A 288,358-nucleotide genomic window follows, 5' to 3' on the forward strand; every position below is an offset into this window, starting at 1 on the left:
CCCTTGGGCGTGAGACACTTTCTCCAGCTTCTGGGCTTTTGCTTAGGTGACACTGCCCCTGTGGGAGCCTGTTAGGAGTACCAAAGTTGGCAGAATAGGCTGGGGTCTCTGTGCAGAAGAGAGCGGCAGCGGGCTCTGTTTCAGTTTAATTTGTTAATGAAACAAGACGGAGCACATTTCCCCCTCCCGCACACCTCTCTGGCTGCTCGAGATGAGGCACAATTAATTTATTTGTGCTGTCTGTGGAGGCGTATGCCAGCTAATGCAGTGCGAGGGCTTTTATCTTTACGTTTGTAATGAAGAGGGGCAGGCTGCTGGCAAATCGACAGGGATCGCTGATGACTCATTCCGACTGCAAATGCTTTCTTCCGAAATAATAAAATGTGCACACACACGCGAAAGAGAGCCTAGTTCCTGTTCGAAATGGACAGAACCGGTTTGGGAAAGTATCGCGCCTCTCCAACCAGCCAGAGGAAGAAAGGAAGAAAAGGCGCGAAGCTTCTACCGGCTTGCTGGCCGGGCTCCTGCTGAACGGGGCCTGCCCTGCAGGACAGGAACGCCCACCTTGCCCAACCTCTTGCTCTGCGCTCCTCTCTCTTCCGAAGGCCGAAGGTTTCTTTGTGCTCCTCCTTTGTGCTCTGCAGGCGGCCTTCCCTCACAGCTGCCTCCTGGTGGGGTCTGGCGCCAAGCCGCCTTCACCTGGCCTGCAGCCTTCCCTGGCTTCCCTCACCGGTGGAGGCCCTGTCTCCCCAGTCTGTTTGGTTTTAGTGCACAGGGAAACCCGGGGCCTTTGAGCTCTCCCAGCCTCTCCTGGGCGCTGACTGTGTTGGTTGTCAGTTGCTCTCCCTCACCCCACTTTAACATTGTCTCACAAATAGTTAAAATAATGCTGTGATTCAAATATATCATTTCCCCCTTATTGGGGATAAGGGATATAGTGGTTAATTGAAAAGTCCATGGAAATGTGGGAAGGGATTGGCGATAAAACCCTGTGTGTGGAAGTCCCAAACCTGACTATTGGATGCTTCATGACATTCATTCATTCATTAAGGGCAACATTTTCCACATGAGAGATAAATAAGTGGCTGGTTAGATCAGCTCTTCTAGAATTAGATGGGAGGATATACATTTCTGTACTTCAATAGAACAACAGGGAATTTTTCTGGAGATTTAAAAGCAAAAAGTCTGCACTGGCCCAAAGAAATGAACTCTAAAGTGAGGTCCAAGTCAGGTTTTTTTTCATGGGTCAGATTCTTGACAGAGCTGGTTGTGCAAAAGGGTAAGTGTAACTGTCTTGTCATCTCGTGTAAGCAGCATAAGTCACAGTGTGTGGCCTTACTGATTCAGGGCCAGAAGGAGCCATGGAGATTTTACAGATGAGGAAGCCATGGCTTAGTGAGACAGATACTGTGTTCAGAGAAATTTCATTCATTTATCCAGCCATCTACCTGTGCATCGACAAGTGATTACTGAAACAGTGCTGGGCTGTGAGTGAAACACACACGACCTGTCTTCAAGGAGCATACAGTAGCCATTAGCCTGGCAGAGCAGGCAGGAAGGCGACATGTGAAGAGTGGAGATGAGTGAAGTCAGGGTAACTTGGGGGCTGAGACAGAAGGAGCACAGGTTTGAGGATAGCCTCAGCAACCTAGAGAGACCGTTTCAAAAACAAAAAAAATAAGCCAGGCATGGTGGTGCACGCGTGTAATCCCAGCATTGGGAGGCTGAGACAGGAGGATCGCAGTATGAGGAAAACCTCGGCTACTTGGTGAGGCCTTGAAATTCAGTGAGACCCTGTTTCAAAATAAAGAAACATAGGGCTGGGGGTGTTGTTTGGAGGTAGAATGCCCTTGGGTTCCATTCTCAGTACTACAATAAATAAATAAATAAATAAATAAATAAATAAATAAATATCATAATATCAGGTTTGGAGTGTACTTCGGAGGTAGAATGCCCCTGGATTCAATCCCCTGTACAACACCCCCCAATCTCACAAAAACATGAAAAAAACAGAGTACCTTGGGTCACATAACTGTAGGGGGGATATACTCAGGGAGGGCTTCCTTGAAGAAGCAGAACCTACCCTGAGGTTTGAAGGATGCTGCTGCAAGTCATTTAAAATGGAGAACCTGTGTCCACTGAAAACTGGGACCCCACTCTTCTCAAGTCCAGCTGAAGTTGATGCCACTTAAATAGACTTTGCGTGCTTGGAAAGAGCTGGCAAGCATCTCTGTGACACAAGTGCGTGAGAAGTGCTCATGGTCCCACTGTGGTGTGAGAGCCTCCAGCCTGCGCTGCTCAGCACCGGGAAGGTGGCTCGCCCCAGGTGAGATGCACTGGAAGGGTGCAGTGACCTGGCTATTGGAGACTTAGTATAGGGAAAAAAGAATTCCTCATCAACAATTTTGTTTACATTGACTAAAGGCTGAAATAATTTTTGGACATGTTACAGTTATCACCTGTTTCTTGGGTACCTTTTTTCTTTAATACAATTCTTAGTACCTTTCAAAGCAAGGCTACTAGGAAATGAAATGTGACTCGTGTTTTTGCGGATGGTGAAGCTGGGTGGGGACAGTGTAGGAGAGGAGGGGGGTCATTTTTAGGGTAAAGAGGCGTGATCTGTCCTGGGGCCCAGTTGGTGGAAGCATGTCACATCTGGAGCCTCACTAAACCTACCTTGCTGCCAGCCTGGGAATATAGTTAGAATGCCTATAAGAAGCATTTAAAACCCTGTCAAGTATAAAGCACATCCCATTGAGAGCTGTTTGGTAATCAAACAGGATTAGCACAGTATACATCATACTGTGTGCTGCTATTTCCAAAGTCAGGCAAGAAAGTTGGTCAGTTGCAGAGCATGTTTGGTGTGTGGGAAATGCTTTCAGTGTACAGTGAATTACAGGGTAGATCTGTGTAGATGCTGTGGATAAGAAAATTCCTTTTCTGTTGCACTTGGCTCTTTCTGCTTCAGGGATTCCGTCATTTTTTATGTTGAAGTTTGAGTCTAGGCTTTCATAGTTCTTGTTCCTTGTTTTTAGTTTCCAAAGACTAACAAGAATATCCTTTTTTTTTTTTTCATCTTCAAGCATTTTATATTCCTGAAACTCACCCAGTCCTTGATGAATGAATGGTGTTTTGTGGAAACCTGTGTGGGTCAGGAGTGTGCTGGCTGCAGGGATTCTCTAATGAGCAGATCACAGCCCCTGCCTCAGTGCTCTCTGTTGAGCAGGCCAGGGTGGAGCTGAGCAAGAGACTGGGAGAGTGTCCCTAATTGTTGAATCCTTTGACACAAAGGATGATCTGATCAAGGATAGCAAAGGAGGGAGGGAGCTAAGGAACAGTTGTAGCTGCCTAGATTACACTTTCTTGGACGGTCAGCCTGAGGACCTGTGTTTACCTAGTATCCTGCCAGCCCCAGGGAGTTTCCAGCACTGTGGCAATGTTCAATATTAATCTTGCACCTATATATTAATTACACTTTTCATTCTGTTTACCTACTTCAGAAGTGGAACAAATAGTCCTTCATGATAGGGAATTACACAGTGTAGCTGGAAGGCTCTCACAGGACCAGGGACAGAAACAGTGTGGCAGGGCCGAGCAGGGGGTATTTGAGGGGCACGAGGTAGCTGTGACCTGGTGCGGAGTTGGCAGGCAGGCAGGCAGCCATTTCAGAGGGAGATAGCATCTGATACACATCCCTTCGGGCTAGTCTTGTAATAGTGGCAGATAAATAAGCTGCTTCCAGTGTGTTCCCAGAATATCTCTGTCTGCAAAATGTCTTGGAGGAGATGTTTGACTTGCAAGCCTGTGGTTGATAAAATAAATACATTTTAAAAATGTAAACGTCTCTGTGAGAGGTTTCAGTCTTCTCTCCCCAGGGAAAACTAAAGCCCTTCCTTAACCTCTTTGCTTCTCTAAGTGTAGAATTCTTGCCATGCTTTGTAAAAAGAAGCATTTTTGGAATGTAGCACCTGCAGAAGCAGAAGGGGCTCTGCCTGCACTGTTGGGTCTGGCTATTGTATAGGTGGTGTTGGACCCTTTGTGAGGAGGTGTCAGCCCTGACACCCGGAGAACATTTGCGGAGAACATTTGCGGGGCTGGAATTCAGAGGCAGCTATATTGTTTTGACTGAATCCTGAAGGCAGGTAGCCGAAATGAATGATTCTTTCTGATATTGAAGGAGTCTTACCATTCAGTGACACCTGGCTGGAGCAGGACTCAGACGCCTACAAAAGTACCTGGCATGATGTAGGAACTTCATATATTGTTATAGAATGGGCAGATACCTGAATAGGTGACAGAGTGAATGAGACCCTCTGTTGGGCTCTCAGATTGTGATGGGGAGAGTTCCCCAGGCTTTCCCCCTTGCTTCTTGGGGGTAATCTATAGACCAGCAACATCAATATTACCTTGTTAGTATATATGTATCACTTGGGCATTGGTTAAAGTGGTGATTTAGTGGGTCTGGGACAAGGTCTGAGAAGCTGCAATTCTAAGAACTCCCAGGTCTTGTGAATAGTGCTGGTTCTAGGCTGCGCTTGGAAGTTCAGCTCTCTATTAGGGTCCAGTCAAATCATGATTGAGTAAGTGCCACCCAGCACAAGGTAGGCATTGTGGAGAAAGGTGGAAATCATAGTCCTCATCTCAAGAAATTTATAGTCATGGTCAAGAATGAAGACCCAGCTACGTAAACTGGAGAAAAGCCACTTGTCAGTCTGTGGTGTGGTAAGGAGTCAGGGGGAAGCTGGAGAAGCAAGGATCCTTTTCATGGAGGTGGTACTGGAGCCGTAGTGCAGAGTTGTGGGACCTTGGGACTAGTCATGTATATCTCCACCCCAATGGGATCTCTCAGCCTCATTGGTACTTGGCCATCAAACTTCTTTTAAATTTTATTTATTTATTTATTTATTTATTTATTTATTTATTTATTTATTGTGGGTCTGGGGATGGAGCCCAGGGGCATTGAACCTCCGAGTTATATACCCCCTGCCCTATTTTTTATTCTTTATTTTGAAACAGGGTCTCACTAAGTTGCAGAGGACTTCACTAAGTAGCTGAGGCTGTCTGTGAACCGCTAGGATGACAAGTGTGCGCCACCACGCTAGGCTCCTCGAACTCCTGCTTAGAGAATGCACTAGTTGCATTTCTCAATGCATGTTGCCAACTCTTGTTGTCTTAGGAGATGCCCTGAGAAGGAGGTTTGCCCGGATGAATACAGCTGGGATGTGCAGCATGTCAAAGAGGCTCTGCAAGACCTTGCACCACGGCAAGCAGTTTAGCTTTGTGTTACTCAAGGCAACGGGGTCCAGCATATCTGACCACAGCTTCCCTCTTATTTTATTAATAATGTGTTGGCAAACCTATAGTTGGTACTTTATCATACTGAGTCAAAATAAGACTCATTTATCACTGATAAAACATTAATTAAGTAGCCACTGTGTACCAGTCACTACACTAGGCTACACATAGGAGTAAATCATCTCCTGCTTGTGTAGCACTTTATTGTTGACAGAGTACTCCCATAGGCTTTATCTTGAGGTATCAGCAGAACTTTGTGGATTTGCCTCAGTCTCAGTGCCATTTACAGTTGAGGAAGTGGAGGTTCCTAGAGATTAAGTAACTTGTCAAAGGCTATTATCTGGCTGGGAGTACCACTAGGGTTTGAACTGGAGTTTGAATCCCAGCTGAGATTTTTTTTTTTTTAACTCTGCTCCATTTGACCCTGACTTGGTGAGAGAGTGGAGAGGTAGCTTGATTGAGGATTTGAACTTGAGAGAGGTGTGGTTGGTTCTGGAGCAGGAATGGCCAGAGAAGGTATTGGGGGGTATAGATTAGCAGGAACTTTAAAGGTCAGTTAGGACTACCCCTGTAGGGCATGACGCCACTAGAGACCTCTGCTACAGTAGTATTTTAATTTAGCCCAGAGACACAGCTCTTTTGATGGAGAGCTCCCTACAACAAAGGGCTGTTTCTTTCCTTTATATACATTTCTCTTATGTGGAGATTAGATGGGCCTCCTAGATTCTACCGGCCAATCCTCATTCTCTTCTCTCCCCCACTACCGGAGCTATACAGCATAAGCTAATTTCTCATACAGTACTTAGGTTCCTTTCCTCCCTCCCTCCCTCGTACTAGGGATTGAAACCAGGAGTGTTCTACCTCTGAGCTATATTCAGCTATATTCCAGCCCTATTTGATTTTTTATTTTGAAATATGACCTCACTAGGTTGCTGAGGCTAGCCTCAAACCTGCAATCTCTTGTTTCAGCCACCCAAGTACTAGGATTCTGACAGGCATGTGTTACCATGCTGGCTAGGCATTTTCTTCTGAAAAATCTAAATGATTTTTCTTACCAGTATGTCCATTATGAAACACTGAAAAATATAGAAAAGCAAAATACAGAGACACAAAAATGAAAGTTTAAAACTATAACTTAACCACTCACAGATAATTAGTGTTGGTTAGCTCTGTATCACATTAGCCCTCTAGACCTTTTTGTTTGTTTGTTATTGGTGATTGAACCCAGGGGCCTTCTATCTCTAAGTTATACCTCTAGCCTCTTTTATTTTTGTGTTTTGAAACACGGGCCTCTCTCCCTAAGTTGCTGAAGCTGGCCTTGAGCCTGTTCTCCTGTCTCAGCCTCCCAAGTACTGGGATTTTAGGCATGTATCACCATGCCTGGCCCACCAGACCATTTTTAATGCAGCTTTTGATGTGTGTATATATGTTGCTACTTTGTGCTATTTTTTTGGGGGGGGGGCTACTGGGGATCAAATCCAGAGGATTCTGCTTCCAAGCTGCATCCCCATCCCGATTTTATTTATTTGGAAATGGTCTCACTAGGTTGATGAGAGCCTCATAAAATTGGTGAGGCTGGCTTTGGACCTGAGATTCTTCTGGCTCAACTTCCCTAGTACTGGGATTATAAATGTGAACCCCCACACCTAGCTTATATTTTGTGCTTTTTAAAACAAAATGAATCATTATTTGCATAATGCCTGGTAATTTTTTTCAAGTAAGTAGAACTTTACTGATAGAATTTTGTTAATTTCTTTCATATCAAATATTTATAATATTGCTAGTAAATGATTTCATAACAATACATAATTGAATATTTAATTTATTCCCTTTTGTTAGATATTTTGTTTATTTCCCCACCCCATTTCTGGTAGTTATAAACCATGTAGTAATAAATATCCAGGCAGGTTAATCTCTACCTAGTTCAGGAAAATTGTATTTCTGCTGTCTTGTCCTGGAAAGGGATAGCAAAGTTCAGGACTCTAGCTGGAAGCTCTCAAGAGGTCTCTGAGTTACTCATTTTCTACCCTCATCATCCCTGTTCCTTTTCCCATGTGGCTTCCTATGGGTTCTCATATATTTTCCTAAATAATGCCCACTTATGACCATTCTTCCAACTCTTTGGTCTCTGGAACCAAGCTTTGAGTTCTTTTCTTTATTCTGAAAGACACATTTCTAATTGGGACAGCCTGCTACTGCATTAAGGTTCATGGCAGCCTTATCAAACTAAGTCATTGACTGTCCCTTTAGATGTTCTCATATCATCATCTCTATCTATGCTTGTGAGTTGATTTTTTGGGGGGGTTTAAGTGCATGACTAGACATTTATCCTTATTACATTTCTACCTTGTTAAAGTCAGCTGGTCTTTATATCTTTTGAGATAGTATCAGGAACAGGCTCTATCATCCTTCATAGTCATGATCCCTTCAACTCTCAGTTGCTGGCAAATTCCAGTGTCGGATGATTCAGCAAATCCTAGCAAGAGTTTAACTCTCTTTCTTCCTTACTAGATTGTAAATTATTTGAAGATTGGAACCACATCCTATTTTTTTTTTTAAAGCCCTGTTCCCACTTCATTTTGTCACACATAAACTGCTAGGTACCCAGGTACTATTGCCATGTGAATATTCATTTTGGTTTAACTTTAAGGATGCAGGTTTGATAGTGGTAGGTATCAGTTACAGTGATGATGAATGTAGAAAAGTCTAGGCTTGGGTGTCTGGGTGAGGAGCCTTTAATAAGAATGAAGAGACAAAATGCTGGCTAGTCCCTGGTAATGGGTATAGTACTTCATAGCGATTAATTTAAACAGTGCTCTGATGGTGCAAAGGGTTGATTAGACTTGAGCTAGTTCTCAAGGTGGGTCTTAATGTCTTCCAGAAGGGCAGCCCACAGAGTGATTCCTCAGGGAACATGGGTGAATGCCCAGAGCAGGGAAAAATTGAGTTGGAACAAAGGGAATTGTTGGGAAGATGATGTTTGCTGGGAGAATTGGTGACCAGAAACCAGCCACCCAGCCTTTGGGAGTTATGTTAATAGCAGTCACAAAGAAGGGCCTTATCTGATTCTGTTCTCTGAGAACAAATGTTACCTTCTCCTTTTCTTTTTACATTAATTGAGTTTAAGACTAACAAAGACATACTCACACTTGATTACTTTAGATGAGAGGTTGAATTGAAACTGAGCCAAGAGCACAGATTCTTCTCACCCTGGGGACCCCTTAGCCAGAGTCCCAGTGGGAAGGCAGCACCAGGGCTCCATCATGCACCACTTCTGGGCCTGCCTTGGGCCCTATCGGCATCTCTGAGTCTTTTTCGTTCCTCACTTGTGAAGGTGGAGTATACCACCCAGCTTCCCTTCTGGGATTGTTGATTAAGATTACAATGCTGTTAAGAGAAAGAAGTCAGAAATGGCTTTGACTTCGTAGCCCCAGAAGTTAAGGGATTGAAGCTTGCCTGGTATGGTGGTAGTCTTCCTGAAGGAATGTGTTTTTGAGGCAGAGGGGCTGCTTTTTCATTGGCCCAGGTCTGTTCACAAGGAGTTGAGAGTACTAGGAACTTTGCCCAGTCCCTTTCTTCACTGAATGAGACCTTGGTGTGGGTGCAAGGTGAGCTTGTAGGTATCTAAGGTAGACATATGATTTGCTTCTCCTGTCTCCCCTCCTTGTGAGTGGGGTGTCTGTCTCACTTCCCCTTAAAGCTGAAAAGGAGAGTCTGTGTTTAGATACAGATGTGTACCTAATGTTCACTTACTTTAAGTATCAGATGTATGTGTGTGAATGCACATAAACCTGTGCATTCACAGATGCATACAAACCACATAAATGGTTTTTCAAAAACTTCAAGACCCCAGATTACAATAATACTATTTTTTTTTTTTTTTTTTTTGGTACTGGGGATGAAACCCTTCTACCTCCGGGCTACACTCCCAGACCTATTTTATATATATATGTTTATTTATTTGGAAACAGGGTCTCTTAAGCCAGCAAGGCTGGCTTCGAACCTACGTGATCCTCCTGTCTCTGCCTCCCAAGCACGGGGATTACAAGTGTGTGCCACCATGCCTGGCTTAATACTAGTTTTAATGTAATGAAAGCTTTCAGTACTTCTTTTGTGTTAATCAAGTGTTAATGTTCTGAAAGTATTTTAATAAAGTGTAGAGATGGAGGAAAAATAACGGGAGGTGAATTTTTCAGGGGTCTGAGGCAGTCCAGTAAAGCTGCAGACCATGCAGAAGTCAAAACCTTTTAAGTGTCTGGCTTGGGACTTTTTTTCCCCCTCCAGTTTTGAAATACATAGGGCTTCCTTTCCACAAGATGACCATGATCTTTTACATTTCCAGTAGTTGGCCAGGGGATTGCTTTTTCTCTTTCTCTCCCTTCTGGTTCCTTTTGGTGGTTCTACTCTTGAGTCTTTTCTAAGTTAGCACTGGGGAAGGGATTATTGCAGGAAGGATTAGAAAAGGAAGAGAAAAAAACAGAACAGGAAAAAAATAATCTTACTGTTTCTGTGGTTTCCAGTCATTCTCTCTGTCTGGACAAGTTGCAGAATCTTCCCAAGAGCAGGTAACACCATTGTCACAGTTAGTATTCGCTCTCAGTTACCTCATCGCTCTGAGGGGTAGAACCTGAGGACACGAAGGATTGCAGAGGATCTGGGTTCCGGACAGCCTCAAGCTACTTAGCGAGGCCTCTGCAACTCAGTGAAACCCTGGTTCAAAAAAAAGAATGAAGCCGGGCGTGGTGGCGCACATTTGTGATCCCAGCATTGGGGAGGCTGAGACCGGAGGATCGCGGTTCGCGGACAGCCTCAGCTACTTAGTGAGGCCCTCTGCAACTAAGTGAGACCCGGTTTCAAAATAAAGAATAAAAAATAGGGTAGGGGGTGTAGCTTGGAGGTCGAATGCTCCTGTGTTTCACCCCCAAACCCACCAAAAAAAAAAAGAAAAGAAAAAAAGAAAAAAATAGGGTAGGGGGTATAGCTGGGAGATGAAATGCCCCTGGGTTCCATCTCCACACTCACAAAGAAAAGAAAAAAAAAGTTAAATAGATCACTCTAGCACTCCTATAAAGTGGTGGAGTGTGCCTTCAGACTCAGATTTCTTCATCTGTGTGTGAAATGTGAAAAATTTAAATATTAATATGATTGCGAGACTCATTTACTTTTGCAAATAGTTTGCCTCTCAAATTCCTCTGTATGAATCGGCTCATATGTTCTGAAATTCCAAATGCACCCTCTTTTCTTCCTATTCTTTTCTTCAACATTGGTTTGTGTGACCATGTATAGCCTTTTAGGATGACCAGAGGACAGCCAGGCAGTTGACTGGTTGGTTGGATTTCTTTCCTGTGATTGCTGCACCTGAAATAGACTCTTCAGGCAGTTAGGTTTTCTTGGTAGCAGTGTCTTAAAAAAAAAAAAAAAAGAAAGAAAAGAAAAAAAGAAAGCTGGCCATGGTGGCACACACTTGTAATTCTACTTGGGAGGCTAAGCCTAGACGATCCCAAGTTTGAGGCCAGCCTGAAAAACCTAGTGATATTCTGTCTTAAAATAAGAAGGGCTGGGGGTTGTAGCTCAGTGGTTGAAATGGTTAAAAATATACCATTTGCCCTGGGTTCAATCCCAAATACTCCCAGACAACAGCTATAAAAACAAAAACAAAACAAAATGAGAATGTGAATTATTATTTACATTAGGATTTTCGATATTTTGTTGAACTTAGAAAGTTATTGTAAAATGGCACAGAAGTACTTACCTTCTCTTCCCATGAAATGCATTTATTAATGATTATTCTTAAGCAACAACAACAGTGTTTCTGTGAGTATTCATTGTATTTTGTGTCAGGTGCAGGTAGGATTCTCAAGGCTTGCTTAATAGTGCTTGAACATACCAATTACATTTAGAATCTGTATCACACTTGACAGTCATGTGGAGTGTGATGGACTCCAGCTGAAACCTTGGTTTATGATTCTTGCTTCTGCACAAAGAAATGTCAAAGGGAAAGCAGAAATTTCAAAAGCAGGGACTGTATCTCTGAAAATAGCCAAATGGATCTTGCATTTCTTTTAATTGAGTCATGAAATATGAAAATACATTTTTTAACTTTAAAAAATTTACCATTTATAATGTTCTAGTTTTGAAAACTGCCTTTAAAAGCTGTTGAACAGCCGGGCATGATGGCATAAAATGGGTTCCACCCCCAGTACCGCACACACACACACACACACAAATTAAAACCATTGGACAGTATGCAGTTACAAAGGTAAAGTGTCTTTATTTTGTCAAATAGTTTACTTCTGTGTATTTTGTTTTAGTGGATTTATTTTTGGTATAGATATTGAACCCAGGGGAGTTCTACCTCTAAGCTACATCCCTATCCCCTTTTGATTTTGAAACAAGGTGCTAAGGGTCTTGCCAAATTGCTGAGGCTGGCCTTAAACCTGTAGTCCTCCTCTCTCAGCCTCCCAAGTACTGGAATTACAGGCATGCCTCAGTACACCATCTGCGTCTTAACAGCCAAAACTGATGTTAGAACACGCATACAGTATAATGCCCATAATATTTTATGACAAAAAATTAACCTTTGGGCAGTCCATCCTTGAGTGGGGTAGAGGTTTGCTTTCTCTGGTAGAGTTGAAGAGAGTAGAAATGGATTGAGAGCTGGATTGAAGCCTGGGCTGAGGGAAAAGGAATTACCCAGAGCTACATTACTTTTGCATCTTACCATATTCACTAAAGTTAAACTCCTCTGAGCCGGGCGCGGGGGCGCGCGCTTGTGATCCCAGCGTTCGGGAGGCTAAGACCGGAGGATCGCGGTTCGCGGACAGCCTCAGCTACGTAGTGAGGCCCTCTGCAACTCAGTGAGACTTTTAACTCCTATCCCCACAATCCACAGACAGACCTTCCTAAATAAGGATGATTAAACTAAATAAGTGAAAAACAAGCAGAAGAAAGAGTAATCATTATGTATTTATTTTTTTACTTTTTGTTATTGGTACATTGTAGTCATACATCTTAAGGGGATAAAAAATAGTGGAGACATGCATGCATACATCACCCAATTAGCCCTTACCCAGCCTCCAGAGTAATTGTTATTTAAATTAAAGATGTATTCTGAGCTGGACATGATAGTACACACCTATAATTTCACTATTTGGGAGGCTGAGTCAGGAGGATCACAAGTTTGGGGTCAGATAAGCAACTTAGACCCTGTTTCCACAGGGAAGGGGGGCGAGAAAAAGCACTGGCGGTATAGCTCAGAGATTGAACCCTGGGTTCAATCCCCAGCACCACCACCAAAACAAAACAGGCCCTCCGAGGCTCAGTTCCTCTCTCTCAGATCTTCAGATAGCCTGTACTTGTTCGATGAGCAAGACTCAAAACATAAAGGTTGTGCAGGGACTTAGCTTAATAACAGAGGGTGCTCACATGGTGCACAAGCAGGTGTGTGTCCTGCATTCATTGCTATCTTCTCTCATCCAGGCGGTGCCCAGTTGGAGCTCTTGTGTGTTATGTTTGTTCTCAGTCATGCTAACACTCACTTGTGGTTTTCAGTTGTGGCTGCCCACCCTGGCAGCTTGCTGCATTGTGGGGTTAAGTGTGGATGGGCCTAGCTCTGCATGCCTTTGAGCACCATTCTTACTTATTTATTTATTTATTTATTTATTTATTTATTTATTTATGGTGGTACTGGGGTTCCTGGATTCTACCTCCAGGCTATACTCCCAAGACCTATTTTTATACTTCTTTATTTGGAAACGGGGTCTCTTAAGGCAGTGCGGCTGGCTTCAAACCTGCACAAACCTCCTGTCTCCACCTTCCAAGCTCGCGGATTGCAAGCGTGCACCACCACGCCCAGCTGAGCATCATTCTTAACTGTTTGTTTAATAACCGAGGGGGGGGCATTTTTGCTTAGTAGCAAATCTAAAAATTTGTTTTTCTTAGGTGAAACAAGAGTAAACTTAGAGGAATGTCTAATGCAAGAGTTTTAGGGGTGGTTAAGTAATTTATATGGCAGAAACATGTAGAAGAAGAAATATAGGGATCCCAGCTGCCTCAAAGAATGGAAAATGGAATCGTTGAAGAAAAGCAGTTACCTTTGATACTGACATCTAAGTATTGATAAAGATTTAGCAGCTATAAAGAATGTTTTCTAATTTTAGCCCAAAGAATAGATGCTTGACAATGGATCAAGCTGCAATTTAAACTTCTGTTCCTGCAAAGAGGAAAATACTCCCTTGACCTTAAGAGAATTTGAAGAGGTGCGGTGTCTAAGCCTCTACATGGTGCCTGGCACCTGAGTCTCGGCCCTGGGGCTTTCAGAAGATGGCCCAGAGCTTTAAACTCCTTGGGCTTGTAAAATTTGGAAATTACCTTACTCATGTATAAATCCCCCTACTTTTCTGGGACTCTACTGCAGAAAAGTGCACACTTTTCCTTTCAGTTTCAGGCTAGAAAACTTTTTTGTATTCTGCTGATCTTTACTGGTCTTGCTAACTGCTCCTAAAGACAGCCCTGCTACTGAACTCTGAAAACTAGGGCAGTCCTCATCCCCTTCTTTCAGCAGTTAGTGGGTGGATTGTGGGTTTATTAAAGGTGATAGGTGTGGGGGCAGGTCATGAGGACACACCCCAAGGAGCTGAGGGTACTGCCCTTCTGGAGCAGTGCTACCTGGGAAGATTGAGTTGTTGATAGGCAGTGCTAACCAGGAAGGTGCGCTGTGATGTTAGGCTGTGAAGGATGGGAGCGGGTGGCCCAGAGAAACCTGGGTCTCCAGGAAGGCTCTGTGGAGGAGGGAGTGTCTCTGTTGGGATGGGAAGATCTTGGGAAGGTGCCTGCATGACTCTGTGTGTGTGTGTGTGTGTGTGTGTGTGTGAGAGAGAGAGAGAGAGAGAGAGAGAGAGAGAGAGAGAGAGAGAGAGAGGAGGGAGATCTATGAGATCTATGAGATGTTGAGTTTTCCAGCTGATAGTTATGTTTGGGTTCCACTGAGATGTAATTTGATTTGATCTAATTCATTGGCTTTGAGATCCCATTTTATCTATCAGTCTTCATTAACTATCCTTTTAATCATGGCATAGCATAGCACACACAACAAAACTTACCATCTTTTTTTTTGTGTGTGTGTGGTACTGGGGTGGAACCCAGAGGCTTTCTACCTCTGGGCTATACTCCTAGACCTATTTTTATATTTTATTTGAAAACAGGGTCTCAACAAGTTGCTGAGAGCCTCATTAAGTAGCTTAGGTTAGCTTCGAACCTGTGCGATCCTCCTGTCTCAGCCTCCCAAATGCGGGGATTACAAGCGTGCACCACCACGCCTGGCTAAAATTTACCATCTTAACTATTTCCTTTCTTCCTTCTTGTCATCTCTCTCCTTTACCCTTCCCCCTTCTCCTCTTTTTCCATTTCAGGGGTGGAAGCTGCACCACTAGCCCTGTTCTGTTTTTTATTATTTATTTATTTTTGGTAGTGGGAATGGAACCCAGGGGCTTTTCCTTCCAGGGTACACTCCCATACCTATTTTCTATTATATATGGAAACAGGGTCTCACTAACTAGCTGTGAGGCTGGCTTTGAACTTGCATGATCCTCCTGTCTCAGCCTCCCAAGTACTGGGATTACAAGTGTGCACCACCATGCCTGGCTTATGTTTTGTTTGCTTGTTTTGAAAAAAGGCTTTCGGTAGGTTTTTGAGAGTCTTTGTACTTGCTGATGCTGTTGAACTCATGATCCTCCTGTCTCAGCCTCCCGAGTATTGGGATTACAGGCGTGCACCACTATACCTGGTTTGTAAAATGTAAGAAGCTTTTCTTCATGTTTTAGCTTGTTCTTTTAAATTGCTTTTTGTAAACAAATACTCAGCCCCACCCCTCATTATGGGGGGTTGAACTCAGGGGTGTTCGACCTGTAAAGTTACACTGCAGCCCTATTTTATTTTTTATTTTGAAAGAGGCTCTTGCTAAGTTGTTGAGGCTGGTCATGAACTGCAGTCCTTCTGTCTTAACCTCCCAATTACTGGGATTACAGGTGTGCACCACCATGCCTAGCTCTAGTTTTCTTTTACATTGATGTACGGTGACTTTCTTAGCCATTTTTCTATTCATAGATGAATTTTTCTCTTCATAGATGATGCTATAATGCACAATTTTGTGTCCATAATTTTTTTCCACCATGGAATGTTCTGTTCGGTGAAATTTCAGGGTTAGGATTAGTAGGTCAATGGGTTTAAGCCTTGACAGCTCTCGGGCAGTGGAACTTATAGGCTCTGCACATCTACAATACCAGCAGCACTTCCCTGGTCCTGTTCCCCACTACAGGTGTGAATACTGCCTTTAATGTTTTGCTGGGTAGGAAGTATAAAGTACCACCTTTACTTTGCTTGAATTCGCCATTTTCCTCCCTCCTAGTGAGGATGCATGTTCAACCATAGGCTTATTCTCCCAGGTGAGTAGTACACCCATCTCCTCTTCTGGTTGCACTCTTGATAGTTTCCTGTAGAGATCTGAATCATTTAATGACCACCAACAGCAGATTTTCTGGAGAGCAGTCAAGGTGCAGAGAATTGAAAAGGGCAGGACCTTCCTGCCCTGTAGTTGTAGCCTCCAGTTCTGGCCACAGTGGCTCTGGAAGCAGCAAGTACTTGAGCAGCGGCGCCTGCCCAGCAGCCGCGGCCTGGGCCTTTCAGCTGCCTTGTTTTTTGTTAACAAAAAAACAGCATGTCTGTCCGTGATCTCAGCTGGGTATGCTTACTTTATTCCCAGGAACTTACCTACTCTGCACTGCAGCAGTGCAGAGCCAGCCCACAGCCAGGCAGTTTGATTTACCCATCAGGGACTTTCCTTGACATCCTTCTTCCCCTTATTTGGACCTCTCTACAGCAATCCTGTTAAGGTCTTGTTGATGTTCCTTGATTGCTTTCAGTGATGGGAGGCTTACTACATAAAAAAAGAAATGCAGTTAGATCTTGGCCTCAATGTGAAATGGATTTGTTTTTGAATCTCACTTTGACTACCAACTAGTGATATGATTTTAGAAAAATTACTTAATGATTTTAAACTTCATTTCACTTTTCTGAATACTGGAAGCAGTAATATTTCATCTTTATCCCATGTAGTTTTGGTGAGGATTCAATAAAAATAATAAAAGTAAAGTATTAGAATTTAAAGAAGTCAAACTCACAGAAGTAAAGAATGAAATGATGGTTACCAGAGGCCGGGGTAGGGGAGGTACATGGGGAAAGGGCACACATTGGTCAAAGTTAGTGGGAGGAATAAGTTCTGATGTACTGTGCAAACTTGGTGGCCATGGTTAATAATAAAATGTAGATTTCAACAAACTAAAAGGACTTTAAATATTCTCGCACAAAGAAATGATCAACATTCAAGGTGATGTCCATGTTAATCATTCTACAGTATATATATATATATATATATATATATATGTATTGAAATATCACATTGTGCCCCAGGTGTATGGTGGCGCATGCTTGTAATCCCAGTACTTAGGAGGCTGAGACAGGAGGATCACAGGTTTGCGGCCAGCCTCAGCTACTTAGTGAGGCCCTCTGCAACTTAGTGAGACCCTATTTCAAAATAAAGAATAAAAAAATAGGGCTGGGCTTTTAGCTCAGAGGTAGAATTGCCCCCGCGTTCAATCCTCAATACTGTGAAAAAATAAAAATAGAACAAAACTTAAAGGAAAGCAAAGCCATAGGCCGGGTGCCTCATATCCAGTGTCGAATGAAGGTTAGCTGTGATTATTAATTTCATTTATAGCTAAAAGATATTTTCTTACTTTTGCCATCATGTTTGATTTTGTGAACCCAACCCATCTTTCTTTCGCTTAAAACCTTGCTGATTGGGCACAGAAGCTGTATTCAGCCCCTATCCCCCAAAGTGGCTTGGAATTTGGAGTATATTCTTCCTCAGCGGACGTGTGGGTGGGTATTGTCTTTGAGTGTATTTCAGCGTGGGCCATGACCCAGCTGCTGGTCTGGGCAGGGTTGTAATGCGTCCAGGCCAGCACCTTCTCGATTTTCAGCCTGATTGTACAGGCCTTTTTGTTTGTCTCTCATCCCTTTCTTGGCTGGTTTTTCTGCCTTGGCATCCCCAATACAGGATGGACAAAAACATTTAGAGGAAATGAAACTGTGTTGCACTTACTAGTTATCTGTTCCCTTCCACAAAATAATTCCCTTCCAGAAAATAATGTAGTTCAGCAAAGAGCTTGTGGTAGAGAGAGTGCTTCTGGGTGCATAGCAGAATTTCCAGCCCATGGACAACACTCAGTCTATGTTGATACCAGTGGTAGGGCAGCCAAGACAAAAGAGTGTCGAGGCATAAGGTTAGGCCAGACCAGACTCTTCTATTCATCTCCAGATTTATTAGCTTTCATTATTTCTGCTTTAGTTTGCTGAGAGTATAGTTGATCTGAGAATGCTGTGAAGTCTCCTGGGATTTAAGCAGATTGATCTTTGGGGTGCCAGTTGTCAACAGTATTAGTCTTGTGTTCAAAGTTCTTTTTTTTTTTTTTTATAAAAAGTTCATATTTTTGTCTTACCCATCTCACTGTGCTTTGTAGAGAATAACTTAGCTGAAACAGCCTCCTCTAGGCATATTTGTAACTGCTTCCTACTTACTGTCAGTTTTGTCTTTAAAAACAAAATAAACTATTATGGAATTTAGTGAATTGAAGAAACAGTGTCGAAGGGATGGCAACTAAAATTGTAAACTGTGGTTTCTGAGGGATGAGTTGGTTTTGAGGTTAACCCAATTTATTATTATTATTTTTTTTTATATTGGTGGTGGGTCCCAGGGGCATTCTACCTCTGAGCCACACCCTCAGCCCTATTTGATTCTTTTTTATTTTGAAGAGTCTCACTATGTTGTTGAAGCTGTACTCTTCCTGTCTCCGCCTCCTAAGTACTGGGATTACAAGTGTGTGCCACAACACTTGGTTAGAGGTCAACATAATTTTTAGAGCATGAGTTAAAAATTGCCTGTGAACAGAGGTGATATTTACAAGACTTAGTAACCTACCCAGATGGCATTGATGAAGCCAAACTCTCTGGCAGTTCCAGGCACACTAGGCATTTACCCACCACATAGTTAGGGGCACCTTGAAGCACTGGGAGAGAAATGGGGCTTTCAGGATGCTTGGGACACTGATGTTTTCCCAATCAATCCTTATGGAATTATTTCAAGATTTTAAACAAGCAGTATTGCAGCACCAGTGGGGTCCTTTGGGGGTGGGAGGGGAGAGGCCTGAATTGCTCTGGCAGGTGGTCAGAGGTGTTGATAGATTCCGTGCTTGTCTTTCCTTTTAACTCACTGCTGAGGGTACTTTTGTTGTTCTGGGCCTGATTATCTTCTGACAGGTGCTTGGAAAATGCCACACTATAATTTAGGGTTGTCTGGAAAGCACTGAGACATGCGTGCTTATTCAGAAGGCACTTAGTGTGACTTCTGTGAGAGGCACAGTCCCTGACTTCTTAGAGTCCCCAGTCTACACCAGTAGTCTTTAACTTATTTCTGTCCTTTGCTTGGATACTGATAATTAGAACCTGTCTTTAGGAAATGATTTCAAGGATTTTTGCCACAGTAGGGAAAGGTTGGGCAAAATCTGTATGTCCAGTCTTTGAGAAGTAAATAATAGTACATCTCTGACCAGGAATATTATACACCTCTTAAAATCATGGACTTAAATAATTTTTCAGGACTGAGGAAAATGCTGAATGTGCAGTGCTGAATGGCAGTAAAACCTCAACTACTGGGGAGAAATAGCAGTGGGTGATCAGTGCAAGAAACACATGAGAACGTGGGTAGCACTGATTATTACTTGTTGATGGAATATGAGTAAAGTTTATTTCTCCTTTGTGTGTTTCTCTGTGTTCGACCTGTTTTTGTTATCTGTGAGTATTAACTTCATAATGAGAAGTGTCCCAGAAATACCATGTTTTAAAAATGCAATTAGAAGTTCAAAAAAAATCATTGTACAGCTTGTGAACAGAATATGTGGAATTTAAACTCAAAGGAGCACATTTGTAGGTTGTGTTTATCGCCTGTAAAGGAAGCTGCTGACTTTGTGGGATAAAAATACAAGCCTAGGTCAGCCTCCTCGTGCTGCTGTCTGGCTCTACCAGGCTCCCCGCCGGCTGGGCTTCCGAGAGGCCCCGATGGGCTTGTTGAAAGGCTCTACTTGGCTTCTTATTAATGTCCCTCTCTGAGCACTGCTCTGCTCCGCTGGCTAACCTTGTCAGAAGGTTACTCGTGGCTCTCCAGGGCTCAGCTAATTTTAAACCTGGTTGGCCAGTGTGGTGGGTGGCATCGTGCTGCAGACAGGAGCAGCTCCCTGGGAGACACGGCCAGGGGAAGATGCGTTGAGTCCACGATTTTTCCTCATCCTCCTGTAAGTGACCAGGCACATGGAACAAGCAGAGAGAGAGAGCGAGAGAGAGAGAGAGAGAGAGAGAGAGAGAGCGAGCGAGAGCGAGAGCTGGGATAATAATGAGGGCTTTTATGGTAAAATCCAGGATTATTAAAGATCTTTTAGCAATGTCAGTGCCGGTTGATAATTACTTGGTGTGATGTGCCCCACATGAAGTGTGTTAATACTCCAAGAGTGGAGTAGCAAGGTATTGAGATTCTGTCTTCTGGGAGCTAGACGTTGGCAGTTTTTAAAGACAGGATGAAACCAGTGAATTTTACTATTGATACTGTATTCTTCTCAGTTTATCAGACTCAAACTCTGCCAGTGATAGGAGCCTCTGTGAAGCTTTCAGTTGATTGATTGGGAAAAGGTTCTTTCTTAAAAGTTAAAAAAAAAAAATGCCCACTCTGTCTCTTCCCATCTGCGTGTATCTGCTGCTGGTCTCGCTGCCACTAAAATTGTGATTGAAAAGCCTTTTTTGAGCATTTGTAATAGGTAGATTCTTGTTCAGAATACTGCTGTGCCTTAGAATGCTCGCTGCCCTGATATTTTAAAAAGAAACATAAATCAATAAGCACAGAATAGAGTGACGTTGGGGAACCTTTCCCCCATCCAGATTAACTCGGGGGAAAAAAAACAACTCAGAGAATACTTTTTTTTTCTGTTTAAATTTTCTTTTCTTTTCTTTTTCTTTTTTTTTTTTTTTTTGGCCTGCCTGCCTTTCAACACCTTCAGGTTGGGAATCTAATGTGTCTGTGCGAGTTGGCTTGGTCTCCTCCTGCCCAGGCATTCACAGCTTCTTTTGCATCTAGGGAATTACAGTGGGAAACTTCATCTATCCGGTGGATGGCCTGCTCTCGGGGTTTACCTGCCTGGCCTGAAGAAGGGCATCTTTTTTGTAGCTCAGTCTATACCCACCCACTTATAAAACAGTTGCTAGAAACAAATTAAAGAGGTCTTGTGTATGGAGTAAACCAAGATGAAAGAACAATGGATGTAGAATCAATAACCTGCTAGCCCCCACAGTGATTGAAGTTAACTTTATTTGAAATAGCCAGGCTGTTCCAGACCACATCAAGCCAGCCGTGTTCTTGCACGAGGGTAGCACGGGAGTGAACTTTGATTCCATTTTAGGGGGGAAAAAAGGAACACCGAATAAATGTTTATTAGCCTTTTCTTTCTTGAAGGTCTGCTTCTCCTACAGTATACCTAATTAATGCTGTCATGTTTGGCTTTAGTTTTGAGAAAATTAAAGGTGAGTAATATCAGGAATTTGTTGAGTGGGGTTACTAGTTAAAGCCTTCTTTGACCCAAATCAGACTTTGATAGGTAGGATTAAATACACTGGGAAAACAAACAAACAAACAAACAAATAAAGAACAACAAAACAATCCATCTCCAGCTTGCCCCCAAAAGACGGTTTTAAAAGCACATTCAAAGTGGTTAGGTAGAATATAAATACAAGTTACTCTGAGTGGATACGTAGTGAATAACTTATTGCATTGGCTAGCATGGTGATGTTGAGAACATACTTATAAGTTTAAAGTACATTTTTGAAATCCAGGTCTTGCTGGGCATGGTGGCACATGCCTACAACCCCAGCTACTTGGGAGGTGAAGGCAGGAGAATCGAAGGCTCAAGACTAGTTGAAACAAACTCAGATTCTGTCCAAAAAAAAAAAAAAAAATCCTGGAGATGTAGTTCAGTAATAGAGCGTTACCTGGGTTTTTGGGGAGGGGAACAAGGACTACTTTTTACTACCTGCCTTTTTTCTTCTGGTGTCCCCCCCCCCCCCACTTCCTGGACACCATCCTCCTACTGACTCTGTGTGGGCAGGCTTGCTGTTATTTTTGTGGTAACCTGATACTTCAGCCTGGTGCAGCCCCCAGTGCCCTGGGGGATGGACTGGCACAGAGATGGAAAGGCAGCTGTAGCTGCAGATTCATGAGCAGTTGTTGAGACAGGACTAGGGTCCAGGGCAGGCTGCAGTGAGGTCTGGGCTGGGGCTGCGGGAAGGGGGTGGCCCGAGATATAGCAAGGGCAGAGTTGGTTATAGAGGCTAGAGGCCAACTAGTTAGGGTTTTTGGAAACAGGATGATTATTTTGAAGCCAGTGAATTTTTTTTTTTTTTAATTTCTTCCTCTTGGTCTAGTTTGAATATGCCTGAGGCGGCCCTTTGTAATTACTTAGACAAGGCTGATTTTCTTAAGAGCCATCAAAATCATATTAATTTTTATGTTCAAATAAATTGAATGGCTAGTTATTTAGCTGCATTAGGGGTCAGGGTGGGGTGCAAAAATGTATGCCTTCTGAAAATTGGCGGTATAGCAGGGAAGAAGACATGCTTAGGCAGTAATGATTAATTACAGTTATACATGTTTGCTCAATAATAATTTGTGAGGCTGCAGTATGTTAGGAACAGATTTAAGGCATATGAGTGTACACACACTAAACTATTAACATTCATCTAAAATAGTGTTTAGAGTGACTGTAAAAGGGATAAACTCTGTTAATACTTTGCTTGGATCATCTCATTTAATCTTTTTTTTTTCTCGCAGTACTGGGGATGGAACCAAGGGGCATTGTACCTCCAAGCTAAACCCCAAACCCATTTTTTAGTCTTTTGTTTTTGAAACAGGGTCCCACTGAGTTGTGAAGGGCCTCACTAAGTAGTGGAGGCGGTCCGCAGTTCGGAGGCTGTCCGCGAATTGCGATCCTCCAATCTCTGCCTCCTTAATGCTGGGATTACAAGCATGTGCCACCATTCCTGGCTATTTCATTTAATTTTTACAATAGACAGTGTTACTTATTCCAATTTTGGGTAATTAAAAACATTTTTTTTTTTTTTTTTTGGCGGTACTGGGGATGGAAGCCCAGGGGCATTCTACCTCCAAGCTATACCTCCAGTCCTATTTTTTATTCTTTTATTTTGAAACAGGGTCTCACTGAGGTTGGCTTTGAACCTGCATGACCTTCCTGTCTCAGCTTCCCAAATGATGGGATTACAAGTGTGTGCTACCACGCCTGGCTTTTATTCTTTATTTTGAAACAGGGTCTCACTGAGTTGCAAAGAGTCTGAGGCTGTCTGCAAACTGCGATTCTCCTGTCTCAGCCTCTCAAGTGCTGGGATTACAAGTATGTGCCACTACGCCTGGTTTAAAATTTAAATTCTTTGGGATTTTAAAATCCAAATACACACACACACACACACACACACACACACACACACACGTGTGGGCACAATTGAATCCATTGATATTCTACTCTGCCCTTTTTATTTTGAAAAAGGGTCTCACTAACTTGTCAGGGTCTCGCTGAGTTTCTAAGGCTGGCCTGGAAACTGCAATCCTCCTGTCTCAGCCTCCCAAGTACTGGGATTATAGTCATGTACCACCACACCCTACTCCAACACTTTTGCTATATTACTCTGCCATATGGATCTCCAGGTGCACAGTGTGACCCTGCAGCGACTCTAGGAGTGCTGAACAAGGACAACGTTTAGCAAATATGTTGAGAGTTCCCACAACCTGTCAAGTATTTGGAGATGTTATATAAAGAATACTGTGGAGTTTATAGGTGAGCAGGGATACATTATCTTAAAAACGAGAACGAAATAAGCCAAGTATGGTGTTTGGAAGTCTGCTCAAGGTGCTTTGGGAACATAGAAATGTTCTCTTGGGGAGATGTCTTCTAAGGCTTCCCAGATAATGAGTTGGCAGCTTTGGTCTTGAAGGATCAACAGGTTTTTACTATACAGATAGATTGTTAGTGAGAGGAGGTGTATCTTCACAGTGGGCTCCAGGTACTCTTAAGTCCTGTGTGTGGCTGGAGTGTAGGGTTCTTGGACAAGTGTCTGGAGAAGCAAGCTGAGAACAGGTGTTAAGGGTGATGGGGGCCATGTGCAGCTGAGTAGCAAAGGTGTGGGGATGCACTGAAAGATTTTCAGTGAGCATATGATGAAAGTCCTGTTTGCATTTTAGGAAAACCTCTCTGGCTACAGGATAGGATAGGAGAAGAGGCTTGCTAAAAATACATCTCCGGGGATTCTAATTCAGCACTAAGGGCATCAGAGCTGGGAGTCCATTTGGGACAAGTTGCCTGTATGACCCTCATATGCTACTAGCCAGGGAGCCGGGCAGAACCAGGTTGTTGGCAGTGGTGATGGTGAGAGGAGACAGGGCACAGCCCAGTCCAAAGAGGGAAGGTAAGGTCTGTCCCTTGAGACAGGAGCAAAGTTAGTGGGCCTAGAGAGAGACAGAGAGGCACAGGTAGGAGACAGAGGATGGGAGTTGAGACTACAGGTAAAGTCAGAGAGGAGGCAGAAGCCTGGGCTCCTGGCCTCCCCTCGGGAACCTCTTTAGCCAGGTTCTCTGAGAAGTAGAATTTCTTGACTAGGGCTGCAGGATTGGGTTTTCTCCCCAGTTCACAGGAACTCTGTTTTGGATTGTCATGGACACTTTTGTAAGATAGATCCTTAAATAGAGAAGTGACTGGAAATACCAGTGTCCAGGATGCCAAGTTTGTGTAGATATCTCAAGTCACATCCTATATGTAGACACTGTTAGGCAGTTGAACCCAGAAGAAGCCGTCATCTCTGGCAAATTTCCTTGAGATGGAGGGTGTCAATGACCTTTTGAAGGTATAATCAGAAATGGATTACATTTTAATTCAATGCAAGGCTTTGGGGGCTTATCTTCCTTGCTCCTTTACCAGGGCCAGTAAAATCTGTAGAAGAAGTGGTCCTGGAAGAAAATATATACCCACTTATTTTTGCCCTAAAGAAACCGGGGAGCCGCAGAGTTGTGGATTGAATTAAGATGTGGCTTTGCCTTTTTTTTTTTTTTTTTTTTTTAAACTTGGTGTACCTGTCTCATTTGTAGGGGTCAGGTGGGGAGATAGGAGTCTGACAAATGGAAACTGGTCTCCTTGAGGGTACTGGGAGCCACAAGGAGTGTAGGCAGAAGCTGGCCTGGCATCTGGAAAGGGTGCTTCACCTTTCTGCCCACTCCTCTGTGGCTGGTGATCTCGCCCCACCTCTTACCCTGGCCGTCAGTGTGTATAGACCACTCAGAGCTGGGCTGTATACACACTCTGTGTTCATAGAGTGTTTTTTCACTTAAATGAGTGACTGAACAGGAATAGCAGTAGTTACTCATGTAACCTGCCTCAGCCAACCAGAGAGCCAAGGTTCTTCCTCTTGATGCATTTGAACTTGGTGTAAACCAGGGGCCAGGTTTACCTTTGGAGAATAGGGACTAGCTTAAGGGTGAGGCTTTAATTGACCCCCAAATGTGCATCGCTGTTAATGTGAGACATGTTTTATTGCTGCTCCATCGCCATGTCATCAGTAAGTGGCAGATTGTGATTCTTGTTTGAAGGGTGGGGACTTAGTTTGTTGTCAGTGGCATTGGGAACTGATGGACATTTGCAAACGAGCGATGCTGTTTTGGTGAGTTTTTGCTTTGGTGTGTGTTGGGGTTAACTGGCTTGTGCCTGTTGGCTGTGTGTGGAACTGTGTGTCATTGTAGGCATAGCAGCCCTGGCCCCACACTAGGCTTGCTTATGACCATGCCATCAGCTCACAGTCTTTCTTTGGAGACTAAAGAAATGTGTCCCCATGTGCTTGAAGACAAAGCCTGATGAACATCCATCAGAAGAGCAGAGTGACTGGGTACTGAGCAGAGTTAATTCTGTGACTCTGAGCTGTTTAAACAGGCACACCTGTATAAGCTGTTGCAGTCTTTATGAATTGTCATGTCATCCATTTATAAATTTGGGATGCGCCACATTGTAATACTTGAATTTGTCTAGAGAACTCTTCTGGCTTCTGACCACATTTTTCTGACCACATTTCTGAAAACATTTTAATTTAAAAGTTCTGATTTCAGTTTTATAAAATTACCTGCTATTATCCCTCCCTCTCCAGAGGCCCATATCCCACACACGGGCATGTGCACATGTGCCTCTGGGAGTTGCCCACATGATCCTGATGGTCCTGGTGTTTGTGTGTGTGCGCCCCCCCCCCCCCCACTGTGTATTCTGTGGAGCAGTCCACCTGCTGGTGGCCTATGAGACCCCTTGTGATCCTGCTTAGCTCCCTCTTTCAATCTCTGCTCCAGCTTTCTCTAGCCTGGCCCTTTCAAGCTTTCATTTTGGGCCCTTTCCTCACCTCATTTGTTCTGCTAGGGTTCTTTTCTGAATAGATTTGTGTTCTTCTTGTCAGCAGTCTATAAGTCCTGCTCAGCCTTCCAGATCCCTCGCAAGTTGACCAAGGGACAGGATAAACTCCTGTTTCTGTGCTCCTCTCTTGCAGCATGTGACTTCTTAGAGTCGTTTGTTCATGTATGTACTCACCTAGCGGCTCATTAAATACCCATGCAGTCATCATCTTTCTTGGGGGAGCAGTTAGCATGTGCTCAGCATTCTGTTAAATGTCAAGGATAGAAAAATCACTCAAGGCATGAACTTGATCCTTTTGGATCTCAGACTGCTAAGAGTAACACATAAGATCGTTTCTGTTTGGTGAGTTCTGTTAATGGGCACCAGCCATTAACCTGCTGCCTGTGAGAATACAGAAGACAGGAGAGGCCAGGCCAGGCTTCCCAGCCGGAGTGGAGAGTGGCTTGAAGTCTTGAGGATAATTAATATACTTATTGTCTGCGAGATAGGGTGCTTGATGAGGGCAGGAACATAGTATATTTATTTATCTCTAAGGCCTGACACATTGGCGGGGAGACACAGCAGGTAGAGTGATGTTTGGTAAATGATTTGTAGTAAATCGAGACAGATAACTAGAAAATTGAAATACTTCCCCTTTTATGTTTATACCCCATCTTATTTCAGAATAAATTTAAGGCAGCTTGCAAGACTATGAGATAGCATAAATTAAAAGTGAATAAGCTCAGCATGTTGGCGCATGCCTGTAATCCCAGAACTTGGGAGACTGAGACAGAAGGATCCATTATTCAAGACCAGCCTGGATCTTAGTAAGGTCCTTCAGCAACTTATGAGACCCTATTTATTTATTTTTTTTTTTTGGTGGTACTGGGGTTCCTGGAAACCCTTCTACCTCCGGGCTACGCTCCCAGACCTATTTTATATTTTTTATTTGGAAACAGGGTCTCTTAAGCCAGCGAGGCTGGCTTCGAACCTGCCTGATCCTCCTGTCTCCGCCTCCCAAGCACAGGGATTACAAGTGTGCGCCACCACGCCTGGCTGGAGACCCTGTTTTAAAATAAAAGTGTAAAGGGCTGGGGCTGCAGATCAGAGGTAGAATGCCTTGGCTTCAATCCATAGCACCAAACAAACAGAACTGAAGAAAAGAAAGAAGGAAATGAGGAATATATATATATATAAAATGGACTTAAAGGGACCCAAGAAGAAAAGAATCAAATTTTCAGGTCCTGATGACCTAGGAGCCTTCTCCAAGGGGCTTTCTCGCATGGCTCAATGTTCTTCAGTGATCTTTTGACTGTAAGGTAAAGAGAAACACATTGTGTGTTACAGAATTTTTCTTGGGGATCTTGGTAAAGAGCGATCTGCGCGATGTGATGAATGACATGCTCAGCATCCCTGGAGTAAATCCAGTGACTAATCTCAGGATGTTTCTTCTCCTAACCTGCAGTATGCTGATTGTAGCACATAAGCATACAATTCAGTAAATGCATATTCATTCACAGCTCCTAGAATAAATGTTCCTTAAGGTAACTGTGGAATCATAAAGGTACTGAAACAAACAGGTTAGCTTTTTTGTTCGGTTTTTCCAATTTTTATGTTAGTTAACATACAAAAAAAGTACCTTTATTGTCAGTACTGAGCCCCTGTGTTTTTCCATTGTAAACATGTTCATGTGGAAAGCTGTTGATCTGTGTTCTTGTGACTAAAACCTCAGAAGTCTTCCCATGTTGGCTTTCCAGGCAACACGCTCACCCTCAACGGGGGAGGGGCACCATCCTGAGTGAGTATTTAAACTTGGTACAAATGGCTACAGAACACACTTGACTTTGCTTTTTTTTTTTTATTTTTATTTTTTTTTTTTATTTTTTATTGGTGCACTGTATTCATACATCATAGTGGGATACAAACTTTTGTAGACATACATGCACACATCGCCCAGTCAGCCCCCACCCGATCCCCACCCCATTCTCTCCCCATCCCTCCCTCCCATGCTTGGCTTAGTGGTTGACATCTAGTATTATAGCAATTTATCCAAAATTAAAAATGATAATCTCACATAACAGTTTCATTTGTCTGATACCAAGCTTTTGATGACTTAAAGATAACATTTCAATATTTCTTTTTGCTTTCTTTCTTACCAGAGAATATTTTTTTCTTTTTTTTTTTAGGTGAAACTATCATATATTTATTTTTCAGAAAAAAAATCTATCCTGATATGGAATATGGACTCTAGATACCCAAAACAATCTCGAAGCAAAAACAAAGCTAGAAGATGTATATTTTCTGATTTCAAACCATATAAAGCTACAATAATTGAAACAGTGTAGTACTGTTCTAAAGGCAGATATATAGACCATTGGAGTTAAATACAAGCCTAGAGCTAACTTCTTCCCTATATTGTCAAGTTATTTTTGACAAGGTTTCCACGAACAATTGGTGGTGGAAATAATAATCTTTTAACTAAATATTGTTGAAAAATAATAATTACATGGAAAAGAATAAAATTGGACCCTTACCTAATCCCACATACAAGTATTAACTCAAAATAGATAAAAGACCTAAATATAAATCTTAAGACTATAAACTTTTAGGAGAAAATCTGGGTCATAAAACCTCACACCATTGAAATTGGCAGTGATTTCTTGGATATGATTTCAATGGCACAGGCAACAGAAGAATATACAAACTCCCTAAAAAATAAAAGAAAATATTGTATATCCAAAGACAATGTAAACAGAGTTAAAAGTTACTAATAGAATTGGATAAAATATTTCCAAATGCTATATCTGAAGGTATATTAATATTCCAACTAGAAATCCTAAAAATTAACAACAATAAAGGCAAACAATACAATTTAGAGATAGGTAAAAGACTAACATAAATAATGAATCTCCACAGATAACCAATCTTAGTTGTCTGTTGGATGGAAACTCTTGTTTCTCTGGTTCTGGTGAGTGTTACCTATTTCTTCTTTGTAGTTAATCTCTTTGAGTATTTTCTCTAGCGCTGGTTTTGAAGACATAAATTCCTTCAGTTTCTGTTTGTCATGGAAGCTTCTTATTTCTCCATCTAATTTGATACAAAGTTTTGCTGGATAGGAAATTTTTGGCTGGAAGTTGTTTTCTTTCAGAGTTTGGAATATGTTACTCCAAGCCCTTCTGGCTCTCATGACTTGGTTTGGGAAGTCTGGAGTGATTCTAATTGGTTTGCCTCTGAATGTCACTTGGCCCTTTGTTTTTGTTGCCTTTAAGATTCTCTGCTTGGCTTCCACATTGGTCATTTTGACAATTATATGGCGTGGGGATCCTCTTCTCGGATCCTGTCTAAAGGGAGTTCTATAAGTTTCCTGGATCTGTGTATCAACCTCTTGCTCTATATTTGGAAAATTTTCTGCTATTACTTCCTTGAAGAGATTGTTGATCCCTTTGGTATCACTTTCTTTTCCCTCCTCTATTCCAATTATTCTTAGGTTAGCTCTCTTAAGATGGACCCATATTTCTTCAATGTCAGATTCCTGCTGTTGGATATCTTTTTCTAGATTAGAAACTATGCATTCATTTTTGGATTGCTCATCTTCTAAGAGCGAGATTCTGTTCTCCATGTGGTCTAATCGGTTGTTTGTGCTTTGAATTGAGGCCTTTACTTCATTAATTGCATCCTTTATCTCTTTTTGGCTCTCTCTGAGTTCTTTTCGAAGCACCTCTATTATTTCTACAGTTATTTTCCTGATTTGATCTTCTAGAAATCTCTGATTTTCTGTTTTATCAGGTTCTGATGTTGTGGGGTTGTGCACATTCATTACTTCAGTGTTATTCCTCTTTCCCATGATTTCGGAGGTTTGTGCCTTCTCTGGGTTCTTCCCTTGGGTCACTATGGCTTCACTTAAGGTGCTCTGGATCTCGAGTCTGTATTATCTCAGACCCTACTACTCCTTTACTGGGTTGTATCACAGAGTCTCCGACCCAGGGAGTCGATAGAGGCTGCTTTAAACTATGGGGGGTGCCAGGTTGCACGCTCTCCTATGGTGTGATATCTCTGCCACCACCACTCCCTCACTGGGTCAAGTCCCAGGAGGCACAATACTGGGATTTCTCCTCTGTGGCCCGCAATTTGACTCACTGTTCTTGAGTACGTAGATATAGCTGTACTGGACTCGGTGAATTCACTGCTGCTGCCGCCGCCGGTGGCAATATGGCGCCTCTGCCACGCCCTCGGCCATGAGGCTGGCGTATTTTTTCTTCTCTGGTTTTGATTTCTACTCTGAATCCCTGCAGCGTGTGCTGAGCTCAGCCACTGGGAGCTTTAAATGCTGTCTATGCCGAAAGATCCCGCCTGGCTGTTCCGCATCGGCTCACCTCGGCTTGCTGTAGCTGTCCGTTGAGTTCGCCGCTGCCGCCGGCAGTATGGCGCTGCTGCCGCGTCCTCGGGCGCGTGTGTCTCCTCTGTGGCCCTGAGCTCTGTTCTCAGTCCGCTTTCTCTCTGGAGCCTGGTGGTTTTTTTGTTTTTCTGGTGATGGTGTTTTCTGGCTATGAAAGGCGCTCTTTTTGTGGTAATGGAGATTGGTTGTTAGCGGGACTCTTAAGCCCCGCTTTTCTCGGTCGCCATCTTCCCGGAAGACATCTTGACTTTGCTTTTGTTTTTTTTTTTTTTTCATTCACTGTTACCTTTGTAGCACTCACCCCTGCTGTTAATTGCAGATGTGTTTATTTATTTTCATTGCTGTGCAATAGTATTTGTCCCAGAGAACTTTGTATGAGGGGTGAAAATGTTCTCTGTCCTGCTATACACAGTACCAGAGCCACTAGCCACATGTGGCTCTTGAGCTGATGTGACTTAGAGATTGAATTTTTACCTTCCCTCCCTCCCTCCCTCCCTCCCTCCCTCCCTCCCTCCCTCCCTCCCTCCCCTCCCCTCCCCTCCCCTCCCCTCCCCTCCTTCCTTCTTTCTTTTTTTCCTTTCTTTCTTGTACTAGGGCTTGAACTCAAGGATATTCTACCTCTGACCTATAACCCTATTTCTTTTTTTTTTAAATTTTGAAACAGGGTCTTGCTAAGTTATGGCCAGCTGGTTTTAAACCTCTAGTCCTTTGTCTCATCCTCCCAAGTCCTGGGATTACTGTCACCACACCTGGCCCTTTCTTTAATCTTAGAAATTTACATTTAAATTTGTGTATGACTAATATCCATTGCATTGAATAGTGAAATTATTATAACATTCTATTTTGTGAATATGCCTCAGTTTGTATAGCCTATTGTTAATTAAAATTTGGCCATTTCTGGCTATTACAAGTAATACAGATATAAATATCCTCCTATCTGTCTTTTGTTGAACATAAACCTCTTTTTTGGTTCTATATGGTATTTGGATTGCTGGGTTAAAGTATGCTTATAGTCAGTTTTAGTATAGAGCTATTTATCAAAGAGTTTTCCAGAATATTTGTACCAGTTTGCATTCTCATAGTGTCTATGAGAATTTTATATGTTCTACATATAAAAAATCTTTGACAACACTTGGTATTATTAGTCTTTAATTTTAGCTATTATATGTGGCTGGGCAGTGGTATTATTATTATTTTTTGGTACTGGGGATTGAACTCAGGCATTGTACCTCTGAGTCACAGCCCAAGCCATTTTTTAAATTTTTTTGGAAACAGGGTTTTGCTGGATTGCTGAGAGTCTTGCTAAGATGCTGAGGCTGATTTTGAACCTGTGATCCTCTCTCAGCCACCCAAGTAATTGGGATTATAGGCATGTGCAACCATGCTAGGTGCTATTATATTATTTAATTAGAATTTTATTTTATTGGTACTGGGAATTGAACCTAGGGTACTCTACCACTGCGGTATACCCCCAAGCCCTTTTTTATTATTTTATTTTGAAACAGGGTCTCTTTTATGAAGTTGCTGAGGCTAGCCTCAAACCACTGATCCTCCTGGCTCAGCCTTTCAAGTACTGGGATTATAGGAGTATGCCACTGTGGTTGGCTATTTTGCATCTTTTTGTTAACTGGATATATTGAACACCTTTTCATTGGCCGTTAGGTTATCTTTTATAAAATATGCTAGCTTTTTACCTTTATTTTCTGATGTGTTGTATGATTTCTTATTGTTTTGTAACAATGCTTTATGTATTAAGGTCATGAGTCTCGAGTAAATGCTTTGCATAGATCTTCATGTTGTGGCTTGCCTTTTATCTTCTTAATGGATCTTTCAGTAAAAGGAAGTTAATTTTCTGTATTCCAGCTATTTGGGAGGTTGAGACAGGAGGATGGCAAGTTTAAGACCAGCCCATCTCAACCCTCCCCCATGATATTTGTAGTATACCTTTGTGATACAGCACCCCAATTCAGTCCCCACAAAAAGGCAGTTAAGTGTAATGTCAGTTCTGTCTCTTGCTAACTTGCCCAGGATGACCTTGAACTGGGCTCCAGTGATCCTGCTTCCTCAGCCTATCAAGTAGCTGGGATCACAGGCACATGCCACCATGTCCAGTTACGTTTTGTCATTTTAAAGTAACATCTGCCTTCTTTAAGGTCATATAGGTAAATCTGGTAGTTTTCTTCTATATTGTTTTGCTTATTTTACATTTTGATCTAAAATCCATTTCAGATTGGTTGTAGAGTATGGTATGAGGTTGGGGTCGTTTTTTTTTTAAATCTGGATGTCAGTTAATGGACTCTTCAACATCCTTTACTGAGAGCAAGGCAATGTTAACTTTGTTTCAAATCACATGAATGTGTTGTATGAATTTGTTTTTGGACTCTCCATTTTGATCCACGGGTCTATTTGTGTGTCTTTGTGCCACCAGCATACTATTGATGAGTAAGCTTTGCAGTGAGATTTTTTTTTTTTTTTTGGTGGGTTTGGGGATGGAACCCAGGGGCATTTGACCTCCAAGTTACACCCCCTGCCCTATTTTTTATTCTTTTTTGAAACAGGGTCTCACTAAGTTGCAGAGGGCCTCGCTAAGTAGCTGAGGCTGTCCCTGAACTACGATCCTCCAGGTCTCCCGAATGCTGGGATTACAAGTGTGTGCCACCACACCTGGTGATCCATTGGGTCTTTAGAGAACATTTTAATGCTAGTGTTCTTGGAAGAAGAACCAGACAGAGTAGGCCTTGGTCTTCACAATTTAGCACTTTAAAGTACTTTGTTGATTCAAGTTTTCCTTGTTGACCAGCTCAAAAAATTATGAGAAGTGAACTGTGGATTTACCTTTTGACTCTTCTTTCTTTCCAGCATCCCTGTCTAAACACATCAGGTAGATGGAGGCATGGCCAGCTAGAGAGAAGCATCCTAAGTCATAGAAGTTGGAGAAGGCGACCTGAGACCATTTCATACATAGAGTAGAAGGGCCATTTCTGATGCAACATAATTAGAATTCTGCATCAGCCAAGGGGGCCGCATCTGGCCAGGTCATCTGCTGGGTCCTGGAGTGAGTCCAGAGCTAACATATCATTAAGTTATGGCTGGCAACAAACTGTAACATTGGGTGAGTCTCCACTGGCCTTTTGTAAGTAGGAGTGACTCCCCAGTCATTTACCCATAGACTTGCCACCCAGGGAGTGGACCCTTTTAAAATGGTTGTTATAGGGTTTGCCCAAACACAGTGCGTATATTTATATAGCGTGTTGATGTCTTTTAAAAATATATACTATCTTCTTTTGATTTTTAATTCATAGTCACTGTCATTTAAAATGCTGATACATGAATAATCTGATGGTGTACCTTACTGAGAAAGTGACATTACATTTAGATTAGTAGCCAAGGAGTGCTATTTTCCTGGTGTTTGTTTTCATTTTTCGTAAGCTTTGTGGTTGTCTACCTGAATAAGTGCATGTTCACTCTGTAGACCTGTTGGAATGGGGAGCTAGTCTCGGGTTTTCTTCTACTCTTACTCATCGGAAAGGAATTCTAAGTTTGTCTTTTGAAATACAGCTGCTTACTGCCAACTCTCGTGTTTTTCTTTTGAAGCAAAGAGGAAGCTTCTTTTCTGGGTGTGGAATGTGTTTCCCAAGGTTAATTGATTAATTGCTCACCTTCTGGGTATCTGTGACTTTGACTGGGTTATGCCATCCAGCTAAGGGTCCCCTTGCGAGTGCCTGTCTTGACACCAAGTCTTTACATCAGAATGGTCAGATTGCCTGGCCCGAGTCTCTTGCTTTGTCTTCTGAAGGAGGTCACTGATGAAGCAGAGTAGTGACTAGCTTGACTAGTGGTGATGGGAAGAAAGAAAAGGGCAGGATTTCTCTTCTCAGTGACTAACATATTCATTACAGGGATGGGGAAGGTAGTTCCCCTAAAGGCTGGTAACACAGAGTGGCCCCATTAGAGCTGCATAGCGTGAAATCAATCAGAGCCGTTCTTGAGCTGTCACCTGGGCAAGTACTTAGGGCTGATGGAGCAGAGAATTAATCAGGGAATCTCAGGATGGTAATGTTAAGTCCTCTAATGGGGTGCTCAGGATCGGAGCCTTGGTGAAGAGGTATTGGCTTGCTGATGGGATTCTGTTGATACGGAAGTGATTTTTGAAAACGAGAAGGAGTAATTATCCACTCCTCCCTGCTGAAAGTAGAGGGAACCTGTTGACAGTTGGAGTATATGACGCCATGGCACGCTGGCTGTTCCTGGCTGCATGGCAGATGTTGCTTCAGTTCCCGATGTCTGCATTCCCTGAGAGCTTGCCTTCTCCAACAGTGACATATGCTCTGCAGTTCCATCTCTGGTGCTTGCCGGTGTAACCCAGGCTGCTGATCCTCAACCTCTGTCACTCGGGCCACTTGTTAACAAGGCTGGCTAGTGTTTGAAATGGAAGGAAAATAATTACATGACCCACTTTACATATGCAAAAGCAATTAACCACCACAAGTGCCTGACATTCCTCCCAACTGCCCAGGGAGGTGAGTCAGTATCATCACTATTCATTAGCAATTAATTAGACTGTGCTTGATGATGTCCTTCCTGGTTGGAGCTGAAAAGCCAGCACTGCTACCGCCCACTGTCTAGTGAGGGTGTCGCCTCTATGTGATATTCCTGTGGAATATGCATTCCACCTGGAGAAAAGACTCTTAGATTTAGATTCTGTGAAGTATGTGACTTTGGGCAGCTTATTTAGGTCTCTGGACTTACTAAGGAGGGGATAATACCCCAGGGGGCAGAGTGGTGATTAAGACCCCGTAGGCAGAAGCTTTTGTCATTGTGCTTAGGACCTAGCTCACTGGGATGAGGTGGAATTTGGATTTGGAATGCCAGCTTACATTGGAAGTAAAGCATCTTTCTCCCTAGTCCTCTTGTTAAAAGGCAGCTTTTCTCTTATGAGAAAATTTGGTCTTTCATTGAGATCACATTGACCCTCAAGCCATCAATGCTCACTTAAGTTGTATAATATAAATATCACTCCAATGCATAACTCTTTTTTAAACCCTGCAATGGCTTCTGCCAGGCCTTTTCTGCCACCTCCTGAGATAGCAGAGATCTTTGTGATGGACTTTTCTCCAATTTTTATCCCTGTATGTTGTTCCTGTCACTCACTCATTCAGGTTTGCTTTATCATTTCATCTCTTCAGATTTCCTCCTTGGCCACATCTTTGGCTTCTGGTCTTTATGCCCTCACCCTTTGTTTTTCTTGTAGTTGTCACCTTCCGACTCTTATATTCTCCTGGTGGTCAAAATAAAAGGGAAGTAGAAAAAGTGAAATATTCTCATTAAAAGAAGCTCACAATAGCAGAAGCTTAACCTCTTAGAGGACCCAAACCTTATTTTTCCCTCTAGCACAAAATTACTGCTAGTTGTCAGTAATCATGATTGATATATAACAAATTGAACTGATAATCACCTCTTCATTATGTATACAATACTGGCTTAAGGCTGTCCTCTTGATTTCTTTTAGGGCTCTTATTATTCATTTGGAACTTTGGTCAGAGTCTGTATGATAGATGGGAAAGAAGCCAAAACTCTTCCCTTTCTCATGAAAAGTTTGGGTGATAAGCACAATCATGCTGTGAAAGACTGTCCATGCCATTTGGCTGTTGGTTCATTCTTCTATTGTATATTATGTGCTTGTAGTGGCACTGGGGGGTACAGTGGTGAGTCTACTAGTCTCAGCCCTCAAGGACAGTGGAATGTGGCGATGGGAGCAACAACACACCAACTTACGAAGTTCTGTTTCAGGTAGAGTCCATGGAGACCCAAGACAGTGAATGACTTGAATTGGCCTCTTCAGGAAAAACTAGGTCCTAGCCCAAAGTCTTATCCCCCCCCCACCCCCCTCAATATTTAGATACTGTCTAAAACAAGGGCATGGCTTTTTTGGTGATTCTCATGTTTAGTGGTATTTCATTTATCAAAAAGTTATCACTAACCTTTTTACTCAAGAGCTTTTAAATCTGGAAGTGGGCGAGATGCTTGTATTGTGAAAGACTCATGGGAATTAAGATGAAGGGAGCAGTAGATCCTTTTGTCCCATCTTATCTCTTGCATGTGCTCAGTGGGTAGATTTGGTGCCAGAAGCACCTGTATCTCATGGTCTCTCCCCTTCACCCTAGGTGCTCAGAATAGAATGTGTGGGTTGAGTGCACATGATGTCATTCTTAACTCTTCCTCAAATGTCCCTGGGAACTGAAAAGATTATCCATTTAGAGAATGTGACTTTTGGAGCAGTTAGAAGGATATATGAATCATTGGTAACGGCTGTTTTGGGAATTTATTATAGTGTGGCCATGGAGAGTTTCAGGAACAAGGAGCTTTCAGAAAAATATTTGTAATGGAAGCTGAGGCACACAATATTCTTTTTACTTTTGACAAGCAAGACTTCCCATGGGCTTGCTTGCTTTCTTTGGAGGTATTCTGTGGAAATGGTTCACACATTCTGAACCACCTTGCTTATCAGAATGTGTGAACTAATGAACTTGTAAAAAAGTTTGGGAAGTGGGTATTAGAAATAAAGGCATTTATCACCAAATTAAATAGGTCATCTGAATATCTTAAAGAAGATCCTTTGCAAATTGATTTCACAAAGTGAACCATTAGGGAAGCTCCTTCATTTCTTCACCCCATTTTTAGTAGGTACTTTTAGCACCTTAGTTCACAGCATCTCTTGAGAGTGTGGACTTGAAAATAAGTGAATGAATGCACATGGTCTTACAGAGGATAGAGTACCTCCACTCATCTTATTACATCTTTATGATTTCACTGGTTTTTCTGTTTTAGGATTGAGTTTAACTTTTTATCTGTTCCATTTTAAGGGATAACTTGAGCTTCAGAGAGATTCACTAATTTAGTGTGGGTTGCATGGCTCATGGGTGCACTATGGTTTGGAACCCAGATCAGTTTGTATCTTAATTTCTTCTCCCCATAATATGTTCTTCATTGACTGAATTAAGGGAAAGTGGATTTCCTCATTCAGTGGATGTATGGGGCAGGTGAAGATATCAGTTCTGTAGATGTATGTATTCTGTGCATAATCCACTTTATTAGATCTTAATAAGAAGCAGGTGCTTAGTGCTATACATTCAAAATCAAGGTAAGTTAAGTGGTAGTTAACCATTTCCATGGATAGTTTTTAGGATATTCCTAAAATGTGGCTGATATTATGAAAGCCAGTAGATACAAGGACAGTTTCCAGGATGAAGTGGATTTTTAGCTGAGGGGTGAAATGAATACCAGAATGGTTATTTTGTTATCCAGTATGGGGAGTTTTCCTTAGCCAGCTTCAGTCTTAGGATTGGAAACTCTCTGTCCATACAGGGCCTCATCTTACCGTTGGGTTGTAAAACCAAGGGCCTTAGAAACTTTGAATTATGTATCTGGTGGTTTCTGGGGCTCTGTGCTGGCCCATGTCCAGGGTAGGTAATATCATTATGCTGAGATCCAGTTGACCAAATTTCATGAGCCTAGACACAGAGTTCTTCCCTTTACAGTAAATGCATGAAAACACTGGAGCACTTACGACAGGGGCTATACTTCCTGAGAGGATGGAACAATTAATGCTTGCTGCTTTCACATTCCTCAAACAGCCAAGAACTTGAGACTCTTACGTAGCCTTGGAAGTAACTCACAGGGATGTTCTGCAATACTGTGTGCTGTCTTCGGAGACAGCCTGCTCTTACTCAACAGTTCAGCTAGCTGAAGGGCTTTCCTCATGATGAGTTGGAATTTCCTTGGGAGCACAGAATGGGTCTGTGCTCTCTCCTGGTACAGACAACTCTTCAGAGGTTATTCAGTGTCTAGGCTTGGCAGTTAGAGTTCAGAAGGATCCTATAAACACTTTGGGCCACAGACTGAGGGGAAAATGAAATAGAGACAGGTTTTTTTTTTTTTGGTGGTACTGAGGTTCCTGGAAACCCTTCTTCCTCCCGGCTACACTCCCAGAGCTATTTTTATATTTTTATTTGGAAACAGGGTCTCTTAAGCCAGTGAAGCTGGCTTTGAACCTGCATGATCCTCCTGTCTCCACCTCCCAAGTGCGGGGATTACAAGCGTGTACCACCACGCCCAGCAAAATACAGATATGTAATAGAAATAAATGTAAACTGCATTTAGATTTGAAACCAATTGCATAGGTGACAGGATTCAGGAGGTTTGGGGGATCATAAGTCCACCTCCAGGTGCCATTTATTGGGCATGCTGGAATTCACTGGTGAGGGTTGGGCAGAGGGATAATGGTGTCTAGTTAGAAAGACAGTCAGGAGCTTGCAGGTTGTTCCTGTCATACCTAAGTGAGTATTTTGGGTGAAAAATTTGCTTCCCTGAAGGATGGATTAACATTCAAAGGGTGGATAGGTAAAAAGGTTAGTTAGGAAATGAGGTTTTTTTGGTGGTACTGGGAATTAAACCCACAGGCATTCTACCTCTGAGCTATATCTCAGACTGATTTTGTTTTTATTTGGAAACATGGTCTCACTAGGTTCCCGAGAGCCTAACTAAATTGTTGAGGCTGTTCTTGAATCCACGATCCTCCAGTCTCAGCCTCCCAAGTACTAGGATTATAAGTGTGTGCCACCACGCCTGGCTCTGATGGGAGAATTTTAACATGCCAGTACAAGGGCTGGCAGTTCCAAGGAAGTAGTGAGTTCTCTGTCATTGGTTATCTTCAAGCATAGACTGTGACCAGCTGCTGAGAAATTTTAGAGGTTTCCTCAGGCATTCAGTGGGGGTGGTTGTTACGTTTTGCTCTAGATCCTGCAGCCTGCAGGCCTTCAGTTCTATGATAATGTTCTTTCTAGATAAACAAAGGTCCTGGCCCCTCCTGGCAGCCTTTATTGTCCCGGATTTCACCCTACTACTAGACTTGGTGTGCACAGGGCACATCTATTATCTTAAAATGTAACTCCTTGGTATGAATTTGCTGTGTGAGCTGGCCAGAGCTCAAGGCCTGGCCTGTGGTTCTTACATGTGTGTTTTGTCTTAGGGGAGGTGGAAGGGAGAAGGTAGGCTAGCCACAGTCAAAGAGTTCCTTTCTTATTCTTGTAATTTCTTTAAAAGGCTGTGGTGGTGATAGGACATACTCTAGGGTAGTGTTGTTCAGCTTGTGTTTTCTAAGACTCCTAGATTCTGTCAAAAAATTGAGTGGTTTGAGAATTTAAAAGGCCCACACTGTAGGCATCATAGAGTTCACCTAGAAGTCAATCAAAAACCCCTTTTCGTGTGGTGTAACTTAATCCTTAACATTTGCCCATTTTTTTTTTAAGGTACTGTAAATGAATATGTGTTGGTAAGGGGTAAATATTTTGCTGATGGGCTTTTTGAATGATGGCTCAGTGGCAACATATAAAGGCAAACCAACTAAATATTTTTTCCCCCGTTTTAATCTAGATACCACCAGCTCTAAAGCCTATCAGGATAAGAAATCAAAAGCATCTGTTAGCTGGGCATGGTGGTACATACCTGTAATCCCAATACTTGGGAGGCTAAGAGAGGTGGATCACAGGTTTGAGGACAGCCTCAACAACTTGGCGAGACCTTGTTTCAAAATAGAAAACTAAAATGAGGCTTGGGGTGTAGCTTGGAAATAGAATACTCCTCAGTTCAATCCCTAGCACCAAGAAAAAAAAAATCCATTAGCTTCACCATTAGTTGTATTACATTCATGTGCCTCAGAGTTTCTGCACCTGGGGTCTGTTGAGATCCACAGGTAGGGGAGAACAGAAGAATGGCAGTCAGTTGGGAGAGAGAAGGAAAGAAGACAGGCTGCTGGCTCCCAAGTGACCAGAATAAGGACAAGTCCGCCAGCACTTGCTTTTTCTCCTGGGTGCCTCTGTTCAAATACTGCAGAAACTTGAGGGGTAGCAGGGGAGGCACAGGGTCACATGAAACACTCTATGCAAGCCCTGTGCCTCTCCTTTTCCAGCAATCTCCAGGAGCAGTTCTTTCCCCTTTTAGGAGGACTTTGAATTAATGATCTGATGTCTGTTCAACAAAGGAATATTGATATGTTAGTGTGCAAGACAGCAGGGAATACTGGATTAGATCCTTTTCACATTGGTGTTAAGCCAGTGTGACATTTGTTTAGAAAGCTTATCCCTTCATGACCATGGGTTACATGCATAATTTAAGGGAAATATAGTTTTGAGAAAGATTTCTTTTGGTTTTGCAATCTTCAGTGCTACAGAAAAACAAATGAGAGACTCTCCCATACTTTTAATGTGATAGGGAATTAAGAGCAGGCTCTGACTACAAGACATAGTATCTCATGGAGATGTGGAATGCTTGCACCTGTGTGGAAGGTACTTGTGATGGTGTTGCAGGAAAGTCAGGAATGGGGAAGACTTAGTTCTTGCTTTAGGGATACAGTTTGGGAGATGAGAGCAGCAAAAGGACCTGACTATAGAGGGGAAAGAGCACCCAAGATCAGTGCCATAGCTCCAGGTCACCTGGCATTGCTGATGCAGCAGGGCGAGTAATTTTAATAACACAGAATCGTCTTCCTCTTTCCCATCTTGTTCCTACTGCCTGCCATCTTGCATATTGGTGATCTCACTGAGATGGTTTGACATTTCAGTTATCATGCCAGTTGCTACAGCAAGACTGACATCTTTTATTTTACTTTATTTTCTTATAAACAGTTTGTTCTGCTATGAAGATTTGACTATCATTGAGCAAAGTCCCCTTGGTAGATAGTAGTCACTTAGCAAATAGTTTCTGTATGAATCCTTACAACTTGCAACTCCAAATGAGTGCTGTTCTAGGGTAAACATTTCCTCCTCTCTATTTCTAAATGAACATTTAACATGCTGCATAGAGAGCAGAAGCCCTTTGGATCTCAAAGTCTTGTATTCTCTTCTAGGGGTTATTTTCTAAGCAGAGATGGTGCCTGAAAAACTTGCAGTAGAATCAGTAAGGACAATATGCTTGTGGTACATGTCCTTATGCCATTTTCTGTGTTTTTTTTTTTTTTTTTCTCTCCCCCTTCCCTTTTAGATTTATCTTCTTGAAAAGGCTCCAGGCTTCGGCTTGGAAAATCCAACCGCCAAAATTGAGCCCAGCAGCTGGAGCGGCAGCGAGAGCCCTGCCGAAAACATGGAGAGGATGAGTGACTCTGCAGATAAGCCGATTGACAACGATGCGGAAGGGGTCTGGAGCCCCGACATTGAGCAGAGCTTTCAGGAGGCCCTGGCTATCTACCCACCATGCGGGAGGAGGAAAATCATCTTATCAGATGAAGGCAAGATGTATGGTAAGTGGCTTGGAATGCTCCCCCAAAGTGCCACAACCAGCTGTTGTGGTCGGAGATAAATTGAGCTGCTGGCCTTTTAGTGGGACCCATCTATTATATCAGGTTGAGTGATCTTTGTGGGATTATAGTTGGTTATCCAGGTAACCAAGTCGGAACTGAGGAGGAATGTCAGTGAAGGACCACTGGGAGATTGTTCACTGTGCTTTTCTTCTACATGCTCAGTGATGTTATATTAGAAGCACTTGAGGTCCAGGTGGGTATGAAGGTAGTTGTGTATGTAGGTAGTTGCAGTGGTGTATGTAGATACCATGTGGTGAAGACAAGCCCTTCAGTATGTAGAACACAGGTCCTTCAGTATGTATCTTCAGTGTAAAAGGAGTGGTGCCGTTTGGCTCCTGATAACTAGGGCCACAGGGGAACATGATGGAGCCGGCTGCCACCAAATCTTTTGAACCTTTTTCTCCCAAAGAGCCAATAATCTAGATGTGTATATGAAATCTCAATTTACAAAGGCCCCCCCCCCCTTTTTTTCCCAACAACCCTGTACAGGCCAAATACAAACACATGGCCCTGATCAGACCCCTGAACCACCACCCACTCTCATCTTTGCTGCCAGTTTGCAGTTGAATTGCTGGATGAGGCACTGACCTCAGCTACTCTTGCCAGTCTAATCTTCTCCAGGGGACACCTTGCACTTATTCTAAAGGAAATTCCAAGACTGTGAGGAGGGCGAGACCCAGTTAACCAGATGGCTTAGGATACCAAAGGCAGCAGCAAGTACCCATCCATTAGTCTGAGGCTCACTTGCCAAGCTTGGGTATTCCCCCCCTCCCCCTCCTGCACATTCTTCCAGCTGTGGACCTGCACTTGCTGGCTACTTACCTTTGGGGAAGCAAATGGCAGGTGGTTGCTTGGACATTGTGCTTGTCTAATTGGGCAAGTTGAGTGGAAAGAGTTTGCACTGTAGCTGAGTCTAAAGAGTTGGAAACAAATCACCTAAACTCAGACAGAGAAAACCAGATCAGCAACCTACCTGAGGTTGTTAACTTATTGTGGGAGTGATTTATTTCTACATAATTTGAACTCCTTTTGGTAACAGGGTGTTGTACCTTTAATCCCGTGCTTCCTCTGTCAGGAGCTGTAGGAGGCTGTGCAGCTCAAGCTCCTGCACACTGCCAAGGAGAAAGCAGATGGTGGTGCAGCTGCCACCAGCTGTGCCCCTCCCCTCCCCCTCCCCCTGAAGCTTGGATGATGTAATGGAAACAAGGGCAATTTTGCTTTCTACAGCATTGGAGTTGCTCTGCCTGCCATGCAGAGACCTTCGACATTTGTTTTTCAGGCTCTCATAAAGTCTTTTGTAGCCAAAGTAGCTTCATATTTAGTGAAACGGACCAGTATGAATCCTTCAGCCACTGTAGGTAGAAGGTGTCAGAACCATGGATGTTCTAAGGCTCTGCTTCCTCAGCCTGGCTATTTGTTCTCAGAGGCTTGTTTGTCTTCATACCTGAAGACCCCCCCCCCCAAACAAGGCAGAGAAAAGCACTTTAATCTTTGAGTCTTCTTTGAAGATGGCTTTATTATGTGTTGTCAAAGATAGCTTCAGGATACTACTTCATGCATCTCCCACTTATTTACCTAGAAATTGTTTTAATTTGCAATAATGGCACAGGATGGGAAATCCTGGTTGAAAATGACTAGTGTACTTTAGGTCTTCCCAGGAATATTAAGAAGAGGCACTGCCTTTTCCAGAATGAGGTTTCAGGGCTGAGAACATAATTCAGAACAAAAGTTAATATTTGTCAACTCCAGTTTTGTTTTGTTCTCCATTGCAGTTTACTTTTTAGTTAGCAGTCTTGGTAGATTCAGTTACTTTGCCTATAACTCAGTCATAAAAATTGAAATATTTTTATGTGAAAATAACTGTAAGAACTCTTGTTGGTTAAGATATCAGGCTAGGAGGTGAACAGTGAAAAGCTTTGGATTTGAATTCTTCTGCCACCAATGAATTTGAACAGTTTTACTCTGGTTTTTGGTTTCAAAGTTTTCTTCCATTAAAAAAAAGATGGTAAAGCTGGGCATGGTGATCTATGCCCATGATTCTGGTACTTAAGAAGCTGAGACAGGAGAATTGTAGGTTTGAAGGTAGCCTCAGCAGTTCAGTGAGGCTTACATCAACTTAGCAAGACCCTTTTTCCTTTAAAAAAAAGTAGGGCTGGGGGTGTATGTTAGAGATAGAATGTCCCTGGGTTCAGTCTACAGCACCACAAACACACAAAATAAATTAAAAAAAAATAAAAAATGGAGAGATGGTAAAATAGATGATATCTTTTGGTCCTTTGGACACCACTCCCCCTCTGCCCAGTACTGGGGATTGAGCCCAGGGGCATTCTACCTCTGAACTACACCCCAGCCTTATTTTATGTTTAGTTTGAAACAGGGTCTCACTAATTTGCTGAGAGCCTTGCTAAGTTGTTGAGGTTGACCTTGAATCTGCAATCATCCTGTCTCGGCCTCCCAAGTGCTATGATTTCATATGTGTACCACCATACCAGGCTAAGGGCTTTTCCATTTTATGATGATGTGATTTCAGTACTTACATCTCAACAAAAGAACCAGTTACTGAAAACATGGTGCTCAGTTTTTGCAAATGTGGTGCTGGCTATGGGAACATGTCTTTAGCAGTGGGATAACTTGGATTTTGAGGGCTTCCTGAGTACACATGGTCTTGACATATGGATTCTTTTTCTGTAAGTCACCAATACATTTATTGGATGTGTTGGTGGCCAACCTTATTTAAAATGAGGCAGTCCTTTTGAATGAGCAACATTAGAAATTATAACTTGTTTGGGAAGAACAGTCTTATTGGTTGTGGGTTTTTTGGCAGGCAGAGTACACAGCTTGTAGAGTTTCTTAATGGGGTGCAAGACATGGATTTGCTGCCCTGACCTTGTAGCCATTCCCACCTCCCAGGGGAGAAAACATCCCCATTCAAGTCTTTGATCTGCTTGGTAGAGCTTCTACTACTCCCTTGGAAGGGAATCATGGTGGTTAGCTGGGCCATAGGTAGTAGAGACTGGATCCCTTCAAAGGAATTACCTGAGACCTGCCTCTCTGGGACTGAAAGGAGATTGGTTCAAGATCCTAGCCACTTGGGGGTGGAGTCATGTGAGCAGTGTGGGGCCAGAGCTACTGTTCCTTGGCTTCTGGCCTGTTCCCCATTGTATGCACATGAATCAGGACATAAACCAGACCAGGAAGGAGGAATTCCTAAGGTCCTAAGAGTGTACTTTTTCTGTGATGGTTTTAAAAATAAAAATATTAAAAGTATTTGGAATTCTATGTAGTAAAATCAGAATAATTTAATGTCTTTTAGTGGTGAACTACCCAGTGTTTCTTTCCTTGAGGAGGTTATTCCAGTATTTCTGCGCATTTGTAGACTGCTTTGTAATGCCACTAATTCTGAGCCATTGGAGAAGCAAGGTCAAGTGATTTATTTTGGTAATGAAATTTCCTTCATGGTTGGCACTAGAGCAAATGCAATCTCAAAGGGAAAGAAAGGAAGGCTTTCTTTTTTATGAAGTTTCATCCATTGGAGGAGATGGCTTAATTTTTTTCTGTTACCTTGGTTTTCAGGAGAGCTGGGACTTTATGTAGTTGGTCTCTGTACAGATAGATAGCTTCTGCCTTGGGCTCCCAAATGTGTAGACACTAGTCCTTGTAGATTATTTGAAGAGGGATAAGGCCTCTTTTGACTTTATTCCTAAGGGCACAAATGTTTATTTCTGTGGGCTTTCTCTCTTTTTCTGTGTCTGTTTTCCTCTTGTAGTTCTTATTTTTACATAGCTGTGTATTTATTTTTCTGGTAGATAATAAGGGAGGCGATAACAGGAGGACAAGAAAAGAGGAGAGTTCTTAGTCAACAGACTTCTCTAAAATTGGATTTCATGGGAGTAGACCATAGTTGAAAGCAAGAATACCTGGATCAGTTTATTTTGTAATTAAAAATACCAGTCTTGCAGTGTGGTCAGATATTCCCCATAAACAAACTATGGTTTGGGCAGAAACCAACTTTGACTGATTGTATGCTATAGAGGCAAAAGAATGTAGCACTTAACAGTTTGGGCTTTGTAATGAATATAACTCCTGGCCCTGTACTTCTAGATAACAGGTTTAGGGCAAATTGCCTTACTTCTCTCTCGGGGTTTTGATTTCTCCAGCTGCAAAGGAGGGTTAAATAGATCCCACTTTATAGGATTTTTGCAAAAATTAAAAGAACTAATTGTGATCTTAAAAACTCCACTTCCCCTTACAGTGTTTGAATAGTACCTGGCATTCGAAAGACCTAAATTAATGTTTAAGAACTGAAAGAAATGCTTCTGTCTTATAAAATGCTAAATTTATACATGTAATTCCTGGCTGCTGCTTCTAACGAATGAGCTGGGTTTGGAATTATGGTGTCCACCTACAGATGAAGAGGCTGAGGTGGGTAGAGTGGCTTGTGCTGGGCCAATATGAATGGTATAAACCAGGAGGTTTTAATTCCAGGTCTCTCTGGCTCCAAAGCCTGGACTCTTTCCACTATGCTTTTGTCTAGCCTTCATAGAGGTCCTTGCACATTAACTCAGCAAGTTAGTATTGAGCACCAGCTGTATTCCGGGTCTGGGTTGTCATGGTGATGGCAGGGACAGACAGAGTCCCTGCCCTCATGGAGTGGCCACAAGTTTATTTGCAGGAAACTGACCCGAGGTCAGGGCCATGCGCCAAAGATTTCTGAGCAGTCTGAGGGCTCTTTGAAGATGGTCACCTTCCACTTAGCCTTTTGAAGTCTGTTCTTGGCTATCAAAGTCCAGGACACCTAGTTTAATGCTGGCAGAAAGAAAGCATCTCATATAACACAGCAGGGAGGGTCACAGATCACAAGGCTGGCCCTGACAGTGGCCAGAAAGATGTCTGGAAGGTTCTAGTGCCCTAGGATCCTACAAGCTGTCTGGACAGAGTAAGTGCTTGTCAGTGGCAGATGTCTTTAGTGTCCTTGCGCAGGACTGGTCCAGAAAGGAACCCTTTATTCTTGGGATGTCAGGCCTCCTGATCAGTCTTAGAGAGCTGGATTGTGAGGAGGAAAGGGTCTGTGGGCCAGCTTTCCCCAGTTGCTGACCTGTGTCCTGCTAGCCAGGGGACCCTGGGCCTTGCAATTGTCCCTTCACAGGAGCACAAGACACACAAAGGAAGGGGGCTTTTTAGTGAACTGCGGTAGAACTGACCAGGACCACAAAAGGATAGTGCACACCAGTGAACACAAGTATATGCTAGTCAATCTGTGCAGCCAAAGCAGCTGAGACTAGTAGGCCCCAGGCTCCTCCTGGTCCTGGGAACTGACTAAGGTCATAAAGAACTCTGCTGTCCTACAAGTGCACTCTCTCAGCCTGCTTCTAAGGATTAGGACTTGGCTGTCTGTGGTGCCCCAGAGGCCCTAGTGGGAAAGTGGCTAGAGAACCCAAGCCCTGCAGGGTTTCCAGCCCTCAGGAAAATGATCCAGGGGGCCTGAGCTGAACAAGTTCTTCCTAGTTCTCTGTCTGAGAATGATTGTGTGGCATCTTTAGTTTCCCCTTTCTTTCTGACTTGTTTTTGAGCAAGTCAGAAAGACTTGCTCCTTGAATGGGCTGGAAGCTATCTGAAGCAAAGCGGGTGTCTATCTCCTGCTGGGCCTGGGATACAGAAGATGTCAGTAATGTTTGCTGAACATAAACACTCCTGAAATGAATTATTGGCAAAAATGGAGAAAGACTGGTGATGAAACCTTTGAGCCCTGAGGGTCTCCACTGTTAGAGGTCTTGGCCAGAAAGGGGGAGAGCAAAAGAGAAGTGTTTATTTTGTTGTTTTTTTAGATTAAAAAGGAAGAGCCCTGTCTTTTGCAATATGTGTTGGCAAATGTTAGTTCAAGGGGCAGAAAGGATTTCTCCTTCACACAGGGACAATAGGAGAACAAGGGTTAGTTCTGGAATCCTCAGAACAGATGAGTAATGGGGGATTTTGAAATAATTTGGTTCCTGCAAAAATAGCAAAGGCAGCATCATTGGCATTTTGATTAGGAAGCTTAATGTGTGGGGGGCATGCAAAGGTTTATATACAAGGTGTTGGTTCTTGTGCAATCTGAGTAAAAAAATAGCCAATTAAAGATGGTACAGGAATTGGTCAGAAGGGATGAAACAGAACAAGAATGCAAAGTTATTAGCAAAGGTATACTTTGTTTATTTTCTAGTACTGGGGATTGAGCCCAGAGTATTCTACCTCAAACTCACACCCCCAGCCTTATTTATTTATTTATTTATTTGTCATACTGGGTATGGAACCCTGGGGCATTTTAACACTGAGCTACAATCTTCTTCCCCTAGCCTAATTTTTATTTTTGTTTTGAAATAGGGTTTACTAGGTTGCTGAGAGTTTCACTACTTGCTGAAGCTGTTCTTGAATCTTCGATCCTCCTGGTTCAGCTTCCTAAATACTGGCATTATAGGCATGCACCCCCACGCCCAGCTACATGGTATACTTTTTAATGGTTTTGCTGTGGCAGTGGATGAGCCTTGGCATTCAGGAAGATAGGCTTTTATAAATCATTTATTGAGGGCCCACACTGTGCTTTGGCTGTGAGTGGGAACAACAGATAGAAAATAATCAAAATGGATAATCTGCTGCGTGTGGTGTCGCATACCTATAACCCCAGTCCTTGGGAGACAGAGACAGAAGGACGGCAGGTTCAATACCAGCCTCAGTAATTTAGCAAGGGTCTCAGAAACATAGTGAGTCCCTATTTCAAAATAAAAAGTGAAAAGGTTGGAGGCTCAAAGGTAGAATAGCCCTGGGTTCAACCCCTTCAGCAAAAAAAAAAAAAAAAAAAAAGAATCTATTTGATTGCTTTAGACTATTTTATCTTGTTTCTTCCTCATAACCTAGTGATAAAGGTGCTGTGCTTATCCCCATCCTACAGCTGAGGAAGCTGAGGCTTAGCAAGATCAAGTTCCTAGTTCTGACACAACAGAAAAATTGTGGAGCTGACATGTGCAACCAAGCCAGTCAACAAAGCTAACTAGAATATCTATATGGAAGGAACTGTATTTTGTACTATAGATATGTAGAGTTTAGTGGTAGAGCAGCAATAACTGATGATTTATGCTTGGGGAATTCATGTGTGTCTCTTTGAGAATGGGTTCATATCAGATTCAGGGACAGACACTTACCTGGTCTAACTTTGAACTTTGGGAAAGTGGTTTTTAAACTTCTTTGGAAAGCCAGGTGTGGTGGTGCATGCTTGTAATCCCAGTACTTGGGAGGCTGAAACAGTAGGATTGCAGGTTTGTGGCTAGCAAAGTGAGGCAGGCCATCTTCAACGTAGTGAAATCTTGTTTCAAAATAAAAGAATAAGCCGGGCATGGTGGCGCACACTTGTAATCCCCGTGCTTGGGTGGCAGAGACAGGAGGATCGCGCAGGTTCGAAGCCAGCCGCACTGGCTTAAGAGACCCTGTTTCCAAATAAAAATATAAAAAATAGGTCTGGGAGTATAGCTCGGAGGTAGAAGGGCTTCCAGGAACCCCAGTACCACCACCCCAAAAAAAAAAAAAAAAAAGAATAAGGCTGGAGATGTAGCTTGAAGGTAGAATGCTCACTGGGTTTCATTCCCAGAACCCCCAAACGAAACAAAAAACCAACTTCCTTTGGAGTATAGAGCCCTTTGAGAATCACTAGAAGGTTGAGAATTCTCTTCCCAGAAAAGTGCATATTTGTATGCAGTTATAGGATTATTGCATGGAGAGTCTAGATAATTCCTGAAGCCCAGATTCAAACTCTTTCTGGTAGGGAGAAAGAGAAGGGAAAGGCATTATGGTGAAGGCACAAAGCCTGAAAAGGCATTGTTCTGTTGTGTATAGAAATGAGGCATGTCCCAGAGGGAGCAGTATGGGCCTGGCACTGCGTCATGATGGGTCTCTGAGCCATGCCAAGGTGTCTGGTGCTGATTCTGAGGGCAGAAGGAAGCCATTGCATTGTTGTGGGAGAGACAATGTGATTCAGCCTGTTTTTACAAAGCCAGCTCTGCAGGCTTGAAAACAGCTAGGTGGCTATCGCAATAGTCCAGTAGGCGATCATGAGCCTACCCTGGGGTGCTGGCAGGACCAGTGGGAGGAAGAAGTTTCATAGATGGAACCTGTAGAACTACCCAACCAGATGCGATTTGTGAAAGAGAAGGAGGAATTCTGATTTCAGGGTTCCACTCCTGGGTGATGGAGGTTGGTGGATTATTAAATGAAATGGGGAGTAGAGACAGGAGAAGCAGGTTTGAGAGAGGAGAAGAATGAGGAGCTGAGTTTTGTCATGTGCATGAGGTACTGGGCACCCATCCACATGGGCCTGTCCTACAGGGAGTTAGAAATTCATGGCTGGAGCTGAGCCAGGTTGGAGACACAGGGGCTTTTGGGCATTCACTATGGAAGAATTGATCTTTAAAGCTGTGAGCATGGGTGATAATGACCTGTGTTACCCAGGCTCACAATTTATCACGGGCAAAATTATCATGGATTTTAAGATAAATGTCTATTATGGTGGGAAGAGTAAAGAGTTCGCCTTCTTCAGAAACTAAGGAGATGGGTCAGTGCTTCTCTGTGCCTGACCTCATCAACCTAAGCACTTGAGGGGCTTTAGAAAGAAGACAAGTCATAGCTGGGCATGGTGCATGCCTATAATCCCATTACTTGGGAGGCTGAGACAAGAGAATTGAGGCCAACTTCAGCAACTTAGCAAGACCTTGTTTCAAAGTAAAAAGTAAAATAGAGCTGTGGACTAACTCTGGGATAGATAGCTCCTGGGCTCAAAATCCAGGATCACGAAAAGAGAAAGAAAAAAGACAAGACACATGGTAACTCATAATTTCTGGGAGTCTGTCCTGGGAAACTGTATTTGCAAATGCTCCCTGAGTAATTTGGGTAATTGGCCAAGTTTGAGAATAACAGTGCAGGGCAGCAGTCTGGGGCCAAGCAGATAGGACCAGATTTTTAAGAGTTGGTAAAAACCAAACCAAATGAGCAGAGAATGAGACTAAACTTTAGAAATAGTCTTTATAAGATTTGGGTGCAGGAATTTTACTATATTTGCTTCGTCTCATTTGTCTTTCTTCTCTGTTGAGAAGGAATATTACAATGGCCTGGTTTTTGGAGGGTCTTGGCCATGCCCTGGAAGGAGATATCTTAAAAGGCATAACAAGAAAAGATTTACTTTCAGACATGGGTGAGACATAGCCATTTGGTCAGCTGGGGAGAGGGACTTGTGAATTGTGGATATATTTGATGGAGCAAAATCCAGAAATGACTTTACGGGGAGGTAGGTTTCTTTTGCCCTAAAACATAATGGAAGAAGATGGGGGGAAGGCTGAGGGAGGGACTAATGGTTACTTTCTTCAGATGAAGATTAAGGCCACATGGGCTGAGGTGGACTTACAGGCTTTTGAAACTAGAGTGGGCTTATTACAGACATTATGGAGAATGGGATCTAGATGGATGGGGTGAGCAAAAGAATTGCTGAGCAATAAAAGGCCCATGGGAAATTGAAGACCATTATTTTCTCATTTTTTATTGAAAATTTTATTGAGATAATTGTAGTTTCACATGCAATTGTAAAAAAATAATGCACAAAGAAATTTATATTGGTTTCCCCCAGTGGTTAACTTTTTTTTTTTTTTTTTTTTTTGCGGGTTTGGGGATGGAACCCAGGGGCATTCGACCTCCAAGCTACACCCCCTGCCCTGTTTTTTATTCTTTGTTTTGAAACCAGGTCTCACTGAGTTGCAGAGGATCTCACTAAGTATCTGAGGCTGTCCGCGAACCTCGATCCTCTGGTCTCAGCCTCCCGAATGCTGGGATTACAAGCATGCGCCACCACGCCTGGCAGTGGTTAACATTTTGCAGAACTATTGTGCAATACCACATCCAGGACACTGACATCAATACAACTTACTGAACTTAAACAGCTTTTCCCAGTTTTACTTGTACTCATTTATATATGTGTATCAAATTGTATACAGTGTCATCCCTTTGTGGGTTCATATGTCTGCCAACACACAGCACAGAACAGTTCCAGCATCACAAGGATCCCTGCAGTTGCTTGTTCAGAACTCTACCGAAGCCTGTCCTGACTCTCCTACCTTTTCCCTAACTCCTTGGAAACCTAACGTGTCTTCCATTTCTAAAAGTTTGTCATTTTAAACATGTTCTGTAGATGGAATCATAGGTAACCTTTTGGGATTGGCTGCCTTCCATTCAGCACGACTCCCTGGAGATTCATCTAAGTTGCTGCATCTAAGTTGCTGTAGCAGTCCAGGATGTTTATACCACAGGTTGTTTAACCACTCACCTGTTTCAAGGCATCTGGGCGGATTCCAGTTTTGGTCGTTTCATAAGTGGTCTTTTGTATGAACCTGTTTTCATTTCCATTGGATAAGTTTCCAAGATTGTATATTGTATATTATAAGTCATGCAGTATTTGTATACTTAGTTGTTGTTGTTAACCTTTCCAGCTATTTTCCAGGCTGGCTGTACCATTTTACATTCTCAGCTACACTCAGGTTTCGCTGTATCCTCACTATTTTGCTGTATTGTCACTGTTGTTTATTTTAGCCATTGTGATAGGTGTGTATCTATCTCATGTGGCTTTAATTTGCATTTCTCTGGTGACTAATGATGTTGAACATCTTTTTATGTGCTTATTTGCCATCTGTACATCCTCTTCAGTGAAATGCCTGTTCATTGCTTTTGTCAGTACAGTATTTATGCATTTGCGATTGAGATTTGGCAATTCTTTATTCTAAATACCAGTGCTTTGTGGAATGTGTTTGCAAATATTTTTCTTACCTGCAGTTTATCTTTTTATCCTTTTCTCATGGGTTAAAGCAAAAGACCTTTAGTGAAGCAGATTTTTTTTTTTCAGGGGCATTCTACCTCCAAGCTATACCCCGGGTCCTGTGTTTTTAGTCTTTATATAATTTGGAAATAGGGTCTCACTGAGTTGCAAAGGGCCTCTCTAAGTAGCTTAGGTTGGCTGTCCATGAACCAAGATCCTCCAGTCTCCCCCTCCTGAATGCTGGGATTACAAGCGTGCATCACCATTGCCTGGCAGAGCAGAACTTTTAACAGGATAAAAGTTCTATTTTTTATGAAATTTTATCAGCTTTACTTTTTGTGGATTGTGCTTTTGGTGTCCAGTCTAAAAACTTACCTCCTAGCCCTAGGTTCCAAAGATTTTCTCCTGTGTTCTATTCTAGAAGTTATATAGCATTACGTTATACTTTGAAATCTATGATCCATTTTGAATTTTTTGGATAAGGTGGAGAGTGTTACTTTTGAGGGAGCCCATTGCTATGAATAAATGATTTCTTAATTTCACTGGCACTACCATTTTTATTCATAGTTTGACAGTGTCAGAGCTAGGGAGCTAGAGTATGGTTGCATGAGTTTCTGTGTGTGGAAGGACAACGTGAGGTGGGGGGCTAGTGACGGGTGTGCTGTGTGTAGGAGAGGTGGCAGGGCCAGAAGCTGTGGTCATGCAGAGGGAGGCAGCCTCTGAGATTGGAGATGGAGAGATTTCAAGTGATGAGTTTCGAGGTGTGGCCATGAATGTGGTCAAGCAATGTGAATGTGGGCGATGGCCATTCGAGATGAGGAAATAAAGCAACATGAGGCTCATCAGCATCGGGTTGGTTAATCGTTTTGATGTTGGTGTTTATAGTAGTGAATTGAATTTGTAAATAAGCAACCCAGATATTGAAGGACTTTAAGAAGGATATGGTCTGTGGCTCTAAATGGAAAAAAAGGAGTAGTAGTGATAGAACTGTATGAATCTAGTAAAAAGCAGGTGGTAGAACAGTGGGATAGAAGGAATTTAGGGGTCAAAAGTAAATGCTACCATTTTTTGTCCTCATCTCAAACTCTTTACTGGTCCCACACTATACTTGTGACATGTCCTTGGGCCAGTTGTAGATGCTATTTTGTGTCTTGTTGCTGTCATTGGTAGAACAGTGCAAGATCAATGTATTTTTCTACCTCTAGTAATGTTGAGAGAAAATGCCATGATGTATGCAAAACATGTTTTGGACTAAATTTTGAAAATGGTAACAGGCCAGCTCAAGGCCTGTTGGAAAGGTAGGAAGTAAAATGTTGGCGCCATCAGATAGGATTAAGCTTTCTGATTTAGAGGGGTGCTAAGGGAGGAATTGAACTGTACCCTTCTTTCTTAGTGTTTTTGTCAAAAGGTGGGAGCAGCTGGGAGATCCAGGGCAGACTTACGGATCAGTGTCACAGATGATGGAAGGGACCAGTTGGGGCCTGTTGCAGGGCAGAGGAATGGCAAGCCCCTTAGCAGCCGCTCTCTGAAGTATACAAGAGGCAGACAGAGGGATGGGACTTTTGTGTTGTCAGCAGCACAGCCCTGAATTCTCATAGCATTTCTCTGTTCTTCCTCCACTGATCCCCATTTCTAGAGCCTCATGTCCTCTCTCCTCTGTAGCTTTGGCCTTCAATTTCACATGAGTGTGGCTCTAATTTGTTATTGCTTGTTATTATTTATTTGTATCCTATTCTATTGATAGGAAAGGTTTTAAAGTGTGTGGATTTTTGTTGTTATTATTGTTTGTGTGTAAGTGTGAGTATGTGTGTGTGTGTGTTGCTGGAGATGGATCCCAGGGCCTTGGGCATGCTAGGTAAGCTTAAGTAGAACAGCTATCTTAGAGAACATTCAGCTTGGTAAATTTAAATCTACAAATGCATGGTGTGAGTAGGGATATAGGAACAATTTTGAAGGCATTTATTACATATTAAATGTGGTTGCCACAGGGAGATAAGGTCATAGAAGACTTCTTTTCTGTTATAGGTCTCTGTATTAATAGAATTTTTTTTTTTTTGTAGCTAACATAATGTTACTTTTGGAACCAGGAAAAAAATATTTTTGTCAAGTTGGTTTTTTTTCCCTCCGAGTAAGAACTACTCATTAAAGAAAAACATGGAAAATAGCAAGAATGACAGAGCCAGCCATATTGCTTGGGTCTGCTACAGTGTGGGGTCACTGGGGGCAGAGCGGGGGAGCCACAGGGTCACCGGCAAGAGGCTGGGCTTTACAGAGCAGCTCTCCCTTCCACGTGGGGGTGGCTCGGGTCCCAAGCATGGGGGACAGGTGGTCACAGTGGCCGTGCTTGGGCAGAGAAGCAAAACAGGGTTCTTATTATAGGTTTCAGTACATTGGTCTGGGAGTTCAACAGGTGCCCTGGCCACTTGAGTCTGTCAGTCAGTGGTCCACACTAACAGTCACAGTATTCTTCTTTTATTTTTTGGTGGTACTGGGGATTGAACATAGAGGTGTTCTACCTCAAAGCTACACCCCCTGCCCTTTTTTTTATTTTGAAATGGTTGTGCTAAGTTACTGAATGTTGGTCTTAAACCTGTGATCCTCTTTTCTCACCCTCCCGAGTACTAGGATTACAGGTGTGTGTCACTGTGCCCGGCTACCGTCACATTACTCTAAAATCATGCTTCGGGTAAAATAGTAACAGGAGAGAGAAGGGGAAATGTTCACATCCATTCTCAAATGTCTAGGGATATACAGCACAAAAAAGCAAGCAGGAGCCACATCTCTGCCTAGCCATACCCTTCATCTTGTACTTGAGAGTGGTCATGGCTTATTCCTAGAGGTTGGGGGACTCTCTTCTAAAAATGCTGGCAGCTTTTCTGTTCACCATGATATTCTTTGTAGCAGATCCTTGGCAAGTGATCTCTTACTTGTACCTCCTTTGGGGAGATGTAGGTGGTTTAGAGTATGAAAACACTCTGGAGGACTGCATAGTGTGCCACAAATTCTCATTTGATCATAATCATTAATTATATTTCATCACAGATGTGTTACATTTACTTGACATTTCTGTTATTCAAACCTGCAGATTATTCCCTCTGCCCGCCTTCCCTTTCTTCAAATGCTTCAATTCTAGGTAAATAAGAAAGTCAAATTTGTTCTTTAAAAAAGTCCAGATGGGCATTATTCTTTTGAAAGCTTCTTCCTATAGCATGTATTATTTTCTCTCTTGGACTTTCAGAACACAGTTTGAGCGGTGTGACAGTAAAACCTGCTGCCTAGGACATTCATCTATTTAAAAATTTCTTTATAGCTTTGCAGCCCTTTTCACAGGTTGTGAAATTGGTCATTAGCTGAAAATTTTCTGTAAAACACCATTCTTTTTCTTTTTGCAAAAGCCAGAGGAACTTATAGACTACTGAAACAGAGACTGCTCTAAAGGAAATATAATTGATCACCCCAAAGCTTTGCAGCTTCTAGGGTAATATTTAACATATGCTAATAAGCTGAGTTTTTAGCCATTCACAAAAGACCGGTTAGTCATTCTTGCATGACCTCTTCCCTAGGCCTGCCTCTGTGCTGTGACTTGTTGGCTATTGTGTTGAGATGAGCTTTGGCAACTGTCTCCTGGATGAATGGTTCTATTACAAGCACAGTAGCTTCCGTGACAGCTTAGAAGAGATTTATGATTGCTTTTATTGAGAGAGGTTTGGTGCAAGCTTATGTCCTGATAAAGACATTTGTACCTATAAAGTAGTTCCAGCCTTAAATATATTTGATTGTGACAAAGGTGTTAGGCAGGGTGACATGCCAGATGTGAGGTATCGGATTGCATGTTTATTCAACTGTTATTGCAGTCTTTATACTGAGATGTGTCCTTGTGTGTTCTGTTTCACAGCAACACACAAAATGCATTAGTGATACCATCCTGATTATGAAAGATGCTGTTTAGGTTTCTTGGATTGTAAACCATGTGTATTAGGAAGCATTCTGTCAGTCCCCATATGTCCTTAGATAGCAACCATGGACATTGGTTATGGGAAGGAAGTTGTCAAATGGGCTGAACAGATGCATGTCATTGGGGCCTTTTGAAATGTATGATCTTACAAGGGCCTGTTCTTACATGGACAGAGTAATGACTATTGATCCAGTAATTGCAATGTCCTAGCTACTGTTCTAAACACTTAATATTAACTCATTTATATTATTTTTTTCATATGAAGAAATTATGGGTCGGGTATGGTGGCACATGCTTGTAATCTTAGTACTTGGGAAGCCGAGACAGGAGGATCACAGATTCACAGCTAGCCTCAGTTACTTAGCGAGGCCCTCCCCTCTGCAACTTAGTGAGATCTTGTTTCAAATTAAAGAATAAAAAAATAGGGCTGGGGGTGTAGCTCAGAGGTAGAGTACCCCTGGGTTCAATCCCCAGTACCACAGGGAAGGGGGAAAAAAAAATCATGGGCCAGAGAAAATTGAGTGAGTCTCCCAAGGGCCACACAACTAGAGCTTGCTCCAGCCAGGCTCTGAGGCACAGTCAGTTTGAATCCAAGTCTGAGCTCTAGCCTATAATCTCTGCTGCTTCAGAACTCTGTGGCAGAAACAGACTATGAGGTGCTCAAGACTTGGTGTCTCCACATGATGCCTGGCAAGTATGGAAGAGTATTTTGGTTCCAAGTAAATGGCGGAAAAAGGAAAATGGGCCTTCCTTCTGTCTGGGACACTCTTCGTCCTGCATTCTGCCTGCTAAACTCAGGCTGTAACTTAAAGACCCTGCAATAAAAGGTGCTTCATCCTCTAGGGAACTTTCCTTGGTTTCCATAGGCAGAGGTACTTGTTCCCTCTCTTGTGTTTCTAGAACATATTATTTAACCGTCTGTCAAAGCACTTGTTGGGTTAAACTTTTTCAAATCATAGTAAGAACTGTCAGACTTAGTTTTAATGTGTTTGTGCTTCTCGGAGAACTTTCCAAGGGTAAATGCTGTGAATTGGACATCTCTGTACCTCCAGCCTGTAGCAGGGTACCTGGCACATGTCAGACCCTTAACAATGCTTGAATTGGTAGAAGTTGTTGTTGGTAGTAGGTGCATCTTTTGTCTCCAGAGGGTTTTTGTTTTCACATTCTTACTATTTTTTTAATCACGTGTGCAACATTCTAATGAAGTAATAGGGCAACTATTTTAATTTCATTGTTAGAAACAGAGAACCCATGTCATTTCCCTCAGATTATCTTAACTTGAAGAATCTATTGGTGAAGCAAAACGTAGGTTTCTGTTACAACATAAACTGTGTTGATCCTATCCCTGAGGTATAATGAGTAAGACTAAGTTATTAGCAGTAGTAAAACATATCCCTGGAAATCTAGTCTTAGATGATTTTTTTTTCTTAGTGTATACCTGACATAATATGTTTTTACGCTTATTTGAAATGTTTTTAAATGGTGTGTGTGACAGTGAATGTATATGTGTTGACTCTGGGTTTAGTTTTAGATGTTGGAAATCAGTCCCACCATTGATTCTTCTAAGATAACAGACATTGTTGGTCCTGAATGATTAACTAAAGTGGAACGTTGAACTAAGTAAACTACGGTGATGGAGTTCAGTTGGATGAGTTACCAGGCTCATCTAGCCTGTTAACCACAGGCTGATTTTTAGATGGGCTGGTTATTTGGCCTGTAGGAAGAAGTTAATTATGATGGTACAGGTCGGGAATGGGGCTATCTTGGTTTAAATTTTCCTCTGCCCTTTCACTGGTTGTTTAACCATGGATGGATAATATTCTGGAGCCTTCATTTGTCACCTGATAATAGGATAAATATTAGTGCCTCAACATTTGGTGTGAAAATTCATTAGAATAATATATTAAAATAGTGAGCATAACTAAGTTTTTCTTTGAGAGTAGTATTACCCTGATAGCAAAACCAGATAAGTAACAAGGAAATAAACTGTATAGAATAATAGTATATATTTAAAGTTCTCAATACAATGCTGACAAGCCAAATTTAGCCACATGTAAAGAGGATTACATATCATGACCAAGTGGGATTTATGCCAGGAATGCAAGGTTGGTTTAACATCTGAAAATTGATGAAAGTAATATACTGTATTTACTGAATAAATAATAGAAATCACATTAACATTTCAGTAGATGCTGATACACTTGACAAATCTAGCAACCCTCCATTATACAAACACACAGAAAACTAGGAATAGGAGGGTATATCTCACCTGATAAAGAGCATCTGTGAAAAACTCATAGTGAACATCATACTTACTGATAAAAGACTGGATATTTTCCTCTTTAGACCAGGAAAAAGACAAAGATTTCTTCTTTCTCTTTCTATTCAACATTATCTGAAGGTTCTAGCTGGAGCAGTTGATCAAGAAAATGAAATGAAGCTGAGCGTGTTGATGCACGCTTGTAATCCCAGTATTCGGGAGGCTGAGACCCGAGGATCGAGGTTTGAGGACAGCCTCAGCTATTTAGTAAGCCCCTCTGCAACTTAGTGAGACCTTGTTTCAAAATAAAGAATAAAAAATAGGCCAGGGGTTGTAGCTCAGAGGGCGAATGCCCCTGGGTTCCATCCTCATACCCCAAAAAAGAAAAAAAGAAATGCACTCTGGTTGGAAAGGAAGAAGTAAAACTATATAGCTAAAATATAAAACAAACACAAAGAGCTACTAGAAGTCATAGACAATTTTAGCAAGATTCAAGATATAAGATCAATGAATAATGTTTTTATGCTTAAAAATAATCTGAAAATGAAATTAAGAAAGCAGTTCCATTTATAGTAGCATGAAAAAAAGTAGGAATAAATGTAACAAAAAGGCAAAACTTTTAAACTACAACTATAAATGTTGTTGAAAGAAATTTATAAATACATAGATAAATTGAAAGACATTTTATGTTCATGGATTGGAAGACTTAATGTTGTTAAGATTTCTGTGAGCTCAAGCTCAATTGACTTATAGATCTAATACAATTTTTATCAAAACTCCAGGTGATTAATTTGACAAACTAATCCTAAACTACATACGGATATTCAGGAAACTCAGAAGAGCCAAAACAATATTAAAGAAGAACAAAGCTGGAAGACTCCCACCTTTTGATTTCAAAACTTACTATGAAGTTATAGTCTGAATGAAAACAATGTGGTATTGGGATGAATTAGAAATATACATCATTTGAATAGAGTCAAGAATCCAGAAATAAAGCCTCACATTATGGTCAATTACATTTCAACAAATAAACCCAAAAAGTTTAATGGGGGAACAATATCTTTTGTGTGTGTGTGGGGGGTACTGAGAACCCAGGGGCTTTTCTACCTCAGAGCTATACTCCCAGACCTATTTTATATTTTATTTGGAAACAGGGTCTCACTAAGTTGCTGAGAGCCTCAATAAGTAGCTGAGGCTGGCTTCGAACCTGTGCGATCCTCCTGTCTCAGCCTCCCAAGCACTGGGATTACAAGTGTGCGCCACCATGCCCGGTTGGGAACAATTAATCTTTTTAAGAAATGGTGCTGAGACTACTGGATAGCTAATGCAAACAATGAATTAGATTCTTTCCTGACATCATATTTGCATAATTAAGTAAAAAGTGGATCATAGAAATAAATCTAAGAGTACCATAAGCCTCTAAATGAAAATATAGAAATAAGTCTTTCTGAACTTGAATCAGGCCATATTCCCTGTAGAGAACAAACTGCCCCCTGGGAAGGGGAACTCTGGAATGATTCAGGAGGGTGGTGGTAGCCTTGGGTGCAATTGGGAAAATGTTGAATAAAAATAAGGGAGCGATAGAAGTTCTGGGAGGGGGGCGAGTAATTTTTCTCTGAAAAGGGGGTGTGTTACGCAATAAATTTGGGGGTCAATAGCCAAAGGCTTCTTAGATAAGACATTAAAAGTGTAAGTGATAAAAGTAAAAATAGGTAAGTTGGTATTTCATTAACATTTAAAGATTTTATGATACAAATGATCTCATCAAGAAAATGAAAGGGCAACTTGTAGAATAGGAGAAAAAATTTTGAATCATAAATCTGATAAGCAGTGTTAGCTTTTCGTCATTGTAACAACATACCCGAAAGAATCAACTTTTAAAAGGAGAAATATTTATTTTGGCTCATGATTTCAAAGGTTTCAGTCCATGGTCACTTGACCCTATTGCTTTGGGCCTGTGGCAGTATACTACATCATGGTGGGAGCAGAGGAGGCCTGTTCACCTCACAGTGCCTGGGAAGTAAAGAGAGAGACAGGGAGCAGTGGCTGGGGTCCTGACAGCCTTTTCAAGGGAAGGCCACTAATGAGCTAACTTCCTCCATCTAGGCTCTGCTTCTTAAAGGCCTACCTCCTCGCATTAGCACATGAGAGGGACCAAACCTTCAATACATGGGCCTTTAGAGGACATTTCATATCCAAAATGGAGCAAGCAATTTGCATTCATTCATTCATTCATTCATTCATTTATTCATTTATTGTGGTAATGAGGATGGAACCTAGGGGGCATTCTACCTCTGAGCTACACCCCTAGTCCTATATTTTATTCTTTTATTTTGAAACAGGGTCTCACTGAGTTGCAAAGGGCCTCATTAAGTAGCTGAGGCTGTCTGTGAACTGCAGTTCTCCTCTCTCAGCCTCCCGAATGCTGGCATTACAACCGTGCACCACCACACCTGGCAGCAATTTGAGTTTAGAATATGTAAGAAGCTTTTACCACTCTAGCAAAGAGTTAAGTAATCCAATTATAAGGTAGGCAAAAGATAGGATTAAACATTTCTTCAAAGAAGATAAATGGATAGTCACAAGCATATGAAAAGATGCTCAACATTATTAACTCAGGGATATATAAAGTAAAACCACAATTAGATGCTGCTTCATATTTGCTAGGTTGGCTATAATCAGAAAGGTAGACAATGGTAAGTGTTGGGAGGATGTAGAGAAATTGGATCGTCATAATTTGCTGGTGGAAAGATAGATTGGGATGACCACTCTGGAAAGTCATCTCATAATTCTTCAGACAGTTCAACATAGTTATTGTAATACTCATAAGCTATACTCATACGAATGTCACAAGAGAAGTGTAAACAGAGTTTTCTATAGAAACCTGCACATGTATATTCACAGCAGCATTATTCTGAATGTTCCCAAAGTGGAAACAACCCAAGTGCCCAACAGCTGATGAATGGGTAAGTAAATGTGGTCTATCCATACAATGAAATATTATTTGCCAATAAAAAGGAATGATATAGTAACATGTCACAGTATAAATGTCTTGAAAATATGCTATGTGAAAGAAGACAGTCATAAAAGATCATATCTTATATATGGGAAATGTCCAGAACAGGCTGACTGTGGTGACAGGGAGTATATTAGTAGTTAGCTAAGACTGGAGGATTTGAGAGAAAATAGTGACTTACTGCTAATGGGTACAGTTTTCTTCTAGGGTGATTAATTAATTAATTAATTAATTTATTTATTTATATTACTGGAGATGGAACCCCCAGGGGCATTCTACCTTCGAACTATACCCCCAGCCATGTTTTTTATTTTTTATTTTGAAACAGGGTTTCACTGAATTTCAAAAGGCCTCACTATGTAGCTAAGGCTGTTCTCGAACCTAGATCCTCCTGTCTCAGCCTCCCAAATGCTGGGATTACAAGCGTGTGCCACCACGCCCAGCTTAATTAATATATTTTAAAACTGTTAGGTGCTTGCACAATCCTGTGAATATTAAAAAAAAAAACATTCAATTGTATACTTTAAGTGAACAAGGGTTTTTATTTTGGTCGTGCTAGGGATTGTACCTAGGGCTTCATGCACACCAGGTGGATGCCCTACCACTGAGCCCATTCCTAGCCCTTAAATGATGAGTCATACATTAATTACATCTTGGCAAAGCCAGTATGTTTGCGTATGCGCCCATGTGTGCCTGTGTTTGTATGTTTTGTACTCTGCCTGTCTCATTGCAAATGGTCAATATATGTTAGCTATTGTTGTAAAAATAATCTCCTCCTTTACATGTAGGTCATTTTAATAGGGTAAAGACAGTATGGCAGGGGAATGCCACTTGAGTATTAATTCAGATACCAGGTGAGAGAGAGGCTGACTCTGTGTGTGGCAGTAACAGGTGCAGAGCCTGATGGGAGGTTAGTGGAGCTATACGATGCAAGTGTCCAGCACATAGTCGGCACCTCAAAGCTGCTCAGTACATCTGAACCTGCTTACCTTTAGAATGTGCTTGAACTTGGGCCTCAGGATCCAGATGTCACTAAACCACATGTTCTTCACAAAAGAATTATCATCAAAAGTGTGATCAAGGCCAGGGCTTTTGTGTCCAGGTGGCACTAAGCCAGAAGTTGCATGTGTTTGTGTGGCAAAGGCCAGGGTTTTGTTCTGGTGCTGTGCATTTTTTCTAGGCAGGGCCTTGGAAACTGAGTTTCCCTGCATCCATTTGAAGGCTGCACAGTTTTGCTCTTTGTGAGTCCCTTCAGAAGAGCCACTGGGGCTCAAATCTGGAAGTTGAGGTATGTAGAAGCTTGGTGTCAGCACTGTAGATGTCTTATTCTGGTTACCATTGTTTCCTCCATTAGAACTTGGAAAACATGTGACGACTAGGAAGGAGGGTTCTCTACTAAGATGGGTGTCTGTGAACATGTTCTGAGGTTATTCCTCTGAAGGGAATTTCCCATGTCAGTTTTGGGGAAAACCAGGCAAGCTTTTCTCAGGTGTTTAGACCACACACTGACACCAAGGTCACCTGCTACTTAGTGTTGCAGCCAAGATGCATAACCCTTCAGTGTCAGGTACTGTGAAGACAGCTCTGACTAGTTGGCTGAATTCCTGAGGAGGGACAGAGTAAGAAGGAAGATGGTCAAGGTAGAAGGGTGTGAAAACACATATCTGTGGGGGAGCATTCTTGCAGAACTAGAGGGTGGGCTCTCTGGAGGGACTGATGCAACTGAATGGCTTATGAGCTGGGGTTATATAGAGAGTGTGTGTACAAACACCAAAAGCTGAGGTTTTCAACTTCTATGTGTAGCGCGTGCGCGTGCGCGCGCGCGCACACACACACACACACACACATACACACACGAAAGGAGGAGAGCTTTTAGGATATTCGACTCCTCTTTGAGAGAATCATTCTGTAGGCTTCTGTCCCATTAAGACGGTTGCCATTGCAATACTCCTGGTAGGAGATGAAGATATCTTGAGTCAGCATGGGGGCTGTGGGAGTAACAGAGCAGATAGGATGGGGAAGGGCATTTGGGATCAGCACATCAGAGACCAAAGGGCAAGGGAAAGATGAAAGTTCATCCGTTTAAGAGAGATTGTGTACAGCATGGAAGATCAGGCTTGGAGGTAAGTTGGATAGATGGAGTTTGAAGTGCTTGGGGCTTTGCACAGGGCACGAATCACAGGCACATGGCAGGTCTGCATTCTGAACTTGAGAACAGTTGGGACAATATCATCTCACTGGGTTTGGAGCTGAGACTTTGGAAGTGAGTGAGACTGTCTAGGAGTTAGTGCAGAGAGGAAGGAAGGATGAGGGGAGAACCATTGGAGGCCATAAGATCCAAAGCCTGGTGCTCCTGAGCAACCCAGGTGAGCATCTTAGTAAGTACCTTGTTTGCTTCATTGAAGCTTACCAGTGTGGGAGGAGGAGAGCTGACGTCTATATGTCTCCTGTGCTAAGTATGCTGAAGTGTTGACTCTACATTTCAGTAGGGTCCTGACAAGAACAGACGGCTTCTTGTAGGTTTCAGGAGGTGCTGAGTGCTTTGCTGTCTCCCCCCCCCCCCCCTCTGTATCTCCCTAGTGTGTTCATGGGTCACACCCCTGCATCCTACCTTGGTTTTCTTTTCTTTCTTTCTTTCTTTCTTTTTTTCCCCCTTAAGCCAAAGCTGGTCTGGGTCCTATGTATGACTCCCTTCTCCCAAGCTGCCCTGGGAGATCTCCTGGGTAGCTCCCATTGTGCAGCTTCTGCCACCTACTGCTGCAGCCCCTGCATCCAGGCCACCTGCAGCCCCTGCCTGCCAGCCAGATCAGGGCAAGGGGAGCTGGAGGATCAGCCCCCTTTTAAAGTCAGCTTCACCTCACTCTCTGGGGGGGGGGGCAGCCCGAGGGCTGAGAAGACATGGAGAAAACCAGAGATGGTAGGTGTAACCTGTCAGAGGAGCAGGGCCTGCCCTCTCTCTGTGTCAGATCAAAGACTGACTTCTCAGTCATTTGACACCCTAATGTGAGGATGTGTCTGAGCCAGGGCTGGGGCTTCTGGCAGCCTGTGCCTGGGAGCTCTGGGGACGTGTAAGCCTGCATGTGCTCTGTGACAAGCACCGTCACAGCTGCTGATAGAATTCAGAGCTGGAGTTCTGGAGAGAGCAGTGAGGCCTCCTCAGCTTTCAGATTGGAAGCTACTGCCCAGAGATGCCCTTTTCCTGCTTCCAGTTCAGGGGGCGAGCTGGCCCGGCCTGGTCACAGCTGCTCCTACATGGCTGGTTCCTTGTGTTGCACAGATCCTGGGCTGCAGGGCACAGAGGTCATTCTCAGTGGCTAGCCATATCACATAATGTCCAAACTAGGACACTTTGGTGAATAAATGGGGCAGGGTTAGTAATAACACAAGTGGAACAGGAATAAACTGAGGTTTTCCTAGGCATGTGACCTTTTGACTTGTCCCTCTCCTTTCAGCTCAATTCTTATCTCCTAAGTCCCTTGACTACATGGCTTTAGGTGCCAGAAGCTTAAAGATCTTGGTCCTTTAAGATTTGATCTGTAGAGCATAAACCTCAGGGCTCTTCAACATTGGAGGGCCATGAAGTGGGGAACCTGGGAAAAGCCCATGACTGCAGAACTTAGCAAAGCTAGGAACTTGGCAATAATATTATAATATTATCATATTATCATAATAACGTTATACATATTATTATATGTGCAAAGCTAGGAACTTTGCTGTACTATAATATTATCATAATTAGCTAATTATTTTCATTCTAAGCATATGTTCAGTCTTGTGTGTAGCATAAGGCAGCCTGCTGGTAACACGAGAAACATCCTACTCTGAGAGCCTGAGGCCCCAGATAGAGCCCGGACCCTCCGCCATGCACAGGGAGAAGGGAACACTGAGGCTGCCATCTTAAGGGAGTCAGGGAGTGATTGCTTCTTTCTTCTGTCTATGGTTTGACTTCTCCAAAGTTTATTTTTTTCCCTGTAAAATGGGAATAATATTTAGAAGCTAAAAAAATAAACTAGTGAGATAGCTCACATTTATTCCTTAGTGCCTGACACGCAGTAAGTTCTTAATATGAGGTGGCCGATATAATTTTTTTTTCTTTTTCTGGTACTGGGGATGGAACCTAGGGGCACTCTGCCTCTGATCTATACTCCCAACCCTATTTTCAGTCTTTTTTTTTTTTTTTTTTTTTGGTGGTACTGGGGTTCCTGGAAACCCTTCTACCTCCAGTCTACACTCCCAGACCCATTTTTAAATATTTTTATTTGGAAACAGGGTGACTTAGGCCAGCAAGGCTGGCTTCGAACCTGCGCAATCCGTCTCTGCCTCCCAAGTGCAGGGATTATAAGCGTGAGCCACCATGCCAGGTCTATTTTTAATCTTTTTTATTTTTATTTTTGAAACAAGGTCTCACTAAGTTGCCAAGGACCTCACTAAGTAGCTGGGGCTGTCCATGAACCACGATCCTCTGATCTTCGCCTCCCCAATGCTGGGATTACAAGTGCGCCACTACGCCCGGTTCCAGTATAATTGTTATTGGCATTGTTTTTATTTTCTGACCAACATTGTACCATTTATGTTAACTAGTGCTTTCTAAAGGCACCCAAATTCAAGTTTTGAGTGTGCAGCCAGCATCTTTTGAGTCCTGAGAAGGGAGAGAGAGAGGGAAAGAGAGAGAGAGAGGAAAAAAAAAAAAAAAAGAAGTTTGGCTTAGAATAGGTGGGAATCCAGAGTCCTGGTGAATGTGTCTTTCCACTTGACATCTTCCTCCAGATGGCTGTTCAGCCAGGTTGATAATTAGCATCAACAGATGCAAGCCGAGAGTCTCCTGGGCTGCTCTTCACTGGCACGGATATGGATCAAGAGGAGCACGTGGCATGTGGAGGCCCGAACCTGGTTGGGTTTTGCATCCACACTCAGCTGGGTTGGTGGAGGCATTGCCCTGAGTTGGACTTGCCCAGGTCTCAGCTGGTATACAGATACTGACCACCCTGCAGCCTGGGCCCTGCCTAGGGCTGAGGAGTTGAGGAACAGATGCACCACAGCGGGGAGCTGTGATCTCCAGCTGATTTGTAGTTTCTGTTAGGCCAGGGCTGCTTGAGCCCCTGCTCAGCTATTTAAATCTGTCATTTGCTGGTGAAAGCTTCTTGCCTAAGCAGAGACTGTATGTGCTACAGGTTTCAGCTCTGCATGTGTGCTACAGGTTTACCTCTACAGAGCTGGGCTGCTGGGTAGAAAAAGGCTGGCAGTGCAGGGTAAGGCGCCAGCCCCTGACTTTCATAGGCACTTGCTGAGCTGGACCCAGTGTGGGCCCTGTTGCTTCTACAGTGCCTGCTCTCTGCCCTTCAGGGCACCTTTCTTCCCAGTGAGGCTAGGCCCTGGGGTTTTGTTTTCTTCTATTCTGAGGGACCTGTGATACTTGGGCTTAAACATCAAGATGTGAGTTCTGCCACCCAGCTTAAATGACTTTGGCCAAGGCAGTTTACCTCTTAGGGTTTGTCTCCTCTCTTAATAGAGTGGACTTTTTGAGGGCTGTTAACATGTTTTCTTGATTTCCATTTCCCTTGGACAGAAAAGATGCTCAGCAAACAATAGCTTAACATTTCTGAAGTGAGGATGATGGTACACCCATCCCTATGTTGTGATCAGGAAAGATGATTTCTGTAACTTCATTCAATTGTGGCCAAGGGGAATTAGGGAAAGAAATCCTTTATTTCCTTCCACATTCTCAGTATGAAAGAAACTTGGACAAGTTAAGAATTGAGAAAAGAGTCTCCTCTATATCCTCACTTACAGATTTAAACTTTCACTGACTCTGGCAGTGGACCTAAATAGGCATCTCTCCAATGAAGGTATAAAAATAGCCAGAAAGCACACACACACACAAAAGATGTGTAAAGATTCAACATCATTAGCTGTTAAGGACATGCACATTAAAACCACAGGGAGATATTGCTTCACATCTATTAGGCTGACTGTAGTCAACAAGACAAGATGGTGACAAGTGTTAGTGATGGTGGGGAATACTGGAGCTCACACACACTGCTAGTGGGAATATAGAGTCATGTAACTCTTTGGACAGTCTGGCAGCTCTTCAAAATGTTATACTGAGCAATTCCACTTCTAGGTATCTGCCCCACAGAAATATCCAGGTGGTTCTTACGGGCGGGGAGTGAGGACTTCTGTAAAGGATATTTTTCATGTAGGGGGGATTTTCCAGGCATAGCAATTCTCTTATTTATCTTATGATAGGGGGTTCATCCCTAGGAAATGCTAAACTTCTGTCCTTCTTCATTTATAACTTTCAGACAACAACCTAGAGGCTACAGATACATAAGTCTCTAGTTATGGCACATGCCTGTAATCCCAGCTACTTGGGAGGCGGAGGCGGGAGGATCTCAAGTTTGAGGCTAGGAAACTAGTGATCCTGTCTGGGTCTAATGATAGAGCTTTGTGCTTGCTTAGAGTACCCCGTCCCCAACACACATCTGTAATCACAGTTACTCAGGAAGCTAAGACAGCATTATAAATTCAAGGCCAACCTGGGCGATTTAGTGAGACTCTTTCTCAAAATACAGTGAAAAGGGCTAGGGTTGTAGCTCAGTGGTAGAGCACTTGCTTATTGTATGTGAGTTCCCGAGTTCAATCCCTAGTACCACGAGGAGAAAAATCAGAATTGTAGAAACCTTTATCATCTGAAAGTATCTGGTGTCTCCCAGAATTTGGTCTCTAAAATTTCTCATCATCATCATGGTTGGACTTCTTTGTATAACATGAGTTCTCTCAATACAATAGGGTTTTGAAGATGAATTCCTGGTCAGAGTTGACAGGAGTGGGATATCTTTGGAAGTCTCTGGTAAGGGCCTTGGCAGTTTCAGAGTTGGGCAGGTCCTCCTTGGGAAAGTTTCTTATGACTAACACTCCTGATCAACAGGCTTTTCCTGGCTCCAGCCAGTGATAGGTTGCAGGTGGGGGGCAGAACATCTCAGATGTGTCTACAAAGCCCAGGAGTCAGAATGTATCAGCCTTGAGGACCGGGTCTCTTGATTGAGGTTTGGGGCCAGTTTAAGCCAAATCTTTAATCGAATATATCTTGTATTTGAGATGTAAGTTTATAAGAAAACTGTGAGGAAGTGAGGGGAGTGCTTCCTTAATAGGTGGAATGATGCTGGATGGGAGGCAGTGAGTGAAAAACACTGTGAAGCAGAGCTGTTCATTTGTGGCACATAGACAAAAGGTTTATTATCCACAGAATAAGTTAATCCACACCTGTAAATGAACCATTGCATGATTATAATGAATTAGACATGCATTCCAGTCTTCCCTGAAACTAAAGATAGGTGGCACTTAGAAGTGCCTTCTGGACAGGAGGTCAGCATATGCTTGGGGGCACGCCTTCAGGTGCCGGGGACATTTTGAGATCATCTCTTAGATTAGAAAGTTGTTTGATGAGTGCAGAAAGGGAATGAAAGTGTTTTTAAGAGAGATTTTCATCAAACTCTGTTTGTAGATAAATAGTGCTGCTTTGCTCTGGGGCATTCATTGTACTCTCTTGGCAACTGCCAGTGGCCCTTAAATGTTAGGTGGGGAGAGTGGTTCCAAAGATCCCACAAGAGTAATAAGAAAAGGTAAGAAAGGGGAAAGAAGTAAAAACATGTCCTATATAGCACTATGAGGAAAGTTTTGAGTTAGATGTAAAAGGACAGGCAAGAGGAATACTTGCTGCTTGTCTCTTCAGTTTACCTTCCTTCACATCAGCGTGCCCCTGTGAGGGCCCCAGACACTTAGATGTAGAATTGCTCTTGGGACATTCATGCTAGAAGTCCTGGCTTAAAATTCAGACCTGGCTATGCACAGCTTTGCTTTTGGCTGAGCAGCTCTGTACAAGTTCCTCAGCCTCTCTTCAACTTTAAAATAAGGGCAGTAATACAAAAAACCTGTCCTGTGTGCTGGCTGAGAGGATTAAATGTGTCGTGATAGAGAGCCCAGTGTGATGTCAGGATATGGAAAAATGCTCCATAAATGTTAGTTCTTTTATTTTCCATAGAGATCATTCTCCTAGTGAAAACTGTAGTTGGCAATATCTAGGTTTAAAGTACACATTCATTGATTATTTTTCTCTTAGGTGTAGCATTAGAAAAAACTGAGACACATTAAAAATAAAATTTTGCCACCTGGAAATTAATATTTTGTTACATATTTAGTCATTCTCCTTCTCCCTCCATACCTATATACCTTTTTTTTTTTTTTTTTTTTTTTTTTTTGCAGAACTGAAGATGAAATCCAGCCGCATTCTACTTCTGAGCTATACCCCCAGCCCTATTTTTTATTCTTTATTTTGAAACAGGGTCTCACTAAGTTGCAGAGGGTTTCACTAAGTAGCTGAGACTGGCCTGGAACCTCTGATCCTCCTATCTCAGCCTCCCAAGTACGGGGATTACAAATCTGTGCCACCATGTCCGGCTCCTATATACCTTTTAAAAATATCGAATATTAGCTGGGCATGGTGGCACATGCTTGCAATCCCAGCATTTGGGAGGCTGAGACAGGAAGATCACGGTTCACAGATAGCTTCAGATACTACTTAGTGAGACTCTTGCAACTCGGTGAAACCCTGTTTCAAAATAAAGACTAAAAAAAAGGGCTGGGGGTATTGCGTGGAGGTAGAATGCCCCTGGGCTCCATCCCCAGTACCACAAAAAAGAAAAAAAAAAAAAAAAAGAATATTAGGATCATAGCTTAGATTTTGCCTATTATTATCCTTAAAGTTATTTTAAAAATCTGACTAGAAATACACACACACACTGAATTAAAAATGCTTTTTAAGCCAGCCCCCCCCTCCATGTGTGTGTGTGTGTGTGTGTGTGTGTTACTGGGGATGAAACCAGGGGCATTCTATCTTCAAGTTATACCCCCAGTCCTGTTCTTTAGTCTTTAGTTTGAAACAGGGTCTTACTAAGTTGCAGAGGGCCTCACTAAGTAGCTGAGACTGGCTGGGAACCTTCGATCCTTCCTGTCTCAGACTCCCAAGTACTGGGATTACAAGTGTGAGCCACCATGCCCAGCTCAGCTTCCTATTTTTTGAACAATTAAAATGGGTTTTTCCTTCTACAAGTAACAAAAGTGAATGCTCTTGAGTAATGTATGATTTTTTTCTTTAGAACTAACCCCAAAGGATGTAATGGCATAAAGGACAAGTTATTTTCTTCAACAGATTTGTTAATATTGCTAAGTTACCAATGTCCACCCCACTAAGAAAGTAATGAGAACGTTCATTTTTCCAGTCCATATCAGTGCTGGGCATTTAATTTTTTAAAAAAATCTTTATTTTGGCCGGGCGTGGTGGCGCACGCTTGTAATCCCCGCGCTTGGGAGGCAGAGACAGAAGGATCGCGCAGGTTCGAAGCCAGCCGTGCGCGCTGGCTTAGGAGACCCTGTTTCCAAATAAAAATGTTAAAATAGGTCTGGGAGTGTAGCCCGGAGGTAGAAGGGCTTCCAGGAACCCCAGTACCACCAAAAAAAAAAAAACAAAAACAAAAAATCTTTATTTTGATAGTTTCTAATTATAGGTAAGCTTAATGAATTGCATGTATTTGTTAGGCATTTGTATTGCTTTCATGCATGTCATTCATGTTTAGTATTTTGCTCAAGTTTTCCTCTAGAGCACTGTCTGTCCTATTAGTTTGTATAATATTGACTGCTTTCATGTATGTTACCAATAGATGGAGTTTGAAATTTTACTTTTTATTTTTTCCCCAGAACTGAGGGTTGAACCCAGGGGCATTCTACCTTTGAGCTCCATCCCCAGCCCTAAATTTTTTTTTTTTTTTATTTTGAAACAGTGCCTCAGCTACTCAGTGAGGCCCTCCACAACTTAGTGAGACCCTGCTCAGATCAGACCATTTGGCAAGTCCTAAGTACCCAGTAAATGTGTGGTAGTGCACACTTGTAATCCCAGCATTTGGGAGGCAAAGACCTGAGGATTTCCTTTGCCTCAGCTACTTAGCAAGGCCCTTTGCAATCCTATTTCAAAAATAAAAGGACTAAAAAATTGGGCTGGAAGTGTATCTTGGAGGTAGAATGCCCCTGGGTTCCACCCATGGTACCTTAAAAAAAAAAAACCAAAAAACGTTAACTATGTTTTTTTCTTTTTCTACCAGACTATGAACCTTTTCAGGTTTGGTCTATGCCACCATCTGATAACCGAGTAAAGGAGCTAAGTGTAGCACCTGAAGGGCAAATGCATTATAAAGAATGAAAATCGACTTGGCAGAATTCTCTGTATAACACACACATGCACACATGCACCCATACATGCACACACACAGTTAAAATTAAATAAAAAACAACCAACAAAACCTTATGGTATTGATATGGCTTTTAAGTGATCAAGGTGGACTGAATTTGGTGTGTCCTGCATATTTTGGGTTTGGAATCCTTCCTTTGGGCTTGTGACAGGCTGCCTGGGGCGAGAGCCAGGGCTCAAACAGTGGTGCTGATTATGCCTCTCCAGGAGGGCCCCTGAGTCTTGATGGCTGCTCCTCCAGCCCTGGCAGCCCATCACCTGCCTGTCAGAATCTCTCAGGCCAGAATGGGCCTAGGAGCCCAGCCGGGTCTGTAATTGTGCCCACTCATGAGGGAGCAGAACTGCTCCTGTGACCCAGTGGGAGCACTGAAGCAGGTGTGCGTGCACATAATGGGCCAGCTGCTATGCTGCAGCCCGCGGATGCCCTCCAAGAGGCCAGGTGCCTGCACATGACTCTGAGCACTTATTTTTCCTTTGGGGGGATGCTCATTGCTCTAGGTGCTCTAGACCTTCTGATGAAGAGATCTGTCCTGTAGAGGTGGGCACCTTCACATATAGTGCAGTGCAGTCTCACAGCACTGACAAAGGAGGTGGCAGTGCCTCATTGTACTAGCTTTCCGGGGCTGCCATGCACAGACTGGGTGGCTTGAGACAACACATTTATTTTCTCACAGTTATGGAGGCAAGAAAGCCAGGATCAAGGTTTCAGCAAGGCTAGATTCTCTGGAGGCATGAGAGGAGGATTCGCTTCAGGCTCTGTCCTCAAGCCTTGGCTTTCCTTGTCTTTGCAGCGCTGCAGTGCCAGTCTATGCCTCTGTTGTCAGATACTGTTCTGAGTGTGTCTTTGCATTTTCTTAGAAGTATTTCAGTATGACCTTGACTAATTATATCTATAGTGACACTATTTTCGAATAAGGTCAGATTAGCCCAGTGTAATTACAAACAAGTTAAAATTCTGAGGCACAGAAGCTTATGACTTGAAGCTATCTTTTTGGGAAAGACAATTCAACTCATAACTCTTATGTTGTATATAAGCATGCAAGTGTAAAAAGTGGCTGCTGATGTAACTCACTGGTAGAGCTCATAACACACATGAGGCCCTGGGTTCAATTCCAAGTCAACCCCCCCCCCCCCAATAAAAGAGAGTCAAATTTGGACAAAGTTACAATTAGGAAGTTTTAGGGTCAGGTCAGTCTGACACTAATACCAGTCTTTTTCTGTAAACATGTCAGAAGCACCCGGAAGACTATGGAGACACTATAAGGCCCAGATACTACACTCAGTCCACTGCCACCTGTGGTCCATGGAGGAAGCATCAGCACCACCCTGGAACTTCTTGGAAATATAGCTTCTCAATCCTCATTGATATTGGCCTATTTGAACTTGCTTTAAACAAGATCCCAGATGACTGGGACCCACAAGATTGATGAAGCACTTGCCTGGGGTTGAGTACTGCCTTTCCACCCTGACTGCATATAAGATTTGCTTGAGAATTTTAAAAACAATGACAAATGACTATGACAATAGCTTAATCCCAAGCAAGTTAAATCCAAGCTCTGGTGAGGCAGTGAGCATTTGTACTTCTAAAAAGCTGTCCAAGCCGGGGGTGGTGATGCACTCTTGTAATCCCAGTTCTTTGTAGGCTGAGACAGGAGGATCACAGGTTTGGAGCCAGCCTTGACAACTTAGTGAGTCCCTCCACAACCTTGTGAGACCCTGTTTCCAAATAAGAAATAAAATTGGGCTTGGGGTTTAGCTCAGAGGTAGGCTGCCTCTGGATTCAATCCCCAGTGCCACACACACACACACACACACACACACACACACACACACACACACCTGGCCAGGCTGGCATGGTGGCACATGCTTGTAATTTCAGTACTTGGAAGGCTGAGACAGAAGGATCACAGGTTTGTGGCTAGCTTCAGCCACTCAGTGAGGCCCTGTTTCAAAAATAAAGAATAAAAAAATAGGGGTAGGGGTGTAGCTCAGAGGTAGAATGCCCCTGGGTTCATTCCCCAGTTCCAGAAAATAAATAAATAAATAAATAGTGGCCCAAGCTGTTCTGATTCATAGTGTAAGTTGAAATCTGGGGAGGGAGGTGCTCATTTCAGGAGTTGTACCACTAATTCAATTTTATTTTGTATTTTGAAACAGGGTCTCACTAAGTTTTTGAGGCTGGTTTTGAATCTCTGATTCTCCTGTAACAGCCTCCCCAAGTACTGGGATTACAAATATGTGCCACTACACCTGCCTTGCTCTATGATTTTTAACTGTCCTTTCTTTCTCCTGATCCCACTAACAGTGGTCATTTGTTTGTTCATTTTGGTACTTAGAATTAGATCCAGGAGCATTCTGCGTCTGTGTTATACCTGCAGCCTCTTTAAAATTTTTTATATTTATTTATTTATTTATTTATTTATCTATTTATTTATTTTTGTGGTACTGGGATGGAACCCAAGGGCTTTCTACCCCCAGGCTACACTCCCAGACCTATTTTATATTTTATTTGGAAACAGGGTCTCACTAAGTTGTTGAGAGCCTCACTAAGTAGCTGAGGCTTTCTTCAAATCTCACGAACCTCCTGTCTCAGCCTCCCAAGTACTGGGATTACAAGCATGCACCACCACACCCGGCTTTTATTAGGATTATAGGTATGTGTTACCATCCCCTGCAGCAGTGGTTGGTTATTTATTTGTTTTTTTGTTTGTTTGTTTATTGCTGGGACTTGAACTCAAAGGCATTCTACCTCTAAGCTACACCCCCAACTCTTTTTATTTTTTATTTTAAAACAGGTTCTTGCTAAGTTATTGAGGTTTTAGCTAAATTGCTGAGGCTGGCCTTGAACATGCAATTATCCTATTTCAGCCTCCAAAGTACTGGGATTACAGACACACACCACTGTGCCTGGTTAATTTTTAGTATATTTTCCTCCAGTTCTTAGAGGTGTCCTCCACTCTGCTAAGTTTCCTATCGTTTCCATGTAAAGGGGCATCCTTTCCCTTTCAGTTGGATATCTTTTCACTAGCAAAGCACTCTGCATTCAAAATGGAATCCGCCAGCTTCCCTGATTTGTTTTCTGGTTTCCTTTTTCGTGTCAGTGTATCACATCTACTACTTTTCACAGTCTCTTATCTTTCAAACCTTCTAGTTAGCACTACTCAGTTTACCCATGGTATGTGAAGTCAATCACTGATTCTCTCATTCATCTTTGAGACATCTTTCATGTTTATTTTTTTTCTTAACAGTTTCCACCACCCATTATCACAATTGCCCAGTAACGGATAATCTTCTAGCCATGCTTACTCTTGCAATAGAAATTAAAATTACTCTCTTCATTAGGTTGATCCATAGATAAATAGTTCTTTGTATAAAATGTAAATTGTACCTGTATCACCACTCTTACCTTCCAGTACTGCCCTGATGGGCTCAGCTATAGCCACAGTATTCTTTCTGCTTTTCCCGCTTTGGCTCTCATTCTCACGCTCTGTAATTGGCATATAAGGACTCCCAACCCCCCTTCCCCGGTGAGAGCTTGCTGACTGATGATTGGAGGTGATGCATGTCTGTTTTCTAAAGATCCTTTCTCTTTCTGCCTTACTGTACTTGAAGACTCCCAGTTCCACCTCACACCACCACCCCAGGTCTTTCCTGACCACTTTGTCCTGTCTTAATTTCTCTCTCTTTCTGATTTGAAGAACTTATCCGGTACTTTTTACTTAACTCTATTGTGATTTCATTTAAATTGATTTTTACATGTAATATAAGAGGGTTCTGCTTCCCTGTCTCCCTGAAGTCAGGCCTCAACTGGGATTGACCTATTGTCTTCAAATTTGATTTCTGTTTTTATTTTTTCCCCTCCATTGCAAGGCACTGGTTTGCATATAGTAAGAACTTAGTGCTTCTGGTCAAATAAGTACCTGAAGGGAATTGAGACCTGTGATGTGTATATTTATTTAAATGTATAAACCAAAAATGCTTTATGGTGTGGGTGCCTGAAGTAAGGCTGGCGCCTGTGAGCACCAAGGGGAAAAACACCCTGTATTCACAGTTGAGTTGGGCACAGAAGCCGCACTGATCTCTCCTTCTTTGGAGCAAATATTATAAAACCTTGAATGCTCTGTCTCCATAAAAGGAACATGAATTTCTGTGGCATTGGAGATTAATGTCTGTCCCACTTATGTGGGAAGCAATGCCGACCAAGGCTCAGTTAATCAGTTGTTTTGCCTTTCTTCTCCCTCTCCCTTGACTTTTCCACCTGAAAAAAACCACACAACAACAAAACTAGCACTTTGATTGCTGGCACCGTGTATTTAGAATAGAACAATTTGAACACTTGGTGTCTGTCCACTCACCCAGATACTACCCAGGATATCTTACTAGGCTTCGCTCATTTGTGAGCCTCTGATGAATGCTTAACATCTGATCAGATAGATGTGAAAAAGTGAGAAATGCTTGTTTCTTTTCTGTTTGCATGTTTATTTACTTGCTTACCTATCTGGTCAACTACCTATCAAATTACAAATATGCCAGGCATTGATCATGGTGCTTTACAGCATATTACTCACGTAAACTTCACAACAGCCCTCAATATTCCTTTCTTCTCCACCCCACCCCCTTTTGCAGTACTGGGAATTGAACCCAGGGGCATTCTACTTCTGAGCTACACCCCTATCCATATTTTATTCTTTATTTTAAAGCAGGGTCTCACTAAGTTGCGGAGGACCATACTAAGTAGCTGAGGCTGGCTGTGAACCTGTGATCCTCCTGTCTTAGCCTCCCAAGTACTGGGATTACAAGCATGTGCCACCATGCCCAGCTTTCATTATCCTACTTCACAGATAAGGAATCTGGGCAGAAAGTGGTTAAAAGGATTTTCACCAATTACGTTTTTTTTTAATGGGAAAATTTAAAAAAATAATCTTAACAATTACTATTTTTAAAATTTTGATTTTTTTTTTTTTTTTTGGTTGGAACCCAGGGGCTTTTTACCTCTGGGCTCTCCTCCCAGACCTATTTTATATTTTATCTAGAAACAGGGTCTCATTAAGCTGCCAAGAGCCTAAGTAGCTGAGGCTGCCTTTGAACCTGTGCGATCCTCCTGTCTCAGCCTCCCATGGGCAGGGATTACAAGCGTGCGCCACCACGCCCGGCTATTCTGATTCCTTTTAATAGCTGTGGCAGTATTCTTATTTTCCTCTAGGACTATCAACAGATGGGGGTGTATGTGTGTGTGTGTGTGTGTGTGTGTGTGTGTGTGTGTGCATTTTAACATCTACTTAGGGGTAAAAAAAATACTTCTACAGTGCTTTATAGTTTACAGTTGCTTTTTCAGATATTATCTCTCTCAGTCCAACAACTCTGGTAAGGAGAGTTGTTATTTATTTCCGTTAAACAAAGTAAATGGCTTAGAGAGATTAAGATGGAATTGTATCCTTAACTTGACTAACACTTGGAATTTGAACCCACAGCATCCTCAACATTTGCTCTTCCACACCACTATAACTTGGGAGGGCCTTTATTTTGTTTTTCTTGAAGTTCTTTTCTAACTTGATCTTAAAATAGTGGTTATGCCTCCCTCTCCCATATATATTCCATCCATATATGGTAGAAGGTAGATATAGGGGTATTTGAGAATGCAGTCTTCTTGAAAGATTAGCAGATACCACAAGGAATTTTGTTCCATTTTCATTTGATAACAAGAGAGTAAAGTGTGTGTGTGTGTGTGTGTGTGTGTGTGTGTGTGTGTTTCTTTTCTTTTGGTAGGGCTTTTCATAGGATGCTTGGCCTTAGAAGCCCCAGGAGGATACCCGCATAATTGTAATAATTATATACAATTTTCAGTTAAAGCCTGTTCTTGGTTTACCTGCACAGGCTCACAGAGTTGCGTGAAGGAAGGGTAAATGAGGAGAGATTTGCAGCTGGAGAGCCATCTGTCAGGCAAACACCTCTCTTGGTAATCTCTTCTAAGAAATCCTCTGCCCAACCAAGAGAGAGTGTGCCACGGCCCTGGGATCCAGCCTTGTTTTGCCTCTGACTTTGTGATCTTGCATAAACCTCCCAAAGGTTTCAATCTCAGTTTATTTCATGTAGTGAGCTAATAGAGAGTAGCTTTGGTATTATGGCAGGTGCTCCAGTGAGAAATGCAGACAGCGGTCTTCGGCTCTTGGATAGTTCCCATGCCAATGGGGGAGACTGGCAGGAAGCATTGTGATAATTCCAGTTGTGCTGCAGGTAGGCCCAGGGAGCTGACCAGGGGACAGAGTCCAGGGGGCTAGGCTGCAGAGTTGGGTGTCAGGTAGGGGTACTCCCTAATGTACTGGTCAGTGGTCAACTTCTCTGCTCCCTCGACCCTTTGCTGGAGTCGTTCCCACCCCTGTACCTAGTGTATACATAGGGACAATAGGGAATGCAATAAGCAAGGCAATACCAAAAGGAGAAAGGGCTCAAGAGTCACACTTTTCTCCTCTGTGTGGGAGTTAATCTCACTCTTGGGAGTATCATGGTAGAGCATCTCATTTCCCCTCTTCTGATCTCTGACCTTGAGTGCCATGTACGTCTTCTTGTACAAGGCTAATCAGAAATCTTTCTTTTACTTTTTTTTTGGGGGGGGGGTGTGGGTAGGTACTGAGGATTGAACCCAGAGGGATTCTACCTCTGAGCTATACCTGTGATCCTTTTTATTTTTTGTTTTCTTTGAAATAGGGTCTTTCTAGGTTGCTAAGAGTCTCACTGAGTTGCTGAGGCTGGCCTTGAACCTGTGATTCTCCTGTCTCAGCCTTCCAAATACTGAGATTACAAGTATGTGGTACCACACCTGGCATAATCATAAATTTTTTTTGGGGGGGGTCAGGAGGCTTGACAATGGAACCCAGTGGCATTCTACCTTGAGGCTATAGCCCCAGTCCTCTTTATTTTTTATGTTGAAACAGTCTTGTTAAGTTGCTGAGACTGGTTTCAAACCTGTAATCCTCCTGTCTTAGCCACCCAGGGACTGGGATTACAAGTTTGCCTCAAATAAAATATCTTTATTGCATTCTAGCCTACCCTTGTAAATGGGTTGATCGCATCTTTGTGTTCTCAACACTAGCATAGTGTGTAGCACAAACCTGGTGGCTAGTAAATCCTGTTAAATGTGTGGATGAATGCATGGATGGGGATTGTTAGAAGCCTGTACACAACAGAAGAAAAAGAGATTGAAATGAGAAGAGGCGAGATTCCCCCTGGGCAATGGCTGATGAAATTTAACCCAGGCCGGGAGGGACTGGGGCTGAAAGCCTTGTTAAAAAGCAGCCATCAGAAAAGCAAGATTTTTAATTCCTTGGTTTCACCAGAAAGGACTGAGTTTATCCCAGCAACTGGCCCTGGACCTGACATTTAAGCCCGGTTTCTTCAATCTGCACTGTATGGAAAGCCCATCAAATTCTTGATGGTGATTGGTATTGTTAGGTTATTGTGAAAGAGAGGAGGATGCTTTGTGAAGTGAAGAGGATCATGGCTCGTACTGGGAATCCCTGCTCCTCTCCTGGAGAGATTTACTGCAGAGATAGAAACTAGAACCTCCAGTGGTTATACCCCATTTTAAAGAAAAGTAGTCAATAAATGGAGGCTTTAATTAATAGCTATGATCTCTCAAGTACTATTATAGGCTAAGGGCTGTAGTAAACACTCTAATTCACTGAATTACCGCAGTAACTCTTTATAATAGGTATTAGTATACTTATTTTGCAGATGTGAAAACCAGTGCCCATCGGTGCCAGCACAGCTCAGCTTGTCTCATTTTGAGTTGGAGCCTGAATTTGACCCTAGGCATGTCTCCTGCTTGATGCTCGAGATCTTTGGGCGTTCCCTAAGACAGTTATGTGCCTTGTTGCCACAGTGTCAAGATGCAAATTACTGTTGTATTCTTCTAGTGTCATAACTTTTTGTGTGTGCATATGTGCATGCTACTGGGGAATTGAACCCAGAAGCATAATACTTCCAGGCTGTGCCCCGAGTCCTATTTTATTTTTATTTTGAAAGAGGATCTCACTGAGTTGCTGAGAGTCTTGCTAAGTTGCTGAGGGAGGTTTTGAACCTGCAGTCCTCCTGTCTCAAGCTTCCCAAATACTGAGATTACAGATTCTGCTTCCGATAATAAAGGTGGTTGTGCACTCATAGGTTGAATTGATCTGTGATTCTTATGAGGTTTGTTTGTTTGGTTTTGGCCTTTGATTTGTTCTGTAGAGGCAGAACTTATACAATAGCTTGGTGAAGCTTGACATTTACTTAATGTTGCTACATTAGGTATAACCTGAAATTAGGCCAAGGGGTGCAGTGGGTCTGTGGAGTAGACAGACCTCCCAAGACCTGTTGGTCACCCAAGATGATGGCGCCGAGCCTGTTCACATGTGGAGCTTTGGTTTATATATTTGTAAGGGAATGTAGGTCTTTGGTGTTAACTGGATGTAGCTCAGAGGTCAGCCTTTCGGGTCAAAGCATTTCAGTCTCAGGGCCCCAGTGTAACCTCCAAAGATGAGACCACATTTGAACCAACACAAGTCAGCATGAAATGGTGATGGAGTAGAAAACCCACCAGTGAGGAGTCACATTGCAATGGAAGTTTGGGTTGTTATTTATTGAGCATTGATAATGTGTAAAGCCTAGAGATATGACATGCTTATACGGTTTGTTGTTTGTTTTTGAGAAACATCCAGTCACTTATATGAGAAAGATGCATTCCAAACAATTGGAGAATTATCTATTACTTTGAATATATATTTTTATTTTGTTTTCTTTAAGCATGTAAAGTAAAATACATCACTTAAAAATTATGTCTTATTCAGGCATGGTGGTGTGTGTTTATGATGTATTATCAGTATTTGAGAGGCTGAAGTTGCAGGTTCAAGGCCAGCTATAGCAACTCAGCAAGGCTCTCAACAACTTAGTAAGATCCTGTTTTAAAATTTAGACCCTCTTGCCGGGCGTGGTGGCGCATGCTTGTAATCCCCACGCTTGGGAGGCAGAGACAGGAGGATCGTGCAGGTTCGAAGCCAGCTGCGCGCGCTGGCTTATGAGACCCTGTTTCCAAATAAAAAAGTATAAAAAATAGGTCTGGGAGTGTAGCCCGGAGGTAGAAGGGCTTCCAGGAACCCCAGTACCACACACACACACACAAAAAATTAGACCCTCTTTCAAAATAAAGAATAAAAAATAGGCTGGGAGTATCGCTTGGAGGTAGAATGCCCTTGGGTTCCATCTCCAGTACCTGGGTGGGGGAGGGGGATAAAAAAGGGCTGGGGCATAGCTTGGAGAGAGAATGTCCTTGGATTCAATTCCCAGTTTCCCAGTACCGTGTGTGTGTGTGTGTGTGTGTGTGTGTGTGTGTGTGTGTGTGTGTGTGTGTGTGTGTCTGTGTCTCTTTTAGTTAGTCTTTTTAGCAGAGTATATGCTTAGCTTGTATAGTGCCCCGGGCTTGATCCCCAGTACCCCCCAAAGTGTTCCCATGACCATTCAGATAGTTCAATTTTGTCTCCAGACAGGGATGAAGATTCTATTTAGGAAAGTGCTTGGCTCCTGATTGGGGGGGGGGTGAGTTGTGCCCGTGAATCTACATTTCTCCTGTGCCACTCGCTTTCCTGAGAAGCGCTGGTGGCCAGGTGCTGTTAATCCAGGTCATGATGAAGAAAAATGCACTTTTGTCATTTCTCCAGGCATGTAGCAGACCCAGCCACATCTCAGGTATTCCAGATATGAGCGACGTGCCGATTGCGCAAGCTTGAAGCATTGCTCACGCGGAGATACAGAGGCCTGCCTGCCCTGAGCCCTTTGTTCTCCTGGTTGAAAGCAGTTAATTAGCAACTGTCTCCATAGCAACTACCTTATAGTCCAAAAACATTGTCTAGTTTTTCAGTTTAGCTTATCACACTGTTTACCTGAAGGGCTTTTCACTGCTCTGAGTCTCATTTGAGTTGGCTGCGTGCCTGTTGGGGAAGTGAATTGTCAAGATAGAAAAACACCATGGTAGCAAGAAGCTGAGGAGCCTTCTCCTTACCAGACCCGTCCTGGGCTCTGGATTCTGTGAACACAAAAGTTGCACAAGCCTAACGGACCAGATACAAACATATGTATATGTATATTTAAATTTTTTGCTTGCCAGTCCGTCTCTCCTGAATTATGAGAATGTTCCCTCCTTTTCCTGAGAGGCTTTCTAAGCTCTTTAATATTCCCTGTTTATAGTACATTTCCTTTATTAGTTATCTTGAAATCCTGGCTGTTCTTAGCCACTGTACATTCGAGGAAATTTCACTTCCCCGAGGGTCTTGGCATTTCTGCAGGCCCTTGGCTGATGGATTGTGAATCTGTGTGCATTAGTCAGAGTGGCTTTGTTTTTCAGTCCTAATGAGGGAGGGTTTCTCTTCCCTACCTGTGGCTCAGATGGTTTAAGTTACTCATTGTGAGAACAAGGTGACTTCAGGTAGCTTGTTGGTAAAATAGGAGGGGGAACTCTGGCTCTTCTATAAGGCATGGCACAAAGCTAATAATAATTTTCAAGGCTAGCATTGATTGAGTGCTGAGTCTGTGGCCCAGCATGGTGGGACTTTGAGGAGCTTTATTTCACATCTGCAAAGAAGGGATGTGGGAAGGAGAGATGAGAAAACATTTGCATTTCCTGAGTGCCAGCCATGACTCAGACACTGAACCTGTCTTTTATGGAATGGGGTCTTTTAGAGCAACTGTTCACACTAGCTAGGCTCTAGACTCATTGGTAAACCAAGGTTCTTAGGAGGTATCGCTTGCCCCTGGTTACGGAATTCCAATCTCAGTCTGTGTTTACAGGGTACCTTGTCCCAAAGTCTTGCAGCATCATGGGTTTGGTGGTGGCACTGAGGAAATGTGTATAGCAGATTGCATTGTGCTGGAGGCTCTCTCCAAGGAGGCTGGTGAGAATTCAGTGTAGCACAGGCATAATGGGTTTGCTTCAGTGTTATGTCTAGGATAGTCCCGAAGCCCAGCTACTTTGCCAGCTTTTCTTGGGTGCAGCGATAGCAGTAGAATTGACTTTCCCAGGCATGTATGCCAGAGCTTACTTGCTTAAATAAATGCTGCTTTCTCCAAAATGTTAACTTGGAAAGATTATGTACCTATGATGTTTCTATTCTTCAAAACTTTTTAAGGAACCTCTGTGAGGAAAGGTGCTTTCTGAGATTGTGGTATACAAGTTAAAATTAAATTCAACAGGCTCTTCTTGGGCATTTAATTCTGGTGAGTGGGAATGGAAGAATCTAAGTGTTTTCCTGGTAGAGATCTTTTGGACCTAGCATGGGTCCACTAAGCACAGATCATTCCAGGCTAGCTCTTTTCCTTCTTTGAAGAACTTATTAAGCAGAAAACTGTAGATGATGGGTAGAAAAGCAAGGAATTTGATGAGATTTAATTATATCTCCTTTGTCAAAAATGGAGACAGTCTATGGGCTGAAGGCAATGACTGTGACTTGTGCTGCAGCTTGTTTAAGACCTAAGGGCAAGCAGGTGATTAAAGGGGAACCTGTCTTCTTCCCTGGCTAACATCTGCATGGTGCCCCAGTTGAGAAAATGTGAATCCTGGAGTGAGTGTGATTCAGAGTTCCATAACTCTGCCCATGATGGAATAGTGGGTTCATCTTAAAAAAAAAAAAAAAAAAAAGGTAGTTTAGTGAGATAAAGGTACCCAGCAGTCCCAGTGTAGACAGCAAGCCCTCGGCTCAGCAGTTCCGTGTGATTTTTGACTGTGAGAGCACAGTGAATTAATCTGTCTGGCTTCTGCAGGAGGTAACATCATTTCCAGTTGTGTAGATAAAAGGAAGATGCCTTCCATAGTAGAACACCTAGAGTTGGCTGATTTCTCTTTAATTTCCTCTCTTTAATTTCTAGTGTACCATATGAAATTTTTCTATGCACTGGGGATGGAAGGGTGGACAAAAGAGAGAGTGCAGAAATTATGGAGCTTCATCAGTAGAAAACAATCTAGGTAGGCCGGGTGTGGTGGCACACGCTTGTAATCCCCGTGCTTGGGAGGCTGAGACAGGAGGATCACACGGGTTCGAAGCCAGCCTCAGCTACTTAGTGAGGCTTTCAGCAACTTAGCAAGACCCTGTTTCCAAATAAAATATATATTTAACAAAAAAGAATAAATAGGGCAGGGGTTGTAGCTCGGAGGTCAAATGCCCCTGGGTTCATCCCCATACCTGCAAAAAAAAAGAAAAAAAATAAAAAAGAAAAAGAAAACAATCTAGGTTAATAAGAAACCACTTGTCAAACAGAATCATAGAAGGGAATGGGGACATCTGGTCCAGCTTCTAAGAGACTGCAAAGACACGAGAGCTATTTTTAAATATCTTTAAAGTGCTCATGGGTCAAGAAGAAACTAATTTTCCTTGTTGGCCATTGATGTAATAGAAGCACCTTAAAAGGAAATTAAATTTTGGCTCAATAATAAAAGATTTTATTCTAATGGTCCTATGAAGGCATACTAAGCTTCTGCTTTAGGATATAGTGAGAAGTTTATAGGCCGGGGTCAAATGACTTGGTGGTTTGCCAAGAAGCTCCAATGATAACAGTGTATCTCCTATAAAATTTGTAATTATAAGCCATTCACAGTGGTGCATACCTGTAGTCCCAGTACTGGGAGGCTGATACTGGAGGATAGCAGGTTTGCAGCCAGCCTCAGCAAGTCAGTGAGGCCCTCAGCAACTGTGAGACCCTATTTCAAAATAAAAAATAAAATAGGGCTGGGGTTGTAGCTCAGACATAGCCCCTGGATTCAATCTTCAGTACCACAAAAGAAAATCTGTAGTTATAAAAATTTTGTTATAGAGTAGGCATGCCATCTACATGAAAGACAAATGCTAGTAATTAAAAAAAAAAAACTAACATAGTTAGCATAGCTACTTTATATTATTTATCTCTTTTCTGGGACAGCTGAATACATTTTTCTTTATAGAATCACAGCCCAGGTCCAATTCATTGTAGTTGCTGTGTCATGATTATTATTATTTTGGGTGTTAAATTCCTTTCTAAACATAGACATAAAAATTATGTAACACATATCCTAGCCATTAAGAAAGCATTATGGTTATTGTGAAAACTGTCTTTGATGTAGGCTCGCTAAAGTTGAAGTCTTAGGTCTAGACCCATATTTGAGTACTTTTTGTTTACAAAATGCTTGAACCTCAAAGTGGTGCAAATTGGCATGAAAAATAGACATAATAGTGATCTTTTTGCTTTTGATAGTTATGCATTATAGTTTTAAGACAACCCATGGAGTTTTAGAAATTGAGACTATCTACAGAATCATGTGCTGTGTAATTAGGTAAAGATTAGTAGGCATAGAAACTTGTTGAAGCATTGATCGATACATCTTGTACCTTCCAAAGGATTGATCTATTTAAATCAAGTTAGTTTTACAGCTCCATTTGTTGCTTCTCTAGGTTGATTAAGGTGGTTTTAAAGTTTTTTTTTTTTAACTAAGGATTTTCTTCTGAGTGTTTTTTAAATACCTGATTTGACAGACTAATTGATAAGTTTTTAGGGTCTGTGTGAGTTTCTCATTAGTCTGTTTAAAATGGTAGCACTCTTATGTTTGAATGTGACCATAACCTGGCCCCAGTATATATGGAGCCTGAGGCATTAGGATAAGAGGAAGCTCATATATAATATATTGAAATATTTAAAAATTGCAATTCAAGTCAGTAGGCTGTTACATAAAATGATATGGAACCCAGAAGTATTCTACCTCAGAGCTACACCCCTATTTTGTTCTTTATTTGGAATCAGGGTCTCACTAAGTTGTGAGGAGCCTCACTAAGTTTCTGAGGCTCTCACTAAGTTGCTGGGAGTAGCCACAAACCTATGACCCTCCTATTTCAACCTCCCAAGGACTGGGATTACAAATGTGTGCCACCATGCCCAACTCAAATATCTTTGTATGTGCGTGTATGTGCGTGTCTTTATGTGTTACTGGGGTTGGAACCCAGAGAACTTCTGCCTCTATGCTATATCCCCAGACGTGTTTTATTTATTTATTTATTTTGGAAACAAGGTTTTACTAAATTGCTGAGGCTGGATTTGAATCTACAATCCTCCTGACTCGGCCTCTCAAGTACTGCAGTTATAGCGTGTGCCACCAGACCTGACTTCAAGTATCTTTTTATAATAAATTTGAACTCAGGTCCGTTCCCTTCTTTTCCCACCCCCTGGCTACCTCTCATAACATATGTTTGGATACTGCAAATTGTACAAGCAAACCCTTCCCTACTCTTTGTCCCCCTAAACTATTGTCCCCTAGCCACTTCTTGTACCAAAGGACAGACCTACCAGTGACATGAACTGTCCTCCAGAGAACATGGTCCCTGGAAGTGGAATTGTATTTTGGGGTTGGGAATTCTGGAGTCGCAGGTTCTTGGTTTGTGGTCCAAAGGTGAAGCGAGGTGGGTAGAGGGTTGGATGGGATTTTCCCTTGACTCTCAAAGACTCTTCACCCTCGGAAGAGGAGTATGGCTAGATGTCGTCCAGATCAGGGCCTACTGGCTGAGGTCTAGGACTACGCTGAATATTGGTAAAAACATGACCACAGTTGGATTTCCAAGATCTCAGCTTAAAACTGTAGTTTCAGCTGAGTAGTTGGATTTATTGGAGAAACATTTGCCATTTATTTGTAAGTAATCTAAATATCATAGTCTGAGGGTTAAATAAAAAATAGTCAATCATCATTAGTTTGGGTTTGAATTCTCTCATAGTTTTTACTTGTAGACATGTAAAATCCCTGCAACTGTGAGATTGCCTGTAAGAACTGCAGATTGTGCTGAACAATCAAAGGGAATTGGTAGGTTGATCTCATAGGCAAAATCCTGAGGCTGTTAAGGGGGGAAAATTACAAAATATAACTAGTAATATATGGGTTGCAATAAGAATAAAATCCAATACAATTTTCTGGGGAAACAAATTGCATTGCAGGTGGTGTTTTTTTTTTTTTAATCTGAAACTACTGATCATAATAGCACACACAGAAATATTATGCTAAATTTTACAATAAAATTCCCTGATGTCAAAGCCTTCACTTTTTGTAGAGACTTTGGGAAATATGTTAGTGCGCATAGCTGAACTAACTAGTGTAAGATGGTGTTTGTTCTAGGGGCCTTTAAAAAAAAAAAAGAACCACTGGTCAACCTAAAGCCTTATCTCTGCCACTGGGCCTGGTTTTGTTTCTCTGAGGTCTAATTACAGTCATTGGAAAATATATTCTCCAAACGTCTTTATGTGTAACACACAATTGGAAGTAGCATAGTGTAATGGTTTAATGTGGGAAGGCAGGTGGGTTCTGAAATCACAGACCTGGGTTTTGCTTCTGGCTTTGCCACTTCCTGACTGTTTCTGTGACCTTGAGCAAGATACTTAACCAATCTCAGTTTCAGTTTTCTCCTCTATAAAATGGGTTGAATAATAATGCCTATGTTATGATGTAGGAATAAGATTAAGAAATACAGCCAAGGGCTTAGCGCATAGTCAACATCCAAGAAAATGGAAACTGTTAATCATCATGAGCTCACTTGTGTAAGGAAGGCCTGAGGGTTGGAGGTATCACTTTATGTTAAAAAGAACCTCTCCATGAGGAGCTGTGTAAACTGCTAAGAGCCTCAAGGAAAATTCCACCATGGATGAATGCCTTCCTCTGAGTTTACCTGTTAGGGTGAAGTAGCAGTGCTCTGAAGTGTTTGGCAGCCCATCCGTCCTGGAGGCGGGTGGTGTCCCTGCTCCTGTGACAGGCAGTAGATTCTAGTCCTCACTCAGCTGCAGAGTCACAGTGGTCACAGTCCTATCCATGTTTCATTGCTATCCACAAAGTGGTTGTGAAGGATATGTGTTTCCTCTTTAAATATAGACTGTAAGAAGAGGATGAAGGAAAAACTGTAGGTTTCTTATTTTCTAAATGAATACAGTGTGCAGCCTTAAAAATATGGGGAAAGGATGAAAAGAAAATTACCTTTGTTTCTAAGTATGCTATCCATCCTACTTCCCAAGTAACTTGTGGTTATCAGGTTATCATTACTTTTAGTAGTTTAGCCTTATATAGTCTCTTTTGGGAATAATCAACCACTGGCCTCAGACATAGATAGGGAGACTACAGGTTATAGCAGGCTCATAAGACAGGGCCTGGAGTGAACTTGGGATTGGTGATTTGCGGCAGATAACCTTTTGTGGCTTCTGGAAAAAATGACGCTTGCCTTTGCTGAGGCTTGGGAAGATAATCTGACATCCTTTGATGGCGTGATGTGAGGATGAGAGGTTTGTAACTGCAGCAGGCCTTTCTTTCATAAGGAGCCTAAACACACAGACTGGCCCCTACACAGGAACAGTGACAAGCCTAGAGGGAGGGAGCTTTCTGATGATGCTTCCTGAGCTGCCTGAGCATACTTCTTAGTTACACAAGCCATTGAGCCCCCCATTCCCTTTTCTCACCTTCTCTTACAAGCCAGGTTTAGTTTTGTTTCTTGGGACATAGAAACCTGACAGGAAGACTATTATTACTGCTGTGAAATTGTTGAGGACTTTTGACAAGGTTCTCTTTAATAAAATCCTGTGTCTCAGGTGGCATCACCATTTAGGGGCCATGGATTCTAATGTTAAGGGGGCATGCCACAGAAGATTGGGATCAGAGAGGGGCACCTTTTGGAATCCAGAGAACTGGATTATATAGTCTTTTTTTTTTTGAATAATCAACTGCAGGTTGGAATAGATGAGTATGTGTGTGAGAGAGAGGGGAAATGTTATGGAAGTGGCCTTTTCCACAGTAGCATGCCCCAAATCTACTAAAGATCCCGAGGGGCGGGTGGATGTAGGACTTCATTTATCCTAGACTTTGTGTGTAGATCTGTGTATATGTTGGGAAGTATCCAGATTCCATCATGAGATTCTGATGTAGAACTGTAAATGGAATTTTTTCCAAAACTGGGTCAGAAGCCAGCAAGAAGTGGCCCTTGCATGTCTTGCTTTACGATACGCGTGCCTTTTTACTGTCAGTAGTGACACATGCCTTTGATTGGCTAGATTGTCCTGCACAGCTGTATAGTAGTCAGTGCTAATCTTGGTTGGGGCCATGCTCAGACATTCTATGTATGATGCATATGGGCTTTTGGGCTTGAGGTTGTGGTTAGAGAAAATTGCTTCCTGGGTTTACAAGGACAGTAAGGGAAATGGCCCTCTTGCTACCACTTCTTTAGTGATGGTTTTGTGATGTGGGTGCTTGCAGAAGGATGTACAGGGCAGGATTTCAGCAGTTAATTGCAAGAACACATCATAGTGTGCATGGCTAGTCTTTCTTTCCTTGGTATTGTCCAAAAAGTCACAGTTAAAAGAGCACTTCACTATCTGCTGGTCCCTGGGAGATGGGAATGATGAAAATGTTTGTCCTTATTTTGCAGAAGCTCTCAGCCTTATATGGACAATAGATCTGTAACACATCTGATAAGGGACAGTAGAGGGACAGAGTCATATTGGCACAAGGTTTTGAAAAACAAAAATCTTGAAACAAAATGCTGAATTATTACTGGTATTCCAACGTCTTCCAAATATAGGATCTAGTATGAAATCTGAGAAGGCTTAATCTAGGACATGCTAAAGACCCACAGTTTTTCTCAAGACCCTCATCTAGGTGTGAGTCCACCGAATTCAGGCCCTGAGGTGTATTTTGCTGAATTGCTCCCTCTGGGAAAGCAGTGGGCTAAGTGCTTTTCTGGGTTCAGGAACGCTGAGCTGGAGAAGGACTCCCAAGGGGCCTTGGTGAAGGCCAGTGAGATTGCAATGCAGTAAAAATTCAGTAGAACAATTCCTTTTGGAAAGCATTCGGCCAGACTGGGAAGAAAGGACTCAGGGTGCTTGGTGTAAAGGAAAGGGTCTGTGGTTAGTTGGTGATGCTTTTAGTGAGGGTCAGGGCACCTGGTCTGTTAGAGCAAGGTAAACGTTTATGGGCACAATAGCTGGTGTCCAGGTGGTCTAGGTGAACCTTGACTGGTGGGCCCTAATGGGCAGACATGCCTGGGAGGGCTGGGACGCCAGACGGGGATTGGGGTGGGAGGAAGGAGTCCCCTTCTGATGATGATGCTTGCTGCTCTGGCTGCTTGCTGCTCTAGCTGGTGGGCTGCAGCAGCAGGTGGGGCAAGGTAGGTGCCCCCAGGATCCCTAAAAGCCCTTCTCCCAGTCTGGCTGTTTTCATGTTAGAGTTTGAGGATGCCAGTGCTGGTGCGATTCACTTCCCTGTGCCATTAGGGAAGTGTCTTTCAGTCAACCACTGAGAGACCTGCCTTTTTAAAGGTGCTTCAGGTGAGTCACATTACAGGATTGGAGGGCGGGAAGCTGCTGAGGTGAAGGAAGCACCGTGGGTCACATTCTGCTCCTGCAGTCAGTCCATACTCGTTGTATATTCCAAGTTTGAGTCTAAAAGAACATTTCCCATTTTCCATGCTGTGTGTATGTGTGTGTGCATGGGTGTGCATGCATGTGTTTCAGCAGTGTTTTTGATAAGTAATGTACGATGAAAGCCAAGACAGTGCATTTTATTTCTGGAATTGAGAAGTCTCTCTATGAGATAGGAGCCATGTAATTTTGTGAATTACTCAACTTCTCTGAGCCTCAGTGCCTCCTCTTCCTTGCAAGGTGGTGGGAGGATTCAGTGAGCTGATGTCTATGATACACGTGGGTCCGAGGGGTGCTTGGTGTGCCTGCTCCTTCCAATTGCCAGGGGTAGTGGTGCTGTAGGGAGCGTGATGAGCTCCGTGTTCCTGTGGGAGCTCTAGGTTCTGTTTGGACTTGGCTAGGGGTGCACATCCCCTCTGTTTTTTATGCTACCTAGGATGGAATCCAGGGGCATTGTACCTCCACCAGCTCTATTTTCTGGTCTTTTTATTTTTGAAGCAGGGTCTCACTGAGTTGTGAAGGACCTCACTAAGTAGCTGAGGCTGTCCAAACCCAGATCCTCCGGTCTCCGCCTCCCGAATGCTGGGATTACAAGCATGCTCCATGTCCAGCCCACATCCCTTCTTCCTGCAGGCCACAGCTTGAGTCACCTCCCAAGATGGAGGAGGGAGGGCAGAGTCTGGCCCAGGTCTGGGTTGGTACAGCCTGAACAAGTACAGCAGGTGGGTGTTTTCTTTCCACTTCATCCAGGTTCTTGAGAGTCAGGCAAACAAGCTGCTTTGGGAGCTGCTTCTCATTCTGTCATTGGTCATCACTCCTTGCTGCTGCCCCTCTTGCTGGTCCCCGGAGCTGAGGTGTGGGAGGAGTGGAAGGTGGCCTCGATGATATTGTAGGCCATTTGCTGCCCATGGAAGGAGGATGTCTGGTAAGGCCTGAGACCACACACTGGCTGTCAAGGCTGGAATGGAGGCCTCTAGGGGCCTGGTCACCTGGGAAGTGCACATGAGCCTGTCTTCAGTGGTGACCTGCACCTCTGGGCTCTGAGGGCTGGTTCCACTCTGGCCCTTAAAGACAGTTTGTTCCTTTTAAGGTGTATAGATAGATAGTGGAAGACTTAGAAGGTTATAAAAGCCAGTATAGAAGTGTGGGAGAGCCTTTGTCCTGCACTGAGTGGTGCAGTTAGTCTTTGATCCCCTCAAGTCCCTGCTGGCCTGGCCAAATAACGCGGCATGGAAGGGACCTCTGGCTGGACCAGGAGGTTACCTGTGTCTTCTGGGAGGTTATCATGGGTGCCTGGGCTGTGCATCATGGAGGAGAGGACCAGATCAGCAGTGATTCAGGAAACAAATCAATGAAGAACACAATAGCACTGACAAATCTTTGCACAGGTCGTCTCAATGAATGACCCCCGCCCCCAACAACAGGAAGGGTGGAGAGGAAAGTTGTCACACAGTGACAATCCTGACCTCAAGTCCAGCCACACTCCACTGTGTATGTGTCTGTCTATGTCCGTCTAGCTGCCCGTCAGGGAATGCTGTCCCCATTACCTCCATGAGGGTAAGACTGTGCTTTTTCCCTTCATTTGTATCTGGAGAGGCACCTGGAGCTGGACTGGGCCCCCTAATGGTTGCTGTCTAAGTGCTTAATGGAGATGCTGCTGTTGATAAACCACAGTTGAAAAGGGAGAGAAATAGGCTAGCTGCCTGACATCAAAAGCCTGTTTTTGTTTATAGATAAGGGTAGGTTTCATTCTGTGGCTACAGAGACCCTCTTTTCCCAAACCTCAGAGAGGATATGTTTAAAATGGAAGATGTGTTTCTCTCTCCCAGGGCTGCTGAGGCTGGAGAATCTTCTTCCTTCTTCTTCCCCTCCTGCATAGTGGAGATAGAGACCACTGTCCTTGTTTGCAGGGCCCATGGGAAACAGGGAAGGACTCCCAGCTGTCATGCCCCAGTGGTCTCCGTTTGGTTTTTGTTCTTCAAAATTTTTCATTCACACTTGATTATATGATATTTTAAAACATGGAAACTAAGAAAACATGGATATTAAGTAGAGGAATCTGGAGAGGAAAAAAGGTTCTAGAAATATGGAAGATGCCGGCTGCAACAAGGTAAAATGTACTTATGTAGCTACATGTGCATGGATCATCTTCCTTAATACTGGGCACAGACTTGATGTCATGTCCCTGTAACTAGTGTTCCAAGTGAAAAATTGAGCTAAAGCATCCAAGTAATAAGTAGTTTCAACAATTGACTGATGTTTGGACTAAATGGAAATCTAGACAGAATCTTAGGGTTGGGACAGTTTTAGAGAGTGCTTGTGTTTATATGTATGTGTGTCTTGCTTATGTGTTCGTCAGAACTAAGATGTGGACAGAGGGGAAATTTCCTGTGTTTTTAGCTTTGAGATGCATAAGAAAGCAGGTGTTGGTCATGCCAACAAATAGAAATTGTGTGCCTTAATTAAAGATGGATGAATTCTTTCTCATATCTCACTGGCCCAGGAAAAGAAGGCAGCAAGTTAAAATTGTAAGTGCGATCCTTTTAAATTACTTATAGCACTTCAGTTTTTTATTTGTCCTCAACTAAAGTCTTTTCAATTTTTCAGAAGGTGGAGGCTTCTTATGAACCCAGGCCTGGCCCCTGTTGGGCAGCCATGGGGATGTTGATGCTAAAGCACCTCATGAGCCACCTGCCTACCTCTCTCTCTCTTTTTTTTTTTTAACCATAATTGTACCTGAGTGGTGTGTGCGTGCGTGCGTGCGCGTGTGTGTGTGTGTGTGTGTTTGTGTGTGGTACTGGGTATAGAACCCAGGGGCTTTCTACCTCTGGGCTACATTCCCGGACCTATTTTATATTTTATTTGGAAACAGGGTCTCACTAAGTTGTTGAGAGCCTCACTAAGTAGCTGAGGCTGGCTTTGAACCTGCGCGATCCTCCTGTCGCAGACTCCCAAGTGTTGGGATTACAAGCATGCTCCACCATGCCTGGCTACCTGAGTGGTTTTTAATTGACACAATACCATTGTATTTGTGTCTCATTTGGGCTACCTTGCCCCCACCTCTTTCATCCCAGTGCCTGTGTGACCACATTCGCCCTAGGTCCTCTGGAAATTCCTGTAGGTTTTGGAAAAACATTCTAAGAATTGTTATCTTATCCGTGGTTCATTTTTATTTTAATATGAAAGCTTATTTAAGTCAAGTAAATATAGAAGACGAAAGCAGATACTGCTACACACACACACACACACACACACACGGGGGGGGCATCCCCCCAAAAGAGTAACCCCCCATGGTCCAGTTTTGAGGACACCTGAGTCAAGATGTTAATCATTTGCCGAGGATCTCCTTTTCTTGACATTTGTTTTCTAGAGGATTTCAGTCCAATAGTTTAACTCTATTTGCCATTCCCTTTTTGTTTTTCCTAGTGATTTGCAATTGGTTATTAGGGGCATTTCCATGTTAGGTCCCTGATATTTGAAATCAGAAAAACATCCTTTTAGATGACTCTTCTTACTGCTGGTGATGCTTTGGACTAATCCAGAAACAGGAGGAGTTTAGTTTTTACACATAAGCCAGGTGCAATACTTAGAGTGTTCAACCATGTCAGTTCACTTACCACATCCGTGCAAAACTCCAGTGCCAGGAAAAGGGATCTCACACTGAATAAGACCTAGTCCTTGCTGTGTGCCCTCAGTTTAGTGGAAGTGGACATAGGTCATTCTGGCATTATAAGAAGAAATTGGAGAGCCTAGAGCTGCTGGCCCCTTCCTTATTTTCATGTCTTCTTGGGATGCTCCATCAGGGCCAGAGGACTGCTAGCTTGGGACGTCTAATGAAGAGTTCTCCCAAACCTTTGTGAGGTTTATATACACCACAAGATTAAAGAAAATGTCTTAGTTCACTAGCTGCCAAATCAGCAGACCCTAGGCTGGGCACTTCTCAAGCCTATTGTAGCCAGAGACTTGTTCTTTTAGCCCTTGTACTGAACTATATTCTTTACCACACTGATATTATCTCTCATCATTGAAACCAGAACTGATTAAAGCTATTCATGTTTTGGAATCCAAGAACTTTATTCAGAGCAAGGATAGCTTGAACTAATAATTCTATCATCTAGAAATTAGTGAATTTTACTTTTAAGGGAGATGTGGCTAAACATACAGTGCTTATCCAGAAGTAGAATAAGTTGTTGGCTTTTGGAATTTTCCTAATCCTGTTTATGGAAACTGACATGGACTTAATTCCCAACTTGTTGATCTGTTGTACCCAGTTTTAATCACTTTTCCAGACAAATATTTTCCCACTTTGGTGAATGGCATATTTATGCCATCTCTCCCATCTAATGTATTCTGTGGCTGTGCGCGCCGACTCTTCCAACTTCTTCAAAACTGTCAACTTCATCATCCATGGACTGTCCAGAATGCAATCTCGATGCCCCCCAAATGAATTATGAAAAGCTTTTTATAGTAATATAATTGATCCACTGTTGGCCACACTTATAAAAAAAATCAATGTATCATGTTAATATTTCATGAGTGCCCACGTTGCCAAGCTTCTTGCAATGGGACTAAACTATAAAGAATGAGAATTGTTTCCCAATAGCCTAGCACATGGACAGAGTGCCAGGAAAGAGAGTTTTTGGTTGACTTCAAAGTTGGAAGTGCAACAGGGCCATTGAGAAACAATCCTGTGACTCATGTCAGATTGTTATAATTATTTAATGCCCACAATGCAGCCTTGTCCCCACGGATTTATACTGGAGAGGTTTCTTACCCACACATTGTGGTTATTAGCTGCAAAGAAAGCGGCGTTTGTTTATAATGACATGGGGTATATCTGTATGGCAAAGAAAACACTGCAGATTCTGTCTTCTTATGAAGGAGGCAGGAATTTGGCAGGCAACCTATAGGAAATTAGGAGACATGCTCTCATTACTTTTCATATATGTGGGTGGCTGCCTCCAATAACCATTAAACACCTTTTATTTTTAACCTTTGTCCCAAGCTCTTGTTAGAATGAAATTATACACTTACTTTTCACCCATATATTAAAACAGCTGGTGTATTCAGAGTGTATCTAGATTTAAGACTTTCTAACATGTACCTTTGAATTCCTCTTTCTGGGCTCTGAATCTTGTCTCCAACATTGCTACTGCAAATGCCCTTCATAATTATTTATTTATATATTTATTTAATTTGGTGCTGGGGATTGGACTCAGGAGCATTTGACCTTTGAGCTACATTCCAAGTCTTTTTTTTATTTTTTATTTTGCTGGTTATCACTAAATTGCTGAGGCTGTCCTTGAACTTGCATCCTCCTGTCTTAGGCTCCCAGGTATTGAGATTACAGGTATGCAGCACTATGTTAGGTGTATATATATATATATATATATATATATATATATATATATATATTTAAAATAAATAGCAGATGTGCTTTAAACAGTTTCACATGGCCACATCTCATTAAGCTCTTTCAAGGGATGCTGGAATCTTTTGAGACACAAAATGAAGTTGAGGAAGTAAGGCTTTGGGGGCCTGTCTATCTGGCGACATATCTGGTTTGGAGATTAATGGTGGCAGAGTGGTACCAGTCAGGGTATCTGGTTTCTTGGGAGGTGCAAGCCCTTTGAATTGGAGAGGGCCTGTTCAGTACAGCTATGCAAAGCTGTCTTATGTGTGTCTGCCTTGGGCACCCTCCCCTCTCCCCTCATGGAACTCTCATAATTGCCTTTGCTCTCAAAGGAGATTCAATATCAATGGGGTTCTCAAGCTTAGAGGACAACAGGGAGACATTGAACCAGAGTAGTGTGAAATTGTCCGGAGGCGCTCACAAGCTGGGGGTGTGCAGATGCAATTTATAATTGCACCGGAAATACTTTTAAACCTTTATCATGCTTAGAGGTGGAAATGAGAAAACCTCTGTGAGTCAGCCTGGGACCCACCTGGGACTGGTATGAAGAGACTGAATCCTCTTAGGTTTTGCACAAGAACTACAAATAGGAAGCAGACACACAATGTAGGCTAGAGTGACAGTGAATATATTTTAAACCCTAAATTAAGGGGGGCACCTTTGATGGTTTTTGGAGAACAAAGAACCTAAACTTTAAAATTGAGGTTTTTCTGGACAATCTGGAATGGATGGGTGTTGAGGGCAGTGCAGGTGGTGAGTCAGGTAGGAGAAAGGATTGCGGTTAGGCATCTTCCTTCTCTACTAGTGATTGATAGCTTCATGGTGACATCGATAACACTGGTGCTTATATAGAGGTGATTGAATTTCTTTTAAATTAGTTATGCAATTATGTATATATGTATGTTATTTATTTATGTATTTACTTATTGGCAGTACTGGGGATTGAACCCAGGCTCATTCTTCCTCTGAACTATACCCTCAGCTTTATTATACTTTTTATTTTGAAGTAGGGTCTTCCTAAGTTGCTGAGGGCCTCACTGAGTTGCAGAGGCTGGCCTTGAACCTGCAATCCTCCTGCCTGGCCCTGTGTGTATTTATATATAATCCTTCACTTAATCCTCACATTTATATTGTAAATGTTTTTTGTTTATTTATTGCATTTCAGCATTAAAAATTTAAAAGCAGTTGTCTTTTTTAATATGCTGGTCCAGTTTTAAACCATTTGAAATGATGAGTTAAGGATATGTTGTTTTCCACAGAAAACAAAATGGCTTGCTGATTTTCCGGTGATAAAGTATATAAAGTTTTTTTCTTACTCTCATAATGAGCTCCTTGAGGGCAGGGCCAATTTCTTATGCTTCCTGGGACCAGAGGTAGAGGAACTGTGTGAGCAGGTGGATGTCTGGGCAGCAGGAACTTGGTGCTGGTGGTTGAGGCTCAGGGCCTGTGCAGCTGAGGGGTGGACAATAAAGGCTAAGGGGTGGAGTGGCAGGTCACAAAGGGCCTTGCATGCCCTTTGGCATATAAACTCCTCCATCATGCAGGGCCACATAGCAAAGGTCTTAAATGGGAAAGTGATATATGGAGGATGCAGCATGATCCAGTTTAAATGAAATGTGCTAAGGGCTCTTTCTTGCCCTGTAGTAATTTCCTTTGGTCCACAGGATGCTGGTGTTCTGGGGGAGGGAGAGGGGAGAATGCTTAGTCTTCAGGGCAGCATCATGGCTGTGTGTCTCCCCCGCTCCACTCACCCACAGGGCCATCCACAGCTTTAGTCTTTAATAGCACTTTGTCTCCTAAGAAGAAAGGCATGGTTGTTTTTCCTTTTTTCTTATTTTTCCACCCCCAAAGCGATCTACTTCTCACCCAAACCATGATCTCAGAGAGTAACAAATCAAACATGTCACGAAGCCTGCTTGAGATCAGTTGTCTACATTAGTGATGAAATCAAAACACCCTAAAAGAAGGCTTTGGATTAGGAACTTGCCAGGGTTATTAGACATGCTTGGGCTGAGAGAGGAAATGCAATTATATGGGAAAAAAATAGAATACAAAGTGGTGCCTATTCTGTGATTGTGGCTACTGTTTAACTGGCCAGGGACTAGAATGGAACCCAAATGAAGACTCTTGGTTTTGGGGGGGGGGTCTATAGGATTGTGAGTGCCGTTTTCTTTAATTAAATTTTATTTATTATTACCATGATTTGTTGTGCCATCAATGCACAGAAACTTTAAAAAATCAGTCACACGCAGTTTCAGGATGACAAGTCTGAAGATCACACCAGGGACTCCATTAGAAATCACTTTCTCAATGCCGCCGGGCGTGGTGGCGCATGCTTGTAATCCCCGCGCTTGGGAGGCAGATAGGAGGATCACGCAGGTTCGAAGCCAGCCGCACTGGCTTAAGAGACCCTGTTTCCAAATAAAAATATAAAATAGGCCTGAGAGTGTAGCCCAGAGGTAGAAGGGCTTCCAGGAACCCCAGTACCACCAAATAAATAAGTAAATAAAAAATTTTAAAAATCACTTTCTCAAAAGCTTTTTTATCTGTAGAATGGGAAAACAGCTGAGACCATCCTTGAGAATCCCCTCAGCATACAAATTGCAAATTAGAAGCTTATCTGCATGGCTTTGGGGGTGATTAGAATAATGGATGGTACTGGTTAATTCCTGTCTTTGGAGGAATCTGGATGGTACTGAGACATGTGGGCAGGTATGGGTTTACTGTTCACCTGCCTTCTGCAATGGGCAGCCTCTGGATCAACTCTCAGGCTACATCTCTCCAAATACGGCTTGTCTCTTTGCATTCCATTTGTCCAGGTGGTTTGGGTTTGTAGTTACAAGGAAGCAATCACTTGATGCTCTTGTTACTTTTCTGTGGCATGTCAGAGTTGTGTCGTGGAAGAGCTTGGTAAACAGTGTGGGAATCCTAGCTGACAGGCTGACAGCCCTGATACATGAATCTCTACCCAGGATGATGGAGGCTCTGAGAGCAGGAAAACTCTGTTCCATGGAGAAGCAGAGGTATACTATCTCAGCTTCTTAAATACTGGGATTACAAGTGTGTGCCACCACACCCGGCTACCTATTTTATTTTTTATCTGGAGACAGGGTCTTGCTAAGCTTCACTGAGTTACTGAGGCTGGTTTCAAACCTGCGATACTCTTGTCTCAGCCTTCCAAGTACTGGGATTACAGGTGTGTACAACCAAGTCCAGTCATGTAGGGATGATTTAAACTATTAGTGTGGGGGAGAATGACAAAGGTTATATGTAAATACTTTTGTATCATTTTATGACTTGAGCCTCTATGGATTTTGGTATCTGAGGGGGCTCCTAGAACCAATCCTCTATGGAAATCAAGGAACGAATATATATAAATTCCACCATCATAACTGTAGTATTTTTATACCTCCACTTTATTTTATTTATTTATTTATTTATTTTGCGGGTCTGGGAATGGAACACAGGGGCATTTGACCTCTGAGCTACACCCCCTGCCCTATTTTTTATTATTTATTTTGAAACCGGGTCTCACTGAGTTGCAGAGGGCCTCACTAAGTAGCTGAGGCTGTCCGCGAACCGCGATCCTCCAGGTCTCAGCCTCCCAAATGCTGGGATTACAAGCGTGCACCACCACGCCCGGCTTTATACCTCCACTTTATATAGATGAACTTATTTTATTTGGTACTGGGTATTGAACCCAGGGGCATTCTGTACTCTAAGCTATACTCCCAGCCCTTTTTAAAAAATATTTTTGAGTCAGGTGTGGTGGTACATGCTTTTAATCCCAGCATTTGGGAGGCTGAGATCTGAGAATCATGGTTTGTGGACAGCCTCAGCTACTTAGGCCCTCTGCAATTTAGCAAGACCTTATGTCAAAATAAAAAATAGGGCAGGGGGTGTAGTTTGGAAGTCAAAAATCCCTGGGTTCCATGCCCAGACCCACAAAAAACAAACAAACAAACAAACAAACAAACAGGATTTTACTAGGTTGACAAGAGTGCCACTACTTGCTGAGGCTGTCCTTGAACCTGCAATCATCCTCTCTCAGCCTCCCAAGTACTGGGATTACAAGTGTGGGCCACCACGCCCAGCATGAACTCATTTTTAATTCTCTCAGTTACCCTAGGAGAAAACAGGTACTATTATATTCTCAAGTAATAGTTTGGGGAGATTGAGGGGCACAGATGTTAAGTCCTAGAGCTAGTAAAGCTGGGATTTGAATCCTGCAATCTGACTTTAGAGTCCTTCCTCTTAATAAGTTTCACATGTGCTGAGTGTGATATTCTGCTTTTGATGGGTTCTCAGTCATTCAGCAACATGCAAGTTTTATATGCCACAAGAGCAAACTCAATCTGAGGAAACTGAGCTTAGAGTTTGGCATGAAAATTCAGAGTTCTATGTTCAGAAGAATCTCGATGCCCTGGGTTTTCCAGTGATCACTCTCCTCCAGAGCAAGGCTCAAGTTAACACGTGGAGTCTAGCTATTCTGTACATTCTTAGGGAGTACATTCATTCTGGGGTTTGAGAAACTGTGCCTTTCTCTACTGGGGACATTATAGACCACAGGTCACACTGCTCTGACCTGCTGTAGAGGCAGATAGCCCCTCCCCCCTTTTTTGGGGGGGTAACATATAGCCTCTGTCTCTTTATTTACATCCCTTGATGTTTGTGTTACACACACCTTTCCTGCTGATTGTAGCACAATTTTGAAAACCTTAATTATCTATTTTGGAAGACCACTGATTTTAAATTTTGATTCCATGGTGCCAGATACATCATAGATGTTCAGAGACTATAGAAAAAAATGAAGATGGCGCTATAGAAAATGCTCAGATCACTTTTCATCTATTTTTAAACTATGAGTGAACCCTATTATTTGACTGACCGAGCTTTGATATGGTGTTTCATGAGCACATGTGTATGTGTCTGCCAACCACTCCCTCTGTCCATGCCTCTGTCCCTTCCACTGGGAATTGAACTCAGGGGTTTTTGCATGCTTGACAGATACTCTACCACTGAGCTACTTCCCCAGCCCTTTCTACTTTGAGATAGTGTTTCACCAAGTACCCCCCCGCTGGCCTTTAAACTTGCTGTCTTCCTCAGTAACTGGGATTAAAGGTGTGTGCTATTCTGCCTGGTCCTACCTTCCTTCTTTCTTTTTCTTTTCTTTTTTTTGGGGGGGGGGTACTGGGGATGGAACCCAGGAGCTTTTTAACTCTGAGGTACATTCCCCTATCTCTTTTATTTTGAAATATGGTGTTTCTCGGTAAGTTGTTGAGGGTCTCATTAAATGGGTGAGGCTAGCTTCAAACCTGTGATCCTCTTGTCTCAGCCTCCCAATACTGAGATTACTGGTGTGTGCCACTACACCCATCTCCTCCTCTCTTTCTTTATACTTCTTTCCTATTTTCCCTTTAGCTGCCCTGTCTCGCGTATAGAAAATTGAGATGTCTATAATTTTTCACATCTGGGTTCTTTGTCAGTTGAAATGTAGATCATCTCTTCCACAAGTGCAGGTATATAGTTATTGTTGAGATAACTATTTTGAAGGAACATCATGTATACGGCACATGTACATCACCAGACAATGGCTTTGGGGGAGATGGGATGTGTTGGGTCCACTCTGTCATTACTGCCAGGGTGCAGGCTCAGACCATCCAAACTAAGCTTCCCGTCCAGGAGTCCAGCAGAAGGTGATGGGATGAAGGTCTGCCTACACAGTCTTAACTTGTTGAAGGGCAAAGAGAGAGCATAGGTAGTTATGGGAGATGCTTTTTCCAGTGACTGGGCTGAACCTTGTACTTGGGCAGACTTACCAGGCTCCCAGGAGCTAGGTTCCCTCCTCACCTTGCTCCTTGCAGGTGTGTGGTAGACCTCTGCAAAAGAAACTTCACTTTCAGGAGCGCTCTCATTCTGTTCTCAGTGTGGTTGCACAGACAAAATTAGCATCCATATTAGTGACTCCCAACCCCGAGAACCATACAATTATCTCATGATTTTATCTAATGACTGTGCTCTTTTCAGAGCTTATTGGGGGTAATCTTTAGAGCATGTCCTGATTACATGTTGTACAGACAAGTGAACTGAAAAAGCAATTCAGAACCTAGCTTCAGTTTAATTTGTAGTTTTTACATTTCAAGACAACATTCTTAGTGGATAATTGTCCAGCTTTTTTTTTTTTTTTTAACACACACCAGATTTCTTCTTGTTTTGCACTTTCCATTGTCCCAGCACATCTCATCTTTGATGGTAATGTTGAAAAGAAGGCAACTGTCTTGGTTCTCCCTTACTCTGCTGATCAGCCTATGTCTATGTACCTTTAGGAAATGTTTAATGTTGAAAAAGACCTTGTAGAAGTTGTGTGTGGAACTGCAGGTTCTTTTCTAAATAGTAAGGTAAAGTAGTGAGCATGTGCTAGTATATAGTTTTGGGCAAGTTACTGGATTTCTTGAGTTCTGCTTTCTTTGCCTATAAGCGCCCCCCCCCCCCTTTGTGGTACTGGGGATGGAACCCAGGGACATTCTATCTCCTAGCTACACCCCCAGTCCTATTTTTTAATTTATTATTTTGAAACAGGGTTGTACTGAGTTGCAAAGGGCCTCACTAAGTAGCTGAGGCTGGCTGAACCCTGATCCTCCTATCTCAGCCTCCCAAATGCTGGGATTACAAGTGTGTGCCACCACGCCCAGCTAGCCGCTCCCATTTTATAGTAGTAGGCCTTTGTGTTTTGCAAGATTGTCCTAAGACCTGAGAACACTTATAGGAGAAGTCCCTTGTCCTTGCAGAAGCCTATTGGAAGCCATTCTCCAGGGCACATCAGAGACTGAGGCTGAAACAAACACTTATTCTGGTCTTGGGAGACTGATTGGGGCTACTCAATATCCTGAGACACTGGGAAATGTGAACTTTGTAAAATTAGGGGTGTGAGCTCTAGTTCTGCCCACATTTCAAATTTCCTCGGTTCTTATTTCTTTCTGGATTCTCCAATTTTTCTCTTAAGTCCCTTGAGAGAATTCTTTATATTTATTTTCTATGCCGTCCTCACTTATAATGTCTAGTTTGTTTATCCATTCATCGTTCTGTATCAGATTTATTGAACCATATAGTAGAATATATGAATTAAAAATAGCTAAATATACATCATGGGCACTGGGTTCTGCATAGAGTAGGTACTGGTCCATTGTCTGCAGCCTTGTCTAACCATGTAAACAGTGCTGTGGTCTGGAAGTTTGTACAGGATGGAGTGAGAGGGTATGTTCAAGCTGACGCTTTCATCCAACACACAGATTCTGAACATCCAGCTGTGCCTCTTGCTGGGGCATCTGAACTTTGACCTTTGCGAGAAAATGAGGTCTTTGGAACCAGCGTGTTCTTTCAAACAGCACTGGATGTTGCCTGATTGTTTCCATCCTGGAACCAAGTTTTTAAAAAGAAGTCCGGCTGCTTTGTTAAGATAAGGGACTGTTGTGTGAAAATTGCTGAGCCAGGGCTCCCAGTGGAGGCTCCTTGTCTTCCAGACCCCTGCCAGTTCACTCCCAGCTGGCTCAGGGGGTGATGGGAAAAGGCTTGGGGCCTGATAGCTAGACCTGCCTTCCTACCAGTCCCTCCCACACTGGGGTGAGGGGAAGGTAGAGGCTGTTGGTAAGGCCCAGCCCCTGGGAGGGTGGCTCAGTATATGAGGCAGTGCTGTTTTTTCACGTATTTAGTTATTTGCAACTTTATATTTTTAACCTATTAGATGACATGTTTTGGTTAATTTAAAACACACATTGATTTTTTTCTTAAGTATGTTTTTCATTTGTGTGTGTTCTTGGGTCATTAGTTTAAGAAAACATCCAGCTCTGTTTTGTAAAGTTTTCAGGAAAGATAATTGCTTGGGTAGACTACTAATCCATGTAAATTATGAATATGGTCTTCTGAGATCCAGGAGGGCGGACTGGAATGTCCACTCTTGTTGCTTCTACTCAAAATGATACATCAGGCTTGGAAATTAAAGGCACCCAGTTTGTTAAGGAAGAAGTTAAACTGCTGTTCTGTACAGATTGGGCCAGTGTTAGAAAATCTTGAAAACACACACACACGCGCACGCGTGCGCACACATGCATGCACACACACACGCACATACACCCCCTAATAATTTTACTACAGCAAGCATACAAGATACAAGATCAATATACAAAAATCATTGTACTTTTACATACTAGAGCCAACAATGTGAGGATAAGATTAAAAAAACATTCCATTTATAATTCCATCAAAGAATACAATACTTAGGAATACATTTAACACATTAAGTACAAGACTTGTACACTGAAAACTATAAAGCATTGCTGAGAAAAATTAAAAGTCTAGCCAGGCATGGTGGCGCACGCTTGTAATCTCCCCGTGCTTGGGAGGCAGAGACAAGAGGATTGCACAGGTTCGAAGCCAGCCACACTGGCTTAAGAGACCCTGTTTCCAAAAATAAAATAGGTCTGGGAGTGTAGCCCAGAGGTAGAAGGGCTTCCAGGAACCCCAGTACCCCCCCCCAAAAAAAAAGTCTAAATAAATGTAGAGATATTCCATCTTTATGGATTGCAAGACTCAATATTGTTAATTTTCCCCAAATTGATTTATAAATTCAGTGTGATCCTTATAAATATTCTAGCATTTTTAAAATTTTGTTTGAGAGTTAACAGTTGTTTCCTTGCATTTATATAGCAATGCAGAGGACCCAGGATATGTAAAAGAAGAAAAAGGTTAGAGGAGCAAGTAATATTTTATGGCCTCAAAACTTATTATACAACTACAATAATCAAGACTATGTTACTAGCATAAAAAAAAGTCTAGAAATAAACTATTACATTATTCATTGATTTTTCTACAGAGGTGCCAAAACAATTTTGTTTAATTCTGTTGTCTTTAATTAATAATGCTAGGGCAACGGAATATCCACATGCAAAAAAAAAAAAAAAAAAAAAAGATTATTTTAAACCCTTACCTCACACCATATACCACATATAATTCAAAATGATTATATACCGGAATGAAAAAGCTAAAACTAAATCTTTTAGAAGACATAGCAAAAAAAAAAAAAAAAAAAAAAAAAATCATACAATTGAGTTAGGGAAAGAGTTCTTAGATATGGCCAGAAACATAGTATGCCAGATTAGTTTCTGGAAAATTTGATGGCATTGAAGATTATCTTTTTAAAATTTTTTGCTTATTCATTGGGTGAAAAGGGGAATATGTTATTTAACTATATTTTCTTGTTCCTAGTAAGGTTAAATATATTTTTATTAAGTACTCAAAATTATTAAAACTTTCTTTGACTATTCTGTATCTCTGTCACATCATCTCCTAACTCGCCAAGCCTTCCTGGAGAAAGTATTTCCTTGGAGAAGACCATGAAATTGTGGCGTTTGTACCTTGGAATATACTTTTCCCTGCCAGCTGTGTGTTTAAGCATCCCTCCGGGATCCATAATGTTTTCACTTCTTCTGCAAAGAAAATTTTGCGAGCAAATAGTTTTCAAGAAATGAACAGCAGAGTGGGAAATGGACATAAACCAGACAAATATAATAATCAGGGTGTGATAAGAATTAGCATGGGATTTGAAATCAACCTGCTTAGATTCAAATCATGGTTCACTTCTTACCAGCTGTGCAAACCTTGGGCCAGTAACTTAATGTCACCAAGTCCTTCATTTCATCTGCAAAAGAGAGATAAGGAAATCACTTTTCCCTTAGGGTTGCTTTAAGCATCACATGAAAAAAGAAAAATGTGTTCAAAGGTTTAGCACTGTACACAGTGTATAGAAAATGTCCTTAACTATTGTTACAGTTTGGTCTGTAGGCCTGGGGGCTTAGGCTCAAACTCTGGAGGTTCCTAACCTAGGCTCTTCTAGTTTTATTGCCTGCTGTCTTCTTTTAAAAATACAGTTCAATTGAAAGGTTAGAAGTGAGTTCTTTTTGTCAGTGATTTCCTTTGGGACTGCTGTACTCCCCATGGTTTGAATTCATAGAATCACTAAAGGGCAGGAGGGAATTCCTCTCAGCTCTCTGGCTCCAAGAATACCTCTGGGTGATGGTGAGATGCCACTCATCAATTCGATTACTATTGTTTTTAGGGCTGTAAGCCTGGATAGAGACCAGTAGATTTTCTTGAGTGCAGAAGAATTGAGGTGAGGGAAAAGCATTTAGACTTATCTCCAGTAAGCCAAGCCTTATCTTGCTTTAGTCCTGAACTTATATACTTGTGTGTGTTTACATGCACATGAGTATATGGTACTGGAGATTGAATCCAGGGACATTCTACCTCTGAGCTAGACTTCTAGCCCTATTTTATTTTTATTTTGAAACAGGGACTCACTAAGTTGTGGAGGGTCTAAGTTGCTGAGGCTTGTCTTGAACCTAGGATGCGCCTGTCTCAGCCTCCCAAGTACTGAGATTACAGGTGTGCGCCAAGTTGCCTACCCTGAGCTTATATTCAGACGCTAAATAGCCTATTGGTTATTTACTGCAGGACTTTGCCTTTCAGTTCCCTGCATCTCCCAGACCCTTTTTCTTGATGAGCATTTTGGAGATGTTGTGACTGTCATTTTCAGAATTTCCTAATAGATGGGGTTATAGAATCACATTTATGTCTAAGGAGGTTCATAGGCATAATCTCATTTTTTTCCTCTCCACAAGTCTAAGAAAGGGTGGGCCTGTGGGTGTGAGTGAGAACACATATCTGTGTTTCAAACAAAAAAAGTAAAGCCCAGGGACATTAATGACTTGCTAAAAATGATAAGGAAGAGTAGAGCGTTGATCTCAGATCTGCTGATCCAGGTCTAGTGGGCTTTCTATTGCTTATGTCGCAGTCTCTCAGTGTACCAGAGACCTTCAGTTCAGTGGATTTTCTCCTAGTGATAGTCTATGCATCTTGCCCTTATTTTCCAATTTGTAGAACAAAGAAAAGTGTGTGTGTGTGTGTGTGTGTGTGTGTGTGTGTGTGTGTGTGTAGGGGGGTGCTGGGGATTGAACCTGGGGATATTCTAACTCTCAGCTACACCCCCAGCCCAATTTTTTGTTCTTAATTTGAAACAGTCTCACTAAGTTGCAGATGGGCTCAGTAAGTAGCCCCCCAAATATTGGGATTACAAGCATGTGTCACCATGCCCAGCTAAGAAAAATGTCTCCTCCTCCCCTCTCCTCATGCTGAATAAGTCTGACAGTGGTAAGAGTCTTAGAACCAAATGTTTATACCTTACTCTCCTCCTCGCTCTCTTCTGATAGAACACTATCTCTGGGCCACATTCCCAGCCCTATTTTATTTTGAAACAGGGTCTCACTAAATTGCCGAGGCTGGCTTTGAATCTGCATTACTGGGTTACAGGTGTGTGCTGGCTACCGCCTCCAACTCTCCACTCTTGACACGTTTTGTGGGCTCAATGTGGTGTCCTGGCCTTTTTGTGTCAGGGCAGCTCAGATGGACATTTTTGTCACTTCCCTTCCCCCTTGGCGAGAGTATTGATACTCATGTAGTCTTTGGTTGGCTAGGAATAAGAGAAAGTGGCATTTCCTGGTAATGGACAATAGCAGTTGGTTCGGCTTGAAGTGTGTGTTTCAGCAGAGGAGAGGGGCCACACTGGAGCTGAAGAATGCTCACTTGCATTGTGATCATCAATAAAGGTCTTTAAACCCCTGCTTGGCTCTCCAGGGCCCAGGGTGCCATGCTGCTGCTTCAGGAAGGAGACCCCTTCCTGGAGGACACTTGATTCACAAGGACGCTAATTATTCATTCTTCTTCCCAGCAGCCCGCTGAAACAATCGCCCTGCTTGTTTGGTGCTCAGTGTGGCGTCGGACAGTCAGGCCTTTTATGTAACTGATGGCCCTGTATGTTCATATTGTTCTTTATGTTCTTATTTTATAGCTTATGCAGCAGACATTTGAGTCAATTAGCTTCTTGTCCAGCAAACTGGGCACTGCTGGTCTCCTTTCTTTTTATGCTGTGTGGGTTGGTTTCAAGTTACAGCATTTTTATTGGCTCCTCTTTGCTGAACCTTAGTTTCAAAAGCTGGTGTTTGTGAGCTGAATTTCTTAAAGGTATAGCTTTTCTTTTTTAACAGAATTGCTGTAAACATTTCCCATAGCAGTATAGTTTTTAAAAACTGAGTGAGGTGCATATGTGTAATTTTTTAAAAATAGTGCATACTAACTAGAAATCCAAGTGAATGGGTTTTCAACTCTGTTCTTTTTCTGCTGTCAGCCTGGGCTTTTCTATTTTAGTATTTGCTTCTTGATTTTGCATTTATTTTTTTCCCTGTATAACCATATTCCTGTCTCTTTATTTTTTGGTCCAGATTTTTCTCTTCATCTTAGACCTTTTGGAACCTGCCTCAGAGCCTTTTGGGAACAAATTGTAGTAGAAATAAATTATCTTTTATGTATTTATAAACTGTTTTTCTGCACATGATAATGTTCATGGAGCATATACAGATTCACTGTTTTATGCTTGGGTTTTTAAATGTCAGGAGGAGTCTTCCTCTTTCCATCTTTTTTTCTGTGATGCAGGATCTCTTCCACCTCCGCCTTCTTTCTCACAATTAGCTTTTTACCGTTTGTGAACATCCTGGCAGTGCAAGTAGACGTGTCCATGTCAGAGGAGATCCCTCAAGATTGGAGTGCAGCAAGCAGGATTTTTACCTGGTATATTTTGACCCAGTAGACTCTTAAGATTCTGCATGGCAGAGTCTTAAGCTTACCAGTGACTTCTCAGAGCCTCCCAGGGTACCCAGTCTAGGCAGTTGTTCCAAAACCATAGGGGAAAGTGATAGACTAGCCTGTCCACCTAGTCTCCCCCTTTGTGTGAGCAACCCTTAAGCCTTTCCCTACCAGTGACTCTTCACCTGGCACATTTGGCCCTGCCTTGTCCTTTGGTCATCCAGGGACCATGCATGTGCCTTGGGGAAACAGCTAGACTCTTGCGAATAGTTCTGTCAACTCTGATGGAAGTACAAGACTTGGCTTACCTGAATGTGCATCTTTAGAAGGAAAATTTAAACCTGAGTATAGGATCTTGAATGTGCTCTCGCTGACTCTGAACAGTGATAGACCCTGCTCATACTGATCCTCTGCCTGGGACGGTTGTCTTCCTTTCTCCATGTTCCCATGTATTTGTTCAGCTCCACTGTTACAGGTGCAGGAAGAAGAGCGATCCTTGACTTGCTTCTGCCATTTTCCGACTCTTTTCAGGAGTGTGTGGTAGCACACACATAATCTCAGTGACTCAGGAAACTGAGGTAGATGGCATGCTCAAGATCAAGGCCAGCCTGGACAACTGACTGAGACCCTGTATAAACTTTTGTTTGTTTGCAGTACTGGGCATTGAACCCAAGAGCATTCTACCTCTGAGTTTCACCCCCAACCCTATTTTTTATTTATTTTGAAACAGGGTCTCAATGAGTTGTGGCAAGCCTCACTAAGTAGCTGAGGCTGGCTGCGAACCTGTGATCCTCCTTTTTAAGCCTCCCAAGTACTGGGATTACAAGCATGTGCCAGCATGTCTGGCTAAACATTGTTTTTTAAAAGGCTTGCTGCCAGGCGTGATGGCGCATGCTTTTGTCATCCCAGCATGCGGGAGACTGAGACCAGAGGATTGCGGTTCATGGACATCAAGGCTCTTTCCAACTCAATGAGATCCTGTTTCAAAAATTTAAAAAGACTAAAAAATAGGGCTGGGGAAGGAGCTTGGAGGTAGAATGCCCCTGGGTTCCATCTCCAGCACAGCAAAATAAACAAACAAACAAACAAACAAACAAATAATAAGTAATAAATAAAATGAAAATAAAGACTTAAAAATGGGTCTGAGGGTGTAGCTTGGAAGTACAATGCCCCTGGGTTCCATCCTTAGTACCATTTTTAAAAAAAAAGGCTTGAAGATGTAGCTTATTGGTTGAGTGGTGTGTTTAGTCTCCAATACAGCACAGGGTGAGGGTGCATTCCGAGCACTTACTCTGTCCTGAACACAATGCTTGGTGCTTTACTTGTCCACAGTTCTTAAGACAGGAACACAGGTGTGTTGGCATCATGTGACTGGAGGCCATGGCACTTTCTGAAGGACAGGCCAGGCAGGGTGAAGGTTTGTACTGACCATAGAGGAGGGCATATCTAACTGAGAAGGCCAGAGGTTTCATAAATGAATTCTTGAGTAGGGTGGAGAGACTTTAGAGGACAGATACATTGACATAAGAGACCTAGGGACATCAGAGAAAGGACCTGAGGATGTAGGAAAGTCTCCAGTGCCAGAGGGTCACAGAAGAAGAGGCCTTGTCTAAATTGAAGGAGGAATGAGATAGCAGTGAGGCAGTTGAGGGAACAAAGACCAAGTAAAGGAAGGATGAGAGCTTCATGGGACTGAACACCACTTTCCTGCCCAGAATCTGCCCTGCAGAGTTCCTGATGCTTATGTGGGTAATGTGGGGATAAACCGGGAGCCCAGAGGGGAAGACCCTGATGTGTTAGAGGGGCTTAACTCATTCTTGCATCTCTGCAAATTCCAAGGTGCTAGGTTCTTGTAGTGAATTGCTGAGCATTTTTTTTTTTTTTTAGTATCTCTGTTTTCTATTATTACTAATTTGTGACCACCTTGGTGAAGTCTGTACAGCTTACCTTATTTCTCTCCCTCTCCCTCTCCCTCTCCCTCTCCCTCTCCCTCTCCCTCTCCCTCTCCCGGTACTGAGAGTGGAACCCAGGGGCTTTCTACCTCTGGGCTACACTCCCAGACCTATTGTGTACTTTATTTGGAAACAGGCTCTCACTAAGTTAATGAGAGCCTCACTAAGTAGCTGAGGCTGGCTTCAAACCTGTGTGATCCTCCTGTCTCAGCCTCCCAAGCACTGGGATTACAAGTATGTGCCACCACGCCTGGCTCTTGTTTCTTTTTTATATTGTGTTTGTGTTGGCAACATATGGTACAGTTGCTTTGATTGGCTTACCCTGTTCCTTGGGTTCCTGAGCAATTTGCTGCTGCCCTCCAGGGCTGAGTTAATGGACCCTAAGCAGACTCAAGCCAAAGCTGACCTCCCTGTTAGGTAGCCTGGAACTTGGCATGAGCAGGGAGTGTAGCCCCAGCTCCCAGAGTGTCCTCTTTGGCAAGAGGACACTCTCTCTGCCTGAACCTTCCCCCCTTCCTTCTTTTGTGCCCAGCCAGCTGCTCCATGATTCCTCCTCCAGGAAGCTTGCCTGCTGTGTCTCTTCCTCCTATCCCTCCCCAGTGCTGTCTCAGTCTTACCTTTATTGGTACACATCTCAGGTCTCCCATCTCCCATGAATTCTTCATTGCAGAGCTCACCCTTCCCCGCCTCTTCTGCCAGCAAAGGGCTTTCTCTTTCCTCTGCGTTCCCCCAGTGCCCTCAGCTGATAGAGCATTTGCTTTGCTTACCATTAATTGGGTACATGTTTCCTCTCAAGCCCCTTCAGGGTGGATGCTCTGCCTCATTATTCTTTGTGTCTCAGAAATCTTGTTCTTTTAGAGTCAAGATTTTAAATTAATTTTTTTGGTAGGTCCTGGAGAGTTGTTCTCTTTTATAAATACAGAGCAGAGCCAGGCGTGGTGGCGCACGCTTGTAATCCCAGCATTTGGGAGGCTGAGCCCGGAGGATCACGGTTCAGAGACAGCCTTAGCTACTTAGTGAGGCCCTTTGCAGCTCAGTGAGATCCAGTTTCAAAATACAGAATAAAAAATAGGGCTGGGGGTGTAGTTCGGAGGTAGAATGCCTCTTGTTTCCATCCCCAGTACCGCATATATATTATAGTTTCAGTTTTGCCTGTAAATACTTAATATTGGCCTGAAGTTTTATATTGCACACTTATGCATTTGCCTATTAAAATGTGCTACTTTGCTTTAAATAGGATATAAAATGGGACCCTTTGCACTTCTCATAATATGCCAGCCAGGAGATTTACTGCTTTCAACAGGTGTGAGAAGTAGGATCCCAGGCTCATGCTGCAGCCCTCTGACTCCTTCCAGTGAATCACTGCCTCCCCTCCCCAGGGAGTGATTCAGCTAATTACAGTGTACACACAAAACGTATTTGGTTGCAAGTTTAATTGTTTATGATTACAAGCTCTCCCATGTGTTGGATCTTCACAGTTTTTGGTCCTATGGAGGATTGTCTATCCCAAATTCAGAGCAAGCAACTAGCCAAATTTTAAAAAAAGAAATGAAATGTTGTTAGAGATAGTTTAGTTTATCCAGATGTTCAACAAGGTTTTTATAAATACAGCCTGGAAATCTGAGGAAAAATAAAAGGTTTTTGTAAATCATCCTCAAAGCCAGACTGTTTCTTAGTAAAACAGAAAAAGTGATAATGTTCCCAAAGCTGTGCTTGATCTGTACATTCTTGGTGAGACTTCTTTTCCCCTCTTCCATTGAGTTTAACATTTCCTTCTGCTTCTTGCACTAATCATTAATAACTGTACTGTTGTCACAGCTCAAAACTTTCCTATTGACACTTCAATCATTTTTTAAAGATCTTGAATGTTCAACCTTTATAAAGCTAACCTTTTGCACTCTATTAAAATTTAAGAACCGCTTGATTTTCAGTGAATGCCCCAGCTACTGGATCATGAAAGCATTACCTTGTGCCAAGGGCATGATGCAGTACACGCATTCCTTTTTAACAAATAATAAGAAGTTTGACTTTTCATTTACACATCCTGCCAATTGCTAACAAGTTTCCATCTCGTTCAAACACCAGATTGATCCTAAGAAATTGAAAATATTGATTTAACCCTCTGTCTGATTTGTACTGCAGGCACCTGCTAGCGCAGTCTTAGCACATTACAATTGCTTGGCTGTAATTCCTCAGGGGACCACTAATAACTACCACATCTGTCTTTTCATCTTCCGAAATTATGCTAGCAGTTGTCCAAGTCAATTGTGATTCATTTGATACTGCTCTCCTTCAAGACATATTGCAACCAAATAGACTTGCTCACCAGTAATATATCTGATGACATAGTTAGTTCTCGTTAATTGACAGAATGATTCAGGCTTTTATGGATGGCATTAATTGGTCCCTTGTGTCCATGCAATAATTGACCAGACAGAGGAGGCAGCATTAGCTTTCGCCCAGTGAGAAGAGTTTGGAGATGAGATAAATGTAGTAAGGATGACAAAATGTCTGTATTTTTAATCAAGACTTTATCAATGAATTGGGGGGAAAAAGGAGATTTAGGGGCTGGATTCATATCATCTTAATTATGAACATTGTGTTCTCTCCTGTGGCGACATGCTGAGAGGCAGGTCTACCTTCTTTCTGGACTTCCTGTGCTGAAATGTTTGAAACAGTGTACAACTTGGATCTGATATATGCAGAGCAGGACCATGTTATACTTAAACTAAGATAAGGAAAAAGAAGAGTTGTGGATAGCCATAGTAACCTAATAAACTGGTCATGTAAAATCTGCACATAGAGAATTTGTCTTCCCTTTTCCTTGGATAAAGAGACAATGGTTTGGGCATATTGTTTCATCTTCCTGAAACTTAAATTTACCCATCACCATGCTACTGGGAATAACAACAATAAAACTTTGGCTTTCCTTTTTCCTATAGGATGTAGTTGTTCATATGTGACATTTTTATTACCTGCCTCTGCCTCTTAATACCCTCCCCACCTAGTCACACAGGCTAGGTATTTCTAAGTAATTATGCTAATTTGTCTTGTTTTCATAGTTGGTATGCTCTTTCTCCCATTAGCCATTGTAGAGGTTCCCACCCACTCTTCTAGAATTCCTTAGGTTGCCGCCTCTGGCTTTTGCAACCCACTTTAGCTGCCTGTCCTTGTGTTCACACATTTGGTTGCTTGTTTCCCCAAATAGACCTTGAGCTCGCTCTGGGCAAGGGCTGTGTCTGATTGCTTGGCACATGTAATTATGTAAGAACTTAATAAATGGTTATTGAATTGAGTTGTAGTAGTTACATTTTGAAGAATGAAAATTTAAGGTTTGAATCTAAGAAAAATGACTTGAATCAAATTAGAAGTCATGCAATACGTGTCATAGCTAAATGTGAATAAGAGGCTAGCCACCAGCCCTGGGGGATAATTACAGTTTGGTGTAAAACAAACCATTTTGGGTGTAAAAGATAAATTACTTAGTTCACATTCCGAGAGGGTAGAGTGAAGCATGAGTTAGGCAGAAAAAATTTCCTGGCATTTGATTTACTTAGACCATGCATCCTGTTTTAGTCATATATCACATGACTAGAACTGATATTCATGGGTGCTTTGGACTTCTGAAGATCTGACACAACCTCTCTTTAAGGGCAGTGCTATCTAGCGGACCTGGCTGAACTTTCAGCTCTACTGTTGATCAGATGTGTGCTTTGAGTGAGCTCTTCCACTGGTGTTAGGCCCAGTTTCCTCATCTGTAAAGTGGGAATTAAAATACTGACTTAGATTTTGTAGAAGTGTGTTGCACAGTGTCTGCTGGTATACAGTAGGCACTTACTAAATGATAAGCACTACTGATTAAAGATAAAATTTGGCTCTTCCTACTAAAGGTTTGCTAAAAGGAGAAAAGCCTCATCCTCAATATAACGTACCACAGTGAAATACCTACTTGCCGCCAATGCCAGTCATCACTCCCTGTTTTTGGGTCGCATTGTGCTTTTTTGGACAAGAGTTTGATATGATTTAAAAATACCATCTGAAGTCTGGGAGAAAAGTTGCTAAGAGATGTTTGACACAATTATCTTAATGGAAAGAGAGGAGAAAAAGGAGAGAGAAAGAGAAAGGAGAAACGTGTCAGGAATGGTGGCATATGCTTGTAATCCCAACTGCTCAGAAAGCTGAAGCAGAACGATCACAAGTTCTAGATGAGACTGGGCAACTTACTGAGACACTATCTCAAACTGAAATATAAAAAGGGATAGGTGTCAAATAATGTTATGTTCATATATGAAGGTATCACTATCAATCTCACTGACGGAGAAGGAAGAGGAAGAAGCTGGGTGGAACTTGGAGAGAAACATACCAAGTGATGTGTTAAAACATAAATGTGATTATAAATGTATATATATATATAAGCCGGGCGTGGTGCCACATACTTGTAATACCAGCATTTGGGAGGCTGAGACAGGTGGCTTGTGGTTTGCGCACAGCCTTGGCTACTTAGTGAGGCCCTCCGCAACTTAGTGAGACCGTGTTTCAAAACAAAGAATAAAAAATAGGGCAGGGGGTGTAGCTCAGAGGTCAAATGCCCATGGGTTCCATCCCCAGACCCGCAAAAAAAAAAAAAAAAAAAAAAAAAAAAGGAAAAACACATCAAAACTAACTGGTTGTCTCTAGATGGGAGGTAGATGGGTAGATTTTCCCCCTTCTTCCTCCTTCTTTTCATTTGAGCAAATGCCCCTCACCTCTAAGCTCACCTGCTGAAGCTTTGCCTGCAGAGGTAAGCAACCTTACATGGAGATCCAAAGGGAGACAAGAAACCTCAGCACAGCAGCATGGGCGAGGGGAGGGGGACACAGGGCCTCCCATCAGAGGGCAGCCAATCCCACTCTGTGGACTCTCCACAGGTAAAAGGTGCATTCCACAAACTGTCACATCCAACATCTCTCACAAAGGGTACCACTGAATTCTACAGAGTTGGCAGTTGAAGGCTACAGTTCATTTGTACATACATTCAAGACCTAAAAAAAGTTAATTCTAAATCAAGTCACAGTAAACTATCTGTCACATTCTTAGGTCCTCCCTCCTCCCTGGCCACTTCCTACTGCTGTGTCAACTGCCACCTGAGAAAGCCCTTGTCTCCAAAATATCTGTTCTGATGGGATGTGACAGAAATGGGGGTGGGGGTGAGATGCACAGGGGACCAACCTCAACCATGCCAGTGACTACTAATAACATGTGTTACGGTCTGAATTCACAGGTTTTTGTCCTAATCCCCAGGATGACTGTATCTTGGAGGTGGAAACTGGGGTCAAATGAGACTGCCAAGGGAGGGCTCTGATGTGATAGGAAAGAGGAGGAGAAGGAAGGAAGGAAGGAAGGAAGGAAGGAAGGAAGGAAGGAAGGAAGGAAGGAGAGACATCAGGGATGCATGCCCACAGAAGGAAAGACCTGTGAGGATACAGTGAAAAGGTGGCTGGCTACAAGCCAAGTGGGAGAGGTCTCAAGGCAAAATCAGACCTGCTGGCGCCTTGATATTGGACCTCCAGCCACCGGAACTGGGAGAAAATGAATGTCTGGTTTCAGCCACCCAATCTCTGGTCTTCAGTTTTTGTGGCTCTACCTAATATGATGAGACTCTTGCTTCCAAAAAGACCCTAACTTCACTGAAGGCAGCAGCCCTGACTGCCCTACCTACAGTTGAGGGCCCAGCATCTGCACAGCAGAGGGGCTCACTGAAAAAGCAGTATTCGTAGAAATTTAGGATTTTACGCACACAGCCTGGGAGTATGATGGGAGTGGCCTTTATCAGATTAACAGCTAATTAGGAAGAGACTGAAATGAAGCAGGAAGCAACCATGTTGGTTCCTTCTACTCTGAACAGACTTTAACATATGCATGTAGAGTAAACTCCTAGATGTTAAAAATGGTTAATTTCAATATAATTACAGATGGAGAGTAAGTTAATTAAGTTATTCGCCTTTAGGCACTAGGGTATATGTGACTGCGCGCTGAGACACTATGGGATGTACAATGTTAATTAACCTGTGCTTAACGGCTAAACATAAAAAGTATACACCGAGGCTGAGTTACTGGTATTAAAGAGAAATGTATTTCAAAATATGAGGGGGGCCTCACTGGGGATTGCTCTACCCCTGAGCTACACCCCCAGCCCTTTTTCCTTTTTATTTTGAGATGGAGGCTTGTAAAGGTGCCCAGCTGGACTCAAACTTGTAATCCTCCTGCCTCATCCTCCTAAGTAGCTAGGATTACAGGCATGTGCCACTGTGTCTGGCCAAAGGCCTTTCAAAGGTAATCGTTGCCAAAGATAAATAGATCCACTTTTTCTTCTTGTAACAAATATAACATTGGGCTTCATCTTCTACCTGATCATGTCCACAATAGGTCAAGGTTCATCAATAGTGTGTGCGTGCGTGTGTGTGTGTGTGTGCGTGTTTACTGAGATGGAACTGGGGGGAATTCTACTTCTTAGCTACATCCCCAGCCCTAATTTTTTTTTTTTTTAAATTTCAAAACAGGGTCTTACTAAATTGCAGATGGCTTCACTAAGTTGCTGGGGTTGGCCATGAACCCAAGAACCTCCTGTTTCAGCCTCCCAAGCACGGGAGTTACAAGTGTGTGCCACCATGCCCGGCTTCAAAGTAACTTTTAAGACGGGGAAGTTAGTTGGGGGAAGACCAGAATAAACATGAGTTATTTTCCATGGCTTGAAGTCAGAAACTGAAAGGTAGCATTGAGATGGGTAAATTCTGGAGTGCTAACGTACGGCACCGTGATCGCTGTTAGCAATATCATACTGTATATTTGAAATCTGCTAAGAGGGCAGGTCTAGGGGGTGGGGAGGGGGTGAGGGGTAACTGTGAGCTGCTGGGTCCTCCTCAGCGTGACTGCTGAGGAGGCAGGCAGGGAGGGAAGGAAGGTGACATACAGAGACTTTCCCTGAAGAGTATGGAGAGTTTGATTTCCATCTAGTCCACAAAATCTTGATGAGCTCCTAGTGGCAAACTAAACATGTAAACATATTAGGCTCCTTCTTTGTGGAAGAAGATAGGGGAAGGGAGCTTTGATGGAAGTCTAAAACCACAAAGGGTAAATTGAGATTTATCCAGTATTTTCCTAAAGAACTCAATGTGAATGCTCATAGAAGTATTTTTAGGACACCCAAAGGGTTACAGAGTACATTTCGATTTTGTTCTGTAATCTCTCTTTCTCTGGTACTGGAGGTTGAACCCAGAGGCATTCTTCTTGAACTACATCCACAGCCCTATTTTACATTTTATTTTGAAACAGTCTCGCTAAGTTGCTGAGGCTGACCTCAAACCAACCATCCTCTCTCAGTCTTTAAACTACTGGGATTGCAGGTATGTGCCTCCGCAGCCAGCTTCTTCTCAGTAATCTCTTAACAGCTAAAATATTAGCAGTTAGGCATGCTTAAGATAATGATCTGTAGGGAGTTCAGAGAAGCAGTGAGGTTGAAGAGAGGATGCCACAATGGTAATGTTGAAATTGTGTACAGAAGACCAGCATACCATCCCAGGAGGCCATTGTCAGTACCACCTGTGTACGGCTAGACCTCAGGGTGCGCAGCAAGTATGTGCTGTCCCCTCCTGGGTAGATGATCCTTCACGGGCAAATCAGGGACTCAAAATGACAGTGCCTGTGACCTTCTGTGTTTGAGGGTGCATTGGGAATTTGCTCAAAATCAGTCTCACCTTGTTTTGCCTCTGTTATATCATCGAGCTGATTAAGTGAAAGGATACTTCATTATCTCTCTTCAGAAGAATTTTTGAATCCAAGAGATTTTTAAAATATTGTCACTTCATGATATGCAGAATATTTCTTTGACACCCAGAGACAAAAGTTCTGGGTCCATGTTCATATAATGCTTCCTTTTGTGAGACACTCAGGGGGAATGAGTGGCAAGCATGATGCCATTGCTTGGAGGCATTCGGAATGTGGTCTGTCCTTGGGTGATACTATATATGGATGGTGCTACACTGCCTCCAGTAATGTCTCTGGCCTCTGATGCTTACAGGGGAAAATGAAGCCTTAACTTTATGATTATGAAATTGTGATCAGAGTAGGTTCTGGAACATAATTCCAGATGTATCTGGATTAGTTTTCTCCGTCTCATTAAAAATAATTTTGGATTTGAAGCTTGTTGAAAGCAAAGTTAACATATCTTATCCATTTACTAAATGTTAAGGATGAAATGCACTTTAAAGATAAATGTTAACATTTAAGTAAAAAATCCTTACAAGACAGAGGTTTCTTATAGATGGGATCTAAGGTGAGTAGGGTTGCGGAGCCATATCTCAGCTCTTCCCAGCTGTCCACTTCCCTGTGTTATGACCTTGGGCATGTCTTTTGAGTTCCCTTGGCTTCCATTTTCTTGTCTGCAAAATTGAAAATTTTATTTCAAAGTATCTTTTGCAGCCAAACATTCCCAACTCTTCAGAGAGTTCTTCTCACTCCAGGCAGTACAGTTGCAGATATTTTCATTGTTTTGCTTGTTGATTTAAGAGTGATAATATTCTGTAATTAGGAGGCTTGGATAGATGAGAAACCACACACATGGAATTACAGGCTTTCTCAACAGAAAATCTGTGTGACTCAAACTGGGGAAATGAGTTTATAAATTTCATTTGACAGAAAACATGTCACCACGCAAGCAACTCATGAAAGAACTTTGGGCATTGTTTTTCATAGACTTGGGAAAATTCTCAAAATATTTTAAAAAATTTTAAAGAAATATTTCCACGTTAGTTAAATTTTTTTTAAAAAAGCTCTTTTTTTTCCTTTTCTTTTTTCTGTACTGGGGATGGAACCCAGAGGCATTCTGTCTCTGAGCTACACCCCCCAGTCCTATTTTTTATTCTTTATTTTGAAACCAGGTCTCACTGTGTTGCAAAGGGCCTCACTAAGTAGCTGAGGCTGGCCGTGAACTGCAATCCTCCGGTCTCAGCCTCCCAAATACTGGGATTACAGGTGTGTGCCACCACGCCTGGCAAAAATTTAAAAGATCTTAAACATCAGAAAGAAGCATTATATACACTCTGTGTGTATGTCTGGTCCATTCAGTCAGTCAGCAATTATTGATTATGTCCTACAAGCTAGGCAGTATCCTGGGGGCTGGTTACTTAGAAATTAGAAGAAAACACCCTTGTCATGTATCATGATTATGGCCGCAATGACAGTAGGACATGGTGAGGGTATGATAGCAGGAGAGTACAAAGCATCTTAAAGAATAACCATGTGAGCCCGGCGTGGTGGCACACGCTTGGAACCCCAGCATTTGGGAGGCTGAGACAGGAGGATGGCTGTTCAAGGGCAGCCTCAGCTACTTAGTGAGGCCCTTTGCAAAAATAAAAAGACTAAACCAGACGTGGTGGCACATGCTTGTAACCCCAGCATTTGGGAGGCTGAGACAGGAGGATCGGGGTTCGAAGGCGGCCTCAGATACTATTTAGTGAGGCCCTTTGCAACTCAGTGAGACTCTGTTTCAAAATAAAGAATAAATAATAAAAAAAAATAGAGCTGGGGGTGTATCTCAGAGGTAGAATGCCCCTGGGTTCCATCCCCAGTACTGGGGTGGGGGGCACCTATGTGAGATAGGAGGCTTTATTTCATCTGGGTATTAATGCATAAAGTTTGCAGGCGTTGGTAAGAGTTGGCACTTTAGGTTTAGGGTACAACATGATAAGAAGGAGGCATTAAATGCAATGTGATAAGACTTTAAAAATATTACTTTGTAGCCTTAGGAAGGATGAGAGTGGGAGGAGATGAAAGATAAATAAGGAGAGCAGTTAGGAGGTTGCTTAGAGGATTAGATGTGGTCAGGGCCAACAAGAAGCCTTGCTTGGTGGTGAGGCATCCAAGATGGGGAGCTGGTGGCTCTTCCTTGAGGACTCACTGGCCAGGGATGGTCTTTGGATATTCGATGTGACTTCATTTGCTGACTTAGGAACTGTTCCCCTTTGGCAAAACTTTTAGATGATATGAGTAGAATTAAGAGGCACTAGCCAGTGATGTGCTGAACTCTATTTTATGACCGTGTGTGTGTGCGCATGTGATTGACATTTTACTAACAGGAAGCATTTGTAGTACAGAATTTACAAATGATTTATGCAGTGATTTTTATTTTAAATTCTATATGCAGGCTCGGCTATTGATTCTATGTGTGTGTTTGTTTTGGGGGAGTACTAGGGATTGAACCCAGAGGCACTCTACCTCCAAGCCATACCCCCTTTTATACCCCCATTTGTGTTTTGTTTTTTAAAAAGTCTCCGTAGGCTGGGTGTGGTAGAGCATGCTTGTAATCCCCACGCTTGGGAGGCGGAGACAGGAGGATCTCGCAGGTTTGAAGCCGCTGTGCTGGCTTAAGAGAGCCTGTTTCCAAATAAAAATATAAAAAAATATGTCTGGGAGTGTAGCCCAAAGGTAGACGGGCTTCCAGGAACCCCAGTACCACAATAAATAAATAAATAAATAAATAAATAAATAAATAAATAAATAAATAAAACGTCTCCCTAGATTGCTGGGGGCTGGCCTCAAATCTGTGATCTTCCTTCTCAGCCTCCCATGTATTGGTATTACAGGCATGCAGCACCACCCCTGGCAGGCTGTTGACTCTCAGAATACTATGTTGATCTTTCCTCCCCAGTTCTTAAGTGCATAGCCTGACAGTGATGACACTTGGCAGTGACTGTGGCTTTGTGTAGATCTGGGCATGTGGGCCCAATGGCTTTCTCTACAGAAAGGCCCTGTCCTGCCAACGCTCTCCCTGACCACACAGCACGCACTGTTCCCTGAGTTTGTCTTCATTCGTTCTTCCACTGCCTCACTCGTGACCCACATATATGATGGGAGACCATTCGAGTCATATAAATCCCAAAGGTGCTCTAGATTCTGGAACCCACCTGAGAACCCTCGTCTCAGAACAAGACTCACTGTGGGTGAAACTGAGTGGGTGGCATGTGCCACTCCTTTTGCACATGAGGGTGTTTATTAGGGCACTTAGGAGATGTAATTTAATGCCTCCCCTAACGCCTCACAGCTCTTATCCTCCTTGACCTTTCTCCAGCATCGGGAAGCTGTGGACTTTTTGAGTGCTCTCTTTTAAGCTCTCACTGCCTTGCCTTCCATGGTATCACTTGATCAAGTACATTTCCCTTTTCTGTCTCTCAGCCTCCATTGCTGAGGCCTCCTCATCCTCTTTCAGGCCCCTCTCCTCCTTGCCTCTCTTTCCTTTCTAGCTCTTTGCTTGGTGTGATTTCTTGCTCTCAAGGGCTCAGCATATGCTCTTGACAGTTGCCCCTCTTCCGTGGTCTCCACCTCTGCATTTGAGCCCTTTGCTGGAGTTGCTCCAACAGAGCAACTCCATGCCCAAAGTGAAACCTGCTGCCTCCCCTGCTTTGTCTCTTGCTTTTCCTATACTGTTCTCTGATCCCCAAATATAGTTGCTATCTTGGAGCTAAAAATATCAGCTGGCATTAAAATTCTTTCTTTCGATCCATACCAGATATTATCAAGCCGACCTACAAGCTCTAGACCTTGATTCAGTCCCCTCTTTCTCTAAGATTATTTCCCAGATTCAGGCTTTCTTCAGCTGAACTGTTGCTCTGTCCCTGCTGCAAGTGAGCCTAGCTCCAATCCAAAGCTAGATTATTTCTCCTCCTCCTCCTCCTCCTCCTCCTCCTCCTCCTCCTCCTCCTCCTCCTCCTCCTCTTCTTCTTCTTCTTCTTCTTTTTGGTGGTACTGGGGTTCCTGGAAGCCCTTCTACCTCCGGGATACACTCCCACGGGCTACACTCCCAGACCTATTTTTTAACTTTTTTATGTGGAAACAAGGTCTCTTAAGCCAGTGAGGCTGGCTCTGAACAGGCGCGAGATCCCCCTCTGTCTCCGCCTCCCAAGCGCAGGGATTACAAGCTTGCGCCACCACGCCCGGCTAGATTTATTCTTCTAATGTCCGGATACAATGTTGAAGCATTCCTGTTGTTGATTTTGTCAGTCTCTGGCACTTTCTGTTGTCTGCAGGATGCAACCTTAAGTCGTGGCTTGGCTGCCCACTGAGCAGACTTTCCTTAGCTCCGCTTCTGTTCCTCTAACACATGCATTTTGCATAGGAACTCCCATGAGTGGTGTGGACACTGAAATCATCCAACTTGCTTCATAAACTGAGCTAAGTAAATACTCCCAACTGCTTACACTTAGAACTCTATAATTAAATTGTAGAGAAAGGTCAGTCAGCATTCATATACTTGGATGAATGTTTCTGCAGAATAGTCCTTCTTGCTTAGCTTTTACATATTTTTGTTTTCATGGAATAAATGACTGTTGCCCCTTCTGATGCCTTGTTCTAGGGTTCAGCTGTGTATGCTTCATGAATTTGGACACGCTATGTTAATAGGTATACTATACCACGCTCTCTGTAGGTCTTCTCTCAAATGTAGAGGAACCCCATTCATACCACATACTTCTCATTTTTCCTTGAGGTAGAAAAATGAGACATAGACTTTATATTAAGGAAATTGATGTGTGAATAGTGGCTCTCTGCATGTGACCTCGTGAGTGGAATAGAGTTGGATATTCAGTGGCTTTCAGAGGTCTGACAGGTATTTGAGTGCTCCACCTTGGTAGTAACGTTAGGGCTTTTACAGGCAAGTTCACTAGAAATTTACCCTCCCTGTCCTTATCTGGTTTGTCTCTTACCCAGAACTCTAAAAATTGAAATGGAATACTTTTTCTCTCTAGCTGTCAGGAATTTGTTACTGTCTGCTAAAACCCTTTAGCATGAAAACATGTTGAAGGCACTGCATGTGCGACAGTGTTATATGGAATGTTATATTATTATGTAGATGTAGAGGAGGACTTAAAGCTAGATTATTCAAAGGTGAAATAAAAAACCCCTCACAAAGACAGGAATTAAAGAGAATCTTGAAGAGTACATAGCCACCATGGTTCTGCCTCACTTTCCATGTGTGTGTCCCACATGTGTCATGGCTGGATTGGGGCTCAGAAGGTACAGAAGTACTGCCCCTCCATCCTCCAGTACTTTGAGCTGTCTCCCGAGTCACGTCCGTAGCTGGCGCTAGCCGACCCTGGTCTCAGAGTGCCTTCGGAGGGGTGAGGATGGCTGCTGGGTAAGAAGTGCGCTGCTACCCTAGCACACAGACTTGCTTACTCTCCTTGATCACTTGTGAAGCCACAAGGCGGATGTTCGTTTTCATGTTGTTCTCAGAGGGGTTATTTTAGAATTATGGTTTTCCAAAACTCTGTCTACATGCCTTTGTTGGGATGCCCTCAAGATAACTACCCTTCTTTCAGCTCTTGGCATTTATTAGGAAATAGGTGATAGCCTATTGGTTTGTACCCTTGGAATTCAGCTTCATTGTTCAGAGGGAAATGGGAGGTGGAGAATTGAAGGACGCCAGTGCTTTCTGGTGTTACCTGCCTGTGTTTTGGAAGGAATATGAAAGTAGCTAAAGCTCATTGCAGAGTGTTAGGCTTTGGGGTCAACTGAGGGACTAAGTTAATAACTTTCCCTAAAGTCAGTGACCGTTAATAGCAGAGTTCTCAGCTGTACCTTCCTATATTTCCCTGTTTATATGGAGGAATCTGCAAAAGTCTATTTCAGAATGTATCATGACCTCATGAAGTATGATTGTCAAAGTAACCTGTGTTAAATAAATGTCGTCAGATTTCTTCTGGTGTGAATCCTGGTGATCAAACGGATCCTAACTCTCAAATCACTCCTACAGAGCACAGCAGAAAAACACACTAATGTTAATCGTGGGAGCCTATTATAGTGATGCATAGCCTGTCAAAACACATTATAAAATTACAGCAAATATATTTAACTCACTGAACATTCTCGGGAGACTCTTAACTCCCTTTAAAATTGTTCTCCAAGCCTCTGCAGCAAGGTTGAGCTGCAGAGTTTTGTGATACTGCCAGGTCACTTTTGACCAAGCCAAGGTTACCCAAATCCCTTTTGAAAATCCCTGCACTGTTTCCCTGGGCTTCAAAGTATGTTTGGTTTTGTCAGCACCTGCAAACAGGAAGTTAAGATTTGAGGAGAAACCTGTGCCAATTCCTCACTAACCTCGCTGGAGAATGAGTCTCTGTTGCCACGGAAACCACACTGCTGCCTGTTGTATTAATGGCGGCTTCTGAACTTCCTGAGCTACTCTTACCCAGGCCTGTAAATCATTCCAGAGAAATGCAGGTTGACTTTAAAGATATTTCTCTGTCTTTTCTCCAGCATTTCCTCTGGGGTCTTTGTGAGCTCAAGAAATTGCTTGTATGCAGTTTTAGACCCACCGATTTTTATCTGGCAAGCGTGTCTGAAGGATGGCTTCTTCCTTTCATGCTTAAATCACGTTCATGCCTGCCTGCCTTGTTCCATAAGTGAAATTTTTATTATGCCTTCTTTTAGAGATACAAGGGTTGAAAATGAAGGAAGAAGGGATGGAAAAACAAACCAGTCAAATACACGGAAAACTTTCAGTTACTAGCTTTAAGTGAGTTATAAGTTCTGAAAGCTTTTCCTAACTTTTAAAATCCTAAATAAAGTTTTTAAAAATATCTAAAGTGCTTTGTTTCTCTTCATCCCAGTGAGACACTTTAATGTAACTTCTAAGACAAATGTTCTTAAAGTAAGTATAATTTCACTAAACACACCATCCCCCCTGCCAGGCAGATCAACAGCACTGAAAGTTGTTTCTAGAAAAATAAAAATAAAAAAATTTCCCAGCTAATTGTTTATCTGGGAGGATGCAAATGGTGGTTTTAAGTCCTTTAAGTCATCCATCATGCCTGGCAGCCTCTATTGTCTCATTTTTGGGTTTGAGCCAAGCCAGACTCTTTCTATTGGTCTTGGGAGGGAGATACGTACATAGATCTGACGCTGCTGAATGGGGGAGCCTGAACCCAGCTTTCAGCAAAAGAAATGTAGAAAAATTCACGAATCCCCTCAGATTGGGAAAGATCTGGGGTACTCATTATCTCAGGTCACATTCAAGTAAGAAATAGTCCTTTATTCACAGCAGAAGTGAAGGGACTTGTTCTCAGTTCTTCTAGTGTCTTGGAATTACTGTTAGCATTTAAATGCATTTTTGTGGATGTAATAAAATACCATTTATAGTCAGCTACAAAGTAAGTAATCACAATGCAGCAAATGAAATTCAATATGGCTTTGTCATGGTTTCTTGAATTTTAATTAAACTAGTCTTAGAGTAAATTATAAATGCTGCTGCTTTTGTTGTGACAAGTGACATTAACAAAATATTAATCTAATGGGTTGTTATTCACAGAAGCCTAAATGTCTTCTCTAGTTTGCAGGCTCTGGATGTTTGTTTTGTTTTGTTTTAGTTTTCAGTTTATGCTTTAAATATCCACAGAAAGAATAAAGTTTTAAAAACACATGAAATAAGTATTCCATGTATGGAATATTCCATTGTTGATATCTGGCCAGCCACAATTGCGTGCATCTCATTTATGGCACTGAAAACTTTTTTTTTTTTTTTCTTAAACCAGATGTCTCTGTGGTCACTTTTTTTCATACCATTAAAACTGTAGCTGGGATAAATAACCAACTATTGACTACAAAGCCTACTATTAAAGGAATAATCAGACTATGTTCCTATTAGATCATTTCCTTTTTATTTCACTTTATAAATTACCTTGTGGCTTAAAAATGACATTTTGTTGGTTGTAAATTCTTTTCATGGCTAAATTATCCAAGTTGTTTTCTTTTGGAGGTTCTTTTAACTTGAATTTATATAATCTGTGAAGAATAATCTATTAAACATGTCGATTTCTTGTTTTTCCTCATTATGACTTAAATTTTTTTCCATTGCTTTAACATTTTGATGTTTAAAAAGAATGCAGATAATTCAATGACAGGGTCTTTACATGATTTCTGTAACAATTTTTAATAAAGCAAACTTTATGTAAGGGTAAAATATTCACATTTGCTTATCTTCTTTTATTCTTCAGAGTGGACCTAAAAAGTTCACAGGTTAAGAATAAAATCAGTTTTACCTTTTAGCTTTTTTCCTTCAATGTGTTAGAAATTTCTATTGGATACATGGAGACAATTTCTCCCCCTTTGTGTGTTTGTGGGTGATGGTAAAATCACATTATTCAGTTTCCATGTACAATTATTGTCTGTGTTTTTAATCCAGAGATTAAATTGTTGCCTCCTCCTCCACCACCACCATCACCATCAGATTGTGGGGGGTCAAGGGTGGGAAAGTATGGGACAGTTGGTTATAGACATCCTACCATGACAGCACAGAAATCTCTGAAACAATATGGCAGTGGAGCATTTGCTGACTCCGGTGTGCCAGATCAACCCCAATATTTTTTCAGGGATGCTAAACCTCTTGTAACTGCTAAATTGGATTTGTCATTGAATGAAGTATCAGCTGCTGTTGGACAGGGTCATAAAAGCCGGCCGGCTGGCCCTTTGTAGGCAGGACTTACCCAACGATTGATATGTTTTAGCACTTTTGGGATTATTGTGATTAAGAGGAAACCATTCTGAATGAGAGAAAAGGGGGTAAGGACACACAGCCCACAGCTGGTGAGCAGCATGTGTTTGCTGGAGGAAGTCACCATTATGGCTCTCTCTGATTGACGGGTGTGAAATCTTTCTGGGAGGAAGCCCTGCCCTTAACTTCCTCTACTTGCATTCTCCCTGCTGCAGGGCAAGAGGCATTTGGAATGTCATAGACTTGAGAGTTTTGAATGCTTTTAAAAAGCACTCTTGTGCGCGTGCGTGCGCACATACACCCACAGTGGCTAAAAGCGGTAGCCTGCACAAGCCAGTTAATTGAGTTAACATGTAGGGATTTCAGTAGTAGCAACAGAGTGTCCTCTTTCATTTCCCAGACCTGAAGCTCTGTGACATGGATTAAAAATACACCTCCTCGTAGTAGTTTGTGTCTCAGTCGGCTTGTGCCAGCTAAATAGAAAGTGAAAACCAATGGGTTTGTAAACTCAGCCACCTGGTCTAGGGAGGGGTTAGTAAGTACAGGAACCATCTAGTCTTTTTTGGAACAGGTTTGTTTTTAAGAACCACCTGGCCCTGGGGGTGATGGGCTCTTACATAGATCTTGCACCAGCCAAGAGGAGGCTTATTGAGAAAATTGGAGTTTGAAGCTTTCCCAGTACTTGCAAATGCACGTGGAATTGGTCGCCTCTCTGGCTGTCCCCAGGGGCACCCTGTTCATGTTCAGAGTTTGCTCAGCATACCGCACAGGAAAGAGGCCGGCTTGCCAGGTCCCGCGGAGCGTCTTTCCAAGCCTGTGAAAAGCACGAATCATCCGGCAGCCGAGCGTGCTTACAGCTGGCCCTGTGCTCGCTTTGATCTGCGAATCAGGCCGCACCATGAATGCCCTTATTGTCATGTTATGTGTACACAGTGTGTGAATTATTGAAAATAGGGAGGCCTGAGCCTCATCTGGTAGAGATTACAGTGCAGGCATGCTGGGCGAAGGTCTGTAATTGAAAATCCCCAGATGCTGTTTATTTGGCCTTTATCACATGACCTGCTGCAGGAAGATTGTCTGAACAAAATGTTGCCTGCATGGAGAGTAGAGCCCGCCCTCCCTACCCCCCAGAGCCTCCACAGGCGCAGTCTGTACACAGCTTAAACACCTGCCCAGAGGATTTTTAAAGGCTTAAAATAGATTCGCTCATAGCATTTAAATAGAGGGCATCTTGCTTGTTGGTTTAAACTGCTTAAGCGGTTGTTGACTTGTGGAACCTTCTACCCACATGAGGGTGTGCTGGATAATTTTACTCTGAGATGTCTTTACAAAGCAACATCAGGAATAGAGCTGGATATAGATAAGTAGTTTGGGGTCTGCCTTTTAAAAAATTTAAACTTTTATGTAGTGAAAGAGCTTGTAGGAGTCACAAAGACTGTATATATTTCGTCTGTCTTTAGAAAATATTGAGCTACTAGAAATATGGCCCCAAGTTAGCTTGTTTGTCTGCCATTTGCTTGGCTTATTCGCACTATTCTACCTATTAAAAAATATTTTTTTCCCTTGGAAAATGTGATTTTCTGAGTTAAATGAATTCCCTCCTTAATGGTGGCAGATTGAGGCAGCGTGGAATTGATGAAGCCAGATGTGGTGGTACCCACCTGTAGTCCCAGCTACTCAGGAGGCTGAAGCTAAAGGATCACTTGAGCGTCACAGGTTCCAGACCAGTCTGGGCATCATAGTGAGATCGGCTCTCATAACCAGTTATCGAACAAACAAGCAAACACAAAACCAGAGAATACAGGGCAAAATTTGAAGGAAAAGCTCTAAGTTTTTAAGGTTCATTCCACTGGACAATAAATCAGCCACTGCTATGCATGGTTGTCCATCTGAGCTATGACTGTGAGCACTCCATTCAGGGGCAGGAGCCCTGGGTGGGGAGGGGCTTCCACTCGCATGCACCCAGACCTGACTTCCCTGTTCTACACCTTTTTGTATCCAGTGCCTGACAGCACAGAGCTCATTCCCTTCTGCCTCCTTCATCTTCCTCCCTCCCTTCCTGCCTTTCAAGAATGAATTCATTCACCACTTCCTATGTGCCATGACGTCAGAGTTTGCTCTCCAGATTGAATCCAGAGGTATTCTACCTCCAACATACATTCCTCCTATTTTTAGTTTTTCTTCTTCTTTTTTTTTTTGGTGGTACTGGGGTTCCTGGAAACCCTTCCCTTCTACCTTCGGGCTACACTCCCAGACCTATTTTTATACTTTTTAAATTTAGAAACAGGGTCTCTTAGGCCAGCGCGGCTGGCTTCGAACCTGTGCAATCCTCCTGTCTCCGCCTCCCAAGCATAGGGATTACAAACGTGCGCCACCATGCCCGGCTAGTTTTTCTTTTTTTCTTATTTGGTTATTTGTTTATTTTTTGTTTATTTAGGTGGTACTGGGGATGGAACCCAGGGGCCTTCTACCTCTGGGCTACACTCCCAGACCTATATATTTGGAAATAAAATATAAAATATTTTATTTATATTTTATTAAGATAAAATATAAAATATTATATCTTAAGCCAGTGCGGCCGGCTTTGAACCTGCGCGATCCTCCTGTCTCAGCCTCCCAAGTGCGGGATTACAAGTGTGCGCCACCATGCCCAGCTGTTTTTCTTTTTAAACAGAGCCTCACTAACTTGCTGAGGCTGGTCTTGAACCTGTGATTCTCCTGTCTCAGCCTCCCAAGTACTGGAATTACAGGGTGTGCCACAAAGAATTACCAATTTCCTAGACATTTTTCCATAACATATTCATATATATTCTCATATTCATTCTCCCTCCCTCACTCCCTTCTTCCCACCAGGGGCATTCTACCTTTGAGCTATACCCCCAGCCCTATTTTTATTTTGAAGCAGGGATCAGGAGATGAGAGTCTCCCTAGTTGCTGAAACTGTTCTGGAACACGTGATCCTCTTGTCTCAGCCTCCCAAGTACTGGGATTATAAGTGTGCCACCATGCACTGCTCCTTAGCCTGTTTTCTAAGCAGTAGGCAATCCTAGGTGAGTGTTATTTAAGTCTTGCATGACTCACCTTTGCATAGCTATCACTTAATAGTTGCAGGAGTCAACTGCTAACTCTTCTGGTAAGAGTTTTGTTTCTATACTAAGATCTAAATTCTGGAAATCCAATGAGGGACATGCTGCTAAATGCAGTGCCTCTAGCCTATCTGTAGATATGAATTTACAAATTTTACAGTTTGTCATAAATTGTGAGAAATTTGGTCACACTAAGCTGGGCATGGCAGCAGGTTTGTAGTTCCAGTACTTGGGAGGCTGAGACTGAAGGACCACAGGTTCACAGCCAGCCTCATCTACTCTGATTCAAAATAAAAGAATAAAATAGGGCTGTGGGTTTAACTCAGAGGTAGAATGCCTGTGGGTTCCATTCCCAGTACCACATTTAAAACAAAACAAAACACTGAATTCCTACTATTTTATTCATGAAAAAATCTATTTAAAATTAAAAGAGTTGGGCATGTGTGGTGGTGCCTGCTTGTAATCCCAGTACTTGGGAAGCTGAGACAGGAGGATCACAGGTTCTCGGACAGCCTCAGCTACTTAGTGAGGCCTTCTGCAACTTAGTGAGACCCTGTTACAAAATAAAGAATAAAAAAAATAGGGCTAGGGGGTGGTGTAGCTTAGAAGTAGAATGCCCCTGGGCTCGATCCCCAGTACTGCAAAAAAAAAAAAATTAAATTAAAAGATTATTGTTCTAAGCAAGTAGCTTTCGGAGTGACTTCTTAATGTTAAGATATCCTAACAAAGTGCTTTTTTTTTTTTTTTTTTTTTTTTTTACTTGAAACCAATTTTTATGGCCAAACCATTTTGAAAATCGAGGGTGATACAAAAATGTTGAGACCAGCATCTGAAGATATCACAATTGAATATCTTTCATATGAAAGATATTCAATTTCAACATCAGTGAAAGTAGGAACATTGCAGGTTTATACTAGAGCCCAGGTGGCATAGTGTCCTTGGCACCTCATATATCAGTTCAAGCAAGGAAAAGGATATAAACCTGGTGCAGTGACATTGCATAACTGTTACAGGACCACTCTAAAGCACTTCAAGGTGCCAGAACCTCCATGTCTGTTACTGTTACGATATACAGTGACCCTCATTTCACAGAAAGGAAGTGGCGATCCAGAGAAGTTCATCTGCCTCAATTCACTCATCTAAGAAGTTCACTTTACCTGGAAAAAGACCCAGGTTGGCATACATCTAAGTCAAAAACAAAACAAAACAAAATAAAACCCAGAAGTCTTATTCTGTGGACTAAACCCTGGGTTCCATCCCTAGCACTCTGAAAACAAAACAAAACCCATAAAAATTTAGGAAGTATGCAGCATTGTCACCATTAAAGATTCTCCAATAAAGACCAGTTTTTAGCACTTCCAAAGTGTGCGTTTCACACTTCTGTAAAGCCAGATAATTAATAAACAAACAGAGTGTTCTTAGCAAAGTTTTTCATTAACAAGGCTTTCCTGGGTTAATGTTGAGATTAGCTATTTTTTGGACTAGGTCCCTATTATTTTGGCATGTGGGGCTGGTAGGGGGTAGAGCACAGAGAAGGTGAGAGCATGCACGGGTCACACTTGTGCCAAGCTAAGAGACCAGAATGGAGGTCTAGAAAGCTGTGCCCCCTCTCACTGAAAGACGTAAAACAAAAAGGGCTTTCAGATTTCAGGTGATATTGACAGCGCTGGTCATTTCCCATAATCCCCTTATTTTAAATTATTTCTTTTGATTTTATTTATAAAAGTGAGCTCATTTATCATTTGTTTATTAAAAGTTTTTATTAACCGGGTGTGATGGTGCATGCCTATTATCCCAGTACTTAGGAGGTTGAGATAGGAGGATTGCAGGTTTGAGGACATCTGTAGCAAGTAGTGAGATTCTCATCAACCTAGCAAGACCCTGTTTTAAAATTAAAAAAAAAAAAAAGTAGGGCTGTGGTGTAGCCAAGAGAGGTAGAACACCCCTGGGTTCAATCTCCAGTATCAAAAGAAAAGAAAAAAAAAAGAAAGAAAAAAAGAAAAAGAAAAGCTTTTTATTGAGGTTTGGGGATGTAGCTCAGACACATTTTGAGTGGGGTTTGTGGAGGTGCCCTCTGAACAGGACCTGGGAGGAATTTGATTGATAGTCTTCAGGGGCATGGCACCTGTTACGGAAAACCTTAGAATAGCAGGATGGGTTCAGGGAAACTAGAAGCTGGGCGTACATTTTGATGGTATTAAAATGGAGCACATGGCAGTAATAGTGGTGATAGTTGTCATGAAAAATAGGTAAGAGCCAGATGGTGAGGCAGCATGGGACAGCACACTAAAGCAGTTTATTTTTTTAGATTGTAGACATAGAGAGCCATTGAAGGTCTTGGAGCAGTAGAGTGGCTAGCCCAGAGCTGTGGTGTTTTTTTGTTTGTTTGTTTTGTTTTTTGTTTTTTGGTTTTTTTTTGGTGGTACTGGGGTTCCTGGAAACCCTTCTACCTCCGGGCTACACTCTCAGACCTATTTTTATACTTTTTTATTTGGAAATAGGGTCTCTTAAGCCATCAAGGCTAGCGACAATCCCGCGCGATCCTCCTGTCTCCACTCTTAAGTGCAGGGATTACAAGCGTGCGCCACCACGCCCGGCTCAGAGCTGTGTTTTAGGTGACTATACTAGGTACAAAAGAAGAATGACAAAGACATAAAATATTAGGACTAGTCAAATTAGTCAGTAGAGGATTAAAAAGGTATGACATATCTTTATTGCTTCATAGAGAATGAGCAACTAGAAAAATTTGTATTTATTTTTATTCTAGAAATGATAAGTAACAACCCAAAGAACTTCTGCCTGGCCTTAGAGGTGGTGTATTCAGTACACAGCCTTAGATATTTTGACTTGTCTCTCTTCAACCCTTGTCCCATGCAAATGTGTAGTTCTTAATCCGTCCAGCTAAGGTAAAGGAGAGCACTGTGTTATGGGCAGTCACTTGATAAGACTTTCAGCTACAGCCGACTGATAGACCCAAGAAGGAGGAGCTTGAGTTATGTCCAGGCATTTTGCAGGGACTCCAGTAGAAATTCTGACTAACGGGTTACTACCCTCCTGTGTGTGTTCTTCCTTCCGTAGCTGTTCCTGTGTGCCTGGTGGATGCAGAGGCAGGCTTCTCTAGGCTGATGCTGTTCCCTTCTTCAACGCCATCAGTCCTTGCTGTAAACCTTTAGTTCTGGAACATGCAGTACTAGCCCTGTACAACCCAGAACGGGCTGCCTGGTGATTTTCCACACCAGCACTGAGTTTTTGGTCAATGATTTATATTGGGGATTAACTGAGACACCAGCCTCACGACTTCTTCATTGGCAGTGCCCAGGCACCAAGGCAGTCCTTTTTCATGAACCTTCCTAACCCGCCAGCCCTGTGGTCCTGCTGTGGTTCTTCTCCCTCCTTTAAAGCCGTTCACTCCATCAGCATGCACTTACTGAGGGCCCCCTGTGTTCTCGGCACCCTTGGTGCAGCGATGAGCAGCCCCAGGCTGTGCCCCTCACCCCTGTACTCATGGCTGGTGGCAGAGGGGGGCGGGCATGCAGCCTGTATCCCCTTGGTGGCTGCTGTGTGCACTGACTGAGAGGTGGGTCCTGCAAGGGCACTGAGTATTGCCATCCAACCCTGTTTTCTTCAGTGAGTTCTCCAAGCAGCGTAAGCTGCCGGAGGTGGCATCTTTGTGCCCCCACTGTGCTAGCGTGTGGCTTATGCTCCGTCCAGGCACCGTTGGTGCCCAACTTGCTCTGGAGGCCTTCCCCCCCAATCTTGCCAGAGCAAGAAATGGCCAATTATTAACTCCTCACACATTAGTGAATAAAGACCATTTACTGCCTGCTCTGGCCAAGTCCACAGGGTCCCCCATCTTCAGGGGTATGGATGGTATCATTAAATAAGCCTCAGAAAAATGGTGAAACTTGTGTCAAAGCAAAAATTTTAAATTGCCAGGAACATAGCTCAGTGGTAGCATTTCCCTGGGTTCAATTCCCAGTACTGTCCCCACCGCCACCTGCCTCCCTCTCTCTCTCTCTCTCTCTCTCTCTCTCTCTCTCTCTCTCTCTCTCTCTCTCTCTCTCTCCCCCCTTCTGTGGACCTTTCCCTAGCGGGTGACACTTGGTTCTCATAAGGCTTTCCACATGGTGTGCATGCACGCATGTGTGTGTGTTGGGGATTGAACCCAGGGGCATTCTACCTTAGAGCTACATCGCAGCCCCCCCCCTTTTAAAAAAATATGTTTATTTACTTATTTATTTTGTGGGTCTAGGGATAGAACCAGGGGCATTCAACCTCCGAGCTACATCCTCTACCATATATATATATATATATATATATATATATATATATATATATATATATATATATATATATTATTGTTTATTCAGAAACAGGGTCTCACCAAGTTGCAGAGGGCCTCACTAAATAGCTGAGGCTGTCCGTGAGCCGCGACCCTCCAGTCTCAGCCTCCCAAATGCTAGGATTACAAGTGTGTGCCACCACGCCCAGCTCCAGCCCTTTTTATTTTGAAATACAGTTTTTGCTAAATTGCAGAGAGCCTAAGATGCTGAGTCTGGCTTCTAACTTGCGATCCTCCTGTCTCAGTCTCCCAAGTCCTGGGACTACAGGCATGCGCCACCATGCCCGGCTATACCTGTGCATTTTAATTATTGCCTTTCATACCAAAGATTTTTTTCCCCTTTAGATGAACTGTAGTCGATGAAAATAGGCCCTGTGGCCGGCCAGCTTGTAACACCACCTTGCCTGAATAAGTCCCCTATAAACTGTGCTCTGGGTGCTGCTGCTGGTTGGGGATGCAGAGCTGGGAGGTCTTTGCCATGCACTGTGGAGCGGTCACTTTGTGGAAGGCTTCTTCCACTGGGTCATCTTTCTTCTTTTACTTAATAATGCCAAACAGTAGAGATGTAGGAGCCTCTTTTGTCCCCATCGAGGATGTGTGGGCAGTGAGGGCAGTAGAGAGACAGATGCCTGTTGTTGGTGTCAGGAGCCTTGGTATAGAGGGAAAAAGGAGGCCTGAGGCTTTTTCTAGCTCACAGGCTCAAGAGAGGACAAGGCGTTCAAACAGGGACATTACATGCCATACAAGCAATTGTTCAGGTACAGGTACAGAGCTCAGAAATCTCAAGGTGTGAAAAGGAACATTCTAGCAATCTAATGGTCTCTATGACTGTGTTGGGATCTCTGGGGCTGCGGAGGAGCCTGCAGCAATGTGGCCTGTTGGCACTGTTCTGATCCAGCAGTCAGAAGCTGGCGTTACCTGATTCTGAATCTTTAATGGAGAAAGGAGGATGGGGAGCGCTCTCACACATATTCCTCCTTGGGAGGTTTCGTTATGGAACTGGAGCCCCTCCTCCAGTGCAGGGGCAGCCCAGCCATGCCAGGGTGCGCATTTGCTTCAGGCTGGCTGCAGCCAGGGAAAAGGAACATTCCATTTGTTGCTTCTTTCTTTGTGGCTCCCTGACTCCATTAAATTACAAAGTAGCTCTTACACTGTTAAAGCTGAGTGTCTGTCTCTGGGCTACAATTTCTAGCCACAGACCTTGCATTTGCTGTGCCTCAAACATGACCTTGAGGCTACATCCCATTTCACACACAACCCACAACAACTTAACCAGTCTTCTGTCTGGGCAAAGCCAGCCCAGTGTGAACCCCAGGCCTCTCTGCTGCGGGCTCTCTCTGAATTGCCCCTTTAGCAACAAATTTCCATCAATCCAGGATGCAGGGAAAGCCAGTGATGGCTTCACTTTCAACTATATCTTGCTATTTAGGAGAAAGGAAATATCAAATCAAATTGAGATCACAGTGCCTGATGCATACCTCAGAATCCAAATGGCAGGACTGGCCCTGTGGGCCTCTGCTGCTGCCTGTGGGAGGAGCAAGGGCAGGCACAGGATCCCAGATTGGAGAGGGTTGTGCTATGCCTTTTCACACAAGTTTTATGCCCCAGAGAGCTGTGGTATGGTGACACAGTGTGAAGTGTGACATGGCTACTCACCTCTATAAGCTATTATTTCTGTCTGCAGAGAATATGCAGGAGTAAGCCAGGGATGCTGAGGGTGCCCTGAGTGTTACCTGGAGATTCCTGGTCCAGAAGGAAAACCTGTGCAGGGGGCTGGAGTTTGATAATATCGAGTCCTCGTTTCCTGCTCATCTATTTAAAGGAATGCTTTCTCTCTTTCTCTCTGTTTTTCCGCTCGCCCTATTCTGTTCTGCCTGTCTGATCAGTCTCAGCAGTCTTGTTAATGGTACAGGAATCTTTTAGAGAAGTATTACCTTACCTGCAGCCAGTTTTGAAATGCAGCTAACAAGTGAGAAGGCCTGGTTACTTGGCTAGAGGAACAGAGCGGTAAAAGGAAAGGCAATAGAAAAAGTGAGTACCAATTGATCGTTCTTAATCCAGAAATATGAATTGCTCCAAAATACAAATTAATTTTGAGTGCCTGCACACCACAAATAGTAAATTCCATACCTGATCTTAAGTGATGGGTTGTAGTTAAAACATAGATGTGCTAAAAATATTGTCTAAAATTACCTTCAGGCTGTGTGGATAAGGTGTATGTGAAACCTATATGAAGACAGTGTTTAGATTTAGATCCTGTTCCCAAAATACCCGTAATGTGTATGTACATTTTCCAAGATTTGAATAAAATCCCAGACACTTTTAGTTCCAAGCATTTCAGACAAGGGACACTCAACCTGTAGTAGAATCTTGGGGGGAGATATACTGTTAACTATAAAATTCTTTTTGTAAGAAGCTTTTGTATGTGTCTCAAATGTTTTGTAATAAAATATTGGAGGAAATACAACCTATCGTTAAGGGCCTGGCTTCTGTTTCAGGACCTTAGGGAAGGCTTTCTAGATTTCCTGAGTTGTTTGTGGCCTGTTTCTCATGCATGCTACTGGAATTCTTTCCTGGCAGTCATTGCCGTTGGTTGTGCAGAGCTCATTGCTGCTGTCTTAGCCCCTGTGTGGGACAGTGAGCTCCTGTCGGGCAGGTGTGCTGTCTTTGCTGATGTGGTATCCCTCCCTGATGGAGTAGACAGGCATGATGGAAAGCATGGAGATGACCACCAAGTGACTGGAAGACTGGTTTAGGAAAGGTAGCAGATACCTTTAAAGTTAGCCTTGTTGAAAGTCATTCTGTAATGTAAGGTAAGTGATTGAGCACCTGTGTGTGAGAGAGCGAGCAGAGTGTACACGAAAGATTTTGAGAAACAAGGGCTAACATTTCTGTTACCAATACTGGGAGTTTGGTTGCAAAACAGTACTGTGCTGTGTAGACTGGAGACCCCACTCCCAATTACACAGTTGATGTTAATGAGCTCCTTCCTGCTTTGCTGGGGAATCCTGCACTTCAGTAATACTGTTCAAGGCCAGGGCTCTGGACTATATGGACCTGCTGCTTTTAGAGTACAGGGCTTTCGATACATAAATAAGGCTCTGGGTATCTGTTAGGATTGCTGGTAAGACTCCAAGCAGAACCCAGTTGATACCCCCCCCCCCCAAAATTTATATATATATATATATATATATATATATGACCTAAGCAGCCAAAAAGATATTCCAAAATTATTTGGAATGACATGGTTGGTTCCCTAATGAGTGAACATATTTTAGTTCTGAGAAGATTTAGAATTATATGTAGCTTTTTTTTTTTTTTTTTTTGGTATGAGGAATTGAACCTGGGCATACTACCTCTGAACTATACCCCCCAGCCCTTTTTATTTTGAAACAGAGTATTGCTAAGGGTCTCATTGAGTTGCTGAGGCTGGCCTCGAATCTACCATTCTCCTGTCTCAGCCTCTCAAGTACTGAGATAATAGGTGTGGGCAGATGTAGCAAATTTTAATAGACTCAAAGCCATATCATTAATATTTCTGATTTAAAAGATTTCTGTGTGCTTGATATTTTAAGTAATTATTTGAAGTAATTTGATCTAGGTAACTAAACAGGTTAGCTTGTACTTACAAAGTAAAATGTACAGTGGAGTAATGGTTTTAGATTGGGCAGGTTGAAATCTCATCAGTTTTTAAAGCACTATTACGGTTTTTTTTTTGTTGTTGTTTGTTTTTGTTTTTGGTACTGGGGGTGGAACCCAGGGGCATTCTACCTCTGAGCTACACCTCCAGCCCTATTTTTTTTATCCAGGATCTCATTGAGTTGCAAAGGGCCTCACTAAGTAGCTGAGGCTTTCCATAAACCATGACCCTCCAGTCTCAGCCTCCCGAATGCTGGGATTATAATCACGTGCCACCACACCTGGCTCTATTATGTATTTTTAAAAGTTTATTTGGTTTCTGTGAGTTGTTTGGGAACATTGTTAGTTAAAACGGACAATTCTAATTTTGTTATTTTGAAGCAGGCTCTCACTAAATTTCTAAGCGCCTTGCTAAGCTGCCAGGGCTAGCCTTGAACCTAGGATCCTCCTATCTTAACCTCCCAAGTATTGGGATTATAGGTGTGTGCCACCATGCCTGGTTGGCATTTCTAATATGTAAAAGAATTAAATAATTATTTTCTTGGCTTGAAATGTGGTATGAAAGAGAACAATGGTTTTGGAAAAGTAGTCTTTTTATTAAAAGGACAGGAATACAGAGTAAAGGTAAGCATCTAGTGAAATGATAGCTAGTGCTATGCTTGCTTTGCAAATGGTACCTAGAAGGACCTGTTGTAGCCATAGTGATTTTTAGAAGTACTTTAAAGTATAATTAAAAGTATGACATTTTGCCAAGCATGGTGGCGCATGCTTGTAATCCCAGCATTTGGGAGGCTGAGATAGGAGGATCATGGTTCATGGACAGCCTCAGCTACTTAGTGAGGCTCCTTGCAACTCAGCGAGACCCTGTTTCAAAATAAAGAACAAAAATAGTGCTGGGGGTGTAGCTTGCAGGTAGAATGCCCCTGGGTTCCATCCGCAGTACAGCAAAACAAACAAACAAACAAACAAAACCCGAAAGTATGACATTGTTTTACTCCAAGAGGTTCTATTTGCATAGACTCCAGGGAATGGCTGTAGTAATTCAACCAAATGCCATAAGAAATTGAAAATAGTTTTTCAGGTTATATGTCACACCTATTAAGTTATTTTGTCTTTACTCACAGAAAATAAGCAGATTTGGGGCAAGAGACTTCTTTTTTATTTTCCATCTGGACAAGACTCAGATGAAACTGCATGTCAGACAGAGCCCTGGCTTTGTTTCGTCTTGGCCACTCAGACAGCCCTGAACAGGGTGCACAGTGAAGCCCTAAGCTGGAGGATGCTTGGCTGGTCTGCAGACGTTGTCTTTTAGGTCTGGATTCTGGTAATTAGGCACTCCTTGCTGGGCTCGGCTGTCAGTGAGCCTTTGAGACAAATTGCAAAATCTGTACAGCCATCTGAGAGATGGACAAGTAGACCCGATGGCACTACAGGGGATATTGGTAGTTCTTAAAAGTTGGAAAGAGAATGCTTAGAGAAGCATTCTCAAAACTGAATTTAGAGTTCCTTTTCCTGTATCCTTTAAACGATACATTCAGCTACAGAATCAGGAGCTGAGAAGATTTCGACAGGCTGGAATAAAAGGCTGAACTTAATAGAATGAAATGGACTAAAAATGAATATAAGAGTTTGTATTTGGGTCCAGAAATTCCAGCTTTCATGAAAAGACTTGGGAACAAGGGCAGGAATGTATCTGAGGAGTAGAGTAGCCCATTTTAGCACGATATAGGAGTTCAAGTTTATTGCAGTACTGAAAATATCGAATGCAGAGTTAGGCTGCATTTATATCAGTAGAACATTTAAGATGAGGAGGTAATAAACATTTTCTGCTGTCAAAGCAGAATTATTGCTGCAGTTCTGGATTCCAAGTCTCTGAGAGGAAAAGACAAATGATGTTCACAAGATGGTGTCTGGGGATGTTCCCAACCCTGTCACAGATATTAGAGGAAGAGAACAAGTTTAGTTTTGTATCACTCTAGGAGGGCTTAAAAGCAGTTAATATTTGAAAGACTACAAGCAGTCATGTGCATAGGGACTAGCCTTGTTCTAGTAAAGAGGAACAGGAAGGACCTGAGGAAGAAGTTATAGGAAGCTCATATAATTAGGATTTTATTCTTAAATATGTTTCTAGATATAGATATATGCATCCTCAATGCTTGAAGTACTGGCTTAGGCTTATGAGGATTTGGATGTTCACGGTTGCAAGTGGGTGACTCAGAGGTAGTTTCCTGCCCCATGAGCCCATGATTTCTTTGTTTTCCTGTGGTAAGCATGTCATACACAGCCCTAACACAGGCACATGGTAGATAGTAAGTGCTAGGATTACAGGAACCTTCCTGGCAGTGATGAGAGAGACTTTATACTTGTTCTTGACCAAATCGAGTTCTCATTAGGATGGAGCTGATGAACCCATTAATTTCCTAGATGTTTGTTCTGTGAATATTTCCACAAAATTGACACATGCATCAAACAGGTTGGTTGCATCAAAACATGCATCAAAACATGAATACTCCAGAGCTTACATGTTTTCTATTATTAAATTACCATATTATAATATATGTTATTTTTATTATATACTTTTTTTTTTTTTTTTTTTTTTGGTGGTGCTGGGGCTCCTGGGAACCCGTCTCCAGGCTACACTCACAGACCTATCGTATATATTTTATTTGGAAACAGGGTCTCTTAATTCAGCAAGGCTGGCTTCGAACCTGTGCAATCCTCATGTCCCGCCTCCCAAGCGCAGGGATTACAAGCGTGCACCACCATGCCCGGCTGTTATATACTATTTTTAAGCTTTGTAGTTGTCCTGCATTTGGGATGATGAGACAGAATGGGTTAAAGGAAGCCACAAGTAGTATTAACTATAAGTTTTCCATGTACTATTAAGAGTATGTAAGAATGTTTTCAGTTCTTGGTTTTTAGATCAAATTGAAGTCATCTGACCATCTCAGAAGGCCCCACATCTTAGAGAGTGGGTTTATATTTCAGACAGTATCTTAGTAGTACCTTTCCCTGCTTAGCTTCTAGGGGTCTACTTCTCTGTTATAGTTCTTCAAAGGCAAGTGATCTGTTTGAGGCTTCTCAGTCTCCTGGTGGGAGTTGGATTTGTAGAGTTTTCTTTACTTTTAGGCATTTTCATGGTTTTCTGCTGGCATAGGACTGTGTACTTATACACTCATACCCCCGGTGCAAAGACCACCTCTCCGGAGCCTCTGCTTTCATGCCGTTCAGCTTTTATCACTGCAGGATCCTGTGGCCACAGTGGTAGTCATATTTTTATTGGGACTTTAATGATTCTCACTGGAGGCATCTATAGGTATAAGTGCAGATGAGGAGGAAAAGAAATATGGAAAATAAAAGGCTACAGTAGAATGGACTTTATTTCTTCCCACACTAGTCCTCCTTTGCATCAGTTGCTTTTGCCAGTGACTCTTTGTTCAAGTGCAAGCACACAAGGGAAAACTCAGAGGCTTTATTTATTTATTTATTTATTTATTTATTTTTGTGGTGCTGGGGATGGAACCCAGGGTCATTCTACCTCCGAGCTATACCCCCAGTCCTATTTTTTATTTTATATTTTGAAACAGGGTCTCACTGAGTTGCAAAGGGCCTCACTAAGTAGCTGAGGCTGTCCGCGAACCTGGATCCTCCTGTGTCCCAGCCTCCCAAATGCTGGGATTACACACATGCGCCACCACACCCGGCCAGAGGCACCTTTTATTTTACTGTGTGTGTGTGTGTGTGTGTGTGTGTGTGTGTGTGTGTGGCACTGGGGTGGAACCCATGGGCTTTCTAATCTCTGGGCTATACTCCCAGACCTGTTTTATACTTTATTTGGAAACAGGGTCTCACTAAGTTGTTGAGAGCCTCACTAAGCTGAGGCTGGCTTCGAACCTGTGCGATCCTCCTGTCTCAGCCTCCCATGCGTGGGGGATTACAAGTGTGCGCCACCACGCCCAGCTCAGAGGCACCTTTTAAAAAGATACTTTGCTAGAAAAAACATTGAAGTGTCCTTCTTCAGTTTCTAGTAAATATTTTCTAAACATTTGTACTTTGTTTTTATACTAGAAATAAACTCATAGCTACAACTTAAACATTTTTGACTGGACTTTTTTTTGGTAACCCACCTTATTGTAAATTCTTCTTTCTTTCAGGTAGGAATGAATTGATAGCCAGATACATCAAACTCAGGACAGGGAAGACGAGGACCAGGAAGCAGGTACAGTAGCCCCCCCTGGGAATTGTGCATGTCAGCGAATGGCCCCAGGAGGCATTTTGGCTGCAGTGGCTGCTGTGCTTTGGCTCCTTGGAGCCCCAGTCCCAGTTCCCCTTGAAGATGTCAGCATTGTAGGTGTTTCACATCAGCTCAGTTTTCACTGTTCATCATTTCAGTGACCCTGGAGTATGTGGTCTCCTGAGTTCTCTTCATTGGACATGGGAAAGTTTCTCTGCTAAGGACAGAGCCGATAGAGTCCTGTTCTGTATTTCAAAGCTGATGTTTCTTTCCCAAAACGTGCATCTGCCAACAATGCAGGAGCCGCAGGTGTAACTCTCATCTGCAAGCTGTGAGATTTTGTGCACTGTAACATCCTGGAACGATGACATATTAGTCATCCTTTCAACGAAAAAGCAATGCTCGCAGCCCAAACTATTGGTCTGAATGTGCTACCGACTCATGTGTGTCTTGGGCACACTACTTCTGCTTAAGCAGTGGCTTCTTATCCTTAGCTGTGACTGAAATGAAATGAGAGCTGAAATACCTCTTTGCAGGCCAGGGGCAGGAACTCTCCCAGCCCCCTCCAGGGCTCTGCTGTTCCGGGCCTTGTGAAAGCAGCCCAGATCTCTAACATGACCCAGTTCAGAACTGGAATGGATGAGAAATTAGTTAGTATTTAACTGCAGAAGCAAGAGAGAGAAAGGGAAGGGAAAACAGAAAAACACCTCATGGGTGAGTTATTAACAGAAAAAAAATATTATTGTTTAATGTTGACAAATGGTGAATGATACAGCATGGACCTTAGAAACTATAATCTGCTAGACATGCTGGCCCATGCTTATAATCCCAACTACTTGGGAGGCTGAGGCAGAAGGATTATAAATTCCAGGCTGGTCATGACAATTTAGTGGCCTTGTCGCCAGAAGAAAAAAATATATATACTCAAACCAAAAATATGAGCTATCCTGTGGTCTCCTGAAGACCAGGCCGCAGTCAGTTTCCTCCTCTCTGGGAGTGTTTTTCAGTGTTGTTAAGGGGCTGGGGCTTTTCCCAGGAATGCTGCCTGTGCCCAGGGCCTGTGCTGACTCAGCACAAGGGTGGCCTTCTGCCAGCACAGAGACAGGGCATTGTCTGCTTGGGGGGTGTCCCCTGACAGTGGCCCTCATCAAGCCAGCGAATCACAGAGGAACAAAATTCGGGTGAAAATAAGCAACAGCAGGAGCCAGATGGAGGGGTGAAGTGGATGGGGGAAGTCCGTGTTTTTCTGTATTTAAAAGAAAAAACTAAAAAAGCAAATTGGAAAAAAAAAAATGGAATAATTGAAACTCAGGGGCAAATTTAAAGATGAGAGAATTTTTTACTGTCAATAAATCCTGAGTTTTTTTGGTTTATTATCATATATCTTGTTTTCAGGCTTATCATAAATCCTATTTATAGAATCACTAGAGAGCTTGAAGTGAGGTAATCTGCCCTGAAGTTCCAGTCACTGAACTTGTAAATGGAACGCAGAGCTAAACCCTTACCTGCTGCAAGTGCTGGACCTGGGCAGGCTGCTGACCTATGAGCTCTGGTCATTTGCCCGGTGACCCCCCCCTCCATTGAGAGACTCTTCTAAATTTTACCAAGTCCCACTGAGAAAGATGCAAATTTGTTTACCCAGTGGAATCATTGTGTTTTAGAAGAGGGACTTGGCTGCATTTCCACACCCTGGCATCCTGGGGATGTTTTTAGGCAGCAGTTGGTGATACCTCTCCAATGTGAATTTGCTGTTCAGCAAATCCTTGTGGTTTTCAACCCAGATTTTTAACAGGATGGCTGGCTGGCTGGCTGTATTCACACATTTCGCTTTGTAATAATATGCAAATCCACTTGGCACCCGGTCAACACCCAAAAGAGTGGAAGGATTAAAGATATTTATAAGGGCAAAGGGAAAAAAAAAGCTCTGCTAACTGGGTCTTTCCATTTCTCTTTGAAATCTAATTTACATGTCAGTATTATTTTACCATTTGCTACAGAATCCAGAGCTCTTAATGAGATCAGAGTACAACCAACCAACAGCTACAGCTTTTGATTCTGCCCTATGTGCTAATTTATGGATTGTCTGCTCTAAATTGAGAAAAAGGGAATTTCCCTCCTGACACTGAGAAGCTATAAATATTTGCATTTACCTCTACCCCCACATTTTTAATTTTATAAAGAAAGCAACCCAGCTCACCCCCTTTCATCCCTCCCCAGATTAGTCTTTCCCAGTGGTTTCTCCAGTCTCGGGAAACTTGAGAGGAGCCTGAACTTTCCTCCTGATTCAAGTCACTGCAGTGATGACCCAGTCTGAAAAGCTTAGAGCAGAGCTGGGGGCTTGGTGTCTGGCTGGGACTGTGTATTCCTAACTGCAGAGCTTTGTTGAGATGCAAATAACCTCCCCTCCCCCAACCCTCCCAAGGAGTAGAGATTTTATATTTGATTTCCTTTTTTTGTTTTGTTTTGTTTTTTTTTTTTGTTTTTTTTTGTTTTGTTTCCCCTCATAAACCCGAACAATGTAGGTGTCTAGTCATATACAGGTCTTAGCAAGAAAGAAAGTTCGAGAAATTCAAGCCGCCATTAAGGTACGTCTGGCTTGCCCAGTTGTAGGGGGCTTTTCATCTCCATGGTTACAGGCTTTTCCTTTGTTTTCCTCCCTTCCCCTACCCTGCAGGTGTCTAGTCACATTCAGGTTCTTGCCAGAAGGAAATCTCGTGATTTTCATTCCAAGCTAAAGGTATGCGCTTTTCTGCTTTTTGGCTTGTGGTTGCTATGCATCTCACTTCCTGTTTTCCATGGTGACTGGTGAATGCCTGGTGCTGGGATTCTTGTAACCTAGTTTCCTTGCATGTGAGAGCTGTTTACATTTCTTTGTGTCTAATCTCTCTGTTTCTCTACTAGCCTCACATTAAACTCCATGTGCGGGCGTGTGTGTGTGTGTGTGTGTGTGTGTGTGTGTGTGTGTGTGTTCCTAATAACAATGCAAATGCAGCAGAGAGCTGGCCTTGATAACTTTTAACACAGAAACACATTAAAAAAAAAAATCATTGAATGTCCACCAAGTAACCCTGGGCTAGGAGAACTTTAAAATAAAATGTCCATAGAAGCAAAGTTGATGGAGATATAATGAAAAAAATATTACTCTCATGAAATTATATTTTTAAAAATAAAAATTTTAAATTTATACTTTTCATGTATTTTCAAGAATATTTACAAAAATACATGTTTCTCATGTATGTTTCTCAGACAGTATTTCGGCCATATTTCTTCCACATTTCTTAATTTTTTAATGTAAATGACTTTCTTATTAAAAGAGAAATTTGAAATGTGGCCTTAAAAAAGGTAGATCCTGAAGATGGGTAAGCTCTTGACAAACACATGTTTGCAGTTCCAGTTAAGGTTTTTTTTTTTTAATATGTGACTCATTTTCTAGTCTCTTTAAATACATTTTATAGCAAAAATGAAGGCACTGATATTATTATTAGTAGTAGTAGTAGTATTAGTAGTAGCAGCAATAGTAGTAGTAGTTTTTAGTAGCACCAGGAATTGAACCCAGGGGCTTTATACCTCTGAACTATAACTCCAGCCCTGCTTTATTATCTACTTTGAAACAGGGTCTTCCCTGAGTTAGTATATGCTGGCCTCAAAACTATCATACTCCTCTCTCAAACTCCGAAGTACTGGGGCTACAGGGGTGTAGCACCACACCCTGCTAATAATTTAAAAATATAAGTTCATAATTTTTTTCTGTCTAAAATTTGCGGTAAAATCTACATGGCCTTTATTTTTCTGTGAGGCCCTATTTTAGAAATGCAAAGGGATTATAATGCATTTGGAGGAGCTTTGCTTTATAGTGAAAATTTATTTTTAGACCATATTGTTTCATTCCCTGTGTGCCTTTTTTTGCCTCCATACATTAATTAAATTTGCAGGTTTGTTCCACAGTAAAAAAAAAAAAAAAAAAAAAAAAAAAAAAAAACAGTGACATTTCACAGCACTGAGTGATTAATACTGAGGCCCTCCCCAAGTCCTCCAACTTTTTTCATGCCAACAAGGCTAGCTGTGGAACAGACCCAGTGCTAGGGAGGAGCATTTGGTGCGCCCTCTGCGGTGGGCAGCATGCTGGCGCGCGCTCGCTTGCTCACTGGCTCGCACGTGTGGCTGATGGTGGCTGGCTTTGAGCTGCACTGGCTGAGCAGTTGGAAGACTAAGATAACCCCATAGATTCTGCTTTTTTAACCAAAGGTGCGGTACTCTCTATGTGAATGTAACTACCCCAGTGTTTGCTCAAGTTCTGACTCTGTTTCTAGTCTCTCTGAGCTAATGAATCGATGATGTACCAAGAAGTTTACAGATGCCAGTTTTGTGTTTCCATCTGCAATGTTGTGAATTGCTCTGTTTTTGTACTGTCTCTGTATTTCCTGTCAATTCACTGGGCACAGAGCCTTATACTGAAAGCCCTGTAAGCGATGAGTGCGCTGTCCTGTTCAGGAGGGATCCCCGTGAGATACGGGACCATTGCTTGATGATTTTAAGAATCTTATTACACAGGAACAATTGTGCCATTGCGCGCGCTGTCTGTCTCTCTCTCTCTCGTTCTTGCTCTCTCTCGTTCTCTCTCTCGTTCTCTCTCGTTCTCTCTCTTGTTCTCTCTCGCTCTCTCTGTCTCGCTCTCTCACTCTCTCCCTATCTGTCTATAAAACGTGTACATGCATCTGTGTACGCATGTACATACGCAGACCCACAAACATGGCTGTAATTTTTCTTAATTTTTTAAAAATGACTTTCTCTCCACTTTCAGTCCTGAGTCACTCTTTGGGGCAGGTGTAAACAGGAGGTGCAAAGAGCCTGGTGGATAGTAACTGGCTCAGCATTTAAATTCCAAGATCCACCTCCATCTTCTTGTACTTCCTTTCCTTCTTCCCTACCACAACTGTGTTAGAAACAGATTTTAGGGGCATATTAAGTAAATACACATGAACTCAGAAATAACTCACCAAGGTAATTTTACTTCTGTGCAGAAGGGTGCACACATACCATAAATCTGGGCAAGTACACCGAGTGGGCAGTCCAGGCTCCTTTTATCTTCCTAACTCAAAGCCTACCGTGTCATCCCCCATTGGCTGGGGTGAGACCTCACAATCTAATCTGATTCCCACTGAGCAAGTTTTCTTCCTTAGAATAAAGGAAAAATAGGAAACCTATACTTCTAATAGCAGAGCATACAGACAGATATGTGTACCAAAAAGTTACAAAATGGATTCTTAAGCTACTGTTACAAAATGGATACTGGTCAGTTTTTATATGACTTGGTAATAGAAAAGGTTATTTTTTTTCTTTTTTCCAACTTTTCTTGGAAAAACGGAGTCCTTTGTTTTCCCAGCACTTAATACCAGTTGATTGTTCTAGGCTTGGCACTGATCTTGGTGGGCTATTAGCAGCCAACCCTCTATCATGAAGTGGGCCATGTTAACAGAAATGTGTAATACAGGACACTGTTGGGCAACTGTTAGCACAGTGAAATGTAAAGGGAAATCCAAGGACAAGCTCGCTAAGAGTGTACTTCTGAGTTTGGGAATTGAAAAACAGGAGTTTTATTTTCATGTAAAGCCTCTTAGGTGTTTTCTCTCATGCAAGCTCACTACAAAGTAGGGTATGTTGTTTTGATTTTCAGGAACAATATTGAGGAAACTTACAGAGTGTAATTGATGTAATCCCAGTACTTGGTAGGCTGAACTGGGAGGATAACAGGTTCAAGGACAGTCTCAGCAAACTCATGAGATATTGTTTCAAAACAAAAAAGGAGGGGGGCTAGGTGTATAGCTTATAGGTAGAATGTCCCTGGGTTCAATCCCCATTAACCCTCACCCACTCACCCAACCTCCCTCACATACCAAATTAAAAAAGGAGTGTAGTTGATTTTACAAAAATAAGTCACCAAGCCTGGTAAAGAGCAGACGCAGATTTGAACTCAGAGCTTTCTGAATCCTAAACCACCGCTCTTTCAAAGAGTTTCATCTAGCAGAGCCGGGAGAATGTTTTCAAGCAGAAAGCTTCATGCCGGCGTGCTGCACAGAGCCTGCTGTCCCATGTTCCTTGCTACCAGCCTTTTGCTAAGCAGCTGTGTTTCCATTTTAGCCTGTACTCGAAATGTGGGCTTAAATTGGGATCAACACTTCACTGGTCATCAATAACCGAGGAGCTGCAGGGCCTGCTGCAGAGTCACTGTGTCGCCCCTGTGTCAAGAGAGCCACAGAGAATAAGGCTGGCTGTTATCTGTGTGCTGGTGGTGTCAGTACTTTCATTCCTCCTGTGGATGGTTTATCCTTTACCTTCCTGACCAACCAGAGCCAGGATATGGCTCAGGGCTGTTAGTTGAAGGCAGTACTCTCTGCCTTCCTGTCCTCTCTGGTTGTTCAGCAGCACAATTATGAGGAGATAGGGGTGAGCATCTTCTCCCACTGTGTCTTGGGGTCAGGCAGAGAGCCAGTCTTCTTGGTCTCTCACACTAACCTATGAGATAAACTCACTAGAGGAAGATGAGGTCATCCCAGAGGGCAATGGAGGTCAGCTTCTGGGGCAGGGGGAGGTGGGCATGGCAGGAAGTACCCACGGTAACATGTGAGGTAGTGCTTTGTCTGAGAAGACGTAGGAAGCTTCCTGGAGAAGGTAACTGACGACTGGTCCTCCAAGCTCTGTCCTTGCTGGCACTGGCTCCCTGGTCCTTTCATCACCGCCCCACACGCTCAGAAGCTCAGAAGCGGAGGGTAGACAAGGGTCCATGGTCCTCCAATGAGGATTGAAGTCACACTTCCATTTTCCTGGACTCCCACAGAGGTGGAAAAGATGCTGCACCCACACCTGGGGCCACTGCCCATTGTGGCTTCCTTGTGCACTTTCTTGCTTGAAAATCTCTCCTTCCTAGCAAGAGTGTGGCAGAATTATTTAGGCTACTTGTTTTTCATCTTGTTTTTTTTAATCAACAAAACTTATATTTCAAATTGAAATCTTATTGAAGCTGTCAATATATTAAAAAGCATTTCTAATTGGAGCTCAATCCCTTGTATCTGTAGTCACAGCCTTTTTGCTGTTAAACTGAATACGGTTTGAGAGACCACCCCCTTTATTAATTAATTTGTTTATTTATATCGAAGTAGAGTCTTGCTAAGTTGCTGAGGCTGGTCTCGAACCTGAAATTCCCTTTTCTCTGCTTCCAAAGTACTGGGATTACAGGCATGTGCCACAGCGCCTAGTGGATAGTGGTCATTCTTATGTCCCAGCCACAGACAAGTCATCCTAACTGCAGAGCCACTCTGTTGAAAATCTGTTAGCACAAGTTCCAAAGGACAGCTGTGTGCTTCTGCTAACCCCAGTGGTCTCAAAGTGCTGGCTTGCAGGCCAGAGCCCCCCCCAAAGTATGCAGAATTTCATTTTAACTTTAGCAGAAGGAAAATTATTTTAGTAAATGTGTAAGATTTCTACACAAAGGTTGAACTTCAAAAGCAAAGAAATGATGGCTTCATTCAGCCCACAGACATTTCATTGAGAGCCCAGTATATTCTAGGCCCTCAATAAATATTAGTCATGTAGAGATGAGTGTGCAGAGTCTGTGTTCTTGGGGTAGCACCTACTCTTTTCTAGTAGGCTGTCTGTAGCTAGGGATTCTGAAGTAGAAATTGAACAGGTTGGTGAAAGGCTTCCCAGAGGAAATAATGAATACTGAGAGAAGGAGACTTGAAGAAAGCTTCACAGGGGAGGTGTCATTACAGCCAAACAGCACTCCCATAGAAATAGGTGTTTGGGGCACCCCAGAGAGCACCGTGGAGGCAGGGTTAGGGGGAAGAGCCTAATAGGATGGCCCTGCATCCTCCCACTGAGAAGGGAGGATCCAGCTGTGGGTTTTGGGGAGCACACCCCTGTACTTTGGAAAGATCTCTCCAGCTATTGGGGAAGGTGAAGCCTGAGGCAGGGAGACTAAATCCCAGGCTGCTATAAATCTGGTTACGAGAAGTGGGGGTCTGGACCGGAGTTCTACTCCACAACCCTAGGGCCCAATGCTGTGGCCCACACCGGTCCTTGTGATCATCTTTGGCTGTTTCCTTGCTCCAGTCCACTGGGACTGTTCTGTGTTCTCTTTTTCTTCATTGTTTTTAAAGATGGATGATGTTTATGAGTTGTATCCTTATTAAGTCAACAAAATGTACATCAAAACTTTTCGGAATGATTTTCAATAGCACATTTAAAACTTGGCTTATTAAAGGTTGAGTTTTTAACCACTAACCCAACTCCCATTAACTGGGATAATTAACTGGGAGTATGCATTAGAATTAACCAGGAAGCTTTTGTTGTTGCTGAATTTTAAATACATGAAAGTTAGTACAGAGAGGAACATATTAAATACTTGTGTTTGTATGATCCTAGAAATGACATAATTCCTTTTTTTTTTTTAAAGTGAAGTAAATCAGCTGGGCATGGTGGTGTATGCTTGTAATCCCAGTATTTGACAGGCTGAGACGAGAGGATCTCAGATTCAAAATCAGCCTCAGTGACTCAGCAAGACCCTGTCACAAAATAATTATTTTGAATAATTAATTAATTAATTGAGGCTGGGGGTATAGCTCAGAGGTAGAGTGCTCCTGGGTCCCATCCTCAGCACCCACCCCCCAAAAAAGTGAAAAAATAAAATGGTAAAAAATTATCTTTTCTAACTTCGTCTACCAACCTTCCTGCCCAATCAAAACAATTTTCCACTCTCTTCCCCTCCCACAGGTTTTCTTGGCCCTTGGTTTCCCTGAGAATATCACATCCAATGAAAATGCTATTCTTCTTTTGATCCTATCTTAACAATTAATCTAGATATTTACCCATTCATTGTCAGCCAGAAGAGCCAGAAGTTTGTGCTATAGCCATTGACACCAACTTGAGACTTTTTTCTCTGCAATTTGTATTGGCGTAAGCCACGATAGACTTGAACAGCAGTTTGGGATGAACTTGGATACAGGCTATGACCACAGGGAGCAACCAAAGAGGCCAAAATAAAGGGGGGGAAGGTTGAAATAATGAGAGAGTGACTTGAGAAGATGATGCACAGGAGCAGAGAAACTGGGGCAGCATCTGCAGGTTACAGTTGGGGCGATGGAGAAAGGAAGAAAAGGCACTGGTTTTGGAAACTAAACACATACATTCAGCATTACTTTTGTTCTGTGTTCTGGGCTAACATGCCTAAAAAAGAAGCAAGAGTGTTACCTGCCAGCACCGAAGGCAGCTTAGTTTTGGGAGAGTTGTTTCTTAGTGATGGGAGTGCTGTGCATGTGGCCTTACTCAGGCAAAGTCCTTGTAACCCACTGATCCTCGGGTGGCAGGTGTGTCTTAGATGAGGCACAGCTTCCTGGCCAGGCCTGATGTCACTAATAAAGTGGAAGGTGAATCCGTGCGATTACAGCCGGCAGATAGCATATAGGTCTATGGAACATGCATTTAGGAACTCCAAAGATGCAGGGTTAGGGTTCTGCTCCAGATTTTGAGCTAATACCTGTATCTATGGCTATGTCACCCACGCTAGTCTCAATTATTGTTATCCCTATTCCTTAGTTTAGCTTCATATTGGCATCTCCAGTTGAGTTGTGAGGCACAGCAGCATGTTCTGAGGACTAGCTCAAATTGTGGGAAGCATTTCTCCACCTGGAATTTTTTCACTCACCTTTAAGTCATCAAGAAGTCACTCAGACTCTAAGATGTATTATCCCAGCATGTATAGAAAGAGCACAGAAGTGTTCTCTATGAATTCAGCAGTCTCTTTTTCTACTAAGAGTTTCTGTGTAGTCTCCTGCTCTTGAGTCTTTCTCCATAGATTCCATTGTCCTGAGAGGTTGTCCAGACCCTGCCTAGAGGTCTTCTTCCCCATCAGCAGCAGAAAGGCAATTTGCTGGTATTAGAGGCTTGTGGGGGCCCCAGCCCAGCTCTGCAGACACACAGCCATGCCATGGGCCATCTTCACCTTTGTGAAAGTTGAAGCAGGCCCCTTCGAGTTCTCATTTTAAGTGTGTTTGGGTGAGTGCATTGTGTGGGCCATACTAGGAAACCTTGGCAGGACAACCTCTTAGGCAGAAGCCATATTCATATCTGGTGTTGAACATGCATTGAGGAAACGCCCATACCTACTGACATTGCATCAACTCAGCAGAGCAGTAAGAGACCTAAGCCTCTCTGATTGTGCCCTTCATCGGTGACTCATTTATGAGCTCCCTGCACACCCCTTGTGGCCATTTTTATCCCTGTCCTTTTGGCTTTGGTGATGTGATTGCTCATCAGGCCCTTCCTTACAATTTGCTGTTTCTTTCAATAAGATAAGGCTTTAAAGTTCAAATCATAGATTTAATTCTGTTGAGTTCAAGAACTTCATTGGGGCCTTGTTAATGTCCACTCTATGTGTCCTGTTTGTTTGACCTTGAGTCCATCCAGGAGCAGGCTCACCATGGAGAAGATAGATGTGCTTCTCATGAGCATGTTCTAAGCTGAACATGAGGTCTATAGATCTATTCCTAAGTAGAGAAATCCCATTGTTAATCAACTTCCAATGTGGACAGGCAACTTTGAATGTAGAGAATACTCTAGAATAACATGCATCCTCAAGGTTCTGGAGTGAGGGCCTGAGCTGCTGGGCATTTCAGGTCCCAAATTGGATGAGCCCTGGTGGCAGGTCCATTGGTCATATTGGCCCCACAGGCTGCAGAGTACATCAGATGGCAAGGCTAACCTGGGTCTGGTAGTGCACACCTGTAATCCAAAAACTTGGGAAGCTGAGACAGGAGGATCACAGGTTCAAGGTCAACTTAGCAAAATCTTCAGCAACTTAGTGAGACCTTGTTTCAAAATAAAAAAGTAAAAGGGGATAAAGTTGTAGCTGAGTGGTAGAATGCCCCTGAGTTCAGTCCCCAGTATCAAAGGAGAAAGGGAGAGAAAAGGCTAAGAACATTATACTGAGTTCCTAAAACAGCCCCAAACATGGGCATGCTTATCCCTGCTCTGAAAAAGCAAAGGCTCAGCATGGCCATGTGACCTGCCCAGGCTCTTTGCATGGTATCATGCTGCCTCTCCAGAGTGCTGGTCAAGGCCGAGGTTCTTGCCTGGCTTGAGATGTAGTGCCTCGCGGCACCCTTTTTGTGTCTCTGTGTTTGAAGGAACAGAGGAGTTGGGTCGTGGGAGCCAGTGGAGCTCAGCTTGAGCCAGCTGCCACCTGGGACTCCCCTAGCCTTTCAGAGTAGAGCCACCTCCTGCTCCATGCCGTCACCTCCCATAGAAGAGGTGACTAAGGTCAGAGGGCGCCTTCGCCCAAAGCAAAGCTGTCCTAAATGCTGGGAAGTCATAAGTAAGACACAACCACCAGTCTCCTTATCCTTTATGATGCTAAGCCCCACATCAGAACTAAAGGAAATGCTGTTGACAGTTATAAAATACTAAGTATAGCTCAGTACATTTAAAAATGAACAATGGTAAAGCCTTGAAAATTTTTTCTTTGATGTGAACGGAGTCTTTGGCATTTGGAAATACAATAAGATGAATTAATTGCTACTCATTAGGCAGCAAGTCAGGGGAGGTATGAATGTGCCTTCTCTCCTCCACATTAGCTGTCGCCTGACCAGAATAGCCCCCTTTTGTATTTACTCCTGCCTTTTCTAATAATAAGCAAATTAGAGATCATAGCTAGAAAAAAATTCAAGTGCCCTTCATCCTTTCTCCAGAGCCATTAAATAGTTTTGTGATGTTTATCTGCTCAAGGGCTATGGCTAATAATTGCAGAGGTCGTGTCAATCCACATAGTGCAAGATTAGAAAAAACATCTGCAAAATTACTTCTGAGGGAAATATTTTGTGTGTCTTTTTTTCTGAAAAAGTGATTTTCAACAAATTGCTGTCTCTCCTCCCTCCCTTGCTCTATATTTTTATATAACTGTGGAAAGTATATTTGGAAGAAGATTTTTTATTTCTTGTGGTACTGGGGATTGAACTGCAGCCCTTGCACATGCCAGGCAAGCGCCTACCACTGAGCCAAATTCCCAGCCCTGGTGGAAAACATTTAATAGCTATCAAGAGTTTTTAAAGCCATGGTCTTTAATTTTATATGTTTTTCCTCAAGTATTGGTAGACTTCCATATGAATAGACTAGAGTCTTTACATTCTGAAATGATATGAATGAGATGAAATGACATGAATGAAAACTGGTTGGAATATGTTGATTTAGCGTGTTATTTATTAAAATTCCATGTATGGCAGCTATAATAATGTGAGCATGTCACTTTTTTACATTACCTTTAAAATTTGTCTATAGTTAATGCCTGAAGAGTATGAGATGGCTGACTTTGTAGAATAAGCAAAAGCTAGGGACCCAGTGGGGATAAAGGAGGGTAAGACTCTTGTAATACCAGCCTGATTCATAAGGTGCCCTTAGGTTGTATGAGCATCCCACTCCTGCAAGCACTTTTGTGACCGTGCTGCCAGGAACAGCACATACAGAAATTTTCCATACCTTGGAAACCATAGTGAGATTCATTTGTGTCTTCGTGTGTCCATTTCAGCCATGAAGAGGAGGCAGTCAGCAGAACAGAGTTGAGCAGCAGCCTTGCTCTGCTTCATGAAATATGAAAGCCTGTTTACTTAGTAACAATAACAATTTGAAAGGCCTTGGGCTGAGAAGTGTATGCCTGACCACAGCCTGCTGGTCTGTGAGGCTGGGGCAGTGAGGCCATTGATAATGCCAGAAATTGGATTGTGAAGAAAGTAGGGTGGGAGCCAGACGTGCCCCTCCAGTCAGAGTGTCTGTCTACCCTCGTTCTCAGCACCCACTCCTCCTCCCTCTTAGCAGTCTAAGGAGCCGCCATTCCTGTCCCCAGGTGTTTTCTGTACTGCAGGTCACACTGTTGTGTTAAGAGTTCAGTTGGAAAAGAGAGACTTAGGAGTCCCCATACTCTCAGCTTTGGGGGGCTTTTTTTTCATAATTTTTATATACTTTTCTTGGTGCAGTATAATTATACATCAGAGTGAGTTTCAAAGTAATGCAGACATACATGCATACAGCACTTGTTATATTTCCGTCTGTGATCTTGCTCCCTCTTTTTCCTTCCCATACATGTTAGTGAGGTCAGTAATGAAAGCTTGTATGGACATAATCTGTTTGAACTGTTTTCTTCCTCAATCCATTCTTTGTAATCTTAAGGATAGAGGAACTTAATATCAGTAAAAGAGAAGCAGTGTAAACTTCCTCGAGCTTTTTTCTAGGACACATTTTTGTGTGTATGTGTGTGTTAATAGGATTAAACCCAGGGGCATTCTACCTCTGAGCTACACACTCAGCCCAATTTTATTTATTATTTTGATACAGGTCTCACTAGGTTGATGAGAGTCTCACTGCTTGCTGAGGCTGGTCTCAAACCTGTGATTCTCCTGTCTCTGTCTCCCAAGTACCCGGTGGGGACACATTTTTCTTGTGTTCATGTGCCATATGTACACACACTCAGACTCATCATTTCTCATACCCTAAGACATTATGGAGTATAACTCAATATTGACTTTATAGCAGTTTTTTAAGATGAAACAGTGTGCTCACCTTTTGTAATTCTCATGTACATCTCAGAAATGCTGGTGCAGTTGCAGCTTAGAATAGAACTAACTTGGTGTGTGAGTGCAGCACATGTTTGCTGGTGTCTGTACGCCTCCCTGATTGGATAGATGAACCTGGTTAGTGTGGGGGTGAGAGGAGAAGGTAGAGGGGTGTGTGTAAAAGGCTGGTGTATGAGACCAGAGTGACACCAGCAAGCAATTTACTCAGGTCTGACACTTACAGGCATGTATCTCTGGGCTGAAAATTACAATTGAGAGACCTAACCATTGAAATCTCTTAGCTCGGCATCCTTCCCGATTCCCATTTCAGGATAAGTGCATCTGCGGCCAGCCTCTCCGTTCTGATTTCCAGATAGCCTCACTGTGCTTATTATCTATCTCCAGGGTTACTTTAGATTTTAAACACATATTAATCCTTTTAATTTTCACATGTATACCACAGATAAAGGGGTGATGCTATAAAATTAAACAAATAGAGTAGGTTCCCTACAAAGGGTAGAAAATCACTGGTATAGACATTTTAGTCCATTTGCAGAAAATTGCCTATTCTCAAATAGGTAGGTCAAGTGCAGAAAGAACCACTACTTGAGATAAAATTTCTGTTCCGCACTTGACTTTCTATCAGGACAGGCAGCCAGGAGCTGCCCAAATTTTAACATCTGTGGTCTTCTCACTAATAAATTTTTTGGCTAAATTTATTAAGATGTTATTTGTTTTATAAAGGAACTCACTCTCATTGCTACAAATAATTTTAGAACCAGAGGGACATTAGTGAATAAAGCACAGTACTTTATTTGTAGGTGAAAGAGATGAGGGTGTGAAGTGGCTTGTCCTAGGTGGTACAGCCCGTTCACACTGGACCGAGGCCATTTGGAACCAGCTCTACCAACTTCCCAGTATGTGTGCACCTTTCTTTCGCCATCTCTCAGAGAGCACGTTGGCGCCTCAAAGCCATCGCTTTGCCCTCCTGCTCTGAACTGCTGTTTCCATAGGCACTTGGTGAAAGCTAGTAATAGGAGAGTCAAACTAGAAGAAAAAGATTTTCTGAGGCCATGTGGCATAAGCAGCTAAGATGGTTACTTTTCTCCTTTCCTACAATGAGCAAAGCCCTGTTCCTAAAATGAAAGACTTTGACACTTTTGTGAACATTTTGAAGAACTTTTTCAGTAAGCCCAGCAAAGGGGAACATTTCAAGCAATTCCTCCTAGAAAACGAGTTATGGAGATCCTGGGGACGCATTTCCACTTGTACCTGGCCTTTTGATTCAAGATTTGCCCCACCCACGTGTGCCAAACAGATTCAGTACTTGGGCAAGCCGCATCGCCCCTGTCATCAGCATTTCATAGACACAGAACACACAGCTCCGAGAGGCCTCGTGACAGTCTTTTGGAGTAGAGCCAAGCCCACAAGCTCTTTTGTAGTTCGTCTTCAGCGTTCACATCAGCCAGGCGGGAAAGAAGCCTGGGCTGCTGTTTCCCAAGCTCCCCCGGCTCAGGCCTCAGAGAAGTCTGAGGCATGCTCTGTGCTAAGGAAGGCGCCTGTGGTCGTGCCTACGCCATTACCTCGGTTTCAGAGATCACTTTGAGAGCATTTATAACCTCTTGTAAGGGGTTAAATGGCTTGGGGGCTGGAGTCCAAAGTGACTGGTCCAAAGAGAAACTAACAAGTTTGCATTGATGTCAGGTATCTTTGACTGCATGAAATGGGTGTGACTGGAGCCGTGTTTTCTGTCCATGGATTACCTCTGAGGGGGTGGGCAGGGCAGGGGACAGGTAAAGCCACAGAACCATCTAATTGTGGATGGACAGTCACTGACACTTGTGTGTGTCCACCCAGCTTCATCTTTAGCACGTGTACACACTCCTACTCATAAAATCCTATCAACTTCAAGATTTGCCTTTTTTTTTTTTTCCTTCCTGGCATATTCAGAAATCTGAAATGTTACAGACTTCTCTTTCAAAAAGTTACTAAGGAATCTAGCTTCAGGCTAGAGCTTTGGACAGGCTGGCAAATGCAGCCTCACCTGCAAGAATGCTATCTGAGGAGGAGGTGACAGGCAGCAGTTTCCATCACCCAGGGCCGTCCCTAGGGGACCAGTAAGCCTCACCGTGCCATCTCAGGTGCTCATGATGACTGTGTGCACCCTGAAAGGCTGTATTTGTATGCCAGAAAAATGTATAAAATGTAAATATTTAGGCAAGTGTTAGATTTCCCTCCCCTCCTCCCCCTTCTGCTTTCCTCCTTCTCCTCCTCCTCTTTATTCTCTCTCTCTCTCTCTCTCTCTCTCTCTCTCTCTCTCTCTCTCTCTCTCTCTCTCTCTCTCTCTCTCTCTCTCTCATCTCTCAATCTCTGGCTGTTTTTCAAGGGTTAATATAAGCCTTTTCAAAACTCACACGGTGTTTTTTGGCAATTATGGAGCAAAGTGGTGCCCACACTTTAGTAGCACTTAATTTTTGCCAGTGCTGGGGATTAAACACAGGGCCTCAAGCACACCAGCAGGCTAGGCAAGTGCTCCACCATGGAGCTGCTCCCAGCCCTCCTGGAGGTGCTCACTGAGAGCCTTTGGAGTATTTGAGCCCTTCAGTGTGTTTCTTCCCTACCTCTGGTTTCTTCTTCATCTTCTTCTTCTTTTTTTTTTTTTGGTGGCACTGGGGGTGGAACCCAGAGGCTTTCTACCTCTGGGCTATACTCCCAGACCTATTTTATATTTTATTAGAAACAGGGTCTCACTAAGTTGCTGAGAGCCTCACTAAGTAGCTGAGGCTGGCTTCGAACCTGTGCGATCCTCCTGTCTCAGCCTCCCAAGCGCGGGGATTGATTACAAGCGTGTACCACCACGCCCGGCCTCTGGTTACTTCTGTAAACATGGAAGCTGCCACCTCTCAGCTGCCACTCAGCAAGCTCCAAATGTCAGATGTGGAGGGACTGTTTATTTTATTTATTTTTAATTTTTATTTATTTTTAAAATTTTTATTGGTGTATTATTCATACATCATATTGGGGTAAAAAACTTGTGTGTACATACATGGGGACTGTTTATTATAGTGTGGCCATTTTGTCCCTACCTTGATGGCATCTTAGCCTGGAGTACAGGCCCTCTAACCTGTGGCCAGGAACCTTTATGTGCTGACCAAGCACACAGCCCTGCCTGCAGCTGCATGGCCTGCCCTCTGCTGGGGTCTCGCGGTGGCCCTTGTATCCTGGGGAGGTCAGAGAACCTATGCAAAAGAGTAGGGGTCGTTTTTTTTTTATTATGGTTGTTGCTGGGCACCCTTGTTGCTAATGGGGTTTCTAGATAGCCACGTAAATCATACGGTCCTTTTAAAATGTGGCGGGGGAAAACCAAACATGCTTCTATACATTTTACTGTACTCAAGTATTAATGTTTATAACTATATATATATATCTATATGTAGATATATACACATATATATTTTAACTGAAGAAGAAAAGTAATCCTGCCTTTTTACACAACCTTTTTAACAAATTGTTTATCGTTGTATCCAGGTAACAAGCATGGTAAGTATTTTCACCAAACTGGGTATTCTGTATTTTAGCTGTGCTTGGCAGACTTTTTTTTGGCTAGCTTTGTGTTATCAGTCTTGGCTTTTCTAGAAAAGAATCATTTGGGGAAAGGAGAAACCATTTACCTGCAGTATCCCTGACCTCCTCAGCTTTAATAAGAAGCCATGTAGCCTGAGATCCATGGTGGGGAACTCAAAGCATGCGCCCCACCAGCATGCTGCTTGGCCCGACCCCCTTGCCCACCCTGCTGCTTCTGAGCTGCCCCCACCAGGCGTCTGCCAGGGTGTCTGGGCCTTGCTTGACCCCAGCAGCTCCTGGGACAGTGGTGCCCTGATAGCCCCAGACAGAGAGAGGCGCCCATACTCTGTGAGTGGCCCAGTCCCCAGTCCACAGCCACACCTCTCCCCTTTCCTCTCGCCTGTATACTTGAAAGCAGGGCCTCCCCTACTCCACTCCCCTGGTGTCAAGTAATTGGAGAGATCTCCTCCTGGAAGCAGAAAAAATAAATACATTGTCTACTCTTCTCAGAGGCTTCCTATTTTGTTGGAAAATGGATTAAGATTTAAAAAAAGAACAACAACAAAAACCTTGCCACTGGGTATTCCTAGCAAGTGTTCGGTTATGGTAGGTGGAGTGTTTTAGCCTCCGGCCGTGTTTATTTATCGTGCATGTTTGCTTCCTCGGCCTCTCGTGGCTCTGTACTGTAGTCCTTGTGCTCGTGGCTGTGGCTGTCTAACCTGCCTGTAGTCATCTGTGCATTCTGTATTAAGTCAGTGTGTCACTGTCACCTTCAAGGATCAGACTGCAAAGGACAAGGCCCTGCAGCACATGGCAGCCATGTCATCAGCCCAAATTGTCTCTGCCACCGCCATCCACAACAAGCTGGGGCTGCCTGGGATTCCACGCCCCACCTTCCCGGGGGCTCCGGGGGTAAGTCAAGAGCAGCGGGCAGGAGTAATGGCCGCCAGCACCCAGCCTTCCACCTACCCCTTGTCAGCTGGGTCGGGTGTTCAGAAGAGCCAAGACCTCCTTGTAGTGATTGATTGATGCTGGGTATAAAGCAGTGAAAGAAGGAAGGGAGGCAGAAACTGGAGAGAGGGGTGGGATGAAAAGGAAGGGAGGAGAAAAAGATGAACCAGAGGGAGAAGGAAGGAAGAGGAAGAGACGGAATCCTTGGTCCCTGAAGACCTAGAACTAAGTATTGCTTCTCTGGTGCCTTTGGGTCATGACCTCCCTCCTCTGCTCTCTTTCTTTTTCCTGGTCCATGATCTGTGTCCATGTGTCCTCAGGGTCACTTTGTGGCAACTAGCCCCTTAAGGGACTAAGTACTGTTGGTACATTCATTTTTACATCTACCAAGGGCTGAGAAGCATTGCTTTATCTCAGGTAACCTCACAGTCATCTTAAATGCCATATGCTGGCATTACCATCTTAAAGATGAGGAAGCTGAGGTTACTCAGTAGTAAAACAAGACTGTAGGACACTTGGTCATCAGCACACAGATGGTGATGTCAGGATTCAGGACTGAGCGACTCTGAAGGTTCCTTTTCCTCTTGTCTCTCTGGCTGGGGAATAGCAGGCGCTGAAGGCCTCAGGGACACTCATAGCTCGCCAGAGACCCCCTTTTCCCCCCAGGCTCCTGGCCTCTTGTTCCAAGCTTCATTTTGTTGCTCCACTGGCCTTGGCTGCTCCAAACCATGGAGGCTAAATGTTACCCAGGAGGTGCTTCAGCGAAATGCAGGGAGGGAGAGGACGATGGGCGTGTGCATGGGCAGAATGGCCCAGCAAGGCATCTGTGACCCCTGCGGCCCACCCAGGGCTCTCTTAGGTGGCATGAGCGCTTGGAATAGCTGCCACCTGTTCTCCTGCCCTCGGGAGGATTTTCAGGACTGAGGGCTCAGGGCAGCCCTGGGCTGCTAGGCTGGGGTGGGTGTGGTTGTGTGCACAGCAGTGGCTACATCTGCACTTGGAGAAAGTGAGGCCACGTTGGTGGGTGATTGGCACCTGCTGCCCTTCAGCAGGGCTTGCTGTGCATACTCATCATGAACTCTGCTTTCACATGAATTGTAATCCTGAAGCCTTTGCCTTTTCCCTTCCAGTTCTGGCCTGGAATGATACAAACAGGGCAACCAGGATCCTCACAAGAGTAAGTCCGAAAAGGGAATGGACCACACGGGGCTGGTCACAGTCCTTGCTCAGGGGCCAGGTCTCCTGCTTCAGACTGTCTCCAGGCTTAGAGGAGAAAGGACTAATTGAGACCCATTGTCATCTCCCTTATTGTCTGCTGAGGCCAGTAGCAGGAAAGAGACTAATGTCTTATCCACAAGAGCAAAACACCTCATTCAGTCCTGAAGGATTAGTGGTCATCTGGTTAGAACAGGAAGTGGGTCCCTGTTCCTTTGTGGCTTTCAGGGCAGAACCTGGGGTCTTCTTTGCCTGAGAAGGGCCTGCAGAATTAACCCATAGCCCTTTCCATTTTGGCTTTCCTTCTGTTGGGGTAGCTAATAAACAATTAAAAAAAAAAAAATCCTGCAGAGGCCTCAGGCGGAGATGGGGCAACGGAAGCAAGCCCAGTCAGCCAGGAGAAGATAAGAGAATCTGCTAAAAGCAGAAAGGAAATCCTCTCTCTGGATACTTAACTGAACTCAAACCGCTTGGCCTAGAGAACCTTTCGGGGATAGAGTGACCTCCGAGTGCAGTCCCTGTGGGGACATAAAGAGAGATTCAGAGGCAGGTGCCACAGGACATGAGCCTCAGGCTGACCTTTGTCCAGCTTGCCCCATTGAACTGGCACAGGGCTCAGTGGTTTCATCCCCAGCAGCCTGCTAGCCTGTCTCAATTGGAGATAGCAAAGCCTCTGTCAGCATGGCCTGGTAGTGCAGGGTCCCCATGGAGAGGGTAAGGCCAGACATGGGTAGGAGCTGCCACTGCACCCAAGATCTCTGATTCTTGTCACCTCTTTGTCTCCAGCGTCAAGCCTTTTGTGCAGCAGGCCTACCCCATCCAGCCAGCGGTCACGGCCCCCATTCCAGGTGAGTCCCCCTCATTCTTCCTCCTGGGAGAGTGAGCGCCCCATAGCTCATAGCCAGCTGGGGTGGCATTTTTCTTTGCCATAGCTGTATGTGTCCTTTCACTTGTAGAAACCTGGCTGCCCTTCCCACCACGAACTTCATGAAGATTAGGGCCGGCCTGGAGCTCAAGAGGGCCTTAGGGGGTCCCTGACCAGATCCTGAGTCACTCTAGTTTTTTCAGTCATCTCTCACCAGCTTTCTAGATGGCTTCATAAAGGAACAGGAAGCCCGGTCACTTTCACGTACAATCGCACTCAGAAGGGGAAGTTGTTGTGGTTTCCTTCTCAGCATAAACAGGCTGAATTGGGCAATCTGAGACCAGAGTGTGCACGTGGCTTTACTCACCCTTAGACAGCTGTAGATTTTACATGCTGGTACCCTTCCTATAAAGGAGAGTTTACGTGGAATCCCAAAGTCGCAAACACATATCTGGCCAACAAGCCTGCCTCCCTCCTCACTGGGCACACCACCAACCTCCACGTTCACATGTGTTCCTCAGATAAACTGCTCACCGTGTCGTATGAAAGCCCCTGCTCTCCACTGTAGATGCCCAGACTGAATGCGCATTCACACATTGCCCGCGGCTCCAGTGCCACGGAACATCCTGAGGGATGCTAGTGAAGTTCTGTAGTGCTGGTGGGCATAGCTTAAGGAAGAAGATGGACAAACACAAGAAGTGCCCAGCACATCCCTGTCACACAGGAAGTCTGTGGACCCATTATTCCCTTGCCTCTTCAGCCATTATTGTTAGGAATTAGATGTCCTCTTGCCACTGTCCTCAGCCTTAGCTGCAGTTGGCTTCACAGGGAGCTCCTGTGTTGTGCTCGTCCAGCTGGTCTTCCCTGGCAGTGGAATGCCACCACTGCCCAGCCGAGTTCCACCCTGGGCGCTAGTGGAGAGGGCACTCTTTACTTTTCTTCTAGGTCATTGTTTTGTGGAGCCTGCCCCAGGCTGGGGGAGGCAAGTGACCCTGTGTAAAGGTGACCGTTGGTTTTTCAGGGTTCGAGCCTGCATCAGCCCCCGCTCCCTCAGTCCCTGCCTGGCAAGGGCGTTCCATCGGCACAACCAAGCTTCGCCTGGTGGAATTCTCAGCTTTTCTTGAACAGCAGCGAGACCCGGACTCGGTGAGTGTGCCCAAAGAAGCGTGTCTTGACCCTGGATCAGCTTCCTTTCTGCTCACTCCTTCACTCCCTTGGCTTTTGTCCTTTTCCCTTGTGCTGGACCTGACAGATATTCCGTGTGAAAATAGACCTGGAGCAGCCAAGGAGCCTTTCTCTCAAGGAGCAGGGCATTCCTACAGCCAATATGAGAGAACTCCAGAGCTTGATGTTTATTACTGCTTGCACCACAAGCCCCAGGGAATACTTAAGCTGGACAGAGAGGCCTTTATAGGCTCTTATGTCTAATAAAATTTAACAACAGGTAACATTTATTGAGCCTGGCCATGTGGCTGGTACTGTGCAAAGGTATTTAGATACTTAATCACATTTTATCTACACAAGAACATTAGGAGGTTATTACTGTCTGGTAGATGAGGAAACAGAGAGGTTAAGAAACTTCTCCAAAGTTATACAGTTAAAATGGATTAAAGATTCACACTCAGGTCTTTAAAATTCTCAAGCCTAAACAGGCAGCCATTATTCCATCATGTTTTTCCATGTCTGTGTTTTCTCAAAATAGCAAGTTGTTATCTTCTTGAGAAGAAATAACAAAGTGGTACTTTAACAGCTTAACAGAGGAGGCAATGCATTATAATATTGTAAATAGCAGTAACGTTGGCATCTGGACTCTATTTGTCATTTTCTTCTTTTTCTTCTCCCCTCCCCCACCCCATCTTGTACTCACTGTCCCGTCATTTCCCATACATATGCGATCTTCCCTTCTTTCCCACCCCACGAGCCCGTACCCTTTCTTCACACCCACTCCTTGGCTGTGAGTGTGAGCATTGCATCTGTGTGTGGGTGAGTCCGAGGCAAAAACTGAAGGAATCATGAGTTTGGCTTTGGGATGCTCACCAGCTCCTTTTGCATTCTCCGCCTCCCCACCCAGCTCAGAGCCACGGAGTACCTGTGGGTTCCAGACTTGGGGTGTGCAGCTAGCCTGCCACCTTCCTGTCATCAGGAAGAGGTGTCAGGAACCATTCATAGTCTTGGTAAATAAGAGATATGGAGCAGGAAAAGGTGACCTCTCAGGAGAGCCTGTGGCTGGTTCCATGGGGAGGGGATGCCCTGGACAGAGGGATGTGGCCAGCCATCACCTTCATGGAGGTGCTCTCATGCAGCCCACTGATGCCCCCACTCATGAACCACGGACTCTCAGAGCTGGTGCAAAAGGAATTGTTTCAAAGTTAGGGAGAAACCAGGAGAAACATGTAAAGCAGGTAGGTCATCGGCTCATGGGGGAGGTACAGGAAAGGGAAGCTTGAGACAGGAAGAGAAGGTAGCCACCTGGATCCCACTTCTCCCATAGCCAGTGCTTTTACAGGATGAGTGACCCTGGCAGCTTACAATCTATGTACGTAGGGGAATGACAATAAAAACCAAAAGATTCTCTTCACTGCTGTGTGCCTCCTGTTTCTTCTAGGAAGTGCACATGATTCTTTGGTTGGAGGCTGGGCTTCAGCCTTGTCCTTCCTGTAAGCCATGTTTGTATGATACCCCATTGTTTAGAGAGTACTTTGTTTTTGTTTTTGTTTTTTTGCGGGTCTGGGGATGGAACCCAGGGGCATTTGATCTCAGAGCCACATACCCTGCCGTATTTTTATTCTTTATTTTGAAACAGGGTCTCACTTAGTAGCTGAGGCTGTCTGTGAACCGCGATCCTCTGGTCTCAGCCTCCCGAATTCTGGGCTTACAAGCGTGTGCCGCCACATCTGGCGAGAGTACTTTGTTCTTTAACTGCTCTGTTCTGCCCACCTAGTGCCTCATAAGATGGGTTCTGTTTCCCTCATTTTACAAATGAAGAAACTGAGGTCCAGCCATATGCAGTGGCGTAATGTATTTAGCTGGTAAACAGAGGAATGAAGAATTCAAATCTTCTGTTTTCTTTTTCTCTTTTTGTGCTGCTGGGGATATAACCCAGGGTCATGCAGGTGCTAGGCCAGCACTTTATGACTGAGCTTCATTATATGCTTTACATTATTATTAAATGCTTCCTCTCCATTTTGAAAGTCTCTTGAGTTGCCTGTTAGGTTCATGTGTCTCCTGCATGAAAAAATTTCTGTCCCTTTGCATTTGATCATTATTTTAGGGACAGAGCTCCAAAACACTGGGAAGCAAAGTTCTAGGATGCTTTTTGTGTCCTTGGTTAAAGGACTGTGGAATAGTTTATCACAGTGAAAAGATTTTATCTTTTTAATAAAAGAGACTATGTTAGCCCCCCCTTTTGTCAGGTTGTTTAGGTATGGGCTGTTAGGATTCCAGAATGCCCCATTTCACTGACAGATCCATTCTGTATACATTTCCATGCATCTCATGTGCAAGGGGCTGTGGAGAAGAGGGGCTACTTCTGCTCCACCAGCCTCAGCCCACACCCTTGTGGAGTAGAGCCTCTGGTGAGAGAGATCCTCTTCATGTATGGGGAGGCAAGGAAGGAAGGGGCCAGGGCAGGAGTGTTGGAGGAAGTAACAAACAGAGAGGTGGAGGGTGGAACAAGAAAAGAATAAGGCAGAAGACCATTCCAGAGGTGATAAACCTGAAGTATATAAAGCAGTCAATTAAATCGGTGACTATTTTAGTAAAGCTCAAGATTACCAATTGCAAAAGAGTGTTTCATGTACGTGTAGGTTCAACTGGATTTGATTTTTTTTTCTGTTCAATAAAAAAGCTTGGCTATATAGATTGGTCCCCAACATGTGACTTCAAAGGTACTTAGAGAAGTGGAAAGGCTGGTGTGAGTCAACACCCTTGGGGCCCTTAAGGAAATAATTATTCTATTTTAGGGGCTAGGAGTTGGGAACTGGGAGAAATTGGAGCCTTTTAAATACCTGGTTTATGCCAACCAGTGTTTCAGGTGTTAGGGATTCAGCAGCAAAGATTCTTGTTCTCACAGAGCCCACACTGTTACAGAAGAAAGATAACAAACACAAAAAATACACACTTAGTCATTCCTCTCTGTCCATGAGTCCTGCAGAGTCCACCAGTGTTCAAGTCCCTTATTAAAGTGGTAGAGTAGTATTTTCATATAATCTATGTACATCGTCTATACTTTAAATCTTAGATTACTTAAAATATTTGTTATATGCAAATGTTATGTAAATAATTGTTGAGCTCTATTGTTTAGGGAATAATGACAAGAAGTCTGCACATGCTCAGTACGATGCAGTTTTCATGGGGGAATATTTTCAGTACATGATGACATAGGGCCAGCTGTGTACAGTATTTTGTGGGATTAAAAGTGCCAATATAGATAAGTCTTTCCTCACAGTTGAAACTTACTGCTCTTTAGATTAAAAATGTATAATTTTTAGATAATTTGTAGATGAATTTTTAGATAAATTTTAGATCATTTTAGATTTAAAATGTATAATGTATAATAATGCCCTCTAATATATATGTTGGGACTCTTAATACTTAATGATATATATCAAACACTGGCAATTGAAGCTGTTTCACTATTGTGAAATTATTTTTTATAATCTCAGTCTCAGTTGTTAACACTTCTCATATTCATTCATTCAGTCATTCACTTTTGTCATGCTGAGAATGGAACCCAGGGGCATTCTACCTCCAAGCTACACCCCCAGCCCTAGTTTTTATTCTTTTTTTTTAAACAGGGTCTCACTAAGTTGCGAAGGGCCTCACTAAGTAGCTGAGGCTGGCTTTGAACCCAGATTCTCCTGTCTCAGCCTCCCAAGTACTGAGATTATAAGTGTGTGCCACCATGCCTGGCACTTATTTTATGAGCTCTCTTTTTGCAGTTAAACACAAGTGAATTAAATGTATACAGATGAACATGTACATACACACACACACACACACACACACACACACACATATCACATCAGAAATAAGGTATTTCTTTGATTTTAGTGGTAATGTGAAGGATTGGTGTTAGAGGAAAACCATGGTGATTGACTAATAGAAATGAGGAAGAATTATCAAAACTATTTAAAATGAACACCCAGTACTGTCACTGTAACTGTTAGTACTTCAGGAGTAAGGTTGTGCTGAAATATTTGTAGTATGTGGATGCCTTCTTTGGCTCTGAGACTTTTTGTGACTTCCTAACATTGATTTTACTATATTTTTATTCTAATGATAGAAAAATTAAAACCATCTAAAACATTCAGCTGGTAAACAACAAATTTAAATGTACTATAATTAAAATTTAACATCAAATATTAAGCACACTTGATTGGTAAAGAAGCCAACAGGTAACTAATAATTAAAAATCCCTGAACAGATTAAACTTTGCATGTGGATTCTCTAAGTCTCGCTGCATATAGATATGTACATGCATCTCCCCTGTTTCTTAGCAGTGGCTTAGGTTCATAGGAATCATTGGGTTATAAGATTTGTTTAGTAGAAGAGAACATGTAAATAGTGCAGCAGTAAGGAAAAAAGTTCAGCAGCCGGATGCAGTGCTAACTATTTTTCCTCAGTGAATTCTTTAATTCTATCACAGCTCGATGGGCTAGGTCATTCTGTTCCCTTGTGCAAAGGAGGCTTGGAAAAATTGCTGTCGTACAACTGGTGGCTGTAGCCAGCTTTGAACCCAGTCTTTCTGTACTATCTCCCAAGAGGAGAGGAGACATGATTGAATATGTAGGGAGTGACCAAGGTAAGAGCCAAGAACCTAGTTTGCCCCTGCTGTGGTCTAGGGCTTCCTCCTTAAATCCAATACCTCTTGAAACTCACTGACTTACCACATGTATCACTGCTGGCATCACTAAAGACTTGACCATTCTGCCACTTGCAGCAGTGGTAGTAGTACTCATATGTTACCAGTAGTAGTGATGACCAACATTTTTAAAACATTTTGTATGCACCAACATTAGGCATTATTTAATACTTGAGACATAGTTTGTCCATGTCCAGCATTAGAAAGCCATCTGACGCTGGAAATGAGATTCAGGTCTAGGCTAACTGACTCTACAGCCTGAGATTGTCACCCAAAGGCTGTATGGTCCATTTTTATCTGAGGCACAGCCTTTTTTTGTAGACCAGGGTCCTGAGATCTAATGGAATACTAATCAGGATGCACGCCCCCTGCTGGCTCTGTGTCAGGTGTGCACCAGACGGCACAGCCTCCCAAGTTGGTGGTTGTTTATATTGGTTGAGAACCAGCAAGTCAGTCCCTCTGTTACCTTTGGCTCTAGGAGAAGATGGGAGAAAAACAGCAGAGGGAGAAGAAAGGAAGGAAGAGTCTAAAAAACAAAGACTGTTTTAGAAATGGTTAGTAATGCTTGAAAATATATTCTCTACATGATTTCAGTGTTGCATATCAAAGCACCTCAAGTGCTAAGTACAGGATCCTCTACTCTGGGATGGGCAATAAAAGGACCTGGACTGAAACCAGGGTCCAGTTTCCAGAGGCTGAGTTGGGAAGTTGCTTTATACTCATGAACATTCAACTTGACGAGCCATATGCTGCTTCCTGCATATACCTAGAAAGGGGTTTTACTGATAAAGCTTGGACAATCCCTCGCTCCCTGTCCTTACCCATCCCTGGGAAAGGCAGGTTCTTTCAGCCCCCAGTGTAGCCACGACTTACTCCATAGGTAGTGGCCCCTGTTTGTTCACACTTCCCAGGCACCAGGCTGTATGTATGTATAATGCTTTCTGTGGTCTGGATGCCAGAATGAACAGGAGTGGGGAGCAGGCAAAGGGTGTGTTTAGGTAGGAGTTTCACAGTCAGAGATGGTGTTCACAGTCTGGAAGTGAGAAAGAAAAGACAGGAGAGGAGATTATGCTCTTTAGATTGTGAAAAAGCACCCTCTTGCAAAGAAGAAGAGCTCTGTGATATGGTCCAGGAACAAAGCTGATCAGGGAAGGCCCTCCTCAGCTCAGCATGGAAACGCCTTTGTGTATCCCAGCAGTACTGGGCTGCATGGAAGCACTCCACAGAGCCCTCTGACGTGGGTTGTGACTGAAAGGTACGGAACTGTGGCTCAACAATGTTAAGCAACTTTGTCAAGAACAACCACCAGGAGGTTCTTGACAAAATTTGGCTCCACAGTGTCTTCTTAGCCACTTCACTGGACTTTTTTTGGGGTTTGTTTTATTTTGTTTGCAGTACTGGAATGGAACCCAGGTGCATTCTACCTCCGAGCTACACCCCCCAGCCCTAGTTTATATCATTCATTCATTGGTGGTACTGGGAATGAAACCCTTCTACCTCCGGGCTACACTCCCAGACCTATTTTATTTGGAAATAGGATCTCTTAAGCCAGCAAGACTGGCTTCAAACCCGTGTGGTCCTCCTGTCTCCGCCTCCCAAGCGCGCAGATTACAAGCTTGCGCCACCACGCCTGGCCTTTTATCCTTTACATTGAAACCGAGTCTCACTGAGTTGCAAAGGGCCTCACTAAGTAGCTGAGACTGTCCATGAACTGTGATCCTCTGGTCTCAGCCTCCTGAATGCTAGAATTACAAGTCTGCGTCACCACACCTGGCTCCACTGGACTTTTGAAGAAATAAAGACATTATTTGTAAGTAAAACGGAGTTGAGTTAGCTTTCTCTGAGTTCCTTGCAAAAGATGTTCCCACCTGTGTTGTAGAGCAGACCTTCCTGTGTACACTCACGGTATCCTCCTTTTGTGGAAAGAGGGCTGCTGGTATTTGATATCTTAGCAGCTGTGTAGAACTTAGAGCAAGTGACTTTGCAGCTCAGCTCTAGTTTCCAGTCTGTGAAGTGGACATAATGAGCTCATTCTCATAAGTACAGTTGGAAACATCCCTGGATGTTTATAATCTTGCCCTATAGTAGTATAGGGGAAATTGGGCCAGAGCACTAGATAGAGCCAGGCTTGGGAAATGTGCTACCCAGCTAGTGTGGACTCTTTAGAAATTAAGGTAGGCTAAGTACATTTTTACATATAGTAAATTTCTTACTTATAAGTAAACTTTCTTTGGATAGGTTAATTCACATGGTCAAAAACATTCAAGCATAAAAAAATGAAAGGGAAACTTCTAATTTCTGCCCCACTCCTAAGAAGGCAACCACTGCTACTTGTTCTTAACAAATCTTGCCTTAGATTTCTATAAATTGAATGTATATTTTCCATCCCACCTCCTTGTTTACAAGATTCTGCAAGGCAAGGGTGGCTGTGGCAGGCGAGAGGTTGAGCTGGAGGGAGGGGAGCGGTATTACTTTTGCTGTTCCAGAAGGTTGGTGAAGAGAAAAAACGAGGCCTCGGGGATTAATTAGCTGTGAGAAGTGAAGGATGAATGGAAGGACTGAGTCTTTGAGGCTGAGTGTCAGTACAAGCTGAAGAGTCATGGGACAGTAGAGGAAGCGGGATCCTTAAGAATTACTTCACGATGTATGCAGTTTCTTCTTATCTTCAAAGCAAACAGTGTGTTGAAATTAGTATTGGAAATAGAGAGGCTCAGAGAGTTAAAGTAACTTAGCTCAGGACCCAGTTAATAGGCAGCGGGGTTGGCTATTTGAACACTGTCTGCATCAAAAGCCAATGGTTTGGGGAATTTTGGAGAAAGTGCCAGCCATAGGCACCATACGGGAAGGAGGGCTTCATTTACAAGTATCTCCCCATGCGTTGCCTCACAGTGTGAGAGAATGTGACGCGCTGGCATCACTCATTACCTGGGGAGTGGTGAGGGTGGGGATGTATGTCACACAAATGAACATTTGGAGAAAGAAGAAAGTTTGGGTGCTTGATCAAATTCCTGGCAGGACCCTGGGCTTGGGTGACAGAAGGCAAGGAATTCCTTATTCTGCAGCATCTGGCCCCTTATTTTTCATTTCTAAGTGGCTGGAATAGTCCAGAAGCCTGAGGTCTACAGGACGTATGGGTAGGAGAGTAGGCAGTCCTCACAGCCAAGCTTTCCACGCCAGGGCCCAGCAGCCTCTGGTCGAGATTGCACTGAAGCCCTGCAAATGCATCCTGCAGAAAACCTTACTCTTTTCCATAAAGCAGTTGTTCAAACATGGGCCGAGAGATAATTTAATTTTCATAGGCCTCAACTCCCCGATCCACTGAAATTCTTTTGTCAGGCCACAGATCTTTGGTTTGCCCAATGTGACCAGAGCTGCCGGAAGGAAATGCAACCTTGATGAGTCCTGTGACCAGGGTGGATGGTGTGTGGGGGTTAGGTTGAAGATGATGTATTGGAAGCAAGATTTCAATTCCAGATTCCCAGAAGGACCCTGGCCTGGCCGAGCAGGCTGGAGAAAGGCCCAGTGTCACTGGGAAGCCTTCAGTAGTTGCTCCATATTGAGTGGGGTCTGACATTATGGACAAAGCTGGTTTCTGGTCCTTTGAAAAACAGCCTCTTTCTGTCCCCCAGTCTAGGACTAACATATGGATCCCATAATAGTGAACAGCACCCCGGCTGCACCTGTGTGGCTCTCCAGGGGCTGCACAGAACTTTCACATTTGTTTCATCTGACCTCCACATTGACCCCTGGAGATGAACAGACCTCTTGCCAAGGCCCAGAAAGGTTAAGCAACTTGCCTCAGTCCTCACAGCTCAGAAATAGCAGAGCCTGGATTCTGACCTTTGTGTTAGTAATGTGTCCATCACATGCCTCGAATAAATGGTCAGAATGTGCATTAAGCCTTCCATGTCCCTGGAGGAAGGCTCCACTTGGTTTGAGGGTTAGCTTGCCCAGTCTTTGGGCCTCTCCCAGGTTTCTCTTCATATGTCTCCCAAGCATGGTCTGCCAGGAGGACATAGGCAATGGGGTGACAGGGATTTGTGGCAGGGGTCCCCTTCTCTGCAGTCCTGCATGGTGCTGAATTGTCCTGTGAGCTCATCTGCACCCTGTACACACCCTCGCTGGCAATAGCCTGTCTGCTGGGTGGTTTATACTCAGTGTCTCTGAGCTGGTCTGAGAACTCACCCTCTTTCTTCATTAGCCTTTGGGGATGAGGCAATTGAAAGCATCTGGAAATCTGGGTTTTATAGACATTTCACAGAGGGCCCAGCCAGGCTCCATCTGCTTTACTTGGCAGGTCAGCTCCCCACCCGCCTGCCTTCCCAGTGGCCGTCCCACACTCAGCTGGTGGGCCTTTTCAGCTGTGCTTCTCCTTCCTAAGAAAACAGCAGCCCCTCTACGGAGATGATGGAAATGGGAGGCCAGGAGGGTGCATCCCACTGTGAGGTCCTGGAAGGGCTTCCAGTGAGGTTTCTTTCTGGGAAGAGCACAAGACAAGGGACTCAGCAGCATGCAGGACCAGGTGGCCAGAACAGGGCTGGTGTCTTGAGTGGTTAGCCTAGGAGACAGCTCACTTCTGATTCACTTCCTCCCTGGTAGGGGCATGGAGTGCACGTCCCCTGTTATCCCCACCCTAAACTGCATGTACAAGTCACTTTCTTGGTTTGGATCCACAGCCATGCCCTGTCCCTGCAGGGCTTGGGGGCTATCAGAGGCTGCCTAGGCTGCCCTGGGGTGGCTGGACACAGTCCGGCAGTAATGTGGCAAAAAGCAAATGTAGGTGATTTGTCCTTGTTCTTTTCCAACTTGTACATTAGCATCCCTTGACATGAGTTATTTATCTTGGTTTCTTTAAATGCTTAAGTGGATTATGATTTTTTTCTGTTGGTATTATTTGACAGCAGTCATTTTTCAAGGTTTTACTACGTTCTTCAAATTCTTGGAATTTTGGGGAAAAGTTAGGAGAAGGCTGCCATCTTCAGGCTAGGTGGTATAGTGCAGCACTATGGCATATCCTAGGGCACAGATTTTGAGAGCTTCTCTTTTCTTTCTACAAAAAAAAAAAAACTGCCTCATCAGAGGTTTCTAGAATAAATTAACAATCCTGAAAGAAAGAAAGAAAGAAAGAAAGAAAGATCCCCTGTAACTTTTGATTTGTTTCATATATGCTGATGATTAACCTCTGAGGTTATCCCATCTTGCTTTCCAGGATAAATCTTAACGTGAGGCGGGGGGGGGGGGGGGAGAGCGCGCACGCCCATATAGAAAGATCTGGAGAGGGAAATGCGGGAACTAGGTCACAAGCCTCCCTAAATCAGCTACACTGTGTTCCAATATTGATGGTAGTATTAGAATAGTAGGAATCTCCTTGATGTGTCTCCCTCTCTTATTTCACTTGAAATTTTAGGATTTCCTTTTATAGCTGTAAAATCATTGATTTTACATTATCTTGTCCTAAGTAAGTAATCATCACAATTACTTGGGCAAATGCTAATAATAATAATGACAAGTTTTGTGCTAGGTACAATGTTAGACATTTTCGTGTGCATCATCTCATTTAACCCTCAGAACACTCCTACAGATGGGGCAGTATTGCAGTCCCAGCATTATATCTGTGGGAAATACTACAGAGAGGACTGAAGTCGTCATCCCAGATGACTGAGCTAGGAAGTGGCACCAGCACCCACATCCAGACCCTCCTCACTCCTGTCCACAGCTTTCCTTACTGGCAAAGAGCAAAGGAGAGCCAGAGACCACAGAGGAAGGGACTTGAAGAGTAGCTTTGGGGAAGTAGGAACATACTTTGTTCAATCCCCAGGAAATAAATTCTAAACAAATGTGTTGAGTTTTTAGGATTATGGTCACCTTTACCACTCCTCACAACTGCTATAGAGAGTTAACTTGAGGGGTTATAGCAGTAGAAAGAGAAAATGGGCACTTCGTGCAGTCACAGTAGAAATCTGAGTTCTATGACTATGTCAGGTGCTGCTGAGCAGTGGGTGGTCTTGCTCCCTGTGGAATTTTGCTGGTGCAGTATCAGTTTTTTTCAGAGGGCCCTACCTGCACACAGGTACCCCAGCTCCTGTTCAGCTGTCTTGAATCCTTGACCTATAGGGAAGCTTTGCAATCTGACCCAAGTTCCTTTTCAGTCAAGGGAAATTGTGGCATTGTAGGATAAATATTCTGGAGTCATATTTTCATTTCCTTCTATACTTTTCTCTTTCTCAAAAACTTCGTAGTGTACTCAGATGGCTTTTGACTGTTTAAGTTAATAATGTAGCACATGTGCATTCTGTATAAGCCAGATTGAACCATGTGGCTCATAAAAAAAAGTCTGTGTTGCCGGGCGTGGTGGCGCATGCTTGTAATCCCCGCACTTGGGGAGGCAGAAACAGGAGGATCGCGCTGGTTCAGAGCCAGCCTCGCTGGCTTAAGAGACCCTGTTTCCACATAAAAAAAAAAAAAAAAGTTAAAAAATAGTTCTGGGAGTATAGCCCGTGGGAGTATATCTCAGAGGTAGAAGGGCTTCCAGGAACCCCAGTACCACACAAAAAAAAAAAAGTCTGTGTCTCTTACCTCCCAGTCCTTAGGGATAGTTAAATTGGCCCTTTATGATATTTCTGTGTGTATACATCTCGCTATGTGTAAGTTACATCCTTATACTGTTTACGATCTTGTTTCATTAGTTTGAAACATCATCTATTGACTTCTGACTATGGAAGACTAGAATTTATCTGTAGATTTAGCGTGCACCACCTACTTCTTCACTCTTCCTTCCCAATCCCCGATGTAGTTAGACCAAAATATTTTATTTAATTAACATCTAGTATTGATAATACAAACTTGTGTACATCTTCTAAATTATAAAATGTGTGTGTGTGTGTGTGTGTGTGTGTGTGTGTGTTACTAGGGATAAAAGCCAAGGGGCATTCTACCTCTGAGCTCCGCCCCCATCCATATTTTATTTTTTTATTTTGAAACAAGGTCTCACTAGGTTGCTGAGAGTCTCACAAATTTCCTGAGGCTGGTCTTGAACCTGTTATTCTCCTGTCTCAACCTCCCAAGTAGTGAAATTACAGGCATGCACCACCATGCTGGCATTCTTGTTTAATGTTTTTATGTTTTCAATTTTCATATACCTATATGAATTCATCCTCAAAATTTTTAGCAGAACTCTAAATTTTATTTCCAGATGATCAGGTAAGTCAGGAGGTCTCTTAGGTCTGTTCTCTGTGGCAACATCCCTCCAGGAACCCTGATTCCTGACTGCCATGGACTGGTTGCTGGCTAGGCCTTGGCCAGCTCAGTTTTTAGGCCCATATCCTTCAGTAGCTTCCTGAGAAAAGTTTCAGGAAAGATTGGTTTTCTGCAGCCTTAATTTGAGAATGGATTCTACCCTCATTTTTATAAGTTTTGTCTTGTGGTTTTTTGCCTTAGACTTGTGAAACTTTATTCTAATATTCTAGGTAGATTCTGCATATGTTCTCCTTATTAGAATAATGCTGGAGAATAATTTACTTACTCTTTCACAATTCTCATTTCAGTTATATAAGGTATGGAAGAGATGGGGTTGAATGTCTTTAAGGTGCTCATCTTCTCTGTAGGAATTTATGTGAACATTCATTTATACGGGTCATGTGATTATTTTTCAGAAGCAGTAAGCTAGTTACATGCAGTCACTTTGTGGAATCTGTGAAAACAGACTTCTTGCAGTGTTAGCTCTTGGATTTTCTGTGTGTAGCACGGTGTCTGGCTTGTAATAAATGATAGGTGTGCTGGTTGTTCCACAAAGCCATCAAAGAAATATTCAGAGCGATTTTAATTTCTCTTCTTGCCCTTCATATCTTGATAGTCAATTGTGCCTTCATATGGGTACCCAGGTGACATTTTAAAATTCAGTCATGGTTAACCCCTATTTTGGGTATTGAAGGAATCTGGTCTTGGGCTTTGGCATATATTTCTGCACATGTATTACCCCAAGTAATTTTCTTTAAAATATTTGTTTTCTGCCCTATAGAATCCCCCAACCCTCGCCTTGTTTTGTGTGCTGCCTGTAGTTTTGGGGGATAGATTCATTGCTGGAGAAAAAGAGAATCTCCTTGGGAAGGAAGGAGGCAAGTAAAAATTTTAGCCTAGCCTTCTTCCCTTATAAGGAGAACTGGCAAAATGGGAAGTGGTTACAGCTTCACGACATTGTTTTTAAGAGGCTTGGTTCCATCAAAACTTGAACTCCAAACAGATCAGGTATACTACTTCTTTCCAGCCTTCTAGATTTGGGGCAAAGGGATTCCTGACCTACCCAGGTTGAATTAAGGGGAGAGTGAGGTCTGTTTGTTTCAGTGCTGTAGTCTCCAGGACACTTTTAGTCCTTTGTATTCTTAGAAACAAAGTCACCTCTTGGCAGGAGCAGAGCCATTCAGGTGCCAGTGGTCAGGGTTTGGTTTCAAGTCACACACAGCCTTGGAGAGGCAGTGCCTAATCTCCTTTGGCAAAAAGAGCCTGCCCTGTCTCTGTTCCTTTCAGCCACTTGGGCACAGAGGTAATGTCCCCAAAATAGAAACCTTGGAGGACTCAGATGCATTTGTGAATCATTATGTTTGTTCTGAATCCTAATTTAATTTCATAGAATTTTGGAAAAACTATTTAGCTCCTCCTCTCCTTTCTCCTCCATTCCACTCCCCTCTCCTCTCCTCTTTTCTTCTCTCTTCCCAAATCAACTTTTAGATAAAGTAGATTGGCCATAGTTAGAATGGCTCACATTTTCAAACATTTTCTTCTGGGAGATGGTGTGGTTGGTGTTTGCAGCAAGCATGAGGGCTGTGGTATTGACAGGGCCATTTCTGTCTGTGTGACTTCAGGCGGCTTAGTTCATCTCTAAGCTCCTATTTCCTCATCTGTAAAATGATTTTAATAAAATACATCATGAGGCCAGGATTACCTGAGATCTCACACACACAGAAGCACAGTGCTCACCCAGCAGGCACAGGTGCTGCTCTTTCTTGCAGCACAGGGGAGAGGCCCTTGCTCCAGACAGCTAGCTATGAGGGGACCAGAATGGAGGATTTTTTTTTTTTTAATGGTACTGGGGGTGGAACCCAGGGGTTTTTCTACCTCTGGGCTATACTCCCAGACCTATTTTATACTTTATTTGGAAACAGGGTCTCACTAAGTTGCTGAGAGCCTCACTAAGTAGCTGAGCCTGGCTTTGAACCTGTGCGATCCTCCTGTCTCAGCCTCCCAAACGCTGGGATTACAAGCATGAGCTACCACACCTGGCTAGAATAGAGGATTTGAACAGTCACCTGCCTCTACAACTTACTCCCAGCTCTCTGCTTATTTGTGTTTATTTTTTGTTCAATAGGCAGAAGGGATAGCTAAAGCAGGAAAGTTCTTTTGCTTCTATGCCAGAATCTAGTTAATCTCACATGATAATAACTGTAATAATAGTAATATAGCAGCTACAGTTTATTAACACTCTATGGCTGCCAGGCCCTCTGCCAGTCACATTCTGCATGTTAATTCTTTTAACCTTCATAAGGTTCTTTTTCATAGGCATTGTGTCCCCTTTGTACCTATGAGACGGCTGAGGTTTCAGGTTTGGGTCTGGCTGCATAGATTCTGGTCTGGGTTCTCAGTACCTGCTCTTCAATGACACCATCATAGCCTTTGCTGAAGTATGGTAAAATTTACCCTCATTCACCCTCCTGACCTCTTGACAAAGAGAGGCCTGAACCATGGTCCCCAGATTCCACAGTCAGTGCCAGGAGCCAGAAGACTTCAAGTTTTGAGGCTTCTAAACTTTACCCTCCCCTGGCTTAGCCCACAGATAACTGTGAGGCAGACGGGCCAAGAGCATGGCACTCAAGTGGGGACTCAGATTCAAGTCACAGCATCCCTGAGGCCCTCCTGCTCCTTATTCTTTCCCATGACCTCTGCCTACAAGTGGCAAACACTCTGGCCAAAGGGTACCTTGCAGATGGGTAGGGCCGGGAGCTGGCTGCAAGCAGAGGTTGCTAGTAAAGGTTGAACAATGGACAGTCGCTGGATAAGGAAAGGACAACGCCTTCCACCTTCAGCTCTCAAGGCACACAGTGCACGTGCGTCTTTTCCTCTCTGATCACCTCTACACCAGTGTCTGTTCCCCAGCTTTGCCTGTTTGGTTTGTTTGTTTGTTTGTTGCTCCTTTTTTCCACTAATGAGACTAGAAGCTCCTTAGTAGCTGTGCTTGTGCCTCAGACCTTTCTGGGAGCATTTGTTTGCTTATAATTGAAAAGATGGTGCAGCAGCATTCGAGAAAATTTGTAGAAGACCGAGGATGCACCCCATAGCCTCACCTCCCTCACATCATGGCTTTGACTTTCCACTTTGTCAACTTCTCCAGGGCAGGCATGCACTCTTCTGCATGGTAGACGATAGCTCCTCAGTCTTCCCTGCAAGCCACCAGGCATCTAGTCCCTTTAGCTAGGTCCCTGTGAGAGCTACATGATTCTCATTTCACCTGGAACTATTCAGGGGCTAGAAGCCTTGGTGTAGATACCACACCAGAGTTGATTAGGAGAGGGCTTGGCCCTTCCCCAAAAGATACCGACCCATCCACACTACACTACCCATAGGTGGGATCCTGATATCACATGAGATGTCTGCCCTCCTGCCTTTCAACGTCCTGGCCAAAGATTCAGTGCAGGTTGTAGATTTAAACCAGCACTTCCTTGGGATGCACTTCTAGGTTTTGTGTGGGAGTTTAAAAAATGATTCTTAGCTGGGCGTGGTGGCGCACACTTGTAATCCCAGCATTTGGGAGGCTGAGACCAGAGGATCGTGGTTTGCAGACAGCCTCAGCTACTTAGTGAGGCCCTCCGTAATTTAGTGAGACCCTGTTTCAAAATAAAAGAATAAAAAATAGGGGCAGGGGGTATAGCTGGGAGGTAGAATACCCCTGGGTTCTATCCCCAGACCCCTCCCCCTACACAAAAAGATTCTTTATGGTGGTGGTATCTTTATTCACTGTGAATCTCAAAGAGGTGAAATTTTAGTAAAAATGTAACAACATCCAGGTGTGGTGGCACAAGCCAGTAATCCCAGTACTTGGGAGGCTGAGACAGGAGGATTGTGGGTTTACAGCCAGCCCCAGCAATTTAGGGAGGCTCTAATAGAGCAACTTAGTGAAACTCTGTTTCAAAAATAGGGCAGGTTGTGTAGCTCAGAGGTAGAATATGCCCCTGGGTTCCTCTTAGTACCACCAAAAACAAAGGAGAGAGAATTTGTGTGTCTGCAGTTATAAAACAGCAGCTAGCATTTATCAAGTGCCTGTTCTTTCTTGGCTCTAGGATCACTGGTAAGCTTCTTATGCAGCATCTCATTAAAACTCTCAACCAACTCAGTGAGATAATTTATACAAGAGGGACTTGCCCATTGTCATAGCTAATTTCAGTGGACACAAAGTGTTGTGCTGGAGCTAAGTCAGAGTTTGAGTTTTTGATATGTGTGTTCATGAAAGAGTGACCTGTGGTCTTTCTCACTGGTCATCTGTGACCTTTTAGATTTCTGTACCTGTGACCCCAGCTTTGCACTGACAAACATGTCAGTAGCTGCAGGAACTGGGGACAGGGAGGCTCAGTGCTCTTACTTCTTGCTGGAGGAAGTAGTGGGTGCCCAGGCTCAGACACTGTGTGCACACTGCTGCTTGGGAGCTAGGGCAAGATGTACACCCTGGCGAGGACAGTAGCTAAGGACATTCACCTTTCCCATTGGGCTTTTATTGAGTAAGGGGTTCCAAAAAGTATCACCGTCATTTCCAGCTGAGTCAAATGAAACCGGGTAATAGAATCATTTCTTGGTTTGATAGTTTGGCACTTAAATGCTATTGTTTAGACAGGCGTGGTGGCGCACACTTGTAATCCCAGCATTTGGGAGGCTGAGACTGGAGGATCACAGTTTGTGGACCTCTGCAACTTAGTGAGACCCTGTTTAAAAATAAAGAATGCCGGGCGTGGTGGCGCACGCTTGTAATCCCCGCGCTTGGGAGGCAGAGACAGGAGGATCGCGCAGGTTCGAAGCTAGCCGTGCGCGCTGGCTTAGGAGACCCTGTTTCCAAATAAAAAATGTAAAAATAGGTCTGGGAGTGTAGCCCGGAGATAGAAGGGCTTCCAGGAACCCCAGTACCACCAAAAAAATAATAAAAATAAATGAAAATAAAAATAAAGAATAAAAAGTAGGGCAAGGGGTATAGCTCAGAGGTCGAATGCCCCTGGGTTCCATCCCCAGACCGGCAAAAAAAAAAAAAAAAAAAAAAAAAAAAAAAAATCCATTGTTTCTTACTATGTTTATATAAAACATTTTTAGGCATTTCAGAAAGTATGTGACCCTGTCAGTGAAAGATAATGATTGTTTTAACCCTTTGATGGCTTTTCTTACCATATTTATCTTTGTAAAGGCACAGATCCTAGGCTGTTCAAGACCTAAACCTAGAATTTCAAGACATGGCAGGTGAGCCACTGCTTGATCACAGAGTTTGTAATGGGAATATCTCTGTTGTTTTCTTACAGTACAACAAACACCTCTTCGTGCACATTGGGCATGCCAATCATTCTTACAGTGACCCATTGCTCGAATCAGTGGATATTCGTCAGATTTATGATAAATTTCCTGAAAAGAAAGGTGGCTTAAAGGAACTATTTGGAAAGGGCCCTCAGAATGCCTTCTTCCTCGTAAAATTCTGGGTGAGTAATGGCATTGCTGTGATTTTTGTGGTTTGTGCCTACAAATGGTTGCATCTCTGTGCGTGCCCAGTGCAGCCCAGCCGGCCAGGTTCACACTTGTCCCCTCAGATCTGCCCAGGGTCGCCGGCTCATACCTGTGGGGCTGTCCTCACGTGGCCCTGTGCATCCTCTTGGTTTACCTGGCAACATGCCTAGTCTCTGCTGAGGGGTGAGGGAGATGGGCAGCCTCTGCGCTTACTCATGCAGTGACTCACAGATGGCTGGAGAACTTGGGGCCCTGTTGCTTGTTTCTTCTCACTCCATTAAGCAAAAGTGACTTATAAATTTCATTGGACCAGGAGTTGGGATGAAGATAAAGTATGTGTCTGAAGACTTTTTAAGTCTCAGGGTATGAAATGGCTTTGTGGTAAATAACTTCATACATGCTTTAAAAGGACATGGACAGCCAGGCGTTGTGGCACACACTTGTAATTTCCGCGCTTGGGAGGCGGAGACAGGAGGATCGTTCAGGTTCGAAGCCAGCCGCGCTGGCTTAAGAGACCCTGTTTCCAAATAAAAAGTATAAAATAGGTCTTGGAGGCCGGGCGTTGTGGCGCACGCTTGTAATCCCTGCACTTAGGAGGCTGAGACAGGAAGATCGTGCAGGTTCAAAGCCAGCCTCAGCTACTTAGTGAGGCTCTCAGCTATTTAGTGAGACCCTGTTTTAAAATAAAATATAAAATGGGTCTGGGAGTATAGCCCGGAGGTAGAGCCTCTGGGTTCCACCCCCAGTACAACCAAAAAATAAAATAAAATAAAATAAAATAAAATAAAATAAAATAAAATAAATTAGGTCTGGGAGTGTAGCCCGGAGGTAGAAGGGCTTCCAGGAACCCCAGTACCACCAAAAAAAAAGGACATGGACAAATTCTGCTTGCTGAGGACTTTGCTGGTGTTCCACATCCTCCCTGGGAAGCTTTGCTATTCTTCTCTGCTAGTCATGCTTGGGCCAGGGAGCTATTGCTGGGTCAGAGCAGGCATCAGTATACTGGGTGTGTACTGGGGGATGGGGTTATCAGGAGACCAGCTACCCTGCCAGCACGAGAGTTTCTGATTCCTCAGTCTTTATAAGAATAAAAAGAAAATAGATCCAAATGTTTGTGTCTCAGCATGTCACTGAAGGCCCTCGGTGACTTGGTTGTAGGTAGCTGTTGTCACAGTTATGCCTAGACTCCTTGCCTGCCTGTCTTCCCTGTGCCGCACCTTGTGTCTGCACTTTTCCTTTTTCTCCTCAGCCTGCAAGCCAGCTCCTCCACCATTACAGCACTGACTGCCCCCATTTAAGCAGACCATTGATTTTTCCTTTAGTACCATTGTATTTTGTAGTTAATCCGTTCCCATGCTGGGTCATAATTATTTGGATGTGCATCCCATCCAGTCTGGCCTCTGACTGCCCCCAGGGACCTTATTTATAGAGTGGCTTCCATTTATCCAATGCCTGCTGTGTGCTAGGAGCCGTGCTAAGTGCTTTATGTGTATTTCATCTCGTCCTTGAAGTCTAAGTGGAATTTGTCTCGTATCCAACTAAGAAAGCCGGTTCAGCTATGAGAGGGGACAGACCACTTGTAGGTTGGGGACCTGAGACTTGAAATCAGATCTGTCCAATTGTTCTGTTTCCTTGCTGATTAGCTTCCTAGGGTCCCTGGTTACAGGGTTTGTTACAGACTCTCCACATGTCTAACATCAAGCAAGTGCCCCACTTTTTAAAAAGCCCAGCAAATGTGGGGACACATGGATGAATTAAAGAATTCATGTGGAAATCTGCATATTAATTTGTTTGTTTAGTTTGTCTATCCTCCATGGTAACTAGACTTTATTTTTTGTGTATCTATATTGAAGTTTGGATAGAGTTCGCCTTTTCCTTATAATTAATGGCAATGAAATCAGCAGTACCTGTGACAGCCTGAAAAAAGCAGTACATTTCCTTTTCTAAGTCAGTGGCTGCCTTCTAGTGATTGCAGTGGTGATTGGGGGTCAGCTGTTAACACAGCGGTTTTCAAATGTGGTCAGCAAACCTCTCTGGGATGCCTCAGTACCCTATTAATAGATTGACAAGGTCAAAACCATTTTTATTATAATACCAAGATGATTTACCTTTTGCACTCTGCTGATGTTTCCACTGATAGTACCAAAACGTTGGGGTAAGACTTCTGACACCTTAGTAGGAATCAAGGCACTGGCTCTGTTACCAAAATGTGCATGCAGTTTATAAAAAGAGGACAAGTCAAGCTGAGAATGTCCTTAACAAATTTTAATACATCTTGCACATCATTTTTAACACGCTAAAGATGAATGCAGCCGACCTGTCACATCACAGAAAACTGACATTTTTTTGTTTGTTTGTTTGCCAAAGATAAAATTCGAGCTCACAAGGGGAAATTTCTATTCACTTGGGTGAACCTGACAGCTCCCCACTAGTTACAGACTTCTCTGATGAGATCTGCCATGATGCTAAGAAATGTGTAGATAGACCAGTGTGCCAGATTGACCAGTGGGTTTTAATATAGAAAAGAATGGCAAATTTTTTATGTGGTTTTGGTTCCAGCCTGTGGTTAACCTTTAAGAGTTTTAATGTAGTAGAATTAAAGAAAAATGACCACATTTTCCTGAGGAGTCTATTGTGAAATATAAAACAGAATTGCCCTTCTCAGTATTTATGTGTGTATGTTTGTGTGTGGGGGGAGACAGGTATCTGGGATTGAGTCCAGGGGCATCCTATCTCAGAGCTGTACCCCCAGCCCTACTTTTTTGCATTTATTTTATTTTGAAACAGAGCCCAGTAAGTTGTAGGGGGCTCACTAAGTAGCTGAGGTTGACCACAAACCTGTGTTCCTCCTGTCTTAGCTTCTCAAGTACTGCAATTACAAGCATGTGCCATCATAATAGCCCCTTCTGGCTATTTTTTTTTAAATATAGGTATGTTTAATTTTTTTTAAATAGGTATGTCAGCATGTAATCAGTTTATTATTACTTGGGGGTTTATTATTATTATTATTATTATTATTATTATTATTTTGTAGTACTGGGGGTGGAACCCAGGGGCTTTCTACTTCGGGGCTATACTCCCAGACCTATTTTATACTTTATTTGGAAACAGGGTCTCACTAAGTTGCTGAGAGCCTCACTAAGTAGCTGAGGCTGGCTTCAAACCTGTGTAATATTCCTGTCTCAGCCTCCCAAGTGGAGGGATTACAAGTGTGCGCCACCACCCCTGGCTGGGGTTTTATTTTTTTAAATACAGTAATAAATATTTTTGAAGTTTTCTCTGTGTCAATGTTCAATACAAAAATTATATATATATATATATAAATAGATGTAACTAACATAATAAATAATAGATGTAACTAACATAATAAATAAAAGCCTCGGAAACTTTTTTAATCCTATGAAGGGCGTCCTGAGATCAAAAGGTGAGAACCACAACTGTAAAAGATACAAAGGGAAGTTGTTTATCCAAGTTAATTAAAAATTAATTAGAAATTATAAGTCATAATGAAATAAAATCATCTTCAATGCTTTTAAATTAAAAGGTGGTGATTTTTAATGACAGTAAAATTTCTTCTAATTAGCATTTTGTTTAAATTTAAATTAGTATAGAGAAGGTGCTTAAAAAGCCTCATTCATTTATTTATTATTTCTTTGTTTATTTCCAGAATTTCCTGCTTTACTCAGTGGGTGACTTTATTAAATGTTTTTTAATAATAGGGCCCTTCTGCCATGAATACCCAGATAATGAAGTCTAGATTGCAGATGTGTAGAGTATGGTGGCCAGTGTGAGATGTGCACATTTAGAAATAGTTAATCTCAGATTAATCACTAATCATATTAAATTAAGATTTACAGAGTTAGAATTGAACACTTCTATGAATCTGATCAAAAAGTTCACTCCTTCAGTATAATTATTGGGTGTACTTAACCTTTATAAGGAAATTCAGTTGTAACTATGTTAAAGAAGAGAATTTAAATTAGGTTTGCAATTTAAAATCTTATTGGCTTCCTCTAATGACTCAATGAGAATGAATGACATTTAGAATATCTATCCCTGGACCATCTGTAGGTTTGAGTGAGTGGGTGTTTCATAATAGGTCTAACACTCCCTTTGAAATATCTGTTGTATTAGCAATTTTCTTGGCAGATTTTTCTATTTTTGTGTGGATTCAGTAAATCACAATAGAGACCCTATACCCAGACCTTTTTTCTCTTTCTCAAAATTTCTGAAGTCTGTAGATTTGCAAAATCAGGCAAACTTAATGTGTCCGTTTGAAATTGCCTGAATCCAGTGTTCATAATGTCCGACATCTCTAACCTGGGTTCAGTTGGGCTAGACCAAGGGAACTGCTCACTGTGGAAGACACACTGAGTGTTCTTCTAAGGGCCCACGATTTAAATTCAAGATGCAGGCACCTCAGCTCTGCCGGTCCAGTCGATGCTTCAAGGTGAATAGGATGCAAGCAACCAATTAGACGTCTCTCAGTGATTTTAGGGTAGGAGGTTACAAGTGGCACTCCATGATGTAGACCTGAAAACATAAATGAATGATAGAACCATTGATGCCAGCCCCAGGGATGGATACCTTGTACCACATAAGCCTTTAAAGTTTCTACTTCAATGTAAGACACCCAAGACCCCCTCCAAATGGCTGTGTATCTGGTAAGATTTTTTTAAAAAGCCTTATTGAGGTATAACATATATACCCATAAAATCACTTGTGTTAACGGTGCTCTCCAGTCTCAGAGAACCATTAATCTACTGTCTATCTGTACAGATTTGCCTTTTCAGGACATTTCATGTAAATGGAATTAATCAGTGCATGGTGTTTTGCAGCTGCTTTTTTCATTTATAAAAATGTTCTTGAGATACAGCATGAATCAGTAGTTTGCTCTTTTTAAACTGGTGAATAGTGTCCTGTTATATGGACAGGCCATGTTTTGCCTTATCCACTCACTAGATAATAAGCATGTGGATCACTTCCACTTTAGACTATTGTGAATGATGTTGCTATGAAGTCTTTGTACAAATCTTTATGTGGACAAATGATTTCATTTTGAGGGTAGCTAGCTAGTAGTTGAATTGCTAAGTTCTATGACAATTCTGTTTAACATTCAAGAAACTGCTAGACTTTTTTTTTTAAATTTATTTTGAAACAGGGTCTCACTGAGTTGCGAAGGGCCTTTCTAAGTAGCTGAGGCTGTTGGCAAACCACGATCCTCAGGCCTCAGCCTCCCGAATGCTGGGATTACAAGGGCATGCCACCATGCCCGGCTGTGCTAGACTGTTTTTAAGGTGACTGTACCATTTTATATCCCTATGATAAAGTCTCGGGTCTCCTTCCTCAGCCATTATGTCTGCAAGTGCTGGGGAGAGATTAAAGGGGGCATTTAGTTAAGATGTGATGAGCAGAGATAAGGTACTTGCCCATTGAATCTTAGGTGCATTGAGGTGTCACAGCTGGCTCCTCCCTTGTGTAGGAAGGGTTGAGAACAAGATGAACAAACTTGGGAAGATAAGGAATTCGGGAAGTAGGCACTGTTTTAATTTATTATCCAAGAGAGTAATGGGGTTTTTGACTTTTCTAGTTTAATTCTTTATCTTTTACTTTTTGTGACAACCTTGTACAGGTTGAGAATCCCTTATTTAAAATGTTGGGACAAAAAGAATTTCTGATTTTTAGGGGTTTTTGGATTTGGGAATTTTTAAAATACAGACTTTACCCATTGAGCATCCCTTATCCAAAATGCTGCAGTTACAAACGTGTGTGTGTGTGTGTGTGTGTGTGTGTGTGTGTGTGTGTGTGTGTGTGTTTTGCTGGGGATTGAACTCAAAAACATTCTACCTCCAAGCTACACACCCCTGTTAAACAGGGTCTGGTTACTTGATGAGAGTCTCACTACTTGCTGAGACTGCCTCAAACCTATTATCCTCCTGACTCAGTGTCCCAAGTAGTGGGATTACAGGGGTGCACCACCACACCCAGCCACTTACAGGCTTGTTGAGTGCCATGTTGACACTTAAAAAGTTTCAGATTTTAGCCAGGCGTGGTGGCGCACACTTGGAATCCCAGCATTCGGGAGGCTGAGACCTGAGGATCGGGGTTCGCGGACAGCCTCAGCTACTTAGTGAGGCCCTCTGCAACTCAGTGAGACCCGGTTTCAAAATCAAGAATAAAAAATAAGGCAGGAGGTGTAGCTCCGAGGTTGAATGCCCCTGGGTTCCACCCCCAGACCCGCAAAAAAACAAAACAAAACAAAACAACAACAAAAAGTTTCAGATTTTGGAACATTTCATACTTCAAATTCAGGGTGCTCAGCCTACATTTGTTTTCTCTCTTCCTTTTTGTCTTTTTAAAGTTTACTCCTGTATATTGTAATCTTGCAGGAATAAAAGAGGGAATGTGTTTTTCTCTTTTTCAGCGGTGTGTGAACCTGATTCTTAGTACCTTGTTTAAGGTAGGCCCCAGGCCAGACATAAGCACATACCAGATATTATTTATCCTTGTGCGATACACGTGATTTTTCCCACATGAAGAAGCTGAGTCATAGAGAGGCAAAGTGACTTCTATAAAGTCACACTGCTAATAAATGTCAGGTCTGCTGCGCTCCTGAATCTAGCTCTCTGCATAAACCTGCGAGTGACCTCTTCAAGGGCCCTGCTGCGTCACTAGAAGGTGCTCACATGACTGCGGGGTGCCCACTGAAATGTAGCCGCAGCCATAGCTTCTCAAGTCCTGTCACTAGAGGGATGCTCTGCCATATGTTTACATCAGCTTAAGTATACACACACAATGTTTTCTGTGTGTATGTGGGTATATATAGTTGATATCTTTAAAAAATAAGAGCCTTTTCTGGCTGTGTGGACACTACACCTGTGGGTCTGGCTAATTCTACAGATAGCAAAGGCTCATCCAGGAGTGTGGCTTTGAGATGCAGACCAGTGCAGAGCCAGATCTCTATGTGGCTCAAGCACCCAGGAGGCAATGACCCTGCGTCTGAACCATCCCAGAGCCAGTCAGGATTATTCAGACTGGTTAGTCCTAAACTGTCCACCCTGCTCTGCCCTACTGTGCCTTTTCCAGGGAAGCCCCAGGAATGGCTCAGGCCCCCTTCTCCCCTGTCACCTGCTCCCAACCTACCTAAGCCTTTCCTTCCCACGGGCCCATGTGTGCCTCATCTTCCGTCTCTAGAACCTCTCCTGTGCACCTTCTGTGTCTCCTCTTGTGATAGCACCTGACTATCTGTAAAAGAAGGGAAACATCAGTTGGAGAAATGGCCATGACAAGTTAAGTGTCCTTTTCCATAGTACTTGTGACCAGAAGGGTTTTGGATTTCAGAGTTTTTCAAATTTTGGAATATTTGCATAGACTGCCAGTTCAGCATCCCTAATTCAAAAATTCAGAATCCAAAATGTTCCATTATTTGAAGCTTTTTATTTTTTGTATTGAAACAGTCTTGCTAAGTTGCTGAAGCTCTCCTCAAACTTGCAATCCTTCTGTCTCTGACTCCCAAGTACTGGGATCACAGGCATATGCTAACACCTCAGGCTTAATCTGAAACGTTTGAGCATTGCATTGTCACTGAAAAAGGTCTGTTGCGGCTTGCAGATTAGGAATGCTCAACCTAATCCAGGAAATTTAAATTGGATCTTAAATCTTGTTAGAGAAGCCAAGATAACATGATAATATTTAGATACATATGTATATAGTTTCAGTGAAGAAATACATTAAACCAGATAACCTGCTTTCCCTATCAAACATTCTCCCATGTAATCCTGTCATTATATCCCTAATTATCATTTGAATGACTGCATAATATCTGTTTATTAGATATGTCATAACTTATTTTATTAGATAATATGGCGTTACGGAGGCATGATGGCACATGCCTGTAATCTCAGGACTTGGGAGGATGAGACAGGAGGATCATAGGTTCGAGGTCAGCATCAGTAACTTAAAAAGGCCCTCAGCAACTTCCTGAGTCCCTGTTTCAAAGTAAAAAATGAAATAAGGCTGGGGGTGTAGCTCAGAGGTAGGATGCTCCTGGATTCAATCCCTAGTACTGTTGCTGCTGCTGCTATTATTATTACTACTGCTACTACTGCTGCTGCTACTACTACTACTACTATTACTACTACTACTACTACTACTACTACTAATAATAATAATAATAATAATAATGTAATATGGCTTTATTTGTATGTGTACATGTATATTTTATGTGTGTAAACAGCCAGGTTGCTTTCTAAAATGATGTGGCAATTACTTCCTCCTGGCAGGAATGGATAGATCAAGCATCTTGATCAACCTTCCCCGGAATAATTTAAAGCAAACAAAAGAAAAAAGAATTTTCTATTGTCGCTTTGTTTTTTAATTTCTCTACATCTACAATTATTTTTTTCTTTCTGCACAATGTTTCTTTGTTCTCTATAGAAATGACCGTCATTATTAAGGTTATGCATACTGCATTTCCTTAGCTCTGAAACATACGTTTGTTTCCATTTCAGCAGTTCTGGAACTAAGATTCTTCTAACCCTCTCCATCATGAGCGCCCCAACCCTGGGCAGGAGGGCAGCTTCACTGTACTTGATATTCCTGACCAGTGTAGAAGGCATGTCACCACCCCTTTGTCACCTCATTTGAGCTGTTTGTACTGGTGGCACCACAAGCAGTTGAATTTTAGTTTAAATTTGAATCCCAAATGAAGTTGCCTCAAAAATCCTACATGTTGATGTGGCACTGAAGTTTTTATTTTGATTGAAGAGGAATATGGAATCCAGTTTGTTACAAGTGAGGCCAACATTTATTTCTGGAAGATAACCATACTCCTTTTCTTTTTTTCTCAGAAAACACTGATGAGGTGCTGTTCAGGCACCGTCAAGGGAGCCTGTCTGCAGGTGGAGGAGCTGGGCCTCTCTGCAGTCCTGGGGTTCTTGCCCACAGGTTGCCAGTGACGCAACAGTCGTGAATTAAATTTAGAATTCCCAGAGCTAGACAGGGTGGGTGTGATGCAGGTGTATGGTGAAGGGCAAAATCCCTAGTACAGCTTGCTACTGCCTGTCAGAAGGAGTTAATTCCAGCTGTTTGAAACTTATGAGGGAAATAAATTTGTAAATTTAACCAAATAAGGAATGTGGATGAAACTGGCATCTTTGGGGGCAAGGTGCGATTCTACTCTCTGTTCTAACAGTGCTCAAAAGTATCCAGATCAGGAACACAGAGCTAAAGAAAGCTGTGTGCTTTTAACCTGCTATTCATAAGTCTTACAGCCCAACACTATTCATGATAGTGTCCAGTACAATAAAAACTTAGTCTTAAACTTCAACTGGAATAATAAAATAATAGGAAAATGAAGTTGTATAGATATGTATCCTATTGATAGGTCATAACAAACTTTGAAATATACATTTAATTCTAATTGTTTTTCTTCCAAGTGATTATTAAATTAGTTATATCTTAGGTCTTAGGATATAAGATGTTACCCTACACTTATTAATAATGTTTTTTTTTTTTTTTTGTGGGTCTGGGGATGGAAGCCGGGGGCATTCGACCTCTGAGCTACACCCCCTGCCCTATTTTTTATTCTTTATTTTGAAACCGGGTCTCACCGAGTTGCGGAGGGCCTCACTAAGTAGCTGAGGCTGTCCGCAAACCGTGATCCTCAGGTCTCAGCCTCCCAAGTGCTGGGATTACAAGCGTGCACCACCACGCCCGGCTTATTAATAATGTTTTTGAAAAACATTCTTGGAGTTATGATCATTCACCATAAACAATCAATATGCTCATGGTCATTTAATTTTCTTTCTTAACTTTTTTTATTTTTTTTCTTGGTGGTACTGGGGTTCTTGGAAGCCCTTCTCCCTCTGGGCTACACTCTCACCCTATTTTATACTTTTTAAAATTTGGAACCAGGGTCTCCCAAGCCAGTGCAGCTGGCTTCGAACCTGCGCGATCCTAATGTTTCCGCCTCCCAAGCGCTGGGATTACAAGTGTGCGCCACCACTCCCGGCTTTAACTTTTTTTTTTTTTTTTTTTTAAGGAACAAAAATCAAAGTTTGTTTTTCTAACCACAACAGATGTGAGAAAATTCTGTAAAACAGAGAAAAGGGAAGTGAGATTATCTGGCAAGAGGGCAGACTTTAGAAGATGCTTCTATCTTTGTAAAAATGAAGAAATCATATTTGTTCAACAAAATGACAGACACTGTTAATAGAACAACTGGAATTTATTGAAGGAGAAGAAACTGGGTGCACATGTAAACTGGAAGAATGGGGCCCCGCAGTGGAGTTTCAGCCTGTTGCTAATTGGATTCTGCATGATTTAGGTTGGAATTGTAGGCTTGAGTCTATCATTTGGAACCAAATGCCCCTTTTACTATTTGTGGAAGAGCTAGTTGGCAGTATGGAATCATTTGTTCCCCACATGTTTTGAACTGCTATCAGAGACGGCCTTTCTCTGGTTTTCCATTTCTCCCTGCTTCTCAAAAAGTTCTGAAGTTAACCGAACAATAATTAGTATTGGAATGATTTAAGTTAAAGAAAAATTAGCAAAAAAAAAAAAGCATACCATATTTATGGGTGCTTGTGGGGCTAATGCATAGTAAATATTCTCCAGGTAGATATGGCTATCTGGCTACCTTCACCCAGGGTCTATTCTTTTATTTTTAGGGCAGTCAGTATATTTGTACTTCCACTCACTTTGTTTTTTGTTAGCACTTTCTGCATGGGCAGCTGCCTAGTATTGCTGTCTGCCTGTTGTCCAGTGCTGTGTCCTCAGTTTTTCTGTATGCCCCCCCCCCCAGGGAAGCAGGGACTCCATCTACAGCCTCTGTTGTCCAGCAGTGTCATGTATAGAATAGATTTTCAAGTTCATTTTTTTATTTTATTTTTATTTTTATTTGTTTATATATATATATATATATATATATATATATATATATATATATTTGTGTGTGTGTGTGTGTGTGTGTGTGTGTGTGTGTGTGTGTGGTACTGGGGGTGGAACCCAGGGGCTTTTCTACCTCCAGTCTATACTCCCAGACCTATTTTATACTTTATTGGGAAACAGGGTCTCACTAAGTTGCTGAGAGCCTCACTAAGTAGCTGAGGTTGGCTTTGAACCTGTGCGATCCTCCTGTCTCAGCCCCCCAAGCACGGGGATTACAAGCATGCGCTACCATGCCCGGCTCATTTTTTAATTGACTGGTGGAAGAGTTACTTCATTCAGTCAACAGCCATAGAATAGTTGCTGTACCTCAGGCATGCTGCCACTTAAACAGCTCATACTAATACCTGTTTGTTGAGGAATCATCCCCTAGGAATTCATAGAAGGAGGCTTCTAGAGACTCACATGGAAGCTTTTCTAGCTGACTCATCCCAGGAAACTAGACCCAAGGGGTTCTGGCTTGCAGACCTCAGGGTCTGGAGCAGGATGGCAACTCCAGCGTTGTGGGGTTAGGCCTCTGATGGGAATGTGGGTAGAGGTGGTTGTGGAAGCATAGGCGGAGCCCTTGTTGCCTGAGAATGTTCTGGTAGGCCTCACCAAAAACATGGCATTTGAACTGAATCTTGAAGGAGTTTGGTTAGCTGAAGGGCAGTGGGAAGGAGTTTTCAGGGAAGCCTATCGTTGTGCCAATACTACTAAGACTTCCCTCAGGAGACCACAAGGGCCTGAGAGAATGATGTACCCACTTCAATAGGTCTTTTCTTTTCCTTTTGGTACTGGGGATCAAACCCAGGGGCATTCTACCTTTGAGCTATACCCCATCCTTATTATTGTTGTTGTTGTTGTTGTTGTTGTTGTTGTTGTTGTTATTATTATTATTATTGGTCTGGGGATGGAACCCAGACCCACAATTTTACCCTCTGAGCTACACCCCTGCCCTATTTTTCATTTTTTATTTTTTGAAACAGGGTCTCCTTAAGTTGCAGATGGCCTCACTAAGTAGCTGAGGCTGTCCGCGAACTGCAATCCTCCTGTCTCAGCCTCCCGAATGCTGGGATTACAAGCGTGCACCACCACGCCCGGCTTATTCTTTATTTTGAAACAGGGTCTCACTAAGTTGCGGAGGGTCTCACTAAGTAGCCAAGGCTGGCCTCGAGCCTGTGATCCTCCTGTCTCAGCCTCCCACGTACTGAGATTACAAGCGTGCACCACCACTCCTGGCATAAAAGGTCATTCTTGAATCCCTTGCATAGAACCTGGTTGGAATGAAACCACAGATGTCAAAGGCTGGGACAGTCTGGGAAATAGACAGGAAGCTCACATGCTTTCCCCTAGTCCCTTAACTTTTGCCACACCACAGGGACTTTTATTACATTTAAGCCTTGAACTCTGAGCCTGCAGGGGATCCAGATAAAATCTTGCTAATTGGGAGTTGCTTTGACCTCACAGCTTTTTTTTTTTTTTTTTTTTTTTTTGTGGGTACTAGGGTTAGAACCCAGAGGCATTTTACCTCCCAGCTACACCCCCAGTCCTACTTTTTAGTTGTTTTTTTTTTTTTTTTTTTTTTTTACTTTTTGAAACAGGGTCTCACTGAGATGCAAAGGGCCTAGCTAAGTAGCTGAGGCTGTCCACGATCTTCCAGTCTCAGCCTCCCAAATGCTAGGATTACCCTGAGTGCGCCACCACACCCCGCTTGCCAGCTATTCTTAAAATGCTCTCTCTCCTGGCTCCTGGGCTCAGGGGTGGCTGACAGCACTCACTTCAGGGGTCCAGCCTTTCCTACTGTGACTAAATTCTGCTCCCTGCCATGATTCCAGACCAGCCTCTGGACCCACCACCACTCCTCCTCAAGGGAGGCCTCAGACTGAGAGAAGGGATGTGGCTCTTCAGCATGGGGTTTTATTTTCATACCCAGTTTCGCAAGAAATAGGTGGATTCTCTGGCTACTTGAGGAATTTTGGTTGTTTAAAGTAGCCATATGGGAAATCCATCTCCCTGTGTTGGTGGAGAGCCAAGGTATATTCTACTCCATATCTCCCCCATTCTAATTTACATTTCAAAATAATACAGGTTTATTGTTAATAGTTGAAGCCCATAAAAGAACACAATAAAAAGTGAGACTTCTCAGACATGTGCTTGTCAGTTGATTTGCAACATAAGGAAGGCATTCTTTCACATTTTGGGGGGAGGGGGAGTGGTACTGGGGATTGGACCCAGGCGTATTTACCTTCAAGCTATACCCCCAGCCCTATTTTATTTTTATTTTGAAACAGGTTCTTGCTAGGTTGCTGAGGGTCTTGTAAATTGCTGAGGCTTGCCTGGAACCTGCAATTCTCCTGTCTCAGCCTCCCAAATACTGGGATCACAGGAATGTGCAGCCATGTCTGGCTGCTTCCAGAGTTTCTAATGTGCATCTGTGGACATTGTACAAGGATTATACTCTGTGTGTTATTCCATATCATAGTTTTCTCCATTTAAACATCCTGGGTATGAGATGTTTTCTAATAGCAATTAAGATTTGAGGGTGAGTCCTAATTTTTATTGTTCTCTTTTGAAAGATGACATGTTAGTAAAGTCAGCAGGTTTAGCAAATAAATTGCAGGATACTCAGAGTTTCAGGTTAAGGTGGGGCATGCATATATATATATATATATATATATATATATGCTAAAATATTGTGTGGGGCCTGAGGGTGTGATAAAGTGCTTGCAGAGCACCCCTTTGGGTTCCATCCCCAACACCTTAAACTAAAATGTTTGTTGTTTATCTGAAATGCAAATTTAACTGAGTGGCCTCTATCTTATCTACATATAATTGTTACTTAACAATAAGTAACTGGTTGCTTTTGGGTGGTAGTTGTTGTTCTAAAAAAGACATTTCATGCACACAAAGACTCCAGAGCAGAAAAATGGCCCATTTCCTTGGGGAGGGTCCTGGGCCAGTGTTCACACACCTGATGGGTCAGCTGCTCAGCTGGGCACTCGGGGCTCATTAGGTGCCCTTTCTGGAAGCCCTGGTGAGCAAGGCTTTGTGGCTTTGTAGTTCAGTGAGACCTGAACTCTTTCATCAGAGCCCCACTTCCTTTAGTTGCCAGTGGCAGTTACCTGAATTTGTGTGGGTGATATTAATTGAATTTTTTTAAATGAATGCTGGTATTTGTAGAAATTTGCAATGCAAACAGGCACCCTTTCAAGCAGTGCATATTGTAATTAGAGCAAGCTTTTAAGATTCTTTGAAGTACTAAATGTTTATGAAATTCAAATAGGGGTGCCAATCTGCACAATAAAGGGGCCCTTGGTGGTGTTTTTAAAAATCATCTATTTTGTAGATGTAAATATATGCCATAATTAGTGGGAAGTAACTTGAAGAGCAGGGCCAGCTGAGTTATTCCTATTATTCTTATTTAAAACAGCTGTGGCCGGAGCTAGGCATCTGCTGCCCCATTGTGCTGGGCAGGAGCACAATGGCTTGAAGTGAGCATAGTGAATGGGCTGAGGGACCCGCTTCCCTGAGGGCAGCTCCTGCACTCTCCCCAAGTGCAGGCTGTGTGCTAGGAAGTGTCCTGTGATGCCCCAGCTCCCCCAGACCTCTGAATGCCAATGGGGCTGGCTCCAGGGGTCTGGGCCAGAGTGAAAATGCATGCAAATGAGATGGCTTAGGGGCTGCAGCTTTCTCCAGACCCCCCAGCTCGGCCCTGCTTCTTAGGGTCCTTCTGCCTTGCGGCTCACTGCCCAGTGCAGAGCAATTGTCCTTTGGCGCCTGTGGGAGCAGCTGCGAGGCCCGCGTGGCGTGCCCTGCCTGGCCCAGCCTCACCATGTGGCAGGCCTGGACAGCCGCCCACAGCAGGGCCAGCTCCCAGTGCAGCCTGCCAAGGAGCCAGATGCTGCCATTGGAAAAAATTGCTTCACAATTTGAAATCTTGGTCCTTTGATCATGGCTCAGAGAGGATGCAGAGGAGAGGTTCAAAGTGGTGGTTTGAAAACGCCCGCGTCTCCTTGCATCCATCAGTGCCTATTATACTGTCTCTTGTCAGGGACAATCCCCTTGATGTTCTCATTTTTGCAACCAAGTAATTCCTGTCCAGCCTTTCCAAGCCCTCTGGGTAGAGGGAGAGATGGGTAGGAAAGAGTGTCCATAGCCTACTCCTGACCCCAGCCAACTTCTAACCCAGTGCCTGTGCCTGTGCGCGACCTCCTGTCTTAGGGGCTGTCTGCTTCCCTTTGTCCCAGGAGCCTCTCTCCCCAGAAGATTGTGCTGAAGGTAATGGTCTTGAGCCACCTGCTGCTGCATGGGTCTTCTCCTCCAGATCCTTCTCCCCTGAAGCCAGGTTTTATGGAGTGGTCACTCCACCCCTTGGCCCAGTCCCCCCACAGGAATCTGGCTCAAACATACCTGGGCTAGGCCCCACTTGCCTAACCCATTAAAACGGGAAGGAAGACTATTGCATTTTTAATATTTACTTAAAAAAGCAAACCCATGAAATTGAACAGCGGAACACATTCTCACACAGTGGTACAGAATGAGAGGTCACAGAGGTGAAACTCACCTGAGCTCTGGTGTGGTGACTTAGTGTTCAGTGGAGGGAGTGATGGGTATAAGAGGACGGGTCAGGCACGACTGAGGGCATCTTGGTGGCCTGAACTTTGCTCCTTTGCTTTCTGCCACATCAGTGCCGTCTGTCTGCCTTGAAACTGGCCTCTGCTCCCGCCTCACCTTGTTTTCCAGGACCTGCCTGCAAATAGGCCTTAAAGTCTCTATTTGCTCAATACACATTTGCTAATGTCCTGACTTTTTTCCAAAGAGAATTCTGTAATTTCTGTAATGATGCCTTTGCAGGGAAAGGTAGTGATTTTGTACCAATTTAAGCACTTGTTACCCAGTGGGTTAGACTTATCATAAACTCAACTTTTTCTTTTTTGGAAAATTCCATGTTTTATCTGTGCTGCACACTGAGATGTGCAGTCACCCCAAGGCTGGCTCTGTCATGACAGTCTGCATGTTTATTGAGCGTGAACCATACCCTAATGGGGAAAGGTCTCTATGGCTGTAATGTGAGGCTCTGACCTGGTCAGTATTTCAGATTGACAGATTAATAGCAGTGACGGTTGGCATCGCTGACAGCTGCCACTGGTACGGCGCGTTACTGTTTAGAGATAAGTTCCATATGCATTATCTCCTAACCTCCCCACAGCGACCGACCTCTGGACCTGGTTGTGCTCTTGTGGTCACAGATGAGAGAAACGAGACCCTGCTGTCCCTGCTGCCAGTCAGATGCCTGAGATGAGATAATGACAGATGAGAAGCAGCCTTCACAAATAACTAGGTAGATGGAAGTGTAAAGCCAGGATGAGGCTGCATGACAGTAGACACAGACCTTGAACCCGGGAAGCAGTCAGCCCTGTGCTAAGCAGGGAGAGGAGAGGAGGCTTGAGAGAAGCCAAAGAGCATCGCGGAACTGACTCATAGAAGGCGTGTGGGTCTGTGACTCAGGATGATCTGGATGGATGGTAGGAGGAGGCAGTTTTGACTTTCCCCATGTTAGGCAGAATCTTGGCTTCACAAAGATGTCACAGCTGTGCCCTGGTATCTGTGAATGTTACATTATATGACAAAGAGGAGGTAATGTTACTGACCTGCAGATGGGAAAATACCTTGCATTATCTGAGTGAGCCCAGTATTGTCACATGGTTCCTTAAAAATGGAAGAGGAAGGCAAAAAGAAGTACTCCAGAGAAGTGAGGGCTGGTGGTGTGAGACCGACTTCACTGGCCTTAAAGGGAGGCAGGGGCTACCAGATGAGGGTATGTGGGTGGCCTCCAGATGCTGTAAGAGGCAAGGAAACAGATTCATACAGAAAGATACACAGCCCACCTGGCACCTTAGTCTTGGCTGGTGTGACCCTGTTTGGATTTCTGACCTACCAAAGTTCAAGACCAATTAATGTTGGTTTAAGCCACTACATGTGTGGCATTTTGTTAGGTGGCTGTAGAAAGCACGTTTGACAGGAAAAAAGAACTACCTAACAGTTAACAGTATCCAGCAATGTTATTGAAGTAATGATTTTCCTGTGTCTGAAAATACTTAGCCGCAGGGCAGTGCAGGTTAGGACACTGTGGAAAGGGTTTCTGGGGTGGGAGGTAGGAGAAAGAATTGGCCTCTGAACTCCTGCATATTTCAGGCAGCCTGGGAGAAGATTTCTCAGAAGGGCGGGACTGGCCTTTCCCAGGCACAGGGAGCATTCTTCAACAGGTCCAACAGGTCGGAACCTGGCTGTGACCTACTACTCTGGGTAGCCCAGAGTATAGGACGTGCTTTGAATTGGGCATGTGTTAGGAAGGCAGGTTTGTTGGGGTTTTAGATGTTGTTGGTTTTTTTTTTTTTTTTTTTTTTTTTTTACTTTTGGAAAACATCCTGTGATCAGATAAGAGTGGATTAGGCAGAAATAATTTGAATCTATAAGGCAGTACACTTTTTTTTTTTTGCCTTTGGAACTGCATGGAATAGGTTTTCTTTGTACCTTGAGTTTTTGACTGGGGGAGATGTGTTGGTAAAGAGACACTGAACCCTGCTGGAATGAATCTCATGGCAGAATTTGCCTCCTTTGTTGTTGATTTAATGCTAGCATTCTTTTCTTGCTATTAACTTACCTTTGTTCCATGAAAGTTAAGTGACCCCATTTTATTCTGGAATAGTTCTAATACCACCATCTGGCAGATAATTATCTCTTACATTAATACCTACCTCCTAGAAAATTCCTGAAGAAAAGCTGTGAGATGGTTGGATGACTACATGATTATTTTTCATATTCAAGGGTAATTGCAAAACAATTTGATAAGCAAGTTGGTTATTTACCATTAGTTGGGAAGCCTTTTAAAATCTAATCTATTATATTTATACTAGTAGTTAAGGATTAAGTTTCCTCAAACTGTAAAAAAGAAAAGCAAGCTAGGCATGTTGGCACACGCCTTTAATATCAGTACTTGGTAGACTGAGACAGAAAAATCACAGGCTCTGCCGGGTGTGGTGGCACACGCTTGTAATCCCCGTGCTTGGGAGGCTGAGACAGGAGGATGGCACAGGTTCAAAGCCAGCCTCAGCTACTTAGTGAGGCTCTCAGCAACTTAGTGAGATCCTGTTTCTAAATAAAGTATAAAATAGGTCTGGGAGTGTAGCCCGGAGGTAGAAAAGCCCCTGGGTTCTACTACCAGTACCACCAAAAAAGAAAAGAAAAGAAAAATCACAGGTTCAAAGCCAGTCTCAGGAAGTAGTGACACTTTCATCAATCTAGTGAGACCTCCATTTCAAAAATAAAATAGGGCTAGAGGTGTAGCTCAGAGGTAGCATGTTCCTGAGTTCAATATCCAGTATCATAAAAAAGAAAGAAAAGGAAGGAAGGGAGGGAGAGAGGAAGAAAAGGAGGAAATTAAAAAATTATCCGGTTGCTTCTTTTCTAAACAAAAGCTAAGATGCACATAGACCATATGACCAGACAACTGTAGTCCTAGGCACCCTCCACAGAAGCACATCTGTGCTCTGTCAAAGTCGTGTCTAAGGACATTGATAATGGCACTCTTTGTAATAGGTTAATTTAGAAACCTCACAAATGCCCATCCCTAATGGAATGGATGGATCTTGGCATTTTTCATTCAGTGGACTCTACACTGAATGAACCATATAATACCAAGTGAGTGAATCTCACACATAAAACACTGGGCGAGCAAAACTAAACATAGGAGTAAACACAGTGTGGGTCTTCTTATTCAAGCTCAGAAACACTCAGACAAAACTAGGCATGAACTAGGTGTGGTGGCACACACCTATAATCCCAGTCCTTGAGAGGCTGAGATGGTTTCAAGGACAGCCTCAGCAAGTAGTGAGCCTGTTTCAAATTTAAGGGGGGGAGGCTGGGAGTGTAGTTTGAGATGAATGCCCCTGGTTCAATCCCTAGCACCAAAAACAAAACAAAAAAACTAAGGTGCAAGAAATAATTTAGACTCATGGTTGTCATGGAGGCATGGGGGTGATTATGACTTCGGGGAGCGTGTGTGGAGGACTTCAAATTTCACATCTGGTGCTGGTTCCCTTAGAAATTACCCAAGCTGGAAACTTCTGAATTATACACTTCTCAGAATGTGTGTTATAGTTTTTTTATATAAAAACAAAATCAACTGACAATTTTAAAACTTATAATTTGTTGGCATGGTTTCTGAAGGTAGATTTTCATAATAGATACTCTCCAATAACTTCATTTTTGATCATTCATATCATTATAACCAACCACTCCCAACTAAAACTATATTAAAATTAGTTGAGTTCTAAGAGAGTAAACGGATATAATCGGATCCACCATTTGCAGGGAATTTATAAGCAATGGCAAAATCCATTAAAATAGGATTCTCTCTTTATATATCCACAGTTCTAAATAATGTCACTGATAAAATATTCCTTAAAAAAAAGCCTTGTTGGCCTAAGTCCTAAATAGTTGGTGAAGTTAGCTTGACTTTTCAACTTTTATATGCTTATTTGCGGTATACACATACCTGTGATTCAAATCAGCACACACATCACTTGTACATACAGTGCTTGTCCTTTAATTATGCACACGTACCTGTGATTCAAATTAGCACACACATCACTTGTACATACAGTGCTTGTCCTTTAATTATGCACACGGACACAGCTGAGGATCCATTTCCACAACAGGTTCTTAACGTTTGGAGCCGATTGGTCCCGTGGTGTTGCCACCTGGGCGCCATCTTCTCCATGGGTCAGCTAAACACACTGCAGATGAGCAACCGACAGCATGGTGATTAGGAAGATGAAGACACGGAACTTGAGTAACTTCAGTTCTCAGTCTCCCTTTCTGCTTTTGGAGTCTTTGTGTTTAAAATTTTATGCAGCTGCTGAGTGTGGTGGCACATGCCTGTAATCCCAGTACTTGGGAGGCTGAGACAGGAGGATCACAGGTTCAAGGACAGCTTCAGCAAGTAGTGAGACTCTCATCAACCTACTGAGACCCTGTTTCCAAACAAGAAATGAAATTGGGCTGAGGGTGTAGCTCAGAGGCAGAATCCTCTGGGTTCAATCCCCAATACCATAAAAAAAATCATGCAGCGGAAATAGAGTGCTGGTAAATACTGGAAATAATTTTCTGAAGTAAAGAAGGGGAAGGGTCGTAAAATGACCCACTGCAGTTGTTAAACCTGCTGGGTATATGGCTTTGTGCCTTGGACTTCACCTTACAAACTTACAGGGACGGAAACAGTATGGTTGTAAAAACTTTCATCAGCTTTACTAGCGTCGGATCATGATGAATGCCATTTTAAACTTGGCTAATGTTTTCAAAACATATAAATTGACAGATTATTTTGTATATTTTAAGTAACTTAAGACTGATACCTTCTTAAAACAATTTCACTCCATTTACTCTCCCCCAGAAACTAAAATTCTGAACTGCTCAGATTTCGGAACAACATAATAACATTAAAAGTTTTTTTTTTTTTTTTAAATTACAATGCTAGGTTGCAGTGTTCATAATTTTTATAACTATGAACTTTAAAGTTGAAAATGTTTCTCATAAATTATATATTTTCTTATATATATATTTTTTATTCTTATACATATATATTTTGTGGTACAGGAGAAGGAATCCAAGAGCATCCTACTTCTGAGCTATATCCCCAGCCTTATTTTTAATTTTTATTTTGAAACAGAGTCTCACTAAGTTGCAGAGGGCCTCATTAAGTAGCTCAGGCTGGCTGTAAGCCTGCAGTCCTCCCATCTCTGCCTCCCAAGTACTGGGATTACAAGTATACATGACCATGTCCAGCCTGAGAAAAAAATTTAAGTTTATTTTTGGTACTGAGTATTGAACTCGGGGGCATTCTACCTCTGAGCCACACCCGCAGCCCTTTTTATTTTTTTATTGTGAAGCAGAGTCTCACTACACTGCTGAGGCTGTCCTCAAACCTCCTGTCTCTGCCTCCAGAGTACTAGGATTATAAGCTTGTGCCACCATGCCTGGCTTGACTATTTCTAATCTACCTTTCCTGTTCAACAAAAACTTATTTTTGCAGTGCTGTGCCGTGTACCTGTAAAGCACACATTAAGTGATGATTCGCCCGTGCAGCAGAACAGTGGTGCACAAGCCCCCAAAAGTGTGGCTGTTCATTTTTTAAATGACTGGTTTTAATGTTAGTATTTTATATCAGCCCTATATAAATTCTAAGATGGATACTTTTCTCTGAAAACCAAGATTTAGGAGACTTAATATGGTTGTGCAGCTATCTGTGAAAGAAAAAATAGAGGAAGGTACATGCTTGGTTATCTGCTAAATATATCTCTAAAAGGACACTTGGGAGATGAATAACAAGGTCGACAAGTTCATGAGTAGAAGTAAAAGTGTACCATTTTACAGTTTGTTTCTCCCCTTTACTTGCCACCTGCCTTTAAGTTTATATTTCAAAAAATCCTGAACTCTGACATAAACTGTATCATGACAGTAAAAGCACAAGTATCACACACAGAAAAGAAGATGAAGAAGAACATCAGTAATAACCCACCATTGCAAAGCGCCCGAGCTGCTTTTCAGAGCTACGCATTTCAAGACGGAAACAAAGGAGGCGGCAGCTTCCTTGAGGGCTGCCTTTCCACATGCTGTGCCGGTGCCTATGGGCACTCGACGACAGCCCAGTGTTCACGGCTCCTGTGTGCTCAGAGTGTGTTGGTGGCCCTTTCTCCCCAAATCAGGGAGTCTGGAGCACGTGCCACTGTGGGACCCACAGGGGTAGGTAGACCTGTTCTGCATCGTTTCCCCCTAAGCTGCTATTCTGTGGAGCCAAATGTTAAACCTTTGAACTTGAGAAAATGTGAGAAAGCTTACTACATTTATGTACAGTGTAAAACTAGGCAAGTCAAGTAAAAGCAGATTGGAAACCAGTAAAAGGAGCTGCAGGCTGGTCATTAGCACCTGGACAAGTTAATTACTGTAGTTTAGCCTCGAATCTAGCTTTGAATTTCTTGGCTCGTAAGGTGAATGGGGGGATAGAGAGTATATAATTCTTTTTATTTGAAGGTAGAAAATAAGTCTTGCCTAAGGAGACGGACATTTTCTTAATACTCAATTCAAAAGGAAATTCAAATGTAGGTTGTTATTAAAAACATATATAGGATGACTCAGGTCTCTATGGTGGTTAGTACCTGTCAAGGTATTAAAATTAGTCAAAATGTGCCAAACCTCAGGGAATATAAAATCCTATTTGAGTATTAAATTCACTCACCTCTGTCTCAGCAGCTCTCCTGAGATGCCTGTACCGGTAATCTCATGTCTGGGTGGCTGCTGTGGCCTTTAGGGCCAGGTCTTGGCTCAGTCCCGCTCTCTGGCCAGCCTCCTCAAGCTGGGGCCAGAAGTGCCTCTTCAGATCTGATGGCTGCATCTTGCCACTGCTTGGAACCTCTAGGTTCCTCTGGTCTCAAGATAGAGGACCCCAAGCCTCCTGCTGCCCTGGCTTCTCTTCCAAACACTCTTCTTGGCTGTCCCTGTTGCACCCTTGCAACACCCTCTTCTCTCACAGAATGTTCCTCTTGTCTAACCATGTTTTCTTTCTTTGGATCCCAGCTCCAGCAGCAGCTAAGCATCCCAGGCCCCTGGGGGCCCCTTCCCGCTGTTATTTGTCCCCATGGCCCTCTGCCTTTCTCAGTGGGGCTTCCTCTGTCCTGATGTGGTACTTATCTTCTGGCTGCAGGATACGTTATGGGCCTGTCTACCTCTTTAGGTTGTAGCCAGGTCCTAGCTAAGGTCTAGCCTGAATGTCATGTGGTAGGTGCTTCATAAAAACATGATAAATGAGTAGCAGTTAATTTAGCATCTTTGCAAGCCAATTATTAGTAGAAACCATTTTCCCTCTGGGTGCTTTAATTTCTAGTAAAGTTTTGGTTTAACAGACACAACAAATGGACAGTCAGCTGCAGTCTCTTGGTTGGTCCCTTAAATATCTTCAGAGATTAGTGAATAGGAATCTAATTCATATCCTGCTTTCTGCACAGATTTTAGAGATTTCTGGATCCTTTATTGTAAGGATACAGTATTATTCTGATACTGAATGTGAGAAAGTAAAACAAAATGGAAACATGTTGTACATCTTTTCAAGGGAAGACTGTTGAGATCCGCACTTTTTTGGAAAAGTGGCTTCCAGGCATTACCCTTTTTTCTGAGGGGAATTTCCTCTCCACCTCCCAAGCCACTCCTTGGTTCAGCCACTGGGATGTCCTGCCCTGGCCTTACTGTTCAGTGTCTTGACTTCTGGGATACAAGAATAACCTTGCCCCATTTCCTTTCTAACAGGCCGACTTAAACTGCAATATCCAAGACGATGCTGGGGCTTTTTATGGTGTAACCAGTCAGTACGAGAGTTCTGAAAATATGACAGTCACCTGTTCCACCAAAGTGTGCTCCTTTGGGAAGCAAGTAGTAGAAAAAGTAGAGGTAAGTTGGCCTCTGAGACTACAAACATCACTCGGCGGCAGCCCACACTGCCTTCTTAAACTTGCGTGGGGCTGAGAGCTGCACTTTTACACTGCCTTTCCCTATTCCTTTCTCCTCCACTACTTCTAAAAGGCAAAATGATTTGGAAGCCCCAGAAAGCAAGTAGAGTGTTGTGCCAGCTCTCTCTGTGTGGCCTGGCCTGGTTGGCCAGGACGTCTGGAGGGAATCTGGTTGAGATGTCCTCGGAGGGAAAATGGATCACTGTTTTGTTTGTTCATTTATTCATCCATTCGCTCATTTATTTATTATTCTTTTTTTTGTGGTACTGGAGATGGAACCCAGGGGCATTCTACCTTTGAGCCACACCCCCAGCCCTATTTTTTTTTTTTTTTTAATTCTTTATTTTGAAACAGGGTCTCACTGAGTTGCAAAGGGCCTCACTAAGTAGGTGAGGTTAAACATGAACCGCGATCCTCTGGTCTCGGCCTTCCAAATGCTGGGATTACAAGTGTGCACCACCACGCCTGGCTTCATTCGCTCATTCATTCATTCATTCATTCTGGGAATTGAACTCATAGGCATTCTACTTGTAAGCAACACCCCCACCCCTATTTTATTTTTTATTTGGAAACAGGGTCTTGCTAAGTTAATGAGAGTCTCACTACTTGCTGTGACTGCCAATGAACCTGCAATCCTCCTATCTCAGCCTTTCAAGTACTGGGATTACAGGCGTGTGCCAGCACACCTTGTTAAAATCAAGATCACTTGTTGTTTGTTTGTTTGTTTGTTTTGCAGTACTGGGAATTGAACTCGGGGGCATCCTATCTTTGAGCTACACCCCAGCCTTATTTTTTATTTTGAAACAGGGTCTCACTAATGAGGCTGGCAGCGAACCTGCAATCCGCCTGTCTCAGCCTCTCACCAAGTACTGGAATTATAAACATGTGCCACCATGCCCAGCTGAGATCACTTTTTTTTTTTTTGGTACTGGGGATAGAACCAAGGGGCATGGTATCTCTGAGCTACACCCCCAGCCCTGTTTTTTAGTATTTAAAAAAATTTTAAAACAGTGTCTCACTGAGTTGCGAAGGGCCTCCCTAAGTAGCTGAGGCTGTCTGCAAACCAGTATCCTCCAGTCTCCACCTCCCAAGTGCTGGGATTACAAGCATGCGCCATTTTATCAAATGCCTTTTCAGCAAGTCCTGACACATGATTTCCCCCAAATTGTTGACACAGTTGAGTCAGAGAAGATCCTGTATATGAATCTTCAGAGCATTCTGGAAGAAAGTCCTGCTTCAAATGTGTTTCTGGATTTTATTTGCTAGTATTTTACATAAAATTTTTACATATCACAAGTGATATTATTTTATACTTTTTATAATATCTACCAAATTTTAATATAGAATACATATTCATTTCATTAAAAAAAAAATAAGTCAAGCGTGGTGGCAGACACTTGTAATCCCAGCATTCGGGAGGCTGAGATAAAAGGATTGTGGTTTGCAGTTAGCCTCAGCTACTTAGTGAGGCCCTTTACAACTTAGTGAGACACTGTTTCAAAATAAAGAATAAAAAAATAGGGCTGGGAGTGTCGCTCAGAGGTAGAATGCCCCTGGCTTCCATCCTCAGTACTGCAAAAAAAAATAGGGGAGCCAGGCTGGTGGCACAGGATTGTAATCCCAGTACTTGGGAGGCTGAGACAGGACAATTGCAGGTTAGAGACCAGCGTCAGCTACTTAGTGAGGCCCTCTGCAACTTAGTGAGACCTTGTTTCAAAATACAGAGTGAAAATAGGGCTGGGGTTATGGCTCAGAGGTAGAATGTCCCTGGGAAGGAAGGAAGGAAGGAAGGAAGGAAGGAAGGAAGGAAGGAAGGAAAAAGGAGGGAGGGAGGGAGGGAGGTTGGTTGGTTGGTTACCTGATTTTGTGACCTACCGTACTATAAATAAGATTGGAAATTATTTTCTAAAGACATGTAAAACCTAACCTATGAAATGATTTGCTATTTATATAAGCATTTATTTCAAATCAAGAAAATTGTATACATTTATAAAATGCTATTTTGAAATAAATGTATGCATCGTGGAATGGCTACATTTAGCTAATTTAGCTATAATTAGCTACAATTAGCTAATTATACATTTACCATCTATATCCTTTTTGTGATGAAAATGCTTAAAATCTTTTCTTGGCAATTTTCAAGTATATAATATATTGATATCTGTTGCTATTGTTTTTTATAGCACTAGAGATTGAACCCAGGGACATTCTTCTTGAGCTACACCCTTACCTCTATTCTATTTTTTATCTTGAAACAAGGTCTTACTAAGCTTCTGAAGCTGGCCTTGATCTTGCTTTTCTCCTGTCTCAGCCTCCTAAATACTGAGATGAGTAGCCACCATGCCAGGCTCATAATTCATTGTTATTATTGTAACTGTGTTGTACAGTGGATCTCTTGAAGATATTCTCCCATCTGACTGAGATTTTGTGCCCTTGTGGTCTCTTTATTTTTTCCAGTGGTAGGTACCTAAATAACCTTCTTGTCCTGGTAATTTCCACAGCCATTTATCTACTGACATTTTCTCCTTCTCTCTGGTCAGTATTAGCCATTTCAATTTGTCTGGGAACCGTGTTTTTTTTTTTGTTGTTGTTGTTTTGTTTTTTGTTTTTTGGGGGGTTGTGGTTTTTTTTGTTTGTTTGTTCTCCTTAGGTTTTCTTTGCTTTGCCTATTTTTTTCTTTTTTTCCCCTCCCTCCCTGGCTTTAGAGTTATGTGAGGCCCCTCTTTTACGTATGTATGTATGTATGTATGTATGTATGTATGTATGTGTGTATGTGTGTGTGTATATATGTATGTATGTGTGTGTGTGCATGCTATTAGGCTTTTTAAAGCTAACCAACCCCCCACTCCTTGTACATCTTCTAATCTCTACTGTAAATGTGGTTTTGCCTTTGTCTATATACATTTTTCTCTCTCCCTTTTAAGTATACACAGAGCTTATTTTATTTTGACTACTTAGACAATTTTTAAATTTATCCTATCTGATTTTTAAATTTCTGTTTTGTTAGTTTGAGCTTTTATCTTTATTTTCTTATTTCTGATTTCCTATAGTTTCTTTGTGGTTTGGGTTTATTTTGTGGATTTTTCTCTTTTTATTTTTTTTGGTACTAGAATTGAGCTGGGGTCATTCTACTTCCTAGCTATACTCCAAGCCCTATTTTATTTTTAGTTTGAAACAAGGTCTCAGTAGGTTGCTGAGGCTGGCCTCAAACCTGCAATCCTTTTATCTTAGCTTCCCAAGTACTGGGGTGACAGGTGTGAGCTACCATGCCAGGCTTACTTTTTTACATGTGTATTTAGTTATGTGGTGTTTCACCTTTAATGATGAAGATATCTGAGGCTGCCTCTGGTAGAGCTTCACTGAGTCCCATAAGTTTAGATGCAAATTATTTTTCTTCTCATTGCTCTTTAGATAGCTTATAATTATCTTTTAATTCTTTTTTTTAATCCAAGTTGATCTGAAAGTTTGTTTTTTTAAATTTCTGAGTCCTTCCATTGGACCTTCAAACTATAGGTACATTACCCTCCTGCCCCCCACTTTTCATTTATCCAGAGGCTCATGATTAGTGTGAGGTAATCAGTTTTTTCTTCAAGTTAAGCCTTATCACAGTAAAGAGAGATTTCATTGAACTCTTCCAGGTAGAGAACCACTAAGCAGCTGTTATATTTTTCTCAACCTTTGTTGAAAAGATCGGTTGAATTCTTATGTAAAGTTATCATCTTTCTAATTATTGTGAATTACTGTTTTTTCCAACATCCAAATAATAATGGGTTCTTTCTATAGCAGTAAGTTTGGAGATAAGATTTTTTAAAAAACTAAGCTGGGCTTGGTAGTACACACCTCTAATACCAGTATTGAGGAGACTGAGACAGGAGGATCACAGGCTTGAGGCCAGACTTAGCAACTTAACAAAACCTATTTTAAAAAGGGCTGAGATTAGCCGGGCATGGTAGTGCACACTTGTAATCCCAGTACTTGGGAGCCTGAGACAGGTGGATCACAGGTTCCAGGCCAGCCTCAACAACTTAGTGAGGCTATCTGCAACTTAGTGAGACGTTGTTTCAGAGTAAAATAGGGCTGAAGGTGTTGCTCAGGTAGAATGCCCTGGGTTCCATCCACAGTACTACATACAAATACAAAAAGGCTGGGATTATAGCTCAGCTAGGGTTCCATCACAGCTACTCCCCCAAGTTAACAACATAAACAGCATAGCATATAACAGATGGTTCATGTTGGAAAATGTAAAATGTGTTCATAGGCAATAATAGCTGTTGCTTGTACTCTGAAGTCAAAAGTGTAAAAATGCTCAAATCCTTCTTTCCATACAGACAGAGTATGCGAGGTTTGAGAATGGCCGATTTGTGTACCGGATAAACCGTTCCCCGATGTGTGAATATATGATCAACTTCATCCACAAGCTCAAACACTTACCAGAGAAATATATGATGAACAGTGTTTTGGAAAACTTCACAATTTTATTGGTATGGTTTTGTCTCTTTCTTGTTGGAGCTAACTCTGCCATGAGACTGGGATAGTAAGGAAGGTGGGCTGGGGAGAGAGATGCAGGGTCTCAGTCAAGAAGACTGAGGTGTCCAAGCAGACTTGGCTGCTGGGGTAAGGCAGGGAAGGAAGATGGTCAGCTAGCACAGTGGTTAGCCAGAGTGAATCTCTCAGATACAGAGAATGCAAATCACAAATGAGGCAAATGCTGGGCATGGCCGGGAACCCCAGTACTTGGAAAGCTGAGACAGGAAGATCCCAGGTTCAAGGCCTACTGCAGCAACTTTGTGAGGCTCTCAGCAACTTAGCAAGATGCTGTTTCCAAATAAAATATAAAGATAGGGCTGGGAATATAGCCCAGAGGTTAAAAGGCCCCTGGGTTCCATCCCTAGTACCACAAAACAAACAAATGAGGCAAAAGCTGGGTCTATAGCTTTGTAGTTCAAACATACCTTGACTCATTTCAAGAAGGATTTGCAAGGCCTTCCAAGAAGTAACATGCATTAAGATAGGAAAAATAAGCTTTCAGAATCAAGAGAAATATAAATGAGAATAGAATGGGCCAGGCATGGTAGTGCATGCCTGTAATACAGGTACTGGGGAGGCTCAGACAGAAGGACCACAGGTTCAAGACCATCCTCAGCAACTTACCAAATAAATAAAATAAAATAAGGCTGGGGGTCTAGCTCAGAGGTAGAATGTCGCTAGATTAAGTTCCCAGTACCACAGACAAAGCAAAAAAAGGGGGAGGGGCAAAAGAATAGAGTGACCAGCATGGGGAGGAAAATGTTCTTCATGGGCTAAAAAATATGGTCAAAGCTGAAGGGGCAGTGAAGGGAAAGGAAAAGATGACAGCACTTGATCCACAGTGGGGAAGCTCCCAGGACCATGCAGTGGGTGCTTTCCTCTGATATTTAATTTTAATTTTCTCCTGGGGGCTTCATTGAGGGACTTGGAAAGGTTATTAGAACATTGTTTTAAACTTACAAAATATGCAGTAATGGATTCCATAAGGCTCATTTAAAAAAAAATTACATTCCTTGATTAAACCGAAGAGAAAATGCCAAAACAAAACTTAATGGAAACAATTTTGCTAAAGGGGGTGACAAGATAATATTGTGGTCAAATCCTCAGCTCTTTGAAGGCCTGCTTTATTACTCTTTAGGACGAGGATTAAGAACGAGAATATTTATAGCAGGAATTCTTTACCTGGTGTTTTGGTTCCATTAAGACAGTGGTTCTCAATCCTTGATGTGCTTTTTTTTTTTTTTTTAACTCCTTTCCACCTCTCCACCCTCACCACATTTCAAACTCTGATGTATATACCTTTTGCCTGTTTTCATGATATAAATAGGTCCTCCATGGACAATTTCAAGCTACCAATAGTTGTCTAGCTTATGAAATGTCTTAATATTGGCAGTAACTGCCTTGAGCCAATTGAAGCCAGCTCCCATGTACCACTGCATAAAATAAATAAATAGATAAATAAATAAATAAATAAAATGAAAGCCCTTTGTATATTAGATTCACCCAGGAGGGCTTTAAAAACATCTGAGGCCTGGTCCCATCACATATGAATAAAGAAAAACCCCTGGGGTAGGGCCCAGCATTATGTTCTTTGTTTATGTTTAAAGCTTTCTAATAGCTGTAGTGTGCAGCCAGGACCATAGGCCAGGAGAGTGAGCCCCAGGGTGTCTCTGACCTCACAGCGACATTACTGATATGAAACTGGTAGACATAGTTTTCCATAGAAGTTTCATTTATTCTAGGGTGAGAATCTCAGTGAATTATCCACAATTTCCATGCGCCTCTAAAATTTAAAAGCCAACAGTCTGGGTGGAAATTCAGAATACCTGTTTTTTTAATAACTACCTATTAGTACCCCTTTCTGGCAGGAAAATGTCTGGGCACCTGTTCCCTCAATGTCCAGGTAAACAACATCAGTTTCCTCTTGGGACATGTGACTTTAACCAGCATAGCTATCTAGGGAACTCATCAGGTTAGATTAGATTAGCTTCCGAATGTGTCATTAATAGCTATCAAACATTTTCTAGAAATAATATCATAGCCTTAGAGAAACTGCAATTAAACTCATACTCCTGGATTATAAAAGTAAAATTATTATCTAATTGATGAACAGGAGAAATGATACTTTCCAGCACTCCCTAGGGGACAAAGTGAGGGACATGGCCAGTATAGCAGCTGCTGGACAAGGTTATATATAAAGTGTGTTATCAAGGCCAATTCCAGAAGGCGCTGGCTGGTGGGCTAGGCTGTCAGCTTGCATCTGGTTCATTCAGAATTTGAGCTGAACCTGCAGATTTAAGACCATGGTAACAGCAACTAAACAACTAAGAAAGAGAAGAAGCAAAATCATGGGTCAAGTACTCTGTTGCCTTTTGTGTTCATATTCAGACATACAGGCTGATAGAAACATTTTTTTCCTTTGTTCCTTTTGAACATTAATCACAGAGGCTAAATTATATACATCCTTTTATAAACAATTTGTGAGAAAATAGATCTCAGAGGTTTCAGGCACTGTGCTTTGTAATGTTACGAAATTCTCACTGCAAAACTGTGTTATCGTCTTTGCTCCCACTTTTATAGATAAAGAATGTTCAGCCCATGCATGGTCACAGAGCCAATGGCAGGCATAAATCAAGAATTGACAGGAAAATATGCTTTGCAGGATATTTTGTGTTGTGAACTTGGAAGGCTTGATTTAAACTTTAGCTCTACTTTATGATCTTGGGGAAATCATTTACAGTCTTTAGAGCTGAGTTTCTGCCTTTGTTGATAAAAGAAGATGCTCTTCTGCATTCTGCACCTAAAAGGTGAAAAATTGAGAATATTTTAGTTCACTCAGCTAAACCACAGGGTGATTGCATTAGCTGCTGGGAAACAATACAAATAAAACAGGATTCCTGCACCATGGTGGCTTATGGCAGTTAGGGCAAAGGGCAAGTAAAGAGTCCATTAAGATACACAGTAATGATGGCTGTGGTATCCTGTGAACCAGGCATCATGGAAATAGAGTAAAGCAGGGCATTCATAAGGATGTTGAGAAATGATGTTTAAGTTGTTTTGATGGATAACCAGGCACTTTATTTTTCAGATTTATCCTCCTCCTCCTCCCAAAAAAAAAGAAGGGGGTGGTCATTCTGTGAGTGCATACTTAGATGTCAGGTACTGGGGTGCTGGGGTGACCTGGACAGATAGAGTAGCTCTCCATCATGTCTGACTGCATCTGGTAGAGACATGGGGACAACATATGTAAGGACGATTTGACCTACTTCAGAAAGCTGGGGAAGGCTTTCACAAGAGGAAACAATTGAGAGATCTGCCAGGTGAATAGGTACTGGGACTAATTGAACCTTGGGCAGATTAACCCTCAGCTCCTTCTCTGTTAGAGGGAAATAATGAATAGCTCCTGCTCTTAGAGTGGCTATAATATCATGTGAGACAATCCTTGTAGGGCATTTGATGGTTGAGTAGTTATATAGTAAGCAATCGATATGTGTTGGCTATTATATGAATTTTCATCCATTCAGCAAATGCTTATTAAATGGCTGTGTGCCATATACTAAGCTAATGGGAAATGCGGTCCCTGTTCTTCAGGAATTTATACTTCACTGGATAAGATGGATGTTAAAAGAAAAAAAATATCGCAATTTTATAGGGACAGTCAGAAGTACAATGAGATTTTAGCCAGGGACCATAAGCTTGGATGCCTTAACTCAAGGGAAACTTCATGGGGTAGCAGCCTGATATGTGAGAAGAAATGTGGTCTCGGGAGAGCTAGATATCCAGGCTCTCAAATCCAAAATATTTATAGATTAAAAAAAGAGTTGTGAAGGACTCCTCACCAAGCATTCTGAGTATCAAAGTGTGGTTAGATTTGCACTTAGTTCTTTCTGAGCATGGTGTGGGAAACAGACTCAGCAAGGGGTGGTAGTGTGGTGAGGAATGGGCGGCTGGGATTTGAGACAGAGAGCATGATCCAGATGCAGGCTGAGGCTGGGGGCAAGGAAAGAGGGGAGGGATTTGGATGAGTGTTTTAGAATACATTTTGGAGATAATGCCTGTAACCAAGGAAGGAATTGTCACTGAACACAATTCCACCTGGGCCACTGTTCCTTTAATAATATTTTGCAGAGTCCAGGCACTGCTGGTAAATACAGTGGTGAGCAACATGTGGATTCCCACATTTGTTATTGGCTATTGTGAAACAAAATTTAGCACAAATTTAAGATAAGAAAAAGAGTAAGTGTTCTCACTACAAATAAATAAGTATATGAGCTGATGAGGATGTTAATTGGCCTGCCTTAACCACAGTGTATATGTGTATTGTAACATCACCTTATACTCCATAAGTCTAAACAATTAATATTTGTTCATTAAAAATAAGAGACAATTACCTAGGATAAATGACTACCCAGTGGGATAGAATTATAGAAAATCCCCTTCCACATGAACCACACTAATTCTGGAGGTCTCTTTTTGGGCTCAGATGATGGGGAGACACTGTCTACAAGGCCTTACTTGCATCTGGTGCCATGCTGAAATGCATTCCAGTGAGACCTGTAGTTTTCAGAATGTGTTAGTGGGTACAGAGTGAAGCTGAACAGATCTTTAACCCACTGGTTGGACTTAAGACTACTCTTCTTCAGTTTAGTCATGGTCCTGGGGCACAGGTGAAGTATGCCTTTACCCCTGTGATGTGATATATATGTGCTCTTTTTATTTAACAGGTGGTAACAAACAGGGATACACAAGAAACTCTCCTCTGCATGGCCTGTGTATTCGAAGTTTCAAATAGTGAACACGGAGCACAACATCATATTTACAGGCTTGTAAAGGACTGAACATGGTTATTTATATATATAAGATATCTGTATATACACACACATATGTGCACACACACACTCTCTCTCCATTATTGAATGACTGACTGTAAACCTCGCCACACAGGTGGTGCCCTGTCCCCAAGGTCACCCCAACTTTTCTAAATCCTGTTTGAGTGGAGTCATTTTTTTTCATGTGTTCATAACTATCATTATAGCTGTGAAGTTCTGGTACAGTTGTAAAAAGAGAAATGGAGTTGTTTCTATGTGTTATTCAGATCTGCAGCCCACAATTCCTCGGGAAAGGTGAACCCTAACAACCCAAGTCTCTGTCAGCAGAGACCTGTTTCTAATTGTGGTAGAAAATACTGAGACAGAGCATTGGCCACGGGACATTTACTGCCTTTATACAAATGTATTTAGTTCTCTTTTTTCCAACATAAAATTCTTGTTTTAAGATACAAGTAAAATTAATCTTTAAATACAAATGTAAATTAGTACACAAAACTAAGAATCTTTAGACTTATCTTTGTAACTAATTAGGGTGGAAGTTATGAAAGAATGTAATTCACTAAATTATTTTTTAAATGAAATCTTTCTTTTCTTTTTGAAACCAAATGTTAAACTATAGCCTTAAGAAATGCTTGGTAGAAATATCCTAATGAGACAAATTTGTACTTTTTTTCCTCAAAGTTAAAACTAATCTCCTAATCCATTAAATGCTTGAACAGGTATTACAAAGGAAGAAAACTTCACCCCTTATCCTTAACATATGTAGTATATTTAAAAATGTAAAATTGTATTGTACTAATGTGATGATTGATTATTTAATGAAAAAAGATGGCTCTTTTGCAATAAGTAGATAAATACTGAAAAAATCTAAACTTACAATGTTTATAGTCTTGTGTGTGCAGTTATATTTTATATGGACAACCAAATTTTTTATTAAGATGAGTAAATATTTGAACCACTGAAATTTAATAGCAAAATTTGAAAATTGGCATGAATACTGCACTGTGAGTAGCAAAGTATAGAGAATCCTGTGGCTGAGAGAAAATTTTAACAACCAAGCAAGTAAAAGGCTCTTCAGGCTTACCATCTCTGCTCCCTCCAAATCAGTAAGTGTCCTCGCCAGCCTGTGGAAAAATTATTGATTCCTGGTGACCCCATATGCTTTGGAACCTGTTGTAACTATAGCTATATATGTGTGCATGTGTATTGCATATGTACATGCATACATATATGATTATTCAACATACTTACTGAGTATCTGTTTAGTGTCACTCATTTGCTAGGTGCTGATATATATGTGTATCTCAGTCTTAGATATAGTCTTTCTAAGGATATCTATTTCCTTGACATCTCCAAGTCTCAATGGAACTTGTTTGACTTAGGTTTAAGAGATCTATCTATCTATCTATCTATCTATCTATCTATCTATCTACCTACCTACCTACCTACCTACCTACCTATCATCTATCTTTTCAAGCAGGTTCATGTAGGAGTTTCTCTTCCTAGGAGAGACTCAACTTTGCAGTCCATAGATTCCAAAGTGTTTCCCGGGCAGAGTTGGTTTGATGGGGCCACATGTCTTGGGTTATTTCCATAAGTGCTTCACTGGGGAGGGAAAGGGGACTTCCCCTCATCTTTCCAGAGGAAAATGATGTTTTTAAGAGTTCTGTAAGTTGTAAATCATGTCAAGATTTTTTTCAACAAGGCTAGAAAATAAACCTAATCCTGCCATATCCATGAAACTTACTCATCACCTTTCTTGCCCTCATCATCTGCTCTGACCCTGCTTATACATTGTTCAGCGTCTTACAGCCATGAGCATGAGGGTTTGCCTGGCTTCTGGCAAAGAGAAAAACACTGGACTAATCCTGATTTCTCCCAAATACATCACTGGTCCCTGGCAAGAGCAGTGGAGACCATGCAGAACTTTCCCACTTGGAATGCACATCCATTACATAAACAGGTAGGGCAGTACTCATCTCCCTTCCAAGAAGAAAATACCTTTGTTCCTGGGTCCTAAGCCAGCCTCTAAAGGATTGGCCTAGTTTTCTACCCTTCCGACTGGTCTTCAGCTCAAGCATTGAAGCTTTTTTTATGGTCATCACATATATAATGTCTTCTATTGGACACCTCCTCCTGGGGATGTTTCTTTGGCTCCAGATTTCTGCATCTTTCCTCAATGGAAGGAACCCTTGACTCTCCCAAGACCAGGGCTATATGAATGGGTGAAAATGATATAATCTGGCTAAAAACCAGACCACCCTAGAATTTTAGGGGGAAAGATATCTGGTTCATGCTCCCACCCCGAAGTGGGCCTCTCCCGTGTTGCCAACAGGGCTCTTGAGATTTACTCTTCAAAGCACAAAAATGTTGGGGACTCAAGAAGAGCAGCTAGAGGATAACCATTGGCTCTGGAGAAGGGCACGCTGGCCTGCTAAACACATGGCTCCAGCCAGACCCCTGCTGCCTCTCACCTGCGTTCTCTTCCTCTGAATGCCTTGCGTTCAGTCACAAGGGGTTATATCAGTGACCTTGAGGACTACTTTTTGCTTTTAAAATATTTGTAAGATTATTAAAAATCCTCTAAAATTACCCTGGCCAGATATTTTACCTGTCTTAACTACTGATCCAGTTACCCCAAACTCTTGGGCTTGCTTTCTTTGACTCTCCCAAATTAGACCCTTGGGTGGGACCTGTGTTCTTACATCTAACCCAAGTCTCTTTTTGATCCTGCCTCTTACGTGGTTTGTTCTTCTCCTTTTGTATGTAAAAGGTTCCTAAACTGTAAGGACCCCTTTGCAAAGCCCTGTCCTCACTACTCACTACCAGGTGCTCCATCTCCAATAGCCTCCAGGACCAGGTCTGTCTGGTATGTCTTCAGCTTTCACTGAGGATGTGAAGGCCAGCTTCCCACAGGGAGGGGCTGAAGAACAGGGCTCTGTTGGCCTTCATTTCCATCTTCTCAAGAGACCCAACATGAAGCCACTTTTTCAGAACATGCCCTGGAACTTGAGGGAGCCCAGGCTGCCTGAGGCTGCGGTTTCTCAATCTCCATGCTATTGATGTTTTAGACCAGGTGACTGTTGTATGGGACTATCCTGTGCATGGAGGGGGGCTTACTAGTACTTCTGGTCTCTACCAAGTAGTACCCCTTTCCAACTCATCCCAACTCACAAGATCCCCCAGACATTACCAGATGTCCTCATGGGGTGTAAAATCACCCCCAGTCACCAACTGCCCTGCATCTTACAGCTCACACTGACACATAGGTGATGGTTTTCTCTTCCATTTTACCTTGCAGAATCTTCTTTCCTGGGCACCTTGTTTCTTTCAGGTCCTCAAGAGGCAGGGAGGAGTATTAGTCAAGTGACATTACACCCACAGTTCCTCCTGTTTGGGAACTTCTCGTTCATAACAATCTTTCTTGCTACAAATCATCTTCCACTTATCCCCAGAGGACCTGGGACCAGCTAATGGCTGTCATCCCTCTCATTAACTGACACCTATTTAAACAGCATTTCTGACTTAACCTTCAGCCCTTAGTTTACCAGGGGCTTAAAAAAAAAATCCCGGCAATTTTCCTATTTCTTATAAGTTCATAGGTCTCATTATCAAACCTTTAATCCTTCCGGTTTATTTCCGTTAAGCTGCTTCGACTTTCTCCTGCCTTATAATCAGCGCTCTTTGTAGAACTTATTAAATCTCTGAAACATTTCACCTTTGGGGAAGTGGGGAGGTGTCAGTTCCAGCACAGAGGACATAGTTTCAGAAAAAAAGTTGGAAGATTTTTTTTTTCTTGAGCTAAAAGAAAACATAGTTGACTCTCCTTCATTTTGTGGGTGAGAAAGTTGAGGCTCAAGGCAAGATAAGGTGACTTGTCCAAAGCCACCCAGATGACTCGAGACAGAATAAGGGTGAGCACTCTTCTAAGGTTCCTGCCCCTTTCATCCTGGACCTCTTCCTGTGGGGCCGTCCTTCCTTGGTGCTCTCTGCTTACACGATCCCCAAGAATATAGGGACAAGCTTTGCTCAGAAGAAAAGGAAGTTGAGAGTCCCCCATGCAGAAGCACAGCCACACCGGTGCTGCGTGTCCCCACAGTGCTTCGCCAGGCGGGGCGTTCTGAGCATCCCCAGCAGCTAGGAAAGCTGATGAGCCTTTTGCTTCCTCTCATCCCCTGCCACAGGCTCAGAGTCAATTCTCTACTTGCTAAGCATCCAGCAGCAAAGTCCTGCCCTCAGACCAGCCAAAAACCAGCCCCTGTTCTGAACTCGGTGTTAAAAGTCCCCAGACGACTTTTAAAACCAAGTCTACAGTAGGTTTCAATACTGTGGTGGCTTTCGCCGTTGTTTTTGTACAACCGTAAATTATTTAAGTCATAGGAGATGACAGTCAGTTTTGCAAACCAGGTACATATCATTTGTATAATTTCGTCTATGCTCTGGTACACTACGCCTGTCCTCACCAAGGGTAGAGCCAACATTGTGTGTCGGTGTTCACACCTGTGACATTTTTAAGAGGACGTCTGCATTGCTTATTCGTTTATGTTGATGTTTCTGTGGCAAAGCCCTGCACGTGTCATTTCTGAAAAGCCTTAAATCTTGGAGACGCTGCGTGGTAGGGTCTGCAGTACAAGAGGCTGCCTCGGAGCTGTGAGCCCTTTTGTAAGCTGGAAGCATTTCTCTTACTACTGTTACTTTTTTTAGGAAGTTTTTTCAATTCAGAGCCGCCAAAGCGTTCTAGTAAGCAGTGCCTTAGTAATACCTTAGTTGTGCCGCCAGCCTTGCTCACACCCATTCTAGGTGTGCATTCATGGATTGGCTCACTCTGAAACAGGACAAGCAAAAATTAATTGTTTCCCTTTTGTTTTTTTAAGCCCACCAATTTTCTCCAGTTCTATAGGAAACTCAACTTGGTCTAAAATCTGAAACTGAACACAAGTCAGTTCCTTGACCACACTCTCAAATGTATATACCAAAACAAGAGGTTGCAACTTCATAGTTTACTATGAAAAGCAAATTGTACTTTTATTGTTGCCTTTTAAATTCCTGACCAAATACTTAGCTATTTGTGACTCTTCTGCACTCTAGCATGAAAGTGCCTTTGGTTTGAGACTCCAGCTTAGAAAAGTGCTGCCATAGTAAATAACGATAATTTGTAGAGAGACCAAAAATATTTTGAGATCACCGTAATGCCTTTGGTTTACCGGGATGAGTTAACCAACCACAGGCCTCTGTTCACAAGAGCACGACGTGATCCCTGCCTGTCTGCCAGTGGGGCCCCCACTGCCAACCCCCATAGCACACCGCAGAAGCAGGGACCCCGGAAACTGTTGTGTCTGTGCGTGCCGATAACCCAGCACATCGCTTCAGCTCGACACCCAGCCCTGCGTCAATGGGAAGCAATTTCTGCACAAACAACATAATCTCGGCCGGTGGACAGATGTTACAGCTTTTGCCTTCTCCTTGTGTTTGTGTCCAATCTCTGCGGGGACTTTCTTCCTCATTCGAATGACAGTGCGCACTTAACTGGTTTACACAACGACACCATTTCAGAAGTTGGAAGCCTCAAACTGAGTTGACAGTGCAGAACAAAAACGTGTTAGGGTCATTGCAATTGAAGTGTTCTTAGGGCGAAAACGTTGAGTCCAAGTGTCATGTATGAATGTGTTACGAGAAACTTCCAAAGACCACCATTCGCAATTTGGCAATTTCAAAGAATGTTCCCGCTCTCATAGGGGCAACTCTTTAAAGTCTGTGTCCGCTTAGAACAATAAGCCTTGTACAAAATGGGAAAACTGATAGAGGTGAGGGAGAGGAGTGAAAAGGACGAAGAGGCCAAGAAACACCAGCCAACAAGAAGCCAGGGGAAGGAAAAAGGTTTTCTTCACTCATGTAGATGTAAAAATCACACCAGACAACTTTGAAAGTTGGCCTCTAAATTCTTAATACATACGTTCTGTCTGTCTCTAAACTGGTGTCTTTTAAGAATAGCCTCTTTGGGCTCTGAAATTTCAGAAGTGATTTCTATTCACCCCAAGTTGTGAGTATTTATTTATGAAAGTTCTGTAAAAAACACACACTATGAAATGGAAAGGAAAATTACTCAACATAAGTTGTAGTTAGCTGCTTGGAGTTCTCTGCTCCCCCGTCAGGACTATACCACAACTTGGAAGCGATTTTGTCAAATGCGTGTTTCCTGCTTCTCTTTTCAGCTGTTACCATGTGTTGTTTGGCGATAGTTTTCTCTCATAAGCTCTTTGCTTATATCATTAAGAATGAAGGTTTTTGTATTTAAAAGTTACCGCATTGCAAAGGGTAGTCTCACTGAAGTCATGCACCGTTAAGATGAACTACTTGTATTTATTGCCCTGCTTCCCAAGCTGTAACTCGTCTTACTCTGTGAATCTGCATTGAGTCACTACATCATTTTATTATTGGAAACAGCATTTTCGCTCCCTCTGGTTCATTGCCAGATGGGGCCAGATTCCATTAGATTCCCCCTCACTCGGGTTGACTCCGTTGTCTGCCTTCCATGATGAGCCTGTTTCTGCTTCCCCTTTCTCTGAGAGGCAGATAGAAATCCCAATGTTAACCCATTGGAGGCCCATCCTTGATTTTATTTTTTCATTTTTCTACATTAATCATCTTCTGTGATTAGTCTCACTGTGTAAATTAGATATTAACTGCACCACCTCTTTTTTTTTTAATGTACATCTCCCTGTTACCTCCTTGCAAGATTTACTTCTATAGGCCTTTTTGGCTTATGACTGCAGACAAGGAAAAAAGAAAAAGTAAAAACAAAAACAGTATGTGCCTGAAAAATGACAAAAAAAATTTTTTGTAACATTTAAAAAAGAAAACCCGAATAGCCTTTACTTCTTTAATATGCTCAAATTTTATGTAAATTGGTTTTTCCACGTGTGTTTGTTCACATTCTAAATGACTTAATGGATTCTCACAGTCTGTGTCTGTGTCACCTGTATAAAATGGGCTTGTGATGTAAGCGTTTCATTGGGTCAGTGGTTCTTTTGATATTGTACTGCTGCTGGGATTGGGCTGTGGAACCTGCCTTTCTGGGTAATTGGTTCCTCTTGGGTAGATTGGAGAGGTGGGGGGTGGGGTGGCTAATTCACACACATTTTCTGAACCTATTTGCAGAAACTTTCAAAAGGCATTTGGTTAAACCTCTTGGCAGTACAGTATTCTTGTATTTGTTAACGTTTGTGTTTAGGTACTGGTACCTTTTTGTTTAAAAATGTTCTAAGTGTTGGCTTTAAAGTGAATTTATCTTTAGTATGATAGTTATATGAAAATTATAGGGTTTGTGTGCAGAGAATTTTTTTATAAAGTGCTTTGTAAAAAAAAAAATGTATTCTAGCTTTCGCGGTACATATGTGTGATAACTTTAATATCCATGACAGTTAAGTGCAATTATTTCATCACTCTAAAAATGCTATTTTTGTGTCAGTTCCTGCAGGTGTTTTCATGTCTTTGCAAAGTGACACATTTTGATGCCTTCTTGATAAAGTGGTAGACATTTTGTAGCTTTCTAGAAACTTTGTATTCATATGGTATCAATGAAAATAAAGAAAATGAAAGTGTGGGTCACCTTTCTTATCTGCAGAAGTGTGTGTTGTTGAGAATGAAATGTGATTTATGTATGTAGGGGGGGGGTGAGTGGAAGGTAGAGCAAAGGGGGTGAAGCCTCAGTCCATTTAACAGTGTCTGCCGAGCTCAGTAATTGGAGCTTTAGACATTCTTACCTAACAGGGTTTATTAGAAACAGCCACAGGTCAGTCTGCCTGTGTGTCTCTTTAGTGCTTCATTAAAATTGACAAAAATTGGGCTGGGGATGTAACTCAGTGGTAGAGCTCTTAGCACACAAAGGGCCTGGTTCAATCCCTAGCACAGCAATAACAATTGACAAAAGCATTACAGAACAGCTTGTCTGTGGATCCCAGACCTAGCTCGAGGAGCCAGATCCCTCATACAGGGCCTTCAAACAAAGCAGTCCAGCTCAACCACAGCCATGCCTCCCTCTCAGCTGTTTCTTTTTGCTGGACACAGGCCAGGTTAGAGGGCAGGGGTCTTGCAGGGACGCCCTCTGAAGTTGACTGTGTGGCCTCAGCACCACTCGGGGCATGACTGGCATGTGGGCAGCACGCACGTGCATATCAATAGACTCAGTGTTGACTAAATGCCCTGCGCTGTGCCAGTTAAGTCAGCACAACATGTTGGCTGTGTCCTTTAATTCCCACCACAGTCCCAGAGACATGATTGCCCCAAACTGAGGCTCCCGATGGCTGGCTTACCCAAAAGTCATGACTAATAAGGAGCACAGCCCTAGGTTAGGCCTCATGGACCCTTGGCCAGGTCTCTTGGCCCCTGCATTTTGCTTAAGGCTAGCTAGGGGACAAATGAAACATGCACGGTGTGGCACCAGCTGTACCCTGGGGTCCTTCCATTTGTGAACCAGACCTCAGGGCATCTTGTTTCTCCTGATTTCTTTGAAATAAAAGCCTCTCTGAAACCCCAAGAAGCACCGAAGGAGAGCATGAACAAAGACATAACATACCATTTCCATTGTGAAGATGTCTCCTCAGAAGGCTGCTGTCTGTGAGTGATGCTGTTGCCTGGTGGGAGAGGAACTGGGAAGTGTTTTTGTTGGGGGCCTGTTACCTACCAGTCAACTGCATGCTTGCCTTTAATCCACATACTCTTGGGGGAAAAGGAATATGTTCCAGTTTAGTTAAGACCTTAACTAACTAGGGTGCCAGCCCTAGTTAAGGTTTTACTTGCTGCAAGTGGCAAGGGTCTAGGGGGGGCAGTTTCTTCCAGTGGTTCTTGGGTCTGCCCCCAGCTTATGGGGCACTGCCCACCTCTTACTGAATGAGGCAGTTTAATACATCAAAAGCTTTCTTTATCAATGCCTGTGGGTCCAGTCAGTTGAGTTCAACAGAGTGACACCAGCTGTATGAGGGGCGGAGGGGCACAGGGAAGCAGGGGGTTGCAGCTTCTAGTGAGACCTGGGAACAAGCGTGCGTGGGCATGCTTCCTCTCATTTCTTGCTTTACTGCTTCAGGGTACTAATAAGCATAGCTGGTAGTTATTGAGAGCCAAATTAGCTATTGTCAAGTACTCAATGCAAGCAACTGATACACTTCCAATAAAAATAGTTGTGCAAGAATGGGAAATGGTAGAGATCTTAACACTGCCTTCAAAGACACCCTTGTTCTGTTGAATGTCCCATAGGTTGTTGTAACTAGCAAATAGGCTGCTAACAACCTGACTGCATCTTTTCAGTATTTCCCCCCATTTGCTTTGGCTTTCAGGAAGCTGAGACATCATATGTACTCTTCGTTGTTCATAACCAACTAAAATATAAAGGAAGATGAATGGAAAATAGGGACCAGCAAACAAAATACTGAAAGAAAGCTGACGTAGCAATATTAATCTCAAACTAGTAGAGCTCAAGGCAAAAATTACTTGCCAGAGTTAATGAGGGTTATTTCAAGATGATACAAGTTTGGATTAACCAAGAAAGATAAAAATGCTAAACTTGTATGTATCTAATAGCATAGCTTCAAATTATATAAAGCAAATTTGAACAAATTCATGACCATATTAGGTGGTTTTTTTTTTTTAAAAAAGGTCAGTTATAAAGTAGACCCTACAGAAATATGTTGTTCTGGTTTAACAAATACAAAATAATATATCCCAAAATTTGAGACCGTTTATTATTTTCAAACATACATGGAATTTTTATGGGGAAAGAAATGACCATGTCCAAAGCCAGAGATCAGGAAACTAAGACCCATGGGCCAAATCCCACGCACTGTTTTTATAAAGTTTTATTGGAGCACAGCCATTACTATTTGTTGCTTACTGTCTATGGCTGCTTTTATACTCTAACAAAAGTTGATTAGTTTTAACAGAGACCATAACCTTCAAAACCTAAAGTAATCACTATCTGACCCTTGCTAACCTTTACCTTAAACCAGAAAGCAAGGTCCTATGTCCAGTAGTCCAAAACAAAATCGTCACATTTTTTTTTTTCCTAAGGGTATGCTCTGGTAAATGGCTGTAGCTCTCTCCGAAGGGATCGTACTACCCTTACCCTGCCCATTCACTGTGGTGTCATACCTACCCCTCCTCAAGTGCCCCAGCCTCCCCTTTGACTATCAGGCTATAGGTCTGAGGCCAAGCTCAAGTCTAGAAGGGGCAGGTGAGGAAGAGTGTCCACTGCAGCAGCTGACATCTGCTCCCCCGATCTTGACACTATTAAGAGAGTCTAGTGACACCTCTCACATCTGCCCTGTGTCTTGTTCCTATCTTGCCATGGTCTACTTAACCACCTCCACATGCCTGTGGGGCAGTGCTCTGGCTGCATGCCTTGCTGCCTGTTGTGGTCAGTTTACCTCTGACAGCTAAGTGCGGCTGTCTGGCCTCTGCTGTTCTCAAGCCATCACTGCGTTTCCCACTCACTCGCTCACTCGCTATGGTTTCAGTGAAGGGAGTGTCTCCCAGGCCTTCGGGAGCACATAAGCAGTGAGAGCCTAGGCTGTGAGTCCATCCCATGAGCATCGCCTCTGAGCTCTCCGTGTCCTGCATCAGCACTCTGCCTCATTGCTTGAAACCGTTATTTCCTCTAGCTCCGAGGGGCTCTCCAGCAGTGCACCAGCACCAGCTCCAGGTGTTTGCTAGGAGAGTGAATTTTAGAAGAGCATCCCAGATCCTGTCATGTAGCCCAGCCTCATGTCCTCAAGATAGATACACTCCCTTTTCTCCTGAAGCAAGGACCCAATGTTCCCAAGTGGACCATGCTGAGGATGGTCTCAAATATGTGATAGGAAGTTGGGCGGATATTGGGGAGGCAAGCATTTCATTTTAAGTTGCTGTACACTATTAAATTGCTTTAAAGAACATGAAACAAAACTAAGAGAATGACAAAAATACCAAAAATCAAAATCATACCTCTCAGTAATTGGTGAAACAAGCAAATACCAAGAATTATGTAGAAATTTTGAAATAGTATGTGACTGTGCCCCCATATTGTCAAATACATATTTTTCAACCATAAATGGAAAAATATGAAAACTTTTAAATTAAGCAAATCTCAATGTATCAAAAGGTTGATGTGATACAATCTTCTCTGAACATAATGCAATTAAGGTAAAAAATCACTAAGGTTAAGAGAAAGGAACAGATCCTTAGAAAAACATTTCAGAATTAATATTTTGTCAATTCACAAGTAAAAGAAGTTATGGAAATTAAGAAATAATTAAACCAGGCTAAGGAAATGCTTTGTGTTAATTGAGTTAGCACTGTGGTGAACACCTGTAATCCCAGTACTGGAGGCTGAGACAGTAGGTTCCTAGGTTTGAGGCCAACACATGGTAACTTAGTGAAAACCTGCTTTAAAAAAAAAAATCTAGGGGTGCAGCTTGGAGGTAGAATTCCCCTGGCCTCAATCTTCAGTAACATACACACACAGAATGTAACTAAAGTATTTATTTAGAATAGGGTATATAGACTGAAACACTTAGAAACATGCATATGAAAAAAAGAAGAGAAACTAAAAATGAGCTAGGCATTCAATTCATAAACACCAAAGAGTAGAGGGAAGAGCTATGACAAGAGCAAACTGATAAAGTAGGAGACATAACAGAGATCAACAACCCCCAGAGTTGGCTCTTCAAAAGTGCTAATAAAATCTACACAACACAAGACTGAAAGAGAAGCAAAATAAACCACAATAATGGTAATAATGACAAGAGGCGCATCACTGCAGATCTTACAGATATTCATAAGGGCATAATGGATAATAAAATCATACTGTTAGAAACTATGCCAATGAGTTTGTAAATGCAGACAAAACTGAGTTCTTTGAAAACTATAACTTTAGAAAATTAAAATCACAAAAATGTAAAAAAAACTATATAGTGGTCTTAAGATCATTAAAGAAAGCAAAACAGTAATTCCCAATATTTTTACACAGAAAGCCCTAGGCTCTGATGGCTTATTAGCTCCTTCACATGTTAAGGAATTCCAGTGCATAAAACAAAGGTGACCGTCCTGGGGCTTGCTTACTTAGGTCTTATAGAATGCGGCACCTGAAGCAGGGATGACGCTGCAGACACTTCATTTGAGAGATGCAAATTCAGGACAGTATGGACAAGAGGGAAATGGAAGTAACCTACGGGGAATGTGTTGAAATGTGCTATGGTGCATTACTATACTGAGTACTATAATAACTGAGAAGTGGCATACAGTTTGAGTGTCCTTTGTCAAAATGTTTGGAGGATGGGCATGGTGGCGTGCGCTTGTAATCCCCGTGCTTGGGAGGCGGAGACAGGAGGATTGCACAGGTTTGAAGCCAGCCGTGCTGGCTTAAGAGACCCTGTTTCCAAATAAAAATATATATAAAAAATAGGTGTCTGGGAGTGTAGCCTGGAGGTAGAAGGGTTTCCAGGAACCCCAGTACCCCCCCCAAAAAAAAAGTTTAGAATTACAACTGCCTCAGATTTGAAGATAAATTGTATATATAGAAAAATTCCCCCAAAAGTACAAATATATTACTAGAAGTTGAAAGTAAGTTAAGCATGTTGTGGATACAAAACAAGGTACCAAAATAAAATGCATTTTTGTATAATAGTAACAAAAGATTTAAAATACAATTGGCTTAAGAAGATGAATTGCTAACCCATAAGTCTAACAAAGGCTATAAGAAACTTTATAGAGAGAAGTCTGAAAGTGTTACAGAAAAACTTTGAAGACTACATGGGTCAATGGAGAGAGATGGATACTCCTGAACTGAAAGAATCAACAATGTAAAGCTGTCAGTTTCACCAAATAAACCTACAGAATAAATGCAATTCAAATAATGATTTATTTATTTATTTATTTTTCATTTTTTATTTTTATTTTTTGGTGGTACTGGGGTTCCTGGAAGCCCTTCTACCTCCGGGCTACACTCCCAGACCTATTTTGTTACAGATTGGGAGAGTATGGTTGTGGGGAAACTGTGGGGACCCCTATTAAGGTCCCAGACACAATTTCCCTCAAACCACAATAAAACCCAAAATGACCAAAAACAAAATTACCGCAGGTTCTTGTCCTAAGCTAAGAATAAATATGCATAACTTGGACAGTTGCTGAAGATTTAAAGAAGTCTATTAGAAAGATAGAAATACAGAGGATAGGTACAGCTCCATACCAGAGTGGCATGGAGGGGTGACTCGAATGAATACACCCAAGGGATCACATGTGGACTGGACTTTTTATACCCATGACCTCATCTTGTTTATATAATCCTGACGTAGTGAATGTCCCTGTAAGGTACCTCCCCCAGCAAGGTGTGGTAAGGTGTCTCCTTTCATGAAGGATGAAGGTCAAACCCTGCTCCATCCTCCCTAGATTATCATGTAGATCTGTCTTTAGATAGAGAAAAGCCTAGTTCTCTCCTATTGACTTAATTACTTTTAGCTATGTTAATTTACATTGGAATAGTTGCCTGGTTTTAGGCAAAAACAAAGTCCTTGCACAGATTTGCCCCTCACCCAATTTTTGAAATATATTAATAATCATAGCTTTCTCAAATCTTCCTGGCCATTCCCAATACTGGTACATATTTTATACTTTTTTATTTTTGGAAACAAGGTCTCTTAAGCCAGCATGGCTGGCTTTGAACCTGCGTGATCCTCCTGTCTCTACCTCCCAAGCGCGGGGATTACAAGCGTGTGCCACCATGCCCGGCTGAAGTAATGATTTAATTCCTTACCTCATGTCCCATAACTTGTATGTATGGGAGGGAATGTAAGGAACCCAAACTAAGAAACTCTTGAAATATGAACAAGTTGGGAGAATATGCCATCAATTGATTTTTTCTCTCTCAGCTCTGAATTCACCCTTCTTTGTCCTGCTCTGTGATACTGGAGCTGTGCCCTAGCAACATTTCTTCTTTGGTAGATGAAACAATGTTAAGTATGTCAGTAGAGTGGAATGGGATTCTGTAAGGTAGTAGTGATGGAGGCATTTCCTTTCTGGGCGGTCCTCCATTGTTACTCAGGACAAGAGCACTTGTGGAATAGGTCCAGCCATACCCTCAGGCCACCCTTTCCCCACCGGTGGGCAGGTCTGTGCAGCAGCTCAGACCGTGCAGTGAGGCGTCTGTCCCCCTAGCAAGTGGGCAGCTTTTGCAGACTGGCTCCATTCCCCCCCGCACACCCAGTGGCAGTGGTGGACCACTCTACATAGCAGTCTGGCCCATGCCACTGACGATAAATCAGCATCCTGCATGTTCCTCCTCTTGGATGAGGTACAGATCTTAGCCTCTAAAGGAGAAAAAGAGGAATTCTAATTCTTCAGTCCTTCATTGGTCGCTGTGTAGTGTTGTCTTTTTTACCTGCTACTTCAGGCCTCCTTGGAACCCACTTTTATAATAGTAGTTCTAACCACTTTCCACTAGGTAACAGCTCGTTTTATTACATTTTCCCTGTTCAAATAACTGATGTAGTCTCTGTGTCCTAAATGAATCTTGGCCACTACAGGACACTAGCTCCACCAAGATATTAGTATTTATTACATCCCTAGGATATAAGACAGTATGGTAATAGTGCAGGGTTAGACAAATTAGTCAACAAAGCAGAGCAGGGAGATGAGAAAAACACCCAAGCATATATTAAAGCTTGACCCATGAAAGGAATGGCACTGTAGATCTGTGGGAAAAGAACACACTATTCAACAAATGATGGTGGGAGAACTGAACATAGAGCTTGATTTCATACCAGGCCCCCAAGTCAGTTCGAGGGAAGTCATACATTTATATAAGAAAGGCAAAACTATTGCCTTTTAGAAGTAAACAGAATATTTTCAAAACTTTTGATTAGGCACAGAGTTCTTAAAAGGGATACAAAGGAAAAAAAGGAAAGGTTGATAAACTAATTATAAATATGATATTCTGGTAATGATACCATAAAAAGGCTGAAAAGAACAGCCACAAGTGAAAAGATGTTTGCAAGATATATAACAGCAAGGAATAATATCAACACTACAGAAAAATCATCATGAGTCAGTAAGTAAAAGAACACAATAAAAAATGGAGAGGAGCTGGGTTCGCTCAGCGCCAGAACACTTGCCTAGCACGTGTGAGGCCCTGGGTCCCTTTGCAGAACAAAAACAAGAAAAATGGAGAAAGACTTGAAGATTCACTTCCCCCCCAAAAAAAAAATCTGCATGGAAAATAAACTATGCAAATATATTAATTTCCGTTAGTCATCAGAAAAATGCAAGATATAAAGCTTCATCAATGTATGTCCAGCAGATTTAAAAATTTAAAGTCTGGTACTACTGATTAAAGGCCGGGATGTGGAGTGATGAAGCTTTAATACAGGCTGGAGCACGTGTAAATTCATACAAACCACTTTAGAAAAACATTTAGCATTAGGAAAGTTAAATACATTTATAATTAATAACCAATTAAAATGTATATGTATATTTGTAAGAAATATAGTCAGATGTGGTAATTCCAGTACTTAGGTGTTTGAGACAGGAGGATTGAATATTTGAAGCCAGCTTCAGCAACTAAGCAAGACCTTGCTTCCAAATAAAAAATATGCTGGGTGTGATGGCACGTGTCTGTAATGCCAGTACTTGGGAGTCTGAGACAGGAGGATTTCAGGTTCAAGACCAGCCTCAGCAACTTAGCCTCTCAAAAACCTAGCAAGACTCTCTTTCAAAATAAAAAAGTGAAATAGGCTTGGGGCTGTAGCTCAGAGGTAGAATGCCCCTGAGTTCAATCCCTAGTACTAAACACACACACACACACATACACACACACACACACACACACACACACGCACGCACGCATACACACAAGAAAAAAAAACCACCAAAACTTAGAAAACTGCTCAAGAATGTCATAACCCCATTAAACTAATTAGAAAAGAAAAAGTTTAGAAACATTGCTAATGTCCATCAAGAGTAGAATTAAAAAATAAATTATGATTTATTGACATAATGGACTAGGATACAAAAATATAGACCCAATGTTTTACAAACCAGAAGGAAGAGCCCCTTGGCTGTGATTTTTCTTTACTTTTTAATCCAGCTTCGTTGAAGTACAATTTATAGCACAGTAAACTTTACACATGTTAAGTATACAGTGTGACGAGTTTTGGCCATTGCATACCGTCGTATACCCACTGCCACAATCCACATACAGAGCAGATCCCTCACCCTCGAGCGCTGGCCACGCCGCCTCACAGTCTCCACCCCGACTCCCAGCCTTGGCCAAGCGCTGAGCTGCTTCTGTCCCTGCAATGCTGCTTTTTCTAGAATTTCATATAAATCAAATCATATAGCATGTGGCCCTTTATATTTGACTCCTACAACTTAGCAAAATGTGTTTGAGATTCGTCCATAATGTTCCATTTACCAATAATTCCTCCCTTTTTACTGCTGAGCCGTGTTCCATCGCATGGGTTTATTCACCACTTGAGGGACCTTTGGGTTGTCCGCAAATTTGGCCATAAGTATAATGGTGCTATAAGCATCTGTGTATGAGTCTGTGAGAACATGTGTTCTCCATTCTCTAGGAGGGAGATTATTGGTTTATTAGTAAGTGTGTGTGTGTGTGTGTGTGTGTGTGTGTGTGTGTGTGTGTTACTGGGGGTTGAACCCAGGGACATTCTACCTCCCAGCTACATCCCCAGCCCTTTTTATTTTTTATTCTGAAACAGGGTCTTGCTAGGTTGCTGAGTCTTGCTAAAATTGCCGAGGCTGGCCTCAAATCTGTGCTCGTCCTCGTCCTGTCGCTGCCTTCCAGGCACTGGGGTTACAGGTGTGCGAGCCCACGCCCCACGAAGTGCATCTTTATGGGACATTCTCATACCGCTTTCCAACCTGCCGCACTGCTCTGCATCACCTCCAGCAGCGTGCGGGAGAGCCTTGGAGCCATCGTTCCTATTTTCATTCAGCCATTCTAGTAGACAGTGATATGATAGCTGTCCTGTCTTTCTTCGTGTGTCCCTCGCCAGAACCTGCCTGCTCTGTTCACTCCCCAGTGCTTTTAGATAGCTCTTTTTTTTTCTTTTTTTCTTTTTTTTCTTTTTTTTTTTGGTGTTACTGGGGGTGGAACCCAGAGGCTTTGTACCTCTGGGCTATACTCCCAGACCCATTTTATATTTTATTTGGAAACAGGGTCTCACTTAAGTTGCTGAGAGCCTCACTAAGTAGCTGAGGCTGGCTTCGAACCTACGTGATCCTTCTGTCTCAGCCTCCCAAGCGCGGGGATTACAAGCGTGCACCACCATGCCCAGCTTAGATAGCTGTATTTTAAAAATCGTGTCCACCCAGTAAGTTGAACTTAGTCATTATTGTATGTGGAAGACCGATTATGATGTACTAGGAGCAAACGTTAGGGTGTTTAGATGCTTTTTCTTTTCATTTCTTTTTTCTGCAAGTTTTGATCTCAGAAGGGCTTCCCAATTCTGCTGTGAAGTCAATATGACATCTAGTGGCTTGGTAAAGAAAGTTTGGAATGGTTTTCATCGTATATCTGTATTAGGAGTTTCTTAGATATGGAGGAGGGGATGGGGTCAGTGGTGAAATTATGTTTTATTACGGTAGTCCTCCCTTACACAAGACCCCCAGTGGCTACCTAAAACTGTGAACAGTACCAATCCCTGAATATACTGCGCTTTCCCTATAGCATTGCCACATAGTTCCAGAGTTAAGCTGTCCTCCCATGCTTTATCCCCCAGTGCCTCCTTCTCATTGCTATGCTTACTCTTTCAGCTATTGTTAAGTAAAATACGGGTTACATAAAATGTGGTTACACAAGCACTGTGATTCAACCAGTCAGTCCATAACACAGACAGCTACTGAGTGACAAATGGGCAGGTTGTGTATAGTGTGGATATACTGGATAAAGGGACAATTTATGTCCCAGGAAGGACAGAGTGGGACAGCGTAAGGAATCACTGCACTGCTTACAATGGTGTGCAATTTAAAATAACTGAAGTCAGGCGTGGTGGTGCACGCTTGTAATCCCTGCGCTTGGGAGGCTGAGACAGGAGGATCGCGGTTCATGGACAGCCTCATCTACTTAGTGAGGCTCTGTGCGACTCAGACCCTGTTTCAAAATAAAGAATAAAAAAAAAATAGGGCTGGGGGTGTAGCTTGGAGGTAGAATGCCCCTGGGTTCCATTCCCAGTACCTGCAATAAATAAATAAATAAATAAATAAATAAATAAATAAATAAATCCAAATTGTCTCTTCTCTTCTCCTCACCTCCTCCTCCTCCTCCTCCTCCTCCTCCCTCTTCTTCCTCTTCCTCTTCTTCCTCTTCTTCTTCTTCTCCTCCTCCTCCTCCTCCTCCTCCTCCTCCTCCTCCTCCTCCTCCTCCTCCTTCTTCTTCTTCTTCTTCTTCTTCTTCTTTCTCTCTCTCTCTCTCTCTCTCTCTCTCTCTCTCTCTCTCTCTCAAACTGGGGATTGAACTGAAGAGGGGCATTGAGCACCAGCCCTATTTTACTTTATTTATTGATTTTGGAACAGTCTCAGTTGGGAAAGGCCTCAGTAAGTTGCTGAGGCTGTCTGCGACCCTGCAACCCTCCTCCCTCAGCCTACTGAGTACTGAGGTTACAGGTGTGCACCAGCATGTCTGGCTGAATTGTTTATCTCTGAAATTTTCCAAACAATTTCCAAACATGGTCAATCACAGATAATAAAAGTCAGGCAAGCCGGGCGTGGTGGCGCACGCTTGTAATCCCCGCGCTTGGGAGGCGGAGACAGGAGGATCGCGCAGGTTCGAAGCCAGCCGAGCTGGCGTAAGAGACCCTGTTTCAAAAATATAAATTTGGTCTGGGAGTGTAGCCCGGAGGTAGAAGGGCTTCCAGGAACCCCAGTACCACCCACCCCCCCAAAAAAAAAGTCAGGCAAGCAAAACCACTGATAAGAAGGACTGCTGTAATTGGCTTTAAGGAAACATTTGTTGGAAAATAGCAACTAACTAGCATACCATTTTAACCTGCATGTTAATACGCCAGAAAAAAGAGAGAGGGAGGAAAAGAGAGTGAAAAATAAAATAGTAAGAAAAGGGAAGAAAAAAGAAAAGAGAGCAAAGAATGTGGAGGAGAGGCCTGGGGAGAGGCTGCAGGGCAGATGAGAAAGGAGGCGACAGGGAGCCCTGGGCTCAGTCCCCAGCACAGCAAAAAAAAAAGAAAAAGAAAAAAAAAGAAAGAAAGAAAGAAAGAGAGAAAGAAAGAAAGAAAGAAAGAAAGAAAGAAAGAAAGAAAAAAGGAAGAAGAAGGAGAAAGGAGGGGAAAAAGAAAGGCCCAAAAGAAGAGATGAGGATGATGTGGGCAAAGAATATTCCAGGAAGAGGAAGTAAGACTGAGTACCCGCAGTTCCAGAAGCAGGCAGGAGCAGGCAGTGTGGTTTGTAAAGCAGTTTGGGCCTGGGAAGGCCTTTCATGTGATGGAGTGGAATTTATACGTAGTCTAATGGGCAATGGTGGCGTTTGTGTTTGTAAGCTCATGGGGGCGCTCTGGTCCTGGAGGTAGGTGCAGGAACTGACCCTGCTGGCTCTTTCCTCCAGGCCGAGTATGGCCAGTGGAAGGTTCTGGTTGGAGACTGATGGCGGGAGGAACGGATAAGCCAGGACACCCTCTTTTCTCTCCATCTCAAGTGGCCTTAACAGCTGCAGCTGAAGCCCCTGTCAGAGGGACCTGCAGTGTCCCTGGTTCTATTGGTGATCTGGTGGGAACCTGGGGGCCACCTTTCCCTTTACTCCTCCATCCTGACGGTGGGAAAGACTTCCCAGTCCTGTTGGCCTCAGGCTTCTGCTGTTCACTGCCATGGGGAACCAGTCCCCGTGGAGCGAGCGTCCTTTGTTGTGAACTGAAGGGTTCTGTTTCCCTGGTGTGCCCGGGTTCATCCCGTGGTGGGCACAGGCACTTTCTGCAGCTGCTCTGGTTCCCGCAGAGGGGCTTCCTCTCCACTCTCCTGGCATCTTACTCTGCCTGCTCTTCTTCATGGAAGCGCACTGAGTTACCTGCTGGGTGGGTGACGGCAGTGACCCCGCGCCCCTTCGGTGGGTCGCTCCTGGTGGAATTCAGCAGTGAACTGCAGTTCTACGTGGTCATCAGTAAGCTCGTCGCCTAGATTTAGCTCCTTCTGAGAAGGAGGGGACTGTGAGTCTCAAGACAGATGCCTTCATTTGACAGACACGGACTCTTAACAGCAGGCTGGCCTGACCGATTCTGCTTATACCTATACATCAGCTCTTGAGCAACAATGTCTCCCAAATCGTGAGACCACAGAGGGAGCTCAGGTGCTACAGAGGCGCCTCCGTGATGCTGGCCTGCTCAGATACGAGGAGTGGTGTGGTCCCAGTTTGTCAGTAAAGCCAAAGCCTAGGAAATCAAGGGCAATCACTTAATGAAACCTCGGGCCAGCCCTTCCCAAGTCTTGCACCAGTCATAGCTGGATGTTGGAAAGCATGATTATCTCAGGACTTCCAACCACACCCAGAGTCTTGTAGAAGATGCATAGTCCCTTATTGGTGGAAATTTGCCAGAAGTTCCCCATGGGTGCAAAGTAGGCGAGAGCTAAGGAGCTGGGATGTACAGGTACGTCATGAGCAGGGGCGTGGCCAGGAGCCTCCGCTGGACCCACCATTCCCTCATCCTGACTCAGGTAAGGCCTGGGCTACAGGACTCCATGTTTGGGGGAACCAGGCATACATCTTGAATTTCTTAATTTTTGTGTGTATGTATGTAAAACTAGGGGATAGGTGCTCTACCACTGAACTTTACCTCCATTTATTTATTTATTTTTATTTCGAGACAGGCTCTTGTTGCTGAGGCTGGTCTCATAACCTGTGATCTTCCTTTCTGCCTCCCAAGTACTTGGGAATTACAGGCATATATATATATATATATATATATATATATATATATATATAATATATTTGGTACTGGGGATGGAGCCCAAGGACATTCCACCTCTGAGATACATACCAAACCCTGTTTTTTATTCTTTATCTTTGAAACAGGGTCTGAGTTGCAAAGGGCCTCACTAAGTAGCTGAGTCTGTCTGCGAACCACAATCCTCATGTCTCAGCCTCCCAAATGGTGGGATTACAAGTGTGTACCACCACACTCGGCTAGCATATTTTTTTAACAAGGTGTCCCATATTTTCACTGTTCATCCAAACCTTGGATTATGTAGCCAGTCTTGGTATTACCCCTTCCTTGGGGTGCCTCTTTTAGAAGGGTGGGGTGAGGTCTGCATGATTCTACAAGTCCTGGAGGGATCTTAAGGTTGGCAGCCCACTACAAGCAATCCAGGAAGTTCTCCGTATGGCCAGGAGAGGGCAGAAAAGCGCCATGCCAGTGCTTCCTTCCCCAGGAGGACTCAGGAGCTAGAAGCCAGCTTTTACAAAGGGTGGGGGGTGGGGGTGGGGTGAAGATGAGCAACACTGGTGGGGCTGGTGTTGGTTGTCCACATGTTTTTAATTAATGAAAACCAGAAACCCTCAGTGGAGGTGGTGCGTGGCACTTGCTAGTCCTGTGAAGCCTACCAATCCATTCTGAATTAAGGTCTTTGGCCCTTGACAATACAAGCTGATGCCTCTTGCCATGCTACTCCTGAAAATAGCCTCATTTATTACAGAGTCTTCTCAGGTGTCTGGCATGAAGTCAGCACAGATTGCCTCTAATTCCTAGAGCTTCCCAGTGAGGTCTGTAATATCATCTGTATTTTCCAGATGAGGAAATTAGACTTAAAAAATAAAATAACTTGATGCAACTTATCCAGGGTAACACAGCTGTAGCATGGAAAATAAAAAGTGGATTGAAATCTTCCTACACTTAGGAACTTCCCCCTCCTCCTCCCCTCTTCCTCCCCCCTCCTCCTCTCCCTCCTTTTCTTTTTGTGGTACTGAGGATTGAAATCCCAGGAGCATTCTACCTCTGAACTATATTCCCAGCCTTTTTTTTTTTTTTAATGTTTTGTTTTGAAACAGTGTTTCATTATAATTTTGCTAAATTGCTGAGGCTGGTCTTGAACCTGCAATTCTCCTGTCTCAGCCTCCCAAGTACTGGGATTACAGGCATCATCTTACCTGGTTTCTAAAAGGAGTGCTCTTTCCACATATCTAGTTTGCATCTATGTAAGGGGGGGGGGAGGAAGGAAGGAAGGAAGAGAGAGAGAGGGAAAGAAAGAAAAGGAAAGGAGAATGCCATTTGGTCCGGCCTTTGCTTGGTCTGTGGAACTCCTGCTTGAAACAGCGATCCCTAGGACTGTGTACTGGCTTTTTCCAGGGCACAGTAGACACGTATAAATAACTCACCTCACATCCCCCAAAAGCCCATGACCCAGTATCGTATCTCTCATCACTCAGAGAGAGGGTGTTTTTAACCTTTTGGGTGTTGTTGCAACCATCCCAGCGCCCACTCTCCTCTCTGGCAGCCCATTTATTCTAAGAAGCAGCTCAACATTGATTTGACCCTAATGAAAACTGTCTCTGGTGCTCACCCCCCACATTACCAGTCAGCTTGCAACAGTTCTGTGTAAATGGATTCGATTTAGAAGCTACCTAGATGACTTTGTAGCCTCCTAAGATGGCCCCAAAGCAGACCGGTGTAAAGTAAGACCGCTGACATTTCTCCTATTCAACGGAAACTCTGCAGTCTGGGGATCACAAACAAAGGCTCGCCAGTATTAGACAAAGCTCACCACTGAGAATAGCGGGTCTGAGGTGAGGGACAGTGCCTGCTTCAGAACACTGCACACCCCGCCCACGGGGGAGCAGGGTTCACTTGGCCGGCTGTGCTTTCCTTTGCTTTAGCATTGAGGGGATGCAAGACAGAGTGGCTAAAGGTGGTGACTGGCTAAAGGTGGTGACGAGGAAGACTGTGTGGGGCTAGGACTGAGAGCTGGAGAGTTACCCAGCCCGGGCTCCAAGCCTGACTCACCGTGGCCTCACTGTGGGTCTTTGGGCAATTTACTCTTGTCCTCTGAGCCTTGGTTTCCTGACTTATAAGTGGTGGTAACGGCATTTACCCTGGATGTTGAGATGAGCAGGACAATGGGTGGGGCGCTGAAGGGAGGCAGGAAGCTCCTGCGTGCCCCTCCCTGGTGCCTGGCATGGTGTTTGCAAAGTGAGTGTCCTGCTCCTGTGGGAGCTGCCCAAGGTCTTGCTTTAGGATGCCTCCTCCTGTGGCACGCCTGGCGTACCCCCTCTCAGGTGTTTTCAGAAGAAAGGTGTACATTCTACATTCACAAACAACCACAGAAATGAGCCAAAGCCCCCTCTCTGTCCCCATCGCCCTCTCTTTAGCCCTGCTGGCAGAGGAGGGAGCCGATCCTGACTCAGTTCACTGGCCGAGAAGCTTGGCTCCTGCCAGGGCGGGCTGCACAGTTCTTGGGTTTCACAGATAAGTCTGGACCCAGCAAATGCAACCTCTGTGAGTGTGGGAAGGGGCACCTGCTAGTTTCCCATGACTTAGGAGCCCCCCAAAGTGGGTCTCCCACAGAAGCCCCCCAGGACAAAGCTGGACCCTCTCCTGCTGAGCTGGGCAGCGGCCAAGAGGCCTTTTAGCAAAGGATTACAGTTCCAGCTCTGATCACCTGACTCCCTGCAGGATGGGATGCAAGTCTGGCTGGGAAAGGGTGGGCACAGCAGGGGCTCAACAGCACAGTGGGAATCCATCCTCCTCCAATACCCCACCCTCCTTTGGAACAAAATACCTCTCCAACGTGACCTTTGGCTCCTCTTTTTTTCTCTGCTCCTAATGAAAGAATACCAAAACAGGTCTTGTGTCTGTACATCTTCTGAATGCAGTCCTCAGCCTGGGGATCCGCACCTTGCTGGGAGGGCCACAGACGTCTCATGTAGCTCTGAGATGCAGCAGAGCTTACCCCCAGGTGAGTTTTCTGTGGTCAAGATGCCCGATACTCTAAAACTTTCTGCCCAGTACTCTAAAACTACCTTACACATATCTTAAAACTTGGAGCCAGGCTTCAAAGGTGCCTTGTAATTGACTCTACCATTAGACTGTAAAGATCGCCTGTGTTTGCGGCTGTGGCTGGAGGTAGTCTGTGGAGGGAGGGAAGAGCCGCATTTATCAAAGCAGTTACCACTTGCCGCTTTAGAAGCTGCCTCTGATCCTCTGCGGAATGAGGCTGGGTATGAAACCCAAAAGATAAATGCAAACTTGATTAAAATATTGTCTCGAAAATGTAGATCAGTGTCAACTGGATCTGAGATAAGAACTCCAAAAGGAGATTTATACAGAAAAAGCCACAGGGGATGGCGGAGTGGAGAAGGCTCTGTTTTCTAGATTGGGAGGGGAGATAGGTGAAGAGCTGGGTTGCGGCTCGAATTCCCTCTGGAGCTGTAAGCTCTGAGTCTCTGTGGGTGGGTGGCCTGGGGCAGCTGCTCCCCTCCCCTGTGGTCAAGTCCTGGATGGAAAGAGGAACCTGAAGGCGACTGGATCCCTGTGGAGGCTCTTCTGTTCTCAGCTGCAGCACTTGAGAACCTGACCTTGGCTCTTCCCTCCCCGCCCTTTCTCCTGCAGCCTTCCCCTCGCTGTGGCCGCGCCCTCTCGAGGCTCTGAGGGGCTCAGGTGCATTCCACACCGCCCTCTCCCCGCCTCTCCACCCAGGTCAGGAGCTGCCCTCAACTGGAAACTTGCAGCCCATTCTTCTGCCACTGAACCTTGGTCCTTGCTCGCCCTCCCACCTCTAATTTAATCTTTCTTTCTTCCTTTAATCCATATTTTCTGAATTCCTATACCATGAGTACTTTTTAAACTTAAACCTGTCCACAGAAGGGCTAAGCCTGAAAATCCTTGGTGATTGGTGGGCACAGATGAAGTCTCTTTTTTGTCCCTGATGAGGAGTGCTGACATCCTTAACACCCTTGTTTCCTTATTACAGACCCCCAGTTAGGACTCCCAAGTGGAACCTTTATATTCTACCCTGGGGGCCTGTGTACTTTCTTTTTTCTTTTTTCTTTTTGATACTGGGGATTAAACCCGGGTCATTCTTTCTTCAAGCTCTACCCCTATTTTATTTATTTATTTATTTATTTATTTATTTATTTGTGGTACTGAAGATGGAACCCAGGAGCATTCTACCTCTAAGCTCACCCCAACCCTATTTTTTATTTATTATTATTATTATTATTATTATTATTATTATTATTATTTGGTGGTACTGGGGTTCCTGGAAGCCCTTCTACCTCCGGGCTACACTCCCAGACCTATTTTTACATTTTTATTATTTGGAAACAGGGTCTCCTAAGCCAGTGCGCGCAGCTGGCTTCGAACCTGCGCGATCCTCCTGTTTCTGCCTCCCAAGCGTGGGGATTACAAGCGTGCGCCAACACATCCGGCTTTTTTCTTTATTTTGAAACAGGGTCTCACAGAGTTGTGAAGGGCCTCACTAAGTAGCTGAGGCTGTCTGAGAACCATGATTCTCCTGTCTCAGCCTCCCAAATGCTGGGATTACAAGCGTGTACCACCACCACGCCCAACTTATTTTATTTTACTTTTTGAAACAGGTCTCACTAAGTTGCTGAGGCTGGCCTTGAACTTGCTATCCTCCTGTTCCAGCCTCCCAAGTACTGGGATTACAGGTGTGTGCCACCGTACCCTGCTCTGTGTATTTTCTCAAACCACAGCAGAGCACTGACATTTCTTCAACACTTCACTGTTTGGATACTTCCTGTATGCAGCCACCCTGAAAGATACTGTTGTCCTTATTTCTCATGGTATAGGACTTCAGAGAATATTTGCTAAAAGAACAAAAAAGCAATCATTAAGACAGAGGTGGGAGATGGGGTGGGTGTAGCTCCCAGGTTTGAGCTCAGGCTGCTCCTGAGCGGGCAGCATGGCAAGGAGCTGAGGCCCCTTTGCAGAATGGGGCTCCTCTGCCGGAAGCCTGGGCAGCCGTGCCTCCACTCTATGATTTGATCCAACCTGGAGTGATGATCCAGAAAGTAATTCACAAGCAGGCTCTCCTGGCATGGGCTCCAGCAAGTCCTGGCGGGTGTCTGCTGCTGTGGTGGGTGGGGGAGCAGCCCTCCCTGGCTGGCACGGAACATAAACACCTGCAGGCCCCAGAACCGTCCCCAGCCCGCCCCTCTGGCAGTCTCATGCTGAGCTCACGTTCCAGCTCAGATGCAGGGGAGGCAGCAGATCAGACATAAAATTCCAGGGGCAGGAAAACCCTCCCACAAGGGCATCTCCCCCTCCCCTCTAATTTCTAGCGAAGCAGAAATTTTAACTCTTCAGGGCAAATTTTCAAAGCTGAGTAACTACCCATTACACACTTAAGTCCTGTTATTTGTTAACAGCATTTGAATGAGTAACTTGCTCTCACTCCTTTGAAAATGTATCTTTTAATAGGGGAGCCGGAGCGATTAGAGATGAAAAGTACCTGTGCGGTGCCTTGCACAATGCCGGAGGCTGTTCCAGGCTGGCATTCCAAGGCTGGTGCAAAAAATTGCAGCCCGGAGAGTACAAGAGGGACCCAGGGAGAAAGAGCTGGTCCGAGCTGTGGGCAGGGTTCAGGCCACCCTGCTTGATCACTCTGTGCTTGTTGGTGGGGATCTGCCCTCTGATTGCCCATTTCAGATGCACACAACTATCCCAGTGCCCCTGGATTTTCTAGGCTGTGGGGAATCGGGCCTAGCCTTCCAGGTTGGAATGGGGCATCAACTGAAAGAAAAGGTTCTAAAAGCACTCTTGGGACTCATCCCTCCTTGGTCCCTCTGGCAGATCTACCTTTCTGCCTAAAAGCCCAAGACTCTGGCTAACTCTTGAAAGCTGAGCTCTGCTGTGGAGACCGTGGAACAGAGATGGTCTAGATGATGATGCCTCTGGGGTAGGCTTCCAAGCACCCACAGTTCCTGTTCCCCAGAGGGGGACTGCAGAGCTGACAATCAAGGAAAGAGGCTCCCTGCAGTCAGGGAATGACTCCAGAGACTGGGGGAGTTTTGTACACAGGTTTGGGCCATAATCCTGAAAGATTGTCCCAAATGCTATAAGCCCAATTGTTTGTTGGCATTCTGAAAGATCAAAATCTCTAAAGTCTAAACCCTGCAAAACAAATCCTAAAAAATAATTCTGAGAAAAATAATTAAAAAATTATTTAAAAGAGGTTAGCTTGCTTATTTATTTTGTAGTGCTGGGGATCAAACCCAGATCTTGGTACATACTAGGCAAGCATTCTACCATGGTGCTACATCCCCAGCCACATTTGTTTATTTTTTTGGAAGGGGGTACTGAGGATTGAACCCAGGGATGTTCTACTTCTGAGCTACACCCTAGCTCTTTTTATTTTTTTATTTTGAAACAGGATCTCATTAAGTTGCTGAGTCTGGCCTAGAACCTGCAATCCTCCTGTCTCAGCTTCTCAAGTATTAGGATTATAGACAGGAGCCATCCCGCCTGGCTTGTTTACATTTAAGAAAAATTTACATTTTAGTAAATTTACATTTAAAATGTTTTACAGCTGTGTGTGGTGCACACTTGTAATTCCAGTACTTGGGAGGCTGAGACAGGAGGATCCAAGGTTTGCGGCCAGCCTCGGCTACTTGGTGAGGCCCTCTGCAACTTAGTGAAACCATGCTTTAAAATAAAGAATAAAAGCCAGGCATAGTGGCGCATGCTTATAATCCCAGTGCTTGGGAGGCTGAGACAGAAGGATTGCACAGGTTCGAAGTCAGCCTCAGTTACTTAGTGAGGCTCTCAGCAACTTAGTGAGACCCTGTTTCAAAATAAAGGATAAAATAGGTCTGGGAGTATAGCCCGGATGTAGAAAAGCCCCTGGGTTCCAACCCCAGTGCCATCAAAATAAATAAATAAATAAATAAAATAAAAAATAAAAAAAGAATAAAAATAGGTCTGGGGGCATAGCACAGAGGTAGAATGCCCCTGGGGTCTATCCCGGGGCATAGAAATTAAAATTAAAATTAAGAAACAATAAAATAAAATGTTTTATATCAGAGGATTTAACATAGGCCATGTTATACATAAAATAGGCAATAACAACGTATACATTTTTGCAAGCCTAAACACTCAAGTATACTAATGATAGTCACATGGGTATGACAATCACAAGCAGATGAACCATATTTATAAAGGAGTAGGTCAAAAAGCACAATGTATAACAGGATGGTTGGTCATGGTGTGCACCCAACTTCTGTGATTGGGCATCTGAAATGCCAGCTTGTCCCTTGACAAAATGGCTCCTGAGCCAGGATGGGTGACCTGGAACTTCATCAGCTGGAAGAAAGGCCAGGAGACACAAATGCATGTTTTTAATCAAAGTTTTGCTGCTGCCATACTTCATGTTCAATCCCTTACCCCACGTCCAGCTGTCTACTCCTCTTAGATAGCCTCCCTGTCCATGGGAATTGTAGCTTTCAGGATTTCAACATTTGGGATTTTAATCTTTCAGGATTGTGATTTTCAGGGTTGTAGACTTGAGGAACTGTGATCTTTCAGGATTTCAACACTCAGGATTATGGCATTCTGGATTCTATCTTCTGGGATTATGATTACCACCAATTTGACACCTGGAACCCGACCAGACCTGAGCTCAACTCAGAGCAGGAGGTAATACGGCCTAGATCAGGGGTTCCCCAAGTCAACCACACAGGAGAATCCCAGTGGGAGCTTCTAGGAATCCTGAGGCCTAAGCCGCACATTCCCCTCCCCTCCTTCCCCATCTTCACTGGATAAATCAGAATCTCTGGAGGCAGGACCCAAGCACCTGCCATTTTTCCAGCTCTCCTGGTGATGTTAAGATGGTAAGGCGATATTAAGCTCTCCTGGTCAGCTCCTGGGAGCTAGCGATAACCCCTGCCTGAGATGCTCTGAGGCTCGGACCCAGCAGGGAGCAGAGGAAGGTTTCTTCGTTTCTGGTTGGAAAGGATGTGCTCAGGCAGAGATGGCTCTGGATCCTTCTTCCTGGCCTATGAGGAAGGTGATAATGTCATTTGGGGGCAGAAATGCTGCCACTTCCTTTGGCAAGAGGACTCAATAGCTGGACCAGCATAGCTTTACTCTTTTTTTTTATTATTTGGATTGGGACTATTTATAAAACTCTTTTAGAGCCTTTAAAGAATTTCAGCTGTGTCTGGTGGCACATGCCTATCATCCCAGCTACTCAGGAGGCTGAGACAGAAGGATGACAAGTTCTAGGCCAGCCCTGATAACTTAATGACACTCTGCCTCAAAATGTAAAAAGGGCTGGGGGTGTAACTGGGTGTGCCCTGGATTCAAACTTCATAGAACAAAATAAAAACAAAAATCTTCAAACAAATTTAAATACCCAGAGAAGCTTAAAAATAATACACATGAGACTTCTGGGAAGATGGCGACGGAGGAAAGTGGGGTTTACGAGCCCCACTAACAACCAATTTCTATTACCACAAAATCAGCGCCTTTCATAGCCAGAATACACCATCAGCAGAGAAACAAAAAATGTAATTACAAGGGACAGAGAAAAAGAGGGCTGGAAAAATGAGTAACCAGAAAGAAACCAGACCGCACTGCTGCAGCTGGAGCCGCAGCACAGAACGGCGCGGGCACCATCTTTTCTTGCAGCACCAGGCCCCAGAGAGGAGGGGGACTCAGAACGGAGCTCAGAGCCACAGAGGAGAAACGCTAGCCTCACGCCCAAGGATGCAGCAGCAGCGCCTTACTGCCAGCAGCAGCAGCGAGCTCACCGGATGGCACCAGATCAACGCACTCAACAGCCCACCAGGCTCCAGAGAGGAGCGGCGGACAGTGAGTTGAGGTGAGCCGCTGCGGATAGGCCGGGAGGAATTCAGCAGATTTCTCGGCGCAGGGAGCATCTAAAGCTCCCAGGGGCTGGGCTCAGCACACCTTGCAGGGACTCAGAGCGGAGCTCAAAAATAGAGAAGAAATACGCCAGCCTCACGGCAAAGGGCATGGCAGCGGTGCCATATTGCCACCGGTGGCAGCAGCAGCGAATTCACCGAGTCCACGACAGCTCCATCTGCAGACTCAACAACAGTGAGTCAAATTGCGAGCCCCAGAGGAGAAATCCCAGTACTGTACTCACTGGGACTTGACCCAGTGGGGGAGTGGCGGTGGCAGAGATATCACACCATAGGAGAACGCCCAACCTGGCACCACCCATGGTCTAAAGCAGCCTCGATTGACTCCCTGGGTCTGAGACTCTGCGATACAACCCAGTAAAGGAGTAGTGGGAAACGAGATACCACAGACTCGAGATCCAGAGCACCTTAAGTGAAGTCATAGTGACCCAAGGGAAGAACCCAGAGAAGGCACAAACTTCCGAAATCATGGGAAAGCGGAATAACAATGGAGCAATGAATGCCCACAACCCCACAACATCAGAACCTGATAAAAAAGAAATTCAAAGATTTCTAGAAGATCAAATCAGGAAAATAACTGTAGAAATAATAGAGGTGTTTCGAAAAGAATTCAGAGAGAGCCAAAAAGAGATCAAGGATGCAATTAATGAAGTAAAGGCCTCAATTCAAAGTACAAACAACCGACTAGACCACATGGAGAATAGAATCTCACTCCTAGAAGATGATCATTCAAAAACTGAACGCATAGTTTCTAATTTAGAAAAAAAATCCGACAGCAGGAATCTGACATTGAAGAAATATGGGCCCATTTTAAGAGAGCTAACCTAAGAATAATTGGAATAGAGGAGGGAAAAGAAAGTGAAACCAAAGGGATAAGTAATATCTTCAAAGAAATAATAGCAGAAAAATTTCCAAACATAGAGCAAGAGGTCAATACACAGGTCCAGGAAACTTATAGAACTCCCTTTAGACAGGATCGGAGAAAAGGATCCCCATGCCACATAATTGTCAAAATGACCAATGTGGAAGCCAAGCAAAGAATCTTAAAGGCAACAAAAACAAAGGGCCAAGTGACATTCAGAGGCCAACCAATTAGAATCACTCCAGACTTCCCAAACCAAGTCATGAGAGCCAGAAGGGCTTGGAGTAACATATTCCAAACTCTGAAAGAAAACAACTTCCAGCCAAAAACTTCCTACCCAGCAAAACTTTCTATCAAATTAGATGGAGAAATAAGAAGCTTCCATGACAAACAGAAACTGAAGGAATTTATGTCTTCAAAACCAGTGCTAGAGAAAATACTCAAAGAGATTAACTACAAAGAAGAAATAGGTAACACACCCCAGAACCAGAGAAACAAGATTTTCCATCCAACAGACAACTAAGATTGGTTATCTGTGGAGATTCATTATTTATGTTAGTCTTTTACCTATCTCTAAATTGTATTGTTTGCTTTTATTGTTGCTAATTTTTAGGATTTCTAGTTGGAATACTAATATACCTTCAGATATAGCATTTGGAAATATTTTATCCCATTCTATCAGTAACTTTTAACTCTGTTTACATTGTCTTTGGCTATACAATATGTTTTTATTTTTTAGGGAGTTTGTTTACCCTTTTGTTGCCTGTGCCATTGAAATCATATCCAAGAAATCACTGCCAATTTCAATGTTGTGAGGTTTTATGACCCAGATTTTCTTCTAAAAGTTTATAGTCTTAAGATTTATATTTAGGTATTTTATCTGTTTTGAGTTAATATTTGTATATGGTGTTAGGTAAGGGTCCGATTTTATTCTTTTTCATGTAATTATTATTTTTCAACAATATTAAGTTAAGAGATAATTATTTCCTCCACCAAATGTTTGTGGAAACCTTGTCAAAAATAACTTGACAATATATGGAAGAATGTATCTCTAGGCTTTTATTTAACTCCAATGGTTTATATATCTGCCTTTATAACAGTACTATACTGTTTCAATTATTGTAGCTTTATATGGTTTGAAATCAGAAAATATACATCTTCTAGCTTTGTTCTTTTTTGAGATCGTTTTGGGTATCTAGAGCCCATATTCCATATTAGGATAGATTTTTTGTGAAAAATAAATAAATAAATAAATATATGATAGTTTCACCTTAAAAAAGAAAAAGAAAAAAATATTCTCTGGTAAGAAAGAAAGCAAAAAGAAATATTGAACTGTTATCTTTAAGTCATCAAAAGCTTGGTATCAGACAAATGAAACTATTATGTGAGATTATCAATGTTAATATTGGATAAATTGCTATAATACTAGATGTCAACCACTAAGCCAAGCATGGGAAGGAGGGATGGGGAGGGAACAGGGTGGGGATCAGGTAGGGGCTAACTGGGTGATGTGTGCATGTATGTCTACAAAAGTATTATTTTTATCCCATTATGATGTACGAATACAGTGTACCAATTAAAAATAAAAAAAATAACACACATAATCCCTATAGTGTTTATTCAGAAACACTATTGTTAATATCTTGCCATGTATGTTCCTTCATTTACATATACACACATATGTATAATACCCATATACATCTCTCTATATACATACATGCATATACTATCTATCTATCTATCTATCTATCTATCTATCTATGTTTGTTGTATACATTTTTTCCTGAACCATAAAGGGTAACTCCTATACATCATTCTATTCTATGTATATGTAATCCCTTTTCTCTGTTTTTAATATTTATTTTCTAAGAGCAAGGATATTATTATATTAGGTAAGCATACTATTATTATAAAATTCAAAAAATCTGGTATTGATATATTATTTTCAAATCTTCATTCCATATATCAATATTACCAATCATTTCAGGAATATGTTTTGTAAGGCCCCCCCCCCACTTTAAGGTCCTATCCAGAATCATACATGCATAGCATTTTGTTTGTAGCTTAAACTTCCTTGTAGCGAAGATAAATTTACATTAAAGTTTTTTTTTACTGCAAAGTAAAATAAATACTATAAGGAATAGGCTATCTGACTTAAATATATTATTTATAAATCCCCAAATTACTAAGCCAATAGTTTTTTATTAAGAATTTTCTCAAAAGTTAAAAATGAATTTCCAGGTCTTTTTTCAACTATGAATTTCTCATGATATTTCAAGCTTTCAGCTCTTCAAGAGCTCACAGTATACTACCACATTATGTAATTATGTTTCCTTCTGTAGCATGGATATGGCCCTGTTGCTTGAGGGAAATCCCCACAGTAACTCTGTGCCATGAGACACCCAGTCCATGATGGAGTCTCCTTAGGGGTCAAGTGGGTGCATGAATGAGTGAGTGAATAGACGGTCTCTTGGGCAGATTACTCTAAAGGACTCCTTACTTATATGCACCCTCTGCTTTGCTTTTGCTTCTGAGCTCAGTCACCAGAACGATCCTTTTAAACACATAAGCCAGAGGGCGGCCCGGTTAACTGCAGCACCCTCTATGACTTCCCAACCCATCCAGAATAAGAACCGGCATCTTCAGAATTACTTAGGAGACCTGTGGTCTCTCCCCTCCCAGATCACCCCGTGCCTTTCGCCTCGATCCTGTACCACCGCTCCATTTGCTGTCCCCCTGCACCAGGTGCCATGAGGTGCCCTGAAGGTACAAGGCATTCTCCTACCCACTATCTTTTCACTTGTCTCATTTCTGCTCTTTTCCCATAGATCTACCTGCTTGCCCCTCCTTTTTTCCAGGTCTTTATTAAAATATTAATCCCCCCCATTTCTACTCTGCTCTACAGGGGGCTCTCCCATACAGTTATTCTTTTTCTACTTCTGAGTGGGCATTAAGAACTGTGTAGCTTTTTAAATTTTTATTTATTTATTTTTTGCGGTACTGGGGATGGAACCCAAGGACATTCTACTTCCAAGCCACACCCCCAACCCTATTTTTTATTCTTTATTTTGAAACAGGGTCTCACTGAGTTGCAAAGGGTCTCACTAAGTAACTGGGGCTGTCCGCGAACCGTGATTCTCCTGTCTCAGCCTCCCAAATGATGGGATTACAAGCGTGCGCCAAGCTTCTATGCAGCATTCTTAAATCATTTACAGCTGAAGAGAAGTTGAAGTTCCACATCTCTGATTTATCTCTTTAATGTCTGCTTGCAAACCAGCCAATACTTTCTGAACTTAATTTCTTGTCAGATGCAGCCAGTGGTAACGCAAACAACATTCTGTTGTCCGATCTCTTCCCCAGACCAGAGGTCAGCAAATGGCCAGTGGGTTAAATCCAGAGTGCCACTTGCTTTTGCAAATAAAGTTTTAATGGGACATAGCCATGCTCACCTGTTTCCATGTTGTTTGTGGCTGTTTTCATAGTACGGTGGTAGAGTTGAGCGGTGGCAATAGAGATGTTATGGCCCGTAGAGCTGAAAAGCTTCACTGTCTCCCTCTCCCATCGCTATTGTTGGCTCCTGCCTTAGACTTACAAACTCCCTCTGCTCACGATCTACCTTCTAAGTTAACACAGGTCTTTATTTCATACCACAGCCTGCCTCTTTCTAGCCTGACTGCTCAGCCGATGACACATATTTTAGCCTTTCTTGTTGCAGTCATGTTCAGCTCCTGATTTTAGTCAGGATAATGACAGCAGCTGCCACAGTTTAACCTGACAAACATTCGTTTCCTCCTCTTGCAAAGCCTGAAGTCAGCTGGGCAACCATCTTCTGTCTTGTAGATGTACCATTCGGAGTATGTAAATTCCAAAGTAATTTATGTATGTATGTATGTATGTATGTATGTATGTATGTATTTATTTATTTTGGTGGTACTGGGGATGGAACCCTTCTATCTCCAGGCTACACTCCCAGACCCATTTTATATTTTATTTGGAAACAGGTCTCTTAAGCCAGCGAGGCTGGCTTTGAACTTGCGAGATCCTCCTGTCTCTGCCTCCCAAGCGTGGGGATTACAAGGGTGTGCCACCACGCCCAGCAAATTCCAAAGTTATTGAGAGATAGAGTACTGTCCTCAGCTGCTCTTTCATTTTCCAGACCTAGTTATAAAGCCTGATGTACATAGAAGGGGCTGGAAAGTTCAAAGGAACACCAGGATGTGTGAAGCCTTCTAATAGGCCTTGGTAGTGCTGATCCTTTACCTCTGTCTTTGCCTGTTTTCTATTGCTACAACAAAATGTCAGAAGCTGAGTAATTTATAAAGAAAACAGGTTTATTTTGCTAGCAATTTTGAAGGCTGAAAGTCCAAACAGCATGGTATGGGCTCTTGGGAGAGCTCTCTGGCCGCATCACATCATGATAGATGTGGGGGGGGGGAGACAAAAAGAGACAGGAAGCCAGAGAAAAATTCAGGGGTCAGACTCACCCTACTCTCCTGAGAGTTGTTAACCAGGATCTCAATAGAACTACAGTTCCTTCTGAGGACAGCGGCTTCAATGAGCTGCCACCAGGCCCCACCTCTTAAAGGTCCCTTCACCACTTAACATCACCACACTGAGGACCAAGCTTCCAACACATGAACCTTTTGGGGAATAAATTCAGACCATAGCAACTTCCATGCAAGAGCAAATCTAAGTTCATCTGTGAGAGCCTCATGAAAGGACCCCATGCATGGATCCTATTCCAGGATCCTGGAAGTCTTTCTTCCTGGAATGAGTCTATTCCAGGGTCCTAGAAGTCTTTTCTATGATGTATTCACCTACAGCAGGGGGTTTCTTTTACTCTGACAGCCCCTGATGCATAAGAAGAAATTGCTAGATGAAAGGGACAGCATGTATGTGAAAGAAGGAGGGAAGTAGAGATTTGTGAGAAAGAAAGAGATATTTGAAGCAAAAAAGAGGGACAGCCCAAAGAGACCAAAGGTTTTTAGAAGCCTGTGAACTGGACTGCTTTTGAGAGTGCAGGCATTATTTAAATCCAAGCTATCATTATGACTACAAAGGTATTTACTTATTTCAGTGCTGGCATTTAATACAGTGAATCAAGCATTTTATGACTTGAAGTAACTTCAAAAATAAATGTTGGTTTCTTCATGTCATTGAAGAAAGGTTCAGAGTTCATTTCTTCTTAACAGATCAAGGCAGCAAATCATCTTTTCTACCCAAAGGGAGTGTTTAGAGAGCTGTGGGGCGAGGGCTGGTTTGGGGCCTGAGAGTCAGGAATTTGGGCTTGATGCCCAGCTCTTTTTTCTGACCCTGCTCATGACCCTCAGAAATCACATAAACCTTGTTGGAACCTCAGTTTCTCTCTCTGAAACAACCACTGCTTGCCTCCTTGGGCAAGCTAGATGAGTCCTAATGACAGAGTGTGAGCAAAACGTCTTTGAGGTCTTTGGATGAAAGACAACCTATAAACTCTGCTGACGATTTACTGTCTTATTAAAGGAATGGCTGCAGATAGTACTCCACTAATAAATGTCGGCAAAGGTAAACATCCTTCATTCATCCTGGAAAAGACAGCCTATTCATCTCTTGCAAGAACAATGAGAGAGGGTGTGTTCCCAGGTCATAAAAATTTCTATGAATATTTCCCAGAATAATATTTTGGGTCTATATCTACATTGTCACTTGGAGTTATAAGTAATAGAATCACCCATCTAGATTATATAATAAGTAATAATTAAAAAAAAAACAGGCATGTAGCATAATTTGGTCTCTTGGTTGGGTATGAGAAGAGTAACAAGGATTACTACCTAAAAAGTTAAAACTCTGGCTGGGTATGGTGGTGCACACATGTAATCCCAGTACTTGGGAGGCTGAGACAGGAGGAGCACAGGTTTGAGGCCAGCTACAGCAACTTAGAAAGACTCAGCAATTTGGTGAATCCCTGTTTCCAAATAAAAAATAAAATGGGGCTGGGGGTGTAGCTTGGAGGTAGAATGCCCCTGAGTTCCATCCCCAGCACCAGCCAAACCAAACTAAAACAAATAATAACAAAAACAACAAACCCCAAAATAAACAAGTAAACCATACCTTCCCCCCTCCAAAAAAATTAAAACCCACATCCTGGTACAAAAAAAAAAAAAATCCAGGAGAGAAATCTGGAGTATTGTATGAAGACAGACTGCCTTACACATTAGACAGGAAGGCGTGTGCTGGCCACATAGGAAGGTCGTAGGAAGATTTCAGAGCTGCGATTAATGCCCAGTATCCAAGTTTCCCATCAACTCAATCAATCTGTGGAAGCGCGAACACCCCCGTGTCCTGGTTACCTCGACATTGTAGGGGATTTCTCTAGTTATGTGGAAAAAGTAAAGGAATAGGAGTCCCAGAGACTATCATCTCTGTCACTGTGCAACTTCGAGCAAACTATTTTCTGGATTTACCATGTTTTATCTGCAAAACAAAGGCGTCAGAATAATCATAAAACTCCTCATGTACTGAGCAGGTAACAAGCACCAGGCCCTTTGCTATGGGCTGTATGTGCTTCATTGTACTGAATGTTCTGAGGCAGGTGCGACTACTTCCATCTTACAGATGGAACTGTGGCTCAGAGAGCTTACAAAGTATTCTATGCATAGTCACTGTTTATTGATAAATACTCGCTAAGTTTTTACTGTTACATGTCAAGAGTCAAGGAAAGCCAGATGTGGCAGTGTACACCCCGTCATCTCAGCTACTGCGGAGGGTGAGGCAGAAGGATCACAAATGTGAGGCTAGTGTAAACAATTTAGGGAGACTTCGCTTCAAAAAATATAAAAGGGGCTAGGGGCTCAGTGGTAGAGTGCCCCAGGTCCATACTTCAGTTACAAAAACAAAACAAAACAAAGTGTCAAGGAAAGACATTTACATCAAGGAAAGTTCCCTCCCTAAATGAATACTCATGTCTGGAAGATGGAAAACTGAATATTTGAGTTTAGGAAAGCCTGGCTCTTGTGTGTGTGTGTGTGTGTGTGTGTGTGTGTGTGTGTGTGTGTGTGTGTGTGTGTTGTTGGAGATGGAACCCAGAGCCTCGGGCATACTAGGCAAGAACTCTGATAAGTGAGCTACAGCCTAGCCTTTTGAATCTCATTTTGAGCCAAGGTCTTCCTAAATTGTCCAGGCTAGCCTCAAACTTTCCATCCTCCTGTCTCAGCCTCCCAAGTAGCTGGGATTATGGGTGTGTGCCACTGTGCCTGGCTTCTTTTATCCTTTTCAGTGTACTGGATCAGTATGCAAACATGCTGATGTCACTCCCATCTCAAATGAATGGCTTCTTTTTTTTAATACTCTAATGGGGCATATAGTCTTATAGTGTCATGTCATAATGTAGTAAACAGTGGTAGTGGCATACATGCACCAGTTGGTGAGTTTTTTCTCTGACTCCTGGCTCCCTCCCCACACAGGATATTGAGATTGGCATTGGTGTTCTCATGTATGTGCATAATGTCCATGGAAGTGTTTCCCTTGAATTCTCCCTTTCCCCTTCCCTCCTTTAGACTACCTCCCTTGTTCCAAGGGGAGTCTTCTCCATTTTCTGAAGTCCCTCTGGTGTTCCCATTACTCCCTAGTTTCCACATATGAGAGAAAACAGATGTTCCTTCACTTTCTGTGACTGTCTAATTTCACATAACATAATGTTCTCCATGTCCATCCATTTTCCTGCAAATAATATTTTTTCTTTATTGCTCAGTAGAATTTCACTGTTTGTATATCCCATTGTTTTGTAATATATTCACCTATTGATGGATACCTAGGTTGGTTCCATAATTTGGCTATTGTGGATTGTGCTGTTATAAACATGGATATGCATGTATTACTATAATATTCTGATTTCAGTCCCTTTGGAAAGATACCCAGGAGTGGTATAGCTGGATAGTGTGGTGGAATCTCCACACCCATCTCCACACACCTTCACTAATTTGTAATCCTACCAATAGTGCAGAAGAGTTCCTATTTCACCACATCCTCGCCAGCATTTATTGTTGACATCTTGATGTTTGCCATTCTAATTGGGGTTCGGTAGAATCTTAGGGTAGTTTTGATTTGCATCTTCTTGGTTTCTAATGATGATGAACGTTTTTTCATATATTTATTGGACATTTATATTTCCTCCTTTATGAAGTATCTATTTATTTCAATTGCCTATTTCTTGACTGGGTTATTTTTTTAAGTACTTTGTATATTCTAGATATTAGTCCTCTATCAGAGGAATAGCTGGCAAAGATCTATTCTGTATGTTCTTTCTTTGACTCTTGATGGTTTCCTTTGATGAACAACTTTTTTAGTTTAATGCCATTCTATTTATTATCATTTTAATTTCCTGATCTTTGGGGATCTTATTAAGGAAGTTTCTACCTGTCCCTATATGTTAGAGTGTTGGACCTACGCCCTCCCCTCTAGTAACTTCAAAGTTGCTTGTCTAACTTCCATGTCTTTGATCCATCTTGAGTTGACTCTTGTGCAGGGTGAGAGGCAAGAATTTAATTTTCCTACAAATGAATAACCAGTTTTCCCAACACCATTTGTTGAAAAGCCTGTCTTTTCTCCAGCATATGTTTCTGGCATCTTTGTCAAAAATCAATTGGCTATAAGTGTGGGGATTTGTTTCTGTATCTTCTATTCTGTTCCACTGGTTTCTTTATGTGTGTTATTGTGTCAATACCATGCTGTTTTATTATTGCTACAGTTCTGTAGTATAATTTGAAGTTAGGTATTATGATGCCTCCTGCATAGTTTTTGCTTTGGCTATTCTGGGTCTTTTGTTTTTTTCCAAAAGAAATTTAGGACTGATTTTTCTACCTCTTTGAAGAATGACATTGTCATTTTGATAGGGATTGCACTGAATCTGTAGGTTGCTTTTGGTAGAATGGCCATTTTGATAATATTTATTCTGCCTAGCAATGAGCATGGAAGATCTTTCCATCTTCCCTTGATCCACTTTCCCCACCAGCTACAGCCCCATCTGTTGCTTCTCCTTGTAACATGTCCGCAATGAGTGTCTGTACTAGAGTTCTCAATGAGTGTCTGTATTAGAGTACCCATCTTCCTACTATTTCTTAAACTACCCACCCAGGGTTTTATCCCCACAAGACCACTGAAGTTCCATCTTGGTCATTGAGGGCCTCCACATGCAGAATCTGATGGGCATCTTTCCTCCCTCATCTTCCTTATTGGTAGCATTTGGCACCATGGCTTTCTCCTTGGTCTGTTTTCTTCACTTGGCCTCTAGGATGCCTTCCTTCTTTGGGTTTCTCTCCTTCTCCTTGGTGCCCTTTATTAGTCTTATTTGCCCGTGCCTCTTCTCCTTCCCAGGTTCTTACTGTTGCAGTATTTCGGGGCATAGACCTTGGCTTTCTTCATGCTCACCTCCTGGGTCACAACCTCGTTTCAAGGATTTTCACATCATCTTTATGCAAAGGACTCCCAGGTTAGACCTTCAGCCCAGACCTCTCTCTCTTACATTTCACACTTGGGAACCCAGCAGCCACTCAGCAGCTGCACGTGATTGCCTCAGACACCTGTACTGGCATGCCAAACGTGAACCCCTGTCTTCTCTCTGTTACTTTCCTGTCTCCAGCCTTCCCCACCTTAGATGATCATAGCATTGCTTTCCAGTTTCCCAAGCCAAAGACCTTGAATTGTTTCCCATTCCTCTCTTGCTTACCCACTCTATAACCAATCCATGAGGAAACCCTTTTGGCTTCACCTTTGAAACGTATCTAGAAACTGAACAGGTCTCACCATTACCATAGCTACCACCTGGTCCTGGCCATCATTAACTCCTGTGAGAGTCTACACTGTGCATCAACATTGTGCTGGGCTTTATGAAAAATTCCAGGAGTGTCAAAAAATAGGACACAGCCCCTGCCCACAGTCTAGTGGGGAAGAGAGATATGAAATTCATGCAACAACGATGCACTGCAGTAAATGTGGAATTTAAAATGTAAGTTTAGAGGAGGGGATTGAATCCCTAAGACTGCCTACCTATATCCTTAATCTAAAATGACTCACAATGTTCTAGACACTTAAAAGCCAGTTAGAACAAGCTTCAGATCCATTCATGGACACTTGACCCATTCATTTACAATACCTGGCTTTTCAGCTTTTATTCTGCCTTCTTTTTCCAGGCTCATACTCACCCCTGCACTTACAGGTAGAGCTCAGAATCAACATTCAGTTGTGTTTACCATACTGACTCTCTTTCTCCTAGCAACTTTGGCAATGTGTGTCCAGTGGACCAGCTGTGACCCCAGGAATTCAGCCCCAGTGGCTTGTCTGGTTCTGAGTCCATGGAAGATGCCAGTGGCTCTCTACCCTGATGACATTTCAAATCCCCACTGAACTGACCAGCTGTGCTGCTTAACTAAGAACAATTTGCCTTGCCACCTCTAGCATGAGAAATGCTTATTTGTCCATCTTTTTTATTCAGTTTTCACTGATTCCCTTAATCCAGAATCTCTACCTACCTTCCTTCATCCTCTTCCCAGCCAGGCTCTCTTGTACATGACTTCCCACACACATATTCCCAAGAAACTGCCTTGGCGGTGTCATCCTCCAGCCAAGAGCCTTCAAGGGCTCTTCACCGCCTGCCTGTCACACCCTGAACCCCCGGCAAAAATTGTGGAACCAACCTCAGTGTCCACCAACATATGGACGGATAAACACAATGTGGTGGTGTACACACATAGTGGGAATTTCCTCAGCCATAAAGAAGAAGAAAATGATGTCATTTGCAAGAAAATGGGAGGAACTACAGAATATCATGCTAATTGAGGTCAGCCAGTCTCAGAAAGTCAAGGGCTCTGTCTTCTCTCATAGTGGAAGCTAGAGAGAAAATAGAAAACAGAGAGGACTTTGGATAAATGAGGAAAGGGAGACCAGGAGAAGAGTGGAAGGGGTGGGGAGGGGAAATGAGGCTTGAGGAGGGAACAGTTCAAATAATGCTATGTCCATACATGAAGGTTTTATCGCCAATCTCACTAACGTGTGTGGGGAGGAAGGAAGGGGTGTGGGGTGGATATGGAGGGACATACACCACTGACGTGTGCACTGTTAATGTATCGGGTTGAATCTCACTGTATGTCTAATTACAATGCACCAATAAAAGCATTTAAAAAGCAGGTGTGTGTGTGTGTGTGTGTGTGTGTGTGTGTGTGTGTGTGTGTGTGTAAGAAGGGGAGTACACATGCAAGGAGAACAGGAAATAATCCCCAAACTGAGGTTGAGAGAGGGAAGACCTAGACAACGGAATTAGGATGAATGAACCGCAGAGGCAGACTTCAGAAATGCACCACATAGGATTTATTACTCATTAGATCCCAAGGTTTAGGCTTAGAGAGGAGACACAACGAACTTTCATCTTTTCAATCTGGGAGACAGAGAAATAAGAAAGTCACAAAAGAAAACTCAGTGGTAGAACTGGAGGCTATAAAGGAGCAAAACCATTTGGTTTTTGACACATTTTGTGATCATAATGGCACAGGCACTAAAGAATGTCTCATAAGCAGTTGGCTACATGCATCTGGATTTAAAAGTGAAGCCAGGATTAAACTGGGCATGGTGGTGGGTGCCGGTAATCCCAGTATTTAGCAGGCTGAGACAGGAGGACCACAGATTTGAGAGGCCAGCCTCAGCAATTTAGAAAGACTCTTAACAAGACCCTGTTGTTGTTGTTGTTGTTGTTGTTTTAAAGCTGGTGTAGTGGTGCACACTTGTAATCCCAGTACTTGAAAGGCTGACACAGGAGGATTGTAGGTTTGTGGCCAGCCTCAGTAACATAGTGAGGCCCTGAGCAACTTAGTAAGATCCCATTTCAAAATAAAGAATAAAATAGGGCTGAGGCTGTAGCTCGGAGGTAGAATGCCCGTGGGTTCCATCCCTAGTAACACACACCAAAACAAACAAACAAACAAACAAACAAACAAACAGGTCTGGGGATATAGCTCAGAGGAGAGAGAGAGAGAGAGAGAGAGAGAGAGAGAGAGAGAGAGAGAGAGAGAGAGAGAGAGGATAGAGAGCGAAAGAGAGAGAGGGAGAGAACGCAGGATCAAAGGAAACAGTTCTGGAGTCACTTGGACAAGAGAGTAGAGCTACAGTTGGGGAAGAAATCCCATCAGGGTCACTGGTAAAGGCTCTTGTTCTCACCCAGAAGGAAAATGGAAGCCCTTACTGGAGGAAAATGAGTTTCCTGGCATGATGAACACTGACAAATTTTTTCTTCTCCTGTTAAGAAAAGGACATGAAGTTTGGCTTACAAAAAACAGAAGCCCAGCCAGGTTTGGGGGTGCGTGCTTATAATATCCATACTTGGGAGGCTACGACAGGTTCCTGGTCAGCCTCAGCAACTTAGTGAGACTCTGTTTCAAAATAAAATTATAAAAGAATAGAGCTTGGGGTGTAGCTCAGAGAAAGAATAACCCTTGGTTCCACTCCCAGCACCACCAAAAAGAAAAACAAAACAAAAACACAGAATCACATTATTCATAAAAATACAGTTAAAGGAGGCATACAAAATATGGTGTAAATCTCTGTGAGCAGGGGAGAGAGTCTAAACACAAGTCTGTGATTCTGTGTGCGTTAAGGTAGGGAGACACCCCCCCCCCCCTTGTTGGGTAGACAGTACTGGCAGCTGCTCATCCCCATCAGGGCCTCCAGGAGCCTATAGAACCTGCTGAAATATGCCCATTTCCTCTCTATCTGGCTACTCTGATAAATTTCAGTGGTCTTACCTAAATAAACAGGATCTTAATGTAATTACAATAATAACAAATCCATTGGCAATCAGACTTCCCCATCCTGTCTATTCATGCGTATGCTTTCCTCCGCCCTTCTCACACTCTCTCCTCTGCTAGGAGTGTTCTCTTCATTTCTACAGAGACAATGTCTTTAAGCCCAGGTTGAATTTCTCCTTCCTGCTCCCTTAGTCCACGGCGGCTCTCTGCTTACAATGAAGTTACAGCCTGTACCTACCTCAGCAGCAGCTAGGCATGTTCTTGTTTTCTTATAACATATCTTACAATGTAGTTCTTATTTATTATTATTATTATTATTTTTTGGTGGTAGTGGGTTTCCTGGAAACCCTTCTACCTCTGGGCTATACTCCCAAACATATATATATTTAAATTTGGAAACAAGGTCTCTTAAGCCAGCACACGCGGCTGGCTTCTAACCTGTGTGATCCTCCTGCCTCCGTCTCCCAAGCGTGGAGACTACAAGTGTGCGCCACCAAGCCTGGCTTGGTTCTTACTGTTTTATTAGCACACAAGGAAACAATCTCACAGGAAGCAGTGAGAATAAACAAGCAAACAAACCAGTGACCAAAAAGGCCGCAGAATTAGACCCTCAGATTAGCAGATTAGCAGCATTTATTGCAATGGTTAGACCCAACTCCATCTTCAAGGAATATCTCATCAGGCTGGGAAACAATCTAATAATAGCTGCCAGTAAATACAGACAAATCCCAGTTTAGGAATGGCTTCTGTTGCACAAGGTAATTTGAACATGTTATTCAGCCATCAGAATGTCATTTACCTTAGAAAACCATGTTTTACTTAGTAAATCACAAAATCTTTTGGAAGTCACAGGTCAAAACCCCTTGAGGATTCAGAGGCACAATTTCCAGCCCAAAGTTGTGTTCCATGAACATTGGCTAACTGAAGTCATAAATGAGTAAGTAAGGCATCTAGACCTGGCTCAAGTTCCAGGACTACAGAACACAAGGAAATGAATATTCCAGGGGCATTCTACCTCAGAACTACACCCCCAGCCCCTTTTATTTTGAAACAGGGTTGGCTTCCCAAGTACTGAGCTATCTCGCCTGGCTGTTATGCTGTCTTTCTGAGGCACCAGTCCTGCTGTCTGGAAAGCTTATAAAGAAACACAGTCTGCAACAGCACACTCTGCACCTCCCCCTGAAACTTTCTGGCTCCTGAAACTTTCCTCATTGATCCTAAACATTAGACTACATGAACTCATCAAAACTATCTAACCCCAAAGACCCCCCTGCTCCTAATGCCCATCTCCTCAGCTAAAGGATCTTAGCTCCTTGGAGAGCAGGTAGAATGGGAATCAGGGTAAGGTATGGACAGCCATTCACCCCTCCAAGATGCCTGCAGCTCTAAGGGAGGCTTGTCCCCACAAGTCTTTAGCCAGCCTGGACTGGTTTAGAGAGTTCACTCATTCATTCACTCATTTGTTCACCAAATATTTTATCCAGCACCTACTTCTGCTCTGGGCCCTGGAGATGCAGAGCTGAGCACCGCAGAAAATAGGCTTGTTTTCAGGGAGTTCTCATTTTAGGAGGGGGAACAGATGATAATCAAAACTAAGACAAGGGCAAGAGAGATGACGAGTGATAAAGAGTGATAAGCACTATTTAAAAACAAAAACAGCCAGGTGTGGTGGAGCACCCTTGTAATCTCAGTACTGGGGAGGTAGAGACAGGAGGATTGCAGGTTCAAGGCCAGCCTCAGCAATTTAGTGAGACCCTGTTTGTTTCAAAATAAAATAGGTTTAGGAGTCTAGCTCAGAGGCAGAACACCCCCAGGTTCAATCCCTGGTAAAGCATAAGCAGGTAAATAAATAAATAAATGACAAATGGGAAATGTGATAGGGAATGTGCTGCCTCCCTCCCAGGGTCTCATCTTCCTAGCCTGCCTCTGCTAACCACACCTTTTTTGTGTGTGTCTGAGCTTGTGTTCTTTGGAGCTGCCTCTTTTGGAAGCCAAGTCTCTTAGGGATTCAGGGGGAGGGGAATAAGTATATAGTGGTGTTATAATATTTGTAGGAGTGTCCTGACCCGGGATGACACCGCAGTCACCCCTGGTTCTTTTATGACTCACACACTGCAGCAATCGTCTCCATGTAGGTTGTAAGGTTCTGCTTATCAATGGACACATCTTTGCCTCCCTGATAATTTCAACAGAGAAAGAGATAGTTTTCCCACATTGAATCTTTAGAAACAAAGACAGAGTTTGAACCATGGTCAAGGCAACGATTAAGCAGTCACCATTTACCAGTACTTGGGAGACTGAGACAAGAGGATCCAGGTTTGAGGCTGACCTCAGCAGTCACCATTAAAATGGGAGTCTGTGTCCCCCTCTGCAGCAGCAGGCTGGGCCCTTCCGGAGGCTGTTGACAAAGAAACTCACGAAGGCAAAGGAGCCTTAAATAAAGTGGATTCTGTGGAGGGCAGGGATGGCAATGGGACATGGTGATGGGGCCCAGGATGTGAAAGGGGGGAGGGCACCTTGCATTTGAGACCTTGCAGAGATGGCAGAATTGACTTGTGCCTCTTCTCGGCCTCCTGGAAACCGGTGGGTGCAGGAGCCTCGGTCCTGCCTCAGAGTCCACAGGTGCGCTCAGCATCTGGAAGAAAAAGTCGTTTACACCTGCAAACTGAGTGAGCAGAGCTTCAACTCTCTCCCTGTAGGGAAGAAAAAAAAAAAAAAACGGATTTTTTTTTCTGGTACTGGGGATGGAACCCAGGGGCATTCTACCTCTGAGCTACACCCTCAGCCCTATTTTTTATTCTTTATTTTGAAACAGGGTCTCACTGAGTTGCAGAGGGTCTCACTAAGTAGTAACTGAGGCTGTCTGCAAACCCTGGTCTTCCTGTCTCACGGATTCTATTTTTAAAAGGTTTCCCTCATTAACTCTTTGGATGTGTTAATTCCAGGTCTTGTCCTATATCTATAAATCAGCGTCTCTTGTGTCAGGACTCTCTCCGTCCCCTCCTCCCCGCCCCTTCTCTCTCACACACCCTCCTTTGTGTTGAGCCCACGGTTTTCTTCTGCCAGTGTTGTTCTCTGCATTGTCCACTCCTCTCCACCTCCGCTGGCCCTGCCTGGGTTCACGCTCTCAACATCTCCAACTATTGCAACAGCCCCTCAACAAGTTTCCATCTCTATGGGCTTAGATCTTTTTTGTTTTTCTTCTGTTTAATCTATCGTTGTCACCATCTTCACCCATTAATGTTATTGGTCAGCAGCTCCTTATTACCTACAATATAGAGTCCTAACATGTTAACATATCATGGACAACATTTTGTAATCCGGCTTCTGCAGCTGGTCCCCTCGTTTCCATTTCCTTCTGCTTCCTAAGTGTCCTCTTCTTGCAGCTGAAGCATACTATGAACAGGAGCTCAAAATGCTGAACTGCAGCCTCTACTTGTGGCATGTGCTCTGCCCTTTACTCTTCTTTCCAGGTGAGCTCCTCCTCTCCTTGGAGTCCCAGATTAGAAACTTTGAGCATGGTGGTGCATTCTTGTAATCCTAGTACTTGGGAGGCTGAGACGGGGGATACCAGGTTCGAGGCCAACCTCAGTTACTTAGTGAGGCCCTCTGCGACTTAGTGAGACCTTGTTTCAAAATAAAGAATAAAAAAAAATTAGCCGGGTGTGGTGGCACACGCTTGTAATCCCCGCGCTTGGGAGGCTGAGACAGGAGGATCACGCAGGTTTGAAGCCAGCCTCAGCTACTTAGTGAGGCTCTCAGCAACTTAGTGAGACCCTGTTTCCAAATAAAAAATATAAAAAAGGTCTGGGAGTATAGCCCGGAGGTAGAAAGCCTCTGGGTTCCACCCCTAGTACCACCAAAAAAAATAAAAATAAAAATAAAAATAAAAATAGGGCTGGGGGCATGGTAGAGCTCAGAGTTAGAATGCCCCTGGGTTCCATCCCCATACTGCAAAAAAAGAAAAAGAAAAAAACAGAAACTCTGTTCCTGAGCTTGTGTTGCTATGCTAACAATATAGTGTCTATCTATTTCTGTATAATTAATTGCCCAAAAAGTTAGTGGCTTAAAGTAACTACCTTTTATTACCTCACAGTTTCTGTAGGTCAGAAATTTGCACATGGTTTAGCTGGGTGGTTCTGGTTTCCAGTATCCCATGAAGTTGTAGGTAGAGTATCAGGGGACTGCAGAAATCAGAAGGCTTGACCGGAGCTAAAGGACCCAGTTTCAAATTTACTTATGTGGCTCAGCAGGAGAACTTGGTTCCTTCCTGGCTTTGACTGGAAGCTTTAGTTCCTCACCATTTGGGCCTCTTCTTTCCAGAGTGAGTAAGCCAAGAGAGAAAGGATGAATCCCCGATGGCTGTTGTGTTCTTGATTTGGAAGCACCACGCCATCACTTCTATCATATTGTATGGGTGATACACACAGTAGGAGGAGGACCATGCATGGTGAACACCAGGAGGCCAGGACTGTCGGGGACCATCTTGGAAGATGACTATCACAGGAAGTAGCTAAGAGCGTAGACTCAAATTCAATTAGACCTGGGTTCCAACCCTAGACCTACCACTTACTTGCTATGAGACCCTACGGAAGTTATTCAACCTCTTTGAGCCCTGAGTTTCACATCTGCAAAATTTGAATGGTAAGATGGACCTGATGGGGTCAGTGCTGGACCTAAACAAGAGGGCAAAAACTCCCACCGTGTAGTAAGCATTTAATAAATGTCAGCTATTTTTATGGGGTTTTTCAGCTCACAGCCTTGTCAGGCCAATGGCCTTCTATCTGGAAACTCCCCCTCAGAGTGAAATGTGTTCAGATCTCTCTGTTTAGGGCCTCTGTCCATCCCCTTCCCTAACTGTCTAAATTTGAACAATCTCAGGTGTCTGCCAATATTAAGCTGCAATTCCATCTGGCCTCCCATTCCAAGGATATGAGTGAGGCTGTTTTTGCAACCTCAGAGTCAAACTCCAAGTTGAGCTAGCTAACTTCATCCATGGCTGGCTGGCTGTGTCAGGCCTTGGGGGCCTCTGCCCTACTGGAATTGTTTTTGATCTCAGTCTGATTTATTTATCAGTCTTGAGTGGTTGCTCAGGGTGAGGCTCAGGCTTGGTGCCGGGGAGCAGAAGATACAGAGGACAGGCACGAAGCCCGTTAGAACCTCAGTGTTACTTCCTCTCATCCTTTTCTTCTTTTCCTTGCTCACCTTGTAGTTTCATTAACAACCACTGATCTTTGAGCTCCAGCTCCAGGTCAGACTCTATGTCCAAACATGTCATCTCTCTGACATGTTTGCCAAGTGGGTAGGAAGCTTTTTCTACCCTGTGGAAACTGGAGTCAGCTCTCAAACTCCAGAGCTTCCCCTCCCTCCCTAAATGACAAGTTACCAAGATGGAGTCTTTTACATGCGAATGTTATTCCTAAAATGTGGTTTGCCAGCTGGGTGTGGTGGAGCACACGCTTGTAATCCCAGTATTTGGGAGGCTGAGACAGGAGGATCGCAGGTTTGAGGCAGTCTCAGCTACTTGTGAGGCCCTCTGCAACTTAGTGAGATCCTGCTTAAAAATAAAAAATAAAATAGGGCTGGGAATGTAGTTCGAAGGTAGAATGCCCCTGGGTTTAATCCTTAGTATCGAAACACACACACACACACACACACACACACACACACACACACCTGTGGTTTGCTTCTTGCAGATTGGTGCATTGCTATCAGTTGTGTTCACAGCCCCTGAGAGTCATGCGTGTCAATCTGCAGCTGTTTGTCCAGGGGGACACCAGGCCCACTCCATCTTCTGTTTCCACAGCAACAGTGCAGACAGGCATTCACTTCTGGCTTCAGCTGACCTTCCATGGGAAAAAAAAAAAGACATGAGCATAAGAATCAGGATCCTGAAACTTCAGCTTTCTCCCTTGAATTTTAAAACTACAATTTCTCCATCCAGATCTCTTTTTTTTTTCTGAATTGTTTTTTTCATGTTGGCCCACCCCCACCCAAGCTGGCTATCTGCTTTCTTTGCCCTGCCTGGGCCTTGGGAGTCTGACCCTCTGGAAAGCATCCCCACAGCTCTTTTGCCCCCTGGTGCCCTTTCAAGATCAAAGGTCAGCAGGAGAAGGAGGCTGCAGTATTTCTTTTCTGGTTGCTTTTTGTGCCTCTGTCAATAGCTGCATCCCTCTCTGACCACAGCCCCTGCTGGGGTGGGAGGGAGGTGATCACTCTGAACCTCTGGCCCAGAAACTCCACTATTTTCTTTTCCTTGTTCTTTTTGTTGTTGTTGTTTTTTGGTAGTACTGGGGTTTATGGAAGCCCTTCTACCTCTGGGCTACACTTCCAGACCTATTTTTTATACTTTTTTTATTTGGAAACAGGGTCTCTTAAGCCAGCGCATCTGGCTTTTAACCTGCGTGATCCTTCTGTCTCTGCCTCCCAAGCACGGGGATTACAAGCGTGTGCCACCACGCCCGGCTCCCTTGTTCTTTTAGGCCTGTGGGTGCTAATTCCTTCCAGCTGATGCAAAGTATGTCTAATTCTGGGCTATGGCCTTCTTGCAAAAAAAGTAAGGTAATGGGCTTCATCTGTGGCCATGGATCTACCAGATCTATCTATTTTAGAAGAAGCAGTGCCAGGCAGAATGATGGCGTGAAACAGCCTACTGGAGACCCACTCATACATAGCACCAGATGGGAAACTGTACCATGCAAGTTTAAGACTCTAGAGGATGCACTATGCACTTTGAATCAGCAACCAGTATACGATGCTGTTTCACCCATGGACAAAATGCACAGGTCCAAGCGTGGAGGGGAAAAGGCAAGAGGGCTCCTCCCCTCCACTTAATAATTAATACACTCACAGCAGCCCATTCGCTGCATTTTTATGCTGAGGCTGGAATCTATAACCACATTATTCCTTTGCCAGCTCGCTCCCAGTTGATTCTGTCAACTAGGACTTTGTTCTCATGATTTGGAGGTCTGAGTACCTAACGGAGTAATGTTTCCACTGTGGGACACAACGAGCTCTATTAAGTTGAACTATGTTGGGCTCCTCAGGCCACTAAATTAAAAGGCAAGAAGAGAGTGGATCCCGTTCCAGTGGCTGGTTCTGCCCAAGGATTAGTAACTGTGATGGCTGCCACACAGTAGGGACATGGGAGCCCCTGCCTGGAACCCAGGGGATTCATGGAGGCACCTTGTAGGGTTTTCATGTCCAATAGTGAGACTTAATGGAAACAAGGCAGAACCACTGAAAATTCAGACCCTTTAGAAGTGAAAGCCGGGGTCATCCTACCAGGTAGAGAACCCACTTGTAGGGATGTCCTGGCTGAAGATAAAAAAAGAAAACAAAGAATTACAAACATCAACTCTGTCTAGTGACTAGTTACAGAAACAATCATGCATGATTTCTTTCATAATGTCCTATTACAAACTTCTATGCTCTTAGGTATTTCCTGCAGGGGCCATCTTCCAATTATACCCATGTTTATTTGTGTGTAATTACACACATATTAATTACCCCATCTCTTTCTTCTTTATAATTTATATGTGGTGGTAGTGAACTTTAAAACTTAGTCTTTAGTGCTGGACGTGGTGGCACACGTTTGTAATACCAGTAGTCGGGAAGCTGAGACAGAGGATCATAGGTTCATGGCCAGCCTCAGCTACTTAGTGAGGCCCGCTGCAACTTAGTGAGACCCTGTTTCAAAGAATAAAAAATAGGACTGAGGATGTAACTCGGAACTAGACTTCCCCTGGGTTCAATCCCCAGTACCAAAAACAAAACAGAACAACAACAAATAATTAATCTTTAGTTGAGTGAGAACCCAAAAGCCAAATGAAGAAAAAAATTTTTTTTTTGGTGGTACTGGGGCTCCTGGAAACCCTTATACCTCTGGGCTACACTCCTAGACACCTATCTTTTATATTTTATTTGGAAACCGGGTCTCTTAAGCCAGCAAGGCTGGTTTCGAACCTGCACAATTCTTCTGTCTCCGCCTCCCAAGCGCTGGGATTACAATGTGTGCCACCACGCCCGGCTCCAAATGAAGAAACTTTTGAGAGAGGAAGATGGGAACAGTCAATTGTGTTAAGAGTCTTTTCTTCATTTCTATACCTAAATAAAGGCTCAAAAATCCCCTTATCTATGCCGGGCGTGGTGGCGCACGCTTGTAATCCCCACGCTTGGGAGGCAGAGACAAGAGGATCACGCAGGTTCAAAGCCAGCCGCACGCTGGTTTAGGAGACCCTGTTTCCAAATAAAAATGTAAAAATAGGTCTGGAAGTGTAGCCCGGAGGTAGAAGAGCTTCCAGGAACCCCAGTACCCCCCCCCAAAAAAAATCCCCTTATCTTAGAAGCTTGACATCCTTTGACCAGTAATGTAACAAGCCAACCAAAGCTACCATTAACTGAGGATTTTCTTAAATACTTCACAGAAATTAGATCCTTCAGCAAAGCCCTCTTAATTTTTCTATGGGATATAAATTGTGATTCCAATTTTTATAGTTGAGAGCTGAGGTTTATAATACTGAAGTCACATCCTCAGTTTTACTATCTATGGTCCACAGGATCTACACCGTCTATCTAAGCTGATGTCCTGTCTTGCTTGTACCTGAATTTGATTTGTTTCTCATTTTTCACTAAGGTAAAAAGTTCTGGTATAAATATCTTAGAAAAAGTAAAACAAAGCCAGGTGTGGTGACACATGCTTGTAATTCCAGCATTTGGGAGGCTGAGACAGGAGGATCGCAGTTTGAGGACAGCCTCAGCTACTTAGTGAGGCTCTTTGCAACTCAGTGAGACCCTGTTTCAAAATAAAAAATAAAAAATAAAAAATAGGGCTGTGGGTGTAGCTTGGAGGTATAATGCCCCCGGTTTCAATCCCTGGTACTGCAAGGAAAATAAAGGAAAACAAACAATATGTAGGTGACAAAACATGGGTGAGACTGATAGCCATATTATCCAGTGACAGATATTGTAACTGTCATGCAGAAATATCCATTTGGGAGGCGGAGACAGGAGGATCGTAGTTTGAGGACAGCCTTAGCTACTTAGTAGACTCTTTGCAAATCAGTGAGACCCTGGAATTTTGGAATTTTGTCACTCCTCTCTGGGAGAGCTCAAAGTGTATTCATTCATATAAAAGACTGCTATACTTTCTTATGCAGAAGCACAGAACTGTGTTGTGTAGACGTTCAAATGAGTGTAATATATGAATGAGTTGCCAAAGGGGTGGGCTGTGCCAGATATAAAGCAGGATTCCTCAGTGCAGATCCATCCGTCTATTCTCTGCATCTTCTTGTTGGGACCTGGGATGGATAACCATGCTACTCCCTTGCCAACTGGCTCTCTGTTAGGTTCTGTTAACAAGGAATCCTAAGGAGTCAGGAAGTCAGGATTCTACCTGAGCATTCTACCTCCGAGCTACACCCCAGCCCCGTTTTTTAATTCTTTATTTTGAAAAAGGGTCTCGCTGAGTTGCAAAGGGCCTCACTAAGTAGCTGAGGCTGTCTGCGAACCACAATCCTCCTGTTTCAGCCTCCCAAATGGTGGGATTACAAGCGTGCGCCACCACGCCCGACTCTGCATCTTTCAATTTCAGCACTTTGTGACCAATAATTTGTCATCCTGGTGCACCGTATGAACGAGTAATCCCCACACATTATAGTCCAGGCACAGGATTCTGAAGGCTTTGAGTTATGGATAGAATGGAAATTCTTAACCTCAGTGGTACATTACAGACACATGGAGGTCTTTTTGAACAGAATGATTCCTATGCCTCATTTTAAACCAATTGAATAAAAATTTCTGAGGAAGATAAGGCATTGGTAGGTTTCAAAAGCTCCAAGGTAGTTCTGGGGTCTAGCCAGGGATGAGAATCAAAGTTTCATAATCTAGAGATCTGGTGTCTTCAGTTTATCTATTTCAAAATCAATCTTCAAATCTATTGATACTCATTCTTGAAGGCTCCTCCCTCATCTTCTGTCTGGATAAACCCATAGTGTTCCTCAATGAAGAAGCCCTTCCTGATCAGCCCCCCAGGACACCCTCAGCACCAAACCACATGACAGATGCCCTTTTTGGTGAAGTGCATAATTTGTGTGTTGACTCTCTTCAGCTCCAAATAACCCCACCTCTAACTGAACTGTATCTGCCTCGTTGCCTTCTGCAATCAATGATTCTTCCTCAGGCAACTGAACGTGGTAGACATTCATCAGATGAGAAAATGAAACAGATATGGCTCAGATCCTCCGAAGCCACAATTTGCCCTAATTTATACTGTTTGCTACTCATTAATTTTTAAAGTATTTATGGAATACCATTTGCCAGAGTCAGCCTTTTTTCCCTTCTGAATATCTCCAATAACCCCACTTGGGGTCCCCATCTTTGCAACCCTCAGACACGTCACTATGCAACTTCCAGTGTTGTCTAACACACAGCCACGGGTTGTGCCTGACGGACACATCTACAAAGCAGCACATGCTAACTTGCTTCCTCTTCATTCCTAGCATCTCTATGGCTTCAGAGAGGACCACGTCTCACTGCTTGTTGGCGTACCGCACTGCAAGACCACACAGAAAGACCCTGTGACTCAGCCTATGCAGTGGCACATGACCTGGTTCCTCCTAAATGAGTTACTCCAGAGGGTGATATTCACGTATGTGAGTGTCAGTGTGGGTCTGGAGAAGGATGCCGGTCTGCTGTTCCAATGCATTCCATATGAAAGCACATTGGTCACTTCTGGTCCTGGATGTCTCTCCGGCTCTGACTCATGATTTACCTCCCAGTAGACAATGAGTAACCTCCCAACTTCCAGTTTTCCCAATATTAACTACAAATGCAAGCTCAACTTCAAGCAAAACTGTTCTCCCCAACAGATTTAAGTTTACAAATTTTACGGATAGATACCCTGGTGCATTGATTCTCCTTCCTGGGAAACTGTGTCCTGGGAATGCAGAGACATAAAACACGTGGGATGTGGGTTCACTCTCCCCCTGGCAAGCTCAGCAGGCATCTCCATTGCCTTTCCCTCCCAACCTGGACGAGGCACCAGTCTTCTCAACTCTAGACCCAAGTGGTCATTATCTCTCGGAGTTGGTACAAAAGGGGCAAGACCTATTGCCCAACCCATGTGGTGAAGGGATGTGTCTTTGAAACCATGCGCACTGAGGTCAAGGGCTCAACCACACAGCTCACCTAACCGCAGCTTCTTTATTTGTAGATTGGTTTTCTGAGAATTCCATGAGATAATACCTGTAAAGTACCTGGTACCTCTCCCAGCACAGTAAACCTGGCTTCTCCGGTCTTTTCTTCCTCTTTATGAGGCATTTCCTTAAGGATCTGATGAGCATTTTCTTATATAATTTAGGGTTTCAGAGAGGTAAGAATAATCTTTGGGTAATGGAGATAGAAGCATAGGTTAACATTGAAGAATTCTCAGAGTCATAGTGATAGAATGTTTTTTGGTCCTAAGTAATAGAAAAGCTAGCTCATAGTGGCTTAAATAATGAAAGGAACTTACTGGCTCATGTAATTGGAGAGCTCACAGAGGTTTGAAAAGCTTCAGGGATAGCTCCAGCAATTCACCAGGCACCAGCATACCCCTCCTCATTTCTTGGCTCCTGCTGTTTTCTTTTCTTGGGCAGATGTTGGCAGACCCTCCTGGTTGCAGAATGGCTTCCACCTATTCCCTGGGGCTATGTGCCTCAGTCATGTATGGCCACAAGAGACATCTTTGTGCTCATGTTATCAGCGTAAGTCTTATGAGTTATTCTAACTACATTTTCTTAGGGCATATGCCCATCCCTCAACCAATCACTGGGCCAGGGGATGAGCAGGGTGATTGGCTGGGCATTGGTCATGTGGTACTAAGTCTATCCCATTGATGGAGGTGAATCCAACCTCTCCATAGCCGCATGGTTTCCCTCCTATGGAATCAGGATAATGGACGGCAGCAGGGGAGAAGGAAGGTGCAGAATGGAGCAAAGCATTTCCAGAGTCATTGGATTTTAACCTTGGGGGGTGTGTGTGTGGATGTGTGTGTGGATAGAATCTTAGTACAGTCATACTCGATGCCATATGACGGTGATTTGGTCAACAACAGACAGCATATACGATAGTGACCCCATACTATTTTAGTGGAGCTGAAAAGTTGCACTTGCCTAGTGGTTACTCACAGATCTGTGGTGATGCTGGTATTAACAAACCGACTGTGCTGCCAATTGTATAAAAATATATCACATCTAGTTATGTATAGGATATGATACTTGATATGATAATAAATGGCTATCACTGGCTTATGCAGTTACTATAACATACTTTCCTCATTATTCTAGATGTGCTCTTTCTAGATATAAGGAGAAATGGTCACTGTGAAACAGTCTGCCACATCGAGCAGCTTCGTGCCTCTTGTGTCTACCTTGTCTCTTGATCTCAACAAGAGGCCTCATCAAGGACTGATCTGTACCATCTGTGTGAGCTTGAGTGCACCCTGGGACATCCACACAGTGGCAGATCACCTGAGGAGGCTATTCATTGCATCCTCCTCATTAAATAGCATAAGGTTGTATCTAAAATATATGTAAATGCGACTTCATAAGCTGACATAGAAATGGGAGTTACTCCTCAATCTTTTGTCACTTTTGCGATCTACTTAGAAACTTTGTGCTTCTGGAGAGGGAGATGAGGAGGATCTCTGTGGGCCCATCCAGATCTTTTTTTTTTTTTTAACATTGATTAATAGGCAAATGTCTATGAAGACCACATGTATTCCTGTCTCCAGGCCTGTTAGCGGGCCTGTGTTAGTGATTGTGTATACAGCTTTGTGAACTAGGTAGAATATCAATTTTATTAAGAATAAAAAATATGTATGTCAACATAAGGACACATAGGCTCCTCAACATAAAAACTGACCAGTATTCTGTTATTTTTTTTTAAGCTTTACAAAGCTTTACAAAGTTTTCAACTTTGGGTTTGAAACCCAGGTTTCTGATAAAGAGCAGAGCCATAAAGCCATAGATCAGCTCAAATAACAACATTGACCAGTATACAGGACTAGGGAGAAATGGTGTGAAAGGAGAAGGAAGACCAATGCTTTCTCCAAATGAGTAGTGACCCAAATTTGGCTTCCTGAAAAGTCCAAGGAATTAACAAAATATCATATTTTCTTTGAAAGTCACATGGAAAGCATGTTATACTTCCTTGAGAAAGTTGAAGTGTCTCTTAAAAAGAAATATGGCATAAAATCTGAAGTACTTTAAAGAATTATTATTATTCAGAAGCTTTTAAATCTTTCTTTCTTTCTTTCTTTCTTTCTTTCTTTCTTTCTTTCTTTCTTTCTTTCTTTCTTTCCTTCTTTCTCTCTCTCTTTCTTGCGGTACTGGGGATGGAACCCAGGGGCATTCTACTTCCGAGCTACATCCCCAGCCCGATTTTTATTCCTTAATTTGAAACAGGGACTCACTGAGTTGCAAAGGGCCTCACTAAGTAACTGAGGCTGTCCAAGAACTGCAATCCTCCTGTCTCAACTTCCCAGCTACTGGAATCACAAACATGTGCCACCATGCCCAGCTCTAAATTTTCTTATTTCTTTACTTGATTAGTACCATGTAACTATACATCATAGTGAAATTCAAAGTGTCACAAACATACATGCATACATCACAAAAAGCATTCTAAATAATGGTAAACTATACATAACATAAAATTTGCCATCCTGACAATTTTTCAATGTGCAGTTCAGTGCCATTAAGTATAGCCACATGTTGTACAACCATTACCACTGTCCATCTCTTTTATAGTTTTTAAAACTCTTTTCATCTTATAAAAGTCAACTCTATACCTATTAAACAGTGACTCCCTATTTCCTCCTCCTCTCTGCCCCTGGTAGCCACCATTCTACTGTTGGTCTCTATGACTGATTATTTTAGGTACCTCATATAAGTAGAGTCATACAGTCTTTGTCGTTTTTAACTAGCATAATGTTCTTGAGGTTCATCTACATTACAGTGTGTGTCAGGATTTCCTTCCTTTTAAAGGATGGATAACAATTCATGGCATCACATACCACATGGTATTTATTCACTTATACGTAATGGACACCTCAGTTGCTGTGAACTCAGGTGCCCAAATATCTCTTCAAGAAAACTGCTCTCAATTCTTTGGACTGTATGCAGACTCAAGAGTGGAACTGCCAAATAATATGAACAAAGTATTGTTTAGGGCCCAGTTTTGTTCTGTAAACTTCTTAAATGCATATTCTAAAGTATCAAAATGCTCTCACACTGCAAATTCGGTGATTTCCTCTTAAAACATAACAATAGGTAGAAAAGAGAAAGTCACCGGCAGCGCTTTTGTGAGATCAGGTGGCTTCTTTCCTATTCATGGAGAGTCAAGCTAATAAGGGTTTGATTGTGTCCTAGGTTTGCGTTTGTGGAGGTCTCACAATCACAAAATCAAGTGTAAGGGATCCATAGTCTAACCCAGGTTTAACTGAGAGCACAGGCCCAGGAAAACAACGCTGTGCTTCAGGAACGGAACAAAGAGGAACTTCTTCAGCCAGCGGAGAGGACTGCTGGGCCGCCCAGATGTAACCTATTTTTCTTATCTGGCCCACGGCCTTCCTTTTCTATCCAGATGGATGCAGTGATAATCGAAAAATGTCTCCATTTCTTCCTCAGCAAAGTCAGACCATCTCCTTGTGCATGTGGTTTCATGGTTTGAGAGTAATTTGCACTGAAGGTTCCACTTTGTCAAATGTCATGTCTTCTAAACTATTTCTTATATGGGGTTGTTGAGTTCCTGATATTTACATCAGCTACTTAAACACCCACACTTTCAAACCAATAAATATGATACGAAAACTTTTCTCAACTCAGTCAACTTCACTGAACAAAGAAAGCTAGCATTCTGTGCATATGAAATAGCAGTAACTTAAGCACAGAACTCACATTGTGCGTGTTCTGGGGAGCGAGTGGCTGACACACAACAATGTGGTATGGGGCACTCACAGAGAAGAATAGTACTTGGCTACAATGACGAAAGGCCATGCTTTGGGTCAGGGTTATCCCCCTGAAAGAAGCTGGAAATGCTTCAAATGTGGTAACAAAAACACCGTCTCGTTCACACACTCATTAGTAGTATCATCTTTCATTAATTGGGTAACAACAGATAATGAAAATTAATCACACAAAACCCCTTTGACATAGTCTTCAACGGTGATGTCATAGACATTGAATAGGCGATGCTTTTTGTTCCAGAAATTCTCCCTGGTCCTGAGTACTGTACATCCCAGAATGATTTGTGAATCAGACACTAAGCTGGTTTTGTTGGGACAAAGACTAAGAATGCTGACTCTCCTGCAGAATGTCTCTCAGCTGACTGAAGTCATTGCTACTTTAGACCCTCTTACCTAAACATCTCTATGTTATCACCTTGTAGCTCAGGCTTCCACCAAAGATACACGACTTCAATGGGCACGATGAGTGGGCAGCTCCTCCCTACTCTGCCCATTCTCTTCCCTTCTCCTTCTGCTCTCGGGTGTCTCTCACCTGCCATCTGGTGCCAGCATCCTCTTGTATATGTACATGATGTATTCATATTACTGTCATCTGTGGGGTCAAGATGGCTATCGAGCATCCTTACTAACAGCACTCTCAGTTCTGGTTCTTCTCATACAGTTAGGGCAAAACTTTGGTGTTAGATGAAGATTTCTGGGCTCACATACAGGGGTTCTGATTTACTAGGTTTAAGGTAGGGCCCCCAAATTTGAAATGTTTGTTTGTTTGTTTTTTTGTTTATTGTGGCACTAGGGATTGAACCCAGGAGCATTCTACCACTGAACTAGACTCCCAGCCCTATTTTTATTTTTATTTTTTAAAACAGGGTCTCACTAAGTTGCTAAGGGCCTTACTAAGTTACTAAGGTTGGCCTTGAACCTGTGATTCTCCTGTCTCAGCCTCCCAAATACTGGGATTACAGGGATGAGCTACCACACCTGGTATAAAACCCCAAACCTGGCATAAAACCCACACCTGGCTACCTACTGCGCAGGTAGCTTTTTTTTTTAACCTCACATTATTATTATTATTATTATTATTATTTATTATTATTATTATTATTTTGCAGTGTTGGGGGTTGAATCCAGGGGCATTCTACATCTGAGCTACACCCCCAGATTATGTTTTGTTCTTTATTTTGAAACAGGGTCTCACTAAATTGTGGAAGGCCTCACTAATTAGCTGAGGCTGGCCATGGACCTGTGATCCTCCTGTCTCAGCCTCCCAAGTACTGGGATTGCACCACCATGCCTGGCTTTTATGTCACTTTGAGAAGCCACATCCCTGGGGTGACAGCCTAGCATCTCTAGACAACGGCGGTTCCCAGATTCGCTCAGTGCATTTGAGAGCAACCACAGTTTTCCTAAACACAGTTTGCCAGATTATTTCCTAGGGTTAATCATTATGAGGAACTGATTCTGGCAGTAAAACTCAATCAGACTTTTGCATGGCGCAACATAATTAAGGGCGGAAGTTCCTGTTTTGCGCGTTCCGGCTGCCCTGAACCGTGACTGAAAGATTGGACAGGTAGAAGTTCCAGACAGAATGCCAGCTTCCATAGAGCTCTGTGAGCTGGGAAGCTGGCCAGCCCCCTCCTCTTGGCCTCCGTTTCTCACGGGTAAGGGAGCTGTCTTACCTCTCATAGGTGTTAGAAGGATAAATGACTAAACAACCATAGGGTTGAATGACACTCCACCTTTCAGACCCAACATGGGACTTTTGTAAAGGGCTCTGCCACTACAGTGAAAACTTCACTGTCTACTAAAAATGCCCCTCCAAGAGGAAGGGGCAATGCAGCGGGCACCACACACTCCAGGTTGGGTAGTACCCAGACTTCTCTTCTGCTAGCTGCTCGCTTTATCTTTGAATGGTGGAGAGAGGGAAGGGAGAGAGAGGGAGACGGGGCTAAGGCAGAACAGGCTTTATTGGGATAAAAGCTGCAGAGGCGGGTCTCCAGTAAAGGATGGAGCCCGTGTCCACTTACAGGCTGGGGGTTTATATAGGTTATTTTGGAGGGAAGTTCAAATGCTTACAATGGAAAAGCAGGGAGTCCTCAGGGCAGGAAAGGGGTTATCTGAAGGTCCCTTGCAATTTGTGCCAAACAAGATGTGAGGGAGTTCCAGTAAGCAAGATATGGGGACTCTTAAGTAAGTGGAAAGCCTCTACAAGATGGAGTCGCTTTTGCTGTGGCCAGCCATCTAACAATCTTCCTGAGCCTGTGGGAGGGAGTAGTGAGTTGGATAAGGTCCTGAATTCAGGGCACAGGGATTGGAGAGCCACAGAGGTTGTCCTGGCTGATGGTCCACAGAAAGGAGACCCCGGGAAAGGAGAGGTCTAAAGGAGAACCAGGATTTAGTGATATCAGCCCAGCTTTTTACTTTGAGAAGGTATACATTGTAATTGCATAATTAATATGTGACTAAATCTTCTTGTAAAATCATTACAACATGAAGCTAAATGTCCCTTTGACACTCCCTCTGCAAATGTTTATACTCTTCCAGGAAGGATCCACTGCTTTAGGTAGAGTATTTGTTAAGACCTTTCTGTATGCACGCCCTGACAGACATCTGTATGGGAAACATACAGAGCAATTATGTATATGTATATGTGTTCTGAGTGTTATTATAGTTTGTTTTCTTCCTCCTTTGCCATTGTGAGTGGCCATGTGACTGAGCTCTAGCCAATAGGAAGCGAGCAGAAGCGATGTGCTTTGTCCTGGGCCATGCCTCTAAGAAAAGGGTGTGCTCCAGCCCACTGTCCTTTATCCTGCTTCAGGATTTGGGAGCCAGACATGGGAGAAATGTGTTGTTGTCTGGACCTACTAACTAGGACCTCTGCTTTTGACTATTATCTGAGTGAAAATTAAACCTTTGCTATGTTTGGGCCATGTATATATTTGGCTCTGTTTGTTACTATAGCCTGGACTAATCCAAACCCAAATGGTTTGCACTGAGCTTCATGTCTGTCTAGTTCACTGATATATCCTCAATCCAAGGCCCAGGACACTGAGGAGTAGGCATTCGGTAAAATGCTGATAATGCCAGCCATGTAGCCATGTTTTATTGAATACTTGCTATGTGTTTGGCACTTTTGTATATTGTATATTATTTTATGCATTGGATATTATTTTAATTTATGCAATGGAATTAAAGTTCTTTCCATATAGGTCTTTTAAATATTGCACATTATTTCATTTCATTTAATGGCAAGTCTGTAAGGAAGGTTCTATTATTATCCTTTTTGCCACATAAGAAAATTGAGGCTCAGAAAGCTTATGGCTGGTGTGGTATTATGATACAATTGAATATTACTTAAACAATAGGGATACTTCTGAGAAAGGCGGCATTTGGCAATTTTCTCATTGTGCAAACATTATAGAGCATATTTACACAAACCTGGATGGTATAGCCTGCTACACACATAGGCTATTTCATATATATATATATATATATATATATATATATATAATTATACATATGATGACCTATTTCTCATAGGGTTATTATGAACCATATAACACAAGCTTAAAACAAGCACAAGAGAAAAAGATGTAGTCAAGAGATGTGGATACAGGAGGTGGTTACCAGCATAATATGGCATTCTGCTTTATAGTGAACTTTTTTTTTCTGTGTGTCTGGGATTAGGGCCTAAACACAGGAGCATCTACCTCCAAGCTATATCCTTAGCCTTATTTTTATTCTTTATTTGGAAACAAGGTCTCACTAAGTTGTAGAGAGTCTCACAAAGTAGCTGAGGCTGGCCGTGAACCTGAGATCCTCCAGTCTCAGCTACCAGATACTGGGATTACAAGTGTGTGCCACCACTCTCAGCTCTGGTGAACTTTTTTTTTTTATAAGTAGGAGTTTACTCCAAAATAACAATAAAAATGCAATACAGAAAGCTCATAAACCATAAACATAAAACAAGCATAGCTGATTATTAGCATTATCAAATATTCTATACTGTACATAATTGCATGTACTATACTTGTATGCGACTGGCGGTGGCATAGGTGTGTTTATGTCGGCATCACCACAAGGATACAAGTGATGTGCAGCACGATGATGTTAGGACAGCTGAGCATCAGTAGATGATAGGAGGCTTTCAGCTCTATTATGATCTTATGGGACCACTGCTCAGTTTTAATCTGTCATTGTCGGAAATATGACTGTACATACTTCTGTTTTTGTTCGTGATCCTGGCTCACAGCTCTTAAAGTCTTTGTAATTTCCTAAATGACTTAAAGCCATAGGGTATTTTGTGTTTAAACATTTGGCCTTTTGTCCTTGATTTCTGGAGCAGCTCCAGAATAGATTTGGAGTGATAAAAATGAAAGGCAGTCTCTTGTTTTTTACATGCCCTTTCAAACACACCTAACCTTATGCTAATAAGATAATTTTTGGGGGGAGGACATTAGATAAATATGGGACTGGGGGGACTGGTTGCCAGAGGAACTATCCAGGTTCTCAGAGGGCTTGAACTTCCATGGGTTAAGCTGACCACTAGTGCCAATGGCTTCATCAATCATGCCTACGTGATGGAGCCGACATAAAACTCCCGAAAGGAGAGTTTCTGGGTATCTTCCTGGAGGGGGTCTTCCTGGAAGTCTCTGTCCCCCACATCTTGCTTGCCCTATTTATCTCTTCATCTGATGTTCATCAGTAGCCTTTGTAATATCTTTTATCGTAAACCAGACAACTTGTTTCCCTAAGTCTTGTGCGCTACTTTAACAAGTCAATCAGGACCGAGGACAGGTTATGGAAACCCAGGTGAACACCTGGTTAGTCAGCAGCACAGGTAGAGCAAGCCAGGCCTGTGACTGGGAGCAGAAGTGGAGACAGTGTTGGGGACAGAGCCCTCGGCCTGTGCATCTGTCTCCGGGCACAGAGTGTCAGAATTAAATTGTATTAGAAGTTGTCCAGCTGGTGTCTGCTGCAGACTAAACTGCTTGCTCAGTGGGCAGGGGAAGCCCCCCGCACCTGGTCCCAGAATCTTCTGTGTTGAGTGTTGAGAGTAGAAGGAAAACTGAGTTTGCTTTTTTTCTATATCTTCAGGCTTCTGTGCAAATGTAGGTGGGGTGTTAAACTCATTTAACGTTTATGGAGGAAACTCTGGGACCAACAGATAGCATTCTAACCTCCAAGCTACATCCCCAGTCTTATTTTATTCTTCTGTTTTGGAACAGTGTCTCACTAAGTCACAGAGGGCCTCACTAAGTAGCTGACACTGGCTTGAACCTATGATCCTCCTGTCTCAGCCTTGCAAATACTGGGATTACAAGCATGAGCCATCACACCTGGCTCATTTAATCCACGAAACATTTTAATCCACGAAATCTCTCTCAACCCTCTTCAACCTACTCCCCCTTTACTGAAATTCTGCCTTCTTCAACCTTCCCAGGACCCATCAATCCTTCTATTCTTTAGTTAGTCCAGAAATGTTACCTCATCCTTACTGCAGGGACCTCACATTCTGCCTGCCTCTCAGGAGGACTAGATGTGAGGGTGGCATCTTAGTGTTCCCTGGAGCACAGGAGAAGATCGAACCCTATCACGCATGGGGCACTGGAGGTGCTGAGGAGTAGCACACAAATAACACAGTTTTTTCTCTTGGAAAATGCTTAGTTTTAGGGCACACTGACATGAAAAAAAACAAACCCATCACAGCACATGAAACCATTGCACTAAGGAGGCAGGGGAAGAGTGAAGAGCCAGTTCTTCCTGGAGGAGGAAAGAGAGGAGTCCCAGAGCAGGTGCCCTTTGAGCTGAGTTGCTGAGAGGACAAGAAAAAGTTGTTTAAAATGGATCCTACTAATCAGGGAAAACATGTATGACTGTGTGGAGCTGTTTGGCTGAGAGAGGTGTGGACTTGCCAGAAGATAGCTTTTGTTCATTAATTGATTTATTAATAACAACAGATGCTGAGAAAACAGAGAATGTACAAGACATTGTGTTGAATGCGGGGGACTCAAAAGTGAGCATGACAGATAGGATCTCTACCCTTGTGGAGCTTCACACCATTAGGAAGCTGGCTGTGGGGAGTGTACCTGCAGCCCAGCTACTCAGGAGGCTGAGAATGGATAGAATCAATCAATCTGGGGCCTGGGAAATATAGTGAAACCTTTCTGAGAGAGAGAGAGAGAGAGAGAGAGAGAGAGAGAGAGAGAGAGAGAGAAAAGAAGAAGAAGAAGGAGGAGGAGGAAGAAGAAGAAGAAGAAGAAGAAGAAGAAGAAGAAGAAGAAGAAGAAGAGAGAGAAGAGAGAGAGGAAAAAGATAAAGAAGGAGGAGGAGAAGGAGGAAGAGGAGAAGAAGGAGGAGGAGAAGGAAGAGGAAAAGGAGGAGGAGGAAGAGGAGAAGAAGGAGGAGGAAGAAGAGGAGATAAAGGAGGAGGAGGAGGAAGAGGAGAAGAGAGGAGGAGGAAAAGGAAAAGAGGGAAGGGGAAAGAGGAGGAGGAGGAAAGACAGAAGAAAGGGAGGGAGGTAGGAAGGAAAAGAAAAATCCCCTGGGGATGGCAGCTGGTGATAAAGCTCTAGTAAGATGGGAAAGTGAAAGGGAAAACCAAACATTTGAGGGAGGAGGTGGGGAAGGGGCCGGGCCTGATTGTAAGAGACCTCTGACACCATGCTGGGGAGCAGGAAGCCCTCCTCACTGAGCCCTGCCTGTCCCACCTGCTTGACAGCTCTGGGTTGTGTTAACTCTTCTCACCAACACTCCTCCAGTGCTGCTCACCAACTCTTCCTCAAATGAATGTGACAGTTTTCTAAAGGGCCTCCAGGTCTCTCACCTCCACATTGTCCCCAAGGCACAGTGATCTCTCATGAAAATCTGATTGTGTTATGTTTGGGGATAATGGGATTCTAAGCCGGCCCCGTGATCACCAGCCCCCTGACCTGGCTCTGGTGATTATGTTGCTTTACACAGCAAAAAGTCATTTTGCAGGTGTATTTAAGGTGACTAATCAGTAGACCTGAAGATAGAGAAAGTATCTGCATGAGTCTGCCTAATGAGGTATGTCTTTCAAAAGCAGAGTTTTCTCCTGCTGGTGGCAGCAGAGGAGGTCAGAGACACAGGAAGCAAAGCAACTGGATGGATTTGATCTGCCTTTGCTGATTTAGCATGGGGAAATGGGGTGCCCATGGGAAGAACTTGTTAGAGGCTCTATAAGCTGAGACTCTGCTAACAGTCACCAAGAAAACAAGGACTCTAGTCCTATGGCTGAAAGGAACTGAATTCCAGACACAATCTGAATGAGTTTGGAAGTGTGTTACTCCTCTACCCCTGCTGCCAGAACTCAAACCAGCCAACACCTTGCCTTTGCCCTGGGACGCCTTTGTCCTGGGACGGCTGAGCAGAACAGCCAGCAGCCAGGCCGAGCAAGACTTGTGACCTACAGAACAGTGAAGTAATCAGTGGGTGTTGTTTTAAGTCACCAAGTCTGATTTATTATGTAGCAATAGAAAACTAATATACCTCCAAGTTTCCAACTCTCCAATAAAACTTCGTTTGTGGACTTAGCAGGTCCAGGCATTTAATCCTCACAGCAGTTCCATTAAGCAGGTATTTTTATTACCACCGCCATTTTGTAGATGACAAAACAGAGGCTCAGAGAGCTTAAATACTTTTCCTAAAGTCAGCACGTGCACCACCACGCCCGGCAAATAAGCAACCAGTCTGACCCCGGCATCTGTGCCCAGTGGCTTCTTATTGCCCTTAGGATAAGCATGGAGCTAAAGACCCTCCCTGTCCATCTACCAGCTGAGACACCCTCTCACTTTAACTCCTTGCAGCCCCTGTAACTGCCAAGCTCCCTCCCCCCCTCTCTTGCGGTACTGGGGATGGAGCCCATGGGCATTCTACCTCCGAGCTACACCCTCTGTCCTACTTTTTAGTCTTTATATTATTTGAAACAGGGTCTCACTAAGTTGCGGAGGGCCTCACTAAGTAGCTGAGGCTGTCCACGAACCGCGATCTTCCCGTCTCAGCCTCCCAAATGCTGGGATTACAAGCGTGCGCCACTACGCCCCGCTGCCAAGCTCTCTTGATTCCCTGACTTGGCACACTGGCTCCTTCTGTCTGGAATGTGATCAGCCTCTGTTTCCCCTTTAGCAGGCTCTAATGATCCTTTGGGTCTTGCCCAAGGTGCTGCTTCCAGTGGGAAGTCTCCCTGGATTGCCCCAGATGGAGCTGGGTTCTAATGCAGCATCCAGGAAGTTTCCCCTAGCAGCGCACACTCTCCCTGGGCTCAGCTGTGCTCTTCACTAGATGGTGAGTTACTTGCAGGCCAGCACTGGCGATGTGTTTGTTCATCGTCAAATCTCTAGCACAGGTGCTGGAGCACAGTAGGATCTCAATAAGTATTTCCTCAATGAACCAGCGAATGGGCAGACAGAAGTCCTTTATTCAAGAAGCAAGGAGGAGCCTCCCCCCTCCCAGGTCCATCTTGAAGCAGGGGAGCGAGCAGATCAGATTTGTGCTCACAAGGACAAGCTCACAGCAAACCTTGCGTGCAAGGGGCCATCCTCAGCAGCAGCTGAGAATGAAACAGGTTCATTTGCCCGGTGCCTAGGATTTCTTGTGCTGTGATTCTTGGCTCTTGTTTTTTCTAAGCCACATCTGGGTATCAGGAAATGTCAGAAACGGTCCTGGTAGTGACCTCGGTTTCCCCCGTGGAAGCAGGTTACATATAAGAGTCCCTAACTTGGGCCTGGGCCCCCAACTCCCACTACAATCAGGGGTATCTCTGCCAAGAAGGCTGTGAGAAGCCAAGGCTCTGTGGAGACCACAGACACGACCTACAGAGAACTGGGAGCTGCCTCTGAAGCTGCCCCTCCAGCCTAGAACACTCGGATCAAAAAAGACCCGACGGTCTTTCCTTTAGGGGCAGCGCTTCCAGCTACCCGCTGGTTTTGGCAATGCCACTGCAGCGTCGGACGGCTGAGTGCCTCAGTTTCCCTGACTGAAGAACCAGGGCCATGCCTGGAGGCACCCAGAAAAGTGCAGAAACCTGGTCAAGATGTGTTCAGCCACCGCTACATAGAAGAGGTGGGCTGAGAGAGCAGCAGGGAGACCCCGGGAGTCCTTCCTACACCGCTCCCCGCCACGTAGCTGCAAGTTGGGCTGAGGGCTCCTGCAACTCCAGCAACTCCAGCGACTGCCGACAGGGCGCCGCGAGGCTGGGAGGGGCGGGTCTGGGCGCCGCTGGGCCTCTGGTCGCCGCTCTGGGAGAGGAGAGGTGGAGCCAGGTGGGGAGGAGCAAAACCCAGAGGCCTCTGGCACCGTGGGCAGAGCCAGAGCGGCCGGAGCCGGAGCCTGGGCGCGCGGCGTGGGAAGCGCCTGTCGTCCCGGCCGAGCGCAGCGGCTCCCGCCAGCGCCCGGGAGCCCGCGCCCCCTAAAGGCCAGCGCCGCCGGAGCCGGGCTCGCCCACTCGCCTTCCCTCCCAGAGCGGCCGGGCTACCCACGCTGCTCCTGCAGCCCCACCAGGTCCGGGCCGGACCTGCCTGCCACTTGCGTCCGAGTTGAGCCATGGATCCTTCGGAAAAGAAGATATCGGTGTGGATCTGCCAGGAGGAGAAGCTGGTGTCCGGCCTCTCGCGCCGCACCACTTGCTCGGACGTGGTGCGGGTGCTCTTGGAGGACGGCTGCCGGCGGCGACCCCGGCCACGGCGGGGCCAGCGACGGGGCAAGGTCGGCGACCCTCCGGGTCCCGGAGAGCCGCGGGAGCCCCCCGACGAAAACGACGAGGAGGACGACGAGACGCTGCCCCCGGGCATGCTGTGCGGGCCCCCGCAGTGCTACTGCATCGTGGAGAAGTGGCGCGGCTTTGAGCGCATCCTGCCCAACAAGACGCGCATCCTGCGCCTCTTGTCGGCCTGGGGCGACGAGCAGGAGAACGTGCGCTTCGTGCTGGTGCGCAGCGAGGCGTCGCTGCCCAACGCGGGTCCGCGCAGCGCCGAGGCGCGGGTGGTGCAGAGCCGCGAGCGCCCCTGCCCGGCCCGGGGAGCCCCGGCGCGCGCCAGCCTGGTCCTGACCCAGGAGAAGCAGCGGCGGGTGGTGCGCAAGGCCTTCCGCAAGCTGGCCAAGCTCAACCGCCGGCGCCAGCAGCCGCCGCCGTCGCCCGGCTCGTCCACGTCGTCGTCCACCGCCTCGTCCTGCTCGTCGCCGCCGGGGGCCCACGAGAGCGCGTCGGTGGAGCGCATGGAGACGCTGGTGCACCTGGTGCTGTCCCAGGACCACACCATCCGCCAGCAGGTGCAGCGGCTCCGGGAGCTGGACCGCGAGATCGACCGCTACGAGGCTAAGGTGCACCTGGACCGCATGCGGAGGCACGGGGTCAACTACGTGCAGGACACCTACTTGGTAGGGGCAGGCATCGAGCTCGACGGGCCCGCGCCGGGAGAGGAGCCGGAGGCGGCGGCGGAGGCGGCGAAGGAGCCCGCTGCCCCGGCGGCCCTGGACAGCGGGGCGCAGGCGGCGGCGCTGGAGGAGCTGTCGCGGCGCTGCGACGACCTGCTGCGGCTGCAGGAGCAGCGGGCCCAGCAGGAGGAGTTGCTGGAGCGCCTCTCGACCGAGATTCAGGAGGAGCTGAACCAGAGGTGGATGCGGCGGCGCAAGGAGGAGCTGGCCGCGAGGGAGGACCCCCCGGAGCCCGACGGGGGCCCGGACGGCGAGCTGCTGCTGGAGCAGGAGCGGGTCAGGACGCAGCTCAGCACCAGCCTTTACATCGGGCTCCGGCTCAACACGGACCTAGAGGCCGTCAAGGCGGACTTGGATTACAGCCAGCAGCAGCGGGACAGCAAGGAGCGGGAGCTGCAGGGCCTTCTCCAGACCTTACACACCATGGAGCTGGCAGTGGTGCAGGAGGGGACCGCCGGCTCCCGGGCACCTTCGCAGGAGCCCAGGCTGCAGGCCTGTGCTGAGATGTGGGTGGACCAGGCCCGCGGACTGGCCAAGAGCTGCCCTGGCAATGACGAGGACTCAGACACGGGCCTGAGCTCTATGCACAGCCAGGACTCGGACTCGGTGCCGGTGTGCGAATCCCTGGTGTAGGGGAGCAGGAGGGAGACACATCTACACTCCTCCCTTCCTCGCTGCAGGCCCTGTCCCGGAAGGCTCCGGACTGGCAGTCAGGCTGGGGAGGGCGCGGAGCTCCTGCTCACTGGGCTGGGGGATGGCTGGGGGTGCCAGCCTGGCAGTGGCTCCAGTCCCAGGGGTGAGTGAGGAGGAGGGTGAAGGACAAGGAAGCCCGGTCTGTAGTCCAAGCTCCTGTAAGGGAAAGAAGTAGTGAGGGGGTGAGAAACCCTTTACAATGGGAAGCAAATATAATGTCTTGAAGTCCCCCTGCCCCATAGCATCCTTCTTCTCTACTACCCCAGGGGAATAGATGTGGTCCAAGCCCATTTTCAAAACAGAAAAATAAGTGTTATGGAGAGTTTGCCAGTCTTCTTATGGGAAGGACTGATGGCTGCCAGAACTATAGTTTGTAGTAGAAAGTGCTCTTAAAAGAAATGCTTGGATGAAAAAAGAAATTCCTTGAATGTTAATTGTGACTGTCAACGTGTTACAACTAGCCAAAGAGGACGCACTGGTGTTGGTCTCAGCCTTACTTAACATCTTTGATAAAAACCCATGGGCACCAAAACCTTGGGTGTTTACATTTCTTCAGGTTGGGGAATTACCCATCTGCTAAATCATTTGCCTTTTCTCTCAAAGGCTAAATTGTATCCAAGACTAACTCTGCATTTCCTCCTAGTAAACACAGCCTATATGAAAATGGGATCCTTTTTTTCAAAATAACCTTTTATTACTACCAAAGCCAAACATACCCCTTTAGAGATATTAAATCCTGGCAGACATAATCCCTGGTTAAAATTTAACCCGGGCCCTTTGGGGTCTATTTCTGCAAAGGCAGGTGTGTTGTGCTTTAGTTCACGCTGCCACTCCATTGACCTGATCACTGTTATTTAAGAAAATATAAAAGGGGAAGTCACAGAACTCAAGTTTTGCACAACTAAGTTTGCTGTTTAATGAGCACTCTAGTTTAAACTGAGACTTGAAAGCAAAGATCTCCGCTCCTGTTCAGCTTTGAAATTGAGCTGTATGATTAAAAACAACCATGACCTTCATGGATTTGGCCCCCAACCCAAGTCTAACTTCAATATCTATGGTCAGAGGTTAGTTACTTGTTCAAACTTAAATTGAGACAGTGTAAACATCAGGGTTTATTAGATAAGGCCTCTGAAAGAAAGAAAAAAGCAATCTCATAGTACACCTTGGAGGAACAAGCTGATTAACCACAGCACGTAGCCACTGGTGAAAGCATGTCGAAGTGCACTGAGGATCTAAATTACTCTAATCTCAGACACACCTAATGCACACGCCGGGGGATGCCAGGGCGACACCTTCTCTGTAACTGGTGATAGAGCCCGTAGGTGCTCCATGTAATCGTTCCAGTTATTTCAATTAAAACTTATCAGTTGTAGCAAGTTGTTGGCCAGGTGGAAGGGGCCTGCTGGCCGGCTTCCCTCTGGAGCTGAGCACTTCTGAGGAATGTGGGCTCTAATCTGTCCCGAGGAGGCATTAACAATGGGGTGTGTGTGGTGCCAGTGTGGTGCGAGTCCCCCCACCCCCCATATCAACCCAACTGTGGAGAGCCTGGCTCCGGTTTCAGCCCTACAGGTGAAGATAACTTAAGAGGCCTTGCTTTATAGAGAAGTTCCTTCTCTTGCAGAGAGCCTCTCTCTGTGTGTTGCCAACAGCAACCTGCCTTCCTGACCTCCCAAAGTCCCCATCTGTCTGAGCTGTCTCCCTTCAAGAGACGACCCCACCTCTGACACTGCTGCTGCCACGGTATTACAACACGTGTGCATGTTTTTGAATTTTCAAGTAAAATCAGAATTAAAAGGCCGTTTTCTTAATTGATGTTTTCAAAAGACCTTACTTGGCATAATTACAGTGTTTTAGCTTCGTCTGGTACAGAAGACATCTATGTATTTGGTCTCGAGCATGATTAAAACGAGGAAGGGATGGAAAGAAACCCACTGTCCTCAGACAGTCATTTGATCCCATAAACATGAAGAAGCCTAATGGCAGCTTTCGTTTTGAGGCAGAGGTAAAATCCTCATTAGATTGTGACAAATGCTACTTGTCTGAATGGGTTGTGCTGGCAATGGGCTGACCTGGTGGTTTTTAAATTATTGTGCTTTTTTCCCCCCTCGGGTGGTAGGGGAGGTGGTTCTTGGATGTTGAATAACCCAGAAAGAACACAGGAGTTGGCAGAGCAGGACTGCCTGGCAGAAAGGAGCTGTTTTCCTTTTCACTATTATCATTTTATAACTTTGATGGGCTGCTGACGTCAGCAAATATGCGGGAAGCCTGCAAAGCCAACAAGCCACATCACAGGGAAGGAGGCCTGTGGGATTTTTCTGGGGCTCTGTTTCTAGAACCTTCCCATCCCAACCACCTGAAGATGTTTCTCTAGTCAACTGCTCAGGCAACTAGGGAGGCTTTATTTATAACAAAGGACGGCCCAGTCTGCTGAATTTTGCTTTCAGCCAAATCAGTTATATTCCTAAAAGGCACTCTCTGTGTGGGTAGAAGAAAGGAGAGTGGGGACCGGGCGGGGTGGCGGGGGAGAAGGAGACAATAGTTCCTTTATGAAGAGCTTTTGCGGGCCAGAGACAGGTAAGATGTAGAGGTATAAAGAACACCAAAACAGTGCCTGTGCTTAGGAAGTGCTAAACAAATATTAGGTATGTTTGACTTTCATCCACATTCCTAGCCATCAAGGCACTAGGAAACAGAGCGGCCAGCACCAGGAAGTTAGCCGCCCTGGGTTATCCAGGTGGCACCGAAATCCCGGGCAGGACCCAGCAGCAAACTCCCGGACAAGGGATGAAATGAAGAAATGGAGGTTCCTCACCTGTCTGTCCTTTTTTTTTTTTTTTTGGTGGGCAGAGGTTGATACTAGGGGTTGAACTCAGGGGCATTCTACCTCTGAGCTACACCTCCCACCATCACTAATTTTATTTTTTATTTTGAAGCAGGGTCTTGCTACATGGCTGAGACTGGCCACAAACCTGTGATCCTCCTGTCTCAGCCTCCCAAGTCCTGGGAGTATAGATGTGGCCACCACACCCAGTCCACCCTCCCTTTTAAAAGAATTGAGACAGTTGTATCTTTGATCTGAATTAGCCCCTTCTCAACCATCTCCCAAGCCCAAGGATTCCATACAGCATACCTATGTTTGCTTATTTCCTGATATAAAATGTGTTTAATATTCGATTAGTAAAGTTGCATATGGTAGTCCTTATTCTGGGCCTAGAAATGGCATGAAAACAAAGAACAAAAAGTCATTTTAAATCCCAAACCACCAAAAGCCTGCCACTACCCCAACTTGGCGTATTTCCTTTGGGACATTCTGAATGTTGAAGATTTCAGATTTTGCTTCTGTTTAAAAAAATAGAATTTTGATGCTGGTACTCAGGTTTCGGCAGACTCTTTGTAAACATATCCATTCATCTGGTGACTATACCAGTTTATGTAACTGCTCATGTTATCAGGTTGTTTCCCATACCTTTTTACAATTATAAAAGAATACCATGATAAGCTTCTTTGTGCCTGTATTTGTTTCCTGATTAGACCCCCCTCTCCTGCCCTCTAGTAAGGCAGATCCCCAGAGAGAGAATCCCCAGAAACATTTACAAGCCTTGACACTGACTGCCAAATTGCTTCTCCAAAGATTTATTCTAATTACAATAATCAGAATTAGTTAATTCTTTGTGGCCTCAGGAAGTCAGAGCTGACAATCGTTGTCTTAAAATATCCTTACAACAGCAAGAGCTGGCCAGCCAATGAGAAGGGTTTAGAGGGTGTGGTATTTTCTCTCTTCATTTTCTTTTCTTCTCTGAGCACCTGCTTCAGGCAGCAGCAATCTTGTCTCCCATCAGAATTGGCCAATGATCTGAGAGTGGAAGGAGCAAAAACTCCATGTGAGCAGGATTAAGGAGATAAACAGAACTATATATAAAGAAAACATTCATTATCTTTTTCATCTTGAGTCTGGCAGGGAAGGTTATTCTTAGAAGGTGGCTTCATTTAACATATTTAATTTTTATATCTCTCTCATACTGGGATTAAACCCAGGTACATTCTACCTCTGGGCTATACCTCCAGCCACCCCCCGCTCCTTTTTTCATTTTGAATAAAGCCTTGCTAAGTTACCGAGGCTGGCCTTGCATCTGAAATCCTCCTGTTCTTGCTTCCCAAGTACTGGGAATACAAGCAGGCACCACCATGACTGGCTAATTTTGTACTTTTGCCTACCCACCTCTATCAAAAATCAAATCTAAATAAAATAAACACATAAACCCAGTTGTTTACTAACAATCTCTAACAATTTAGATTTTTCTAGGAATTTCTTTCTAAATATAACTTATGTGTATTCCTAAGTTCTTGGAAAGGGAAGATTTGGTCATGACAGTTTGTGAATCCCAGTGGGAAACTGTTTGGCAAATCTGTTTCCATAAATGGAAAGGAAGGAAGATGAGGAGGAACCACCTTTGTCGAGTGCTTCCCCAAATGCCAGGTCTCTGTGCTGAGGATTTACACGTGCATTTTCTCTGCATTCGTCAAGTGAGATGGAACTTTTTTTGTCTCCAGGTTTTACAGACAAAGAACTAAGTTCACCCAGCCTATCAACAGCAGATGCAGAATTCCAACCCAAGCCTGATCTCAAATGTGCCCTGGTTGCAACACAGACCAGACACATACACAGGAAGTGTTTGACCTGGAAGGAAGGGCACTGGCATTGGGAAGGCTTAGAGATTCTCTATCTTGTCCAAGTGTTTCCACCAGAGAGGTGGAGTAATTTCCC

At 43.2% G+C, this 288,358-nt stretch overlaps 2 protein-coding genes across 2 annotated transcripts; both read left to right on the plus strand.

Annotated features, from left to right (window-relative positions):
- Window positions 1–41,328: 41,328 nt before the first annotated feature.
- TEAD1 (TEA domain transcription factor 1) lies at window positions 41,329–213,937 on the plus strand (the record flags this gene model as incomplete). Its single annotated transcript, XM_080694938.1, has 12 exons — window positions 41,329–41,573; window positions 142,211–142,271; window positions 144,809–144,871; window positions 144,961–145,023; window positions 160,211–160,357; window positions 161,527–161,573; window positions 162,398–162,459; window positions 163,498–163,622; window positions 180,885–181,058; window positions 204,373–204,513; window positions 208,901–209,053; window positions 213,824–213,937. Exons 1-12 carry the CDS (start codon window positions 41,413–41,415, stop codon window positions 213,935–213,937), a joined length of 1,311 nt encoding a protein of 436 aa, XP_080551064.1. The 5' UTR covers window positions 41,329–41,412.
- A 68,072-nt stretch (window positions 213,938–282,009) lies between these two features.
- Window positions 282,010–283,533, plus strand: RASSF10 (Ras association domain family member 10; the record flags this gene model as incomplete). Its single annotated transcript, XM_080701347.1, has 1 exon — window positions 282,010–283,533. The coding sequence occupies one exon, from the start codon at window positions 282,010–282,012 to the stop codon at window positions 283,531–283,533; it is 1,524 nt and encodes a 507-aa protein (XP_080557473.1).
- Window positions 283,534–288,358: the final 4,825 nt, after the last annotated feature.

This window comes from Muscardinus avellanarius (assembly GCF_963383645.1).
Source record: "Muscardinus avellanarius genome assembly, chromosome: 1".
NCBI classification, from domain to species: Eukaryota; Metazoa; Chordata; class Mammalia; order Rodentia; family Gliridae; genus Muscardinus; species Muscardinus avellanarius.